We start from the raw sequence: 284,565 nt of genomic DNA, 5'->3' as shown, positions 1-284,565 counted from the left end.
GAGGACATTATACTGCTACTGTTCTATCAAAAATTTTAAACGAATATCCTCATATTTGGCTCTTATTTTTCTTAAAAACAAAACTAAGTTAAAAAAAAAATCTGGTAATTCTTTGTTTTTACATTCATCGGGCCCCAATATGACCAAATATCAAAGAGAAATTAAAAATGCATGCCGTGGAAGAGTTCGGGTCTTAGGAGGTTAATGATCCTTTTTTAATGATTTTTATGATAAAGTGTTTAACTGTGTTTAACTGTAAAGTATTCACTTTCTTCCTTCTCACCTCAAGCCTTATCTGTTGAAGTGAGGTCAGGGCTCAAACACATAAAAATGTGCATAAACATCCTTATTTGTTATTGTTTCAGTAACTTATTGCCAGCAGACACTGAGCCCTCCTGTATGGAGCTGGTATAAGTGTGCTGAACAACAACAACACTTGTTCATAACCTAACTTTGTAACAGCTAATGTTGGGCTTGAGTGTCCTATACAGTGTTGGGTAAGTTACTTTAAATTAGTAACTTAGTTACATTACTAGTTACTTCGATCAAAAGTAACTCAGTTACTTCACGTTACTCATTACCTTGAAAGTAACTAGTTACTGGGGAAAATAACTTTGGTTTTACTCAGAATTCTCTTGTTAATGTGTTGCTTCCATAACTTTGCCAGTCTTCTAGCTTGCTTACTTGCCACAAGTGCACTGTGCCACCTACCAACAGAAAGGAAACAATAATGTGCATATTTCCACGAGAGAAATCCCACGCCTGGACCGTCGTTGACCGCTGCCATGATTCTAGCCTACGTCACAGCATCATGTGCGCTTTTTACATCCAACACAAAAACTGCAGTCGTGATGCTTTGATTGTACTCAGAACTCGGAAATCCTGCCTTCTGAATAGGAAGATGTAGGTAACACCAGACTGCAGATGAGCTGCATACAGAGCTGGACTGGGACAAAAAATCGGCCCGGGCGTTTTGACTGACCAGCCCGCCATTATAGGAAAAATCATAAAGCCTTTGAATGAAAACAAACGCTGTTGTGACAGTGATGTTCACTGTTTTGATGGTATATATGCATCAATCAAAGGTAAACCTGTTTCTCCATCACCTGTGCAGCTCTGATGATTCAGTAAGAACATCTCCTGGTTTCATCCTCATGTTTCCCTCTCACCACATAACCAAACCGACATCAGGACTAGCAGCTTTACAGCTGTGGCTCCAGCAAACATCAGCTGATACTAGAAATTAATATTAAATAAATTCTAACAACAACTGATCAAACTTAAACGTAGGGATGGGTACCAGTATCCGGTGCCATGATGACACCGGTTCTGACATAAACGGTAGTAACCAGACCGAAAAGCAGCGCACATTTCGGTGCTTTATTTCGGTGCTTTTTTTTCCTGAGATGTCATACACTTTGAATTCTAGCCAATCATTTTACGTTTCCGGATAGTAGGCGGGCCCAGGTACGTACGTTCTTTTAGAGCAGAGCTACAGATTAAAAATACCCAAGGCGAAGCGGTCAAAAGTCTGGCTGTACTTCACAGCAAAATATGCAAACTCAGCAGCCTGCAACAAGTGCTTTAAGCTGATACTGTGATACTGTCAAAGGAGGTAACACCTCAAATCCGATGAAACACCTGGCGACGCATAGCGTTTTTTTTAAAAGCCGAGAAATGCGCCGTATTTGATAGCTTGCTGCAAGACCTCACACCGAGCACATCTACTGCGGGTATGGTGCCTGTTATCGGACCCGGAGTTAGCAACATCCCCCAAAAACCCGAAAAGGAGAGTCCTGGCCCCTAGCCCTGCCAGTGTAGCAGAAATGATGACGGCTGATGGCAGCAAAGACAAATTAAGTCTGTCTTTACTGGTCTTTACTAGGGATGGGTACCGGTATCCGGTGCCCAAGGCAAAGCGGTCAAAGTCTGGCTGTACTTCACAGCAAAAGATGCAAACTCAGCAGCCTGCAACAAGTGCTTTAAGCTGATACTGTGCAAAGGAGGTAACACCTCGAATCTGATGAAACACCTGGTGACTTATAGCATTTTGTTAAAAGCCGAAAAATGCGCCGTATTTGATAGCTTGCTGCGAGACCTCACATCGAGCACACATACGGCGGGTGTGGTGCCTGTTATCGGACCCGAAGTAGGAACATCCCCCAAGAACCCGAAGAGGAGAGTCCTGGCCCCTAGCCCTGCCAGTGTAGCAGAAATGATGACGGATGATGATGGCAGCAGCAGCCGTTCTTCTCTGCGTGAGTCGCTTAATGTTGTTCGTGTATAATTTACGTTGAATAGGCTAACCACGTTATTAAATTAATACATGTAAGGTGAACTAGCAAACATCGTCGTAGTTACATGCAGCTGTCTTCTTGTTTGATGGCAGATACTCCCTTCACCCTGGCCAAAAAGGCTAAAATGACCAAAGAAAAAGTGGAAAACAGTTAAACATGAGAGGTTTTTGGACAAAGTTTGTGTTTTTTCCATTGTTTAAGCACTGCTTCCAGCCAAGAGTGATACCATATATGCCCCATAGCTGCAGAAAAGGCTAACATTGTTATCTTTTTACAAAAAAAACAGCTGAACATGAGAGGTTTTTGGACCAATTTTGTGTTCTCCATTCTTTAAGCACTGGTTTGAGCACCGGTTTGAGCATCGTTTAAGCACCGGCACCGTTTCAAAAGTACCGGTTTGGCACCGGTATCGGATAAAACCTAAACGATACCCATCCCTACTTAAACGTGCTGCTGTTGTTTAACGCGACATCCGCTGGTTTCTTCTTTCTGGCGCAAAGTGAGCGATAAACAAACAAGAGAGAAAAGCCGATCAGCTGATGAGAGAATGAAAGAAGAAGAGGCAGCTGAGCAGCAAAGACACAGAATAACTCCAGCTTTGTGTCTTTTTCATTCTAGCTGAAGTCCGGGACAAACTTTGTTCCTTCTCACCTCAATACGAAACGCGTAATATTTTCTCTGAATACAAGACGATTCCGTTTTTTTACGGCACAGTTGGCAACTCTACTAACTAACCTTATGAACATGATAAAGTTCATAATCAGTAACATCATAGCACGCACCCAGCTGTATAGAAACTCCGTCATGCTAGCTAGCACGCAGTACGAAAAAGTCAGCATAACGAAAATAAACCCCAACTAAACTTGGTTTATATCTGACCCAGATAGACTGCAGGTCATAACTTCTCACCTGAAGTTCAGTTCACCTGACACTCGGACCGGTGGCCGCCTCGGTCTCTCCTCCTCTTTCCTCCCCTTTCCCTCATCCACCTGCTGGCCTCCACCACTTGCTAATGTTACTGAATCTGTGGAAGCTCCGCGATGCCACCACACGAAGTAACGAGTAACGAGCCTTTCTAAATCCCAGTAACGACTAACGCGTTCCTGATTTTGGCATAATAACTAGTGTAGTGTTGGACCCAATAAACATATGCTGGAGCGACTATTTTGACAGCAGAACTTTTATTTGAACTTGTGGTTTCATTCACAGACACTCCTGCTCTCCTTGTGCTGTCACGTCCGCTCCCCCTCCGACTGTCACTGCCAACATATAAAGACACACAATCAATGTCAGATCCCAGCACACCTGTTCACCCTTCCCCTGCGCCGCCCCAGGAGCTCACTGTGTCACCCCTCCTCTGCAGCTGGCCAGAGACCACACCCACGCCACAACTAGTTACCGTGCTCGTTACCTCAATAACAACGTAGTTACTGTAACGCGTTACTTAATAACGTGTTAGTCCCTACACTTGTTCCCTCTGATTAACAGTTTCATTACATTCTCACATTGTATAAGTTTATTCACTAAGAATCAGAGAATCAATTTTCCTCCACATCAAAGGTAGTTTCACAAACTCCACTACAGCAGCTAACATTGGCTAACAGAGACTGACACTGGCTAACAGCATCAAAAAAGTTCAGCATATCCTCGACAACTCACCTCAGTATTGCTGTCATCAGTCAGAAGTGAGCTTCTCTGTGAAAGACATCCGACACTTGTCAGTGAGTCAAAGTTTTAAAGCATCTTCCGGAGTAAATAAAGATGGACGCTTCTAAAGCTTGTCGGCATTGACAGCTGAGGTAAACTGTGGACAGAAAGCGGGTCCATCCAGACTATAGCAGAAACACGCCATGAATTTAGGCATAAATCTATAGACAGTCTAAATTTAATGTTTTTGATCTCTCATGGCTGACTAAAACATGTCCCGCAGGGTCACCAATGCTACGATTATGCACTCGAATTGGAGAGGTTAGAAAACCAAAGTGCAATCTACTGACATCTAGTGGTGAAAATTTTACACACTGTAAATGGAATTAAGCATTAATCATCCATTTATTAATTTCAGATGTAATTGTATGTTATGAGGGAATTCTTGTTCAAAATGGACTCAGGCCATACTCTGAAGGCCCAGACGATGAGCAGTATGTAAGGTTTTAAAAATGAATAACTAAAGAATAATAAAATACTAGTTTAGAACCTGATGAGCAGGGGCGATTTTAGCCCATTTTTGGGGGTGCTTCAGCACCCCAAATGAATCAAAGCACCCCCAAAGATTTCTTACTTTTTTTGACAATATTTGCTGTTTGTGTGACACACTACTAAAAATATAAAAAGCATACAGTACTGTACTTGTTTGAGACGTAAATTTTAACAACAAAAGTATAGATAACCCCCCTCCCAAAATGGTTTGTTCCAGCTCGCCTCTCCCCTACTCTGGCTCAGATGGTGGCTGAGACGCAGCAGAGCGGAGGTGTTAGTGTTTTCCGACAATGTTTGCTACCCTACAATCCGTCCTGCTCTGTAGTACATTCAGCGACATTTGACCGTCCTGTTGCTCCCATTGAAATGTATACAGCCTATTTAAAATCTAAAACTTTAAATTGTCTGTAGCCTGCTGTTGTTACCACTCTCCTGTTTGAAATGGATACTAACTAGCTAACTGACTGAATGCCCATTAACCTTATAACTCCTGTTGTGTGTGTGTGTGTTTGTGTACAGAGAGACAGCCAGGTTCATAATGGATATAAGGAAATTTTTTCAAAAAAAGGAGCCACATTCAGGTAAAAGTGTAAAATCAAATGATCCATCAATCAAGAATAATGTTGGATCAGTGTTTCAATGTTTATATCTTTTATTAGATGTTCATGTGGTTTGGTTATTTGCCTTTTGGTTGAAAGTAGACTGAGAAAGAACTTTTTGTTAGTGATCTTAATATAATTTTTTTCATATTAATGTAATTTTTCATCTAATTGAATACAATCTATTTGTGCATGATTGTCAGTCCGAACAGGGAGAGAGGAAAGAGGGGAACGTGAGGAGAAAGTACAAGGTCAGGAAGAACCAGGTAAGAAAACAGACAGGGAGCAGTGACAGGCAAAACAGAAACTGTTAAACTGACAAAGAGAAAAAACCTGATTTTACTCACACAATCTGGAAGTTGTGTTCTCCCTATATTAAAGCTGCTATACAGAATCTGCAAAACAAACTGGGTTGAAACATTTTTGACCCTCTTTAACAACATTCCAACATCACGTTATAATGCAGTGGTTCCCAAACTTTTTTTGCTGGGCCCCCCTTGTTTTACAAGAAAAATGTTTGCGCCCCCCTTCTCGCGCGTGCACGCGCGCACGCACACGCACTAACACATCTTCCAACCACACACCCATATTTTGCTCCATTGCGGTTTATTTCACACCTCAAACATTTAGTAAACAATTAAGCAAATACAAGTAATCTGCAATAAATTACAGGTAGTACTAAAATAAACTACGAACTCTTTTACGCTATGTCCACACGTAAACGGTGTTTCAAATCACCGAAAACTCTGATTTTTTAAACTCCTTTTTTGCGTTTACGTGTGGACGAGGAATACAGAGTTTGTCACGCAACGTCAAAGGTATGTGCCTTTTTCACGTCACGCTGTGCGCACGTTATTTTTTACATGAGATGAATTGCAGAATGGCAGATAGAGACAAATACTGTTAATCTGACTATCTGCAGGTTTTACACGCAGTTACTGTCCCTCAATTTAGAAAGGCAGAGGCATCACGATGTGATTATTTTACATGTAGTTATTTTTTTCATGTATAATAATATTCAACATTGCTATCAATACATTTTTCAAAAAATGCCTCTCTGTGCAAAATGGGTTTAAAAACATAAACAACTGTGGGATACTGTTTGCCAGTGATTTAAACAGCCCAGCGATTGCTCCTGACGAAGGGAAAACCAATTCTGCAGGGGAGACCTACCTCGGCACTTGTGCAGGTTAAACCAAAGGGCAAATATGCTTCACCATATTTTCTAGTCTTTGGCTTAGAATGAAGTTGGTTTGGAAACATAGCGATGCTTCATCTCCTACTTTGCGTTTCTGTGGGCGCCCCATGCTAGCAGTGTCCAAGCGTTTTGTCCCCCCCGCCCCCCTTTTCATTCCGCGCCCCCCCTGCAATGGCTCTGCGCCCCCCCTAGGGGGCGGGCCCCACACTTTGGGAAGGTCTGTTATAATGGATTGGGGAGATTAAAATTAATGATATATTTTTATGTGGTTCAGCCACAACTCTACTAAAACCTCAGCCAGTAATAGGTAGGCCAACTTTTGGACCGTCCAGTTGTCTGTATGACTGCTGCAGTACGTACATCACATTTGCACACTATCAGAAAGCTAGTGTGGTAAAATTATGATTACTGATAACGGAGACGAAGGCAACATACGTGAGGACAGGGAGGAACAGGGGTTTAAATGCACCAAAGTGACAGTCAGAGAGAACACGGGACAACATTTAAGGATGCAGGGACTGACAGAGACAGGTTTATCTTGCCTGGCTGGGCAGCTCTCTGGGTGCTCAGCACCCCCAAAGCTCTGATCCTAGAATCGCCCCTGCTGATGAGTAATGTCACAGTGTGATCTTTTTTTGTGCAGTCTTATATACACTGTGCCACCCTCACCGTTAAATGATGACTCATGATTTATCTACAGGTTTTTATTTGAGAAAACAGCGTATGCATTTCCTAAGATGAACTTCTAAATTTACATCTTCAATATCATGTACCAGCCTTTCATATTGTGCTGTTTCATCCAGGCTATGTAAAAGTGCACAACACTGTGGAAAATATATTTCATAGAAACAAGAAATATATGATTTCTGCCACAGTACTGATGAAAAAACAAGTATTTGACTGCAACTATGTGTGAGTTCCTGTGGAGAAATGCAATATAGACATTAGTACACATTTCACATTTGTTTTTCTTTTTGTCTTTTATTTTAATAAAATGTTTAAAATCCCATCATCTTCGATTAATTTTGACTCCAGTATATAGTATTAATTTTAACAATTTTTACTTTTACAAGGAAAAAAATACATTTTATGTAACCTCCTAAATTCCTATTATTCTTTACGCTTGAAGTAACCAGAGAGCAATCAGAGTAACATTAACTATTACTACTGAATGCTTTTGTGACTCTTTAATGATTCCGTGTTCAAGCTAATATGGGGTGTTATGTTGGCCTCTGGGCAACTAAAATGAATGAGGGGGAAACATGGTCTTGATTAAATGTTAGATGGCACACAACATTCAATCTTCAGCGCCACAGTTATGTGCTGTGCGGCTGGGCTACAAGCCCAGTCATTAACCCCAGCCTCCTTCCAGTGCCAGTGAACATAGGCTGAGTGGCAGGTTTCCTCCAGAACATTTTTCAAAATGCAAAACAGGAATGTCTATGGGAGATGAGACAGCAAAATAGCAGAAAAGCACGGCCAACCCAAGAAAAATAGTGAGATAAAAAATGTTAACAAGTGTATGTTAAAAAAACAACTAATGTCATGAGAATGTTGTTATATACAAAAGCAATATCAAGTAAGTTATGTAGAGGCATTATTTGGAGGGATTTTGCTTTCCTTCCAGGAAGAAACTGATGTCATTGTGTAGGAAGTGCAGACTTGCCAATGCTGAATATTTTGCAGCGCAAACAAGGCACCAAGGCAAAATGATGTTAAATCAGCTTGGAAGGAGGGAAACCAATGTGGTGAATAGCTGTTCTGGCTTCTCGGGAAATAGAGCCTAATGGGGGGAGATATTTAATGATAAGAAGAAGAGCCAAACAAAAGCTGGCAATAAACCGAAGAGACAGTTTGGGGACAGAAGGGGCCATCAACAGCCAGAACCCAGCCGGAGAAGATGCAGCTGCACCTCCTCTCCCGAGATGGATAGATGGATAGTTTTTGGAGGAAAAAAAAATTAATTCTAAGAATGTCTTTTTTTCTTTTAGTAAAAAGTAATAGGTGTGCGAATTGATACAAATATCAATAGTATTGATAGCAACGCTGGTATTGGTATCAGGTCAGTACTTTGTTTCTGTCCTTTGGAAATGAAAAAAAATACCTCAAATGTGCACAGGGAAAAATAGTAAAAAAAAAAACAAAAAAAACATACAATAGCTGGCAAAAATGTTATGTATCTGGAGTTCAGAACTTTTGGGAAATTGATACAAGATCCCAAAGGCATCACACGTCCTGCAGTTCAGGGTGTGGCTACTACAGCTCATTTGCCAAACAAGAAGCACGGCACTCCCAAATATGCCCTCCCTGTAGGAGCATTGGACAACCAGCCACAGAGCTGTAACCTCACCTGCCTAGTCTACCAAAGACTGACTCAGCTTGTAACTGTAACAGCCATATCTGTGTCCAAATGGCTCTTACACTTTGTAGTATTTTATAGAAATAAGAAGCATGCCACATCTGATAGATGATAATTGTCAGGCAAACGGAATATTCAAAGTGCAGAGTGTAGTGATGGGATTTCTGGCTGTTTTTAGAGAACCGGCTCTTTCGGCTCCCAACCGGCTCTTCAGGTTGTTTTGTTGCTTTAATTAATTTATTATTAACAACAATATAAAATTATGCACAAAACAAATTACTAATGTAAAAACAAAACTGTGGTTTTATTTATATATGTTTATATATAAATATATACGGTGGCCCCTAGAGACAAAACACGTACAAACTCCAAAGCACATACAAGATTTATATATATGTTTTCCATATGGAAAAGATATATATAGATCTTATAAAGTTTGTATCTGTCTTGTGTGAAACTTGTATGAAATTATATAAATCAATTATAAATTGAATTATATAAATGAAACTTGTATGTTTTGGATACTTACTAAAACAATATATAAAAGTAATGAGAAAGTGGCCACTTTCATGAGTAAATCATATACACCTTATACGATTCACTATATGAAGTAGGCCACATCTTATGCAAGTCTTTTATAAGTTTTTACTATTTCTTTTCCATATAGGAAGATTGTCATTGTCTGGATTTAGCCTCAAGAAGACTGGACCTCCCTACCACTCAGACCTTCTTGAACTGTGTTTCAGTTTTATATTTCTTCTCTCTTCCAAGTGAATGCATTGATTTTATTACAGTAAATAAAACTGCTTTTGACCAGTGTGAAGTGAATTGTGAAAACATAAGGACTGTTTTTAATATTTGCAGGGAAGTCATTGCACCTTAGGCAGGTCTCCAGCTCATGGACATCACCAAATGCTGCTTTTCCTCTCGCCGAAGGAAATGAGGAAAACGGGGGGACTGTGTATAGAAATGGCCGTAATCACATCCTCACATTTGATTTCATATCCCCTGTTAGCGTTCTATTTGCACTAGCTCCAAACCCAGATAAATGGAGAGCGTAGTGTCAAGAAGGGCGTCCGTTGAAAAGTCTTTGCCAAAAACAAGTATGTGAATTGTAAAGAATAAGACTTCCATACTGGACATGATATGGGACCAGGTTAACAACAGTTTCTGCCACTGTTGGCCAACAGGGTGCCGATGTTAACTGTGCTACTGTTTCTACAGAGAAAGAAAAGAGTTGTTAGGAGACAGGTGTGTATAATAGAGAGAGCTGGCTGATACGATGTACAGATGGAAAGCAGTTGTCCACAGAGAAAATTCTTGGATGTAGTGAAGGAGGACACGCAGGATGATAGGTATAGGGTGAGATGGAGGCATACTGTGGAGAAACGTAAAGGGAGCATCTGAATGAAGTAGTGTAATGTACAGAGGTGAGAAAGTGACAAATCTCCTTGACAAAATACTCTTTCACCTAACTCTGTATTAACAAAATCAAAGTATTGCTGCTAATTACACACGGCCCTGTGATAGACTGCCGACCTGCCCAAGTTGTAGCTTGCCTCTCACCCTACGACAGCTGGGATTGGCTTAGCCCCCTCCTAATAACAATAACAATTGGGTAAGTGGATGGATGGATATTAATACAACATAAAATAGACCGAAACAGTACACCTGGGTCAGGTCACTGTCTCAGATTCAGTTTTTAAATCCAAAACATATCTCAAATAATAAAAAAATATTTTTAAAAAAGAGGCAGACAAAGCTGGACACACACACACACACTCTTCCTCTTCTACATCAGCTCTTGGTACTTTTAATTATCTTAAACTCTATGCGGGTCAGCCAGTTCAGCCGATGTCTGAAACAGGCTGTTCCAGCTCCAACTGCACCGCACGCAACCAAAGAAAAACAGACAGTAGACCGACTTCACCTCTCCTACTCATCATTTACATAAAATGTAAGTTTCTCAGATACTTTCACACATGTTAATGAATAAATCTGTGAAACAATGTGTATCATATCAACATACAACAACCAGCTGTTTTCAGGGGCACCAGAATGAGCTGGTTGAGTCTGTTTTTTTGTTTGACACAAGGTTGCTTTGCTGCGTCTGTGAACTTCAACTTCTCTTCGACTATGTACAGACCTCTGGCATCACAACAGTAACTACTTTTTTATTTAAAAAAATCACAAAGCAATCACAAGTATATTATATCTGCTTTAAAGTTTGGACAAAGTGAGCTCTGACAGTTTAATATAGTCCTGGCTCAAAAATATGTTTGACAGTTGTTCCAATAGTATTTGTGGGTATAAAACAGCACAAAGAAATATAACTTCAGATCAATCCAGGAACGTCACTGTTTTCTGTTCTCTCAGAAATTACATTGAAAGAAGTCATGATTTTTTTTGAGCATACAACAGAGAACTATAATTATCCACAAACAGCAATCTGGAGTGTTATGTGGTGTGTTGACACCACACTGGGAGCTAACACCCAGCTTACTGTATGAGAACACTGAGATAAAAAATTATAAAAGACTCATTTGATCATCTGTGACTGTGTATGAGGGTCACCCGCGGGATGGTGGTGGAGGTCCTTTAATGTAAGGTGCTGGAGTCCTCCATACTTCCCTGCTTCTGACTTTGGCTCCCTGTCTGAGCACATCTATGGCTCCTTATCTCTCCATGTCCATTCTATTTTGAGCAAGGTCTTCCCAGGTACAGGCGTCTACTAAATATTTTGAGAATGACACTGACTTTGTCTGTAGTCTTTTTGTGAACTCTGCACCTTTCTTCTGCCTTGACCCTGCATTTGATCATGATACACAAGTTACAAAGATCGCAGTGGAAAATATAGAGGAAAGCGGGGACAGCATTTGGGTGCCAATTCAAAAGAACTTAGAAGAACCATTGAAAAGAAAAGGCATAAAATCAAACGGTTAAATGATCAAACACACTCTTCCCCACAGAGCAGGAGTAAGCGTCCACAATCATAAACGCACTGCAAGGCCAAAGGCACTCTGATGCCGAGGCTCTCCTCTCCCTGACCTCAACTCCTCCTGCCTTACGTACCGACCTTTGCAGTTGACTCCACTCAGTAATTAGGCTAGGGAGTGAGAGCAAAACACACCCACATTGACAAAATCACACTAAGCCTTCTTGGGCTGTTATGGTAAATGGCCTGTATTTGTATAGCGCTTTACTTAGTCCCTATGGACCCCAAAGCGCTTTACACTACAGCTCCTGAAATGTTTAAGTGCTGCATGATTATTAGCTAACGTCCACTTGTAAGTGGAGAACGTCTCTTAAGAGACTTGTCTCAGACTTTATAGCTTAATGCAACAACTACATCTTAGATGGTTACTGTCCTGTTGATGTCTGCTTCCTTCAGAATACTTATGTTAGTGCCTTTCCAGCCAATACTCAGGAGTTTGTGAAGGCATAAACCTCTGAGTTTGCCTCCCATTTCCTGTCTAAAAGAGCGCATAGACTGTGCAGAGTTGTGCAAAAGTCCTGAGCCTTATTTCTTTATATTTTGCTAAGAAATGGGAAATAGCTTAAGCACTTTTTAAACATGCAAGCATGTCTGGAAATACAATATGCTCCGATTATCAAGTCCCCGTGGTAATCGGACCACTACATGCAGTGACTCCCAAACTAGGCGAGTGGCACCAGCAGATCCCGGGAACAACATCGGTGATCTCTGTCCAGAAGAGCGCAGTCCTGGGAACAGCTAAGATACTGCACAGGACCCTCAAGCTCCCAGGCCTCTGGTAGAGGACCCGAGCTTGAAGGATTGACCACCCACAGGGCAAGCTGGGTGTTATATGTGTGTATATATATATATATATATATATATATATATATTAGGGTTGCAACGATACACAAAATTCACGGTTTGATTCAATACTTTGGTGTCACGGTTCGATATTTTTTCGATACAAAAAAAAATGTTCATGCCTTTTTAATTTGTCATTTATTAAATTTTCACGGCACATTCTGCACCACATCTCTGTGCGTTCATCATTTGTTTGAAGCCAGCTCACCTCCTGCAACCACTTTTCCGAGAATACGCGCTTCTTCTTTTCTTCTTAAAGGAGCTTCTTCGACATCTTTAAGAGTTCTAAACAAATGTCTGTCCTCCTCCAGAAAATCTTATGTATGCAAACACGCGTTGCAACTTCTTATCTTGTGCGCGTTTTTTATTTTGACAGCGAATGCGCACCTGCGGACCACTTATGTGCAGCCCTGGTTATATAGCTTGTCATATTGCAGCCACAGAAATTCTTTTGTCCATGAAACCATAAAGCTGCACTTTCTTTTTGCCTTATAGTCTGATTTGTCATAACTTTTCTGTTTTGTGGTAAGCTTTTCTTTGGCTGTCACTTCTTCACCCTGACCTGTCTTATTTGGCTCAGCAGAACTAAAATATATATCCTGCTGCTTTTACACAGGCACTCACATAACGCTCAGCAATTCTCTGCGCAATCAACCTCTCACATGTTTAAGCTTGCTGCGGGAGATTTCACTTGTCATGTTTGCATAGTAAGCTAACGATTGATAAGATGATGTCAGAGGAATTGGTGCGCAAATTATCATAACTCACCAATCAGTGCTGTCGCTCTCTATACACAGTTCGCGCGATTGCAAAGTGAAAGCAAAAAACAAGCGCAAATTCAAACGCGATTTCAATATGTCACATATTGACAGTGGCTCACCGATGCCAATGACATAATTACCCAGCTACATTTCCGAAAGAATGCAAAAGCATTGACATATATTTTTCCTTCCTACAATAGGCCGACGCGCAGGGCAGAGATAGATTTTGGTAGCCCGACTGGAAAAATCGCTAGCCCCGGGACGTCGGGCTAGCAATTTTGCGAGCCCTGTATCTGATTGAGAAATCACTCATCTTTGGAAAAGAGAGTTTATTACAGAGAAATGTCTCTTTCCAAAATAAAAGCTATACTATACGCTTCTTCCGGGCTATATTCTCAGCAGCATATTAAACATATCAGGTCCCCATAAGGAGAATCATGTGCTAACGGCTGTCTAAATGACTCGGGTAAAGTTTGTAGCATCCGTGCTTGTTGTTTTTGTCTGCTTCCACTTGTCTTTGCACTAGGATGATGTCGGCGTAAATGTGCAGTCATATTCGTTGTGTTCCCACTAGTGCTGTCAGCGTTAATGTGAAATGACGTTAACGCCACAACACGGCAAGTCTCCGTTAACGAGCTACCTCGGATCGCCCCGTGCGTGGGGCTGGACGGCCAACACGTTAACGAGCTAACTGCACTAACACACTAGTTCCCACCCATGTAATTGAGCATTGCTGGCACATCCAACATACTGTTTTACTTTAGTCCATGACGCGCTTACCTTCAGGGTCATACGTCACATGAAAACCAAAATAGTTCCAAACGCCAGATCTGAATGAGGGTGGGGGAGGTTCAATTTGCCATGTTGCAAGGAGAGCTTAACTTCTGTCTTGCTAGCTTGCCCTGCGCTCAGTGAATCTGCGTTCGACTACTCCACCTAGGCTGCACTGTCAAGCGCAGATCCACTGAGCGCTCAACACAGACAGCATCGTCAGAAGGAAAGTTGATAAAATAAATTAAAAATGTTGTATTGTTCGATACATATGCGTACCGAACCGAAAGCACTGTATCGAACGGTTCAATATCGATACGAGTATTGTTGCACCCCTAATAAATATATATATATATATATATATATATATACACATACATATATATATACATACACATACACATATATATATATATATATATATATATATATATATATATATATATAATACTCGATACGAGTATTGTTGCACCCCTAATAAATAAATATATATATATATATATATATATATATATATATATATATATATATATATAATGTATGTGTGTGTGTATATATATGTATATATATATGTATGTATGTATTTGTAATATGGCAAAAACAGTGTTTCTACAATTCTAATGAGTGTGAAAGTCAAAATGTGGTGTGAACACCTTTATTCTTTAACACAGCCTGAGCTCTCTGAGGAAAGCCTTTTCATCATTTCTACAAGTAAGTCTCCAGGAATCGTTTTCCAGGCTTCTTTCAGAGCTCTTCTTTAGATGTTGATGCTTTTTATTTTCTGTCAGAATTATCCCACACTGCTCCACTAGTGTCGAGGTCCGGCCTCTAGGGAGACCAATCTATGACTGCTGTGTTCCACTGTGTGCTTTTCTATCCACGTATGCTTTTTATTGCATTGGCAGTGTGTTTGAGATCTCTGTCATTTTTTTTTTTTTAAAAAGCTGTTTCCAGTCAGATCCTTTTCAGATTATATTTGAGAGTAGATCAAACTCTGACAGCTTTTCAGCTTTCATAATTCCTCAGTTTTAAAGAGACCAATGCAAACACAAACATTGACAGAGCCTCCACCGTGCTTTACAGATGGCTATAGACACTCACTGTTGGACCTCCTGGCCACCTCCATAGATATTTATGGATTCCAGCCACTGTTATCATCGTCAATGCCCTGTACCAACACAGAGCAGAGCAGCTATCTGAACGCTACCCCAACAGAGGTCGATTATCTTGTTAATAATTTCACCTCCTCACTACGTACGACTCTGGATACTGTAGCTCCAGTGAAAACTAAGGTCTCTAATCAGAAGTACCTGACCCCGTGGTATAATTCTCAAACACGTACCCTAAAGCAGATGACTCGTAATCTGGAGAGGAAATGGCGTGTCACAAATTTAGAGGATCATCATTTAGCCTGGAGAAATAGTTTGTTGCTTTATAAGAAAGCCCTCCGCAAAGCCAGAACAGCTTACTACTCATCACTGATTGAAGAAAATAAGAACAACCCCAGGTTTCTCTTCAGCACTGTAGCCAGGCTGACAAAAAGTCAGAGCTCTTTTGAGCCAACCATCCCTTTAACGTTAACTAGTGATGACTTCATGAACTTCTTCACAAATAAAATTTTTATCATTAGAGAAAAAATTACCAATAATCATCCCACAGATGTAATATTATCTACAGCTACTCTTAGTTCCATTGATGTTAAGTTAGACTCTTTTTCTCCAATCGATCTTTCTGAGTTAACTTCAATAATTACTTCCTCCAAACCATCAACGTGTCTTTTAGACCCCATTCCTACAAAACTGCTCAAAGAAGTCCTGCCATTGATTAATTCTTCGATCTTATATATGATCAACCTATCTCTAATAATCGGCTATGTACCACAGGCCTTCAAGGTGGCTGCAGTTAAACCTTTACTCAAAAAGCCATCTCTAGACCCAGCAGTCTTAGCTAATTATAGGCCAATCTCCAACCTTCCTTTCATATCAAAAATCCTTGAAAGAGTAGTTGTCAAACAGCTAACAGATCATCTGCAGAGGAATGGTTTATTTGAAGAGTTTCAGTCAGGTTTCAGAGTTCATCACAGCACAGAAACAGCTTTAGTGAAGGTTACAAATGATCTTCTTATGGCCTCTGACAGTGGACTCATCTCGGTGCTTGTCCTTCTTGACCTTAGTGCAGCATTCGATACTGTTGACCATAATATCCTATTAGAGCGATTAGAACATGCTGTAGGTATTACAGGTATTGCACTGCAGTGGTTTATATCATATCTATCTAATAGACTCCAATTTGTGCATGTAAATGGAGAGTCCTCTTCACACACTGAGGTTAATTATGGAGTTCCACAGGGTTCAGTGCTAGGACCAATTCTGTTTACATTATACATGCTTCCCCTAGGCAGCATCATTAGAAGACATAGCATACATTTTCACTGCTATGCAGATGACACCCAGCTCTATCTGTCCATGAAGCCAGATAACACACACCAATTAGTTAAACTGCAGGAATGTCTTAAAGACATAAAGACTTGGATGGCCACTGACTTTCTGCTTCTTAACTCAGATAAAACTGAGGTCATTGTACTCAGCGCTGAAAAGCTTAGAAATATGGTATCTAACCAGATTCTTACTCTGGATGGCATTACCTTGGCCTCCAGTAACACTGTGAGGAACCTTGGAGTCATTTTTGACCAGGATATGTCCTTCAACGCACATATTAAACAAATATGTAAGACTGCGTTCTTCCATTTGCGCAACATCTCTAAAATTAGAAATATCCTGTCTCAGAGTGACGCTGAAAAACTAGTTCATGCATTTATTACTTCCAGGCTGGACTACTGCAATTCATTATTATCAGGATGTCCAAAAAACTCACTGAAAAGCCTTCAGTTAATCCAAAATGCTGCAGCAAGAGTACTGACAGGGACTAGAAGGAGAGAGCATATTTCTCCTGTTTTGGCTTCCCTTCATTGGCTTCCTGTTAAATCCAGAATTGAATTCAAAATCCTGCTCCTCACATACAAGGTCTTAAATAATCAGGCCCCATCTTATCTTAATGACCTTGTAGTACCATATTACCCTATTAGAGCACTTCGCTCCCGCTCTGCAGGCCTACTTGTTGTTTCTAGAGTATCTAAAAGTAGAATGGGAGGGAGAGCCTTCAGTTTTCAGGCCCCTCTTCTGTGGAACCAGCTTCCAGTTTGGATTCGGGAGACAGACACTATCTCTACTTTTAAGATTAGGCTTAAAACTTTCCTTTTTGCTAAAGCATATAGTTAGGGCTGGACCAGGTGACCCTGAATCCTCCCTTAGTTATGCTGCAATAGATGTAGGCTGCCGGGGGATTCCCATGATGCATTGAGTTTTTCCTTTCCAGTCACCTTTCTCACTCACTATGTGTTAATAGACCTCTCTGTATTGAATCATATCTGTTATTAATCTCTGTCTCTCTTCCACAGCATGTCTTTTATCCTGTCTTCCTTCTCTCACCCCAACCGGTCGCAGCAGATGGCCGCCCCTCCCTGAGCCTGGTTCTGCCGGAGGTTTCTTCCTGTTAAAAGGGAGTTTTCCTTCCCACTGTCGCCAAAGTGCTTGCTCATAGGGGGTCATATGATTGTTGGGCTTTTCTCTGTATCTATGAAGCGCCTTGAGGCGACATTTGTTGTGATTTGGCGCTATATAAATAAAATTGAATTGAATTGAATTGAATTGAATCACTCCATCAGACCTCTTGGCGCTGACTTTCAGTCCAGTTCATCTGTCATTTGGCATTTGACTTTCCTAAGAATGGCTTAGGAAGCCTGTCTTAGCCTTCAGTGAACAGTAGCCGGAAACTGATCGACTGGAGGACCAGATTCATCTCTCAGGTCCTCTGTCAGGTCTTTGCTGGATTTTTCTTTCCTATTCCTCAAGGACATGACTTACAGATACTGTTCATCTGCTGGGGGGGGGGGGGGTTTCCTGGTGCAAAAAATGCTATTTTGTGTCTGTCAAGCTGTGTTATCTTTGGCATTTTTCATAGATTCAGCTAAAGAAATGAAATTGTGTTTTTGTGACACGTTTCTAGTTATAAAAGTTGGAAAACCTTTCAAAAAGTAATACTGCTCACTTTTAAAATGAGAAGAAAGTTTGGCTCTTTGGTTGCTGTATGTAAGTAACAGAAACCAAGTAAGTGTTTAATAAACCAACACTGGAAAGATTAACAGTCACATCATCTACACCACAAAAAATGCGACTTGCAGTTTATCCAGTTAAATGCTAGCTGTGAAGCATTTGCATGTGTAGCACTGATTCTTGGTGATTGGATATTCACAGCACAGATGTATGCACTGGAGAAGCATCATGTCAGCATCGCAGTTTCCTTCAGTACCCTTTTACCTACCTTTACCTATTCTGTATGTGCAGATATGTGTGTGCCCCGACCTGCTGTGTTCCCCAGAAGACTTGCATCATAGCACAACAAGTCGAGCTACACCGATACGCGATTGTGCGTCCTGACCCGTGTTGTTCGTCTGAGGTAGGCGTGTGACGACCAGCAGGATGACAATCTCTGCTACAGATCTCTTTTTTGGTGTATGTGTGTGCGAGTGTGTTGGGGAATAAGTAGGATATAGAGACGATAATTGGATTTTTCAATTCACCTCATTCTTTTGAGACACTTTTTTTAAAGCTGTCCAATTACCTCTTTCTGTCTGGTTTCCTGTTTTCTCTCCACACCAGGTAGTGCAACATCGTGGCATCCTTGTACAAAAAGTCCCTCCATTGCCTCAGCCACGAGCACATTTCCTATTCCCGCTTTCACGCCTGGCTGGGAATATTTTAGACCCTATTTGATCAGAGAGGAGTCAAGACAAGACAGTACCTCCACCAACACAATTGTCTCCCTCCCTGCTCCTCACATTTCCCCCATAGGTGTCAACCACTTTGTGAATCCACCGTTCTCCTAATCGGGTTGATTGCTCCCCTCGTTCTCCCTCCCCTTTGAGATGCTCCGGGGGTGCCAATGATTCGAGTTGACGTCAGCTTGGAATCAAAAAGAATGGCTTTGTCTCTGTAATGAGGTGTGTGGGGGGGTGAATGCATACATGCTTAGGTGGAAGACAGTGTACAGTTTATTCATTTGTTTGTGAATATGCTTTAGATGGACTAGATGAATCTAAGAGTTTAAATGTAAATGCATCTTTTATGTGTGTGTGGATGTTAATGTGAAGCTCCAGTGTGACGGTCACAGATTTCAACAGCAATAAAAAAGGAACGTTTTTTTTCCTGCTGTTCATCAGGATGCACTCGAGTAAGCCCTGGATGCACAGTTTTAAAAAAACAGTTTAAAGCTAAAAAGGAAAAAATCATGACTGAATTTAGAAATCCATTTTCTGATTTTATCAAACCAAACTGTGAGTCAGCGTGAGTGTGTCATGTTTTTTTGGATTTAGATGCTTGTAGGTGATGCATCATTGATTGCTCATTTCAGGAAATTCACAGAAGCCAATAATTATACAAAAGCAAACGCATTTACTACAATTTACAAGATTTTCACCCCATCGTGCCAGCATACTCGCATGCAGATGATACATTTTAACATGTGTGTGTGTTCTGTGATTGCAAAGCCATTGCATATGCCTGATTTGCAACCCCACAAATAATTTTGTCAGCTTTAGGATTTAGATTAAAGTTATGCTTCAGAAAATTGCTTTCTCACATGATCTTGGTGCCTGTTCAACTTATGCAGCGACACACCTCAGTGATGTTGAACAGTTTAGCCTCAGACCTGTTCACAATCAGATGTCCTTTTAAAATACTTGTCAATCAGCCATGCAGGCTGGAACAGCTCTAACACACTACAGCAGGGGTCAGGAACATTTTGTGTCAGAGGCCACTAAAGCAAGCAAAGGGCTACACTGTGAACTTGGTAGACGTGGTCTAATCTGGTCTACATTATACAGTGGAGCTGCTTCTGCCTCAGACTGATTTCACCCTGCTAAAGAACACTTCAAGAAATCATTCCTACAGGTGAACAAATCTGTAGCACGTTAAATAGCTTCTCAACTAGCTCGCTTTGCATTATTGCCTTTTTGGCACTTGTATCATGGCAGCACATTGTGACAGTAACAAGATCTTTCTGATTATCAAGAAGGGAAAGCGAGTTTTATGGCGCGAGAACACACACTAATTAGCATAAATAGTTAAATTGTAGATACAATACAACATTGTTACTGTGATCCTTCCTTACACCAAGAGAAAAACACAAATCAAGAAATGGAAATCAGCCATAATAGCATTTGCATGCATTTAATTATTTCCAAGTTAAATCTGTGTATTGATTAAAAATTAAGTAAAAATACATTTTACCAATATATCACTATATGATATCTGCACATCATCTACAGAGACAATAACAAAGTTCAACTTCAACTTTATTTATATTTCAATTTTGTGTAATTGGGATATTTATGTTTTAGGTCTATTTGCGTTATTAGAGGTATTTTGTGATATCTTGTATAGTGCATTATCTTATATTCGAACTTTAATTTGTTACTGTTCTTACTGCACTTTGACTTGAGTTGTCCAAGGAGCTTGGAAAGAAAAGCGTCTGGAATTGTTTAAGTTTTGTTGAAGACATTTCATCCAGAAGCTTCTTCAGTTCTCAGAGCAATTGGTGCAGTCCCAGATTTAAGTCCTATGGGAGTGTCCTAAGAGGGTCATGGACCACCTATTGATCCTCTACATAATCACACAAGCCAAGGTGTGAAAGCGGGTGTGGGTCACAATCAGCCAAGATTTTGGGTGAGCTCATTGTGAAACCTAACCCCACCCTATCAAGTGATTTATTGAGGTCAAATGGCCCAGGATGTGAGTGGGGATTAAGGCATCTGGGAAGGGATGACTTGAGTTGAGTTGATTTAGCCCATCATTATTCTTGTGAATATGAATGACAAGCAAACAGGTAAAAGTAGCTCCAGTATCACCACATTCCTCTCTTCCACAGGGGAAAACCTGCTAACCACTGATGAAGCTTGTATGTAAGTTCAGTAAGAAAGATGTGTTAACACTCATCTGCCAGCTTTCCTGGTTTTTTGGATGCTGCTCTGTTCTTTACATCTCTACGCCTTTCCCATTCTGTCGTCACCATACTGACAAAAAACAAAAAACTGGTTCATCCCAAAGACAAAACTCCTAAACACAAACTTAACAATGTGGTGTATGCTGTACAGCAGCGGTCCCCAACCTTTTTTGCACCACGGACCGGTTTATGCCCGACAATATTTTCACGGACTGGCCTTTAAGGTGTCGCGGATAAATACAACAAAATAAAACTAGTACTAGTACCGAAAAAAAGAAGATTTATTCATAACACACGTGAAAAGACCCAGGAAAACCGAGTTAACGACAAAAACGATAACAAAATAACGCTGAAAACCATACATTTCACACCTGAGCCTCTACTCTCGCGGCCCGGTACCAAACGACTCACGGACCGGTCCGAGGCCCGAGGGTTGGGGACCGCTGCTGTACAGTGTAGCGAGGAATGCCCAGACCTCTACATTGGAGAGACCAAACATTCATAAACGCACAACATAGAAGAGCCACCTCCACGGGACAAGACTCAGCTGTCCATCTGCATCTAAAGGTCAAAGGTCACTCTTTGAGGATGCCAATGTTCACATTTTGGACAGAGAGGACAGACGGTTTGAAAGAGGAGTGAAAGAAGCCATTTATGTCCACTGTGAGCGACCATCTTTGAACAGAGGCGGGGTTTACGACACCAACTGTCTGCCATCTATAATCCAGTTTTGAGATCCTTTCTAGACGCCTTAACGCCCACTCACATCCTGGGCCATCTGACCTCAGGAAATCACATGATAGGGGCCAGGTTTCACAATGAGCTCACCCGAAACCCTGGCTGATTCCACCACCACCAGCTGAAAATACAGAAGATCAGCTGTCATGTTCATTCAGAAAACTCCTGCAGGGTAAATTTTGTTTATGCTTTAAGCAGACAGAAACGTCCTAGCATGACAACACAAGGATTATAAACCACCCACAGTGCAACAACCATATAACTGGATTTTCTAAAGGGAAAAAAAATCAGATCAAGTCACCATCGGTAACAAAATGAAAACCCTGAGAGTTCAAACTGGAATCAACATTAATAAAGTCTGTTTGGGCCATACAGAGCAGCACATGGTGATGGTCCACCAGCGAGAAAGAAACTGGTTGTAATGAAGTTAAAATGCCAAGCAAGTGTCAATAAGCTGAAATATTGCAGGCGAAGCTGAATTTGAGTTCATTTTAAAAACAAACAGCCATGTGATCAAAGATGGCGTGTGATCTATTAGAGCGAGGGAAGCCATCGTTCCCAGGAGTGAGGCGGATGACCTGCAGTGTATTAATATGGATGAGGCTCTTTCACTGTGTGTAGTTCTAATTCAGTCTCATTTGCACACTTGCACACATAAACAGGCTCTCATCTATTTGTCAGTTCACTTCCTTTTAAAGATTATTTGCCTCCCTTGTCCTCTCTTTGTGTTTTCCTCTGAGGAGCCTGAGAACAGCAGTACAACAGTTTATTATATCAGCGATGAAGATATTAATTTGTTCAAAGAGACAGAATGAGTGAGACCGAGGGGGGGGGGGGGGGGGGGGGGGGGGGGTAGTGGGATTTTGATAAAGCTTATCTCATTCATCATCTCTTCCTCACTTCATCCTTTATCTTTCTGTTTCTGTCCTCGCTCGTCTACTTCATGTCTCCTTATCTTTTCAGTTTTATTCAGTTTGGAGAGAGAGCGCAACCCAAAATGATGACTAGTTAGGGAACAAAAACATATAAATAATTACAAATATGGAGTTATTATTTAAAATAAGCATTAAAGTTAAAGTTGTTATTCAAAGAAATATGGGATTAACATTTCTACTCCTTTAAATGCTTTGGAAGAACAGCCACATACGTTACACCTGATAATGACTCTGATAGTGACTAATTACAATGACTTAATTAAGAAATGGAATATGCTTAAAACATGCAGAGTCCTAAAGCAGTTCAGTAAGTAAAATATATTTAAAGAGGCATTAAAGGGCCCATTTCACACCAGACATGACTTGTCCTCATTAACAATGTAAAAGAAAAGGCATGTTCACCTTCTTAGCTTCGAGGAAAGCAGAACGAGTCCTTAGCTGTTGAGCATTGATAACCCTCTATTCTAAAATATAGTATGACCTAGATTTTTATTTTTTACGGAGCCCCGCAGGGGACATGGGAGAAAAAAAATTAAGACGGACTTTAAATCCGAGATTTAAAGTCCGTTAGTTAGTTTTGCTAGTTTTGCTTTTGCGAGATCTCGCAAAACTTTTGCGAGATCTCGCAAAACAAACTCGGGATCTCGCAAAACCTTTGCGAGATCTCGCAAAAGTTGAATTCCTCCAATGGCGGCAGCTACTTAGTTGTAATATTACTCTTTCTGGGTCACAAAATAAACTTTTAAGATATTTTGAAGCGAGTAGAGCCGCTAATCCTCCACATGAAAAGGAGCCAGTTAAGGTGTTTTGGGCATTTGACTAGGATGCCTCCTGGGCGGGTCCTAGATGAGGAGGAGGCCACAGGCAGACATCTCTGCATTGGTTTAGGAACAGCTTGGTTTTTTATTTAATTTATTTAGTTAATGTTCACATTTTATGAAACTGATTTTGGGAAGGGGTGATTCTGCTTTAAAGATTGCGCTGGGAGTGCTCGCACTCTAACAGTGACAGCAGACTAGGTATTAGCCTCTCTGTAAAAGTGTTCCTTTTATGTAAGAGTTGTGCACTAAACTTAATTTTGCCCTGTGTGCACACTGCACAAGTGCATGTTTGTGTAGAGCAGCACTCGCTGACACGCAGAGCACGGTTGAGGGAGACAAATCACCTTTCTGGCCCTTCACGGCATGGGACAGCTCTTTGACAGAAGAACACAATACACAACAGTGCTGTGACACACACATATACATACCCTCGGTCCCTCACTAGATTCCTGGGTAGGGAGGCAAGCGACAAGCTGTCAGTGTGAGAGAATCTCTTCTTAATTAGCAACCTATTCTGATGACAACAGACTTGGGTCAAACTGTGCCGGGCTGCGTGTGTGTGGGCGCTAAGGAGCGTCGTTTGACTTCCCTCCTCCGTGACACATCTGAGAGCTGAAAACACTCGCTAATCACTTCTGAGGCACACACCCCCACCGCCGTCACCAGCAAACTCACCCACGCACACACAGTTCATGATGCGTGCTGATGGATTGCACCCAGCGCGGGCAGCGTATAGCTGCTCTTCCCTTTTGTTTCTTGTTTGCTGAACAGATGCTTCATAATGACGCACACGCAGGCAAAACCTGGAGCTGCTCCATTCAAAATCAACAGGAAACAGCCTTTGTGGATTCACTGCTTATTCTCCTAAATGATGATTTGTTGCGATGAGCCCTTTATCAGTACAAAAACTACTTCTTTTTTATGTTTTGCTTTTTAAACCAATCAGTTGAAATGAAGACATCGTTTTATGCCAGAAATAACCTTCTTCGCATTAATATTGTCCTGTCAGCAGTCTGACTCGCTGCTCTCTTCTCATCAACAGTGGCTACATGCTACTTTCAGCCAGCTAAAGCTGAAGGCTGCACACTGGCACAGAGGCAGATCTTTGAATTAATGGCCATAAGGTTGAAGGTTGCACAGAAGGCAACTTTCCAGCTGTGTATGATGCTTTAAGTGGTTAAGTGCACATGATTTAATGATATCATTTTGTGCTTTCAATGATGTCAGAAGAGGTCCAGTTCTACGAGTGACTCGTCTGCAGCTGGGCTTTAATCCAAGCACTTGAATTGGACAGGCTTGATGCAATGGCTGCTTTGAATGGTGTCTCTTTAAAAAGTCACATTACGCTGGGCTAAAAAGTGGTGTTTCAGTGCTTTCTCTCAGTAAAGGTTTCGTGAAAGGAGTAAGTCAGGGTGAGAGTTACAGTGAGGCGGTGGTGGGAAGACTGAATAAATGAATCCTGGACCTCAATCTGCATTTGCAGGGAAAATGACGCGAGCAGCAGAGGCAGAGTTGCTGATTTAAATGTACAGCAGCTTATGCTGAACGGAGGATGCTGTGTAGTTATTTTTAATCACGTTTGTGCATTTGCAATTGCATGTTCCTCACTGGTGAAGCTGAAGTTGAAGTTGGGGCCTGCTCCAAAAGTGAATCACCACAGACTCCCGTGTAAAAAAAAAAAGACCAACTTTAGCCATGAAAATGACATATTTAAAGCCTTTAAACATTTTTTGATCTCTGTGGCTGATTTCATCCTTCTAGAACTCATCCAGGTGGATTTGGTTAAGGTTTAAAAGTAGAGATGTGACAGCTTTAACTGATATGTGTGCCAACATAGGCTGCTATAGCCAATGGCTGTTAGCTACATGTCAGTAAATTAGAGTCACTCTTCACTGTGGATCATTTTAATGGTATTTCTGACAAACTGTGTTGCCTGCTGTTTGGTAAAGATCCAAAAACTTGGTTTTTCAGTTTCGGAAAGGAAACTCTACTCACTGTTCTAAAGTTTCTCTGTCTCTTGCTTAGCACTAATCAAGGTTACAGTTCAGAGATGTAGCTTGCTAGCCAAGCTTGTTAATGTCAGGTGATAACTTAGGACCACCCTCTAATCTAAATATGGCCACTCCTGGCTCCAAAAATAAAACCCAGTAAGGCAGAAACTAGAATAGGTATAAAACATAAACGTTGGTGCCTCGGTGGTAGTGCCCTGCTTTTTATATGCAGCCCGTGGCAAAGGAACGTCTTAAACCACTCTCAGCTATTGAACTCTAACTGAAGTGTATTCAGAGCTTAACTCTAAGCTCTTGCACAACAAAGCGGAACTAGAAAGTGCATTTTCTGAAGAAACTGCAGTGTGAATGCTTGAATTTTATTATATGGACGTGGTGACAGTGTAATGACAACCTGTACTTCTGATTTTCAGACAAACTTTCTGAGCCATTTCAACATTAGAGTCTATGGAAGAGTTGGAGGGAGGAGGCTGTGCATTGGTGACATTTATGAAAGAACCATAACACCTATTGCAATAATAAACACATTGGATGAAAGAGGACAGCGATGGCTACGTTTTGAGGGTAAAATGATGGCTGTAGAGCAAACATTGTGGACACAGCAGCAGTTTTAAAAAAAGATTTTAAGATTAATTTCCCCCCTCCTCCCACTCTAGCAGTTGAACTGTCTCACTCTAGCGCCAACATTCCGTCCCATACACACCCATTATAAACTCTAAAACGGCTGAAAAAAAGGATGAAACTTAAACTGGAACTGAAGAAAAAGTATAATAGATATTGAAAAGATAAATACAAGTTGAATAGTTGAATGTCTTGTCTTTGTTTTAAAGTTTGAATGGTGGCTCTACGTCAATGTATGTGGAAGTAGATACAGTTTAAAGAGGAGTAAGTTGAAGGAGAATTTGAAGGGTCTCCCCATTGAAATACATGGGAAATTTTTGTTGAAAAAAGTTAAATAATTTTAAAAATATAAATGTTAAAAATGAGAAAAATACAAGCACACATGTCCAAAAGAATAGGAATCTAATGGTGTTTGAATGGTTTTTCTAAGTTGAACGGTTTTGAAGGAGATAGACGGCGAAAAACGTACGGAAAATGAAACTAGAAAGTGCATTTTCTGAAGAAACTGCAGTGTGAATGCTTGAATCTGAATGTATGCACTGAAATGAATTAATTGCTGAATTTAAGTTAAAAATTTTGAATGAGATAAAAAAAAAAAAACAGAATTTAACCTGAAAACCAAAGTGCTGAACTGCCAAAAGCTGACGTTTACACAGAAGTTGGAAAATAGCTGAAAATGTTTTAAATGTAAATTAGAAAAACCTAAGTAATGAGAAAAGAAATTTTAGAGTCTTTTCAAGCATTCTCACTAATTAACTCCATGTGGCTCTGTGGAGGAGACCAAAGCCCACTGAGACATATACACTGTATCTGGGAAAAAGAACATTGAGAGGATGCTGCTTAGCTTTATCATGTTTTACAAAACCTCTTTGGATGGATGGATTTTGTACTAACAGATGAGGCACTTTTAGATCAGCAAACCATAAGATGAATCTCATGGCTACATGAGAGAGGGTTTCTAACACGGCTGTTAAACTAATTCTGACCATTCTTTGCTCTCCCATTAAAAACTCTGTACTTGGAAAGGTTAGTGTACCCGACCTGTCGAGCAAAATCTTGTAAAAAATAAGTTGGTTGTCCATGTTAAGCCTCTGCTATGCATGGCTATTACAGGAGTGCAATATTAAAGTTTGGGGGGGAGGGGGGGTCCTTCTCATCTCTAGACAGTTTGAAATATGCCTGACACTATTGTCACTAAAGAATAAAAACTATTTGACCAAAACCGCTCGGTTTTTATTTTCCGTCAGATGTGGCGTATTTCAGGAGTTTTATTTATCAAATAAACGGGAATGAGTAAAAACTAATTCAGATATTTCAAAAATGTGAGGTTAGACAGCTGACAGTTGGGTGGGAATGCCGCTGAAGTGTTGCTGGCTGTCTCTCCTGCCAAAAGCTGCCTGCTTGTCTGTGCGCGTGGAGCCCTGCTAGCACTGCTGCCCCTTCTGCTGCCATTATTTAAATACTTAACGCCATAAAGAGATACAGAATAAAAAGAACAGAATGGGGCCATGAGGCAGCAGTAAAGAGCTTGTAATGGACTATAAAACAGTAGTAAAATCCTCACGCTTACCTTTACAGTCCAAATAGAACACACACACATAGAAAAGCCGTATCTCTATTTGTCACAAATTGCCTTAATCTGACGCAGATCAAATGATGGTGATAAATAAACACACATGCACCTGGTGTCACGATCCTGGGTCTTATGACCCAGTGTTTTGAGTTTAGTTTATTTGGATGTTTATATGATTAAGCTCATGAGTTTTTCTAATTCTTTGTTATTAGATTCCCCTTGTGTCTTCCAACCCCTGTTAAGTCTCCCTTGCCCTTCATGTGTTTCATGTCTGTTATGTTGTCAAGTTCATGTAGTCATGTCTGCGTTTCATTATGTTCCCTATTTTATTTTCTAAGAGGTTCTGTGTTTTGTTTTACTCTTTCCCTGTGGCGTTGTTCTGTCCACGTTGTGTCTACTGTGCCTTTCTGTCCCATGTTTCAGGTCCCTATGTTCTGTCTTCTTTTAAGTTTGCATGTCTAGAGTTCAGTCAGTGTGTTTCCTGTTTTACTTTGAAGGTCCATGTCTCTTGTGTGTGATTCTAGTTTTGCTTCCCTTGTCTCGTCCAGCCTGATTACTCCCAGCTGTGCTCTCCTTCTGTGTCTCATTCCCTCGTTATCCCTCTGCGTATTTAAGCCCTGTGTTTCTCTTTGTCAGTGTCGTAGTCTCCCTCATGGCTGTGTTTCCTTGCGTGTCAGTTTATCCATGTCCCAGTTTAGTTTAGTTTCCCATGCCATTCTGCAATAAAGCAGCTTTTTGAGTTTAGTTTTGTTGTCGTGAGTTTTGCGTTTGGGTCCTTCTCCTGCCTGTACGCTGCCAAAACATGACACCTAGACAATCGAATGATGACACAAAGGGAACTGTTGTCTATACAACACCTACCACTGTGTAAAATTTGCTTGAGAAGTGATTTTCGGTCTGCTGGAAAATGTCTAACTGTAATAAAGGAAAATAGGATTGAGGAATACAAATAGGAATAGATATTGAAGCAGACAACGCACACAAGCCCGATGAAATTCTTTGGCACAGCAGTTTGGCGATTTGTGTTTCAACAACACCCTGCATGATATTCTCAGTCAGACTGGTCCAGTGAAGCACACTGCCACCATCACCAGTCCTCTTGGGTACATCCACAACTCTATTTCTAAACGGAAACCAAAAGTTGTGAGGATTTCTGCACCAGGTGCAAAGCAATTCTTCACCATAAAAAATGTTTTGTACAGTAAATGTTTGAGTGAAAGTCTAAGCTCTGATTCATATGGTAGGAACCAAATATCCTAGTAGGCCACTGCATGACCTTAACGTGCTTCTTCTTCAGCCACTCCTTTGTGGCCATGGTGGAAGACCCATCCACAACCCCAAAAGGTTGATTCTGTTCATCTGGGCATTTTCAGTGGGAGAAATCCATCCACGTGACTTTTTCAGTCTCAGCTGAAACTAGAACCACTGCAGGAACAATGGGCTGGGAGGTCGGTTCCTTGATCATTAATATGCAAATTCTCATGACCATTGATCAACTACTGATCAAAGCCCAGAATCAAGAATCAACCTTTTGGGATTTAATTACCTGGATGACTGAGCATGCATCAAGACCCATCCATCACCCATCTTCAGTGTTCTGCTGAGGGAATAAGGTTCTCGTTCAAGATTTTACATCCATTGTCCTCTCACTGTATCTTTGGGTCATACTCAGCACTTCTCTTCCTCCAAACATGATCAAGTTGGAGAGACGCTGATGCCAAAGAGCTCACTTTTGGTTTCATCTGACCAAAGCACTTTCCCCCCAAGACTTCTCTGAATCATTTAGATGTTCACTGGCAAGACCTGTACATATGCCTTATTGATGTTTATGCGGATGTATGGAGATTTCAGTCCATTACAGCGCAGTGCGTTACCAATGGTGTTCTTGGTGACTGTTCCCAACTACCTTTAGATTATTAATAAGCTCCTCCCATGTAGTTTTGGGCTGATCCACCACCTCCAGACTGAATGTGACTGAGGGTCATTATATATCCTTTGACAGCTCTTTGGTATTCCCAATGGTGGTGAAGAAATTGGAATGGAAGATGTAAATTCCATGGATAGGTGCTAAATACACAGCAGGTTAACATCAGTGTATCTGTGAATGACTGACTGTCACAGTTGTCTCAAATTCTGATTCACATATTGTGAACATTTAGCCACCATTTAATCCTTTAAAACCGGTCAGAGCGGGCACACTCCGTTTTGCGCAACTACTTTTAAATCCCTGTAGAACTGCAACCACGTAAGCTAGCGCAGTAATTTTTTTTTGCATATGAAACCGGAGGAGTTGTACTTACTTCTTATGCCATCAGCTTGTCCTAGGTCACGGTTTCCTTCCACATATAGCTTTGCAAAAACTGCATAAAAAGCACTTGCAGCAACAAAAACAAAATATTCCAGAAACACGCTTTGTCGATCCAATCAGCTGTTCGTAACACTTCCTACGTTGGAATAGACGTCAGCGCGAACTATCGCATGTCCGCCATTACCTGCCCGAAACCGGAAGTGATGTCATTTTCGCGGAAATGTCATTTTTTTACCATCAGGGCCTCATGAGCCTATACTGGTGTTTTTAAAAGTTATGTTTGACTTTATGACTTTCTGTGTCGTTTCTTGGATGCTTAGGACTCATATTGCACTGCTGGAAATAGTTTATTTTGATGCATATGCTGCTTTTTTTGCAAATTTGCACTATGATATTTATTTTCGTTTTTCCTGCAGTGTATAAAAATTGGTGTATTTCAAAAATAAAACTATGAACACACTCAAAATAAATTTCCCGTGGTGGGAAACTATTTTGTGCAACTTTTTTGTATTTACAGTTTTGAGGGATAAGCCTTTTAAATTTCTCTAACTAGAAATATATGTTAAAAAAACAAAAATGTTTTTCAATTTTTTTGTCATTTATTGCACTTTTTTGCAATTTATGTAATTACTATGCACTTAATGCATACATATTATTAAAATTTGGGCTATAATGGTTGCATTGATGTATAGCACCTTGAAATGCTCCCAAAAATGGCACCACAACATGTAAAAATATAATATAAGCTCTGGCGGACTTGGTTCTATGGTAGGTCTTAAAGGGTTAAGAAACCAAAAAAACCCAAATAAATCCCCTCCTTCCATCCTTCTGTCACCTTCATTCCACATCGCTTGTCTCCAGGCTACACGCTCAAACTCTGTTTCCTCTCGCCTAAATAATATTAAAACAACCCTAGCAGTGAAGTAGAAAGAGGGAAAAAAATCCCTGTCTTCATTCAGGCCGCAGGCGAGACATCAGAAAGTAGACACCCCAGTTTCACAGTAATCTGTGCTTCTACCTGTAATCTGTACACTGAGACACAGGCTCGAAGCTAAAGCTCTCCCGTGTTTCTGGAGGGGAAAATTCAATTCTTAGACTTTCCAGCAACAACATGTGTGCGCCTGTGTGTGTCTTTGTGTGTGTGGCAAATAAAGTTGATAGCACTTTGAGCTATTGTTTGATTAAAGACAGTTACTCCGTCTTCTTCTGTCTCTGCTCGCTCATTCTCATTCCGAGTCCAGCTCTCATTTCCTCTGTCCCTCTGTTACTCAGGGAGAAAGGGAAGGGAGGAGAGAAGAGGGTGGGTGGTTGTTAACCTTTATAGAGATGCCACTTTGTTGATTTTCCTCTGTGTTTCATCACACACTTCAACTAATTAAAGCCATCAAACACACACTCACACACAGCTACAGGCATTTCTTAGTCTGCTAATTAAAGCATCTGTTTTTACCTGATCTCTACTTCAAATACTTCCATCTTTCTCTCCATCCCTCCATCACCACGTCCCCCGTTCAGCAGAAACTGCTGTACATTTAAATGCATCGATGAACCTGAGGTTCATGTTCATCGATGCATTGATTCAATCTTCCCACCGCTGCCTCACTGTAACTTTCAGCCTCACTTCCTCCAGTCGGTGAAGACGCTCTGTCATCATTATAGTAACCTCTGCGCAGTTCAGCAGGCCCTTCCGGGATTTTCCTCAAATTTGGACTCCTCACTTCCACGGACGGGAATTAGATTTCTGCAAGAAAGGTGAATCAGAGTTCAGCAGATGGTAGATTTTATCAATTTAAAACGCGAAAAGAAACGATAAGCACGTCAAACAAAGGAGCTAAATGCTCTTACAGATAAATGCTGTTAAATTCTCACCAGTAAAAGCAGTGATTTCCCAGCTTTCGTTAAAGTGGCCGAGTGACTTGACAAGCCAGCTGCTACAAAACGTCCACCAGTTGTCTTTTCTCTTTTTTTTTCCATTGGCTAATAAAAGGAGCAATATGATGAAAGAGGTTGTCAAATTTAAATGCTGACGCTCAGAAAAAGACTCAGTCAAAATGATTTTTCTTCTGGTTTTCAAATGGACTAAACAAGAATGGTATTTCTTTCATTTTTGCTTTTTTTTTTTTTTTTAGTTCTAGAAAGAGCTGAAAATGTTAAAATGTTAACGTCAACTGCGAGACTGGAGGTCTGGAATCGTAAACTTTAAACAGTGTTATGGGGAATGGTAAAGGATAGAGGCTCGCAGGGGGGTAGCGTGTAGCGTGGACCAAAATCGCGTTTGTCAGCTCCTGTCGGGTGGTGGCGCTGAAACAGAAGAAAGAAGATGGAATCTACCATAGACTGTATATAAAAGATGGACGTAGCCCTGAGCTAACCTTTAGCGTATTGTGGATATCGTCTTTTTCTCATGCATTTGTTATTTTTTGTGCTTGATATTAAAATGAACTGACTGTGTCTATGTTTAGAAGCAACTTTTGTAAATCACCTGTGAAATTCACCACACCTATGAGCTCTATTCCAGGATTTTGCCTTGTTTAGTAAATTGGGCTTAAATCTGCTTTTGTTCAAACAGCCACCAGGGGGCAGCTCCTGTGGTCACAAAATGAAGTCGGGTTGTGTTGAAGTCAGGCCGCTCCCTCCATCTAAACCCTCAAACACTTTTATGATGCATTTATCAATTTCTACTTATACAACTCACTGAATACAACGTGATGTATATTTTGTAAATTATAATCCCCATTAGTGTTCAGAAGAACAACAAAGCAGAGAACTGCAAGGTTGGCCTGCCCTATCGCACTAAGGTAACTACAATATAAGCACGCAGTGTTCTTCACTGTCACAGATCTTACTCATCTGTACACCAGGAAATGATTCTAATGTGCCAATGTTGAACCAAAAAAGGGGAGAAAGAAAATAGTAACTGTGTATCTGTACTACCAACTCCTGCAGAATCTTTTGGTTTCTTTTAAACACAAGAGTTTTAAATCTGGGAGCTGACCACCTACTCGCCGTGTGCATACATTGTGTAAAGCCTACACAGTTCAAACAACAGGCAGCAAACGCCAGCTCTGGGGATGTGGACTGTGATGAGGTGAGGGTGGGACACAATGCGAGGATGACTTAATAAGTGCACATTTCATCCGCTGATCTTTGTTACGAACCCTCCGCTGCGGTCGTGAAGGTTTAGGGGTGACTGTAAGACCGAGATCAGAAAAATGTGGACGTGCTCATAGAATAAGAATCCAGACAGAACTGCTGCTCCTGAGTTTTAAAGATTGATAAGGACACATCCCAGGGCACGAATTTCAAAAGGACGAGACCCCGAGACAGATCCGAGCAACAAAGGAGGGACTACATGTCCCACGAGGAATCGGAAAGCCTTGGGAATCACCCAAGAAGAACTGGGGGAATTAAAAGGATGGAACCAGCAACACAGGCCTTTTTGGCGCTACTTTCTCGTTGACTTAAACAGATGATAAGAAGTGGGTGGATGAAATTCAGTAGCATCCGGCACAGATCAGAAGAACATTAAGATGTTTAACAAAACCTGGACTCAAACTAAGCATAGTTTGAATTCTGATGTGAAGGTTTTTGTCAATGACAGTTGAAAAATGTGTCCAACAGTCAAAAAATGGTAAGGTTAAGCAGCAATCACACTACAGGCTGTATTTCCTCAAAAGTTGCAGCCCTTTGCAGCTTTAAGCTGTCTTATCTTCCATTTTACATCCCTCTCTTCCTTTTTTATGGCCGCTGCTGTCCTCTGTGCGAAATAACAATATAGTAAAAAAAATAACAAATATTTGGTTTGCACTCAGATAGCAGGAAAATAACCTGTTTTTCATAGTCTGCTGCGCAACATGGTCGAAGCAAACCATCTTTTCTGTCAAAAATCCATAACTCTGCAGGATGTTCACTTCAACCAATCACAAAGCGAGAGTCTTGCCAGTGCTCCCCTCCATCTCCCCATGTCCCTCAACGATTTTTTTCCCCCCTCCTGCAACACACAGACACACACACCCTGCCGAGCAAGAGACTCTGGGTTGGCAGATGAGTAGTGCTGTCATTTGTCAGCTACATCCCAGAGGTAACATAAGGGATAGGCCACACAAGTGTGTATCTGCACGGGCAAGTGTCTGCGTCTGTGTGTGTGTCAGCTAAATTGGGCGTAGCGGTGATGTTGTATGGAATGATCAAGCGATTGATCCAAAATTTAGTCCAATGCTTCCCGGCTTGAACTTCATGAGTGATGAGAGTGAGGAGGAGGAGGCGGAGAAGAGGATGAAGAAGGAAGGAGTGGTGTAGAAAAAGGCAAACAAACAAAGAAGAAGTGAGTTTTCCTCTAAGGCTGAAGGTGATACACCACGGGCAGAGTTCACAGGCTCAGTGTGCATACATTTAAATATGTTCTCATCTTTTTAATCATACTCGCTGCGCCCACTGAAATGAGCCCAGCCCGGCTCATGTGTGTGAATATGTTATTTCACAGTCTGAGATTTATCTTGGGAGAGAGCCTCTTTAACTTACAGTACCATTAACTAGTCCAGTGTAATGCACTACTGCCATCCAGTGGTGGTGCAGTGGAGTCGCTCGCTTCCAGTAACAACTTTAAAAATACATCGAAAATCGTATGCAGAATCTTCAAAAAGCTTTTTTCCCCTCTTTGTGTTCAGCTTGAACTATGGCAGCCCTGTTCCCCGAAACACTCAGATATAGATGTGCAGAGATCATTTATATCATTCATATCCACACATGCACGCAGTCCCACTCAAACTGCATTGGGCAGTGCAGCCCTGATATCATCCATTACACAGTGATCTCCACTAATAGGGGACTCCAGTGGCAGGCTAATTCAAGAGACTGATTAGCATAAGTGAGCTATGGCTTTCATTAGCCTTATCAAGGATTCATAACACTGACCAAAATGAATGGGATCCTCGGCACGCTGTCCGAGGCGAGCACCGAAGTCATTTACACAGGCGGCATTTTCTCTGCACTGCTACTGACACACGCACACAGTGAGACAGCACACGTGTAGTGTGTTCGTTTTATTTTTTAAGGAAATGGAGGCCACAGTTGCCCACTGGATTTGATGATAGTGAGACGAGTTGTTGTTGTTGCCCCGTTCTTGTCTGTTTCCAGCTGCTCAGCAGTCCCGGGTCTACTTCTTCTGCATTTTTTTTTATTTCATGATGGGTTTATTCTACCACGAAACCTGCTGTCGTAACAGATGTAGTATGCTGTTTAGTCTTGCTGAAATATGTAAGCCCTCCCCTGAAAGAGAGATAATGTGGCTGGGAGCATATGTTGCCTAAAACCTGGATATACCTTTCAGTGCTGATGGAGGCTTTGCCAAAGTGCAAGCTGCCAGGTCTATAGGTACCACTGCACCATCAGAGATGCAGGCTTTTGGACTGAGCACTGATAATAAGTCAGATGGTGCCTCTCCTCTTCGGCCTGTGGACACAGTGTCCATGTTTTTACAAACATTTTAAAATTTTGATTCATTTGACCACAGAACCGCTTTCCACTTGTTCAGCTTCTTCTTCACGTTCCTCTTCACTTTGTGGATGTCAGGGGGTGTTGCTGAGCTCATGCACTGATTTCCATGACAGTTCTGCAGCCCAAATGCTACGAACATCCAATTTGACTCATTTTCGGCCTTGTCCCTTGCACACAGAGATTCCTCCAGATTCTCAGAATGTTTTGATGATATCATGAACTGCAGATTGTGAAAACTTTAAAAACTTCATATCCTTACATTGAGGAATATTATCCTAAAACTGTTCCACAATTTTTAAACATTTTCTTTTGCAGATTGGCAAACCTCTGCCTGTGTTTACTGCTGAGGAACTGGCATCAGACCAAGAGAGGTGTTAAAAATTATGCAACAGAACTGCTGCAGACAGCTTAGCAGTATGTGTCTTTAAATCCAAAATAACAAAAAGAGCACTGTAGGAACTGTGTGCACAGGTTCTCAGTAAGACTGGAAAACATCCTCTATAGGCTATTAATGACATTGGCCTGGAATGTAAACGTGTGAGAACGCTGACTGCATAAATGAACAGACCTATCAATATCACAGCTCTATCTTATATTTACATCTCTAACGCATTAATCCCTGATTTGCCACTCAGCATAGAGTGTAAATATAAAAGTGAAGGATTTCAGGAATTTAAGAAGTTAAGGCTTTTTTTTTTTTTTTTAAATGATGCACATGCATTTCATTTTCATTAATCCCAGCTGTCTACATGCTAGGTGCCAACAGGGGAGCGAAGGCCTTCCCGCTCTCTTGTGGTTTGGGTTGGGCCACTAAGTTAAAAACCATAAAATGTGTTCGGAGCAATAAATTGTTTCAACCAAGTGAAAGGATTTTTGCCTGGACAATCAATTTTTGGATGAAGTTGCGAGTTGTGCTATGTTGCTGTGGCCTTCCTGATTCAGTGTAATGCTGAGTGGGATGCAGTGTGTGTATGCATTTATATTGACACTGGGGTGTCTGGTTGAGTAATGGGGGCATAGCAGAGTTTAGATGGCTTCTATCCTCCTTCCTATCCAATCCTGGAAAGGGTCATCACTCATACAGAGTGAGGGGGAGGCGGTGTGAGCGGGTGACAGTGCTAGTCCAGGAAGGAAGGAGTAAAAAGGTGAGGACGTGTGCAGTGGCGAGAGAACGTGGCACACAAGAAAGACAGTTTCTCTTGTTTAGGATCGTACAACCTTGAACCGCACAGCTACCAACAGAACCAGTACAAAGCCAAAAACACACTCCGATCTCTGCAATCAGTGCAGAGATCCAGTCTCCCACCACACACAGCAGTAACACTGTGGGGGTCATATGATTGTTGGGTTTTTCTCTGTGTCTATGAAGTGCCTTGAGGCGACTTTTGTTGTGATTTGGCGCTATATAAATAAAATTGAATTGAATTGTTCATCCCCCACTGCCACTGAGTTTGGTAGACAAATAAACAGAAATTGTCTCTTTTAGGCAGTAATCCATGTCTTGGATTCACACCAGCACTTGGTTTGTGCTTTGTGTGTTGTTCTGCTACAAATTACGTCCTGGCAGATGAACGCCACATCCAGAACTTCAACGGTAAACAGCTCCGCTTTCATTTTGTCAGAAAATCAAACCCAGAAGACAAATGATAAACAAACAGCTACAGGCTGTGCAGCTTTTGTGCCGTTTTCTCTAGTTTTGGTCGGGGATACGATGTAGAGCACAGCTCTTGTGGGTCTATCGAGATACAGAGAGAACATAATTCATTCATCCTGAGAGGTCACGATGTTTGTCAGCGTGAGTTCTCACCAAACAGAAAGCGGCAAACAATGTTCAAGTTAAGAGAAATCCTAGAGCTGCTTGAAAGACCGTGTGTAATAGAACAGCTTCGAGATGTTTCAGTGACGATTTTTGCGAGAGATTTGAACCTTTACTTTTTACGTCACTGAGAGTCACAAATAATGACAGCTATGTTAGCAGCGTTTTCTGGGTAGTACCAAAATAAAACATTTCAGCTCTGGAATAGCACATGTAGCAAATATGCTAGTTCACAGCTGAAGTAGCTAACATTGATACCACTGACCAACACTTTAGGAACATTTTCATGGTCATTAAAGCTCACGCTTCAGCAACACTGCAGTATAAAACAGCCATCATGAAATTTAACCTGGTCAGTGCTCATGTTATTTTTTATTATTATTATTTTATTTGGGACAGTGCATGTTAACATGTACATGTAAAAAAAGAAATTACATGAATGTAAACATACAAGATTATAGCCAAAGGCTAATTACCATCTGTTGTCCAAAAAACATATTTAAAATGGACAAATAATTCATAAAAAAGTTCATAATTTATACATAATATGTTAGCATTAGCCATGTAGCAATTAGCCACATTAGCCATCTGTTATCATTAATATATCAACTAGCTGACTGCAGTTAGATCAAACATGAACAATTATTTCTTTATTAATTATTCATGTTTAATAATTAATTATTTGTTTAATTGTTTAATAATTTATTAAACATGAATAAACATGAAAATATTTTACTCGGACAATACAAGAAAATTATCTAAATTTGCAAAATAATCAAAGTTTAATCTGAAAATTACTTATTTTGATCAAACTTATAACTCATGGGAAAATCTGTTTAAAATATGTGTTAATCTTTTCAATATATGTCTCGGTTGCTATAACTTCTGTTGCTGCAGGATCAAATTCTTCTCTGTGGTACTGAAAATAGTATTGCATTTGAAATTCCAGTATCGTGACATTGCTGTCCTAATGACTTGATGCTACTTTGTGTGACTTGGCATATGTAATTCACATTTAAATGCAGCAGTGAAGTCTTAATTTTGCCATGCAATATGAATTAAAAGGGAGAAAATTGAACCTTTGAATAATTGAGGGAAAATTGTTGACATGAACATAAATTACAGGCAAAGAGCAATTTGCTTTAGCGATGATATGTCTTGTAAAAGGAAGCAAACCAAAACACAGTACATAAAAGTAAAATATAATTTATTTAAAAATATATTCAATAAAACAATAATTTACATGTAAAAGAACACAAAGGTTCCCACACTGGATTACAACTGTGAGGTTTCAACAGAAACAAAAAGAGAAACATCTTTTCCTTGACAGTAACCTACATTTATCTTTAATCAAAGCAATAAATTAAAACCAACTTTGAACTTATGCACTCAATATCAGAAGGACCCTCCAAATCTTAGGAGACAAGGTGCTACGTTGCCAGCCGCTCTCTTCGGATCGCACGGTCTAAACACTTCAGCGGGTCCGATGTTTCTGGCCGTATCCAGCGATCGGTTTCTATAGAGCCCTGACGATTATGAAGAGAAAACCGCGGAGGCGAGTTGTCGTCGTCAGACAGATCCAACGGTGCTGAAGAAAAACAAGTGAACACAGAAAACACACATCTTCACTGTGTAATTAACAAGCTGGGAACGGGCGGCTACAATGCATGCTTTATATAAGAACAAATATTTACTAAATATATATTGTTAGTTTGCAGGTTTACATGAACGATGCTGTACTTACTGAATCGAGCAAACTTCAAACCCATTAAAAATCCTAATGCAGAATTTTATAATGATCGATATATTAGACCCTGAGCTTCATATTCCTGAAGATGGTCTGAATGCTGGTCTGGGCTTTTATAAAACGAGAAACATATTTACACAAAAAAATATGAAGTCGTACCAGCTGTGTTGCCACGACGACTGAGAGCCTGATGACCTGTCCTGTTCCAGTTTCCCCATTCCCCATCCTCATTCTGCCGCTGTCTGGTAACTGCGTGGCCGGAGTAATCATCATAATGACCAACACGGTAGCCAGAAGCAGCTCGCTCCTGAAAAAAGGGAAGAAAAAAGTTAAAACTTCAGCAAATAAACTTCGTGTTTGACCAGGACTCGTGGATGGTTTTTAGGAAGAATACCTGTGGGCGCTGTGACTGTCTGGAAAGCCTCCTCCTCTCCCGGGCCGACAGCTGACGAGTCTTCTCGGGTTCTGGGGTTTGCAGCACTGACGAGCCATCACCCAAAGGGTCTTAACACACACAACCAAAGTCAGTTATTTCAAACATCGCCGCAACTTTTTATGTGATCCTCGTCACTTAAAGCATCCTCGACATTAAAAAGTTCCAGATGTCATTTTGCAGTATACAGTTTGGCCCCACTGAAATAAACTTTCTCAATAATTTGAAAAGTTAGATACATTCAGGTGTGCGTCATACTTCTCCAGCATGAGCTAAACAACACAAACATGAGGCACAACCAGCAGGAGGTAAATTATGTTTGTGATCCAGAGAACAAACGATGTCAGTACTGTAACAGCTCAAAGAATTCGAGATGGCTGTCTGCCATGAAGACTCAGGTCTTGTGAAGTCAGTGAAATGCCTGCAGCTCTATGACTCAAAAGGAGAATGTGGATTTCACCAGCAGTAAAATGCTTTTATTTCAGCATGTCTTACCAATGAAAGCACTCTCTGACTCCAGCAGAAAACCTCTTGCAGATCCCCTGGTCTCGCTCCTCTGAAATACACACAGCTCTTTTCACAGTTCCACTCTAATAACTACAAGCTGGTGGATACGATACAAATCACAGGATTTTTGTGCAGCTTAAACATTATTTCTCACCAGTAGATCATTTTGCTGTGGTGGGGACAGGTTGAAATAATCTGCAACACAAGTAGGATATTCTTTATTATCAACAATGGATGGCACTTTGGACCTGCTGTTGAAAAGTAATAACAGGGTAAAAAAATAACTGAAATATAGTCTGACCGTCCTGGACCGTAGACCTCTGGCTGCTCAACTGATGATATGAATCCCTGTAGTCCCGCCTCCGTCTGCTGGTCCCACCTACTTCCTCTAGTTTAGGATCTTCACTGGAGCCCAACCTCGATTCTTCATCTACCACATTAGAAGTAAATGTAAACATATAATAGTAAAGTAATGTTGTTATTAATAGAGTACAGTCAACACTTTGAGATCACTGTGTTACCTCTGTACTTGAGCTGAAGGGAGTCGTGGATTCGTAACAAATTTCGAGGCTCTGTATATCTGGAGTTAGGCCTACGAACTGGAGCCTGGAGCCTCAGCCTGGCCATATCAAACACATCCACCATAGCACGCTCGCGATACCTGGAGGAATGGAAGCAGGTGTACGCACAGAAATATCAGTTTCTATGGAAGAGCAGAGCAGTCTTTTGTCTGAGTTTGGCTTGTTCTGGTAGACAATGCCGAGGATCAACGATGGTGAAAGCAATAAGCAGTAGGTCGCCAAGCTTTTTAGCTCATTTCCATGATTGAGTCATTCAGCTACATGTAGTCTGCCTCACTGTAATTTCATGTTGCATCTCCACATATACAAACACAAACATGTCTGGATGTTTATGCTCGCGTGTGCAGAGTGGCACACTGACTCATTATGATCAAATGAGAGACGAGATCGAGGTTATTTCTGACTGCTGGTTTGATTTTTAAATTATAACTCAATAAGTCTGCACTTGCACAGATGCTTGTTTATTTCATCTCCTCAACTCCCACCCACCCCACCCCACCGCCCACCGGCTGCTTTTGTCAGTGGGAAACTGTTGTGTATGGGGACAGTACAAGGAAGAATGAGAAGACAGACAGGTGAGACACTGTAAACATACAAAATCAGACTGTACAAGCACAACTATACAAAGCATTAACAGCCACTTGCATCTCTTCAAGAGGTTGTTAACATAAATACCCAGGCAGCCAATCACATCAGAAAGGGAAGGAAAGGTGGTTTAGGTCACTTTGAACATTGAATAGCTGTTGGTGCCAGACAAACTGTTCTCAGTATTTCAGTAGCTGCTCATCTGCTAGAATTTTCCCACACAAGCGGGAACCAATCAGCTAAGTAAAGACAAACGACAGTCAGTCAGAAGGTCAGTCAGTGCGGAAAATTTTTCAAAACTTTGAATGTGTCCCCAAGTGCAGTTGCAAAAACCATCAAGCTCTACAATGAAACTGTCTCACATGAGGACGCCCCAAGAAAGGAAGACCAAGAGTCCCTCTGCTGCTGAGGATACATTCATCCGAGTCACCAGCCTCAGAAATCACAAGTTAACAGCAGCTCAGATTAGAGCCCAGATAAATGCCACACAGAGCTCCAGTAGCAGAAACATCTCTACATCAGCTGTTCAGAGGAGCCTTTATGGTCAAATAGCTGCTAAGAAGCAACAACTAAGGAAAAGTAACAAGCAGAAGAGATTTGTTTGGACCAAGACAAACACAAGGAGTGGACATTAGACCAGTGGACATCTGTGCTTTGGTCTGATGAGTCCAAATTTGAGATCTTTGGTTCCATCCGCCGTGTCTTTGTGCGACACAGAAAGGTGAACGTTGGTTTCTACATACATGGTTCCCACTGTGAAGCATGGAGGAGGTGGTGATGGTGTGGGGGGGCTTTGCTGGTGACACTTTTGGGGATTTACTCAGAATTGAAGGCAGACTGAAGCAGCATGGCTACCACAGCATCCAGTAGCAACATGCCATCCCATCAAGTTTGCATTTACTTGGACCATCATTTATTTTTCAACAGCACAATGACCCCAAACACACCTCCAGACTGTGTGACCGAGAAGGATGTGATGCACCAGATGGCCTGGCCTCCACAGTCACCTGACCTAAACCCAGTGCAGATGGTTTGGGATGAGATGGAGCGCAGAGTGAAGGCAAAAGGACCAACAAGTGCTCAGCATCTGTGGGAACTCCTTCAAGACTGTTGGAAAACCATTTCAGGTGACGACCTCACGAAGTTCATGGAGAGAATGCCAAGAGTGAGCAAAGCTGTAAGCAAAGCAAAGAGCGGCTGCTTTAAAGAATCTAAAATATCAAACATTTTTTGAGTTATTTCACAATTTTTTATTTACTACATAATTCCATCATAGCTTTGATGCCTTCAGTGAGAATCTGCAACACAAACAGTCATGAAAATAAAACCATTAAATAAGAAGGTGTAACGAAAGTTTTACTGCTATTGTAGCTCAATGTGAATGATAGTGTGTATTAAACACTCTGTTTCACTTGCTAACTTCACTCTTCTCCACGTCTTTCTGAAGGACCAACAACAGCACAACTAAGAGCAATCTGTAACACAGTCTCCTGGTGACAACATGAAAGCAAAAGCCTGCAAAGCTGCTCGTCGACAAACACAGAGACCACTTTTGGTGGTTACAATATGAAATATCTAAGTACGCAATGTGCATTAACTGATGCACAGCTACATCCAATATGAAGTCTGGTAAATGTATATGCATCCATTAGTATGCCAAAGGTTACAGCATGAGTGATGAATGTGTTTTACCTGTTATTCAGAGGAGAGTCTAAATCCTCCCAATCCGCCTGCTGCAGGTCACCCTCCAGGCGTTTTTGTTCATTGCGGAGCTGCCGACGCAATGCTGACAGCTCACTGAACAGATCGCAACGGTCTCCTAAAACACACACAGTCTATAGCTGATACAGCGTTTTCAATATCATTACCCTTCTCAGCACCAACCAAACGTAAAGAAACACAGCCGAGTCGATGTGTAAGAAAGGACGGATCACTCTAAGTGTCAAAGAAAATGTAACACTGTTTATGGGAGACTGAGCCCAACACAAAGATCCTGCAGATATGATCAGAGGCATCTATGTTTGCTCTCACACAGTACCTGCAGCTCGCAACTGGTTCCTACAAGCAGGGACGGGAGGGGACTGCAGACCGGACAGAGACCGCTCCTTAAAAACAAAAAGATTAATTCACAAAGGATTTTAGCAGAAAATATTCTATTACAGAGAACTAAATTAAACATTTTCTAACTTTTAAATAAACTGGACCAAGAAAAGTCTTAAAAACAGTGCAGATATAGTAGCCTGTGTTTAAGCCTTTCAAATATTAAATACAAAACACTGCTGGTAACATTCTGTCATTGAGGCTTGGGTCACTTTGACTTTAATGCCTTTCACATCATCATTCATCACAGTACAGATGTGATCTGTGCAAACACTTGTAGAAAAGACTTGTTACAGGTAGTTAGCACCGGCTAACTGTGACCTGAGTAACTCTGAAAAGCTATGCATAAGAGACATGAAATAAATGTGTACATGTGCAACAGACTGAAACTTACACAGAAAGTGTTACTCAGTCTGGATGAGTAACATTAGCATAACAACTTTTACAAAAAACCTCTGGGTGCATTCAACCCTCAAACATTTTTACATAAAATAAATCAACCTCAAGATGCTGTCAGACTAATGGAAGTGAGTGTAAGAGACTTACAGATGATGGGACTGTAGAGTGTTGGCTATCAGCAGTGGGAGGTCTGGAGGTATACTGGTGAAGGCCACGTTTCTTCTGCAGAGTGGGGATTGGAGGTGAGGGTTCCCTGTGGACCTGAAGACACACAGCTTGTGATTTACTACATAAAACTTTAAAATACTACAGTTAATATAAGCCAACTGATTAGTTGAAATTTATTGTTCAGAATATTTGGAAGTTATTCCACACAGCCAAGAAGGGTATAGCAGTGTAGCTACAAGAGAAGTCCCTACAAATGGTGACTACCTTCATCTTGACCTAAGAACACGATTGAACACACACACACGCGCGCGCGCGCGCACACACACACACACACACACACACACACACACACACACACACACACACACGATGGTTTATTTAATCAAACATATTGATATAAAAACTGTTTCATTTTATTTTTTCCACATCATCATGTTTATATTGTTCTGCAGTTAATAGTATTTTGGTGCTTTGAGAATATCTTTTTCAGAAACCATCATGCCAATAAAGCATGACTGAAGTGATCTGAACTGAGTGAGAGTGTCCTGAGTGGAATCAGCGACGGCCATTTTCATCTTGAAAGCTAATCAAAGGAAAGAAATTAAAAGAAGCAGCTGTCGTTCAGGAGGTAGGTGGCCCAGTAACCACAGGGCTGACAGGCTTGTCCATCTGTCAGAGTGTCCTTGGACAAAACATTGAACCCCAACTAATTGCTCCCAGTGCTCACACCAGCACCATGCACGGTAGCTCAACTCCGCTGGTGTGGGAAGGGATAAACCAAATAGTGGCACTGTTTGGTCTTTGGATCAAAATAATGAAGGGGTGTCTTCAAATAATTCAAGTGAACACACAGACACATACAGTATTTGTATGTTGGTGGTCAGCTGGTCACTGGTTACAGTCTTTGTAGTTATGTGTGTCTTGAAATATGAAACATAAATACAACACCTGAGTAGACATTTGGTCACATGGAGGATGATGACTTTTATTCCTGAATATCAGATGTCTGCTTTGCATCTCATACTTCTGTTCCTTAAACAAACTGACTTTAACCCTGACAGTACTGCAAATTGTGTTTCACAATAAGTGTAAACAGTTAACAAAAGTGAGCAATAGAGTTCATTTTGTTCATCTGGACTCGGGGAGATCCAACCTCGAGGATCGCGTCCCTCAAAACAAAGACCAGTATAGTAACTGGACTGGTATTTACCGTTCTACTCAACTTAAACACTCAAAGCACTTTCTCAATCACCCAATCTATCCGTGCCTGAGCACTTTCCAACACACACAAACACCTGAGATACTAACCCTGGGGTTCAAGTGCCAAAGCATTGAAAACCGAACAACTTCTGGCTGAGCAGATGGCTCAACACAGAAGAGCTACCTCATCACGCCAGAACTCAGCCGCCTATTTACCAGCTCATAGTGACTCCGTCTCAGTCCAGGTGTATAAGTTCATCACTGAAGCAGGATCACAGAGTCATGGAGACCATTTATGTGAAAAGGGAATGACCGTCTCTGACCCACCGAGGGGGCTAAAATGTATCTTTCACCATGTTACAATCCTGTGATTTCAGCCATTCCCCAGCTTTCTGTGATCAGTACTCTTAGTGATTAATGATTGGGACAATTTGCTTTCTGGGATTTTGTTACCTGGATTATTAAGTAGGCATCAAGTCAAACGATGGACAGCGTGACATAGGTGTACATCTGTGAACTGACCTCTTCCACCCGTGCCTGTCTCTCCATCTCATACTGTCTCCTCAATATCGCACTCTCCTTCTCCTCTGCTTCCTTCTTTATCCTCTCAGCTTCCTTCTTCCTCTGTTCAGCCAGCTGAATCAGTTCTTCATTCTTGGCCTTTTGCTGAGAGAAAGAAAAAATATTAGAGGAAGTGCACAAGACAAAGATTTAGGGAAATGAGAAAGACTTGCAATGTGTTATAATTAGAGACCATCACAACATCCGCAATCCCCAGCAACATGATTTACAGTCCAACCTGTGTGCACTTGTTACTACATGCGTATTCACTTTGTAGGGGTTGGCCAACGCGCATCTCTGGACTCAACCCTGATTTTAAATTCAGCTACACATCTGCACAGTTGCATGACTACATCTTGCACAGAAAAGATCGGTCGACAGACAGGCATAAAAACACCTGCCAAAGTACTCAAAGTGACTTTGGCTACATTCACACTGCAGGTCTTAATGCTCAAATCCAATTTTTTTGTCTGCTTGTTCACACTACAAATAAAAAGTGACAGCAAACACGCTCTAGTGTGAACGGTTCACGGCCCTCAAAGCGGCCGCATGCGCAAAAGAAGACGTCACACACAACACGCTCTGTTCAGACCCGGAGCAAACAGTATTGTTTGACTGATGGCCTTAATATAAAGACTTCGGACTTTACGTTTCCCAATTTTGCTTTATTTTAGTTTGTTATTTACATTTGGGCTAATAATGATCCTTATTGCTGTTTTAGAGAAGAGCGGTGCTTCAAAGGATAGTTGCAGATTTGTCAGAATCTGCAGATTATACAGTACAAATAAAATGTTCATGTTTCTCCAACGTTGTCTTCCCAACAGTTTCACTGGATGGCCAGGAAGCGTTCACGATGTCTTCTCCGGCGCTGATAATTGGCGTCTGCCTTGTGTCAGTGACGTAAAAGACGGATTTAATGCGACAGGACCGTTCAAACAGCAGTCACTTTCTAACACATCAGATATGTATCGTCTTCAGTAACACATACAGAAGTGACCCAGATCGGATTTGTGCCATTCACACTGTCATACCATGATCGGATATGGGTTGCATAGGGTCAGAAAAGTTGGATTTGATGCACTTTCGCCTGCAGTGTGAACGTAGCCTAAGTCAGAGATGAAGCCTTTCTATCCGTCAGATTTTAGCTTCTCACCTCCATTTCCTTTCGTTTCTTCCTCTCTTGCTCCTCCTCGTACTCCCTCTGGATGCGAGCCCTCTGCTCTGCCAGTCTCTTCTCCTCCTTCTCTTCCTCCAGCCTGATTCGTTCTCTCTCCACTGCCCTTTTACGCATTTTCTCCTCGATCTGCAAACAAATGCAGGCTGATAAAGAACTAAACCAGCGATTTTCAACAAGACAGCGTAGCATATAATACCGACAGGAGAAATGCCCCCAGCTGCGTAGCCTTTTACCTGCTGTTTGAGGTAAGCTTTGTACTTGTCCTGCTCCTGGAGCTGTTGCTCTGTGGGCTGGCTGGCAAATACTTTGCCTCTGGCAAACTGTGGGGTTTGTACATGGGTGAAACCTACAAAACATGAAACCGATCTTTCAAAATAAACGTATCAGTCTCAATGCTGTTGTTTCTGGATATTCTGATATGCTACTCGGTGGAGATGCCAGTTTCTGAACATTGAAGTAACAGCCAGTTTTAGCCTGTTTTCTTTGTGTTATATGGCTGTGGTGTCAACAATAATCTGATAGCAAACAAAAGCTAAATGAAGCAAAGTCATATTTCTAGTGGTATGGATGCCACACTACCAGAAACCCTCTCATTGGGGTCCAGGTGCTCAGTCCGGCTGGCTGCCGCAGCAGCTGTGGCTCTCCTCTGCCGCTGCTCCGGGTTGCTGTACGCCTCCTCGTTCAGCTTGTGCATCTGACTGAGATCAGCTGCAGAGTCAGGCACGCTAAGTTAGAACAGCTCCTCTGAATTCGTAACATGCTGCATACTATAAAAAGACGGTACACAGCGGGACATACCAATGAGATTTCCAGTGCTGTCCCTCAGCGGCGCTCCTCCTCCACCTCTCCCCCAGGGCTGGTGGTTCTCCATGTCAGCCTCCAGCTGAGCCTCGTAACGCTCCCTGTCCTCCCTCTCCTGACGCCTCCGCTCCTGTTGCTCCTGGATCTAACAAACAGTATTTCTCGGTTTATTCAACACTCAAATGTCAGCGATCAACAACTATGTTCCCAAGACACTGTGAAATGTTCTATTTTCACCACAACTATCTGTCCAATTGATGAAGACAGTAAGCCTCAGTGATGAATGTTACCACCGTTTTCTCATTAAATGTGTCAAGATGCCTATTATATACTTTCAAAAACATTTAAAAAACAACACAAAAGTAAAACTGAATATCTTGTGTCAGGGCTCGCAAAATTTCAAAATCCCTGGTAGCCCTTCGGGCAGGGACTCTTCAGTTTTTGGTAGCCCAAAATAAATTTAAGTAGCCCGAATAAAAAAGAGAGCAATTTTTTGATTTATGTTTTGTTTCCTTTACAATATTATACTTTAATGTATAATATTGTAAAGGAAACAAAACATTATTCAAAAAATTGTTGAAAAACAAATTACAACATTGTATAAAAATTACAATCATCAACTCAAATACTTGGTTCTAATTGAACAGAAATTTCTATGAACTTGTAAGAACTGTGTAGGAGATGAATCAGTCTGTGTCAGATCCTGAATTTGAAATTTCCACTGAAGTCACGAGTAAGAGGCAGGTGGAACCAAGATCTAGGCCATTTGCTTTTTGAAGTTTGCAAAGACTGCTAAATTGTGCCAGTGGTAGTTCACTCTTTGCAACATAGTACGCTGTTTTAAACTGATTTTCAGGCTTATTTTTAGTTTGTTATTTGCAATTGGTGTTTGTTCTGGGAAAGATATTGCAGACTGAGCAATAATGCATTTCTTGCATTTCACATGGGTTCTAATGGGGGCCTTTCTTAAAATTACTGGTCCCAGTAACAAAGGCGCTTGTCGACTCAGAAATCGAGGGAAAACCAACAACACACCCGACAGAACATTATGTTATTTACATGGGTGAACATAAGTGGTCCGCATGTGCGCATTCGCTGTCAAAATAAAAGACGCGCACCAGATAAGAAGTTGCAGCGCACGTTTGCGTCCATATAAAAGGCTGTGTTTTTGTCCGCTAGAGTGGGATTTTCACAGCACATTCTGCACCACATCTCTGTGCGTTCATCATTTGTTTGAAGCCAGCTCACCTCCTGCAACCACTTTTCCGAGAATACGCGCTTCTTTTGCGGTTCGGACTCCATCTGACATTTCTTTGGAAGTGGAGGAACACCAAAGTAATTGCTTAAAGGAGCTTCTTCGACATCTTTAAGAGTTCTAAACAAATGTCTTTCCTCCTCCAGAAAATCTTATGTACGCAAACACGCGTTGCAACTTCTTATCTTGTGTGCGTTTTTTATTTTGACAGCAAATTCACACCTGCGGACCACTTATGTGCACCCCTGGTTATTATTTAGCTTGTCATATTGCAGCCACAGAAATTATTTTGTCCATGAAACCATAAAGCTGCACTTTCTTTTTGTCTTATAGTCTGATTTGTCATAACTTTTCCGTTTTGTGGTCACTTCTTCACCCTGACCTGTCTTATTTGGCTCAGCAGAACTCAAATATATATCTTGCTGCTTTTAAACAGGCACTCACATAACGCTCAGCGATTCTCTGCGCGATCAACCTCTCACATGTTTAAGTTTGCTGTGGGAGATTTCACTTGTCATGTTTGCATAGTAAGCTAACGACTGATAAGACGATGTCAGAGGAATTGGTGCGCAAATTATCATCACTCACCAATCAGTACTGTCGCTCTCTATACACAGTTCGCGCGATTGCAAAGTGAAAGCAAAAAACAAGCGCAAAAAAACAAGCGCAAATTCAAACGCGATTTCAATATGTCACATATTGACAGTGGCTCACCGATGCCAATGACATAATTACCCAGCTACATTTCCAAAAGAATGCAAAAGCATTGACATGTATCTTTCCTTCCTACGATAGCCCGACGGGCAGGGCAGAGATAGATTTTGGTAGCCCGACTGGAAAAATCGCTAGCCCCGGGACGTCGAGCTAGCGATTTTGTGAGCCCTGTTGTGTTGACTTCATTTGTTCCAATTTTCACATTTCAGCTCAGTTTATCAGAAGCTTTCAAACATGAGCTGCAAATATGGAACCAAAAAAAGCAGAAGAATTAAGTTATTACTGCACCAGAACGACAAGGAACCAAAGCACAGCGACGAACTACCTGGAAAACATTTTAGGGAGTCTGCAGTGATCTTGTATGCTAAAGAGAAGACCAGGGAAATATGCACGCTAAGCAGATGGAAAGAGGATTTTCACAATAAAAGGGGACAGGGTGGGATTTGGTTATGAAGTAACTGAACAGAGGAGGATCTCAGAATTACTTCTACAGCCAACTCGACTAATACATGAGAAGGATTTTTGATTCCAGATAACTTACAGGGAGCCTTATCTATTTTACCTTGCTGTAAAGCTCGCCGTTTCCACTCCTGGAAGCTTCCTGTCAACACATCACACACTAGAATGCAGTGCAATTTCATTACCTTCAACTCTCTACCAATACTGTTTTCAGCCAAATAACAAAGGAGGAGCCCAGCAACATCATCACCACAAACGTCCGTGATGGCCAAATTTATTCACCTTTAAATATCAACGGTGCTGAATGCTTCTCTGGTGATTTAAAGGCCCCCCCCTCCTAATCATATAAATCAAATCTACATCCATCGACATTCTTCTGTGCTTATACTTTAACGCTGTTGTTCATAGCTGTATCACGAGCACCAACAAAATTTTAGTTCTTTGGGTGGTGGCAGCACAAAGAAAACTGTTCCTTTTATCTCACCTACCTGTTGTTTCAGAGCATCCCTGTAGCTCAAAATCCTTTCCCTGGCTGATCTGGATCTCTCTGAAGGGAACATGTTGGCATGCGATGGCCCAGTAGCCGTCTCGTTGCTGGGCCTGTTAGAGTAGTTGAGACCCGATGAGCACTTTTGTTGGTGTGTCTTACTACCATGTCTTACAGCAAACACAAACAGGAGTTAAAGCCACGTCCTTACCATTCTGTTGGAAACTATAATGAGTTTACTTGGCCTGGGCAGGATTCACTAACATGATTGTGTGCGTGCAGGTATAACAGATATAATTACTGCCATCTTGTCTTCTAGAAAACTGTAAGAGTAGATATTTACTGCATAGGAGGCTCAGGAAAGCTGCTGCCACTGTGCTGGCTCTGAGGGCTGTGGTTACCAAGCTGGCTGGGCACGGCTTCCCCTGGCGGGACATTCCAGTAGGGCGTGGGAAAGCCAGCACCAGGAACAGGCATGTGCCCGTCTGAAAGAAAATCAATCACATAATAAACTAAAAGTAGAACACCTGTCTAATATACCAATTATACTCGGATCAGGTTTTGTAATGTAGACCAGAAAGTGTTTTTACTCCCATGTAACAGAGACCCGGACTTACAGTAGGCCATGTTTGGATCAAGCATGCTTCTGTTGGCGTAGTAGTGATGTGGCTCTACATAGGGGCTTCTGTATGCATCACTCACTGAAGGAGGTGGGCGGGGATGAAACAGAGGATGTCTGGGGAGGAACCATTTCAAAACATGTGATTTGTAACTAAATAAATATTCAATCCTGAATGAATTTCTGGATTCAGCTGGGACTGGGACTAGTTAGTGTTTTTTTAAGTGTCTTAAAGGGTTCATGAAGCCCTGCAACAGTTAATCAAAAGAGTTTCATTCTAGTTTCTCTTTAAGGTCCTTTTCATTAACTGCAGTTAGGGCCGTGCAATATGACCAAAATCTCATATTTATCGCCCCGACAACGATATGTATCACAAAAATTTTATATTTTCTGTAAACTCTATGAATCTCAGGCAACTTGACTTGCAAAGTGTTTTCAGCTGGGCGTCGTGTACCTGGAGTTAAGTGTTACATAAGATGAAATGGCCGCAATTTTCTTTGTGAGTATTTATTACACGACGTGCTGCGGGGAAAAGCCTGCTCTAAGGTTTTTGGGGGGGTTTTTTAAGCACTTGACAGCTCTTTCTGGCCTCTCATCCATAAACACTCTGCATACTATTTCACGTGATTCTGTTTATTTTGAAAAATCTCAAATCTTCAACTTTATTGTGAAAGGTTTATGTGGAAAATAAACATGCGGATGGTGGAGCCACGCGATCGTTGTTGCTAACGACAACGCATAAAAACAGTCGCTTGTCCGTCTGTAGTGTGGTTATATTAAATATAAGAAAAAGGGAGAACTTCAAGAAATTCTACAGTGACCATCAAAATGATGGAAAAAATTGCCGTAAACAGTTTATTTTACGACACCACGAAACAAACGATAGCATAAAATATGAGACGATAGATGTTTTCATATCCTCATCCTGATATATATCTTTATATTGAACAACGTTAACTACAGTGTTTGTCAATTCTGCTGGATCCAGATTCTCAACACACAAACACGTACTGGACACTGATTCCCAAAACAAAACACTGTATTATCATTACTGTTTGATCTCACTGACATGAGCCATTATATACGGTTTACTCTTCCACAGCTGCATTCAGTTCATTTAAACATGTCCTGCAGCATCACATCATTGCTATTATTAACTGACTTCGTTATGAAAACAATGCAGACATATTTGGCTCCACTCAACCAATTTGCTGCTCAAGTGTTGCCTCCTGTCCTAATCTTAAGTGTTGCATTATGAAATCATTCAGACTGTAACTGATGTAAAGTTTCGTATTACTACCTAGGGATGTCCATGGACGTCACAGGGTTGGCAGGCTGGCTGTTGGGAGGCAGACCACCTCCACCTAAGCCCAGGGCAGAGCTATACTCCAGCAAAGGGGACGGGAAGGCCACGTGAGCCTGCTCGGGGGGAGGCATTTCCCTCTCTCTAGCACCAATCTTCTCGATGTCAGGTAGAGCACTTGATGATGATCTATCACCTGTGGTTACAGGATCTGACACCTGGGCACCTTTTCTTCTGCTCAGTCCAAACTGTCTGATTCGGTCCGGCTGGATAAAGAAACAGCTGATAAATATCCTGCACACTGTAAACATTCTCAGAGTAAAGGAGAGTGGCTTATGAGCTGTAAGCTGACCTGTTTCTCAGGGTCATTTATTCCTGTTGCTGCGACTTTCAACTCGAAATATTTTTCCCTGAAACAAAGACACAAACTTGTATCCATTTCTGCATTTCTGCAGCCACTGCAAGTCATAACTAAGTGCCTAAAGTGGTGAAATATTTAGGGCTTCTAGTGAGCACCATAAATAAAGACGCACCTCTTCTTGTTGCAGTGCTGCTCAGCTATCTGCTCCTGTAGCTCCTGTCGGTAGCGCTCCTTCCTCCTCTGCAAAGCCTCACGTGTATCAGCTGTTCCTGAAAACACGGGACCGCATCTGAAACCTTGAATTCATTTTCCCAATTCTTTTTCACATTTAAAGGGTTCATAAGTTTGTAACTGTATGTTCAGCTGTTTTAACACAAAATATGTTTTTTGAGCTGCTCACGGGAAGTCTTTTTACCTATTAAAAGGCCAGTGGCAAACTCAGCATCTGCAGATTTGTTCTGCACTCTGGATGTCTGTCCATCTCTGGTAACACCAGCTGAATCTTCCCTAAACACACAAATAAAATGAGGGAGAAAGAAGTCACTATCTTTAACACTACTTTTATCATAAACACATAAATCAACACTACAAAAGCAAAATCTTCTACCTGCCATCGGTCTTTGTAGGTCGTCTCTTCTCATAATTTCCATTAACTGCCATATGTCTCGTGCCTTCAATCAGCTCCACTTCATCTTTACACTCCTCTCCCTCCGACTCCTGGTCCATTGGCCTCCCCAGCCTGTCTCGATGCCTGAAGAGCGCTGGCGAATGCCTCTCTTCATCCTCAGCTAGGCACAGAGGCCTGTGTAGCATCCTGCTCTCCTCTGTTAGAGTGGCTACGTCCTTCTGTTTGAGCACAGACAGGCGTGGCTAAAGGACACACCATCATAACAAGGCAACACTGAAGAAATAAACCGAGATCACTAGAAAGAAAGAGGCTGCCTTTGTTCTGTCATCCATCCAGCCACTTATCGCCAGTCTGTCGCAGGGCTAACACACAGAGACAGACAACCATGCGCACTTACATTCACACCTATGGGCAATTTAGATTAATCAATTAACCTAACCCAACAAACTGCATGTCTTTGGACAGTGGGAGGAAGCCGGAGTACCCGGGGAGAACCCACACAAACACGGGGAGAACACGCAAACTCCACACAGAAAGACTGATGGTGGAATTGAACTCAGGACCTTCTTGTGCGGCATGTGCGCGAACCACCGTGCTTGTTTTGTCATGTTAGATGAAATCAAGTACAGTAACAAAGCTACTGTCTGATCTGACATCAGATGTTACAGTCTTTCATTATCACATCAGAGTGGATTAATGGACTGTCGAGCTGTCACTACTGCATTTGTACGAGTATCACTTGGAGTAGTGCGGTTTCAAAGTTTACGGCTTTAAATTGCTTATAAAGTTAGATGAAAGCCTTTATTGTTGCAACAGTTTACTCGATGTGTTTAGCTTTCTATGTCAATCGCTGATCTATTGTTTTAGCTTAGTTTTTAACTTTAGTCTTTACTGACATTCACATGGTGTTTGTGCACATATTGAGGTGTCTCCATCTTTTATACACACACTGAAGCTCTGAGCCAACAGAGTTGTACGTAGGAAGGAAAATGTCTGTTTGAGGTGTGACTGTACCAGCGACAGATAGTGCCAGCAAGCAGACATTCTACTGCTGCATCCTGCATGTGAAAAAGGACAGCTTCAGCACTGCCACAACATGATCCTCCCAACAATCACATGTTGATTCATGCAGGACAATGGCTTATGTAACATCTGGTAACATCAGAAGTAACCGCTCCACTAAGAGTCGCCCGGATTGAGAATCACTGATGAAAACACGTGTGGGCTCTTTCACAGTGCATCTTAAATGTGTTTATAGTCTTTTGTGTTTATAGTGTTTTGGTAAAGAAAAGTTTTTTATTCCAAATGAACAAATGAGAAAATTCTTTTGTTCTTCTGTTGTCATCTGCCATCCACTTTAGCAGCCATTCTGTTCGGCCAAGCATCTGATCTTTAAATATATTAAAATCATAAAAGACATTTAGACATTTACCTTGACAGGTCTCCTGTTATTGAACTGGAGTAATGGTCCTGCAGTCTCAACACGTTCAAACAGTTTTTTCTGTAACATAAAATAAAAGCAGAGATGAAACAGGTGGTGTAAACCTAATGAGCAGACTGTAGCTAGTATTTAAAAACTGGCTTTGATGCTAGAGCTGCGACCTCAGGTGTACAGATAGGTACGCAACAACGCTGATGTTTACAGTAGAGTGTGTAATATTTCATGTGTGTCATTGTATTACATGGAGAACAACTGAAACCTTTGTCTTATTTTTTACTTTATTAACACAGGATTAGCAACATAAACAGGCCGAGCAGATGTTTATTTGGGTTTCTATGTTTCTTATTCCTGACTGTCTTTCAATTGCCACACAGCTTTGTCATATTTGTGACACAGCATGACGAGCGCTTTATACAACATGCCTCATTCACCCAATGTGTCCAAGTGCTTTCTATCTAACATCACATTCACACTTTGGGGGTTCAGTGGAATTCAGTATTTTGCCCAAAGGAAGACATCGAATCGCCAACCGTCCGATTAGAGGATCTGTCCTACCTCCCGAGCCACCGCCACGGAAATCTGTCTGCAATCTCTCTCAGAACTATGTCTAAAAAAATGTAGTTTATTGAACAGTTTCTCACCAATAAACTGCAAAGAAACAATGCTCCATTTTATTCTAAATCCTATATCCAGCAAACCTTTCCACGATGGGGAGAAAACCCCCACTCAGCACAGTCACACACATCTAAAGGTGTGACCTGGTCAGGCAGTCAGTTGGTGAAATTTGCCTCCTTACTGGAGATTTATACTTAAGCGGGAAATTCATGATATTGCTACGTTGTAACCGCAAAACCAACTGAAACCCTACATTGTAACTAAAGTGCACCTCCTTGGAAATGTAACTACATGTCGAGGATCAATCTAAGGCCTCACAAATGTTAGCAAATTGCTAGAGGAGACTGATATAGGAATGGATGTGAGAATATGTACAAAGAAGTGGACAAACTCGAAAAAAAATGGACAATGACAAAGAGTGGGGACCCAGGTGGGGGGAAAGTCCCAGCATTTTATTTGTAGCTATCGGCTGGCATCATGTATAAAACACAATCACAATGTACTTAACCCATAATGCAGCACACACAAGCATAAATGCCAGCAACAATTTCAGCCACTTACATCAGTAATATCTACAAAGATTCCCCACAGAAGTCAAAGTCAGCCTAAGTGATGCTAGCAGCTCTCTTTAGGCTGTGATGATAGTGCTGGGTGAATTGTGGCAAACTGTGATGTTTGGGTCTACTAAATCCCAACAATTTATAGAATGAAAAATAAACAGGGCAGTGTGTGACAGTCACCTGAGTCATGTAGCGCCTGTAGTCCATACGAAGCTCGTGCTGCAGCCTCTGTTTCTTCCTCTCGTACTCCACACCAAGGGGGAGACCCACACTGCAGCTCTCCTCTGAAAACACATCAACATTTCATAGAGACAGAAGGTAAACAGTGTTATGCAAAACAAATCTCAAGTGACAAGTGAAATACTTAAATAATATTTAACTTAAAGTATGAACTGACGTGACAAATTGTGGCCAGGATCTATACCTCTTCCCTGTGCTTTTGCCTTAGGAGGGATGTTCTCCTTAGCAGTAGACCCGTAGCCTCGGTAGGGTTTTGCCTGTCAGTCATAAGGAAAAGAAGATCCACATTACTTCTTAGTTACAGCATATAACGGCAAAGAGGGCGGCTAAAGTTTAACTTCAATAAACTTCTTATTTGGTCTAAAACTGTGTTGTTTTTCAGATGTTTATCAAAAGGCCTGCCTTGAAAATTATTTATTTCTAACCCACCTTCATTTCCATGTATGGGGGGTCTTGTTCTAAACAGGCTTTATCCTCTGCCACCCTCGCCTTGCGTTCCCTGATGAAGTTCTCCAGCTCGTCGTCCATCTCTATCCGGCGAGGTTACACAACCGAGCTGGAAACAACAACTTAGTCCTGCTTACAGTGAGCTTACAGAGAGCTCACTGCAGCGAGAACAAATGATAAAACTGTATGTTATACAGGGTTCAGTGCGTCACGGCCGTCACTGATATGAACTGCAGCACACACCGGTTCGCGTGCAAGTCGGTTCTATCACTTTAATTTACTGTTGTCAGGCAACCGGCGTCAAGTTCCAGGCACAGATAGCATTAACCCGCTTAACTGTATTAGCTTAGCAACTACTAGCAATATAATAATGCAATTAGTATGTAGCATGGAAAGTGCTCGTAACTGTAACGCCCAGAACGTGTTTGGTTCGTTTAAACCGACTTAAATTGCTAAGGTTCGCTTGCTTATTAGCTTTGACTAATGGAAAGCAAAGTAAAGCTAGCAAAAACACCACAAAAGCACATGAAAGCTAATCTTAGCTAATGAGCACTTGGCTTCGAGCTGCTAGCGTTAACTTTCTACTGGAACTCTGTACTGTTGTTATTAGAATTAAGTCAAACCTACCATTAGGTGGTGTATGATTGCGAGGCAGTGTTCGTTAGCTTGAAAAGGATCGCGGTGGCTTGAGCGATTGTATATCGCAAACAAATAGCAGTACTTCCGGTCGCAGGTGTCGAAATAAAATACTGTGTAGGAATACTTGGTGATGTGTCAGCTATCAGAAACCATTCAAATTTGAAACTATGTTGATGTGTCCGTGTTAATAGGAACATATTTGTTTTTTATTTGAGAATTCATCAAATCAAATTTTCTCTGTATCTCCATTATAAGCTAGTTACAAAATTTCACAATCGTTCACATATCACAGGCTTTTCAATCGGATGTTCTCTAGCATATCGACACTATGGCTCTATCCCAATTCAGGGTCTGCCGCCTTAAAGGTCCACAAGGGCCGCGTACTCAAATACCGCTAAGTCCGGAAGTGCAAGGCTTGAGAAATGGGACGGTCTAGCCTCCGTCTCGCTGCCCAGGTTGCCTAGCAACTAAGATACTAACCGCTGGAAATGTTTCGTACAGCATTTTTTGACAGAAATGAAGAAAAAATATTTTGTTCATTTGTTTGTTTGTTTGTACATGAGCTTTGATTTGATATGTATCTGAGGCTGAGACCACGGGACTGTAAAAACATGATTGTTGGGCTTCATTTCTGTACTGAGTGAGCAGTCATTTTAAGATTAGCTAGAAATAACAATTGGCTAATGTTGTTCACGAGATTAAAGTCATCTTACTTTGGTAATGTAAATATAATATGGCCAATATTAAAGTTATTATATTAACCATTATTAGTTATTACACCAGTGAACTTGAACTCACTGCTGTTGCAGTTATTTATATTTCCTATCACCTTAAATCTTCACTCAAAGTCAAGTATCTTTGACAGTGTATTATATAGATGTATTATATATGAGAGACAAATATTGTTCTTTTAATATGTTGGCATTACTAAATGTAGCACAATGCTTACATATCTCTGCTGTGACCTCTAAGCTCTTTCTAAACAAGCGACTATGTCATTGTGCTTTTTTCTTTTTTTTTTGTGCATATACATATACATAACAAAAATTCCCCAGTCGCCCCTGTGGGCGGTCAATCCTTCAAGCTTGGGTCCTCTTCCAGAGGCCTGGGAGCTTGAGGGTCCTGCGCAGTATCTTAGCTGTTCCTAGGAACACACACACACACACACACACTTTCAAAGAAATGCAAAACTCACAACAGCTTTTTGTTTGCAATTTATTGCTTATATAAATGCTCTCTAAACAATTTTTGGTAAAAATAAAATCTATCAATAATAAATCATAAATAAAATCATCACAATGACTTTTACATTACATTATATTGCACAATTATAAGCCTTATTACAAGAATCACAGAACAAGTGTTGCTCAGGTTGTGTGTAGAAGGAATGTTCAGAGGTCCGTGGGCTGGGACTCACAGCGGTCGCCTCTAGAGGGCAACAGCGAGTCTGACTGTCAGCTGTCTTTTTTTGTCTTTAGTCAAGTCAGTCGATTATCTACTCTAAAAATTAAAGATGTAACAAAGAAGTTGTCGACCAAACCACCATCATTTACATTTGAGCAAAACATTTCATTTCAGTCTGTTCTGGCACAGATGCTGAATGTCAGTGCTAGTGAAAGAATTATAATTATTTTTAAAAGAAAAACACAGATGTGAGTTACTTAAGTCAAAAATACACTTTGTTCTTCTGTGATCAGTCTCATCAGACTGCAGTCTAGATAGGAAGAAGTCCCTGTGGTTTCTCCCCGTCCAAACGCAGGTTTAGAGATGCACCCTTCTGTCAGCAGCTTTGTCAGGAGAGTGTCAGGCCAGCTTTTCACCGGTTCACAGCAAATTTCTTTGAACAGAGTCTGCGTGCATCTCAACTCTGACCAACGCAGCTTGCTTTCTGTCTGAGGATTCACCCAATGGCCCTCTCCCTGTCTGGCTTGGCAGTTTGTGATTGGTCAGCTACAGAAAGGCCTGAAAGACGAACCAGCCGATCCTCATTCTCATGCATGTGTTCAGATACTGTCCACCTCAGCCCTGAGCTCAGGACACAGCTCCTTTAGTAACATTTCCATCAATACCTAACAAACACAGGGAAAAAAGAAATTGCTAAGAAATCTGGTGATGTTGGAAACGCTGATGTTGGAAATGTGTGTCACGCTTACATAGAGAAGGTGCTTATTGGCATTGGCCTCCTGCAGAGCACTGAAGATCTTGATGATACCGTAGCGGGCATTCTGCTGGCCAACTAGATTTGTGAGTGCATCTGGTGGACGAGGAAAAGCATGCTGAATCAAGCACTTTATTCTTTATTTCTTTTACACTGCAAACATGTGCAATCATAATAAATGAAATAATAAGTCACGCCTGTGTGTGTGTGTTGCTACCTGGGATGTTGTCAAGTAGTTTCTGCTGAGCGCGCTCCTTGGTCTCAGTGCGTTCATAGTCCGTTCGGGCTTTGATATGTGGCGCCAGCTTGCCATCAGGCCAGAAGGTGTCCCTGAACACACTGATGTAGCACACCAACATCTGTTCACAGAAGATCCAGTTTACAGTGTCCCGGATCTGTCTGAAATACACAAGAGAAGCCTGAAAACTTTCATCTCAGGAAAATGTACAATAGGTGTTACACTCTCTACCTTGCATAAGTTAACAAAGCCTCTGGATCTGGACTCGACAGATGAGATATTTTATTCTGGATCAACAATACTGCCAGACCACTGACTAAAAGAGTACTTGTTAGTACTTACTTGTTGATAGTTCGTCCAAATGTCACCTGGACTAGTGCAATTAAAGTCTTCCTCACCCACTTAAACACTGAGCAGGAAGACAGACAGAGAGGGAACGTATTCAGATAAACAGACTCTGAGGCAGCTAGAATTCACCAACACGAGCTTGTGTAACATCACAACAGTGTCCTGCTCACTTCCTCTGAGTTCAAAGATCTCTCCTATGAGCATGAAGCAGGGTTCAGCCAGAGCATCTTTCCGCCCGTCTGTTTCATCGTAGTCTGACAAGTCACTGTCGTCATCGCCATCTTCCTATGAAGAAAACGCACAGCGCACATCATGCAAATGAGGATGCAGGACAGCCTAGGAATGCTGCTTTACTCGTCGTGCATGAGTGTGTACCTCAGTATGGGAGAAAAAATCTCCAGGTAACCTCTCCAGGAAGGAGGCCAGTGAGAAAGAGGATTTCTTCTGAATAGACATCACCTTCAAATGTTATACAAGATATCATTACTGTAAAATGGTCTGCATACAATGGACAAAATCATCCAGATAACACAACCATCAGGAAGGTCTGAAACATGAAAGGATCCCTGTGAATCCACAAACACGGCCCTGTAATCAATGTCTCCTCATTAATGGTGCCAGTGTCAAATGAGTAGTGACCCTCTTATGAAGCGGCTCTGCCAGTGTTGCTGCTCTAACACTGCACAAAGCCATAAATGTGCGTAAAAGAGCACCAATAAGCTGCTGGTAATTAGAGCAATAACCTTGTATTTAATGGCCCATATTTGATGTAATTAATTGCCGCTCATTAAATTCACAGGGGCAAAATTTCAGATTTAAGTAACAAACACAACTCATGTCAGAGAACTTTAGCTGATTAACTAATGCAGGAAACTAATGCTTCTTCTGGTTTGGGGTTTAAAATAGATTGAGTTTTAATGAAGTTAAATGGTTATTTAACTTTTAAAAGCATTAAAACAGGACAAAGTGGTGGCTTTGAAAAGAAAGGAAACATGCGATACAATTTTGGTCATTTCACACTGTACACCCACACAGTGGATTTGGAATAAGGTGAGGACTTTAAGGTAAAAAAGAATGATAACAAAAACTGCAGTAACATTCATGAATTACAGCATTTTGTCACTGCACTTCCATTTAATAGACGCTAAATACAATTGCAAGACAACAATTTCACGCCTGGGTGGGGCTTGTTTCTTCATTATTTTATGAAAAAATAAAAATTGAAATTTATAGCCTCAGACAGGAAAATCCAGCATCGCATGAGGTCTATGGGCTGCAAACGACTGGTAGTCATTAAACGTGAAGAATTAAGAAAATAATTATATGTACAATCTTATCACTTATGAATCTGTAAAAATAGGGAAACTGTAACTCCTACAGAGCTGATCTAATATGTCAGTTAATCCCATTGAGTTAACTTTATTTCAAATCCATTGTTGTTATGTACAGGCAATAAATTTAAAAAAGAAATGTGCAAACACTTATGGAAATAAGCATATATTATTCCCTGTTCTTTTTAAAATTGAAATATGAGAAATGGCTCACCTTCAGATGTTCTGGAGACGGGCTGAGGAAAGCATAGAGAGCCTCTGACTGGCACAACCGCTCATCTGTTAGGAGACGCTAACACACACACAGACACCTGAGGTTATCATCAACAGCTGTGATCATAAGCAGAATAAGCTTTTGTGAGCACAGACTTCATAAGGTTACAGACCTCATTACAGTGTAATATTTAATTAAAAGAGCTCACACATGTCATAGACTGAAATGGGTTGTGATTAAGCACCCTGGTTTTTGTGTGTTATAATTAACAATGTAGAGATAAAGTGAAGCATTTGTAATTGTATCACAGCAGGTGATAGAGATATAAAATATCTATGCAGCAGCTGCTTGTTTACCTGGAGAAAAGTGTTGAGTTGTGTTTTGCTTTTGTCCAAAAACTTCTGGTCAATAGATTTGAAGGGAAGTTTACTGAGTGATGGTAACTGGAGTTTCTTCAGTGATGGAAAACACTGAAGGAGAGACACATTAACAGGTGATGATTTTACACTAACAGGAGGCAAAATATGTGTATTTTTTGATTTAAACAGCTACTCTGTTTACTCTTGTTAGATTCAGAAATGCATTAACAACCATAAATTAGTCAATAGAGCAGACTGACTAAAAGCATGCAGCTCTCCAGATGTCACAGATATTAGATTTCATCTAAACCAATTTATCACTGTACAGTGACTACAGATAGTCACACAGAGGACTGGAAATGCTTCTAACAAACAGCAGTCTCTGCTTTCTGTGGCACGTAGGCTGCAGTAAATCCATCATCACATTATTTTTTTGTTGCGAGTCTTTCCATTTCAGTGCTACACAGTGAGCTGATGACCTTACTGGTTTATTGTGCAGGAGACATGAAGCATTTAAACAATAAGGCAGCAGCTGTTGATCCATGTGTGCAGGATTGGTGCCTTGTTACCTCTGTAAGTTTGCGGTGCAACATTTGGAATTCAGTAAGTTTCCTCTGGACGCTCCAGCGACTGTTGGCTGTTTCTTCTCCTTCCACCAGGTTAACAAACACACTGTAACAAGCTACAGTCTCACCACCTTCCTCTGCAGCCTGAAATACACACAAACATACACAATAAACCACCACCTCTTTACTCTGGAGAGAGCTTACTTGGGAATTTACCAAAAAAAAAAAAAAACCCAACCCCAAAATGGACAGATGTAGTATCCATACAGGGCGTATCGAAAATAATCTGATATCAAAAGGTGACACTTTTTTAAAGTAAAGAATATACTTTTAAAAAAAAAGAAGAAGAAAAGAAAAAAAGAATATAAAAACAATATTCCCAAGTGCTCAATGTGTCCCCCTCCAGACACACAGCTTTAGTCCATACCACAGTCAAATCTGTCCCATACTTTTGAGTCAATGCAGCCACTGCTGTCGTTATGCTGCTCACAGATCCACTCTTTTTAACAATGCGAGATTAAGTCGTTATCGGTGAGTGGCCTTGAAATTAAGCTCTTTGAAATCAGAGGATTCTTTTTGACACAACCTGGATATTCTTTATTCAGGCACATTAATATATATGTGGTGGGGTGTGGCTCAGCTGCAGGGGAAGGGTGGAGCAGTGGAGTTCAGAGTGTACTGTCAGGGGAGGCTGACACACCTGACCCCGATCATCTAATCATGTCTCCCCTGTTAAAGATGTTGCCAGGACCGGAGGAGAGGGCGGTGTTGTGTGCTACAGGAGCAGGGCAGCCAGAAAGCTGCGCATGTTGGGAAGTCTGTCAATAAAGGATGTGTTAAACTGCAACACTGCTGTTGTCGGGTCCTCCATTGTCACAATATATTTTTATAATTTAGTATAAATTTAAAAAGGATTTACACACGTAAGTACACGAAAGACCAAAATGAATGAAATGTGAATGACTAGGGTTAGATTTAATGTCAGCTGGAAAAACAATCGTTTAGCATTATAAAGATACTGTCAATATTCATTAACATAGGACAGTGTTAGGGCTGGCCTTAGTGCATGTTATGTGTAAGAGTTTTGAAGGACGAGACACTCAGGCAAACCTGCAGTGTCTTTGATTAACATCCAAAGTTACAATGTTTAACACTGACTTTTCATAAAAACATGCAGCCTGGTGAAAAACTAAAGAAAGAAAGAAAAATATATGCTTCTACACACATCAAAGTAAGAGTAATATTTTCACACACATACACGATCTGACTCTAAATGATGATTTCTGTTCTTCTATGAATTTAATGTGCACTGTTAGTAGATAAACCACAGAACTTTCCACTCCCACTGGGCCATTTCTGTGATTGCTGCATGAAGTTTAGTCAATCTAGTCCTGTATAGATAAAGATCAGAAATGTGCTTGATCTATACAAATGTATGTGTTGTCCAATCTATCTTCTATACTAAAGCATAAAGTATGCCGAGTATTAAATTATCTGTGCTGTGTGGCTCATTTGTTTCTTCTGTGCAAGAGCATAAAGGATGAAGGGCATGCTTGCAGACTGCTGTAAACTGTTTAGGTGAGTGCATCATTTGTTTCTACACTCAGGTTTGTTGTTTCCTTTTACCTCAGCTGTAGTTATCGTAGCCCTCCAGTTCCCCAGGTTTTCACACCACCAGTCAGTCCTTGTGATGTGTTGCTGAAGTTCGCTGTGTTCTTTTTCCATGGCTCCTATTTCTTCTTTTAGTTTGCTTACTATCTGCAAAGCACACACCAGAGGCACATAAGCACATGAGTTACAGTAAAATGACATTATGCTGAACCACAATAAAAAAAAAAGTTTTTGCATTCAGAGGTGTTTTCAAAGCTCTACTTTAAAGTTGTCACATACTCTAGCAGGGACCACGTCAGATAAATGGGAGTTTAACCCAATCAAACATCCTGCAATTGGTTCCACTTCATTCCAACATCCTGATACTCAATACTGAAGTGATCCAACAGACTGTATTTAGCACATTGACCTATATTTTGTTACCTTCTTGTCTGGTTTGGGTGCGTTCTGGATTGAGCCCAGGGCTTGTCGCTTGTACTCCAGTTTGTCATAGAGCTGGTGTAGTTTAGTAGCAGCATAGCTCGCCTGCTCATTGATTCCTTTACTGCCCTCGTCACACACCTCTCCTGTATCTAGACCCTGGCACTTCACAGAGGATATAAAGGATATAAAGAAAAACAAGTGTTAAACACATTCATTTAGTATTGTGAATGTGTTTGCGTATGAATGTCTCACCCCTTCTCCCTTCCCCTCTGGGCTACACCGCGATTGGCTGTGATGGTCGTCTCGTCTGATCAGCCTATCGTAGAGGTCGGACACCAGGAAGGAGGGGTAGTAACGCTCTCTCATTGTCTCAGCAACCTAAGGGATGTGTCAGTTTCCACTGTTACACACGCTTTTAATGATCGAAGTTCAACAGCTTTCTTTTGAGATTTTCAAGAAATCCACCGTCAGCTGCTGTAGCTACAGGTAGCTGCAGCTGGCTAAGCAGAGCAGCACATACCTGTTCTTGTAGTTTAACAAAGACTTGCGTTCCTCTGTTCCCCACCAAACTCTGCTGGATCTCTTTCAGAAGAAACTTCTCCACTGGAATGTCTCTGCTCTCCACAAAGAACTTCTGGTAAATTTCCCCAACAATTTGGGGCACCTCATTCTGTCAAACAAAAATTTTTCTCACATACTTTTCTCACCGTTTTCAACATTTTTTGCTTACCTTTTCTTTCCTTTTTTTATTACATACACACACACGTATATATATTTTCACATTCACAAACTGTTACAATGGCTGATGCTCATGACCAAAGTTTTGAATAACAAATAATCTGAATAAAATTATCTTACTTTCTTCCCTCACTGTGTTTATACAGAGCTCTACATTTATCATTAGTTAGTATTAGTCTCTGGATCACTAACACTAACACGTCCTGTCTTCCTCCCTTCACCCTCAACCAGTCAAGGCAGATGGCTGCCCATACCAGAGTCTGATTCTACCTGATTTCTTCCTGTTAAAAGGCAGTTTTTCCTTCCTACTATCGCCAACTGCTTGCTCATAGGGGGTCATATGATCGTTGGGGTTTTCTCAACAGGCAAATGTGATTTGACACTATTTAAATAAAACTGAATTAATGTAATCTCTGTGAGCAAAAATCTCAAGTTTCTGTTTTTCTTATTTCTACCCTGAAGTCTTTATGTGGTGCGAATGCAAGTGGACATCCTAAATTTGGTCACATCAGTGGCTTTAAAGGAGGTGAGTGAAAATAGCTTGCTTCAGACGGCAGATGAACTAACAAGCTGCACCAAAGCTTTTAATAAAATGAATAAAGTTTCTTTTAACTGTCAGTTACAGCCACACCAGAAGATTCCAAGTTTAAAGACATTAAAGCAGAAGACATTTGCTGACACTATGTGCAGTTATTTTCAAGTCTGATTTTGTGCACTGAACTCACAAAAAGCTTTATGCTACGTTTCTTTATACAAGACTGTTTAATAAAATTACAATCCCCTTTTTTCATCAAGCACTCCCATTTTCTACTTTTGTGTACATCTCAGTATGAATGCCATCGCCTCGTCACACCTCTTGAGCTCTTGACAATGAAACAAGTAACTTCAAACAGGAAGCCTAATAAGCCATTTTTACTTTGAGGCCTAACAGTAAAAGAAAAAAAAAATAGAAGAAGTGTTGGGGTAAAAATCTCTAGAATGTGTGCAGCCGTTACCTTGTTGGCAGTTTTCAGTGTTTCCACCAGTTCCCAGAAGCTTATCAGAGCTCTCTTATCTACTCTCTCCATGTAAACTCTGAAATGATCCCTGTAACTTGGATTACACAGGATGTCATCAAACTGGAGAATCTGCATAAGGGGAGAGAATTTTTAAAAAAGAACCAAAGTAATTTCACACCTTACAGGAAATAAAGAGAGACCGCATCAGTTACATGATATATTATTTACCTTCTGGCTTTGAGGCTCATCGTTGTCATCGGCCCCTCCTTCCTCACTATTCTCATAGTTTGGCCCTCCAAGGAGGCGGATCCTTTTTTCACATTGTTTCTTAGCAACAGTCAGCTGATTGATATATCTTTTCATATCTCTGGCTCTCAGCAGGTCGGCCTTCATGGCTGCTGACTCTTTACCTTTTTTCTCTAAGGGAGAGGGAAAGCCTGTCTGAGCAAGTTCTGGCCACATAATAACACAAAGGCACACAATCACCTGGTGTGGAGCCACTGAACTATCGGGATAAAGCTGATACATACAGATGGCCTGATTCTATGAAAATGTGCTTCAAGCTAAGCACACCAACAAGTGAACTTTATTGGTCATTGATTTTCAGATACAGCATGTGAATGCACTTGCAGTTTCTACAGCCGACTGGCCTTTAAATGTACTCATGAATTCATTCACTGCTGAACAGGGACTGTGTGTTTCAACAGCAAACAGCCTGTGCAAACAGAAACCAGTACTGGGTCTCCAAAATCCCCAAAAGCAAATTGAAAAGAATACTGTGTAGTCCAGCAGGATCACACAGTATAGACAGTATAGTGTTTAAAAGTGCACATGGAGACAGTTTATGGACCATTTCCCCCCTCAATCAATGAGAATAAAAATTAGGTGCTGCACTGCAGGGCAGTTCAAATCCACTCATTCCCTTGTATTGTTTGTAAATCTGTATCAGCTGGTGCTGTCTGTCCATCCGTTTCAAACTTTTACATACAATACTTTCCTTCAGACTCAACCACCTGCAACACTAATGATGTATTCCCATCAGCCTTTGCTGTAATACATTTACGACTAAAGTCGCTCTGGTAATGTCATTATAACCACGCTCACATTATTTCCTCAGCAGAAGCTCACACAGCTGTCCTGAAACTTCGCTTTCAATGTCACTTCCTGGTCCTTAAAAGTCTTTGACACGAGGCTGAACTCAGGCATATTGCAAGTGTCTGACAGATAAATGTTCACATCACTTCTCTTCAAATTGTTGCAAAACAAGCGGAATCGTGACTGTACTCTTATTGTTTACTTCTATGAATGAATGCCTATATTGCATACCTGGCTAGCTTTTTAGGGGCAGTGAACGTGAACTGAAACGCTGCCATACTTTTGAGGTTTTAAATGCAGGAAACTGTAGTGTTGTCTGTACCTTTCTGCTTCTTGAGCTGAGGCAGGCTGCTGATGGTGGTGGCATGAATAATCTCTACCACAATCTGATACCTACAAAGGAGGAAAGACGGGAGACAAATACAATTATTAGATGAATTACGTCACAGAAAGATGGAAATATAGTATGGAAAGTGACGAGGCCAAAATAAATCAAAACAAACAAAAAGAATAAACATTTCAAAAAGCAGCCAGTACTGAGCCACCATTTCTCAAACTAACGAGACAATATAGCAGTATCATGTCTACCCTGCATTTAGATCAAGTATATTGCTGCAGAGACATTGTCTGTTCCCATGGTAACCCCTGAGCAGCAAACATGTTGGTGGCTAAGACTGCCTGGTTAACATGTTTGTCATTATGTATATAAGGACACACGTGGTTTGTTTAATTTGATTCTATGTAGGTACAGGATAGTCTACTTAAATGAGGTAATGTAGGCATCTACTGTGTGTGTGTACGTTGTCACTGTCATGCCTGAGTTGCTTGAGGAAATTGACATCAGTAGAAGTTGATATCAGTTTGATAAAGTCTTCATAAGAGGCAGCGTAGGTGTAGGCTTTCTTCTGCTGCTCAGCCTGCTGCTCCCTCTTTTCCAGCTGAGACAACAACATCCTGTTTATGGAATCTGGATCGCTGAGTACCTCTACCAACGGCTTCAGGACTGGAGAACACACGCACAAAGATAAAAATACGCTGATGTAAAAAGGAAGGACAAATGCTCTTGATGAAGTTAGAACCACAGATTTCTGTGACGCATAATAAAATGAGACACTGATCTAAAAAAAAAAACAAAAAAAACAAAAAAAAAAATCCTAGGTGTGGGAAATGGAGGAATGCAGTTCTAGAAACAGAGCAGCAGCTAGACATCAAGATATCACACATTTTCTTATGACTCTATCGTTTCATCTGTTCCTTCTCACAGTAGGAACACAACAACAGCTGCATTCAAAACAACACTGACAACACACCTGCTCAAGAGGAAAGGATGACCACAGAGTTTGTAAGATTCCAGTTTTTCTCAGTTGAATTCCAACTTTTCCGGTTTTTCAGCAGGTAAATTTTCCAGAACAGCTCAAACATGCAGCAAAACATTACAGATAAATAACAAAAGTCCATTGATTCATGTGTCAGGCCAGCAAAATTGCACATTTGTTTCACACCATGTAAACCAACATGTACTCTGGAAACAAGAGCCAAGTGCAGCAGTAACAGTGTGGCGCTCTGCTGCAATGCAGGAGAAGAAGAAAAAGTGTTCTGTATCTTCCTGCATTCTTTTTTCCTCTCCTTTCTTCACTGCCACACTTCCCTTATGAGTCAGTGCTGTTACAACAGCTAAGAGTACATTTTGCAATGCTCAATAATTAGATGACAATTAAATTATTTATAACATGCAGTAGTGTCCAAAGACTGTGAGCCACTCGTCATTTGTTATATTTTGTTACAAACCTAACAAGTTGTGTTAGTGGGTGTGTTCTGCTTTCCTTCTCCCCTGCCTGCAGCTGCCACACGTTTTCCTGTGAGGAGCCACCAGTGTGGAGCATGCTCTGCTCACCAATCATCATCCAACACTATAAAAAGATCTGGAGTGGAGTTGCTCGGACTCAGTGTGTGCCAGCCTGAGAGTGATGAGCTGTAGTGAAGAGCTTTGCCTGAGTTTGGACCGAAATTAATGTTGGAGCTACTAGTGAGCAGCAAAGCCTTTTCCTTTGGCTATTTAATTGTCTCTCTGAGTTGAATCCTTTGTAAGAAAATTATTATTTTCACTATTGTTATTCCCCTCATCCCCTGGCCTTTATTCAAGGTACAAAGACTGGAAGGAATACGAGTCCAGTCTTTGTCCAGAGGAATGTTTTTGTTTGTTAAGCCACACTGATCTATGAGTCATTCATTCAAATCATTCAAAAAAGCAAGCATCTAATTCAAGAAAAGAAGCAATGCTGTCTCCAAACATACCAGGAAACTTAGCAAAGAGATCGTTTATATTGTATTTTTAGGCGCTTTGTTGCTAAAAGCCTGTCACAATAATATTTGTTCCAATTTCTTTATTCAAATCTAGTAAAAATGCCAACGGCAGGACACTTTGACAGGCAGAAAATGCACCAACAAGGTGATCTTGTCATATCTTGACAAAGTTTACATGTACATGGTTTAAAATAAGGGTAAAAGAAAATGAGGAAACTGGCAAAGTAGAGGACAAAAGAAGAAGTGACAGGCATAAAAAGCAATCTACAGCAGATAGAGAGTAAGTGAAAGTCATGTAATAGGCAAAAACCAACAAAGACGTGACACAGGACCTGAGAAATCCGTCTGACCCTGCAGCTGATCTAAATACTGTTTGTTCAAACGTCACCAGAAATGGTCTCGGAAGGCTGACTGTAAAGAAGTCATTCTTAAGGAATGGGAACAGGGAGAAAAGGTGGAGATATGTCCCAAAAAAAGAATCAGTGGCAGGAGTAAGTGATAATGGAGTGATGATTACTGCATTTTACCAATGCAGTAAAAGCATGTGTGGATATTTAAAAAAAAGGGAACACACTGGAACACACACACTGGCCTCCCAGCGCGCAGACCTCCACATTACTGAGGCAGTGTGAGATCATCGACACAGAAACAAACGAAAGACAGCAAACACCCAAAGAAGACCTGAAATGAACTATACCAGACTGTGCTGAAGAATAAAGGTAGTCATACAAATATTGACTTTAAAGCTAGTGAGAATTGTACAGACTCTGTTTTAGCCTTATATTATTGTATTCACATGTATGCTTGGCTATGATTCAATAAATCGCTGCACCCGTTTCTTATTTTCCTAGCAAAATCAAAAGAAATTAAAGAACTCAAGAGTTCTACATAGTACTGTATATTAAAGAGTAAAACTATTCAGCAGAATGTTGTATATTTATTCTTTGTTTATCAAACACACCTGAAGAGCTGCGAGTGTTATGCATCTATGTCAACAACACCTCAGTCTCTTTCACTGAGCAGGTGCAACTATTAAACAACTAGAGGAAAGGAGACACCATTTGTGTTTTTAATTACAACTGTGCTTATCATGAATTGTGTCCCAATGTGTTGAGTAAAGTTTCATTCTATTTACATGAAATTTATTCACAGCGTATGTTTAATTCCCCAATTATGGGAGTGTGACACTGACAAGCGGAGTCCACCAAGAGGATGGTGCACATTTCATCACCATGTCTGCACTGTGGAGCTGATTCAACTACTCTTGTGTTTAATGACTTGGAGTAGAGGCAAAATAAAGATATAAACATTCAACGACTGCTACTTGTAATAACAATCCATAAGACAAAAAAGCAATGACTCATAAAAGGTACATTAAAACAGAACATATTATTCTTTGACAACAATAATGCATATATGTGACTTCACAGTTTGTGACAATGACCAATTAGAATTAGAATTCTTTATGAATCCCCAAGGAAGTTATGTACCTTTAGTAGTGATGACTTCAGTGAGACAGCAGCGTAGTGTGTGCGACTTGGCATCCTTTTGTGGCAGCAGACATAGCAGTAGTATTCTGGCTACACAGCGGAGGAAGGCCAGCTCCGATTCCGGACTGACCAAACAGGGATGGAGAGAAAACGGCCGAGCCACTTCCTCTGGTCTGGGGACACACGGACAAACACACACAAAGAAACAAACACAAATAGACGGAGCTGCAGTGAAGTGTTATTCTGTCACAGCTTAGATGTCCGATTATATTACGTGAGCTAAAGCTTCGCTGCCTCTGTTATTCATACTTCAGCTGTGTTGTAGCTCGCTGTTTTTGCTTCTAAAGACATGCTGCTGCCGCTACATTGTTCCCAAGCAATTGGAAATTAGGCAGACCAGACATCACAGCAGTGCAATCAAATCATAAGTCTCGTCTGACTGGCCAAGATAATAAAACCAGATGATGTGTGAATCATCGCTCTGTCTGTTCTTTTTCCTGCACGCGCATGTGTGATAGTGTACCTGGCACACACTGAAGGGGGATTACTTTTGCAGTAATTTCACACCATCTGTTTACATAAAATTATGGTACTAGGTATGGACACTGGTGGGAAGAGAAATCTTTTTCAGTAACAAATCAAAGATGGAACATATTTCCTGATAAACAACTGTGAGTCATACCTCTGTGCAAAGAAAGCTTTTAGAGGCTCAGCGACTCTGACAGTAACAACACATTATTTCACAAGCTTTCCCATCCTTGATTTGCAGGTGATGAATATTGTGGGAGAACTTCATACAATTAAAGAGTGTGTGCTAGGGCACCTTGCAGATGCAGCTTTGAGGTCGGTGAAGTGTGTGTGTAGAATCCGGATGCTGTCATAACACACTACGTTGACGAGGTCGATCTCAGCAAGCCTGGATCTCAACTGCCCGATCATCTGCCACCAGTCCTCTGACAGCATGGAGTACAACTGGCCTTCATCATGACTTAAAGGAATGTACCAGGACAGGATATAGTCTCTGTAGGCATAGTCAAACACTGCGGAGACAGCAAAAGAAAATCTAAATCCAGTTTTTTTTAGAATAGACAAACAGCTGCAGTCAGTACTCTTCTGACAGTAACACCAAATGGCTTTTTTACATTTCAAACTTTTGATGCACAAAAAAACAAAAACAAACCACAAACCCTGTATAAACTCTGTTTTCAATGAGCCACTGAAGACCACAACGGGTGCATCGAGTTTCATTTCCCCAAAGCCCAGGTGCAGCTTATGAAAGCTGGAGGGTGGTTCACGCTTTCCATCATCTACTTTCTGTGCCCGCTTTTCTGTAAACGGTCCCCAGCCCTCCCCCCGAGAGCTTATCCCAGCATTCATTCTGTGAGGGGAAAGCTATAACTGGAAACTGGACAGCTCACCACCTCATCACAGAGCTGACCCTTAGATGCACAAAAAAACAAACAAACAAAACACTGGCAATCCCTCACACTCACTTTCAAATGATGTAACTACAGGAAGAATATAGGAGGAGACACCTACTACAGCACCTGGAAAAATCTGACAGAAATATATAAATAAAACACCCAGACTCCACACAGACGGCTGCAACTGGAAGGTTAATTTTAACCCTGGGAACACCATAGCTTAACAGTGAGCACTCTGCTTTAACTAGCTGCTGAAAAACAGATTTTACTGGTCAAATCTTTAACTTACAAACTGCACAAAGAGCAAAATCACAGGAAAAAAAAAATCAGATGCAATCTAAATATAAGCAGCTCGTCCAGTACAACATATACATTAAAAAAAATGAATTCAACTGTAAAAATTAAATTCATATTATCACTTGAATAACTGCATACTGATCGAGTTATGCTTTGAAGAACAGCGTGGCACTTCCCCTTCTCTGTGAAATTCAGTTTTAATGTGTGAACCAAACCAATTGTTCTGTTGTGATCTTTTAACTAAATGCAGAATCTCTCTGTCTTTGCAGTGTATGCAGTGATCCAAGCTAACCCGCTGTAGATTATATACAGCACATTATCAACATGTACTGTATGTTGCAGATCAGGAGGAGAAGCTCCCTAATACTCACAACAGACATGACCAGCATTCACTCTTGTAAGGAATGACTGTAAAGCACATACTTTGTCACGTTCTTGGGGTTTTTCCCTTTAACCAGAGACATGCAAGTTAAGCGACCCTACAACCTCTATGTGTGCCTTTAGGCACTGGAACTGACCAGGATCAGTGCTTTAGAAACAGATGAAGAGGGGGGATGAATGGTTAGAGAGGTTATCACTCGAATAACAGATAAAGACCAATCTTGCACAATTGGATTTGCTCCATTTCTCAGTTTCCACTTCAAACAACATTATGCTCTCATACTACTTCTTCATCTTTTTAAAAAAAATTAATAAAATAAATGAGACACAGTTCAGAAGGTATTTTGTGTTGAGCACTCACAGTAAGCTCCTCTGGAAAGGTTCTAACTAGAATGTAAGTACTCTGCTTGCTTTAAATGCATCACTCTAAAGAATCCCACAAAACACATCAAGGTATATCAAGGCATAAGTTCACTGACACAGCACATCTTGATTATAAAGCTAATAATGTCATAAACTTGTATCGCACTGCAATCAAAGGACCATTTTTTAAAAACACACAGAAGGATGTGCAAACACACACCCTCGGTGTAAATCCTGGAGCCATCTGTTACTTGGCAGGCACATGCACTGATCTACTGAGCGTGCATGGGTGTGCGAGTGTCTGTTTGCGGCTCCCAGTGTGTACGCGTCTTTAACCTTCAACTGGTTTAATGTGTGGGAGAGATGGGTGACAGGTCGTGGTGAATGACAGAAGCAGAGCTCCGTCAGTCAGCAATTTTGTCAAAAACAGAAGTTGAAACTTTTTCCATCAGTCATTTCAGGAAAGGTCTCCTAATACTACTGAGAGTGAAAAACAGATTTTAATGCTGTGTAAGCTTCAAGTTTTCAATATGAAAAAAAGCAAAGTTTTTTTTCAAAACAGAGCAAGCCACAATAAGAATCAACATGACTATCCTTTTGAATCACCACTGTCAAAGTGCAGTATTATACAGTGTGTTGTAATGCCACCAAAATATGTCTAATTCGATGACTGGAGAGAAGGCAGTATTGACGCTGTAAAGTACTACATTTTAAAAATTTTACTGTTTTCCCAGCTCTCAACTCTGAATAATACCAGTGAGAATGGATGTCCTTATTACAGTCATCTCAAAGTTAAGACCACAGCTGCTGTTCATGTCTTTTGTTTGAGAGTGGCAGCCAATCAGGAGCATTAACGGACAGGAAAGGGAGCTGAAACATTTTGTTTCAGACAGTGTTATGAACTGAGAGGCTAGACCAAGGCCCAGTGTAAGATAAGCTACTACAGTAGAGTCCACAAACAAAACAAAAAAAAAAAAAATGCAGAGCTTGAAAAGAGCATAAACGTTAAAGGAAAAGTCTTTTTATGGAATTTTGAACTTTTTATACGTGGAATTCAAACACTGAAATAACTGAAACGGAAATTTAGAGGAAGACACATTCATGTTTGCTTCTGAAGTCCTTCAAAAAACTAGCACGAATAATCAATGAAAATATCACTCTTCTGCAAACGCCAATTTAAAGCCTTTCAAAAAATGACTCTCAAGTGATCTCAGACGTCTGACTGTCATATGATCCAATTTCAGAATCCTGATTCGCTCACACATTTTACTCTATAAAGACAGGATGCCACAAAAATGGCAAAAACAGAAAAAGCAATTGGGTTTTTTTTAAGTTCTTTTTAACATCAACTGCTAGAATATCAAAATCTCCTCACACATCAATAGCTCCTCATGTATTCACATAAATGTGCCATAAAACAGGTGACTAATTACCTTCCTTCAGGGTTTTGTCCACATTGTGCGACACCACCACCCTCCTGCTCTGGCTCGACTCCTGAACTGGCACCAAAAAACGAACCTGAAAAGTAGCCAAACAGGCAATTCCAGTTAAGGAACAACATAAAAACAGGAAATACAAGGAGAGAAGAGAGCTAGGACTGAGAATTGTGCCTAGAAGGCCTAAAATCATGACAAATGAAGCAGCCCAAATTGGTCACAGCTCGTGCAACATGTCACTCGGACTAATGTTTGTGACAATACTCATCCACTGTCAACATCAATAAGTCATAAGCGCCACAGAACATCAAACATCACAGATGAAAGGCAGCCGCTGGGCTGAGGGATGCCACCAACCGGCTGCAAACACCCAAAGGCTTTCCTTAAAGAATAAATTACCATTTGTTGTGTGTATGCATGTGCTCAGTGTTGCGAATCAGGCTAAATCCAGAAGAATGACTGTACCTCATCTATTATAGAACACAGCAAGGATAAAAGAGTAGGGAGACATCATCAGAGAGACAGAGTGGGTACAAATGCTGAGGTGGAAGGAAATTAATTGGAGCAGGGAACGAGGGGGTGGAATGGTTGAGAAGGCCAAATCAGGAGGCAAAATGTAAAACATCAGATGCTCAACAGATCTAGTTTGTCAATAATGCAGAGTGTGCAAAAAGCCCTTAGATATAAGTCTGCATGTCAGCAGTAAACAATGTTTTCTGATGAGACACAGTGTGATCCTAATGAGATGTCGCACAGAGCTACAGTTTGCGTGTTCCTGGAGGTGTGCTGCATGTCCCTTAATGAATTTAAGGGGTCTTCTTACCATGAGCTTGTTGAAGAACTCCAGCCATTCAGAAGGCTGCCTCCTGCTCCGGTTAAAGCAGCTGACTTTGAGAGGACTCTTCCTGACCAGCAGGGCAAAGCTCCCAGCCAGGAAACACAGGAGGGCGAATGACACATAGATGAAGAGCTTTAAGAAGAACGAGGTGAGAGACAGGCCTCCCCATGCCAGCTGAAATACTACTGCTGCCACCACGCCCAGGCAGAAGGCTGGGACGAACCGGAAAGATGAGCCGATGGAGGAGGTAGAAGCTGCGGACATGGGCCCCTCTTCCTCTCCCCCGGTATTGCTTCTCCCTCCAGCCGGTGATGTAGTGGTACTCGAGGGGGTGGGCATACTGCGACCCCACCATCCATATATGTGTCACTGCTAGTTATGCTGAAACGTCGCTCCGCTGGTTTGCACGCCAAGTCCCAGCGGGAGGTATACTGTGTACACTCGTGTATACCCTCGCCTACAAAACTGTCTCCAAAAAGAGGCATCCCCGCTCTGACATCTCCTCACCAGACACACGCCGCTATGTTCCCCCACGCTCCTAGCGTCGGCCCGCCTGGCAGCAACAATCACGGACCACCGAGAGCTTTCTCAGCCACAACACGGCGCTCCAGACAACAAACAGGGCACCGGGCTTCTCCTGGGAAAAGGCGTCAGGAGCTATCAGAAAGCAGAGAGGGAGAGAGCAGGGAGTAAATGGATGGAGAAACAACCACCGTCACCTTGGAGACACTTTCGGTGGAAGGGTAGCTCACCGACTGTCGTTTACAATCTAAGCTAGCAAGAAGCTACGCTAGAAAGCCAGCATAAGTTGCCGTTACATGCTTCAAAACGAGGAAGAAAAATTCATAAAATACAAGGAAGAGTCAAGCAACCTCGAACTTCTGTGTTCTTTGGCTGCCAAGCTAACTGCAACAGGCGGCTAACTAGCTCGCGTGCTAATTAAACAATTTAACTTCAGCTAACGTTAGCTTACTCACCTATCGTTAAAAATTGGGGTGACGATAACAACGCTACATTCACGCTTTTCTCTCCGTAACAGAATGTTCCACGGGCCGTTTAGTAATGTATTAAAGGTGCCATAAACGCAGCAAGAAAAAATGTCTCTAGTTCAAAAGCCCCTGAAAGATAAAAACAAGTACTGTGTTGTTTTACTTGAGCTCCAGCTGACTGACAATCTCTCTAAACGTGAAAGGGTGTTAGCCAATCAGCGCCGGCATTAACCACCGACGGCGCGTCTGTTTTAACTCTGGGGATGGTGTGATTGGACGGGGCTTTCGCTTGAACCTATCTGTAGCAGGGAAAGCACCGCCCATCGGGAAAGTTGGTTATGCTAATTAAGCACACCGCCAGATAGAGGATAATAGTTGGCTTATGATTGCGTAGATTTTTTTTTATTTTACAGATACTGGCTTAAACAAAGGCGATACTGTGTATTTACGCAATGATAATTTAGATTTCACACATATTTATTCTGCATTCCTATTTCCTGTTGCCCTCATCCCTACTTTCTATAATGATAATCACAGGCTTGCATTTTCTCATAATTGCCGCACTAGTAATGATTGGCGTAAATTTGTAGTTAGGCCATTATTAACTCCATAAGACTTTATAAAAATAAAATAAGCCATCCTCCTTTGAAAAATCCAGCAATCCAGAGATAATGCACAGTTGTCAGTTCATGGATTCATTGTCAGTCAAGTAAACTGGGTGGCTTTCTTTTATTGTCAGTATCCTTCTTCAGATTACATATAAGCCTTGCTGTTTGGTCGATGGCGTTCAGTCCAGCCTGACCTAGACGAAAAATTAAACATTAACATACATTGATTCATACATTTACTCGTCACAATATGTAGGCAAGCAGTCCTGTACAAAGTCATGTGGGAGTCTATTATTTTCCAACAGCCATGTCTATGATGTTTTAGAAATAGTAAGCCATAAACGGTACAAAATAAAGAGTGCAAAAAGTTGTGGATACGGTTAAATTCCACCTTTGAGTGACAGTGATTTGGCATGTGGAGTAGAAAAATGTGCTCACAAAATGTCAGAATTCAAATAAAGGTGTCACAAGAAATTTGATATTTAACGTTTTTAATAAAAGAATAGAAACAAATACAACAGCATTAGAACAACACAATTAGTTAATTCAGCATTATGAAATAACAGGGAGGACTTGCAAGTTTTATTTCTGGAATCATGGTTATAATTCAAATAAGAGGAATATGGAGTTGACAGTGTGTCCACAGCCTGTAAGTCGATAACAGTCCATGCATAGTATTTTTAAGCCTCTATTTATAATAATAATAATAATAATAATAATAATAATAATAATAATAATGGATTGCATTTATATAGCGCTTTTCGGGGCCCTCAAAGTGCTGTACAATTCCACTATTCATTCACTCTCACATTCACACACTGGTGGAGGCAGCTACAGTTGTAGCCACAGCTGCCCTGGGGCAGACTGTTTGTGTGTGCCAAAGAAATAGCATTGGCTTCAGTGCTATGTTGTCTATCTTCTCTGTCTGTATGACTTTATGACAACATCAACTCCTCTTACAACTATTTTCAGTGACATGATAATGGCTCCTTTCACTTCAATGTTTGCGCCTGTGTCTGGCACACACACTGACATCAGATTCCCCTTTTCTCCACCAAAACAGATAGCTGTGTGTGCATTCTACTTCCTCTTGTAACATGGAGCTATAAAACAGGCATTTCATAAGCATCTCCTACTAAGATAAGCTAAGAAGGGTTGTTTATTTTTATATTCCCAATACCGGTATAGGAAAAATAATGAATTCGAGTTAATCCACTTTTTACTTCTCTACTTGCCATTTACCATTAAGATATAGTCCAATAAAACAGGAAAAAATGTTTACAGTATTACTGTAAAAGTACTGTTTTCTAATTAGTTTCTGCCCACAATTGATTTGAGATCTTCTTCGGCCTGTGAATTGGGGCTGCGATGAACCACATTGGGGTCATCAATGGGATCAATTTCGAAGGCAGTGGGTCTCAGCTTCATGATGCTGGTTTTCAGAGAGTACCACCATCCTCTCCAAGTGTACCAAACTACACCATCATCTGTTACAGAGTTGTAGTACCCACTGGGATAGTATCTGCCATTGAGATGGGCTGAGTGACACCTGTGGAGTGTGAAAAAACAAATATCCTTTTGTTATTTTTTATGATAATGGATGACTGATAAATACTTTTCCATCTTTGCAAATCTTTTGATGAATGGGCAAACCCCATACTTGTTGAACCACCAGCCTCCTTTGTCTTCTTCGGCACAGTTTCCCTTGTAGTTATCGTTGTCCTGGTCATAGGTGCTAAATTTAATGCCTTGGTGGCTGGCCCAGTCTGAAACCCCAACCTGATAGGTTCCAGAAAGAGCATCTCCAGCTGTACCTACATAGACTCCAAAGCTAAGGCGATAGTGATCCTAAAGAGAAGGATACAATAAGAGACTGTCAGCTGCTATAAGTTTAAAATAACAGCTGAAGTATGACACAAGTCACCCAACTGATGGGAAACCCTGCGGAAGACCCAGAACCTCCTGGAGAGATTACATATATTTCATCTGGTCTTTGAATATCTGGGGACCCACCAGGAAGAACTTGAAAGTGTTGTTGGGGAGTGGGACTTCAAGCATGCTGCTGCCATCATTTAACAACACATAAGAAGTTAATTGATGGCTGGATGGATAAAATTCAATTAGACCGACTCAGAATGAGAAAACTTAACCCTCTTATTTTACAATTCCCATATTTTAGTCTTTATGCTATGATAAACTAACCAGCAGCTGACTGTAGCTTCATATTTCTGTTCAGTCTCTTTCAGTTAGCATCAAGCCTTTAAAAATGGTACAATCTCATAGAGAGAAGAAAACCAGATATAAGATATATCAGAGACAGTAGCGGTTTTTGATAGGGGCGGTTGCCCCGGGCGGCATCGTGGTGGGGGGCGGCATCACGGGCATCGGCAAAAAATAAATAAATAAATAATTGCTCGTACTCATGCTGCTCCAACATCAGCCAGCGCATATTGGGAATGGCATAGGCACCAATCGTTTTTCTATCGCCCATTTGCTGGGAGTAAGGGCGCCCAACGTTTGCGAGGTGCGCCTGCTGCTTGCGGCACAGGGAGGAGGAGAGGGCGGGGCGGCGGGGGATTCTCTGGCTGGCTGTAGCAGCATCTAATAACCAACTCGCAAAATAAAACAAAATAAAAACAAAACAACAAACACGAAAACACCAGACATCATGATACAGACTTATAATTTGCACCGATGTTTTTTTGAAATTCTATACACGAAAAGTGAGCGCGAGAGCCCTCGGTGCGCCTGCTTGCTGCTGAAGTCAAAGTAAACTTTATTGTCATCTCCGTTACATACAGTCCAGTATATAGAGAGACGAGGCTCCAGTTACAACAGTGCAAGTAAACAAACAATAAATATAAGAAGAGTAAGAAAAGAAATATACACTTTAGGACCAGGGGTAAAGGGGTCAATAACAATTTAAAATGTATAATTTACAGTTTGATGATTTAAAGTCTCACACACAACCCGTCGAAAGGGGAGGGGGCCCTGCTGCTTCATTCATAATGATGTAAATCCAAGCCCATTATGTATTCATGGTTTGAATCCTGGGTTGTGTGAAATCCCAGAAATAAACCCTACACAAAGTGGATCTGTGAACTAAGGTGTAGGTCTGTTAGGTTATGTTGTGGCGATCCTCGAGTTGGGGGATTTATGTTCATACTGGAGTGCAAAATTAAAACCAATGGAAGATGGACAAGAAAATTGAAAGCTTTAATAACCAAACAATGACAGCTTTAGACAGTGATGCTGTAGGAGGATGTAATAGTATAGTATATAGTAGTGTTGGCTGTCACAGCAGGCATACATTGTGTAAATATGCCTTTTTCTTCAGTAAAGTTAAACAAGGTACTTGCCACCACTCTCACATCTGTATACTAAATATATACAGTGGGGCAAAAAAGTATTTAGTCAGCCACCGATTGTGCAAGTTCCCCCACTTAAAATGATGACAGAGGTCAGTAATTTGCACCAGAGGTACACTTCAACTGTGAGAGACAGAATGTGAAAAAAAAATCCATGAATTCACATGGTAGGATTTGTAAAGAATTTATTCGTAAATCAGGGTGGAAAATAAGTATTTGGTCACCTCACCATCAGGTGCTCAGTTTAGAAAAAAATAGAAAAGAAGAGGAGGAGAAACGAGCAACAGATACAGGTAAGCAGATGTGTCATTGGCAGTGCTGGGAAGGTTACTTTTAAAATGTATTCCATTACAGAATACAGAATCCATGCCCTAAAATGTATTCTGTAACGTATTCTGTTACGTTACTCAATGAGAGTAATGTATTCTGAATACTTTTGATTACTTAACATATTATCATGCATTTTACAACTACATGAATGTACTATTGCTGTGTGATTTATTACTATTACTGAAGGTCCGCAGCTCCTAACGTAGTAAAGGGACCTCTATTGGGCACGTAGCTTTACTTTGTTGTCTGGGTCAACTCTGCTTGCAAGAGACAGAGAGAGGCGTTGAAAGGCTGCTCCAACGGAACTTATTGTTTCGGATGAAAACACGAACACAGCGTACAGTCGAGTTTTAATAGCTTACTTACAGCTGGGCTTGTCAGACACTCTTCTTGGCTGCAGTGGTTATTATTATATTTACATGCTTCCAGCTCCCGTTTTTGCTCAATGACAGCTCTTACTTTTCCACTTGCCTTTTTCTCCCTCCTAGCGCTCACAGGTCCATTCTCCCTGCAGCACGGACTACACTGCCCATGAAGCTACATTCTGCCTATTAGCTTAGCACAACAACAACAAAAAGGCGCTCTCTCACCGAGGAAACACGCAGAGCGAGAGCGTCACCTTGTAACCATGGCAATCGCAACGCTAACGTAGCTGTCAAACAAAACCCAAACAGTCCTGACCCGCCACAATATGAAACAGGAAAGTACTGCCGTGTAACCCATTTATTTCAACAAAGTAACTGTATTCTAAATACCACCTTTTTAAACGGTACCTGTAACGGAATACAGTTACTCATATTTTGTATTTTAAATACATAACGGCGGTATTCCGTTACTCCCCAACACTGGTTGTTGGATAATGGCAGGTCATCCTGAAACAATCAGAATCAGAATACTTTATTAATCCCTAAGGAAATAATGTGGGCTACAGTTGCTCCAAGAAGAAGGAGTGTTCACCCGGGGCGCCAAACAGGCTAGGACAGCCACTGATCAGAGACATGCATGAGATTCAAGATTATTTTCCCCAGCAACAAACAATCACATTAAATGACTGTCAAGTCTACTATCTATTAGTTTAGCGGTCGCCTAGCATCGTTACCTTTTCATCCGTGACTCTGAAGTTCTTGTACTCAGCGTAGCGCTGGTTACCATCGAAATCTTCCAAGTTGATTCTCAGAGTATAATTCCCTGGAACAAACACATGAACATAACAAAAATGACAATTTAAAAGCAATTTAAAGTCTTGACCCCTGCAAACACAATAAGGATCTGTAGCAGTTTTTTAAGCAGTAATAACTTATTTTGTGCACCATGTGATTTTATGCATTCAATGTTTTTGTACTCAAAGCTTTCTGGTTTATGTTTGTAGTCTGTCTATAGTCCAAGTATTGGCCAATCACATCTCAACAGGCTGTATTTGGTTTATGGGAATTTAGTGTTACTAAACTGTGACGGTCAGATGTAGCTGTAGCTAGCACCTCACCTCCTCTAATAGTATTCACTGACCTGAACCACCCAACTGTGTTTGTTACGTTTTTGCATATTGCAACAGGAAGTCTGTGCATCAGTTTTGGTGAGTGAAATTCTAGTATTTTGTTAATGTTGCTTACTTGGCACTAATTAGCAGATATTTGTGTTTGTGTGTTGCACTATTTCAGTTTTAGAGTTTATGAATTCATCATGGTAACCAAGCTTGATAACATTAGCTGATAGCTTCTGGCTTCAAAAAAATAAAATAAAATAAAAACATAATACTAATAATAACAATATGGTGGGGGCCATAACACTATCGTTGTTGCGTCAAAACATGTCCAAAACCTGTAACTAGTCCACTGATGCCAGAGGACACTGACTTTTACCCACAAGTCATTGCGTAGTGAACAAGAGCAGAGAGCAATGTTCTGCCATTATTGTGTTCCACTTGATAATATATGCTATCAGTTACTGCACCTTTAAACAATAACAATAATATAGTACATTGCTAATACCTTGTTCGGTGATGTAATGCAGGTTGTCATTTCCAAGCCAAAATTCTGCATCCATGTCCCCAAAACCATTCTTGTACTCTTCCCATGACCTTGTAGGCAAATAGAAAATTGTTAAAATGTAAATAATGAAATTTTTTTACCCTTGCTGTTAGATGTAAGACACACCTGTTAAATGTCCGAGCTCCGCTGATCCGTCTCTGTATGATGGTCCAACCACCTCCGTCGCTCATATCACAGTACACTTGAACTGGAGAAGGGCTGTCATTGGTTTTGATTCTGTATAAACCACTGGATTTGTGGCCAGCGCTGAAGACCTGGGAGCAATCTGACGCATACACCCTCAAATTTAAATATGTAGACACATATTTTGTATTTAACACATTATCTGGTTTGTGATTCTGCGGCAGGAGATTTTCAAAGAAGATATTTTTAGTCTAGTCCTGAAGGTGTTGCCCTGACCTGCATACTGTCTGTCCTGGCTCTGGTCACCTCTGACTTTGTTGTTGCGAGGCTGGTTCAGGAGCTGTAATCTGTGCAGAAGGAGCTCTTGTTTCTGAAGTTGGCCCTTCAGAAGATTCTCCCGCTCCCGCAGACGAGCCGCCTCCTCACGGCAACTGTCTGACGCCTACACACACATAATTGTACTGCTGTAATTGTAAGAATCATCATCATTCTCATTCCCTCCTCTACACATAACATATGATAGATATCATATGTTATGCTGATATACAGAGTGAAACATAGATTATACAACAAAACTGAATCCAACCCTGTAACACATCACTAAAACTTTTCTTTAATAAAAAAAAAATAAGCATCAGCTTCCAGTCAAATCAACATTTAACCCTCTGCTCCAAGCTTCATATCCAGTTAATGTTTATGTGCATTTGCAGTTTTGACAAGCTGAATAACTATAATTTTGAAATCTGATACGCCACATAAAGTGCCATTGTTTAATACTTACTTTTATTCTTATGTTAAATTCAAGATCAGGTTGTACAATTCAAACTGAATCATTTGGGCCTGGTACTTATACAGCAGTCTTCCACTCTTTATTGCCTGCCTAAACACTCACTGCCTACCATTGACACATACTCGGGCAATTCGGGGTTAAGTATCTTGCCTGTGCAGACCAGAAGAGCCAGTGATCAAGCTATCAAATTTCCACTTGGTAGGTAACCACTCTGCCTCCTGAGTGGTACAACTTTCATCTGATCCTACAATGAATCTTCATAAATATTTAAATATGAACTGTTCTGAGTTTGTATATGTCCTGCAATTTAAAATAGGTAAAAAAGACAAAGTTACGTAGCTAAGTTGATTTCATCATTTGTCAAAATATGCTTAAATGGTAGATTACATTGTTAATTGGTCAATACGACACACAGCTAACATCATACATTAGGCAGAATAACTTCATTTGAAATTTGCTGTGGTTTAGGAAAAAATGAAGTAAATACTACTTAAAATTAAATTCAAATGATCAGCCTACCTGGTAAATTATGTAAAAAGAAACGTGCCAGATCCACGTACTTACACACAGAGACTGGATATAAGCTGTCAGTATGAGCAGCAGCAACAGAGAGCCTCTCATCCTCTTCGTGTTTGGATATCACAAGACCAATAAGATAGAAGTTGCAAATGAATAAGTATTTCGTTTTTTCCAGTTTGGTTTTATCTCTTTGATTTTTGCCCCTGAGCAAATGCTGCTATTTGGATCTTCCCCTCAGCTGGAACAAAACCACGATTGTGGCCAAGAAGAACAAGAAGAACTTGACCAAATACCTGATTCTCTACAGTGAAGAAATATGCAGCAAATATCCAGAACAGATGTCCGCTTCCCAAAATCCAGCCACGGTTTCAGGAAAACACCATAAAATAAGAGAACAGACTTTTTCAAACAATTTTAACAGAAGGTTATTTGAAGTTATTCCTTTTCAAAAATGTGCATTTGATGATAGTCTGCAGATCCATCCACCACTTATCACTGATCTGTATTGCATTCTTTGTCAGTGTCATTAAAGAGTCAAGTAGTCATTTTGTTGATGAGCGAGTGTTGTGTCATTTTAAATAGATGTTGCCAGCAGCTAAATGCCACTGAAGGTCAACTCTAACAGGAGCAGGAAGAGCAGAAGATATTTTATCTCAAAGGATTACAAAGAGACTCGACTGTATTAAGTGGCTTTTAGTGATTTCATTTCAAGGGAAGAGGTGGCAAGTTTTCTGTTGGTTGAAAGCTTTAATAACCAAACAATGACAGCTTTAGACAGTGATGCTGTAGGAGGATGTAATAGTATAGTATATAGTAGTGTTGGCTGTCACAGCAGGCATACATTGTGTAAATATGCCTTTTTCTTCAGTAAAGTTAAACAAGGTACTTGCCACCACTCTCACATCTGTATACTAAATATATACAGTGGGGCAAAAAAGTATTTAGTCAGCCACCGATTGTGCAAGTTCCCCCACTTAAAATGATGACAGAGGTCAGTAATTTGCACCAGAGGTACACTTCAACTGTGAGAGACAGAATGTGAAAAAAAAATCCATGAATTCACATGGTAGGATTTGTAAAGAATTTATTCGTAAATCAGGGTGGAAAATAAGTATTTGGTCACCTCAAACAAGGAAAATCCCTGGCTCTCACAGACCTGTAACGTCTTCTGTAAAAAGCTTTTCTGTCCCCCACTCGTTACCTGTATGAATGGCACCTGTTTGACCTCATCATCTGTATAAAAGACACCTGTCCACAGCCTCAACCAGTCAGACTCCAAACTCCGCCATGGCCAAGACCAAAGAGCTTTCGAAGGACACCAGGAAAAGAATTGTAGACCTGCACCAGACTGGGAAGAGTGAATCTACAATAGGCAAGCAGCTTGGTGTGAAAAAATCAACTGTGGGAGCAATCATCAGAAAATGGAAGACATACAAGACCACTGATAGTCTCCCTCGATCTGGGGCTCCACGCAAGATCTCATCCCGTGGGGTCAAAATGATCATGAGAACGGTAAGCAAAGATCCCAGAACCACACGGGGGGACCTGGTGAATGACCTGCAGAGAGCTGGGACCAAAGTAACAAAGGTCACCATCAGTAACACACTACAACGGCAGGGAATCAAATCCCGCAGTGCCAGACGTGTTCCGCTGCTGAAGCCAGTGCATGTCCAGGCCCGTCTGAAGTTTGCCAGAGAGCACATGGATGATACAGCAGAGGATTGGGAGAATGTCATGTGGTCAGATGAAACCAAAGTAGAACTTTTTGGTATAAACTCAACTCGTCGTGTTTGGAGGAAGAAGAATACTGAGTTGCATCCCAAGAACACCATACCTACTGTGAAGCATGGGGGTGGAAACATCATGCTATGGGGCTGTTTTTCTGCCAAGGGGACAGGACGACTGATCCGTGTTAAGGACAGAATGAATGGGGCCAAGTATCGTGAGATTTTGAGCCAAAACCTCCTTCCATCAGTGAGAACTTTGAAGATGAAACGAGGCTGGGTCTTCCAACATGACAATGATCCAAAACACACCGCCCGGGCAACAAAGGAGTGGCTCCGTAAGAAGCATTTGAAAGTCCTGGAGTGGCCTAGCCAGTCTCCAGACCTCAACCCCATAGAAAATCTGTGGCGGGAGTTGAAAGTCCGTGTTGCTCGGCGACAGCCCCAAAACATCACTGCTCTTGAGAAGATCTGCATGGAGGAATGGGCCAAAATACCAGCTACTGTGTGTGCAAACCTGGTAAAGACCTATAGTAAACGTTTGACCTCTGTTATTGCCAACAAAGGTTATGTTACAAAGTATTGAGTTGTATTTTTGTTATTGACCAAATACTTATTTTCCACCCTGATTTACGAATAAATTCTTTACAAATCCTACCATGTGAATTCATGGATTTTTTTTTTTTTTTTCACATTCTGTCTCTCACAGTTGAAGTGTACCTCTGGTGCAAATTACTGACCTCTGTCATCATTTTAAGTGGGGGAACTTGCACAATCGGTGGCTGACTAAATACTTTTTTGCCCCACTGTAGCTGGAGTAGCAGGTTAGCTTAGTTTAGCGTGAGTGGTCATGTGACAACTAACCATGTGATGTTAATTTGTCCACTATTTTTGAAAATGCAGGATCAACTAAATAAATCACCAGTCACACAGGGATGGGAACCAATCACAGAATAGCAAGTGATTGCTAAAAGTTGCTGGTAGTCGCTGTGAAAGTTGGCTGGTAAAGCCCAGTCACGCAGTCCTAGAGACTGGTCACTGACTGCTTGGCAACCACTGGTTACTACAGAAAAATGTGTATTGCCTGACCAGTTGGCAAAAAAACATTTTTTTTGCTTTGGTTGCTTGCAGATTGCCGCGGTCGCCTGTACTTTACAGAGAACACACCAGCTCATCTGTAAAAACTGTCCAACTACACTCCAGGTGGTAATAAAACACAAAACCAGAAGAGAACATTAGCCTTCAATGAAAACATTACACTTTTTGAAATGTGTTGCTGTAGCAATGAAGTGCAACTTTTACTTTGAGGGTGAATGTTCACCATTTCCAGTTTATCCTATAATGTTTCTACTCAAATAGTCGTTAGCAAGTGTTTGCAGAAGAGTTTGTATCTTCCATGCAAACTACAGGCAACCACAGCAATCAGCTAGTGGCCAAGGCAATCATAAACAGGCCTTGGATGTAGCACACTCTTGCATCTGATTTCACCTAGTGACAGCAAAGAAACACTCAGCTTCTTACTGGAGAATAGATTTTTCCCTCATTACTGGTGGCTGTATCACAAGCAACTCTCAAGCAATGTGTGCACGATATCAACTGAGAACCTGTACAGCTGTTGTGACAAACAGATGTTCTCATTTTTTACTCACAAGTAAAAGTAAACTTCATAACAGGTAGTAATCTTAAATATGTTTCTTAGAAAATGTTGTAGCATTTGGATAGAGAAGTTAGCCTTTGTGCTAAGCTAAACTAGCTAATGGACAGACTGACATTTATTCTCACTTATTTTCTAGCAAGAACGCAATTATTTCCACTAATGCCAGTGTACAGTTCAATTGTAACAGCCAAAACAGGAATCAAGCAAAGACTGTTGAAGATGAACATTAAAAAAAAATCCTCTTGTGTGATCTTAAATTTTTATTAGTTTTTATGACTCAAGTTCATAGCTTCAAAAACAGGTATACTTTTTGGTGGAACCAGTTATGTACACAGCAAGCGAGAGGAACTGATATATAGAAGTACTTAGTTACTGCAGTAATGTGTCATTCCCCAACACATGGCATATGTTATGTCCAGTTAACTGTTGGTTTCAGCCTCTGTGTCAAGCTTGTTGCAGCATATCCTGCAGGTGTAGTGATGTGGGGGGGTGTCAACACCTTAGATTAGCTTTCGTGTTCCTCTGTATAATTCCTGAGCAGTTTTGTGGGGTGATGATAGGACCCATATATGTGCAACTAAATACGAATACATTGGTTATGTTCATTTTTTTTTAGTTTGCCTAAGTAAGGGGATGCCATTCATTCCTTAGTCTTTCTTCTCAGCAGGTTCTTGTGAGTTTGTTGGGTTTCCTGTTCTGAGGTTCTTGCTCTGGTGCATGAATCTAGATACACATACAGAAGCAGACAAAAAGTTTCATCAACAGTTTCCATGGCCTGCCGCAGGTTTAGCAACAATCCTACTTAGACTTTGTCAAAAAAAAAAAAAAAAAAAAAAAAATTGTTATAAACTAGCTACATTCGATAATCACTGTCTTGTTCCAATAAAAAAAAGAGTAACAAATAGGAGACAGATAGATATATATCTATCTATATATATAATTTTGCCCAATTAATATGATGTAAAGGAACTTAAAGGGCTGTTGAATTAATTTTAAGAAAATATAAGCTAGCTATTTCCAAACACTGTAATTAATGTCACAAGATCTTTGCCCAAGAGCTCAGATAATGCTTTACCTGTTTCTTCATTACATATCTTAAATTTCATGTTGTAGAAATACACTACTTCTGTTGCATTCATGTAATAATAATAATAATAAATTACCTTTTTCTATCGATTTCCTTGGTGGTAAGAGATCAAGGTCATCTGATTGATCCTCATCACTCTTCTTATAGTAATATGGTTGATCAGGGGGACCAAACCTCTTTAAGCAAGCACACCACACAGTTAAAGATTTGGTTTTTTTGGAGCTGTCGTGTTTTTTCTCTGGAAGACCAAACCACTCTTAAGTATAATGTACCTTGTCTGGCCACATGAAGCTTATGAAGAGAATGATGGGGAGTCCAACAACAAAGACATAGAGACCCCAGAGCCAGGGACGCTGGAAAGTGGCCAGAATGAGGGTCTCTATGATGCTCGGCTAGAGCGCACATAAACAAATATGTCATTAGATAAATAAAGTAACTGCATATAATGATGGATAAAAGATAAAAGATCAAAACAGCTTGTAAAATGATCACATGAATGTAAAATGCCAAAAAATTAGAAGAAGGCAAGTAACAAACAAAAGTACTGGATTTAAAAGAAAATGTGACCAAGACCATTATTCGGGGTCATAAAATCAGCAGGAAACATGACTGACTCATTTTTATGCCATGCATTTTTACATTTGACCACTAGGTGGTGTGTAAGTAATCTAGGTGCATGGACTGCAGAGCAAAACTATTAGTCTGTTATATCAACCCGCATCTATAGTGGCAGATTTCTATGTTTTCTTTAAGCATGCCTTAAAGATAAGATAAGAAAAAGTATAATAGTAAAAAAAAACATTTTTTCACAATATTACACTGTATACAATCTTTAGTGAATACAAAAAAAGAATAAATGCAGTAAAACTCTTACGTTTGCTGTAGCAGAAGCTGTTGTCACATCTGCTGCCAGCATCATGCACAGCACCAGAAAGCTGGTGTCCATCCCTAAAATACAAGTACAGGTGTACACACACGCATGCAGTGAGATCTGAATGTCTTTAGACTCTTTTTTATATGTGTTACGACCCGGCTCAAAGCCGCAACATAAAAAAGGAGACGAATACCAGAGTGTAGGTGAACAGAGGTTTTGTCTTAAAATGGAACATCAGGTCGGCTAAAATGGCTGGTGCCACCAAGGCAAAGACAAGTGAGCTCCCCGGGAAGCTTGCCTCAGGTATGCCTTTATCCACACCTGACTAGGTGTGGTCAATTAGCACCAGCTGAACACACTGAGCAGATTAGAGGCTGCAGAGGGACGTAACACCTCCTCCCTTAAAAGGGTTCCTCTAGGACCCCTAAATTTATTAAAAGTCCCTCTGAAGCCTTGATCCCTCAAAAATAAGTTAGCATCTTTAAGCATGGATGCCTCTACATGAGGATCTGAAGTTGCCACACTGAACACACAAAAAGTAACATGTGACCAACACAAAGGAGTACAACAGTCACAAACCCAAAATGATTATTCAGCCTGTTACAACACAAAATGAAACCAGCCACAAACAATCACACACAAGTGATCTGTGGTCTCCACCACACAAACGGTCACATATGAGTGGCCCTATACCACAACAAGTTACTTAATCCACAAAGTTCAGTAAAGCAAGCATGCTAGTGACCAACCACAAAATGGAGAGCTATGGCCACACAATGATCACATCAAGGGTGGTTCAGCACCCCACAGTGTTATTGCCATCACCTGGCCAACAACACTCACAAGTGATCCAACAAAACGCCATATTCCCCACAACACTAAAGGTCACAGCACAAAACACTCACCTCATGAGGACCTCATTAGCATCCATCAACACTGACATATGCACACACAGTACACATTATGCCAACTTAAAAACAGCCTACCTGCCTCAGCTACAGACCATAATCATGAATGGTCTCAAACCTCCTACCAAGTTTGGTGCCACTGATTTACTATGTGCAACTCCCAGCCTAAAACACTAAAAACAACAAAACCCTAACTTTACCTATCCTAGTCTTCAGTGGTGTACCAGGCTCGAGGCAACTTTAAACGCGAACTCGAGAGCAGGCAGCAGACCAGAGATATAGTCTCCTACCAAACTCCGAAGCGTACCCCCACCCAGGATAGCCACCAAAAACAACAAAGCAAAACAACAAACGAGTGCTTCACTGGAAGGGCAGCACAGCCACCCAGCTGAAACACACTGACTAAAGGGACGTTGCTCAATCACAGTGAACACCTTCACTCACCCACTTAAAAGTCAAATACAAAAAACTGATATTCAATCTCCACTAAAATGTCCAAATATCCCGGACGAGCCCCCACTTATGTTACGACCCGGCTCAAAGCCGCAACATAAAAAAGGAGACGAATACCAGAGTGTAGGTGAACAGAGGTTTTGTCTTAAACTGGACCATCAGGTCGGCTAAAATGGCTGGTGCCACCAAGGCAAAGACAAGTGAGCTCCCCAGGAAGCTTGCCTCAGGTATGCCTTTATCCACACCTGACTAGGTGTGGTCAATTAGCACCAGCTGAACACACTGAGCAGATTAGAGGCTGCAGAGGGACGTAACATATGCTTCAAACTTTTTAAAAATTAATTCAGTTCATTTTCTCTGATCAATCTATCCACAACAATCAGAGCCAAATAGATTTTGTAGTCCTTTATCAGTTTGTTCATAATAAAGATTAAAATATTCTATTTGTTATATATAGTACAGACCTTATAGTTAAAAACAACTTTTGGCAGCAATGGCATCTTCAAGTATAGATGATTCTAGATGATTCCTTAGAATTGGCATAGTCCCCAGTATGTTCACAGAGCTGTCCCACACCCACCCACCTTCTTTTTAAATATTCTGATGTAACAGTATGACTACCTGTCTAATTTTCTGTTGGTTCCCCTTATGCTACCACAACAGGCCTAAACGGTTGAGGTATGGACCATTGAAGGTGTGCTGTGGTATCTGGCACCAAGATGTAAGCAACAGATCCTTGAAGTCTTGTAAGTTATACAAGGTGGGGCCTCCATGAATCGTTCTTGTTTGACCAGCACATCCCACAGATGATTAAACTGGATTGAAACTGGGAAAGATGGAGCCCAAGTCAATACACAGTGCTCCTCAAACCATTCCTCAACTATTTTTGCTTTGTGATAGTGGCCACAGCCATGAGGGCGTACTGTTTCCATGAAAGCGTGTAGATGGTACGTGTCAAAGTAACATCCACATGGATGGCAGAACCCAAAGTTTCCCATCCGAACATTGCCCAAAGCATCACACTGCCTACGCTGGGTTGCCTTCTTTAGGTAAGTGCTGCGAACAAATTCAACCATCCAAATGAAGGCCAGGTCACCTTCTTCCAATTCTCCATGGTCCAGTTCTGATGCTCTCATGTTCATTGTTGGCGCTTTCAGTAGTGGACGGGGTCAGCATGGGCACCCTGACTGGTCTGCAGCTATGCAGCCCTATACTCTACGACGCTCTGTGCATTCTGACACCTTTATACCAGAACCAGGATCACGATTTTTGGCAATTTGAGCTACAGCAACTCGTCTGTTGGATTGGACCACATGGGCCAGCCTTTGCATGATCCTGTCACTGGGTCACAGTCTTTCCTTGTTTGGCCCAGTTTTGGTAGATACTGACCACTGCAGACCGTGAACACCCCACAAGAGTCACAGTTTTGGAGATGCTCTGGTCCTTCATCCCTAATCACCCTTGGATGGATGTGTTCATTGAGGAAGACTTTAATTTTAGTCCCATAAGAAATCATCTGAATATGGGGTGTTTCAGTCTTTTAATCTTAATAAATAATAAAACACAACAGAAAACTGTGAATTGTACTGAACTGAACAGTTTTTGACATGAGTCTGAAACACTATGTATTAACACATTTTCAGCAATACTCATACTGTCTATATGTATACACATGCATGCACTAAACATACTTGGTTAAGACCACGTTCAAAGATTCTGAAGGAAGAAAAAATGTGATTTCAATCATAATCATTCGTTATTTATTTGTTCTGTGACTACAATGATCAGGGGCAGGAAGATAAAGTGCAAATAAAGCAGAGGAAAACAAGAAGATGAAGTCAAATGCAAGCGAGAGAGAAACACAGAGACAAGAGAGATAAAGATTAACAATGAAGGGCAAAAATAAAAGAACAAAGCAAATAAATTGGTTTTAAATTGGTTTTTTTACCTGCTTTTCAACAGTGATTTTTCCCCGTTTCACTTCCTGAAATCTCACAGCTATGTAGTGTTGGACTTTGCTCTAAAATCAGTTGCTGACATGACTGCAGTTATACAGTTACCATGTTATAATGGGTATGACACCGTTATTAACTTGCGCGCACGCACACACACACACACACACACACACACACACACACACACAGAGAGTATAAAAGAATGCATTCAAATGATGTAATTTATTGTTAATAAATGTTCAGTATTTGTGTTAAAAATATACCGTTTTAATAACAAAATTGTTCATACTTTTTCAGAGTTTCTGAGAAATAGACTAAACTGCATGCTAAAAACACTGAAAATAATAAAATGACTCATGCTGTTTTATCTGTGATCACTTAGAAGGATGAAAGACGTGCTCTGTATTAATCTCTTTACTTAGAGCGGATGAAATGAAATGAAAGGAAATGGGCTGTGACAGAAAATGTGATCAGTGGAGCACTTTGAACAGCAGGAGTCCTCATAAACTAAAAATGCACACTGTATGATAGCATAACGTAGATAAGAGGGACCCAGTCTCAAACCATTTACAGGGCTGAAAGTCCCTCCACACCATGAACTGAATCCCCAGGATATCTGATCCAAATGTATTATTGTTTCTTGAGAAGAAGAGGATTTTTTTCAGATGATTAAGTTAATCATTTCTAAGTTGGAGCAAGGCCCACCACTGATAAAAGCTCCATGGGAAAAATCCTGCTAACAGGCATACTAACAAAGACAAACCAAACCGACCACATGACCAGAAAAACCTTCACACTTATGTGATTAAGTTTAAGATGATTTGATGGTATAGTAAGTATTTTTTTTAAGTTATTTAACATAAAAATACTATTGTACTTATAGCTGAATTAAGTCTACCAACAAACTGGTCCATTCTCATAAACTCATAATTAATCCATGAAAAATACAAAGTGTCTTTGTGGAAGCTGCCTTTTTGTCACACAAATCTTAAATACAGTGGCCAAAGTGGACATCGCTGTAATCGTCTTTTATGTATGTGGCTAAAAATCAGTGGCAAGATGGTTCTCATTCTCATTATGCCATTATGCCTCCATTCGCCTCCTACACCCTTGCCCACTCTCCTTCCTCATTTGCACCTCATTTTCTTCCTCCTTGCCTCAAGCCTCATGTCCTTAAATGAATTTAGGGCTTAAACATTTTCATTACTGTCAGAGTTAGCTAGTGTCAGCAGGTTAGGCATGCAAACCTGCTGTTTTCAGACAGCTAACAAAAAGCCACTAAAAAATGCAACAACAACAAAACATAAATTAACATTATACCAGCTAATGTGAGGCTTAAGTGTCCTAAAAATCCCACTTTCCCTCTGATAAACAATTTGATTACATTCTCACATCGTAAGAGAGTTACGTTACAAAGTGTTCAAGTTCTGTGATGTTAGATGCACATCAAAGACAATTCAGCTGCTCAAAGTTCAGCCACATGATGAAGGAAAACATTCTGTTCATATCCGAGTTTGGTAAACTTTTTGACACAACTTTACATGCATTCACTCGAGCTAGCAGTCAGTGCAGCGCATGCCGTATCCTATGTGAAAGGGCCTTTGTGTAGTTGAAATGCGAGGGGTAAGAAAATAGGATTTAGTTGACTGCAATCTGCTGACATGTAGTGGTGAGATTTTACATACTGTACCTTTAATGCATGCCAAATAGTAGATTAAGACATAATTAGGACATAAGTCAGCTGTATTTTTCTTCTTTAGGTTCCCTCTCTCTCAAGCATTGTTTATTTATTGCATTAATCTACTGTATACTTGCAATTTTATTTATATATTTAATCATAAAGGTGTGAGCAACTGTTCAGTGGTATTAAGAACGCTTCAAACTAAAAGAAACTTCTAAGAAGAAATTATCCTAAATATTTTAGGAAAACTAATTTAAGACATTATTTAAAATCGGAAGGTAATTTCACTTCGCACACTGTCACCGCCAGAAATACTCTCATTGCCGTCAGCATCTGACAGGAAGCCGCTGCCAGTTGCTGCTGTGGGGATGTTGCTTTCCAGGGCCGTTATTCGCTGTTTCAGTCGAAGCTGGGATGAGTTGAATTCACTCTGCAGACGGGCCAAACACGTCTGAAAGTAACATCAATGTTATTAGTCATTCTAATTTTTCAAAAACAAAGAGCCATAATGCAAGAAACTGTGTTATGAGAAACAAGACCACCAGCTACAATATTCAGCATAAAAGTACTGACCTGCAACCGATCAAGACTGGTTTCTAGCCTCTCCACCTTCGCCTCCAACTCCTCCCCTGCAGACACATTCACTTCCTCCAGAAGTCCCTCCTTCATCAGGATGTCCCGCCCCCTCTGCTCCAGCTGTGCCCTGGCATGGGGAAACTCCTGTAGCGCCTCCATCAGGTCTTGTTTGGAAAGGCAGAACAGGTCAGAATATCCCAGGCTCCTAATATTAGCCGTGCGTCTATTCCCCATCTTGCTGCCACTGATGTTTAGGATGCTGATTTCTCCAAAGCAACTTCCTGCGGTCAGAACAGCTAACTGTGTGACGCCATCCTCCCCAACCACTGCCAGGCGGCCCTCTTTAATTATGTACATCTCTTTACCCACATCTCCCTTGGATAAAAAAGACAGACAAAAAATATACATTAGCATTTTTAACAGCAACACTGTACAAAGAGAATTATGACAACTGTCTTGATAACCGGGTATTGCTATGTTACTAGCTTCACCTACCAAGAAGTAAAGGTGCCTACGAAGTTTCTGGCTTTTTTTTTGGGGGGGGGGGGGGGGGGGGGGGGGATGGAAGAATGCACATGCATGTACAGCCCTGGATGTATAAATGCACAAGCAAATTCTGTGTTTGATTCAATAGCTTGTAACAACAGGTCCTATCCCCCTTACTTCCAGACATCCTCCTCAGGACACTGGTTCATGGTTGAATGCCTTCTCCAAGACCACAAACGCATCTAGACTGGCTAGGCAAACTCTGATGCACCCTCAAATATCTATGAGGGAAAAGCACTCGTCCAGGATTTAACAACCAGAAAGAAAACCACATTGTTGCTTCTGGATTTGAGGTTTGACTAAAAAGTGGGCTTCCCTGTCCAGCACCCTGGCATAGACCTTGCTAGGGAGGCTGGGATCCAAGTGAAGTTGACGGGAAACCAGCCCCCATTTCTTTAATCCAAAGGCACGCAAACTTCCAAAGGCATGTCAACCAGGACAGCCCCACCACATCCAGAGCACCACATCAAGGAATTTGAGGGAAGTCTCATCTGCTTCAGAGGTCCAGCCACCAAACAGTTTAGGAGAAGGCGTAAGAAAGTCGAAGAAAGATTTAATGAATTTATTTTTGTGTATGTGCTTCGTAAATTTTAGCAGAATTGTTGGACAATGACGTTGGACAGCCCTTGTATCTATTGTATATATACAGTTAGGTAAACCAGTAAACGTGATACCTTTCTACAGATGTAGTCTCCAGGACTGAAAACTTGCGGTCGGAGTTTTAACACCAATTCTACAAGGAGGCCTGCCTCACAGTCCTGGAAGATACGCACCTGGGTCCAAAAACAGACACAAAAGCAACATTTAGGGACTTCAGATTGTTTGACTAGTTTTGCCAAGTGAGGTAAAAGGGTAAGACATGGGTCTTTACCTTCTTAAGTGTGTCCAGGTGAACATTGATAGCTATCTCAGCTCTCAGTTTATTAGGCAGACTCTTGAGGACTTCTTGTTCATCAATTGTCTTCTGATTGGTCCAAAGGTAGTCAAACCAGCGGATGACACGCTGCTCCAGCACCTTGCTGACATGTCTGAAGTGCATGTAGTGTTTGAGTCCATCTACACGTGTTTGAAAGGTTGCTCTTGTTGCATTCATATTAGAAATCATGGATCCAACATTACCCACAATGGAGGCAAATATAAGAACACCAACCTGGAGAGAAATACCAGTAGTAATTGTTTTAGCAGACTGGAAAAACTAGTATACACCTTTTGTATAGGGTTTGAGTAAGCTATAAACCTACCAGAAAGTCAAATATCAGGAACAGATATTCTTCATCTCTGACGGGTGGAGGAGTTTCTCCTATAGTGGTCAGCGTCATGGTCGACCAGTATAGGCAGTATATATAACTTCGTGACAAGGTGCCGAACTCAGGGTCAGACGCATTGGGATAAACCCATGAGTCAGAGCCCAGTCCCAGGATTTTGGAGAAGCAGTAGTATCCGCAGGCATTCCAATGGATTATGACCAGGATGTACAGAATCAGTTTGCAGATGCGGAAAGCATTGGGGTAGCCCGTTCGTGTTTCTGTACGCTCAAAGAACTCAAAGAGACGGGGCAGGCGCAGCAGTCTGTTGAATCGAAGAAGCGGAGTGTAGCCGATTCCAACAATCAGGTACAAGAGGTCAGTTGGAAGAATGGAGCAGATGTCAAACTGACACTGCAACGTTCGAATGTAGGTTTCTCTCAGACGGCGCACATCTTTGATCATCAAGCCTTGATCCAAGAAACCTTGATGTACATAATAAATGTAAATACAATGTCCCACTTCTGGGATTTTTAGAAACCTGAGTTAAGATTCCATCAGGAACAAAAAAGAGGTCAGTGTCATAATATTTCATGTTCAGTAGTTTCTTGTCTGTTTCATGATGGAAACTTATCAGAGTACCTGTGTGAAGCCGAACAGCAATATCCAGGATATAGACTCCATCACAGGTGTAGTCCAGCACTTGCCAGATGAGCACGTTTCTCATCTGGAGTTCATCGAAACAAGCCCTAAAGAAATACAAACACCAAAGTGACAAAAATGATATCAATCTGCATTTCCAGACACGTGTCATTGCCCCAGAGACGTGTTAGTAAGAGTAATAACACAAACAGGAATCTGCTTCTGAGAGGGAGTTTGACCGTTTGTATTAGCGGAAGCTATGTCAATGTCAGCTCCCTACCTGACAACTAGCAGGGTCCAGTTGTAAAAGGCTGCAGCACCAATCACCATCAGCCAGTAATAGTACGTGTCATCAGATGGAGATAAGACCACAATATTACACTTTTTTCTCCTGACAGAGAGAACCACAGTAAGCATCAACTGAAGTTTCACACTGTTTGCATGTTAGCTGTTGTTTCCTCACGTGCGTCTGGAGCGTCTGATTTCGTGATCTGCCTCTGAGCCGGTACGGCTGTGGCTGAACCTGCTGGGCGGCGCCTGTATGTCCATGTTAGCGGGGCCTCTGAACCGCTCCAGGAAAGAATCCGGTCGCTCCGTCTCCTCAGCCAAACTTTTCTGCGCCCATTCTCTCAGGGTCATCACCATACTGACTATCCTGAAGACAAACAGGCAGAAAATGTTATTGTGGTTGTATCCAGCTAAAACATTCACTCTTGTACTGTTTTACTCCATTATTATCTGAAAATCAGCTATCATACCTGGAAAGAGCCCCTCGGGCCCGAAAGGAATTCTGGGAACCAGCATCTCTCCTGTCAATGGCTGCCATTTGCTGTAGCTCTGAAGAAGTGTCGTCACATATTGACTGACCTCTGTGTATTCATGCACATACAAAACACATAACACACAAACCATGTAACTCAGCAAACAGTGTGTAGAGCTTTCAACAACTTGAAACTAGTGATTATTCTTCTGTCCACTTAGACTAATTTTGCTATCACGGTTGTCGCCCCCTGCTGGCCATGAGGAAGAATACGGATTTAAGCATCAACTAAACTGTAACAATACCTGTACAGAATCATCGGTGTGTGTGTGTGTGTGTGTGTGTGTGTGTGTGTGTGTGTGTGTGTGTGTACCTGCTAAGTGTGCTCTCAGCTCGGTCACTCTCCTCCTCTGTCCATGTTTTTACAGACAGCCTGTGAGAATCCTGGACCAGACCCGTCATCCTACAGACGCAAACACAGCAACACTCAAGTCATTTTCATTTTGAACACAGAACAACACAACAAAACACACACATGGAGCCAGGTCGGCTGTACCCAACCCAAGATCCCAAGCACCGTCAGAATATGTGTCAGAACACACACTCATGCGTGCACACTCACACCCACATATCGCACTTATATGGAAGGTCATCTAGTACGAGGTCATCCTTTGTCGAGCATCACCACAGAAACCAGATGACATAGCAACAAGCTGTACAGTAGTTATGACAACAGATTATAAGAGGGAGAGACAGAAATGCAAAAGTGATCCATTCAGCAAACCTGGTAACTGTTCTGATGCTCCAGCGTTCAGGCGGTCAGTCCATCAGCTCAGATCCTGTGCATCTCGCCAAAGTATTATTTCTTTCTAAAAACACAAAACAAAACTCAACGTCTTTTACAGGCTATAAGACACGATGAACAGACTCTAGTGCAATACACACATAGCACGGTGGATGGAATGAACAAATGTAACCGATAAAAGGAACGATCACGTGGTACTCGGGGGGGGGGGGGGAAGCATCGTTTAAATTGCAAATTGTGTGTGTACGTGCATATATGTGTGTGTTTCTTTTCACCAGCATGCTCATCTGAATTCAAGAATCTCGTTTGAAGTGGCCTCTGATCTGGAAATGTGTCTTTGTGCATGTGTGTGTGTATTCTGCTGATTACTAAGAGAGATTTTTATGAGTGCACCTGCACTATTTCAGCTCTGTTCAGATGGATTACAAAACAACACAAAAATATACCCATCTATCCAAAAATGTGTTTTCACCATGTGTTTTGATTGGTTGTGACGGGATGTTGACATGTCTGTTCAAAATGACAGAAAACACGAGTGCCTTTCAGGGTAAAAGTCATTTCTGGGATCGATTGTCACGTGTAATTGGCTCAGTTATTACCAGCACACATTTAGAAAGTGAAGCAGCTACCTCTCAGTCATGATAGCAGCTATCCCTGCTGCAGTGATGACAAATACACCGCACTGCAGACACATTAACAACCTGTCAGAAGCTCAACTGACCTGTTCCAGTTTTCCCTCTTATATTGCAGGACAGCTGCAAATGTTTAAGCCTTTGTTTCACAAAAACAGCTCCTGCTCATTTTAAGCCTGGAGATAGTCACCTTGCTGTATATTCAATAAAGTTAACGCTACCTGCATTCCACCCATGTTAGGTCATGCTACTGTGCACACTGCCTCCACTGAAAACATCACTTAAACCCTTGATGGATTCTGCCTGTCATTTTCGCAAAATAGCAAATCAAATATAATGTCGGTTCCCATCAGTGTCTTAACACATTTTAACATAATGCTTTGTCTCTAAATCACAGCTTAGCTCCTTTTTGCTTCAGATAACTCTGAACTTGTATTTAACACTCTAAGTCAGGGGCATGCATCAAACATAACTCCCGGGGATCAGAATCAGCTCAGCAAAGAATTCCAACCTGGGCAGCTCAAAGGCTTTGGAAAATGTGAAGGAGTGCATGGATTTTGAACTTTAAACTGTTTTTTCATAAATTTGACAGATTTCCTGTTGACAAAGACTTTCACACTACACCAAATAGATAGATAAACAATTCAATGGAAAAAGTTACAGTTTTTCCACTGCCTGCCACATAATAACCTACAATTTTATTCTATTTACTAATTCTTGTACATGTACAATAACAATATTAAGACATCTCAGGGATTAAGTGTTTAGCTAAAAGTCTTCACACTGACAGAAAGGGGATTTTCACTGGTCTGGCCCACTTAAGCTCAAAGCAGGCTGTATGTAAAATTAGTTAGTTAAAACAAGGTTATGGATCGCTAGCACTGCTATTGTTTGCTTGTCTGTGCATACATTTGGCTGTGATTTGTGTTTTTGAGTCCTAGGACCCGCCCCCTGACGATAGATGTAGTATAGTGGCTTCTGCCTCGGCTCTTTCTGCTCCTTTACCCTCGTAAAGCAGCAATCTGGCCTTTGTGTTAGGTTGCTGTTCCTTTTTGGTTTTGTGCTTTCAATATTGGTTAATATATGAGCTTCAGGAGCCTCCCCGTGATCCTGATAAGGATAAGCAGAATGGATGAATGGATTGATGACTATGACCTCATTAGAGAGTAAATGGTTGTTGTGTTCCAGCCTTACAAGCCAGCCGTAACCGCGTCCTGATAGTTTCTGCAAAGTTTATGGAAATAATTTGCAATCATATTATTAAATCTGTGAAAGGACTTCTGTGACAGGACTGCTGCTGTCTACCCAAACTAATGTGACTGGAGTTTGTTTTAGAACTTAGATCTTATGCTATTTATGCCTTTTTTTGCTGCTCTTTTTTTAAACTTATTCTTTTAAACTGTATTTATTCATTTTAAACTGCATTGCTTATTGCACTGTAGAGGCTGGTGAGAAACAGCATTTTGTTTCAGGCTGGGTAACACCATATGAAATGACAATAAACTTCTTGAGTCCTTGAGTCCTAAATATAAAAATAAGTAAAATGGCCACTTTCTTAGGACCAACTGTTCAACTATTGGCTAATGTGAATCTAATCAGCCAATCACAGGGCAGCAACCCAATGAATTTTTGGCATGATTGTGCAGGAAACACACTGAAGTTCGGTTTGAGCATCAGAATGAGGAAGAAAAGGGATTTAAACAACTTTAAATGTGGCGTGGTTGATGGTATCACACAGGCTGGTCTGTGATCTGCTGGGATTTTCCCACACAACTCTCTCTAGTGTTTACAGAGAGAAGAGGAAATATGCAGTGTGCAGCAGTTCTTCTGGCAAAAATAACTTGTGGATCCCAGCAGTCAGAGGAGACGGCCAGCTTCAAGCTGACAGGAGGGCAACAGTAACTCAAAAACAACCAAGCCATGCAGAAGAGCACCTCTGAATGGGCAACAGTGTAAGCAGATGGGCGACAGCAGCAAAATACACACCAGCTGCCGCTCCTGTCAGGTAAAAACAGTACATTGATGCCACATTTCACACATGCTCACCAAAACTGGACAACAGTAGATTGGAAAAGGGTTGCCTGCTCTGATGAGTGTTCTTATTTGCAGCACCTTCATGCTGCCTTCTATCAGTGCTTCTGGCAGGTAGTGGTGGTGTAACGTGTGGGCTGATGCTTTCTTGGCACACTTTGGGAGTATTGAGCATAAATGGCACAGCCTACCCGAGTACTGTTGCTGACCATGTCCATCCCTTTATGACCACAGTGTATGCATCTTCAGATAACGATCAACAGAGCTCAGATCATCTCAAAGTTTCTCGAGCATGAGTCCACCCCCCGATCCAGTAGAAGATTTGGATTAACCTGCTGCTGATTGCTGAGCAGACTGACTGAAGTTAAAGCCAACTCTTTGATGTAATACTTAAGCAGCACACACACATACACAAAAGAAATGACTGGTATGTATAATTCAATTCAATTCAATTTTAGTTATATAGTGTGTGAATGGGTGGATGACTGGATGTGTAAAGCGCTATACAAATACAGGCCATTTACCATACAGCGCCAAATCACAACAGCAGTCGCCTCGAGGCGCTTTATATTGTACAGTAGATCGTACAATAATAGATACAGAGAAAAACCCAACAATCATATGACCCCTATGAGCAAGCACTTTGGCGACAGTGGGAAGGAAAAACTCCCTTTTAACAGGAAGAAACCTCCAGCAGAACCAGGCTCAGGGAGGGGCGGGGCCATCTGCTGTGATTGGTTGGGGTGAGAGAAGGAAGACAGGATAAAGACATGCTGTGGAAGAGAGACAGAGATTAATAACAGATATGATTCAATGCAGAGAGGTCTATTAACACATAGTGAGTGAGAAAGGTGACTGGAAAGGAAAAACTCAATGCATCATGGGAATCCCCGGCAGCCTAAGTCTATTACAGCATAACTAAGGGAGGATTCAGGGTCACCTGATCCAGCCCTACCTATATGCTTTAGCAAAAAGGAAAGTTTGAATCTTAAGTAGAGATAGTGTCTGTCTCCTGAATCCAAAGTTAAAGCTGGTTCCACAGAAGAGGGGCCTGAAAACTGAAGGATCTCCCTCCCATTCTACTTTTAGATACTCTAGGAACAACAAGTAGACCTGCAGTGCGAGAGCGAAGTGCTCTAATAGGGTGATATGGTACTACAAGGTCATTAAGATAAGATGGGACCTGATTATTTAAGACCTTGTATGTGAGGAGCAGGATTTTATAATTCTGGATTTAACAGGAAGCCAATGAAGGGAAGCCAATACAGGAGAAATCTGCTCTCTCTTTCAAGTCCCTGTCAGGACTCTGAGTGCTCTTAGAAATTAAACTTACATTTATCCATGATATCTTGTTTCAGTAGACCAAGAAAATTCAGAGTAGCCTCAGCTGTGCCATCAATTAAATGTAAAACAGTCTTTAATTGCTAAATACAAATAAATATAACATCGTGCTATTTGCTACGTGATGGAAGCAAAATCTCAATAATAATATTTAAGGAAATGGAAATGAATGACTGCTATTGGTTCTGTTCAGTAAGTAAATGTGTGGTTGTTGCAATAACATGCTTGAAACGCCAACAGAACAAATCACACAGAACACAAAACTAGATAATATATGAAAAAAGATTTTATGGTTTACCATAACAGACGTAATTGTGCACACAACACATTGAAAGTATTGCTCGCATGACTTTAAATTCATCCGGGACTAAACCTTTGAGGTTGTTTATTGCAGTCATCATGGCAGCAAAAGCAGAGCTACTGAATTCAAGTGTTATGCTGGAACAGACCGTCTACAGACAAAGTGTCAATGCTAGAAAAAAGCACTACAGATGTGCTGTTCTGGGTTAAAAATCCTAGTCAAAGCATTTAATAGACATTGAAGGTTAAAACAGGTTTCAGTTTTATATTCTGTGAATATATTATCTGCCTATAATGTAGCACAGCTTTGGTCATATACATGAAAGATTCTTATGGCTCGAGAACAATAACGGACACATGGGAAGTTGAGAGGAAAAAGCAGCTGAGAAAATGTTAAATATGTTCAGGAATGGAGGAGAGGCAGCAATAGGTGCTTCTATGTGACATGTGAAGTAGTTGTTTTTGAATATTTGCCACGTGTCATAACTTAAAGACAAACATAAAGACACAATTTCATATTTTCTTAACAGGTTTCCCCTTCGCACAGTCCTAGCATGCATGGCTCAGACCCTGTGATAGTCAGCGCTCTATTAGATTCATCTCAGCACGCAGCACAGACGATGATCACCTCGTAAACGATCGTAAAAATGAGATCCAAAGAAAAGCCCCAAACCAAACCTCAACCTTTATATCATGTAGCCGTTAAAGAAGTCCCACTTTACTGCACTTTACTGTTTACACTCAGATTGGATTCACTCTGTTTTGGTTAGCTCAGAATAACCACATAAAACAACAACACAGTACATCTATGCCCACTACACTTGTGTCTGTTTGTCTTTAGGTGCAAGCGTGTCTCCTTTAAGCTTTCTTCATCCCTCTCCCCATCAGGCAGGCGAAGATGGTCATCACCATTTTGGGGTTGACCTCTACCAGGTCTTCAGGCAGGGCATAGACTTTGGCACCAATCTTCCTCGCCATGGAGATGGCATACCTGGAGAAAGGAAGGATGGTAATTAGAGCGTATCACCTGATCATCACAACGTTGATGTAATAATCAGAATGCCCCACTGCCAGCTAAGGTTCTAGATAGCAATGTAATGAAATACAAAAGCCCAGTAACTACTGGAAACAAACAGAGCAGCAGAGGTGATTACTTGGCATTGTTCAGTTTGTCTTCGTCTGACAGACGTCCCTTTTTAACCAGCTCAAAGTTGACACTCTGCGGCTGGATGGCATCAATCAGGTCGAGAACTGGCAGACTGCTACTGATTATTTTGTCCTAAACAGAAGAGCACACAAGCATCACGCGTCCACAGCTGGCCTTTCACTCTTCACAAGCAATAATCCACAATGACAAAACAGAATATACATGTGAGAATATCTGACATTACACTAGTAATTGGCTAGTTTGTGTAATGAATGCATACTTTCTCTGGCAAAGTGTAACTTTTTACCTTGAAGCTATTTATAGAGGAAGTCTTGCCAGCGCCAGACAAAGTTTTGTCAACCCAGGAAATGATCACATCATCTCCAGCAACTTCTCCATGTCCAAGGTCTTTGAGGACATTTAACGTGTACCTGCATGTGGATGTGAGAATATTAGCCTCATTACTGAGCACTATATTTCCCATAAGCCCCGGTGTTTTTAATCATCAGTGCAACGATGTGTCTCATCATAACAGCTCAGTGCATTAAACTCAATGAACTTGGTGAGAGAGTTCTGACTTTTTCGGTTTCCATCCTGAAACAGCAGCACCCCCTATCTGTCCTCGACTGTAGTGCAAACCCAACATAGGAATCAAAAGAAAATCACCTCCTCATCAGCTGCCACACCAGTGCCAGGGTTAGAGTAGCATTTCCGTCGTACAGGTCCTGTCCACCAATCCCCACCAGGACAAACCCGGCTCTTTGCTTCCCCAGCTGCACGGCGTAGTTACAGTTTTCAATCTGCAGTGCAAACAAAGACATTTTTGGAATCTGCAACTTGTTGTTTACACTTTATACACTGTCCCAACTTTTTTTGGGAATGCTAGTTTTTACACGCACACAAACAAAACATTGCAAATTTCAAAAGCCATATTTAATTTATAGTAGAAAACATATCAAATGTTTAGAAAGAGTAGATTACCATTTTAAATAATAATACTAAAAAGGTCAATCTGTAGATGCAGTTTTTTCTAAATTCTACTGTGAGTAAAATATGGATTTATAAGATTTGTTAATGTTGTTGATGGATGGATACATTCTGGATACATTCTGTTTTTACTAACGTTTTACACATTGCAACATTTTTTAATATATTTCACGAGTCATAAGTTCAGCTTTCAGGCTGATCTAAACACTAAGACAGCAGCCAATAAGAAAACAGTTGTCTTAAAGAGACGGGAAGAATGTGTGTCGAGTGTGAAACAAAACAAGGTGCTCCACCAAGACCCAATCTAAGGCATAAATATATGGAGCTGGAAATGAGCATCATACACACCCATTAAATGTGTATGTGTCGTTTCCACGTGAACATCTTTTATTAAAAACTGTTCTTTGAATGAAGCAGTTTGTGTATTTACCTTTTTTAAGTGGCCTCCTCCTGCTTTGAATGGAGGGCGATTGACTCTGTCCCATTCCACTGGAACCTTAATCTTTTCATAAAGCTGCAGAATCACTATGGCATCCTGCAGATCACTGTACACACACACAGTGGCGTGTGAGGTGAACATGCACATGTAAACTACATATCAGAGTGTTGCTAAACGGTACAGATCGCACACTGACCCATAGATATGATGAACATTTGGAGAGACGCCGAGAGAGTTCATCCAGTTCCTGAAAGTTCTCTCCTCCCTGGTCTCACCTGGAGATCGCGAAAGATAGAGTCAGCCACAGGATCTTACCTCAGCGACTACAGGAGCGAGAAAGTACATGCTCATCCATGCTTACTCTCCACAATCCACTCTTGGTTCTCTGGTTTAGTGAGAGCCGGGTGTTTGTTGAAGAGGGTCGCCACGAAGGCCATGTTGAGCTTAGAGTTTCCACTCACGACATCGGTGGCAGTGACAAACTGCCTGCAGCCCAGACGGTTGGCCTGCTGCAGCATGCACTCTGCTCTCTTTACCAGATCCTGCTCCTGTAAAACACAAACAGGCACAGAGGTGTGTGATATGCATGTATTTAAATGACAGATTCATCCTCTGTATTAGTTCTATTTTCAAGTGTTCAAATAAAGAAATTGAACCATTTTCTCTGACATCACTGGGGCATTTTTCTACTGTGTGTGTGTATGCAGAGTGTGTATGCAGGGTTAGGCCTGACTAGAACAGCACTACAAACAAAGAATCTACAAGGCAAACGACACACTGCCTTTCAAGCAAACTCACATATAGACCGCTCATTTCAATGTTAACATGGGGAACATCCTCTTTGCTGCCATCTGGGGCGATCTGCTCGAGCAGGTGGAAGTAGGCCTTGGAGTCCTGCGTGGGAACAGAAGTGCACAAAGGCAGAGACAGACCCGTGTCAGACTGCACTCATGTTTATTCCCAGCGCTAAAAAAAAGATTCTTCACCGTCAACAAACATGAAGGAGTAAAATTCAATTAAATGTAATATTTATATTCTACTTGTACTTAGCGTAGTTTGATTAGTTAAAGTCAGCATTTTGAGAATAAACATGCATTTTGAGTGACATTTATTCATTTATTCAGGGTTGATTTCAATAGCATTATGTGTTGTTGCAATATGTCACAATACTCATGCAAAATAAATGTAAATGTGTGTTTAATGTGTGTAAATGTGTGCAAAAATAAAAGTGCATTTACAAATTTTTATATGAAAGCAGAATACAGTTAATTGCAGCCAACTGCAAAGCCAACCTGCCTTTGCTTTTTAATATTTTACTGAACATCTATTTCAGCCGTCCCCAACCTTTTTTGCACCACGGACCAGTTTATGTTGCGGATAAGGTGTCGCGGATAAGCACTACAAAATGAAAGCAGCACCAGTACCAAAAAAAGAAGATTTAGTCATAACAAACGGGAAAAGACCCTGGAAAACTGAGTTAACGATAAATACGATACAAAATAACGATAAAAAACCCAAAAACCATAAATTTCACACCCGAGCCTCAACTCTTGCGCCCCAGTACCAAACGACTCTGGGGGTTGGGGACCGCTGATCTATTTAATTTGACCTATAATTATTTTGCTCATGCTGGGCTTTGGTGGAGACAATCAGTTCATCCTCTACCTGAAACAAACTATCCTCTGTCTTTAAAGCGTCCCTCCCCTTTAGCCAGCTTCCCTCTGATTGGCTGTCCCTCATGAAGAGAAAGTTCAGAGAAAAGCAGGTAGCTGTGTTTAGCCTGACATGACCATATCAGATATGTGAACTCAAACAGATCTTCTGTGAAACGTTCTTCTGTTTCACAGGGACTATTTGTGCATATTCTGCCCTCATCATTTAAATATTCTAGTTTAATGTTTAATAATAATAATAATAATAATGGATTGGATTTATATAGCGCTTTTCAAGGCACCCAAAGCGCTTTACAATGCCACTATTCATTCACTCTCGCATTCACACACTGGTGGAGGCAAGCTACGGTTGTAGCCACAGCTGCCCTGGGGCAGACTGACAGAAGCAAGGCTGCCATATCGCGCCATCGGCCCCTCTGGCCAACACCAGTAGGCGGCAGGGTAAAGTGTCTTGCCCAAGGACACAACGAGCAGGACAGAGAGCCCAGGGATCGAACCGGCGACCTTAATCTAAGCAACTATTCAAACGCCCGTAAGTCAGAGCTACAACCCATGAATGAAGTGTTTATACTGTCACAGGCATATTACCCTGAGGAGAATGTGATTTTTTTAAATTGTGACCCAACATCTGTAAAAGATCAAATAAGGATTCAGTTTCTGATAGCAAACAGTGAAGCGACTGGTTACATTTTCTTACCTTAACATCAGCAGAAAAGTTTGATATCTTCATCCCGACTTTCTTTAAATGGAAATTGACCCAGCGGAGCAGCAGCTCTTCAGGACTGAGCTTCATCAGTTGCTCCAGACTCTCACCTTCCTCTAGCAACGCTGCAATAGCTATACAGAGAGAGAGGAATGACTCTGGTGCCTAAACTAAACTCCAGCATGTATTTAAAGGACAACTGCTATATAAACTTTCATGTTCTGATCCTGGGACTCTCCTGTTTTTATCTGCTATAGTTCGTCTACTGTCATTTCAGCTCCTCTTCTGATTGGCTGCTCCTTACAAACAGAAGGTCTGAACAGTGAAATGAGCCAAGAGTCGAAAAAACTGTCTGAAACGGAGCGCGCTGAAGACAGGAATTAAATAAACTCATTATCTGAAAGTTCAGCCATCGGTCTAATTGTATATATATACAGCCTGGACAGGAAACCCATCACCACCTGGTTCTAACTAAGCAAATAGGTAGGAGCCTTCCATTAACACACAGACACATCCTGTACATGTGTACGGTATGTGTCTACTGTACGAGCGTGTGGGGACAGTGTTATAATCTGGGCCTGCTTCAGTCAGTTCAGGATGACAAAGCCAGGATTCACTGGGCTCAAACTGTCAAAGAGGGTTCAGATTTTGTCAAAAAAGTCAGTGCAGCTTTGGAAGTAAATGTAAATGTAGAAGTAAATGTAGTGACACTGCACAAGCTTAGTGAAGAGCTAAAGGCGGTTCAATGTGACATTTTACAGTGAGTCACTTTTTTGTGGCCAGGAAGTGAAATGATAGAAAATATAGGAAAACAAATAATGGGTCCCCTTTAAATTGTGTTTTACTGTTTGCATGTTTGCAAAATTCCCTCTCCACAGACAAATCTATCTGCAAATCTATCTGTGCTCCACCTTCATTGCGGCTCAGCTCGATATCGGCAAACAGCCCTATCTTGATAATTTGCCAGAGGAGCCCGAGCACTAGATGAGGTTTCCCCTCCTTCAGATCTTGAGCTCCGATGTTGACGACCTGGCACCCGATGGCTGAAGCAGAATTCAGAGCCAAGTTCAGATTCTCCTGTAGGATATGAAGGGTCAGGGGTTAAATCGCATTAAGCCAGCACGCGATTAAGATGTGAAAGGGAACCAACTGACCTGTTTGGTGAAAGGAGTCAGTTTCTTTTTGTTGATGGTTCTCTCGTCGATGGTGTCAGGCACAGAGAGGTTGATGAGTTTACTGAAACAGTGAGCGTGAGGGAAGCATCTTAGCGCACTGCCTGAACGTGACAAACAGCGTCTAAAGAAAACTGCTTTACCAGAGCATGATGCCATCTCCGACAGCTTTAAACAGATCCTCGGTGTTGGGGTTGATGGGGAGAACGTGCTGACAGTCGGGATCCTTCTCCAAAGCCGAGTTGAGGTAGTTGGCAAAGGCGAAGCGCTCCTGCTCTGAAATACGACATAGCCAAGTGTCAGATCTGTTTCTGCAACGACTAACACCTGAGGCTGTTTGATCAGAGAGTTCTCTGACTCCTCTGGGCGGTGACATCACACATATTATATATGCCGTTACTAACCAGAGATCGAATGTTGAGTTCCTGCACTTGAGAGCTCGCTGGTGCCCCCGATGGCTACAATGCCTTCTTTCTTGTTGAGAGCTTTCCTGAAACTCTGGGCTATGCGGTCGTCCTTGAGTTCCTTAAAGAGCTGAATATATATGCAAACACACGCTAACTTACAGACAATTAAACCATGGTTACTGTATATTTGTCAAGATAATAACCAATATGAGTCATTTATCACCTAATATGTTATGGTAGTTTGCCTTTCTTTACAGTACATTAGTATATAAACAGATTTTTATGTAACATGTTTACTTTTTTGGCTGCTGTGAGTAAACTGTTAGTAAAGCTGTGAATTACTACAGTTAGTTAACTAGTGTTACCTACAGCCTCGAACTCTGATAATTCAATTTTGCTGTCGTTGTTCAGGTCCAGCTTCTGGAGGAGTTGTCTGAGCTGATATCCGGGGACAGGACAGCCAACCTCTCGGAAGAGATTACCAAGTTCGGTGGAGGAGATGTACCCATTGCCATCCGCATCTACACGTGGTGTGTCGAGATAGGAAATGAAAGAGAACTTTACTTAAGCTTAAACTTCTACTCTTTATTTCTTTATTTACAGTTTTCCAGATATGCAGGGCGAGATTTAAAGTGCTGCCATTGTGACATGCTAAGAGTCAGTGCCCTAAAGTCTCAGCTTATGTTTACTTTGTAGTATTTTCCATTGAAATGATGTGCAAATCATGGCATTCTTTTCTCTTCTTACACGTTACACAGTGTTCCGACTTTTCTGGAGTAAAATTTGCTGAATTGCTCCTTTAGTGCAGCGGTTCTTTTTTCCTCCATGGATGGTTTAATGTCAGACAATATTTTCACGGACCGGCCTTTAAGGTGTCGCGGATAAATACAACCAAATAAAATGATACGACCAAGACAAAAACTGTGTTATTTTGTAAATTTATTAATAATAAGACAATTCACTGTGTAATTGTGTAACTTTAATAGCAGCGTCCTCCTGAAATGCACCAACAACATTGAGAGTAACATCCTCCTCTCTGCCCCTTAATGCTCTCTGGTCGCTATGGTAATGCGTAAATATTTCTTTCAAAATAAGACACACGACTACAAAACATATATAAAGTACATGAAAATATATAATTCACCATAACGCTAAATCAATGAGAGGGGAGACAATGACACCTGAAGTGTGTTGTTTATGCTCAGCCTGCTCCGCAATTTTGTTTTGGTAGCTGGAACTGCAGAAAACCCCGCTTCACACAGATAGTGTGTGTGTGCTGTTGTGGCAATCTTGGGATATTCTGCCATGACTTTTATCCAAAGTAGTTGATGTCTCAAACATACTTTTAAAGCTTTTAAAGCAGTTCGTGGGTCTTTTGTGAATGGGAAGTAGAACTCAGACTCTTTTAAAAGCAAAAACAGGTGATTGTGCACTAGTAAGTTTTTTATTTTTTCTGTGCGGCCTGGTACCAAAAAAATGGGAAAAAAGACCCAGTGAAACCGAGTTAGCGTTAAAAACCCTGAAAATCATCAATTTACACCCGAGCTTCAACTCTCGCGGCCCGCTAACGGTCCGTGGCCCGGGGGTTGGGGATCGCTGCATTAGACAATAATGGGAACGTAGGCGTATCAAAGCTTCTGTCTGCCAGATCCTGCACACGTACACAGGCGTGCACAAAGAGGCACTTTTCACAGTCATGTACATCACACAGTCAAAAATAATTCATAGATTTCTGCAATGTGAACGCACACACACAAACACACACATTTTTACTCACCCACTTTGTTAAAGGCCTCCCTTATCTCCGCCATCTCCTCGGCACTGAAAGACTTTGACATTCCGACACCTGTGAGACACCTGACACCTACACAGGCAAATGATGCATGTAAGTGCTGCGTACCAACTCCGGACACGTCGCACAGAGCATCAGGAGTAATGACCATAAAAGGCTTTTAAATGCAGATTCCTTATGCATGCATTGTGACTGAACTGGCTGCAGTGCTTCAGTCACCCTGCGCCAATAATTTTGTTTTTAGCAGTGCAGATTTATCTCAGTGATTACATTACTGCTGGTTGGAATAGCATTTCCCAGCTTTCCGTGATAGCGCTTAGTTTCAGATACATGGCTGCTCTTGAATAAATCAGTATGTCTCAATATGACATACAGACAGTTGTATTACTGTATTACTCATTATTTCTGCATTTACTGTTAAATGCTTCTCTCAACCTGGAGCCAGCTGCAGGTCTCACACAGCAAAACTCTGATAACTAAGTTAGGAAGAAGTCAGTAGCTTGAGCTATCACAGGCAGGGCTCTTTAGAGCTGTAATTACACCAGCCTATCATTGCTAAAATCTTCTAAAAGAATAAAACAGACGCCACGGGCATTCACTGGCCAGTTCCTCAAGTGCACCTGTTCTTTGTTGCCATACTTTAGGCCTCTTAGTACTAACCGAACATCATTTAAACACCATCTCAAAAGGACTTTGTCTCAGTTCCCTGTATGCAAATGGCCTGCACAGTCACCAGATCTCAGTGCTAAAGAGGACCTCTGGGACATGATGGAATGAGAAATTTGCATCATGGATGTGCAGCCAACAAATCTGCAGCAACTGTGTGATGTTATCGTGTCAATATAATAATTACAGGGGCGATCGTGGCTCAAAGAGTTGGCAGTTTGTCTTATAACCGGAAGGTTGCCGGTTCGAGCCCCGGCTCAGACAGTCTCGGTCGTTGTGTCCTTGGGCAAGACACTTCACCTGCCGCCTACTGGTGATGGCCAGAGGGGTATGGCAGCCTCGCTTCTGTCAGTCTGCCCCAGGCAGCGCTTTGAGGGCTCCGAAAAGCGCTATATAAATGCAATCCATTATTATATGGACCAAAATCTCTGAGGCACGCTTCCAGCACCTTGTTGAATCTATGCCATAAAGAATAAAGGCAGCTTTGAAGGTTAAAGGGGGTCCAACTCAGTACTTAAAAGGTGTAACTAATGAAATGGCAGGTGAGTGTACATTACAGCATAGAGCCTGAGTGGTATAATAGCCATACACTAATATCATTATTGAAAGCAGCTGTAAATAGAAGAAAAGAAGCTTGGTGTAATGACACAGGTTGTCCAGCAGAGCGGCTCCAAATATGCAGCTGGCACCAATTTCCATTTTCAATGTCAAATTTTCCAGCAATGATACCAAAAATATTAAATGTTATTAGGGATCATTTCGTACAGCCATCCAATAGGCCAGTGACTATCAAAGTGTGGGGCCCTGGTGGACCACGCAGGTACTGCAGGTGAGCTGCGGTAATAACAAAAATTGAACTAGAAATGAATTACATGCATACAAATACATATTTATATTAATACACTTATTAAAAAATATTTATATAATAAATGAGTTTTAACAGTTTTCTCACTCAATAAGGTTTTTTTTTCCAAAAACTGAGCTCGTATTAGGGCTGCATCTCTTGAAAAAATCTCTCATGCACCCTGATCATGTTACAGCATGACAAACAAATTAACAGGCAAAGCTGAGCGTGAATATGCAAACAGTGGTTTCTCAACCAGATACACATGGATACAGGCACTTGAATACAAGCCTTCTAATATCTATAAAAACTAGAAACAAAAATGCCCCTCCCATGTACTCTGTTAAGAAGACAACAGTGGTGATCAGACGGCAGTTAGCTATACCCACGGTTATTTGAATAAAGAAAGGAAAAGCATCTCTCCTAATGCAAACCAGCCCAAATATGTGAACATTATACTACTGCTTTGAACTGGTGCAAACAGCATAGAGGTATTTAAAAAGTGTTGCTGTTTTTTAATGTTGATTTTACAAGCTAGATTTCACAGGTTTTTAAGCTTTTAAAGGCAAAAAATGTGATTCGGATTATTTCAAAAATATTGTATTATGATCTAAACATTTTAATTGTGCAGCAACTCTTTCACAATACTCAGTTTTATAGGAAATGTACATATCATGCCGCCACCAGGTGTCACTGCTTTAGGAAGATCAGACCTTCAGATGGACGTGTCCTTGCCAATAAATCCAAATCCTTTTATGAGTATTATTATTAGTGTTTGTGTTTGTGTCTGTGTGTGTGTGTGTGTGTGTGGGGGGGGGGGGGGGGGGGGGGGGGGGAGGGAGGATGACTATGATTTGGACAAACCGACCACCTCAAAATTGCCCCTCTGTTGTGAGACGTGACATTGACTGAACAGCACTGCAGCACTGGAGCCCACTGTAAAAGTTTGGCTGTCTGCATGCAATTTGTACTGCAGATTTAGATTAGGCAGAGCCCGTGCACATGAATGATGTTTATAGCTTATAAAGCCTGACACATGCTCAGTGTGACGATGTCCAGCCGCTGCTGCTGCACCATCTGTCAATCACATTCTAGCACTCACTGAGAGAAAAAGACACTTTCACGACTATTAATGGTGTGACTGAAGCCTGAGTGGGAGTTTTATCAGACAGGCTGCAAGTAACGCACAATAGGCTGTAATAATATATGCAACTTAGAAGTTGTATAGTATTCCAAGAAGACAAAGTCATGAAATAAGAATAAAAGTAATACACAAGGTGACATTTTGCTTAACTACCATGTGTGCATACCATGAGCCATCTAACCCACAAATACTGCGTATTTTAGCGTATGTTTAAATATCATTGAATACAGTCTCTACAAGCATCCCCACATAAGCTGTAAAATGTGATTTCTAAATGAATGAATGGACAGCTGATGCGTCGCAGTGAGTTTTAAATTGTTTTCTTCCGATGCATAAAAGTCTTTACCTCCTGTCATTAGTCACGAGAAAACGCCCTGAAACTCTCATTGTGCTTACCTGTAGGATGGGGCAAAATCACCCGGTGAAACCAATCTCTCTGTCGGCCTCCCTCTGCCCCTCTGTCCCGTTTTCTTCTGCTGACGCCGCCCGGAGAAGGGAGCCGCTCCGCCCCCTCGGCGCCACCCTTTCCCTTAACCAAGCCTCCTCCTCATGCCCGCGGTCATGTTTGAGCACCAAACAGAAGAAAACACTGTCTGTGGTGTTCTTCGGAGACAATGGCGAAATTTACCAAGAACATAAAGTTCTGCACTAATGAAACAGAGAGAAAGACGAAGACTCACTTATGTCCAACTGATATGTAATGCTAAACAAATAAACTGCAGTAACACTAACAGTAGCTTAATTAGCATTAATAGCTTGTGTTCATCAACTTCAAACAATAAACTCTTTGATGGGCAGACTTGAAGTACATTTTATATAAACTAATGTAAGTAGTTCTAACATTTTTAGCCTATTTACATTAACACTAACTATAATCCATCTGGAAGCAGGTCTCATATCTGGCATCTTTTCACAGCTTTGATAACTTATTTAACAGCCACTTACAACCTTTTAAGGGAATTTTTGGTATGTTTAACGGTAGAGTAAGAAAAATTTCTAGATTATTTAAATGAAAACATATATCAATATATTGTACATGTAAACATGTAAACAAAGGTAAGCACTAGGTTGTGAAAGGCAGCATGTTGCCTTCAAAGGATACTTTTAAGCTTTTAATAGTGCAAATGTTCCTCACTGGTTCGCATATTTCACACGGAAAAATTAAGCTAATATGTGGGAGTATTTATTTGAAAAGAAACTCAAACTGAGCAACTTATTCAAAATCTGTGAACACCCCGTTAGCTTGGTGCTATCTTGGCTACATAAAGTGCTCATATGAGTGTAACTGTAAAATTTCTAAATTAAAGTTACAGTGTGTCAAATCTCACCAATAACAGGATTCTCTCTTCTTACCTTTGTCGGATTATAATATTATTTTATGCCATGTTAGACCCCTAATTAAAGATTGTGAATTATTATGTAGTTTTAGTTTGCATTATTCTCCTGAATTAGAAGAAGGTGATAACTATTACATTTGGTAAACTGATTTGCATTACATTAGACTGCTGATTTATTGTGAATGAATGATATTGTTTTATGATGCATTATACTGCTGAGTTATAAGAAATACTGTTTGCAGAAAGTCATCGCCTTATTTGTCTGGTTAGAAGAGAACAGAGCATACTGCCCCATCTCATCAGGAGCAGATAAACAGGGAGCCAAGGTCGTAGCTTAGGCGCTGTGTGAGAGAAAGAATGTGAATGTTTAGGCTTTTATGATTAGGTGGGGGCCACTAGAGGCTATAAGAGTTTGATCAAGGCTCCACCATTTTGAGATCTGATGCTGTCTGCTGTATGGTGTCCATCTCCCACGCGTGTATTCATTAAATCATCGTTTGACTTGACCCGGCCGGACCAGTGTTGTTATTTTGGTTTTTCCTCTTGTATCCATCCCCAATATTTGAATCCGTAACACCTTCTCATCTCACTCTTCATAGTGACAGTAGGCGATTAGTCCATGTTTATCTCAAAGTCTCCACATCTATTTACAGTGATACAGTGATACATTTTGAAGATATCCTAGACTTTTCTGTCTGTAAACACCGCAGTTTTAGCCACGGTTAGCTGCCTTTAGCTACTGTTAGCTGCTGTTAGCTGCTGTTAGCTACTGTTAGCTACTGTTAGCCAGCGTTAGTAAAGTTTTTGTAATCGTTAAATTAATATCAAAGCAGTTGCCACACCTATGTGCCACTGAAAGAACACCATTGGCAAATGTTTATTTAAACTCAACTCACATGTAACTGCTATGTGCAGATAAGCAGAAGAAACTTTAGTATAAAACATAAAATAAATAAAACATACACTCTATCAAGAATGCCAGAAAAGGGACCCGTTTCTTTGTTTGGGCAGCATGAATCCAAAGTAATAGCCAACAAAATGGTTCAATGAGATAGTAAACTCATTATATCAATCTCAAATTCTAATATGCATCACCATCAGTCATGTGCTTATTTTTAAATTATAGTCTGCTTCAGATTATTCTACAGATTATTACATTTTCTAAAACAATATGTGTAAACAGTCAGAGCCCTGCTGCTCCTACCAGTCCGTACATGTAGGAATTCCTCCTGCTCTTTTTCCCATTCCTACTCTTCTCATACCTTTCCTTCCTCCCCCTGCTCTGTGATGTCTCTCTCCCTCAGTGGACTGATGTGTTTCATCTTGTCAGAACTGTCACAATTCCTTGATTGTGCCAAACACTGAGCAAGACATTTCCAAAAAGCCACACAGAGAAGGCATGCGATTCATGGCTGTTATTGTAATGAATGAATCCAGTAATGCAGCAGTAAACTGAAACCAGTGTCTAGTCGTTTTTGTAACCTTATACTAGACTAATGAGTGCTGGATTAGACCGCACTGGCTTGTGCACAAAACACTGTGGCTAGATGCAATTGAACCCGATTGTCATAGAGAATGAGCTCTGTTTGCCAAAGCTTGGATATATTGAGTAGTCTTTTAACAAAACAAAAAAATCTCCTCCAGCCGGCCTGGGGATTTGTCTTTAACTGACATCAATAAATAGCAAAGATCCTTTTTATTCAGTGTTGTGGTTATAGAAGGGCTTTGGCAGAAAAAGGAGCATCCAGAAAGGTCACTGTGTCACCTCAGCTGATTTCTACTAATATACTTTTACAACCAAAGTAATAATAAACTATAGTTAAGTTACTGCAGCTCAAGCTCAAGTTAACGATCCAGCTAACAGCGGCTTAGTGCATTTGCAACAACTGTGATAATGTTTGTGGCTTAGGAGGACACTGGTGTTGGAGTGGATCGGCCTCTGGAAGGCAGACTTTTTGAAGCATCCCCTCATGTTTCATTGGAACTAAAAACAAAAGGTCAATTATCAGCCTGTGCTCCAGTTTTGTAACTATGTTCTCACTGAAAGACTCCAAAATCATTGGAAATGTGTTGAGTATATTCTGTGTTCACAACTTAGCTCCAAATATCATTGTGTGTGTGTGTTGAGTTCACTGAATCACTTCTGCAGCTATAGAGGAAGCATCTCTCCTGCCCTGTACACGTTGCAGTCTAAGGCACAAGTGCATTTGCATTGTACTATGCATGTATTTGTAATTATGCATACCTGTTTATAATCTGGTTTAAACTCACTCGTTTTTCCTTAAATCTGTTGTGTAGCCTGTAAAGGTGCCTGAGTGTACTGATTTATTATTTAAGATTGGAAGCACAGCTGCTCATAAGTGACTACATTTTTTTAATACATATATTTTTAAATAAAAGCCAAATGCCACCCTGTTGAAGTTGGTCCAGATCATATGCTCTGACTCCAGCCACAACTACGATCAGTTGATCTCGGTTTGGTGCCAGGAGGAGGAGGAAAATTTACAGATTTTGAGGAGCGCATATATGGACAAAACCTTTATTTATTGCATAAAAGAACAAGAAGGTGATGGTAAAGTGTAAATTGCATCCAGGACAGAAACAACTGCCTTATACTGCTGACACAACACAAGCTCTTTGCAAGCATCTGCACAGACAGCATGCAAATGCAAAGCTAGCACCTAGAGTGATGTTATAGCTGAGTACATACTGACCCCAGTCCAGCAGCTACAACATGAACTTACACAGAGAGCAAAGGCAGTGCTGAGCAGGCTCTGTTCTACTTCTTAAAACAGAATTATTGTTGTTTGAAAACTCTTGGGACATAGCTTTCAACTTTGCATTTTATCGTTGGTTCTGTGTTCATATGTAATAAAAGAATGACTTATTAGAATAGAAATTTGTGGGTTGGTCGTCCCATTGCTTGTTATCGCCACATGAGAGACCGCTATAAACTGTGTTGATACCACACGTCTGACCTAATCGGTCCATGTTAGTGTAGTGGTCATTTTGTGGAAAACACACTAGTTGTTGTTGTTGTTGTTGTTGTTTTTGTATTAAAAGTTCACACAATATTAGTCATCTGAGACATTCATTTAAAAGCTCAAGGTATTTCCTTTGATTGGAGTCAGCTGTTCATTGTTTGAGCTAGCTTAAATGATTGTCAATAGGTCAGTTGGGGAAGGTTGTCTTGCGGATGCTGTGGTTGGCTGTCACCAAATACTGGAGGATGAGGAATATTGATGCTAAAAAGAGAATGTTCAAACAAGAAAAGAAATGTGCCCACAGATTCTTCCCACAGAAATCTGTCTAAGAAACTAGATTGTACCCATGGCAATCCAGGCGCATACAATATGTCAAAACTGTGACCTGTGTGACTCTTAATGAGACAGTTTGATGTTAATGTAGTTCCTTTTTGTTCTCAGATGTTTAAAGCACATAATAAACTGATTTGCTCACTACCTTGTAATACAAATACAAATACAGGCCATTTACTACTGTCAAGACTATGTGCTGGAAAAGTTAAAAACAAACAAAAAGGCTGTTTGTCTTTAACAAATACCAGGAACTACTGGTATTTTTTAATGGAAATGTTTAAAATACTATCATCTGTTCTCAGGTGTTTTGTGGCTTTAATAATGGATAGATTATATCAGCACTGAAACTTCCTACATTTCACTGCTCATACATCCCCAATCAAAAGTTTCAGACCACTTGAAAAATGGCAAAAAATCCTATTTTGCATGGTTGGATCAAAGTTTCCAAGGTTCCAAATAGAGCTTCAATATGCAACAATAAGAAGAAATGGGAGTGAGACAAACCATTTTAATTCAATTCAATTCAGTTTTATTTATACAGCACCAAATCACAACAACAGTCACCTCAAGGCGCTTTATATTGTACAGTAGATTGTACAATAATAGATACAGAGAAAAACCCAACAATCATATGACCCCCTATGAGCAAGCACTTTGGCGACAGTGGGAAGGAAAAACTCCCTTTTAACTGGAAGAAACCTCCAGCAGAACCAGGCTCAGGGAGGGGCGGGGCCATCTGCTGTGATTGGTTGGGGTGAGAGAAGGAAGACAGGATAAAGACATGCTGTGGAAGAGAGACAGAGATTAATAACAGGTACGATTCAATGCAGAGAGGTCTATTAACACATAGTGAGTGAGAAAGGTGACTGGAAAGGAAAAACTCAATGCATCATGGGAATCCCCGGCAGCCTACGTCTATTGCAGCATAACTAAGGGAGGATTCAGGGTCACCTGGTCCAGCCCTAACTATATGCTTTAGCAAAAAGGAAAGTTTTAAGTCTAATCTTAAAAGTAGAGATAGTTTTATTGACCGTGCGGTTTATTGAAAATAAGGCTTAAACTGAAACGGCTGTTTTACAGCTGATCAAAAGTTTAGGACCACATGTGAAAATCTGTGCAAAAATGTGGATTAGTTGTCATTTTCATTATCAGTAGTCACGCTGTTATGACGTTCTGATGGCAAAGGCAAAAAAAATGTTCCCTTTTTGAACGTGGTCAGGTTGTTGAACTGCATGAGCGGGGTCTGTCAGTGCTGTGTCCACTCTCACAGCACTGCTGAGGTCGGACACAGTAAGACGGTTATTTGGAACAAAAAAGGTCAAGTGGAAGACCCAAAAAATGTCACCAGCACTGAGCTGGAGGATTCAATTGGCTGTCCGCCAAGACACTGGATGATCCTAGACCCAAATTAAGGCCGTTACTGGTGCCGACTGCAGCCTCTTAACCATCAGACGGCATCTGAGACTGAAGGGCTTCAAAGGCCTTGTCTCTTTGGACTCCAAAGAACCAACCGTTTGGACTTTGCAAGAGAACACCAAACATGGGACATTGAAAGATGGAAGAAAGTTTGATTCTCTGATGAGGAAAAAAATTAACCTTGATGGTCCTGATGGTTTCCATTGTTACTGGCATGACGAGCGGATCCCACCTGAGATGTTTTCTAGGTGCCACAGTAGAGGAGGCGCCATAATGGTCTGGGGTGCTTTTTCCTTCAGTTGAACAATGGAGCTTCAGGAGGTGCAGGGGCATTAAACGGCCCCTGGCTGTGTCCAGATGTTGCAGAGAGCATCCCTCATGACTGAGGGCCCTCGTCTGTGTGGTAACCAGAGATGGGCAGTAACGCGTTACTGTAATCCGATTACTTTTTTCAAGTAATGAGTAAAGTAAGGGATTACTATTGCAAAAACGGTAATTAGATTACCGTTACTTTCCCGTAGGAACGCTGCGTTACTGCGTTACTAAAACCGTGATTTTCTTGCGATAATGTCTCATGACAGTGACGTAAGCGAGTGTGATGTTCGTGACAACAGCTGTGTGCAGATCAACAATGGATAATATATCGAGTGCGGGAGAGAGTATGAGCGTGTAGCGTTTAAAGCGTGGAAGTACTGACCTTACTTTGAGTTTGATTCCGTAAAAAGTGACAAAAACATTAGTGTCCGCTGTGCGTGGGAAGAAAACTTCTTTTTACAGCGAAAAAAACCCCTAAACTTCCAAGCAAGCACCGAGTAGCTACGACGTAATGAGAAACTCACAGAGAAACTGCGGTATCCTTCCACTGACCGCTGCGGCACACCTGCACCAGGATAAACCTCCGCCTACTCTACTCCTGCTTTACAGGTGAAAATAGAGCAAAAGGACCGCTAGTCTTTGACTTTATTTATTTTCTGCTGTGTTTTACTTGCATCTGAAAGAGTGAGTGTAAACACAAAAAAATAAATAAATTTAATATATATATATATATATATATATATATATATATATATATATATATATATATATATATATATATATATATATATATATATATATATATATATATTATGTGCTGGAATGTGCAGAAAATAGGTTTAAATGTTAAACTAATTTCTTCAAGTCAGAGAATAGTGCATATAATTAAAATTTTGCTTCATGCATAAAGTTAAAAGATTAAAACTAACAAAACAAGTTTTAAAAAGAGACTTTTCCATTTGATTACATTTTGTATGATGGATTATGTAGAAAAAGTAGAATTGGGCTGAAAGATCTATCGCTTTATCACCTATTCAGGTTGTAAATCATGTTTTTAAAAAGTAACTAAGTAACTAAGTAACTAAGTAATTAATTACTTTTGAAAATAAGTAATCAGTAAAGTAACGGGATTACTTTTTTGGGGAAGTAATTAGTAATTAATTACTGATTACTTTTTTTAAGTAACTTGACCAACACTGGTGGTAACCACTGGATTTATCAACAGGACAACACTACAGTACACAACAGCCGCAGGACAAGGGACTTCCAGGAGAATAACATCACTCTTTTGGACCATCCTGCGTGTTCCTCTGATCTGATTGTTTTCAGGAAACTGCATGCTCAAAAAATGTTTTGTCTCACTCCCATTTCTTCTTGTTGCATGTTGAAGCTTTGCTTGGAACCTCGTTAAGATCCAAACATGCAATATATGATTTTTTTTTGCCATTTTTCAAGTGGCCTTAAACTTTTGATCAGAACTGTACATTGAAAAGTTCACACAAATTATCACTACTTCAAATGAAAGGTTTATATGGAAGGAGCACCAGGTGATATTCATGTCTAAACTCACTAATGTCTTGGTCTGAAAAAAATTAAAAGTTATACTTTACTTTAGTTATACCACCATTTTTTACTGAAACAATAGAGACAACCAACCCTATGGGGGATTGGTTGTCACAAAGTGTCAAAGCATCTTTAATTGTTGTTAGAAGTGTACCCATTTTGAGCTGGCACCTTCATTTCCATTGTTAGTGAAGGATTTTTTGCAATTCATGCAAGAGTAAAAGGTGTGGCCCTACACAGTGCCCTTGTTTTTGGTGCCTTGTAATGTTACACAATAATAGGATAATAATGTATATTGAATTGTTTCAAATACAACTTCAAACATTGCCCATGATTCTAATTGAAATGACAAAGGAAAAAGTAGTTGAAGCATAGTCCACAGAGCCACACAACAACCTTGGATTTGAGCTGGAAGCTGCTCAGCCAGCTCATGTGATAGCGCTGAAAGGTCGTGAGTAAGCCAAACACACTCAAATTGAGTGTTGTTTGCTCTCCAGTGATGCCTGTGAGACACACTGACAAAAACACAAGGAAACAAAAAGAGATGTAGACAAGCAGGAGATGGGAGAGAGTCAGGAACAGACCCACTGACTGATGGATTGATTGTTTTAAACACATGTTCAGATACACCGAACAGAAGCTCAAGCTGTGTATCCACGTAAGGATTGTATTGCTCAGCTGTGTGGCCAGGTGTCTTTGTGGTGCACGTTAATCAGAGTAAACAATGGTAAGCCATTAAGCTACATTACACTGCCATGAGTTCACAGAGCTTAAATGAGATGTCACACTAAGCTGGAAATTAAATATTATCATAAACAACAAAAAGTAACTTAAGACGTTTTGTTTGACAGGAAATTCACAGGTGCAGTGACAGACAGCGTTATCCAATGTCAGGTGTCCTAAAACTCCCTCACACAAATGGAATGCGGCCCAGATTAAAAGCCTAAATCAAATCAATACATGCTGTTCACCTGTTATCAGAATCAGAATCAGTATACTTTATTGATCCCTAGGGGAAAAGGAACGATGGTATCATGATCCAGCGACACATTGTGTCCTCTGTATCTGGATGAATGGAGCTGGGACTGATCAAACACCTGAAGTTTAACATGTCAGGCACCTAAAACATTTTCCCATAACTGTACCATACAGGTTTGATATGCACATGTGGGCATTCCTCTTTACATGTATTTGAATATGACAATATATTAAAAGCATGCAGACACCATAGTATTGTCTAAGTCCATGCAGTATGTGCACGATCCTTTTGGACGACATCACTGAAAGATGGTGTCAGCTGAAGTATTCTATACTTCATGACTATACTGTTTACTATATTTTATACTTCATATCCTAAACTTTTATATAGTCCCGTGTTTTTGAAAGAGACCAGGGATATCATGATACCACTGTTCTAATATGTTGTGGCAGCATCATCAGTAACTCAAATTATGAAATCATCAGAATCTGTTACAGAACAGATAATACTCCAAAAAAGTGAGAACTGGGAGTGATTTATTTGTTACATTACAGCGCTGTATTATTAATATTACTATTCCCTTTTAATGATGTTCAGTTAATTGTCTCTCTAATAGGCTTTTTAATCACAGTTAGCTATTCATTAGTGTCACCAAGAGCACTCGCGAATAATCGAAATAATAATCATAAAAACAAGTCATGAGAATAAATAAATATAATACTAATTATGATAATTACTGCAATCCAATCCAATTTTATTTATAACGCACTTTAAAATAGCCAGCACAGGACCAAAGTGCTGTACAGAAAGTAAGTTAAAAACAAGAGAATAAAGGAAAACAGCAAAAATAAATCAATAAAACACATAATACATAAAAAATTAAAACAGCCATGTAATCAAAAAAATAAGATTAAATAGCATAGAAACAACTAAAAACAACTAAAATAAAACTACAACTAAAACCAACATCTCACATGGTGTCAAAGGCAGTACAGAGGTGGGCTTTCAGGAGTGATTTAAAAAACAGGCAGCAAAGAGGCCTGTCTAATCTCTAAAGGCAGATCGCTCCATGGTTTTGGAATTGCTACAGCACGGTCTCCGCTAAGTTTGCGCTTTGGCGGGTTCACCATCAGAGACCTGTACCTACAGTTGCATGCTTTTTTGAGCTCCTCCTCCTGCCGATGATGTTTTCCTCTCATGTCCCTTCATTTTTATCACCAACAACCTGCTATTACCAGACTGAGGTATCAAAAACATCCTGTGTTTGTGAACAGGTTTGACCTCTGACCTCTGCTGCAGTACTGCGCACTCATGCTGAGTCAGTTAAGGAGTGGGAGAAAAGAATGCTTCTACTTCCACTGTTGCTCCGGGCATTATTAGTGTGTGCGTGTGTCTGTGTTTTTGCAAGGTATTAAGTATTTGGTTACATTTCATCCTTTAATCAAGGCTAATTAAACTCTGATGTTGTAACTTTACACGCATCCTGTCGTTGCAGCTCATTCAGGGCACTTCTGTCCCTTAGCTACACCCACAGTTAGCCTTAAATAGGTGAGTGTCATCAGCCGGATCGTTCAGGTTTGTCTCAGAAGAAGAAGAAATAAGGGTGAAGTGAGAGCATGTGAGGGAGGGTGTTTTCTCATGTCTGTCCTAAATCAGGTCCATCAACAATTGTGTTTGTGTGTGTGTGATAATGGGCTGTTGCTCTAGAGAACGATGCTCTGTCCTAAGACCACACCCATTTTAAAGTCCCCCCCCACCCTCCTCCTTCTTCAGTCCACTTGTCCTTATTTGGTCGTGCTGCCAGCTCGGCTGATGATTGGTGGAGTGAAAACTATTTTGACTGAAACACACACGCACGCTCGAACACACCTATATTGTTCTCAGCACCTCCCACGTGCACACAGGTACAGACATGATGTAAGGGTTTTCTCTGTACTGATTGCAGCTAAAAATAAATACACAATAGCAATAAATTTAATAAGTAGTAAAGTTGTTTTCGAATACTTGAATGAATCTTTGCCCCAAAAATTTAGTGTTAAAGGTCCAGAGCAATGTTCGAATGAGATGGAATGATACATAAATGCACATCAGACAGACGGCACGTCTTGTCCAAACACGCAGGACAGAAAGCCTCAGTGTGCATACCTGATTCTGCAGACACACCACTGTTTTTAACATCTGGAAGTTTCTTCTAATTCTGCAGGAGGTCTATGAGGAGACACCGAAGAACGGCCAAAGCAGCATTCCAGATCCCAAATTATGACATTTAAGGAAGCAGCTTATCAGTAAGTTCAGGAAGTTGTTTTGTTATCACACACACACTAAATGCATCCACACCCCAGCCCCCTCCCCTCCACCGACACAGCTAATTGCCATGAACTGTAGACCATCCGTCTTGGACAGTAAATCTAGTGCTATTATTATTATTATTATTATTAATTCATTTTGTAGAATCAGAAGAAGCACTTATACGTTTCAGATGCTCTTCTTCTACTATTAAAATGGTTTTGAGCGAGCATGAAACTATTTTTCATAAAAGGCAGAGCTGAAAACAATCAGGTAAAACAGCACCACCTAGTGACCAAACAATAAAAAACAAGGACAGGGTCACATTGTATTTATTTTACATCCAGAGATAATCCAGGAAAGTACAGATTCTGTACGCATTTAGAAGATGCAAGTCTACGCTGGGTCACTCGGTGTTGTCTCAGTCAGTCAGACGGCTCTCCTGCAGTCTCCAGCTCAGATAAAATAGCTCTGGAAGGGTCACAGAGACGAGATACAGTGTGTAAGCTTTAGCAGAATAAATGGGATTGGGAGCTATGATGTTATTGCTGATGTCTGAAGAAATCATTCACCAAGTGGAAAACAACAGCTCAAAATCCATCCATCCAATAAAACAAATGTTATGTCTTAAAAGCACTTTTTGTAATAAATCTTTTGCAAGTTTAAACTCATAATACTGCCCCCAGTGGTAAAGGTTTACGGTGCTTGAATTTTCTAGCCACGATTAACCACATGCATGTTTGGACAGATGAGACAAAGTGATGGATGCATCACTCTGGGACTGTTTTATGGTCAGTGGAACTGATACATTTCAGCAAAGGAAACAGACTTCCTTAGAAGTTTTGAGTATAACCTCCAGCCACCTTGGATGCTGAACATAACTGAATGTTTCAGCAGGGCAGTGACCCCAACCACGGGTGGAGGGATGATGTAGAACATTTGAATTAGTCAAAATCCAGACCTCAGCCAGAATTATGCCAGGTTCACTGATATCAACCCATAAAATCTGGTAACAGTGTAACTTGATAAGGGCAATTTAACCAAATATCCAATCTTGAGGTTTTTTTTGGTAATTAAATAACAAAACTATATATCTATCCAGATATCTCTCTCTCTCTCTTATGTATCCCGCTTACCTTTGCTCTTCAGTCAGATCAAACTCAGCCAGTGCTCTCTTTGCTAGCCTCCATGTTGTTGGCAGGCAGAAGGCTGCAGACAGCTGCACCAGCTGCACTGCTTTCTGGGAGTCGCCGTCACTGTGGCACACTGACAGGAAGTTGTTCAAGAGCCCCTCGCTGTAGAGTAACACAGCAAGAAACAGAGTCAGAGGCAACTCAGCCAACACAAGGGTTTGTCTGTGTAGGTTCTGGATCATCAAGCTCACAGTAGCTTTGAGAGCTTGAAAAGTGGATTTCTTTTTTGTGAAGACATTTGTCTTCTTTTCAAACTCTTTAATATCAGTTTTAAAATGTCCTAAATAAAGTTACACAGGTGAAGTTTTCTGCATAAAAAAAAAAAATCAATTGTTGTTCATGTGTGACATGATGAAGTAGTGTGGGCTTTGTCATTGTCATCACTCATTATGAGTCTAGTCTGAAGTGAGACTTACGAAGGAACTCTGTTCCTGGACTTGAAGAGCTGCAGCATCTCCCTGCAGAGAAAAGGTGACCTTAGATTGCAGCCAAGTCAGAATACAGTAAAAGTTCTCCTCCTAACATGCGCGGCTGTCACTCTCACCAGGCCTGTCGGGTCTTGTTAGCTCGCAGCAGCAGTGTGGTGATGTGTGAGAGGGAGGCGGCGCTCCACTCTATACTGGGCTTCAAATCAAATACACTCTTTACATCCAGAGCACATGCTGCAAAGGACTCCTGAACCTGCAGGCAAAAGGCAGGCGAGCTCATAGAAACACACTCAGGTCAGCATTACTAACTCGCTCGACATCACTGTCCAGATGGCAAAAACTGATAACACAAATGTTGTCAGACTGACCTCAGAACTGTGTTTCTCTCTGGCCATGAGGCCGAGCAGCTCCTCCACCAGATCGGGTTTGTTATCGTGCCCGAGAGTCTTGATGTCTGAAAAAAAACAGGTCAATGTGACAGATCCTGACATGCAGAGGAAGGGGCTTTTTAAACAATCAATATATTGTCTACTCTTTATCAAGATATGCACTGAACAATGCATCTTGGAACTCACCTTTCCATATAGAAGGCAGCAAGTCCAGACGGCTGTCCGTGTCCAGGGCCTGCAGCAGGTCCCTCATTCCCTGAGGGTTGGGGTAGTAGAGCTACAAATGCAGGATATAAGGAAAGGTAGTTAAAGCAAGACTGAAGGTGAAACCTATTATTTCTTTATTTTTTCCTTTATAAGACAGAGATAGCCAAAGAATCTTCCAAAACAAATCAGTTTTTTCCCCTTTTTTTCTCAACTTAGCGCACTTGTGACCCGGAAAGATGACAGATTACAACAAACTGAGACATTATGTGCATATTTTTAAATATTGTTTACATATGCATATAATATAAGCGCATGGAGCAGGCCGAGAGAAGCAGATATGCACTGACCGAGGGAATGATCTGCTTGTACCATTTCAGCACCACATCAATGTGCTCCATCATGCACAGCAGGTTGAAGAAGCGACCACTGCAGAGGAGGGAGAATGGTTGTTTACTTACCCACGTTTACTGCTTATAACTGGATCAGATACAGATTCAGAGTGATTATACTGCATTACACGACCATATCGTTAGAAGTTAGCAGAGGGTTCCTACTTACTAGTAAATGCTCTGCTGGAAGGAGTCTCCCAGCAGCCTCCAGTTCCTCCCGACATCTACCAAACTCTGGATTTTATATCCCAGCTCCAGATCTTTATTGTCCAAACACTGCAAGGACAAAAAACATGCACGCGGAAACAGGCCACAACGTATAAGCAGGGCATAGCCTCCTTTAATTATAATGTATGACTGATAATTGTGTCACCACTGATCTGGGAGCTAAGAAACAAACGCTGCCATGAGACTGTCGAGACTCTAAAGCAGGACTTACTATTCTCATTGCGCTGGAGAAGAACAGAACTGGAGAGACAGAGAGAGAACACAGCATCAGTTTTACCATCCACATGTCCGCACGTTTGTTCTGCCCGAACAAAAGGAAATCTGTCGTGCGCCGTGATATACCATCGTCAGGGTCCTGGCAGGTGAAGATGCGTCCCTCCAGCTCAGCTATCACCTCCTGAAGAAGGTCAGTGTTGTTCTGTGCAGAAGAGGCTGGAGAGGAAACACATGGGGTGAATGCACATTTAAAAGCATGCAGCCGACAAACAGCGCAGATGCCTGTGAGGGTCACATATGAGAGCAACTGCAGGGCTACCTGATTTGTAAAAGACTGCCAGGATGTGGTCGTAGGAGGCCAGGCTGGGAGCTGCACACACACACACACACACACTCAGAGAATAAAATAAGACTTGCCTGTAAAACACCAGGTAATAAAACACGAATGGCAGCGTTACCTATCCCCAGCGCCTTCATCTCATTCAGAGTGTGCAGAGCTTGTGTTTTGGCCAAGAAGCCGCAGCGTCTCAGAGCTTTGAGGACGCTGTTGAAGGTCAACAGGTTAGGACGAACTTTCTGCTGATTCATCTGGTTCAACAGCTCCTGCAGACAGACAAGGAGACGCCATTGTGAATATTAACTATTTGATTTGATTTGATTAACTAGGAGAACAGAAAGGGTCCAACGGAGAAGAGAGCGGGAACACTTATGAACTTTTAGCTTTAAAAGGTTGGAAACGACCAAACTACCAGTGCAAAGATGGCAGTAAATACAAAACCTCTTTACCACAGGACAAATTACTTGTGTGTTTGCTTTTTTTTTTTTTTTTTTAAATACAAAACCATTGTGCAGCAGCGATCAATAAATCAGTGTGAAGGGTCTTACAGCAACGAGGTCCCATCGCTCATTAAATTTGTCTCGGACGTCTGGAGCTGCTGAGATCAAAGCATTGAAGATGTGGACATCAGCTGAAGGGAAACGATTGGGTTATTAGTTAACAGATTACATATATAATGTAAAATATATACAAAAATACATAGGATATGGCCAAAAGTACTTGGCCACCTCATTACACCCACAGGAGCTGCTGGTGTTGTGTTGAATTCAAAGATTAAGAGTCGTGGCCCAATACTTGTGTCCAGTGTATACAGCGTATCATCACAGGTCAAGAACAACACCCACAGTTAAACTGAGTCGGGCTATAAGAGTCCTCCAGTTTTTCCATTTTCGATGAAACAACATATTTTCTTATCACCGTAAGAAAACACAAAATTCACTCAATTTAAGTTTAAGACTCATTTAAATGATGAGAAGAATAACTACACGAAAGGCCACATGATTGCTAGAAACAATGACGTGACCTCTACACAGTATTTAACCAAAGCAGTGATATTAACCAAAGCAGCTCACCTGTCAGCCTGTTGTTAAGCATATCTGTGTACATGCTGAATGCCTTTGCATAGGCTCCATGCTGTGGGGACACACACAGACACACACACGAATATTAGGATACACTAAAATGACCCTTTCACTGCTGTTGCAATGCTGCAGGCCTGCATTTAGCCTGTGACTCTGATGCACGCCTACCTTGACCATGCCTCTGATGAGAGCAGAGTAACAGCGTGTATCCCGCTCTGGCAGCAGGTTAAAGATTCTCTCCGCATTGTTGTTTTCTTTCCAGGTGAACTTCAGGAAGTCTGAAGCTCGGCGGACCCGTGCTTTCCTTTTCTTCAGCTCCTCTCCAAATTCCTGCGGAGCAAAAACAGAGAAGTATCCTGCAGTGCTAACGTCCTTTTCATTGGAGCAGCTACTTTAATGTTACGTCAGGCGGGAACTCACTGCGTCGTCTGTCTGTGGCTCCCCATCCTGGACGGGGTCCCTGTCGCTGTAGAGACAGATAAGGTCCAGCAGGCTATGGGTTGTTTCCATGGAGACAGTAGTGCCTGAAAAAGATAAAAAAAACGCAAAAAAACATTTTTAAATGTGAAGCTTTGAGCTCCAGAGTAACATTCTGTAAAATGCAAAGAACTTCTGCAGACAACACCTATACTACTGATGCACACAATAGCAGAGTAAATAAGTATTTGGACCACAGCTTTACAATATTCATGCTGTGTGAGCATGTGTGCGTGCGTTCTCACCAGCTTGCAGTAACTGATCATACATGTCAACAGCAGCTGTAACTTTCCTCAGGGTGATCCTTTCCTTCAGTGCTTCCTCACTCACCTCCTCAAGACGCAGGGATACAGTCTCTGGCATCAGACACTACACACATACAGACAGACAGACAGACACACACACGACAACCAATTGCTTAGTGAAAAGGAACCGCACAATACGAGAGCAGCACTACACTACATACCCACACCTCCACACACTGCTGTGCATTTCTTACGGGTATATGAGGTTCTGCAAAGTCTTTGGTGAAGAGTTTGGGGTTGTTGTTGACGATGTATTTGGCTGCAGATCTGCCTGACTCCTGAGAGAGAGAGAACAGCTTCTGCAGAGATACAATAAAGCTGGTTTATTAGGTTGCTCACAGAGTAATGAGCAATACAGGCAAAAAACAAAGTTGTCTGCATTACCTGATCTAAGACTCTTGAAATGAATTAAATAAAAAGAGAAACTGTCTGATGTAACTAACAGTGTCCCTAAATATACATACAAGCATAAAGATATGTTTTAACATACAAACTCAGTAGAAGTCCTGGGAGAGAGGTAAGGATCATCTTGGAATTGGTAGGGATATGCTGTGGGATCCTGCAGGGGCAAAGAAAAGGCGGTCAATCCAAGCTAAAAAAAATCCAGCTTCATGAATACAGTAAAAATGTGAAGGTGCTCTCACCCTGCTGACAGTTGAAGCCAGCGTCTCCAGCACTGCCTCTCTGCTCCTGTTTGATAAAGAAAAACATGATTTTAATGCCTCATTTAAAGAACGCTTTAAACAAAAGAGTATGAGAGGCTGTAATACCCCACTTCACAGTCAGATCAGCTCATACCATGTTTTCTTCCTGGGGATGACAACGGACTCTGTCGATTCTGCAACACAATTGACGAGACGTGAAGATTAAAAATGAAAGCTTTGATGTAATAAATGCTCCTTTCAGTTCGATATTTTCCTGCTCAACTAAACTCATTGATGAAATCCAAATGCTTCCTAAATTTAACCCACTGACTAATAAACATTGAATTTATATCATTTACCTTTATTGGCTTCTGCAGCTTGCTGTCGTAGAGCTGAGGTCCAACCGAAGCCCCTGAAAGATCATTTTTGTCAGTTTAGCCAGAATGATTTTTTCCATCCTTGTTACACTTCAATCTAAAAACACGACCAGCGCTACACCTGCTTTAACTGGATGATGTATCCTCACAGGTCTGTTGGCTGAAATTAAGCTCTCCTCTATCGGCACCAAAATATGTTTCACTTAACAGCGGTCTGGTTTATTTTCCACTAACGTCAACACAACAAATCTCCCTAGAATTAAACTGTTAAGTGTTTGGGTTGTATGAATTTTAAAAAAAATGAAGGGGGCCTAGCAAAAAACAGTTTGGGAACCACTGCACTTCTGTCACAAATCTCCCTGACACTTGTCTCCAACCTTCCCTGTGCTCTCGTCCATTATTCTGGGTGAATTTAGATTTGCCCATCACTACCTCTGCACCTTACATCTTCACTGTTACACCTGCCTCGCTCTCATTCCCACACTTCCTGTCTAACGTCAACCGACTTTTGTGAAAAAGGAGAGAGAAAAAAAGCTTTCACGGTGGTCACATTCTGTACATCTGGTATCGTCTAAGAGTATTGGCCAGACAGCACATCAGTAAGGCTCTGCCACTGTTTCATCTGTGACCTGCTTGTTTGCAGAGGGTCCTCCAAGAAAACTCGGACATTTCAGCTGTTACATTCACACGTCATAGCTAACATCTCAGCAGCTTATTCAGCACCTCTAGCTCCTTGTGTCAAATATATTCTTATGTGCGGAGGATTACAAAAGGCAGTTAATGGTTGTGGGAAATGCAGGTGTGACGCTTTTTAACGTTTTAGTTACTATTTTCCTCACTAATGTAGACATTTAAGAATCCGTGCTGGTAGCTGGTTAGTTGGGGCTTCACACGTCTAGCAGCTCTCTGATGTAAACGACGTGAAGACATGACCTCCTGTCAGACGGCGCTAGCTGCTGCAGCTGTCGCACTCATGTCGCAACAAATAAAAAACACAACATAAGAGACGAATGATTTAAAATAAATATGGTTTAAAATAACCATTCATCAACTCGTCCTACCTGTGGCCCAACAGCTGCTCGAGGTTATATAGAAGAAATCGTCCGTTTCTCTGCACAGAGTGCCCTATGTGCCTACCGGGCGCCGCCATATTGCTACAAACTGAAGGATTCTGGGAGGGACGAAACTATCTGTGCTAAGACGGAGGAGGGAGTTAAATAACAAGTAGTGTCATTTTGGAGGATATAGTGCACTTTTCCCTTTAACATAGAACAAAAAATAATATTTATCTTTAAGCGTGGTCATTTAAACTTTAAACATCCAGCAGGTGTTTTGGAAAGTTTAGTCATACCTATTCGTGTCTCCCCTGTCGTAGAAACTTACGTGTTACGGCCCCACGTGTGAAACAGGAGGAATAGCTTCTCACTGAGCGCCATGAAGTAAACTCTGTAAATGGGTAAAAAGTGCTGATAATTCCCCGCCAAAGAAGATGTTGTTCGGAAAAGAAGTGCCATGGCGGCGTTTGGAAGGCATGTCGTTTGGCATTTACTCCGCCGAAGAGATAAGGTGAGGGAGCTGGTCGGTTTTTAGCTACGCGCTAAGTGCTAGTTCAAAACAACACGCAAGAGACAGCATGAAAAGTTCTGGCTTTTCACAAAGTGCATAGTATGTCTTGTGGTTGCTGTGTTGTTGTTATTATTGTGTGTTCATCTGTGAAACGTGTAAGGACCTCCCGTTATAAGGTTATTACCGTTGTGCTACTTTACAGTCCAGCCTCACAGTATGCTGTGATAAAGAGCGTGTCATCGAGTAAACACAGATATGCACCTATTCGGAACAGACCCAAGAGCTGGTAGAAATTCAGTATAACTGTAGTAAAGACATAATACATCGATAATAACGTCAAAAATGTCTGATCTGAACTTTCTTTATGTACCATGATTCAAAAATAGCCAGTGAAACCTTGATGTGCCCCTGTCATGACTAATGTCCTCTTAATTTCCAACAAGCTGTTGTGTGAAAGCTGAGGTTTGGTTTACAAACTGGTGCATTTCTAATAATCTATGTATCTTGCGAATTTCCCTCATGCAGAAAGTTGAGTGTGAAAGCCATCACTAACTTCAGGTTCCTGGATGGTGTTGGGAATGTGGCCCCAAACGGCTTGTATGATCTGGCTCTGGGACCAGCAGACATCAAAGAGGTACATCTCTAAGATCTTCAGACATGACAACGCATTTGTCACAGATTAGTCCGTACCATTTTATTTCCCATTTAGGTTTTATGCCTGTACAGCTAAAGTTTCAGGAAGTAATCCACCAAAAAGGGCTCATAATGTTCTGGAATCTGTAGATTTTGGAATAAATAATGATCATTTGAATGTGTTGTTTTCATGTGTTCATGGTTGTGTTTGGCTGCTTTTACCCAGGTGTGTTCAACCTGCTGTCAGGATTTCAACAACTGCCCAGGCCACCTTGGACACATAGAGTTACCTCTACCTGTGTACAATCCATTGTTCTTTGATGTAAGCGTTTCACATGCACACATACACGCTTACAAAGAGTAGCAGTGTTAAGCATCTGCTTTTCCTTCCTCACCTTAATGTCTGCGCTGACCTCTCTCCTCCTTCAGAAACTCTACCTGCTGATCCGTGGCTCGTGCCTGGCGTGTCACATGCTAACATGTCCTCGAGCTGCCATGCACCTGCTGCTGAACCAGCTCAAGTTATTGGACCACGGAGCCATGCAGGAGGTCTACCAGATCGAACAAGTTCTCGGCCAGGTGGGTTCTGCACTCACGGTGGCATGAAGTGCACCGACACAGGGCCAGGTGTAGTAAACGGAGCAAACTAGTTTTGACAGGTGTGGTTAGTTTTACAAGGGATTTAAAAAGAAATGAACCGAGTTTGGACTCTTGCAGCGTGTTAGCAAAGCAGCTTCTCCTACGATGGGGTCTTTCACTGTTTTGTTTTCTCACTTCTGCTTCTCTGTGTTTTGTAATTATCACAGGTCAGTGTTAGTCTCTTTATGTTTGATTCATTTGACTCTGTATGTGTGTTTGTGTTAGTACATGGAGGAGAATGTCAAAGCGACTGTCGATGAGGTCGTGCAGGTGCTGCAGGTGTTTACAGACGCCACAGTTGGAATGAACGCAGCGACTTCAGAGAACACCAAACCTGTGAGTACACACTTACAGACTCATGAAGAAATGCATGGAGATGTTTTGTGAATGAAATAAAACCGCACGTAAATCAGATTGCGATGTGCATTTCTGTCAGCTGTGCAGTTTTTCTGTTTATTTGGCATGTGTGTGTGTGTTTCAGATTAAGCACTTGGTTGAGAAGAAAGGCAGTTTGATTAACGACTTCTGGAAGATCCATATGAAAACCAGGAAGTGTCCTCACTGCGGGTAACTCGATGGAATGCACACATCTGTCACTGATATTCATCCTGTTTATGATTTCAGCAAATAAAGTGTCTTTACTGGATGTCAGTGTTGAAAAGTGTTGCTCTAAAGTCATGTTCAAGTCAAAGTTTAATCATCCCTCACTGTAATGTAATACATGATAATGGAGAGGTTTATACTTACATATAAATAATATATTGTCCCTTATTGTGACGTAGTCATGCACTCTGTGTGTTTGTGTAGTTGTGGCAGGTCTACAGTGCGTCACGAACACAACAGTAAGCTGATTGTCACGATGCCATCAGGAGCTCAAACCAGTGACAAAACTGAAGGTGAGCAGTGTTTTCAGGAAATGCAGATAAACAGACAAAACACAGCACAGTCCGCACACGTGGCACAAAGTCAAGCTGACTCTGTTAGCTCGACGGCTGCTGCGTAACTCGCCTTTTCTTTCATGCAGTTTCACTGCTGAACAAACGTCTGGTTAATTGTGATTTGTGGTGGACTTGATATACGTCTGTTTTAATGGTGGCTGCACGCACCTCCTCTAACTCTGATCCATAACCATGTCTCCCTGCAGAAGATCTGCTGCGTGGAAAGAGAGTCTACATGACTGCCAGCACTGCTCGAGAGCACGTCAACAAAGTGTGGGAAAAGGAAGGTAGGCCAGAAATAAAGACTCCAGGTTACATGTTTAAGGCTCTTCTAAGCCCCTCTCTCCAGACACACGCAGACACATTCACCTACATGTCTGTTGTGGATTAAAAGTCAACCCTGACTTTCAGCTGCATGTGAGATTTAAAGTCTTTTCTCCCAGATCAGCGTTTACTGCTTAACCTGTGATCTAGTAGGAAACAACCTGTGATTGGCCAAAGCGTCCCATTAAGACAAGAGAGAACTTCAGCTGCCTTTCAGCTCTGTCAAACTTCATTGTGCTGGAAGGTTGTTGTGTATTAAAATATGATGCTTACTCCAGTTTCAGTGAGGAGATTACAGCGTTTAAAGCTAGACGTTTGGTTTGGGTGTGTGTTAGAGAGCCAACATGAAAGAAGCTGCTTGTTACATATGTGTAAAATGCAATGTAACAAGTTTTAAAAAACTAGAGAATTAGAGATCGCTTTGGCCTTTACTATTGTTTATTTTTGCTCTGCATTTATTAAGAACGTGTTCATACTCTCATACAAATACATGTATAACGTGGCCAGTCATAAAAATACCTGCGTGCACACCTTAGAGCCATGAAACTTTAGTGTGTGTGTGTGTGTATGTGTATGTGTGTGTGTGTGAGCAGAATTCAAAGCATTACTTGTGTTATTTCTTCAGGTTTCTTCCTCAAGTGTCTGTTCTCTGGGCTGGAGGAGTGCATGTGGTCCAAAGAAGGGGGAAGCAGTTTCTACCCTGACCTCTTCTTCCTGGAGCTGCTTGTGGTCCCGCCATGCAGGTACAACATTAGCTGGCAGAGTAGCACCTGTTTGTTTTACACTGAAACACCTACCACTCCAACCTGTAATCTGTTACTGCTGTACTAGCAGCTTATTTTAACACTACACTCCTCATCTCCCCCCTGTCAGGTATCGTCCAATCAATCGCCTGGGTGACCAGATGTTTACTAACGGTCAGACAGTGAACATGCAGGCTGTCATGAAGGACTGTGACGTCATAAGAAAACTCCTGGCCCTCATAGCTGGCGAGAAAATTGTCCCGGAGACAGAGGTGAGTCGGAGACGATGAAACATGAAGAGTGTAAGAAGCTGAGCAGCTGAAGCGTTTCTTCCATCCAGATTGTGATGGCAGAGTGGATGTGGTTCTTTTCAGGCTGTCGAGCAGACGGACCAGTCGTTTCTGTCCGGGATCCTGGGAGCGACTCTAACAGATAAACTGTACAACGTGTGGGTCCGCCTGCAGAGCCACGTCAACATCGTCTTTGACAGCGACATGGACAAACTGATGACAGAGAAATACCCTGGGATCAGACAGGTACCTCGCTGCACACCAGCACGAGCACAGCTGACCAGGGGTTAGGCATGTAAACCTTACAGTTTCTCACATTACGTTACAGATCCTTGAGAAGAAAGACGGATTATTTCGGAAACACATGATGGGCAAACGTGTGGACTACGCCGCAAGATCTGTCATCTGCCCAGACATGTACATAGGCACCAACGAGATAGGAATACCTATGGTACATCCCTACCTTTGTTAAAGAAGACGAGATCAAAATGGTATCAAGACTGGAGCTCAAAGTTTTCTGGCTGTTTTGTGTATCCGTGCAGGTTTTCGCCACCAAGCTGACCTACCCTCAGCCAGTCACTCCCTGGAATGTGAAGGAGCTCCGGCAGGCCGTTCTCAACGGGCCCAACGTCCACCCCGGTGCCTCCATGGTGATAAACGAGGACGGCAGGAAAACCATCCTCTCCCCTACCTGCCTCGCACAGAGGGAGGCGGTGGCCAAGGAGCTGCTGACGCCCTCTCCAGGTCCACGCAAGATGCCCATGAAGATCGTAAGTCAGCTGCGTGGATTGAAACAGCAGTCAGTCACAGATTTAACCCCCTGCGTGAGTGCTCACTAGCTGCGTTTCGTCTGCTCAGGTGAATCGACACATAAAGAACGGAGATGTTTTGTTGCTCAACAGACAGCCGACTCTGCACAGACCCTCCATCCAAGCCCACTGTGCACGCATCTTACCAGGAGAGAAGGTAGCTCCGAGCTCCTCAGCCGCCGTGCTTTGTGGATTACTTTGATCTGTACTTGATCTCAACTCGATCTTCCAGGTGCTGAGGCTCCATTACGCCAACTGTAAAGCTTACAATGCTGACTTTGATGGGGATGAAATGAACGCTCACTTCCCTCAAAGTGAGCTGGGCCGAGCCGAGGCCTACACGTTAGTCAGCACTGACCAGCAGTACCTCGTCCCCAAGGTATGTGTGTGTATGCAGAGAGTACGCAGGATTCACAGTTAACACTGCAGCCCGACAGTCTCAGGGATTATAGCTGCAAAATGTTATATACAGACTGGATTATACATGTAAGACGACCACAAATAAAAACCATCTAAACTTCTATTATTTCTAATGGCCAGCAGGGGGAGACTCCTGCTTATGGAACTAGAGCCTCTGGTTTTAATGACTCATGTATGGAAGCCCGTTTCTGCCACAAAAATTTAAAAGTATCCATAACTTGAAATTTTGACTTATTTTCTCAAAATTTTGACTTATCTTTCTCAAAATTTTGAGTTGTTTTCTTGAAACTTCGCGTTAGCTCTGTCCATCAATAATCTACCTGAATGAGGTCATTTTCTTGTTACCCGGAAGGATATGGCGCAGACTAACGCACACTCAAAACCAGATCGCAACAAATCGGCGCTTTCGAGAGTACATTTGCTGATAGTAACGCCGTGTGATTCAGCTAATAACACAAGGATTTCATCATTTGTGAAGCCACACTGAAAATCCTCAGCAATGTGTGCATTCATGACTGGATGTAATACTGCTAGCTTAGCATAGCATTTGTAGCTGAGGGCTTCAGCTTCCGGGTAACAAGGAAATGATGTCATTCACGTAGGTTGCTGATTGGCAGCGCTAACTGCCAATTTACTTTTTTGAGAAAGATGATTTTTTTTTTTGTTTTGTGTTTTTTTTTTTAGTGGCAGAAACAGGCTTCCATATCCATGAGCTTAGCAATAACCTTCACTTTTACTCAAAGACGGACTGATTTAATTTTTAATGATCAAGTTGCGTAACCTTGAATGACTTTTGGATCTAAGTACATCAGGTGACCTGTATTTGTGGAGTGAGGGAAGCTTCTTTTGGGCCAAAACAATAAACTTAATAGACTTTAAAAAGGCAAAAAGTCTTTCAGAGGGATGCAGAATTGTTGAAATAAGATATTGGTGTGTGATCACAGAAACCCAACCCTAGTCAACAAGATCACAAGAATTGTGTTGACGTTAAAAAGACAAATTAACCGGCGAGGTGCAGGCGGGGTTCTGGTCTGGACTGGTGTTATTAAAGATGAGCTAGTTGGACCTTTTGGGGTTAAAGACTTAAAACTCAACTCCCAAACCTGATTCTGGTTTTTGTGCAGGACAACGCTCCATCGCGTGCATCAAAGTACTCCAGTGTGAATCTGGAGTAAGGGCCTTCTTCCTCTCATGAACTGCAGGTTGTACCTTCTCATTCTTCTCTCCTCAGGATGGTAAACCTTTAGCAGGCCTGATCCAGGACCACATGGTGTCAGGAACAAGGATGACAATACGAGGCTGCTTCTTCACCAAAGACCAGTACACTGAGCTGGTGTACAGAGGGCTGACAGACAAACCGGGCAGGGTGAAGTTACTTCCTCCAGCGATACTCAAACCACAGCAGCTATGGACGGGAAAACAGGTGAGCGAACGTACATTTGAGTTTTGGTTTTAATAGAAGCTTTTCAGCTTTTCAGCGTAATGCTGGAAGCTGAATGAAAGAGTTTAGTCAAAGGTCAGCGTGTTAATTATCCATCGTCTTGAACTCTAATAGTAAAAATAAGGAATTCATGGCTTCAACATCTCTTGTGTGATGATTTCGGTGCTCCTCATAGGTGGTGTCGACCCTCCTGCTGAATGTGATCCCAGAGAAAGCTGTCCCTCTCAACCTGGCTGGCAAATCAAAGATTCCTAGTAAGGCGTGGATCCAGGTCCCACCACGAGCCAATCCAGGGTACCAACCCGAGAGCATGTGTGACTCTCAGGTATGTACACTCTTCGAGCCAAAAATACTCGAATTACTCAGTTACTAAAGGAGACCAGGGATCTTGTATTTCTGCTTTGGTTCGGGGCGTTGACGCTTGCTTCTCCTCTTCTTTCGTACGTCTTTGTGTTCAGGTGGTGATTCGTCAGGGGGAGCTGTTAGTTGGGGTTCTGGACAAAGCTCATTATGGCTCCTCGGCTTACGGTTTGGTGCACTGCTGCTATGAGCTGTATGGAGGGGAAACCAGCGGCAAACTGCTCAGCTGTCTGGCTCGACTCTTCACTGCATACCTGCAGCTCTACAGAGGCTTCACTCTGGGTAAGAACCCGGATACTGACCAGTGTTCTTCGTTCCTCCCCTGAACCCTGTTAGTATTACTGCAATCACACAAATGTGTCAGGTACACTGAGAGCAACCTGGAGAAAGATTCTGCACAGTCGAGCTGTCCTTTGGTCAGATGAGACTAAACTAAGAAACACTGCTGATGTTTGGGGAACGCAGGAAGAGAGAGACCACAGGGAAGCACGGTGGTGGGAGTTTTATGCTGTAGGGACGCTTCAGTGTGTCTGGAACTGGGAATCTCATCAAGGGGAAAGAAACCATGAAGGATGTGTGAAGATTGACGTGCATGAGACGACTGCAGGCTGTTAGCCAGCATAAAGGACGCACAACTGCATCATCATTTTCATCCTAGTAGTTTTTGGTTTTAGGGTAATAATAATAATGTAACCATCCAGCATAAAGTGATATATTAAAAATTGCTTGCTCTGTTTACCAGCACTTGGGAAATGATTTCTAAATGCTGACGATTCACCTGTTTGTCAGTTGTGTACAAGGAACAGAACACTAACTTTTTCCTTTGACCTGTGCCCAGGAGTGGAGGACATCCTGGTAAAACTAGGCGCTAACAAGCGAAGGAAGAAAATTATTAAGGAGTCGCTGAAGATTGGAACCAAAGTGAGTAAAGCTAATGTGGTCTTCACTGAAAAGCCTGCAAGCATGAATGCACGCTCTACATTTGACACCACAGAGAGACTAAACTGCAGCTTTGTCAAATTCAGTGCTTCTTCCTTCCTGGACGCCACTGGCCAAAATGGCTGCCACAGTAAAGGTGTAGTTCATGGGCCCCATGGTGCTGGGAAATAGCCTGTGGGGATAAATATGTACTACACACAGTAATTATATTACACTTACCTATACACAGTCATTAAGTGTCTGTGTGTAAGGCTGTTTCCAGTTCTGCTGTGTCCACACTAACACTTCTACAACGCTGACATTTCAGCAGGCAGCTGGGTTTATAAATCACTGGGAAAACACGTGTTTTAAGACTCATTCGTACTGAGGACGTGTGAATGCAAACATCAGTGAAACACTGTGCTCGTAGGCTGAATGTGGGAATGACAAGAATGAGATGAAAGCAGTTCGTGGCTGTGGTGAGATGTGAGAGCCACAAAGATCAGATAAGGGCGTGTAATGCGCTGTAGTGTGCAGTGTGACACTGTCAGCTAAAGCGGATGTGGCTAATTAATGGGGGGAAAAGGAAGCTGTGGTTAGCTGTTAACCACTATAGAAACGTGCTCTTGATAAATGAATCTGTGTTATCTGCTGGGTTCGGTAAAAACTGCGTTTTCTAAGGAGAGCGCCAGCAAACACGCTTTGCTTGTGAGTGAAAAACAACAGTCATTGGTGAAAAAAGAAAAAACACTCCTTCCCTATTGGTGGAAAAATGTGCCATGTCGACCAATCAAAAAAATGATATAGCAACATGTGCATCTGGTTGTTTGGGAAGAGAGGGAAGTTTTAGGAGTGAGCGAAAGAGAGAGAGAGAGACAGTTTTGATACGTGAGAGATTTGTGACGTTTGCCGTGTTTGGAGTCTCAAGTTAGTGTGTTGTCTTGTGTAGTTAGTGTGTAGTGTAGTCGTTGTTTTGTTTTGTGTGTCAGTTCTACTAGTGAACGTGACAGTTGCTGCCTTAAAGCCACCAAAGGCAGATTGCAGCGTAAACGCTGAGTGACACAGCTGCTGTCAGACCTGCAGGTTTATCCCTGTGCTGTTCTCATCTGTGTTAGAGTGACACAAACTATTTTTGGAGTTGCATAAATAATTTTTGTGCCGCCTTATTTGATACAGAACAGCTGATTGTTCTGTAAATAATTTTAAATGGTTATATAAAAAACGTCTGAGCCTTGGCTGCATTTTTAGATAAATAGTACCAAATAACTTTTGCAACTGTTTGCAAAACTTGTGCATATTTTTAAAAATATACAATTTCTATTTGTATTTCAAGTTATGAAAATGATTCGTTAAACATGCCTGTGGCTTTTACAGTCAAAAATATCACTTTCTACTTGTATTTTAAATTTAGATAAATTGTGCTGATACAGTTTGTCAACAGGAGAAGAATATCTCTAACAAGTTGATTTGTTCACATTGTCACATCTTAATTTTTAAGTGAAATGTGCATTTTGAGTTTATACACTATGTATATAAGGCGACCGTTTCCTTTTGCAGTATTTTTGTGTGTTTTGTTTTCCTATTTCTTAACAAAAGGTGAACAAAGGTGTTTAAGTTCACCTAGGATGGTTTGTTTTAATTTTCACATGGTCTTACTGAGGTGATGCGAATTGAAACATGCATTCTTTTTTTTGGGGGGGGGGGCGGCATGTGGTGGAAAAGCTTGAAAAGGGACCTTGAAAGTGCTTAAAAAGTGCTTGAATTTGACCCTGAAAAAGGCCTATGAACCCTGTATCTGCTTCACTCACATTATGGTGATAATAATCTGCAAGTGGTTGTTGCATTAGGTGATTTCCACTAGGGGGCAGCAAAGTCTACATATTTTCAGATTGTCCACATGGTGGCTTTAAAGATTCGGTGCTTTATTATTTTTGTTTTTTCTTTTTGTCATTCAGGCGCTCCAGGCTGCTTTTAATCTGCCCTCCAATGTGGACCAAGCCGAGGCTCAGAGTCGCTGGCAGGATGCTCACCTCAACCCAGACCAGAGAGACTTCATCACGGCTGACCACAAGTTCAAAGAAGTGGCAAACCAAGTCAACAATGATATCAACAAGGTAACCTGTCACTGCTGTTTCAGAGCCACGTTGTTCCTCTTTTGTTTGCTTTAAGAATAGAAGGTTTAATGGTCCAGTCACACGGCTGTGTCGTTGCAGAGGAAGCATCTAAAGAAACTCATTTGATTTGTTTCTGAATGTGTAAAAATATATGTCAGAAAACGTCTAATCTCATCCTGTATATCAGATCCGTTGATTTATCGTTGGGCTCTAGTGTTGTCATGATTGGTTATTGAGACTGTTTTTAACAACATTATAGATTTATCCATTTTAATTGCATCTTCTAAAGCATTAGATCGTTCCTTTCTATAACTCAGACACCCTCAGCAGACAGTTTTCACTCCGTGTTGTGGTTTAATGCAGTGTGCACGTTGTTTTGTATGCTGGTTAGGTATGTATGCCAGTTGGACTACACACCTCTTTCCCAGACAACAACCTCCAGCTGATGGTCCAATCAGGAGCCAAGGGGTCTACAGTGAACACCATGCAGGTACGGCCCTCCCCCTCGCTCTGACATTCACCTTGGCTTTCCTCTTGATTTGATATCCAGGTGTGTTAAGCTACAAATGTCCTGACCTGTGTGTTGGTGTGTGTTTCAGATTTCCTGTCTGCTTGGTCAGATTGAGTTGGAGGGCCGTAGGCCTCCACTGATGCCCTCTGGGAAATTCTTGCCGTGCTTCCAGCCCTATGACCCTGCGCCCGGTGCTGGGGGATTTGTTTCTGGAAGATTCCTCACAGGCATCAAACCACAGGTAACGTTTAAAAGTCACTTTTACATGATAGCTCCTTTTGTGCGGCCAGGTTAAGTTTTTTTTTATAACGTTACTTAAGGAGGTAGACTTTGATATTTTGTACATTTAGCTGTCTTGTAGGTTTTAGATACATCCACACTCAAAAGTTTAAGACGGCTTGAAAAACGGCAAAAAATCATATTTTCATGGTTGGATCTTAAAAAGATTCCAAGTCGAGCTTCAACATGTAACAAGAAGACGGCCGCACGAAGGGCGTCTGCTGTCTGGAACTGTCGTCCGTTTCTGTAAACTTGCCATCCATCCCCAAAGGTTCTCAGTTGGATTTAGATCAGAGGAACACGCAGGATTCAAAAGAGTGATGTTACTCTCCTGAAAGAACATTGTGTACTGTAGCGTTGTCCTGTTGAAAAACCCAGGCGTTACCACACAGACGAGGGTCACATAAGAGAAGAAAACTCTGCCACCTTTCAGTGTTGCATGTTTGGTGCAAACGGTTGATTCTGTGGCGTCCAAGGAGACGAGGCCTTTGAAGACGTTTGTTTTTGAAGCCTTTCAGTCTCAGATGCCATCTGATGGTTATATGGCTGCAGTCGGCACCAGTAACTGCCTTAATCTGGGTCGAGGATCGTCCAGTGTCTTGATGGACAGCCAATTGGATCCTCCGGCTCAGTGCTGGTGAATTTTTTTGGGTCTTTCACTTGACGTTTGTTGTTCCATAACCCTCAGGATCATTTAAGAAATTACTTATTGCGTCCACCTCAGCCGTGATGGCGTGCTGTGAGAGACTCTATGCATTGAGGGCGGGTCACACTCATACCATAAAAGAACCACTGGAGTTCATTTGAAAACCCACCAAGACCACTTCCTCTAAAGGATCCCAATGCGGTTGTTTTCGTTTTATGCTCTATAGAGAGATCTAAACCTCGCTGCTAAGAGCAGTTCCTTAGAGTTCAGGTTTGGTGCTGATTAGGGGTGGGGGAAAATCGATACTGTGTAGTATCATGATATTTTGTTTGCTAACAATGTATCGATACAGGGACAGCAGAAATCGATATTTTGTTACAAAAAAAGTTTTTGTGGACTGGAACATGCTCTGACTTCAGAGTCATGGCATGTTCCTTTTTCTGAGCAAAATCCTGACATTCCTTCACTGTCCAAATGTGTTTAACTTTTTTTTGGCAGCAATAAACATGACAGTTTACTTATTTTAATTTAAGACATGTTTTATTTTAATTAAGTTTAAAACTTTTTTATTTAATGTAAAATTATATTTTGTTTTAATTTACTTTCAAATTCTTCAGTTGCTAAATGGGCTGCATAGTTTTCATAAATTGCATAGTTCAGAATAGCTATAATTGTACCAGATGGTTGCATTCAGTTAAGTTGGACTAGACTGTAATACAAACCGTTCAGTTTGTCACCAATAAAACTGAAATGAGAGAAAGACTGAGTGTGAGACTTTGATATTAGATAAAATGAATATTGATAAATTTTACCTTTATGTACAGAATCTGAATATCGCAAAATATTTTAAAAAATTGCAATAATATCGTATCGTGCGTTAAGTATTGTGATAATATCGTATCGTGGGATGTATGGTGATTCCCACCTCTAGTGCTGTTGGGTTTTTTTAAAGTAAACTCTGCTTCTGTTGGGCACAGTTGAAAGATAATAAAGACAAATATGAGGCACCTGATCAGAGTCTGGAGTGGCACAGCACAGGATTTGAATACTTTCTTCCTTCATGATGCATTTCTTTCGTCCTCAGGAGTTTTTCTTCCACTGCATGGCTGGCAGAGAAGGACTGGTCGACACGGCCGTGAAAACATCCAGATCAGGATATCTGCAGAGGTAACAAAGGTTTTACTAACACAAGCCCCAAAAAACACAGAAATGCTCCCTGTGTCTGTCTGTGGCAAGAAATGCAAATATTATACAAATTTTACTCACTGTTGCTTTGGCTGGCAATGAGTGCTGTGCAAATGAAACATTATTCAAATCTGAGTTCACAGGATTTCTGAACAGCATTCATATGTGCACTGCTGTGATCTTTGTAAATCTCTTTGCATGCCAGCATGGTCGGATAAAGCATTAGTCTTCGTTTTGGAGTGAACACAAACAGAGATGAGGATTTGTAACCAGAAACCCTGTTTTGATATGAGATTGTGGCAATGTGTGGAAGTGAGCAGCAGAGAATATCAAACGCAGGTGTTTCAAACACAGTGTAAGGTCATTAATATGGCACATCTGCCCCTCTGCCTTCTTCAAACCATTTCCTCTGCAGATGTGTCATAAAACATCTGGAGGGTTTGGTAGTGCAGTACGACCTGACGGTAAGAGACAGCGATGGCTCTGTGGTCCAGTTCCTGTACGGCGAGGACGGACTAGATATCCCCAAAACTCAGTTCCTGCAACCAAGACAGTTCCCCTTCATAGAAGACAATTATGAGGTACGAACACAGCGAGGATGTGAATGGTATTCTGAGACGGTCCACATATCAAGGTAGTGCTGCAAAGCTAAACTTTACCAGCCATGGCTGATGATACACGCATGGCTGGCTCAGTGTTTCATCAACTGCGACTTGTTAACTGCAACCTTAACTTTGCACACAAACCATTTGTTGATTCACAGCCACATTACAGCTCACTGTGATAGTGCTGTGGAAGATCGCAGCCAAATTCAGTGCTCCCCCCTCTGTGGTTGGTACTGGCCAAAATGGCTGCTACAGTGAAGGAGCGGGTCATGGGCCTCGGTGGGGGATAAATATGTACTGCATACAAGCACATTAGTGCTCAGCAACTCAGATAATACTCTGCAGTTTCCATGACGATTTGTTGTATTAACCCAGCTGTTAACAAAACTATAAATATTTGTTAACTGTTAGCTTAGTTTAGCATGAAGCTACAAAAAGAAAGCTAAGCCACATTAATCTGAATGCGCCCAGACTATGGCGTTAATATTTTAGTGCCTCTATTCTGAGCGCACGTAAAAATATTTGCAAGTGCAAATGTTGCATTTTGAGGAGAAAGTTATTTTGAGGAAACAAAATTCATTGCTGCGTGCAAGAAGTCTATTTCAGTGTTTGCTAATATTCATATATATATGCAATAACAGCCCCTCTCGCTCAGATCTCTGCTCTGTGTGCTCACAGACATCTGCACACCTGCTCTCAGTGTGTCGCTCGCGCTCTCAGCAGCTTTCCTCCGTGCACACTCAACTCTTTCTGTACGCCGTTATAAGTGTGCCACAAAACCAACCAATCATGTTTTGTGGCACATATATATTACATATATATATTATCCATATACACACACATTATTGTGTGTGTATATGGATAATAGCAAACAGTCAAATACATTTGCACACAGAAATGAATTTTGTTTGCTCAAATTAAACTTTTTTTTACGCAAAATAATTTTCTTCTCAAAATGCAAAATTTGCACTTGCAAATATTTTTACGTGGGCTCAGAATAGAGGCAGAAAGATAACGCCATAGCAGACAGGAACTGATTTGTTTATTGCGCCATTCTTTCAAGCTGATGCTTGGCAGACTCCGGTTGCCTAGGTAACCTTCTACTATATTTTCTAACCTGTCATGCGTGATTATCCTGCGCTCACATTGGTAGTCACCATGTATATTGGGAGTAAATGTCAATGGTCTCTGGTCACCACATCTGTCTGAAATTGCTTCTTACGTGGACACAGCTTTAAGGAGCCTCCACCATAAGAAGTGATTTGCAGCACAAAGTCAGTGACCTCCAGAAATGACGAGCGAATAAACAGCCGGCGAGTCCCGAGATACACTTTCCTCCCTTTCGAGGCGATCAGTTGAAGCGGCTACAAACGCGTGTGCCAGATTTTGGTGATTTAGATATAACAGGATAGTAAAATTGTCAGAGTGACAAATACACCAAGGCAGCTGGTGCTTGAATGTCTGCCAGCGAGCAACAAAAGGTGACAGTGACGTGCAAAAAGCAAATGACTTCCTGTGTACAATGCCAGTTTGAATGAAGCAGACGTGTGTTTCCCTTCCTGCCAGGTCATCAGGAGGTCGCAGGGCCTGGATGAGGTTTTGGCACGTTTAGACCCTCAAAGTGCCACTAAGCACTTTGCTGCCATCCAGCGCTGGAAAGCAAAGAGAGAGTTAGCATGTTCACGGAGTGGTATGTAAAAATGTTTGTCTTTGCAGGGGAATCATTTCCCACATATTTGCCTGAATGATACTTTCGAGATGCACCGAGTGTAAAATCTTGGACCAGTGCTGATGGTTGACATGTCTGTCCAACTCTTTCCAATCACACAGTTTGATTGTAAAACATGATTTTGTTTTTCTTTTTGTATGAAAAAGTAAAAAATTGTCTAAATTACCACTTTGAACTGTTGTAGGTCATAGCAGCAACTTCATCAGGAGAGTCCAGTGAATAGTTGCCTGCATATTTGTGCATTGCCTCTGTAACTAATGTTTGTGTTTCCATGTTTTCATCTCTGCCAGGAGCGTTTTTGCTTTTTTCCCAGAAGAAGCTGGGAAAATTAAAACAGACTGATGAAGTAGAGGCCGACTGTGGCAGAAATCCTGCTGTGCTGCAGGTACGTTTGCTCTTCCTCCGCACATATTGTATAACGTGAACTCCCGACCTCCAATGTAGTCGAAATAAACAGCGTACTGAATTCTGTTCACTTCACAGCTTGTACAACAATGGCATACTCTGGATGAAGCTAGCAGATCCAAATACTGCAGGAAGTCCTCCCGCTGCCCGGAGCCGTCGCTGGGCCTGTTTAGGCCTGATGTCTGCTTTGGATCAATCTCTGAAAACTTTCATGGCATCACAGAGAAATACCTGCAGAGCAGAGACACTGTGAACCAAGACAGACTGGACACACACAGGTAGGTATTCAGTGTCTGAGTATTCAAATGGGGACAAATACCTATTACAGTTTTAGAGAATGCCTGTGCTGTGCTGATCAAAAGCACTTCATTTAATGATCATGAACTAGTGTGAGCACATCTAAAAGCAGAGAAACATCATAGCAAAGGAATACAATGTTCATAGAAACCGCAAAAACACCCAAGAGCGACATCGTAGACTCTACAGTCTCCAGTTACCATGTTAATTGTTAAAGTTCATGAGAGTTCAGACTGAAACATACTAAAAGGCTTGTTTGGCTTCCCGGAAAACCCTTCTTCTCTCTACAAAAGAACCACAGCATTGGTTAGCAAAGCTGCATCTGCATAAAATGCAACACATCATATCAGGACAAGCATCAGACAAAGTGGTGGAGCGGTGATCATTTCCAGTTGCAGCCACAGGACCTGAGCACCTTGCAGTGATCGAGCTGACCACAAACTGTGTATACAAACTGCTCTTAGAGGGTTAGACTGACAGTTTGTTCAAAATAGGGTTATGCAACAGAGCAGCATTCAGAGCACAGCAGCAAATCTAAAAGCGAGCAGCTGTAAAAAGATAAAGTGCTGGTAAGCGCTCAAAGTCCACACGTGAATCTGCCTAAAATTTACAAGAGCTATGTGTAAACAAATGCCAAATACCAGCAAAGTAAGGTTGCCAAGAGGAGTGGTCCAAATATTTCTACACAGTAATGTGAAAGCCTGATAAAACTGTTCCTGTTAAAGGGGGATGCACAGAGTCCTGGGAAAACCTGATCGAAAAGAAAGATCACAAAAGTGCATTTCTAATAAAACGAAGGACGAGAACCACCAAATAAAGTGATGACAGCACGTGTGAATAAAAAATGAAAGCTTTCTTTGTGTAATTCGAGGCTAAATATAGACAAAGGGGGTTTTACGCTCATGTACCTAGAACAGCTGGAAACAGCTGGGACAGATGATACTTGTGCAGGCTATAACTTTCTGTTTTTGTCCTCAGCCTTCGCCAGCTGCTGCATTATAAGTGGCAGCGTTCGCTGTGTGACCCAGGTGAAGCTGTGGGTCTGCTGGCAGCTCAGTCCATAGGCGAGCCCTCCACCCAGATGACTCTCAACACCTTCCACTTTGCTGGCAGAGGAGAGATGAACGTCACTTTGGGAATACCTCGGTAATGACTCGTCCTCATTGCAAATGTGGGGGCACAACAGTGTCATAGTGCCGTTAAGAGAGTCTTTGCACACTTTAATAAGCTTTTGCACTTGGTTGATTCAGAAGAAGTGTGGGCCGAAGGAAGCATGAGCTGCTGGTTGAACCAGTCGAACAACAATACGGCGGCTTGACAAAATAGAATTACGGACAAAATTGCACACTCCTTAATGAAATTGAGGAGTGGGCCAACACGTTACAGTTGTTTCCAGTTAGCTGTGTCTGTAAAGGGTTTGGATCTCAATCAGACCCTTAAAAGGATTTTAATGGCAAACTGTATTTTTAGTTCATACTCACATTAAGGTTGGGTGACACTACGTGTGCAGCGGGTTGCTGGCAGCATTCCTGTGTCAGAGGCTTTTGTTTTGTCTGTCAAAGCCTTCCACTATACCTTCCCTCAGTTTCTCATTTTGTGTGTGTCCTCCTCAAAGTCTGAGAGAGATCCTGATGGTGGCCAGCGCCAACATTAAAACCCCCATGATGAGCGTTCCAGTGCTCAACAACAAGAGAGCTTTGAAGAGGGTGAAAGTGCTTCGTAAGAAGTTGGCCCGGGTGTGCCTAGCTGAGGTAGGAATCACTTCTGTTGCACGTATGATTTGTTTATTTATTCACCTTTCCAATTTTCACTCCCTCTAATCTTTATTGCCTGGCACATGTTCCCTGATCCTGCCTGTCATTAACTGTGGCTGCATGTGAGGAATGAGCGGGAGGAACTCACTGCAGGTGTGTGTGTGTGTGTGTGTGTGTGTGTGTGTGTGTGTGTGTGTGAGAACAGGTGCTGCAGAAGGTGTGTGTGGTTGAGACGCTGCGAATTGAAAATCACCACAAGCTGCGGGTGTTCAAAATCACCTTCCATTTCCTGCCTCCAGAGCGCTACTCTGATGATAGGCTGTTGTCACCCCAGCAGATCCTCCACTACATGGAAACCAGGTGTGTGTCTGTTCCACTGTGCCATAAAGGAAGCACTGTCATTGTTCCTCACCTTCCTCACGCTTTGTTTCGTCCTTCCAGGTTCTTCCGTCTCCTCCTCGAAGCCATAAAGAAGCGCTCTGCCAAGCTGGCCTCCATCGCTGTGGAGACCAGGAGGGCCACCGCCAGAGACAGGGATGATGACGGCAATGGAGCAGCTGCCTCAGGAGGGGTCTGTTTTTTAATTCAGTGTTCTTTTGAAGCATTTACAGCACATGTGGTGTTCAAACATTTTCTTTCCCACTGCAAAAACAAACCTTTGTCACATTGACATTCAGCAGTTAGATGAAGGAGAGGAAGAGCAGGAGCGAGAGATCGTTGACGACCAGGAGAATGAAGGAGATACTGACGCTTCGGATGCAAAGAGGAAAGGCAAACAGGAAGAGGAGGTATGAAGATAAGAAATGTGGTGTGTGTGCTTCAAGCCCACTCAATTTGCTGCCTGTCGCAACTGCCAGTGTGCGATCATGGGGAGGCTGACAGATACAAAACAGGAAACCAGACACAGTGCGTGAGATGTTTAAATATGAGGTGTGGGAGTCCTCCGCTGGGATGAAGTTGGAGTCGTTTTTGAACAGCTTGGTACTGATCCACTCCACGTACTCATTACTTTAACAGTAGAAGCCTAAGCCTTTCCAAGTGCTTCTGTTTAGCCAGTATGATGTTTGTTTTCTTAGCTTAGCTTGTAGTCCACCTTCCTCCCACAGTTCAAAGACATGTTGGGCCGTTCAGTGATTCAGAGATGGATAAAGCTTAAAGTGTGTAGAACAAGAATCATATATAATCATATATAAAATGATGCTATAGTATATTTCTAACTAAGTAGGCAGCTCATTCTCTTTGTCTTCACACTACTTTAAAGCAGTGTTTCCCAGCCTTTTGGAGCCACGGCACATATTTCACATTAGAAAAATCACACCGCCAAACAAAAATGGCATAAAAAACGTATTGATCATTTTTCCTTGTGCACCAGGTATGGTGGAATTGGCTCTGTTTGTCTCCAGTACACCACAACTCATGCTAGGGCCTTAACCTGGGTATGCGTTTTCTCCAGGATTCGGGTCAGACTGACTGCTTTTTCTTTTCAAATATTTATCGATTGCTGTGCTGCGTGGTCTCACAGCATGGCTATTATGTAATTATATTATGTCTTCTTCATCTTCTTCTGTTTTACTGGCAGTTGGCAGCTCTTTTAATTAGAGCAGGCAGTTGTACTGCCCTCTATTGGAAGAGAATATTTCGTGCCGATCGCTTAGAGCAGTGGTTCCCAAACTTTTTTTTGCTAGGCCCCCCTTTCTTTTACAAGAAAATCTTTGCAAAAATCCAGAATGTGGGATACTGTTTGTCAGGATTTGGAGAGCCCAGCGCTGCTCCCGACGCAGGGGAAACTAATTCTGCAGATGAGACCTACCTTGTGCAGGTGAAGCCAAAGGAAAGATATGCTTCATCATATTTTCTAGTATTTGGCTTGGAAGGAAGTTGGTTTGGAAACATTTTTGACGATGCTTCATCTTCTGCTTTGAGTTTTTGTGGGAGCCCCGTCAAAAGCCTGTCCATTATGCTAGCAGTGTCCAAGTGTTTTTCTTGTTTGTTTTTTAATTCATACAGGGCCTCCCCTGGCTCTGTGAGCCAGGGGAGGCCCTGGCTCACAGAGCCAGGGCCTCCCCTGGCTCACAGACACAGACACAAACACGTTGGCTCACAGAGCCAACGTGTTTGCCATCACGTTGGCTCTGTGCCTCCCCTAGGGGGCGCGCCCCACACTTTGGGAACTTCTGGCTTAGAGTACTAATCAGGTGGAAGTAGATCATCTTCCACACACCTACGTGTCACGGCACAGTGGTTGGGAAACACTGCTTTAAAGACACAACACATTTTGGGGTCAGCTTGGAAGAAAGAAAGATAATTGCACTGTCATACCTAGGCCAGTAGTACAAGGAAATTGGAAACTGTCCCACGTCTAAAAACAACATACAACAGATGTGAAACTTAGACATGAGGTCAGAAGTCACATGGGAATCTTTATATATCAGTATCATTTCCTAAGTAGTTTTTATTTATTTGACCTTGAAGAAAAAGTCAGACGTCCAAAGTAATGTGCTCTTTTGAACATGTGCTTCCCCGTGTGTCTGTATGTTGTCAGTACAAACAATAGCAGCAAGAAATATAGTTTTAAGGCTGTATAACATTATTGTCACTCTAGCCTTCAGATCTGAAGGTGGGGTCAGAGGTGAAATGTCACATGACATTTTTAGTCTTCACTCAGTACTTTTTATATGTTTTATATGTTTATAATATGCGCCACACTTGTAAGACTCATACAATCTTACAAAGGATGTGTTTAAAGAATGACACACAAAATGTGTTGGACACATTGAACGTGAATTTGGACACAGTGTGGGTTTTGTTTTAAAACAACGTGTCAAAATTCACACAAAATGTGTTGTATCTGAGCCAATGCAGCACATGTGTTAAACACATTTTTAACATATGTGCTTTAACACAACGAACCCTCAGTGTCAGGTTCCTCTGGTTTGTCAGATGATCAACATCATATGCAAAGACAAAGGAGCGCAGACAGTGAAGTTTCGGTCTGTGAGGGCGTGCACCTCGAGGTTTCTGTGGTCTGTGATTAACTTTCATTCTCAGATATGTTCAGTTTGATTTAAGGTTTGCCTCTTTTAAAAATTAAAATGGCCGTTCCTTTGTTTGATGTTTGATATCAGATTATTTCACAAAGAAATGTGCTTCCTGTTCAGTATGCTACCAAAAGGCCAGAAAGATTAGCAGGCTCATTATTTTGCAGGTGGACTATGAAAGCGAGGAGGAAGACAATGGCGATGACCCAGAGGATAAAGAGGACCAGGGCGTGGAAGAGGTGGAGGAGGAGACGACCGCTGTGGAGGAGCCTCAGGCTAACGGGAGGAGAACCGAGAAGAGAAAGAAGGGAGAAAAACGAGTGGAGGGAGCAGAGTCGCAGAGTGAGATGAGAGTGAACTCTGTGCTGGAGTCAAACGCAGCCATAGAGAGATACAGCTATGACCACAAGCATGAACTCTGGTGTGAGGTGAGTGTGTGCATGTCAGAGTAGTAGATTCTGAAAAATGAACACTGACTTTCTCTTAGAGATGGCTCTCACTTTGTTGCTTCCACACACACACACACACACACACACACACACACACACACACACACGCAAAGATGTTTGGCCCTCTTTGTGCAGATATCTATTGACATTAATGTATTGAAAAGCAACTGTTTCCTCTACTTTTGGTCATGCTAGTTTCACTCAGTTTGTGTAGAAGAGCAGGAAGGAAATCATAAATTGTACATTTAAGCACATTTCTCACCAAGTTTCCTTCCTAAGTGTAATTACTGTAAGATAACACGTGTGCACTGTGGTCACGCCAGCATCCAATCCATCCAAGTTACATGGTTTATTAAAATAATCAAATTACAGCATTTATGTTAGACTGCTTTTAATTAACTGCTTTAGCCCACTTACAATGAAAATTATAAAAATCTTGTTCATGACCTGTGTAGCATGTTAACACTATTGGAAGTAAAAATAACTTGAACTCCAGTTTTGAAAACACAACTTTCTTTCTTTTTTTAAATAAAGCTCTGACTTGTATTATGAGTCTGTGGTCTGGGAGAGAGTCTGTAACTCTCTGTCTGCAAAATACAGTAAATAATGACCAATGTTGGGCAATTAATTATATAGTTACTTCTTCAAAAAAGTTACAGAGTTTTGCAAACAACAATGTTTTTTGCAGCTGTTTACCTAAAAATGCAGCCAAGGCGTTTTTAAATAAACATTTCAAACTATTTACAGAACAATCAGCTGTTCTGCATCAAATCTGATGCCACACAAATTATTTGTGCCACTCCAAAAAATAATTTCTGTCCACTATGAGATAAAGGAGAACAACAGCCTGATACCTGCAGGCCTGACAACAGGAGATGTATCACTGCTGTAACATCTGTAACATTCAGCAGTCGCCTCATTGTTCTGACACACACAACAAAACTATTGACTACACAACACACTAACGAAACAAGATTTGCGCTAAACGTCGCAAATCTCTCACATCTCAAACACCGCCGTCACTCCTAAAACTTCCCCCTCCCTAAACAACTAAATGCCATGTTGCCATATCATTTTTTGATTAGTCCACATGGTACATTTTTCCACCAATAGGAAAGGCGGTTTTTTGGTTTTGTTTTTGCTCACAGGTTTTTGAGCGTTTTCCTTATAAAACGCAGTTTTTACCGTTTCTTCCCGCAGTAAATATAAACAATGATAGTATTCAGGAAGAAAACCAAACATTGCAGATATTTTTAACATAACTCTGGTTTTATGTGGTCGATCAACACAATTTAAAAACTGGTATAAAGTCCACACTTTTTCCGTCAGTTGTTCCGTCTGTCCTGCTCACATCTCCAATGGTTGTACACGTTGTCATTAACGTGGCTTCACTCCACATCAGCCGCTTTGCTCGCTAAAACACCGGTGTCGGCACATAAGGACGCTGTCAGTCAACCACGTTGATTAGCTGCGTATATACGAATGTGAATTGCATCATTGGCTGCACTATGGGATAAGGTGGCATCGTTCTAATCCCATACGGGAGCAGCCAGTCACTCACTGACTAACACTGCAAAACAGAATTGTTAAAGTTTTAATTTTAATTTCAATTCAGGTTAGATTTTTTTTTTTGTGCGCAACACAGATTTTCTGTGCGCAGACACCGTGCGCAGACACCGTGCCAGCAGTGCGCAATTGCGCACGCGCGCAGCTTAGAGGGAACATTGGTGTGAAAGACGATCTGCCTCCAGAAGACAACCTGTGCATCGATCCTTGTGGGGTTTTTAGCCTGGGTTTTGTATAACTGAGGACTTTTGGAAATTACGACGTAGTGCGATTGCACTGACACGCATGGCGCTAAGGTATGCAGCTACAGGAAGTAGATTAACTCTCATCTGTCTCCTTTATAGGTTGACCTGGCATTACCTGTGAGCAAGGTGCACTTTGATCTGACCTCGGTGCTGACATCGCTGGCCCAGAACGCCGTCATCATGGAGACCAAGGGCCTGACGCGCTGCCTGCTCAGCGAAACGACAACAAAGACCGGAGAAAAGGAAACCGTTCTGAACACTGAGGGAATCAACATGCATGAAATCTTCAAGTACAGTGATGTAGGTGGTGAAATTGAAACAATGCCGTGCTTATAAGGGTGGCTTTTTGTTTTTTTTGCACATCTGCAAGCCTTTCTAAATTAAGTGAAGGTAAACAGCTGGTCAGAGTTACAAGTTGCTGGGTTACAGATAAGATTTCTCCAGCTACATTTTGATTGGTCTGATCAGAAATACAGAGAGTAACTGTGGCGATATCGCCTCTGTAGTTTGGAAAGGCTTCTGCAGTTTCTTATTGTATTTGAGTGGCTCTGTCTTACCAGACTGCATGTTTTCAGTTGTCCCAACACTGCAGCTCTATTTATTTTCTTCCAGATCTTGGACATCAACAGACTGTACTCCAATGAGGTGCACGCCATGGCGAAGACATATGGAATTGAGGTGGCACTGAAGGTCATAGAGAAAGAGATCAAAAATGTCTTTGCTGTCTATGGTAAACATGCTTTTATTTAGACTCGCACTCAAAAACCCCCACACCAGCAAAGCTCTCAGAATCACTCAGATTTCCTCCGTCTCTCTCCAGGTATTGAAGTTGACCCCAGACATCTATCACTGGTAGCAGACTACATGTGCTATGAAGGTGTATATAAGCCACTGAACCGACACGCAATCCGGTCCAACTCCTCTCCTCTGCAGCAGATGACCTTCGAGACCAGCTACAAATTCCTCAAGCAGGCCACCATGCTAGGTAAGGATGACAACATTGATAATGCATAGAAAGCTGAAGAGAAATCCCAGTTTACGAGGGTCGCTACTCGTCTACCAGCGTTAGGCTCTTTGTTTTTTCTATGTACTAAATCGGGTTTGATCATCAGTCAGAAGTAAATGTGTAGAAATACATTTTCAGCATTGTTGTTAAGTAAAGTATTTTTCTTCTTCCTCTTTCCCCCCCTTCAGGATCACATGATCAGCTGGTGTCACCCTCAGCCTGCCTGGTGGTGGGGAAAGTAGTCAGAGGTGGAACAGGACTCTTTGAATTGAAGCAGCCTCTGCAGTAGAGACAGAGATGCTGACAGTGGTTAGATATGATGTGATAAGATCACAGCTGATCCGGTCTGCAGGCTCCTTACATCCTCTACAGAATGCATCAGTAAATATGTTTATTTCCTTTTAGCAAAAGCCTTCCAGGCTGCAATGTTTCATTAAAAGAACATAAAAACTGATGGAATAAGTCAATTTGTTTTCATTTCTTAATAAAAGGAAATATTGAATTTTGTATTTTTGTTATGTATGTATTTTGTGACAGTATTGGGACTGTTTGAATTGTAAACAACATCAATTTAAGTTTGTGGGAACACAACAATAGTCATTCAGCATTATGGACAGGCCTTGAGCAGGTCCAGTGTGTCTTTATTAAGTGCGTTTGGTAAAGGAAAAAAAGATGAATCTGATTACTTACTGTAGCTCAAGCTCAAGGCTGGTACTGAACAGAGGTCAGTCTTTTCAGTGAATTGAGGTCATGAGGTCTAGATTTACAAACATATGTGCACGTGTCATTCTAAAGCTCTCACTGTGTTCAAGGGCCGTACTCTATCAGGATGCCACTGTCAGTCTGTAAAATATCTGTTACTGCAGAGATAATGATTAAGAAGTGCAACAGGTCATCCAAGATGATTAAAGTTAGCATAATCACCAAGTGCTGAGGCACACAGTGAGCAAAAACCGCCGTCACTGCTGACTCCAAACTTTCCAGAGCGTCATGATATGGGTGTCCATGAGTAAGCAGCTCCTGCATGTGTAATGTGTAGGTGGCTGAGTAATTAGTGTGTACTTTAAAGCATAAGCTCACTCAGTTAGTGTGTTGAAAATATTCCGTGGTCACAGTCCACCAGTCCAGTGTGAGGTGAGTTCATTGATCCAGTCCTGCACCCAGACAAAATGTATCTAATGTTTCTCTCCTGATTTATTTACACTTTTACATCTGTGGCCTATTTATCCTAAACCTTATTGTGTAACCTGTAAAGTTGGTTCTGTGTATTTATCTCGATTTATAAATCTGCTTTACTACTGTTCTAAGAGTAAATCTAACGGATTTTTCTGTGCATGTCAGTTTACAACATGTTTTGTGGACAAATTTTGCAAACAGCTACCGTTGCTTGTAGCGCTAACGGGACACTGAAATGTTGGGAGGCTTTTATTACGAAAGAACGGAAATGATGGGAACTTTTACGCAATTTGATTGGTTGGTTGGTCTCCTGCGGTAGGACCGACCAGTGAAGGTGGTGTGATAAAGCTGCAGAATCTCGAGATGTGATCATGTACCCTCGTGCGAAGGATGCACCGTGACCGCTCCTGGATATCTATGGAAGGGTGAGTCATAACGAAATGAGGCGAAACAGTAGAAGCTGGTTTGAAAGGCGTCAGCAGTTGGGGGTAAAATACAGTTTGGTTCGATATGGACACAATGGTCAGCCTGTAAGCTGACTTGAGCCTTCGTTGCTGGTCAGTGCTTTGCTACATTTTGAAGCTGCCGATATTAACAGTCGACCGCTGATGCTGTATCTTTTCTTTTTGTCCTATTACAAAAGCTTCGCTGTATTAAAAATATTTGCGTTACTTGTAAATAAACAGTTGATTATCCATGTGATATTTTCACGCAGTTTAGCGGAATTTAATTAAACAGCGTTTGTAAAAACGTTATGGCGCATTTATCCACAATCCTCGGCTCTGCGCAGGACCGTCCCGACAGACCTACGTGCTCGAGACGTTAGCAAAGGAGAAAGCCGAAGCTACGAAAAGCAAAAATGTTGAGCTTCGTTTTATTTTTACTTTTTCTGAAGGGCTGGTAGGCCGGTTGTTAAGAGACTCGGAGCAATAAAATCATTTACCTTCACAGGCCACATTTACTGTGTCAGACACCCGCCGCCCCGGCCTTTTCTCCGAGCATTTATAAAAGGCTTCTTAATCTGTCCCTGGAGTTCTTACCACTTAACGGCAGCAGGGATGCAGTAAACACTCATACTGATTTAATACGAGGGAGCAATGGGACCGCATTAAGAAAGAAAAAAAAAGAATAATTTTGAGAATAAAGTCGAAATTTCGATGTTAGAGTCTAAATAGTATTTTGAGGGGGGGGGAAAGTTAGCTTCTAGCACATAAGCACGGAGTGATAAGTATAAGAAAGCTGCGCCTATCAGAAGAAAACCGCAGGTTATACCCTTGTGTAAATGAAGAGGCTGTGTCTTGTATCACAAGACTTGGTAAGAGAGTTGATCATGTGCCACTCAGTCACACAAAGCGTTTTGTAGATGTTTGGCAGGAAAAGACAACTGTAATCTGCACATTTGTACTTTTGTTTCTCAGCATAGTATTCCGAGTTTGATGTCCACTTTTCTGGACATTTCGTGCAGTCAGAGATGGATGCACAAAAGAAATATAAGGAGGCTGAGGTTTGGGTGGAATAAATTTTCATTCAGGAAGTTGTTGCATAATAATTCAGGGACAGTGTGATGTGTTGTATTAGGCTATATTATTGAATCCACACAGCCCTGTGATGCCTACTTGTAGATACCGAGGATGCAGTGAAACAGCTCAAACTGATGACTTTATTTTTATATTTGCTTCTGGGGTCTTGTCTTAAGGGCTCATAGGTGTTGTTGTCACTGAGGACCAGTGGGGTCATTTTGGTGTGATAATCAGTTGAGTTTAGAACAATGATGCACCTTCCCCTTGTCAGTTGGTAATGTGGTGATGTTTTGGTCTTTGCGCAGGGAAGTGGCAGCCTTAGATGGAGGAAGTATTCGTTTATTAATCCGTATCGCTGTTTCTGTGCCTGTGATGAGGTCCACTATGGGCAGCTGTGGTGGAGAGATGGCAAAATTGAGTCCTTTGGTTAGCTTCTTCTTTTCAGTTTCAGGGAGGTTCCTGTTTAATAAGTTCTTCACCCACTTTTCCCGGCAGTCTTTGGTTGTGGTGTCTTCTTGTTCTTATGTGTATGGTCTCGGCATTGACTCAGAATTATAAGGTTTTGTTTTACAATGAGTGGAATCTCCAAAGTTGCCTTTCTTTTCATTTAATGTGTTAGAAACTTCTTCTTAAATGGGGAAGGGTAGGAGTGTTTTGAGTTATTGCAGTCTGGTTGATCTCACTCTATGGCAGAGATGGCACTATACCACTTTTTTATGTCTGATACCGATATCATAAATTTCAATATCTGCTGATACCGATATAAATCCGATATAGTGTATTTTATAATCAATAAAACGTTTTTTTTTAAATATCTTGCTGCATTTTGTATAAGTTCATACTCAAGTTTAAAAAAACTAAACTAAACTAAAGCTACTCTGTTACACCTGTATGCAAAAAATACACTGCACCCAAAATATTTAATAGTTCAGCAAAACTGATCAATCTAATAAACTTAAAGCTGCACCATCCTTCCTATTCAGGTATTTTAAAGAGAACTTAGCAGAAATATTAAATAACCTAACTAATAGGGTTGCCAACTCCCAGCAAAAAAGAAAGGGAACCACCCCCCACCTTCTGCCTTATAATGCTTAATTGACCTAATCGACTTTAATTTAATGCATGTGTAAAAAACAAAGTGCACAGAAATGACAGTTTAAGTTTAAGTGACAGTTTAAGTTAATAACTGTTAATACGTTACAACTGTGTGGTAAGCCTGCGTTCTGTGGACCACAGTGTACTAAAGAGTTGGAGTTAGAGCACTTAGACAATGTGACAGGTTACACTAATATAGTGTTTTTAACTACTTCTGTTTTTGCTTGCTTTTAAGGAACAAATTATCTTACAGTTATTACACTGTCAGCTAGTCTCCATAAAAATAATGTGATCTTTATGAGTCTTTGCTGATAAGATGTTACGTAAAATTTGATGGTTGAGTGTGTGTGTTCTTGTAGATTTATTTTTTGGTCCAAATACGTGCTGCTGACACAGAGTGTGACTGTCAGAGGGCATTCAGCAACATTAGCACTCATAGTTGAAGGGTGTTTCTCCTCTTTCCTTTCTTAAATTTTAATTATATGACCCCCAATAAATGCAGACACCAAAATATCTGCAAATTGCCAATACAGGGCTCTAGTGACTAAACTTTCAAAATAAAAGCTGTGTTTGTCCACTAATTAATTCATCTCACATGGTGACCTTCATACTGGAATGAGCTGAGGAAGATGCTCAGTAAAGTCTGTGTGCAGGAAACCTGAGTGTTTTTCTGTGACCAAAAACTCGAGTCATGCATAGAACGTCCACTGTTTTCAATGTTTAGTAATGGCCATGCCTGTGTGTGCAGGTCAGGACTGACAGTCAGAGGGCTTCAGTCTACAGCAGAGACCAGAAGACGTCCCAGAACAGAGAGACCAGCATGAGGCTTCAGATACGCTGGGCAGCACACAGGTGATATTCAGAACACAGAAGACTCCCAATGATTTTGGTGGTTATATATGGAGGATCAGGAAAGTCCTCCATATATAAATACAATATTTTGTAATTTAATAATGAGCTGTGAAATAAAATATGCAAAAAGACATCGAAATGAAATTGAAAAGGATTGGTGGAAAAGAAAAAAAAGAAGGTATTGTTTATTTATTTGACTTTTTAAATTGTATTTTTAAATGCAGAATTCAAAAATATGTTTTTAATTCAGTTTTGGTTTTTGTAAATCCCTTTACATTTTAAGAAACGACAAATTTAAGTTAAAAAAAATGTAAATTTTAATACGCAATTAACTATTCAACATCCCGACATGCTTTGCCCATAGTTAGACATGAATCTGACAGAGAATAGCAGCGCTTTCCTCATTCATGTTAATCCTTAAATGATTTGGTTTTCAGTGGCTGTGGCTTTTGAGGACATTAACAAAAGAAAGCAATAAAATGAAAGTTCAAAAAGATCATTTGACGCCTTGGAGACGAATGTCTGTGTCATACTTAAGAAGAAGCTCCCACTCATTCTGATATTACTCACATGTCATTCCAAACTGCTTACACGTATGTAGGCAGAGTCCCAGTTGAAACTTGCAGAAAACAGGCACAGCTTGTTCTAATTTTTTCTCAGTCTGCATGCAACGTTCTAACCTATCTGAAGCTGTAAGTTCTTTATTACTAAACACATTATTATATATATACTTCATTCATTACTATTCTTTCTTCATTACTTTGCCATCTTTGCATGTAAATCACATGAAGAGTGTAGTCAGAAGCCTGATCGCCTCAAATTGTTCCTGGTTTAGCTCTGCTGTTTGAAAGGACACAGTGCTTTCTAGTAAAAGAGAATCCTTCACAGGATGGAAGGAGAACACCTTGGTTTTTGTAAGTGGAGGCAGGATGTGGAAGTCTTGCATTTTCTTCAACAATTAGGTGATGGTGGCACATACTATTCCACTTCAGTGCCACTTCTAGTATAAAAGGTAATTATTTAAATGACCCATGGTTGTGATAGTTGTGACATGCACAGCACCTGGTGGGTGAGCAGTGGTAGTCAGGTCCTCTCGTGTTTGCCAGTTCTTCCTTTCTACAGCCGTTTTGTGAAGCTTTATTTATAGCCCTGGCTTTAGAGTTACTGCTGCATATTTCTTATACTTGTGTGCTCATGTCCTGAAGTTTCTGCCATCAAAAGTGAAACTGAGCTAACTGACTGATGGACCTGTTATTCTAGTTCACCAGGCATCAACGGTAGGGATGGGTATCGTTTAGGTTTTATCCGATACCAGTACCAAACCGGTACTTTTGAAACGGTGCCGGTGCTTAAACGGTGCTCGAACCGGTGCTCGAACCGGTGCTCGAACCGGTGCTCGAACCGGTGCTCGAACCGGTGCTTAAAGAATGAAGAACACAAACTTTGTCCAAAAACCTCTCATGTTTAGCTGTTTTTTTTGTAAGATGACAATGTTAGCCTTTTCTGCAGCTATAGGAGATTTATGGTATCACTCTTGGCTGGAAGCAGTGCTTAACCCTTTAAGACCTACCATAGAACCAAGTCCGCCAGAGCGGGGCGACCGTGGCTCAGGGGGTTGGGAAGCGCATCTGTGGCTCTCTGTCCTGGTCGTTGTGTCCTTGGTCAAGACACATTACCCTACTGCCTACTGGTGTTGGCCAGAGGGGCCGATGGCGTGATATGGCAGCCTCGCTTCTGTCAGTCTGCCCCAGGGCAGCTGTGGCTACAACTGTAGCTTGCCTCCACCAGTGTGTGAATGCGAGAGTGAATGAATAGTGGCATTGTAAAATTCAAATTCAAATTTTATTTGTCACATACACAGTCATACACATTCCGATATGCAGTGAAATGCTTACACAACTGCTTGTGACCTAAAGAAAAAAGAAAAGGCTATGAATAAGATAGGAAATAAATATGAAAATTAAAAAGGGTAAATTTAACTAGGAAGGAATAAAATAAAATAAAATAAAATATAAAAATTAAAGTTAAAAATGAAATAACTGTACAACACAAATTAGAATGAAGGGTAAATTTAACTGGGAAAGAATAAGATAAAATATATAAATTAAAGTTGAAAATAAAATAACTGTACATATAGTATAAATATATAAGAATGTATGAAGAAATATAAATATATATATATACACAATAACAGCAGCTGTACAACTATTAAATGGAAATGAAGAATATAATGTCCAGTGTTGTGCAATCCACATTTGTAAGTGACTTGTGCAGTGCAAATATGCTTAAAGTGATTTAAGTGATGAAGTGAAAACAATGTCCAGAATGTTCAGTGTGTGTGTAAGAACCATATGTGTGGGTCAGTACTGTGTGGTGGTGTGATTGAGAGACCGTATCGCCTGCGGGAAGAAGCTCCTCCTCAGTCTCTCTGTGTTGGTCTTCAGGGAGCGGAATCGCTTTCCTGACCTCCACAGAGAGAACAGTCTGTTGTTGGGATGGCTGAGGTCCTTCACGATCTTCCTGGCCTTGGTCCAGCAGCGCTTTGGGTGCCTTCAAAAGCGCTATATAAATCCAATCCATTATTACTTTATATTTTTACATGCTGTAGTGCCATTTTTGGGAGCATTTCAAGTTGCTATACATCAATACAACTGTTATAGCCCATATTTTAATAATATTCAAATTCAAATTTTATTTGTCACACACACACAACCATACACAGTATGACATGGGGGTGAAATGCTTGTAGCTGTGCAATGCCGGACCATTAAATGACAGAAAAAAGTTTTTATAGTATTTACAATTTACAGGTTGCTACAAAATTTACAAATTAACCTAGAAATTTACAGTAAAAAATGTGCAAATAGCAGCAAGAGATTATAAAGATTCTAAATTATAGGAAGTGTGTGGTGGTGCGTGTGGTGATGTGATGTGTGTGTGAGAGTCCAGTCCTACACCTGGTTCAGGGCCTGAATAGCCTGGGCGAAGAAGCTCCTCCTCATTCTCTCTGTTTTGGCCTTAAGGGAGCAGAAGCGCTTCCCAGACCTCAACAGTGAGAAGAGTCCATTGTTGGGATGGGAGAGGTCCATCATAATCTTCCTAGCTTTGGTCTTGCACCGCTTGGTGTAGATGGACAGCAGGTCAGGGAGCTCTGATTGAATGATGCGTTTGGCTGAGCGCACCACTCTTTGCAGATCTCGTCTGTCGTGCTTGGTGCTGTTCCCAAACCAGGTGCAGATGTTTGCCGTCAGGACGCTCTCGATGGTGCAGGAGTAAAAGTTCTTGAGCACCTTCAGTGGCAGATGGAAGTCTCTAAGTCTTCTGAGGAAGAAGAGACGCTGACGGGCTTTCTTAACCAGGGTGTTGATGTGACAGGACCATGACAGGTCCTGAGTGATGTGGACACCCAGGTATCGGAAACTGTCCACTCTCTCCACTGGCGTGCCACTGATGATGAGGGGCTTGTAATTCCTTGCCTGCTTTGTAGTGAAGTCCACGATCAGCTCCTTAGTCTTGCTGATGTTTAGGAGGAGGTTATTCTCCTGGCACCAGGTCTCCAGGTTCCTAATCTCCTCCAGGTAGGCCGCCCCGATGTTGTCGGAGATCAGGCCCACAACAACAGTGTCGTCAGCATACTTGACAATGGAGGTGGTGTCTGATGTGGCTACACAGTCATACGTGTACAGTGAGTACAGCAGGGGGCTTAAAACACAGCCCTGAGGCACTCCAGTGCTGAGTGAGATGGAGGGGGAGACTTGTTTTCCCACCCTCACTGATTGGGGTCTGTCTGTGAGGAAGTTGAGGATCCACTGACACAGTGATGAGCTGAGTCCTAGATCCGTCAACTTGGTGAAAAGCTTAGAGGGAATTATTGTGTTGCATGCTGAACTGTAGTCCACGAACAGCATCCTAACATAATTCCCTCTGCCAGTGTCCAGGTGACTCAGGGATGTGTGGAGCAGGTGAGATATGGCATCGTCTGTGGAACGATTAGTCCGGTAAGCAAACTGAAGTGAGTCGATGGTGGCAGGAAGTGAAGAAATGATCTCTCATCAGTCTTTCAAAACACTTCATCACAATTGAAGTCAGTGCTACTGGATGGTAGTCATTGTGGCAAGCGGGCTGTTGTTTCTTTGTAATAGGAACAATAATGGACTGTTTGAAGCACGTGGGATCCACTGCTTGGGCCAGGGAAAGGTTGAAGATCTCCGTGAACACCGTGTTAGCTGGTCAGCACAGGCTCTCAGGACCCAGCCAGGGATTGCATCTGGTCCTGCTGCCTTCCTGGTGTTCACCCTCCTGAAGGTGTTCCTCACGACATGCTCTGTGATGATGAATGCACTGTCTTCACTGGTGCACTCCGAGCACGCTCAGCCGTTTGTTGTTTTGATTGCTGCGGCGTCGAAGCAAGCATAAAACGTGTTCAGCTCATCAGCCAGTGAAGCGTCGGCATTAATCATTGAAGAAGCTGGCCGTTTATAGTCCGTTATTGTCCGCAGTCCTTTCCACAGGCTCCTAGAGTCGCACTGTCGTAGCTGTGACTCTAGTTTTCCCCCGTAGCTCCGCTTTGCCTTTCTGACCACGCTGCGCACGTTGTAGGACGCAGCCTTGTATAGGACCATATTACCGGAGACGAGCCCTTCATTGTAGGCAGCGGTGCGTGATTTCAGAGCGTCGCGGATGTTTTTATCCACCCACAGCTTCTGGTTAGGAAACGTTCGGCTGATAGTTCTTTCTGCTGTGTCATCCGCTAGTTTCCCAATAAATCCCACAACCGCTTCCGTAAACATGTTGATGTCATCAGAGCTGCGCCGAAACATGTCCCAGTCTGCGTCATCCAGTGCGTCATCCAGTGCGTCCTGCAGCGCGGCCGCTGATTGGTCGGTCCAGTGAGCGACCTCCCTCCTGATTGGTGGTTGCTGCTTTAGCCTTTGTTTGTAAGCAGGCATGAGGAAGATGGCGGCATGGTCCGATTTTCCAAATGCCGGCAGGGGCTGAGCCTTGTATCAGTTCTTGAACGGGGTGTAGCAGTGGTCTAATGTCCTAGTGCCCCGGGTGGGGCAGTTGATGTGCTGGTGAAGGTTGTGAAATGTCCGTTTGAGATTCGCTCTGTTAAAATCTCCTATAACAATGAGTGCGGCATCTTGGTGACGTGTTTGTTGATGTGTGAGAGCCTCATGTAGCTCACATAAGGCAGTGTCCGAGTCCGTGTGAGGCGGAATGTAAAACAGTGCAGGCAATGACCGCAGTGAATTCCTGAGGGAGATAGAAAGGGCGACATTTAACGATCAAAAGTTCCAGATTGGGCGAGCAAGAGCGTGTGAGTGGGGAGATGTTTGTGCTGTCGCACCATCTGTTGTTCACCAATATGTATGCATTAAGTCCATAGTAACTACATTAATTGCAAAAAAGTGCAATAAACTACAAAAAAATTGAAATCATTTGTTTTTTTTACATAAATTTCTACTTGGAGAAATTTAAGAGGTTTATCCCTCAAAACTTTAAATACAAAAAAGTTTACAACAACAGGAAATTTATTTTGAGTGTCTTCATAGTTTTATTTTTGAGATACACCAATTTTTATATACTGCAAGAAAAACGAAAAACAATCCTGTAATGCAAATTTGCAAAGAAAACAGCATGTGCATCAAAATAAACTATTTCCAGCAGTGCAATTTGAGTTCTAAGCATCCCAGAAACTATTCAGAAAAGCATAAAGTCAAACATGACTTATAAAAACACCAATATAGGCTTTTAAGGCCTACAAATAAAAAACGACATTTTTTCCGCGAAAATGACGTCAATTCCGGTTTCGGGCAGGAAATGGTGGACATGCAATCGTTCGCACTGACGTCTGTTTCAATGTGAGAAGTGTTATGAACAGCTGATCGGATCGGCAAAGCGCGTTTCTGGAATATTTTGTTTTTGTTCCTGCAAGCGCTTTTTATGCAATTTTTGCAAAGCTATATGTGGAAGGAAACCATGACCTAGGACAAGCTGATGGCATAAGATGTAAGTACAACTCCTCTGGGTTTCATATACGAAAAAAATTATTGCGCTAGCTTACGCGGTTCCGGTTCTACAGGGATTTAAAAATAGTTACGCAAAACGGAGCATGCCCGCTCCAACTGGCTTTAAAGGGTTAATCAATAGAAAAAACACAAACTTTGTCCAAAAAACTCTCATGTTTAGCTGTTTTCCTCTTTTTCTTTGGTCATTTTAGCCTTTTTGGCCAGGATGAAGGGAGTATCTGCTATCAAACAAGAAGACAGCCGCATGTAACTACGACGGTGTTTGCTAGTTCACCTTACATGCATTAATGTAATAACGTGGTTAGCCGACTCAACGTAAATTACACACGAACAACATTAAGTGACTCACGCAGAGAAGAACGGCTGCTGCTGCCATCATCATCATCCGTCATCATTTCTGCTACACTGGCAGGGCTAGGGGCAAGGACTCTCCTCTTCGGGTTCTTTGGGGGATGTTGCTAACTCCGGGTCCGATAACAGGCACCACACCCAAAGTAGATGTGCACGGTGTGCGCATTTCTCGGCTTTTAACAAAATGCTATACGTCACCAGGTGTTTCATCAGATTCGAGGAGTTACCGCCTTTGCACAGTATCACAGTATCTGTCACAGTTTGGTATGGCAAACCGTGGGGGGGTGTGGGGAAGGAGGACCCAGGCGCGGTGCTCTATGTACAAGCAGTGCGTTTATTTACAGTGAAAACTGTACACACAACAATACATCCCCGTGTGTTCCCGACTTCCACTCCGTGTCTTCTCCCAGTGTTTGTGCTCGTGTGTCCACTCCCTCGTGCCAGTGCACTCTGTGTCTGCTGCCCTCTCGTCCAGCAATCCTTCCTGGGAAAATAGAGGCAGTAGTTAGTACCCTCAGATCACTTGGTATGCTCACACTCACAAACAGACCAACTGGAGAACTGACGGGAAGTCTCACGAAATGATCCCGCGTGGAGATCGCTGAACGAGGCGACGCTAGCTGCACTGTTGGCTGGCTTACAGCAGCGTCGGCGGTGTCACCATCCACTGAAAACAAAGAAGCAGATGGGGTGAGAAATGAAAAAGTGTCCTTATTACTCACCACAGCCGGCTCTTGAGATGTCCGGGAAGTCGGCTGCGGTGAGGAACGCCGGCGGCGCGAACGTCGTTTCCGGGTAGACGTCGGGGCCGGCGTGTCAGGCTGTGCATCCACCAGCTGACCGGGCTGGTGAGCAGCCTGAGTAGGAGAGTGAAGGTGGAGAGTTGAGAGCAGGAAGTCCAGGACTACTGAATTAAGGGAGTCCACCAGCCAGGGGAATTTGAACAGCGTCTCTTGCAGCCGCCTCTCCACGGCGTGACGCAAACCTTCCGTGGGCTTCTCCCACCACAACTCGCATAGGCGGTAAACCTTGTCCATCACCTCCCTCCTGAGCCTCTCCTCAGAGACCGCTGGGTCCATGCCTGGCGGGATCATTCTGTCACGGTTTGGCATGGCAAACCGTGGGGGGGTGTGGGGAAGGAGGACCCAGGTGCGGTGCTCTATGTACAAGCAGTGCGTTTATTTACAGTGAAAACTGTACACACAACAATACATCCCCGTGTGCTCCCGACTTCCACTCCATGTCTTCTCCCAGTGTTTGTGCTCGTGTGTCCACTCCCTCGTGCCAGTGCACTCTGTGTCTGCTGCCCTCTCGTCCAGCAATCCTTCCTGGGAAAATAGAGGCAGTAGTTAGTACCCTCAGTTCACTTGGTATGCTCACACTCACAAACAGACCAACTGGAGAACTGACGGGAAGTCTCACGAAATGATCCTGCGTCGGTGGGAGCTCCAAGACTCTCTTAAGTAGCTCCCCCGACGAGGCCTGATCAGGAGCAGGTGTGTGGCTTCGGGTGTGGCCAGTCCACCAGCAGGGCCACACCCACCAGGCCTGAAGGCTCCCGCAAACCGGCGCTCGCAAAAACACATACACACATCCGCAAACAGGAAGAAGATGGACAGCAACACCAAATATACATATAATATAACCAGTCCATAACTGCTCAGGGATCCTGGGTTGCTCAGACCCAGAACCCTGACAGTATCAGCTTAAAGCACTTGTTGCAGGCTGCTGAGTTTGCATATTTTGCTGTGAAGTACAGCCAGACTTTGACCACTTCGCCTTGGGCATTTTTAATCTGTAGCTCTGCTCTAAAAGAACGTACGTAGCTGGGCCCGCCTACTACGCTTGCAAAGGTAAAATGATTGGCTAGAATCCAAAGTGTATGACATCTCAGGAAAAAAAGCACAGAAATAAAGCACCGAAATGTGCGCTGCTTTTCGGTCTGGTTACTACCGTTTGTGTCAGAACCGGTGCCATAATGGGACCGGATACCGGTACCCATCCCTAATCAACAGACACCAGGCGGCGGATCTGCCCTCAACATTTAAATACCAATGGACTTTAACAGCCCTGCTCCTTTATAGAGAAATTCACTATTTCTGTCATTACTGGATAGAAAATGATGAATGTGATTCACAGAAAAACTGTTCCTTAATATTTTATTTTGAACTAACATCAGCCTTCACTGATAGATGCTGGCTCTGTTACAGCTGTGGCAGAGATGTTAACCTAACCTAGAGTCAGAATTCAGTGTCAGTAAATGTTACTGAACAGCTACTGTTACTGACATATTTCTAAGTCTGTATTGAATGTAAAGGCAAACATATTGTAAGATGGATAAGCTGGATAAGCTACACTGAAATATTTCAGTGTAGCTTTGGGATGATGACTTGTTATCAGTAATGATTACAGATCGTGTTGTATATGTAAATAAGCCACCGTGAATGGAAAACATATCCAGTTAGTATACGGCGAGAAATGAGCTGGAGTTGAACTTTAACCAGGTCTGATCCAGTTTATTAGCTTTTTAAATTTCATATCCATCCTGACTTGCAAGTGTACTCTGACCTGGGGGTGGTGTGCCAAGCCTTTTGTACCTTCAGGTGGATCCAGTTCTAGGTCAAACCTGAAGAGCTGAAGATAAAACACAGAAAAACATGAAGGTGATTTTCCTGGCCTGGGATTTTATAAAAATATTCTGCAGTACATCAAAAATGAAAGAAAACCATTAATCAACATATGAACGTTACCTCTGACGTTACAGCGGTTTTATTAGAGACACAGCTATGCGTTTTGCATTTTGCATAATTTTTATTTTAATTAATTTGTTCAGAAGCCTATTGAACGGCAGAAATTAGGTTTTCTTTTCGGAAGTTTATGTGAAGCGTAGTTTTGATCTTCTTTTGCTGCTGGTTTGGTCAATATTGTTTGGAGAGAAATAAAACTAACAGCTTTATGATTAGCGCAAAAAGGGCGTGAACACAAAGCGCGGACCCGCCGACAGATCACAATCAGCGAGCTGTCGGCTTTCAGCCCCGACCGTGTCCTTGCCGTCAGCTGAGAAAGGCGACATCTCACTGATTTTGATCCGCAGGTCCGCGCTGTGTGTTTAAGTCTTTGTGCAGAATCCGTGTTCCTGCTCTCATTTACTGTCTTAGCTGTTTGGTGGTTATTGAAATTTTGTGATCTTTCACCTGAGATTCTGGCATTTCGGGCAAAATAAATTTATATTAAAAAAATCGATTCAGGATTTTAATGAATCAATTTCACGTTATCCAAGCTAGAATCGATTTTAATTGATAAATCGATTATAAAAACCCACCCCTAGTAGGAACTCAAGAGCAGAGCGGTTTGACGTCTCCAAAAACAGTTTATTTACAGCACCAGTGCACGATATATATATATATATATATATATATATATATATATATATATATATATATATATATATATATATATATATATATGTGTGTGTGTGTATATATATATATATATATACATATATATGTATATATATGTATATATGTATAGTGAAGGGAAAATCCAAAGTCCAGGGAATCACGGGGAAGCTCTCTCACACTCGCTCACGTCTTCTTGCCCAAACTCACACACGCTCACACAGCAGTGAGGTCATAGGTCCAGGAAGGAAAGTCTGTAGCAGAGGAAAAGGAAGTCACTCACGAATCACAAGAATACTAAAGCACAGGTTCACAGGAGCTGGGAGAATCACTAACGTCTGTAGTACAATCATCCAGCGACGAGGGGATCTGTGTTCCAGCCTCAAATAGTGCTCCAGGTGATGACAGCTGATGGTTGTCGGGTGTGTGGGCCAAGGGCGGGAGCCCACAGTGAGTCCACCCAGGCAGAGAGAGAGTGAGAAAAACAAACAACACATGTAGCCTTGTGGGGCCGGCCGAGCAGGCACGGAGACCATGACACCTTTTTTGCGTTTACGTGTGGACGAGGAATACAGAGTTCGTCACGCAACATCAAAGGTATGAGCCTTTTTTCACGCCATGCTGTGCGCCACGTTATTGTTTACATTAGATGAATTGCAGAATGGCAGATAGTCAGTATTTTGTCTCTATCTGCAGTTAGGGGCGATCGTGGCTCAAGAGTTGGGTGTTTGTCTTGTAATCGGAAGGTTGCCGGTTCAAGCCCTGGCTCAGACAGTCTCGGTTGTTATGTTCTTGGGCAAGACACTTCACCTACTGGTGATGGCCAGAGGGGCTGATGGCGCGATATGGCAGCCTCACTTCTGTCAGTCTGCCCCAGGGCAGCTGTGGCTACAACTGTAGCTGCCTCCACCAGTGTGTGAATGAATAGTGGAATTGTAAAGCGCTTTGAGGGTCCCGAAAAGGGCTATATAAATGCAATTCATTATTATTATTTACATGCTTACATACACACATGCAGTTACTGTCCCTCTATTTAAAAAGGAAGAGCCATCACGGTGTAATTATTTTACATGTAGTTGTTTTTTTCCTGCGTAATAATATTCAACATTGCTATCAATACATTTTTCAAAAAATGCCTCTCTGTGCAAAATGGGTTTAAAAACATAAACAACTGTGGGATCCTGTTTGTCTGTGATTTAAACAACCCAGCGCTGCTCCCGACAAAGGGAAAACCAATTCTGCAGGGGAGACCTACCTCGGCAATTGTGCAGGTGAAACCAAAGGGAAGATTTGCTTCATCATATTTTCTAGTCTTTAGCTTAGAATGAAGTTGGTTTGCAAACATATTCAGCGATGCTTCATCTCCTGCTTTGGGTTTGTGTGGGCGCCCCGTGCTAGCAGTGTCCAAGCGTTTTGTTTTTTTCCCCCCTTTTCATACCGCGCCCCTCCTGCAATGGCTCTGCGGCCCCCACACTTTGGGAAGGTCTGGTCTATGCGATGGTATGCCATATCTGGCCCGATTATGGTATTAAGCTGGCACTTGTGACTGACTGGTGTTATGGCAGGGTGTATGTCAACCAGATGTGGGCCAGGTCTGGCAATGATGCACTATTTATGTTCCAATTTTCCTGTTTTAGTTTGAAGACTCAAATGCCATGTTGCAACAGCTGTGGTAGTGCCAATCTTGAAAAAGCTTGGTCTGGATGTTGACATGGTTTTAAACTATAGACCCATCTCACATCTGTCTTTTTTGTCTAAGGTCTTTGAAAAAGTGGTTTTCAAGCAGCTCACTGAGCATCTGTCAATTAACAATCTGTTTGAAGCATTTCAGTCTGGTTTTAGACCAAATCACTTCACAGAAACAGCTTTAGTCAAAGTGACAATAATCGGACTTCAGTTTTATTACTGCTGCATCTAAGTGCTGCGTTTCACACTGTGAATCACTGCATTTTATTGGATAGGCTTGAAAAATTTATTCAAGTCACAGGAAATGTTTTATCATGGCCTACCTGTCTGGGAAATCTCAGACTGTTAGTTTTAAAAATAATCTCTCTGAGACCTGTGAGATAAGATGAGATAGCCTTTATTTGTCAGTTGCAGGTCTTTTGCCCACAACCGAGATGACAGACCTTGCCGACCGTACATACAATACACAAACATCACATTGGGGAGACAGGTCAGGCTAGATAGCGAGGAAAAAAACATCGAAATGTGTAACACAAAAGGATAATACAGGAATGCACAGATATCAACACACCATAGCATAATAAACACAGACAGCAACATGGGAAAGAGTTCCAGTGTGTACATCTGATCTGGGACCGCTGCAATCTTTCGACTGCGCCTCCAGCTGACCCGATGTCCACATCAGAGGGGAGGTAAGCGTTGGAGGTGGCGTTGGATCCGGGGTAGGGAGGGTGATGCGTCAGTGAGTGCTTATCAGTATCAGTATATATATGTGTGTGCGTGTCCATAGTTCAGCTGAGACCGTGTCCTTCGCCCTGCCAGGCTAAGTAAACAGTCTTCCAGCCAACCCAGGTGGCCTTGCATGGAATGGGAAGGAACAGACTCAACACAGTCGTTATCAGGGAGTTTCTGTGCGGTGGGGCATGGGGTCCCTCAGGGCTCTGTACTTGGCCCACTGCTGTTCTCGCTGTATTTGCTGCCTCTTGGTCTTCTTTTACATTCTTTTAATGTAACCTTTCATTGTTATGCTGATGACCTGCAGCTTTAGCCCACTGCTGTTCACCCTGCTAACACATGACTGTACTGCACAGTACAGCTCAAATCACATCATCAAGTTTGCAGATGACACAACAGTGGTGGGTCTCATCACCAACAACGATGAGTCTGAATACAGAGAGGAGGTCCAAAACCTGGTGGACTGGTGTCAGAATAACACCCTGTCTCTAAATGTTCAGAAGACTAAAGAGATGGTTGTTAACTTCAGGAAGAGCTCAATGGCCCACACCCCACTGCACATCAATGGATCTGCTGCTGAGATGGTCATCGGTGTGAAGTTCCTGGTGTGCACATATCAGCTGACCTCTCCTGATACATAGTGAAGGACACTCTCCACCCCTCACATGCACTGTTCTCCCTCCTTCCATCTGGCAGTGGATTTCGCAGCATCAAAACGGTGATGACCAGACACTGCAAGAGCTTCTTCCCCCAAGCAGGCAGGGCCCTTAACTCACTACCACAAAAGGACTGATATACACATACACCTCTACAGACACCTACAATACTCATCAAAGGACTCAAAAACAACAACAAAAAACCCACAAATGCACTACAAACTGGACCTGGGAACAACATGCTTATTTGTGCACTCAGTCACATAGTTCTGAACACACACCTAAATTATATTGTATTTGCACATTTTGCATTCTGCACGTCTTTGTCATGTCTTGTCAATAATATCCTGACAATAACTTGAAACACTGCAGACGTTCTTCTTCATGCATTTGTGTTTTCACATATCGATTATTGTAACGCTCTCCTTTGTGGGCTGCCAAAGAAAAGTTTTAGAGGTTTACAGATGGTGCAAAATACAGCTGCTCGCATTTTAACTAAAACTGGAAAATGTGAGCACATTAGTCCTGTACTGAAATCCCTTCATTGGCTAGCTTGTCAGGTTTGAGCAGATTTTAAGGTCCTGCTGCTCACCTACAAGGCTTTAAATCAGGGGTCCCCAATCCCAGTCCACGAGGGCTGGTGTCCCTGCAGGTTTTATATGTGTCCTTGATCCATCACAGCTGATTTAAATGGATAAATTACCTTCTCAGCGTGTCTTGAAGTTCTCCAGAGGCCTGGTAATGAATTAATCATGTGATTCAGGTGTGTTGACCCAGGGTGAGATCTAAAACCTGCAGGGACACCGGCCCTCATGGACTGGGATTGGCGACCCCTGCTTTAAATGGTTTGGCACCTTCATACCTCTCTGACCTTTTACACCTTTATGTTCCATCCCGTGCTCTCCGATCTCAGGACTCTGGCCTGTTAAAAGTTCCTAGAGCCAGAAAAAAGACTATTGGGAGAAGACCCACTTGTTCACCCTATCCTACATGTCTTAATTCACTGCCATTTAGTCTTTGACATTGTTAAGAGATATATTCTAAAACACTTCTTCAGCAGAGAATCAGAGAGGAGAAACACACAGATTTTCTTGCTAGCAAGGGCAGCCTCCTGAGCTCACACACCAAGAGTGAGGCTCCAAGATTCGCAAATGAGAAACTGCCCCTGGGGTGAATGCCAGAACACCCTGGAATGTTACAGACCTCCTAGGATGAGACATTCTTTCAATATGCCACCAACTATATACTTCTAAACACAAGTGATTACATGCAGTATTCTACCATATGCAAACTTATATCATTAAAAGATTATACTGACTACTAAGTACAATTTTCCATTAACAGACATTTTTATCGTTTTTAACTTTTATTGTGTTTTTTAACTTGTATCGCTTTTATTTATTTATCTCTTTATTTTCAAATAGCTGTCTAGCACTTTGTTTGAAAGTGCTTTATACATAAAGTTATTATTATTATTATTATTATTATTATTATTATTATTATTATTATTATTATTATTAATGGAATATTTATGGAATATGCAGCTTTTTCAAGTATTAACTTGGTGGCTTTGGCAACACCTTAGGAGGGAATAATAGTAATATGACTGATCCATATGGGCACAAATAATAGACACTTTTTTGTTCTAACGATGTTCCCCGACTTTGAAAATTCATTCAAAATCGGTTTATCGTGAGCACCTACACATGAAACAACTTAAACAATATAATGGCTTCAAGCTCACACTGAGGCCTGTGGACACTATCAGCCACTGAGACAGTAGACACATGTTTGTGTTTCGTTCATGAATGTTTCATACTTTAAGGCTGCCTGTTTATTTAAGGGAGATGATACAATACATTATAACTGTACATAGTCTATCATCTGTGATATCATTAAATAAATAGATTTTAGATAGATGCTTGTGCATTCTTAAAGTCTTATATGTTGTATTGAACTGAGTCTGTCATCTGTTCACAGCCTCTCCCAGTCAGTGCTGTAGTCCATGCCTGTCTCAATACAGACAGCAGTGTAGTCAAACACTGCTGTCTGTTTTATTGGGAATAAACTTTAAAAAACACTAACAAACATCCGTCTCCTATTTTGTGTGTCATATAGGAAAGAAGCATCAATATCTGATGAGAAGACTTGCTGTGGGTTATTTTGTGGTGTTTGGTGCAGTTTTCTTGTTTTGTGGGCTTGTTTATTTTCAAGAGGAGATGAATATCTCTTATAGGTTGATTTGTTCACATTTTCACATCTTAATTTTTAAGTGAAATGTGTGTTTTCAGTTTATACACTATATGCATATAAGGCAGCCCTTTGCTTTTGCAGTATTTTTATGTGGTGTGTTTTTCTGTTTTAACAAAAAGGGAACATTCTTCCTTGATAATATGCTGGAAAAGCTTGAAAATGGACCTTGTAAGTGCTTAAAGGTGCTTGACTTTGACCCTGAAAATGTTTGCTATATTTGCCTTACTGTTCTCAGATAGTGTGCTGTGCCTCTTAAACCACACAGTTTAACCAGAATAGCTGATGTAGGATGGGGAAATGAAACAGTTAGTCAGACGAGTGAACATGGCTGAAGTTCCGATTCAGAAAAAAACTGAATCAGACTGTAGGCGATTATTTTAAGAAATAGACCCTTGCATTTTCATTTTTCCCCAAAAGACAGTATCGTGTTAAAGTTTCACAAAAGGACAGAGGACAGACAGCTTTGATTACTCTGACTTTTTATTCACTCAGAAGAAAAATTAAGCATAAAGGGCTGCCAATTACCCAGTAAGTGCTTTTCACTGGAGCTCCACAGAGCTGCTCTATGAAGCTCTGATTAATAAAAATAGCAAAACCTGGGCTGATTCCTTGAATAATTATGACAAATGAGCCCTGAGCAGCCAGGTTACAGTGCATTTCTGTCATGTGCAGACAGTTATGATAAACGTTATCTCGTGGAAAGAATTGATAATTCACAGTGTAGTTTGCACTGTAACTTATCAACTAGGCTGGTGCAGTTTTATAACGATGCACTTGTTTCTAAGCCGGAGTGGTTTCTCTCCTCGCCTCTTGCATCCTGTTAAGCGTGCATATTGCATGCAGTATAGCTCTCTGTTTCTTCTGATGCACCTCTGTCAGGACATTGTTTGAAATAGCACCATTTGTGTTCTCTCTCTCACAGCAATAATAATAGCAATAATAGCAATAATAATAATGGATTGCATTGGATTGCTTGTGGGGATAGGTTAATTGGATAATCCAAATTGTCACTAGGTGTGAATGTGCGAATGAATATGAGTGCGAATGGTTGTCTGTCCCTGTGTGTTGGCCCTGCGACAGACTGGCGACCTGTCCAGGGTGTACCCCGCCTCTTGCCCTATGACAGCTGGGATAGGTTCCAGCGCCCCCCGCGACCCTGAAAAGGATAAGCGGAAGCGAATGGATGGATGGATGCATTTATATAGCACTTTTCGAGACCCTCAAAGCGCTTTACAATTCCACTATTCATTCACTCTCACATTCACACACTGGTGGAGGCAAACTGGGGCAGACTGACAGAAGCGAGGCTGCCATATTGCGCCATGAGCTCCTCTGGCCAACACCAGTAGACCAGAGATAAGATAAGAGATAAGATAAAACTTTATTAATCCCTCGGGTGGGTTCCTCTGGGAAATTTGTTTTCCAAAAAGCACAGCACCGACAGAAGTTACAGAGTTAAGAATATATATATATATATATATATATATATATATATATATATATATATATATATATATATATATATATATATATATATATATATACATACACACACACATATATAAATACAAAGACATATATAGATAAAATATACAAAGGGGATAAATAGAATAAATAGGAATAAAAATAAAAATACAAGTGAATTGCAGAGGAGCCTTATTACAAAGTGTCTTTGAACAGCAGAGGTGCAGAAGTGTGTGCATGTACCACAGAGCTGTGGCTCAGTGGCGAGTCTCACAGGCTTGAAGACATTTATAATTATTAACTTGTTTGATCTGCTACTCAGCAGAAACAGGCACAAGTAGACATTTTGGACTTTAGAATGTATTTTCAAGTTTTACAGCTTTTCCTACTGATAAAAACTGATCCCTTATGGACGTTCATATTACACAAAGTAATTAAGAAATAAACAATTAAATGACAGAAGAATTTCTGTTTTAACTACAGTTTAAACAAAAAACAAAATCCAGAATGCTTCCTGTAATTTTACACATTTATTTCCTACAGTTTAAGTCCATGAAAATTACTTACTTCCTCATGTAGCTTTCTTTTTTTTTGCACAATACCATTTTTTATTTCTTTAAGTCTATTTTTAGCACGAACAAATTATAAATAATAAATATTTAAAATTTGTTCATAAATTATAAATAAATTATATATGTAGTCATTTTACAAGCCCTGTGGTATTCACCTGTTTTATTTTGCTTTTTTGTTTTTAATCTCGAGTTTGTTGTTATGTTGTCTGTTTTCTGCAAAGCACTCATTGAATTGCGGCCAGCTCAATGAAAGGGGTTATAATAAATTTCTGGTCACTAAAAATATGTTTGCTCTGTGTGCTTTCTGTGTGTGTGTGTGTGTCCAGACGTGTGTTGGCAGCAGCTGTCGTGGTTTTCCTCGGCCTGGTCTTGGTCTCTGTGCCACTGCTGAGCACAGGACCAATCAAACCTGCAGAGTGGGTCATCAACCCTGCACATAGAAAGGTGAGAGCACAGTAGAGCAGAGTGTTTATGGTGTGGGTTTAGTGACTTATCTGTATTCAGAAGTGAAGAATCGTGGTGGGGTAAAGGGCTGCAAGAAGCACTCTGCCCTTCCTTCCTTCTTAAGTCCGACGTTTACATACATCCTGTCTCAAACCAATAGTGTCTTGTAAAGCAGCAGTGCAAAAACACTAATATAGTTTAGATTTATTTAGATTTGGATAGATCTTATTTGACCTTTGACTGTGTTTGAGGTTTTGTTTTTGTTTTTTTTTTTTACATATTTTGCATTTTCTCATAAATAACACAAAAGTATTTCTTAACCTATTGCTCGATTAATCAATGGAATAATTAATTGATTACTCGATTTTGAAAATAATCGATAACTGCAGCCCTAATGTGAGCTAATGGTGCCAGTTGTTTTTACACATTAAACCTGATCTAGTTGTTCATCGTTTCATTAACTGGCCCTGAAACTGAGCTGACACTTTCCTGTGTGTCTGCGCTGTTGTTCTGATATAGATGCAAAAACCACAAGAAAACGAGCCTCTGTAACAGAAGACGTGGCGTTTGAAGCCGCATTGTTTTTTATAAACCCGAGCCAGGTCATGAAATTAGATAAGCGCCCCGGATGTGAAGTGCTGCATTACACTTTTGACTTAGTGTGCAGACATCTTGTTGTGTTGTATTCAGCTTTTTACATAATCCCATCTATCCAATCCATATGTCTTTCAATCAGTTAAACTTTCATTCCCTTTTTGACATTATTTTATTTTCTGCTTTCCTCAGTGTTGGGGAGTAACGGAATACATGTGCCGCCGTTACGTATTTAAAATACAAAATATGAGTAACTGTATTCCGTTACAGTTACCATTTAAAAATGTTTTATTTAGAATACAGTTACTTTGTTGAAATAAATGGATTAAACGGCGGTCTTTTCCTGTTTCATATGTTAGGCTGTGCCCGCTCTATTTTCCACGCCGGTGGAAACCCAAACAAAACACGCATTAAGACGCTCTAATGCCTGTGTCTCAATCTCACGGCCCATGTCACCTCTACTGCGGCCCGCGGAATGACGTGAAGAAATATTTTTCAAAAAATTATGAAGGCAATAGACAGAGAGTTACAGGCATCGCCCTAAAGAATGTAGCCTGATGGGCAGTGTAGCCCAGTAGTAAGTAAGCTATTGAGACTCGACTGTACACTGTGTTCCTGTTTTCCTCCCAAACAATAAGTCCCATTGGAGCAGCCTTTCAACACCTCTCTCTGTCTCTTGCTAGCAAAGTTGACCCAGACAACAAAGTAAAGCTAGTTTTCAGCTACGAGCCCGACACGAACCCGACGTATTAGCCAGAGGTCCCTTTACTATGGTTCAGAGCCGCGGACCTGTTTTATATACGTATCGAATAGTTTTCTATACGAGATCGCTGCAAAAAGTGCAGCCTTACCTAATGTCCACCTACTGTTACTCATTTATATTAAGATTTAAACATCTAGTTGGTGTTGGTATGGAGAGTAACCTTCAGTAATAGTAATAAATCACACAGCAATAGGACATTCATGTAGTTGTAAAAAGCTTGATAATACATTAAGTAATCCAAAGTATTCAGAATACGTTACTCTCATTGAGTAACTTAACTGAATGCGTTACAAAATAGATTTTGGGGCATGTAATCTGTAATCTGTAGTGGAATACATTTAAAAAGTAACCTTCCCAACACTGGCTTTCCTTACTTCTTCCTCCAGCTCGTCCATGAATATGTGCAGAGAGTCTTGGAGAGTCAGTGTCGCCCTGGCAGCACCAGACAGAGCTTGTTAACTCATCTCCCTGCTTCCAGTCACAATGTCCAGCCCTTCCTGTGGAAAGATGAACCACTGAACGATGACCTTTTCTTGTATCCCTCGCCGTTTGGGTTCAAAGGTCTTCAGAGCAAAGTAGCGGAACTGCAAAAACTGGTGAATGCAGTTTTTTTTTGTTTTTTTTGGGGGGGGGTTAAGATCCTTCAGTATCTGAGTGATTTCCACTGCTCAAAAAATAATAAAAAAACACTTCTCAGTAGGGTGGGAGATGAAAATGATCAACCTACAGAGGGCTGAATTCAAAGACACACCCAAAAATGAAAGTGAAAAAAAAGATGCAGCAGCTAAGCAACTCAAAATGACTCCACCTGTGGAACCACTCTTGCTCCTGCGGTTGTTTCGTTGTTCCCCTGGAGCACCTGTTGTTAATTTCATTAAGAGCAAAGCAGCTGAAAGTAATTAACAACCCCCTCTGCTGCTTCACTGATCACATCAATATCCCAAAAGTTTAAATGACGTCACTTGACTTGACGTACTCTCGTTAGAAAGTGTTCCTCTTATTTTTTGTGTTCCGTTTACACCACAGGTGTCGAACTCCAGGCCTCGAGGGGCAGTGTCCTGCAGGTTTTAGATGTGTCCTTGATCCAACACAGCTGATTTAAATGGCTAAATTACTTCCTCAACATGTGTTGAAGTTCTCCAGAAGCCTGGTAATGAACTAATCATGTGATTCAGGTGTGTTGATCCAGGGTGAGATCTAAAACCTGCAGGCCCTCGAGGCCTGGAGTTCGACACCCCTGGTTTACACTATGCAGAACATATACCACTGCAGCTGAATGCACGTATATACCACAAGTCAGTGGTAAGCCACGGACTTGTGCACCTGTGCATCAGTCTTTTTCAGAGCACAGATGTAATAGTGTGAATTTCTCTCTGCAGCTACCAGCCTCAGACTCACCACTGCCTGAGAAGGCTGCAGGGAAATGTCAGCGCTGTGTGGTCATGGGAAACGGAGGCATTCTCAAAGGCTTGGAGCTGGGCCCGCTGATTGACCGCTTTGACACCATTATCAGGTCAGAATTGTTGCTTGATGAGTAAACCTGAACAAAATAAACAGCCTACTTGATTAAACAGTGACCATATTGAATGCATGTTTGACCAGGTAAAAAAAAAAAATCAATACAGCATAGTATTGCAATGTTTGAGGTGGCAGTGACACCAAATATCGATATTTAATGAAATAAATTATTGTTGAATTCGGGTAATATTCCTATACAACAGGACGGTTACTGAGTGCAAATTGTGAGGGATTAGAAATATATTTTGCTGCTATTGTTAATAATCATCATTACCATTGCATTAATAATACAATCTACAGTATTGATATTGTTTTCAGATGTTTAAACATATTGGTACCCGATTAGCCTTTATTACAGGTGCAGTTATAACCACTCTAAACTGTTCAGTTGAATCTATAATCTTAAATGCTTTTGAATGCTTGTTATAATCTGAAATGTGTATGTGCTGGCCTTCTGTCTGGTGGAAAAGGTTACAAGTTGAAACTGAGTGCAGTTCATGCTGACACAAACACACAGTAGACTTTATCTCATTTATAGGTGAGAGGTTAATCATGTTTGCTTGTAACTCTAAAATTGTCTCTGTAAAAGAGGAATAGTTTCTTGCTGTCTCTGCAAAAAGAGGAACAGTTTGGTTTTCCAGACGGGAAGTGAAAGTCAGATGACAGGAAGCATCTGTTGTGGAGATGGAGACAATGTTATTTTAAACTGTATTAAGTCATTGTGGTTTTGAAACCTATGTATGAACTGTATTTGAGTGACGTTTAGGGGTGTAGTAAGTTTAAGCCCTGAAAGGTATAAAACACCTGCTTATGCTCTGTAAGTCGGGGATCGGCGCTGTCTGCGTACAGCGGGCGATCTTCCCACGCGTGTGCATTAAAATCATCGTTTGACTCCACCCGGCCGGATCAGTGTTGTTATTATGGAAGTTTATTACCTCCTCTACCCCTCCTCAATATTGAACCTAACAAAATGTAATAGTTAGATGTGACTTTCTTTCCATGAAGACAGCAGCAGATATGTGATCTTTGACAGTTCATCAGTTAGTAGCTGCAGAGACGTATTGCATGTAATTACCAACAGATTCACAGGCTGATAGCAGCGGATTGTAAATTGTTAAAAAATGCAATAATATCGCAATGTGAGTGAAATATTGGATTAATATCATATCGTGGAGGGCAGCACGGTGGTTAGCACTGTTGCCGCACAGCAAGAAGGTCCTGAGTTCAGTTCCACCATCAGGCCGGGGGCTTTCTGTGTGGAGTTTGCATGTTCTCCCCGTGTTTGTGTGGGTTCCCTCCGGGTACTCCGGCTTCCTCCCACAGTCCAAAGACATGCAGTTGGTGGGGATAGGTTAATTGATTAATCCAAATTGCCATAGGTGTGAATGTGAGCGCCAGTGGTTGTCTGTCTCTGTGTGTTGGCCCTGGGACAGACTGGTGACCAGTCCAGGGTGTACCCCGCCTCTCGCCGTATGACAGCTGGGATAGGCTCCAGCACCCCCGCGACCCTGAAAAGGATAAGCGGAAGCGAATGGATGGATCATATCGTGGGGTGTTTCTTGATTTCATACTAATATTACTATAGAAAGTCATTCGGCTGTTGGCTCTTTGTCCCTCAGGTTAAACCGAGGTCCACTGGGAAAGTTCAGCATTGACGTTGGGAATCGAACCACCATCAGGATGAGTTACCCGGAGGGCACGCCTCTTAGCTGGGCTGACACAGACCCAGACACTCTGTTTGTGACGGTAGTGTATAAAAGCGGAGACATCAGCTGGAGCTCTGCTATGATCAACAAGCTCTCTGTGGTGAGTAGCACTGCTCAATTCATCTGATCAAACTAACCAGCAACCCACCTTCACACAAATAAATCAGCTCGTGTTCTTGGATTAAAGCTATATTATTTAAGAATATGCCATCTTGGAGAATACACCCTGGAGAAACAGATAAATATGGAAAATGTGACTACTTATAAATATAATGATGGCTGCACCGAGTCAAAAACACTGAGATGTTTAAATGCAGTTAGATGTTAGAATGATCCTGTTAAACTGAATGGAAATAGTAGCAGCGCTGTAATAGCACACAGTTTGGGATTGTCTGTAAGGTGAAGATTAGAAATCAATTCTCATATTTTTATATAAAAGCAAGCTTTGAAGAAAATACATTAGAAAAACTATTAGATAAAAATAAAAATCATGTGCAGTACAAACAGCCTCTAAGCACGAGAGACATTTTTAAAAATCAGAAAAGCTCTTATCAGACATTATATGTGAGACGTCTGGCTGAAGTGTGCTTCCAGGAATTCCTCCCCTACCTGGTTTAATCACATGGATCTCTTGGATTATGTAACGTCTCCGTTGCTAGCTCCATAAGTCATTGTCAACTTGTGAACTCCTCAGCATCTGCTTCTACGTGAAAGTGTGACACAGTCTCAGATCTCACTGCTGTTTTCTTGTGAGTCAGTGTTCTGAGCTGTTGAGAAACAAACAGTTTGTGCTTTGTGTTGCAGCCTCTGTGGGATTGGTTCTTTTTCTGGCAGAAGGTTCCAGATAGAATCCCTCTCAAAGCCAGTAAGTTCAGACTTCTAAACCCACATGTGATCAGAGAGACTGCACTGGACCTCCTGAAATATCCTCTTCCCAGGCCACGCCTGTGGGGCTGGGACCAGGTAATTGATGATTCACATACCACACATTAAGTGAAAGTGTGTCTGTTCGTAAGTCTGTGGTATAAAGCAGACGGCCTCGAGGGCTGGTGTCCTTCAGGTTTTAGATCTTTAGATCTTATTTCATTACCAGGCCTCTGGGGAACAAGACATGTTGAGGAGGTAATTTAGCCATTCAATTCAGGACACCTGCACTCAGGCCTGGAGTTCCCCCACCCCTGGTTAAAGTGAAAACTAAAGTCAGTTTTAAAAATACTTTTTAAACTTCTGATTCATTGAAGTCGTTTTTGAAATGCCTTTGTATTCTGTATTTTTTTTTATTATTATTTTTCACGTAGAAAGACGGGCTAGACCAGCTTAGGAATTAAACCTTCTAATAGAGAACAAGTTATATCTCTTTGCACAGTAAAAGATCCCTTTGTCCATCTGCCACTGTGCCAAGTGTCAGGTTTAATCGTCATGCCTGCTGTAGCCAGCCTGCAGTCTGTTGTGTTGGAGCAACTCCCCATTGTGGTCACTTTTGACTATTGCAGTACTATCTAACAGCAGCAGATGGGACCATTTCTGATTTGAGCTCATTTAAGTTGTAATGATCAGATTATTGAAATTAGAAAATAAAAGCTTAGAAGTGGTTCTGTGTGTCAAGTTATGTTAACCTCTGTCTTCGACTCTGTTGGAGTAATAAAGTCATTCTGAACAAGAATAAAGTTGTTACTCAGCGCTGAGGTTTCTAATGGAGCTCACTGAGCTGCTGTTCTCATGAGTTACAGGCAGACATGGGAAAGGCGTTAACAAAAGGCTAACATTGTGATACTATCGGTTTACCTGTCTGTGCATATTACAGTAAGCTAAGTCATAGTTTATTTATTATGGCCTATATTACTTTGACTTTGCCGGTGTCTCACTCTTGTCCATTTTCCTTCTTTACTTCAACCATAGTCAGTTTGCTTAGAAAATAAAATGATGTGAAAAATCTGCAACAGGAAGACAGAAACAAACGTCTTTACTCTTTAAGAAAGTTTAACCCTTTTTTTTTTTTTTTTTTTTTACGTATATTTGCAGAACATTCCCACTCTCGGTGTGTCTGCGCTGACTCTAGCTAGCCTGCTGTGTGACGAGGTCAGCCTGGCAGGCTTTGGCTACAACCTCTCCCAGCACGGGGCGCCACTGCACTACTATGACCAGCTGCCTATGAGCTTCATGCTGGAGCAGAGCATGCACAACGTGAACAGAGAGACTGAGCTCTTGCAAAGACTGGTTAGAGAGGGAACCATCACTGACCTGACAGGGGGGATCCACTGCTCCTACTGCCACAGCTGACCCACCACAGCCTTCTAGTGCAGAGTGCTTCCTTTTTGTGGTGTGAACATTTTCATATCCTCTCTGAGGCACTGAACAGAAGTCAAGCAAGAGTTACAGGATATTTTTAACAAAACGCTTTATGAAGAACTGATTTGTTTTTAATGAGAAAGGGCCTTGGACCACAGTCTTGTCTTTGCTCACAGACACGTGTTGCAAAGCTTCCAGTTTGTAATAACTGATTCTCATCAGCAATGCATCAGGAGCTTCTCAGTATTTGAGTTATTTTTAGTTGTGGAACACGATCAGTAACTTGTAAACAGTGTTATTCAATTCAATTTCAATTCAATTTTATTTATATAGCGCCAAATCACAACAAAAGTCACCTCAAGGCGCTTTCGGTATCATGGTTGTTGTGATTGTTCTGATGCAAGTTAAAATTATGTTTGTACATCAGTAAATTATCAGTGGAACAAAATGAATCTGTATTCAGTTGCACAGATTGGACCAAAGTGTCTTCAGCTGTTTTCTTCAGTGTTCAGACTGAGGAAGAATAAAGTAGTCGTGGTATATATCACATGACCACTTAAAGACAAAGCAGCAAGGTGATATATACCAATTTATAAATTGTGTTGATAGGCCACGTAATGTGGTCATGATAAACAATATATACGCGGCGTTTATAATGCTTTTTAAAGGTATTCAACCTTGCATATCATCGGTTTCTCTCCCCAACCCTTTAGATTCACACATAGGAAGAATCTGTCTAACAAAAGTAATAAGAATATTCGTGCTTTGTTCCAGACAGAATCTCTAACTATTCCACATGTGGTCTCTTATTGGAATTCCTTTGTCAGTGACATTAACTGGAAAAGAGTATGGACAATTCCTAACAAGTATCTGGTAACGAATAAAGTGAAGGAAGTCTCATTTAAAATACTGCATAAATTTTATCCTGCTAATCATTACATGACAAAGTTCAAAAGGGACATAAATGTTAACTGTGGATTTTGTGGAAGCCATCCTGAGACTGTTCGACACCTCTTCTGGATCTGTTCATACGCTAGAACATTTTGGAAAGACTTCAGTAGATTCATTGCTGGACATCTCTATGAAGACTTTACTGTGAAATGGGAAAATGTTGTATTTTGTTTCTTTCGAAGTCAAAAAAAGAAGATGTTTACTTTATAATAAACTTGTTAGTTATCTTAGCTAAATTTTATTTTCATAAATGCAAATACATTAACAAAAAACCTAATTTTAAACATTACTATAATGATGTTTTATGTTACATAAAATTGATTAGTGGGTCACTTAACAAAAAGGCTATGAAAACTATTACTATTTGTAGTAATTACAAATTATTTGAATGTTTGTAATTCTTTGTATTACACCCCCTGGCATATGTTAATTTTGTTCTGATTGTATACATGTTCTGTATACTGTTTCTTAATAAAGTTTTATATTTAAAATTAATTAATTAATTAATTTTTTTTTAAAAAAAAAGTATTGTTTGACTGATGGCCCTTAATATAAAGACTTGTTTCAGACTTTGCTTCTCCAATTTTGCTTTAAGTTATTTTGTTATTTATATATGGCCTAATAATTATCCTTATTGCTGTAGAGAGGAGCGGTGCTTCAAATTCTCATCAGCAATGCATCAGGAGCTTCTCAGTATTTGAGTTATTTTTAGTTGTGGAACACGATCAGTAACTTGTAAACAGTGTTATTCAATTCAATTTCAATTCAATTTTATTTATATAGCGCCAAATCACAACAAAAGTCACCTCAAGGCGCTTTCGGTATCATGGTTGTTGTGATTGTTCTGATGCAAGTTAAAATTATGTTTGTACATCAGTAAATTATCAGTGGAACAAAATGAATCTGTATTCAGTTGCACAGATTGGACCAAAGTGTCTTCAGCTGTTTTTAGCAGATTCACTTCGTTGTGATATTGAAACAGTCTGCTTTGCTGCTCTTCCCAAGTGGCTGATCTTTGATATCTGTCGTGAAAATAAAATGTGATTTATAATTTTATTTTTATTATTTCTACATCGTTGTAGTTTTGACTTGCATTCTTTCATGTTAACGTCCAGTTTCCTGATCTGAATTTTAATGTCGCAGCCATGTGAGCATCCTATGTCGGTCTTCATTAATAAAGTCCAAAAAAGAAGAAAGTCTTCTGTTTTTAGTTTTTCATTATTTTTGATGTATTATGTTGATGCCTGGTTTTGTTTTTTTATGCTCATGTTGTTCAGTTATTTGCCTGCAGCCGTGCACACAGAGTCAAAGTGTGGAGGTCGATGGACGCTGCAGGTTAAATATTGACAGTTACTTGCTTCTCATTAACTCTGAGTGACACTAAAAGGAGAGCAGTTTACAGTCTGCTTTGAGCCAGTGATTAGCCAGCTGATTGGTCTGACAAGCCATGTGAGACTCTGATAGTGAAATTACCTTCCATGCTGCATCTTGTCATAAAGTGACCCGTGAGAAAAACACGCCTTTTAAAGACTGACTGGTGAACGCAAAGCTGAATCATGGATCTAGTATTTTACGCATTGAACCTTTTACTGCTAAGTTATTGTGAAACACTTGTCCGGAAGTTTGAAACTTGTGTAATGCCATGATTGGCTGATCAGGTGTGCGCGAGGTGAGGAGCGAGAAACCGGGGAGAAGTCGTGGGAACAGGTGCGAAGTAAGCGACAGCAGCTCATCGTAGTCAGTTAATCACGACTGAAAGAAATAATAGTGCGTTTGCTGGCTTTGATACAGTATGCTAAAGAAAGTGTGCTAATAGGAGAACAGCACATCCCAGCTGGCATTAAGAAGAATATCAAAGCGAGCTCCGTTTAGAAATCAGGTAAGTTAATTATATTCAAGCGAAACCATAAAGGTGGCGCGTGACAGAAAACAACGCTAACCTGTGTTTGCACGCGCACTTATTAATATGATAAATTATTATGATATGATAAATGCTGTGCACGCTTTTAATAGTCCTAGTGCGGGGTGTGTGTGTGTGTGGGGGGGGGTTCCATTCCGACCTTAAGTCCAGTCAGCGCTGTCAGAAAGATGTGTCTCCGGGCACCGCTGCTAAAGGGAGGCGGGGCATGAACAAGCTGCTGGAGGATAGTTACAGATTTCTGTCAGAATCTGCAGATTATACAGTATAAATAAATGTTCACATTATCTTCCCAACAGCTTCACTAACATCTACACGGGATGGACACGAAGCGCTCATGTGTTCTCAATGTCTTCTTAGGCGCTTCTCCAGCGCTGATAATTGGCATATGTTTTGTGTCAGTGACATAAAAGACGGATTTAATGCGACATGACCATTAAAACAGCAATTGCTTTCTAAAACATCAGATATGTATCGGATTCAGTACGACATACGAAAGTGACCCAGATCGGATTTGAAAATATCGGATTTGTGCTGTTTTTACACTGTCATACCATGATTGGATATGGGTCGCATAGGGTAAAAAAAAAAAGTCGGATTTGATGCGCTTTCGCATGCAATGTGAACTTAGCCAGAGCCTCCACATGTTCTCACTGTAATTTGCCTCTCATGAATGAATTTATGATTGCACTAATTTGAATGTTCAAGAGAAAATCAAACGCATTTTACTCACAGTACCCTACAAACGTCACTGCTGTTTAGTTTTCTGTCTTCATTTATGTTGGAAGTGATAGCAGAGCTGTACGTTTGAATTTGTTTCCAAAATCCCTCATTTAGATGGAAGCTAGTGAGCTAACTTCCTGCTAATTTCGTTTCATTTTCATGGTTGCCTGGATGATAAACTCAATTGTTACACATGGTAGAGCAGAACGCTGATCATTTTATTACAGATGAAAGACTTTAGATAGCTTTTCAACTCTCAGTGATTTATGGACCTGCAGCAGCGTTTGAGCCCAGATATGGCTAGTGACGTCAGACTTAAAGACCGGATAAAGAGTGATATGAACATATCTATAACTTACCGGAATGAAAATGTCTGGAGCACACCAACAGATATTTGGAGATGGAAGAGAACTGGATATCAGCTCGTCTCATAGCTGCTATCCAGACTAGACGCCTTCTTTTGGTAACATCCGATACAAGAGCTGCCTCATGTTGCTTCCAGGTGGGGAAAGAATGAAAAGATAAACCATTTTCAACCTTATCGCCGGTCGTGCGATCTAACTTTACCGCACAGCAAGTACGAACCATAGCTGGTGTTATCCGTGTACTTTCGCTCCTCTTTCGCTAGCGCTTTGTTTGGCCCAGAAACATGGCGCCTCAACCAAAAATCACGGCCACGCCCCTCTCGTCACATCACGCTCCAAAAGCCCTATTAGGCTAATCGTTGCGTCACTTCCGGTATTTCAGACAATCCCTTTCTGTCAGGGATTTTTAATTTGTTGTGGGTTTTTGTAATTTGTTGTGGGTTTTTTTTAATTTGTTGTGGGGTTTTTTAATTTGTTGTGGGTTTTTGTAATTTGTTGTGGGTTTTTTAAATTTGTTGTGGGTTTTTGTAATTTGTTGCGGGTTTTTGTAATTTGTTGTGGGTTTTTGTAATTTGTTGCGGGTTTTTAATTTGTTGTGGTTTTTTAATTTGTTGCGATTTGCACTTCCCAGCCACCGTAGGAAACAGGAGTGATACAACTGCTGCTGTCAGACCTGCAGGTCTCAGGCTGTGATGTTCTCCTTTATATCTCCAAAAGCTGATTCTGTTCATGTGGACGTAGCGTTTGTGGGAGAAACGTTTCGTCACTTATCCAAGTGACTTCTTCAGTCTCAGCTGACTGCAGGTTTCCCCAAATCTTATAAACAGTACATTTGCATAATGACTGAAACCAGCCCACTGAAGGAACAATGGGCTGGGAGGTCAGTTCCTTAATCATAATTATGCAAATTCTCATGACCATTGATCAACAACCACTGATCAAAACCCACTGATCAAAGACCACTCCCTGTCCAGGATGTGTACATCCTCATCATTGAAAGAGTGTCCACTGGCCTGTAGGTGTAAATAGACTGCAGAGTCCTGGCCTGATGAGGTAGCTCTTCTGTGTTGTGCCATCCACTTCGCCAGAGGTTGTTTGGTTTCCCTGATGTATAAATCCTGCCAATCCTCCTGGCACTTAACAGCGTACACTATGTTACTCTGTTTGTGTCGGGGGACCCGATCCTTGGGGTGGACCAATTTTTGGCGCAGCATGTTTTGGGGTTTAAAAGCCACAGAGACCCGGTGTTTCGAAAAAATGTATCTCAACTGCTCCGATACTCCTGACACATACGGGATCACTACAGGTAATCGCTTGGGCAGCGGTTGTCCTCCTCTCCTGGATCGGCTGGAGCTTTCTTTAGGAGCCTTTCCCATCCATCCATCCATCCATCTTCATCCGCTTTATCCGGGGCCGGGTCGCGGGGGCAGCAGCCTAAGCAAAGAGGCCCAGACCTCCCTCTCCCCAGCCACCTCCTCCAGCTCGTCCGGGGGAACACCAAGGCATTCCCAGGCCAGCCGAGAGATATAATCTCTCCAGCGTGTCCTGGGTCTGCCCCGGGGCCTCCTCCCGGTGGAGGTGGCCCCGGGGCTGGAGCCTTTCCCGCTTTGACAAAAGTCCAGCTGGGATAACCACATTTACTCAGGGCCTTCTTGATGTGCTGTTCTTCTGCCTCCCTGGCTGCTGTGTCAGTGGGGATGGTGTTGGCTCTGTGTTGTAGCGTCCTGATGACACCCAGTTTGTGCTCCAGTGGATGATGAGAGTCAAACTTTAAATACTGATCCGTATGTGTAGGTTTACGGTACACGTCAGCTTTTAGATGTCCCCCATTACTGATGGAAATCTCACAGTCTAAGAAGGCTAACCTGCCACTTTTCATATCCTCCTTGGTGGATTTGATGTGTCGGTCCACCGAGTTACTGTGATCTGTGAAATGTGGTACGTCCTGAGATTTGATTTTCACCCAGGTGTCATCCACATGTCTGAACCAATGACTTGGTGGTGTTCCAGGGTAGGATAGCAAAGCCCTCTTTTCCACTTCTTCCATGTACAAATTGGCCATGATGGGTGAAACTGGGTAGCCCATCTCCCAGGTCCTCTAAGGTATGGAGGCCTATCTCCCACCACCACTTCCCCTGCCAGTGGCAGGCGCCCTCAGACATCAGTGCATTGGTGGTTCTTTGTGTCCGGGGATGGGCGTCCAGGTACACACCGGCTCACTCTTTGGTGGCTGCTTATCGGGGCCTGGAGCCTGGGGCTCCCTCGGGCCACTTCGGGGGTGGGGTCCCCTTGGCCTCGCGGCCTGGGGCTCGGTCACTCTGGCACAGCTGGCTGCCAGCGGAGCTCACGGGCACGTCACTGCAACCCCCCCTGGCTTCTGCTCCGCGGCTGCTGAGTGACCTCTCATCTGGGGCTCTCCTCAGCTCTTTCTGGGACAGTGGCACGGCTGCCCCTCTGTTGGTCTTCCTTGGTCTCTTGTGTTCTGGGGGCCTCTGGATGTCTGGAGTCTTGATCTCCTCCATACCTGCTTCATGCCCAGGAGGACGGGGCTATGGCCCCCCACACCCTCTAGCAGATCATTACATGAAGGAACCTTTTAAATACAAGCGCGTCCATGCTCACAGGTGTACACACGGGTGCTCACACACACAAACTACACCCTTTTTGGCTCCTACCTCAAAGCTCACTGTGCGCTTTCGATATTAGGTGCTGCACAATAATGTTTAATATTTCGTATTTACTGTTATATTCACATAGATCATCATGATGTTGTTTATTCTATTGCTCTCGTTTCTTCTGCTTGTTTTCTTTTTTCTTTCTCAACAGGTGATCCAGGTGATTGATATATGTATTTTTTGTCTGCTTATTTTGTTGGTTTTTGTTTTTTGCCCTTTATCCCCGTCCCTCTTCTCTGCTGTTTTTCTTTCCCTCTTTCTTTCTCCCTTTTCTTTTCCTCATTCAAGTCTGTCCCGTATCTAGCAAGTGAAAATAAAAAATAAAATAAACAATAAAAAGTGAATCAAATAGACCATTACGGCAAGGCTGGGATGGTCCATTTGGTAAAGTAAATCCGTTGGGCATCTTTCTTTGCCTTTAGACAATAATTCTGATGGCAAAAGAGCCAAACAGGACAGGCAAAAAAAAACAAAAAAAAAAAACATGCTAAACCCTGAGTTGGCCCTGATGCATCCATCGGAGTGTGTGTGTTTGTGAGGAGCAGCTCGTGCTTAGATACAGATAAAAGGATGAATGTGAGCATGAAAGCGCCCGAGTGCTCAAATTCAGGAGAAAAGTGCTGTATGAGTACCAGCTCTTTAACCATCAATATTAAAATATATATATATATATATATATATATATATATATATATATATATATATATATATTTTTTTTTTTTTTTTAAGACATGGAGGAAGTATGTGCCCACTGTAGTGATGTGTGTGTAATTGGTGATCGTCCACTGTTGTGTAGTTGACAGGATTTAAAGAAGGAAGTTGGCCTGGTCATGCTGACACAGAAAGCACCGAGCACAGAGGGAATATTGTCTTAAGCTTAAAGGCTTTTGAGAACCATGTTCACATGATAAACACAGATGAGTCAATATTTAACAATCACAAGACAGAAAATATCTTCATGTATGGTCACACACACTTTTGCCCCAGAACATTGTGTCAGATAGTTTTTCCTTTGCTCAGCTGACCACATGTGGGTCATAGGTCACTGTGGCAAAGGTGAAGGCACTCAGGCGTTGCTGCTGTCCTTTGCAAGAAGGCTGTAACTGTGTGAGAATGAGACAAATGAAAGAGACGCGTCATCAGACAAAGAGTCCGTATTGATGTTGTTTATTGATTTTGAAGATACTCTGCATTTAACTGCTATTATAATAAGTTTAACTTTGCTTGGTTTGGTCTCCCAGTCTCCACTATCAGAGTAAATTACAGAAACATGCATTGATTGTTTGACTTTGAGTTAGACTGATCGTTTTCCAGGAGTCGGCCAATTAGAGGGCTCCCGTGGCCCCGCCTGACCTCTTAAAAGAATGTTTGTTGCTGTTGCGTGTCAGCGGTGCATTAGTGCATTGTGGAGACAGAGCGGCAGTAAAAACTGCAGGATCCTTGCCACTGGATGCTCAGTGTCTCACCTGGCTGCTCTCTGTTGCAGGTTAGTGGGTGAGAAACGCGTTAAAACATGGAGAAACACACATGGGGATACGGAAATAGTGTGTGTAGTATGTTGTTCTTGCATTATCCTGTTATTATTAACTGTTGTACAGTTAGCATTCACAGCTAAGCCTCTTCTTTTACAGGTTATTCCAGTTTAAGAGACTGGCTCATGTTATTGTCATGCATGTGTTGTGCTGGGAAATGAAACACTGAGTAGTATTAGTGTAGGTGAAACAAGCGCTCTGCAATCAAAGGATGAGAAACTAGACTGAAGGTTTCCTTGTAATGTGGAAGCGTCTTCACTTTATAATATAAAGCACCCTAGAGTGACTGCTGTTGTGATTTGATGCTACATAAAATGAATTGAACTGAATTGGTGGATGGTCTACCAAAATAATAAAAAAAAGATTATTTAAAAATGCTAAATGCTTTTCTGTAATAATATTACTTCTAATTTAAGTTTTGAAGTTGATTGAACTCTTTCTGCATATGTGCAGTCGGGGAAAGAAGGATTCGACCCCTTGTTGAATTCATAATTTTGACCACGTGCAAAGAAGTGAGCACTCTATAAGTTCAATGGGTTTTTTTCTTGGTCTTAAAAGAGAAACAATAGCATTAACATTTAACAGTGATGTATTTTGTTAAGCAGTTTATGTAGAGTAACAGGATGTGACTGTGAGAGAGGGGACAGCTGATACAGGAACCTGAACTCTTGAGGTACATTTCAACTCAAGCTGTGCTTTAAGTAGGATTGTTTTCTCACACTTCAGTTCAGTCTTACAGACAGTTTTTCTTTTATCCTGCTAATGAGAATGCAGCAACTTGTCGTGGGTCTGCCTTGGTGTTGCTGTGAGAAGTGTTGTCTGTGTTTTCTAGAGTCTAGACCAGGGATGGGCAACTTCAGGCCTCGAGCAACAGTGTCCTGCAGGTTTTAGATCTCACCCTGGGTCAACACACCTGAGTTAATTGATTAGTTTATTACTAGGCCTCTGGAGGACTTCAAGACATGTTGAGGAGATGATTTGGCCATTTAAATCAGCTGTATTTGACCAAGGACACTGGCCCTCGAGGCCTGGAGTTGCCCACCGCTGGTCTGGACCAAAGGTTATCGTCTTCATATGAAGATGTCACTGTAACACAGTAAGGGGAATTGTTGAAAAGAATATATCAATGGGCCAATAGGCTCGACTATAGGAGCACAGGGGTGAGTTTAAATTAGACACAGAGACAAGAATGTAACTCAAAAGAACCAGCCAACTTTAGTGAAAGAAACCTAAGGTTGACAAGCACAGGTTAATGACACTTTACAATGGTAGAAAGGAAACTTACAAAAATTAAAAGAAAAGTAAAACACATAAACTACTAAAGCAATGACTTGGTCAAGTGTTACTTTTGGTTTTCAATGTTCGGGTTTCAATGTTCAGGTGCACCCTAGTAACCTGACTCCTTAACTCTTATAGAAACAGATTACACAAATCCAATGTACATTCAAATGAAAATCTCACACTCTTTTCACATGTGGAGAATATTCTACACAACAGCTCATTATTTAAAGTCCCAAATAAAAAATGTCCAAGGGGTAAAGTCCAAAAAATTCCCAGGGTGTGAAAGAAAATAGGGGTGAGAGAATGTCAGTCAGTAGTCTTATGTATAACCAGCTGTGCGTGAAAGTGTGAGTGATACAGTCCTACCACACCGCAAGGTGCAGCAGATCATCAAGTGGAAAAGAAGCGAATCTCAGTCTCTCTAAGTCCAGGTGGGAAGGCTCGCCATCTATTTCACCGGAGGAATCCACCTCAGGAACAATTCAGCATACAAAAAAAACCTGACCTGTCAACAGACAGGGTCAGAAGAGCAATTCAAATATTAATTATGCTGTTCTAGCTATAATTCACAATTTAGGATCTTGTTGAAGTCACATTCAACATCAATTTGCAATAAAAATACTCAAATTTGCAAAAATAAAACATTTCTCTTACACAAACTATGCATTAAACCAAGTAAAGTCAGTGCATATGCATATATGTCACATATGCGACAATTATTAATCAAACAATTGAGATTAATTCAGTTTCTCAACAATAAAATGTGAAACAGACGTGAACTAACTGAGACATACAACATGTGCTCACCGATCTCAGTGCATCACGGCCGAAGACAATGGTATGGTGTCTCTCGGTCGGAAAATGCGGGGCTCTAAATAACGTAACAGGACATGTTGTTTTTCTCTTTAATAACAGTAATACGACGTGAAGGAAAATAAACATAAGTTGCGCTTCAAGTGTTACCTTACTTCTGGAAGCAGATTGAGATAAACTTTCAGGCAGTTGATAGCAACCACAGCTAACAAAGGCTAACAGTTTAGCTCCACGCGGTACTTTCTAAAGTCACCAGAAAACTGCAGCATTTGCCTGTTTACTCACTGTGGCTACTTTTAACATGAAAGGTAGCTGATAACCAGTGAACTTGTGTGCAGCACAGTTGGTTGCAACTTATATCTAATACTTTTTCCAGCTCAAAAGCTTCAGTCTCTCTTTTCTCCTGCCAGCACGCGACTACCTCCACACATAGCAGCGAACACAGAGCACGTGGGTGGGACATACAGTGGCAGGCTGCTCTCCCATTGGTCAAAGCATACTGGGACCTGTGCATTTTGATTGGTTGGGCAGGATGTCCATCTCTCCTCATATCAGTCCTTAAAGTGGTACCCTCATTGTATGTGGGTTACATCACACTTTCCAATCTGTTTATTTTTCAACAGCTTTGCAGTCACAGTCTGTGCTGGGAGACTGTGTGGACTTAGAAATGTGGACCCAAACGCAGACAAAATGAAGCGCTTTTTGTTATAGCTGATGGAAAAATTACAAAATAAAGGGCAAAGCAAACAATACAAAACTAAAGAATAACCTAAACTGGCTAAACTAGAATTGAACATGAAAACCCTGGACATGCTTAACACGAATACCTGAAACATGGAACGCAGACGATCTGACCCCGACTGACAGAAAACTCACACACTAAATACACAGAGAGGTGATGAGGGGACTGGAAACACATGAATGAACACGAATGAACATGGGAGCAAAACTAAACACACTGAACAGGGAACGCAAGATAATAAAACAGGAAACATAGAGAGACGTAGGCTGGGACACGCGAGCCTGACATGAGGGTTGAGGGAGGGCAGACGAGAGAGAGGGAGAGAGAGGGAGAGAGAGGGAGCGAGGGACATAAGTGGGATGAGGGAGGCTTAACTGTGTTTTTGTTGTAATGCTGAGAACTCCTCCAACTATTAAACACCAACACTGGCACAGAATGGGACGAATACATCTGACGCCTGGGAGAATCTGTTAAATATATGATATACGATCCAATTACACTGTAACGTGAGTCACAGCTGAACGAGATCACCTGCTATTACTGTACAGGAAAAGCAGCAGTCTTTCATTATGTTTCTGTACTTAACAGTAAAGAGATGTTGCACGCTTCAGTGCACAGGATTATTATTGACAAACAAACAGACCTTACATTAGACCAAAGTCTTTCAGGTCCGGATAAACATCTGCCACTGCTGTCTGTGTGTGTCAGCTTGAAGATTTGGTTATAATCAGCAGCCGATATCTGATCTGTCTAAATCTGCGACTCTCCGCCATTTGACCCTAGAACTGAAGAAGCTTCTCAGATGAAGGTGAAACGTCTTCAAGCAACTTAAAGAAGTCCAAACGCTTTTCTTTCCAAGCTCCTTAGACTACGATGACCTGGATGATTGAGAACCTTCACAGACATACAGCCCTTCTCAGAGTCTCCAGTGACATTTTGATGCAAAACGATGCAGGAAAATGTTCTGCTCTCCTGATGTTGATAGAGTTGACCATCGAATTCTGCTTGAAAGGCTGAAACATTGGGTCGGTATATCTGGATCTGCCTTGGAGTGGTTCTCCTCATATCTATATGAACGATACTTTTCTGTGACTGTTTCCAAATACCGGTCATCTTCCACTTCTAAGCTTTTACTTTTATTTCAGGTTTGTGGGTCAAGGACCTGGAGGCTTCAGAGGGGCTTTTAATAAATTTAGGGGTCCTAGAGGAACCCTTTTGAGGGAGCAGGTGTTACGTCCTTCTGTAGCCCCTAATTATCTCAATGTGTTCAGCTGGTGCCAATTGGCCACACCTAGTCAGGTGTGGATAAAAGCATACCTGAGGCAAGCTTCCCAGGGAGCTCACTTGTCTTTGCCTTGGTGGCACCAGCCATTTTAGCCAACCTGGTATTCCATTCTAAGATAATACCTCTTCTCGCCTATACTCTGGTATTCATCTCCTTTTTTATGTTGCGGCTTTTGAGCCGGGTCGTAACATAACCTATGGTGTGCCACATGGTTCTGTGCTGGGGCCTTTATTGTTTCTAATGCATCTACTTCCTCTCCAGCATATGTTAAGCCCCTTTGAGGGCATTTGCTACCCAGATGATATCCAGTCCCAGGATGTTTCTAAGCTGCAGATTCTGAATGAGTGCTTAGAATCCATTAAAGGTTGGATGGTCGACAACTTTCTCCAACTTAATGAAGGACAGACCGAAGTCCTTGTATGTGCTCCTGACAGACATGTACCTAAGATAATGAATGCTCTTGGTCCTCTTTCAACATTTGTGAAATCTTCCATCAGGAACCTCGGGGTAATCTTTGACCCGGCTCACTTTGGATGTTCACGTCAAATCTCTGGTTCGGTCCTGCTTTTATCACTTAACAAAATATTTCTAAATTAAGTCTCGCACTGAACTGGAGATTATTATTCATGCAGTCATTTTATCATGATTGGATTGCTGTAATTCACTGTTTACATCTCTAAGAAAAAACTCCCTGGAGCGTCTGCAGATTGTCCAAAACGCTGCAGCAAGGCTTCTGACCAAAACATCGAAGTACTCACATGTGACACCGTTGCTGATACAGCTGCATTGGCTCCCCATCGAATTCAGAGTCCATTTTAAGATTCTGGTTCTGACCTTTAGAGTTCTTCATGGTCAAGCACCTGCCTACATCATTGAACTTTTACAGCCCTATGTCCCTAGCAGGTCTCTGAGGTCATGTGATCAGAGCCTACCTGTTATTCAGCATACAAAGCCACCGTGGCTCCCAGACTGTGGAACTGTCTCCCACTGAGCTTAAGATCTGTGGACTCAGTAGCTTCTTTTAAAAAACAACTAAAACATATTTTTAGAATTGCATTTTGTAAACTTTTGTCTGTTTTTGTTTTATACTTTGTCTTCCCTGTGTGCACTTTGCGATCTTTTATCTAGAAAGGTAAAAGACATAAAATTTACTTACTTACTTTACTAAACTATGGATAAAAAAGATTCAAAGTACAATAACGATGTGTCTTCTCTTGCTCTTTCTAGTTGACCTCCTGGCCAAAAACGTCTTCATATTACTTGCAACCACACCTCAGGGCATTCAGTCTAACTGCACCTGGACGAACAGAGCAGAGCAGTCAGTGTTGTTGAAGGCACCTCATCGCAAATAACATGGAGGAGTTTATTCAGAAGCTGCCAGATCTAGATGTCAGCTGCTACGCCAGAAACATGTCCACCCCTGTGTTAGTCAGCATGGGGGCTGTGGTTGCTGCGACAACCTATTACCTGGCAACACGACCCAGGCCCCTCCCACTGGTCTGTGACCTCCAGATGCAGTCAGTTGAGGTTCAGGTAAGTTTGGTCCCTGTCAGAGTCACAGGATAGTTATGCTGATCGATAATGTGACCCACTAATTACTTGCTGTCATTAATTCTCTAACAAGATTTTTTACACAGAAATGTTCCAGCTGCTGTCGTTGTTGTATTGTTGTTGCATTCACGATCTGTTTCATTGTCATTGTGAGGGTGGAGATTTGGCACGCCGATCAGTTCTACTGACCACTGACAGTCCCTTGACACATATCTATGATGATGCCACTACGTTGTATGAATTCTTTCTCAGAGGCGCCAGAGTGTCCAGTAAGTCACCGGTAATACAATTTAATCCCAATGTGGTACTTTTACTGTATAAATCAAGCTCGCATTCACATTCATCCTTAACTGCACTGGTGCAGTAGTGATGATGTGTCTAACATCTCAAAGTAACTTTGACTTTGTTGAATACAAAAACTGTATATAAAAGATTGATATTTTATTTGAATATTTAGATATTTTAATACAATTTTATGACACACGTTATGTAAAAATTAACCTGATATGCGATCATTAAGGCAAACTTAGCTGTAGAGACCTCAACTGTTGTTTTTACAGTTTTCATATTAAACATCTATGCTGCTGCTTTAAAGATGAGCATTTAAAAATGGGACCCTTTTTCCATTTTTGCAGAGGAACAATCTGAAAAAGAAAGTGAATGACATGGATCACCACTCATGTAGTTTTTCCACATTAGAGGAACAGCTTTGTCACATGTATGTGCCAACCATAAGAGCCATTGTGTCGGTTGTTTTGGAACCAGAAGTCCATATTTAGTTAAGAAGGTGAAAGACACAGTTAAATTATTTCAGAAATCTCTCAGTCAGAACATACTATATCATGTTTAGGTGGAAGCTAGCAAGCTAACTTTCTGCCAACTTCTAACTCCGTTAAATTTATTAAATTCTGTTTTCTTGGATGCCTGGATGTTAAACTTAATTGTTACACCTGGTGAAGCCGCAACGCTGATCATTTTATTAAAGATGAAAGAATTTAGGCAGTTTGTAACTCTCAGTGATGCTGCAGTGTTCGTTTGACTTTGGGACCTGAAGTTGACGGAGTTTAGGACCCAGATTCCTCCGCGAGGCTCCTGACTACAGTAGCCATAATGCTCCAACAATCCATCAAGCAGTGCGACTTCGTAGCTTACAAAAGTCGTACTAAAACATTTTTGACAGATGTTTGAGCGCCGTGTAGCACATAAAATCGGTTCGAGGTCAGTAAGCACAACCAGAATTCATACATAAGGCGCACTGTAGATTTTTGAGAAAATTACAGGATTTTAAGTGCGCCTTATAGTGCGGAAAATATGGTACACAAACAGTCAGTAACTACAGCAACTAACCGTAAAATGTATGTAAATTTTCCACGTTATCCACTAGGACAGAACAAAACACCTTTTTCCTGTATTTACCTTTCTGCTCCCGCCGACACATTTGACCAATAAGGGGCCTAAATGTTCTCATGCGGTTTGCAGTGATGTGTACTGGTTCAACTGCTATTCTCTTGTAGGTTTTTTTTAAGTGTGAACATAAACAAAGCAACAGGAAAAAGCTACAAGTTTGCAAAGTCCTCAACTGATTCACATCAGAGTATAGGTGTGAAAACGCCCTCAGTGTGTAAACATGCTGTTAGCCTAGCTGAATTTTCACTGACTGACTCTCTTTTGAAGCCAAAGTCAAGTGTCCATTGCAGGGACTGCGGTCTTTGTTCTTCTGTGTTGGCTTAATTTTGAGGTTGCTGCTTTTATCAACAGTACCTGTGTACTCTTTCTTAATGCCAAAAAGGCTGACACAATAGTCAACACTCCAGTTTACTGCTGTGCCAGCAGCCAAGCATGCAGGGTAGGAAGTGTAATCATCTGTATGTGTAATAGGGATATGTGTATGACATCCTGGGAACACTTTTGAATTTGTGACATTAGGTTGCTCTAACTTTCCACTGTAGTAACTCTTCTCTTTCATCGTCCAGGTAACGGTCCCTGTGTCGGCTCCAGGAAGCTAAAACAGCCTTATGAATGGATTTCCTACAGAGAGGTAAGAGATACCAAGATTAGCTCACCTTGTATAAACATTATAGCCTCCAGGGTGAAAGCTACAGTTTGCAGTCAGTATAAACAGTTGTTTACAAAGTGGTGGTCAAAAAGGTGACCTTGTCTTTTATGGTCACGTTGTTTGCCGGTGACATTCACTCTGCAAGTGCGTCATTTTATTCTGTATGCAAATCTGAAATCGTCACTTTGTAACTTTCTGCTAAAAGTGATCAAATGTAAATGAGAAGCTGAAAAGGCAAAATGAGCATAAATCAAACTTTGATTTCTGAGGCTGAACAAGGTTGAGTTTGTCAGCATTAACAGCTGGTGTGTGTGTCTGTGTGTATATGTGTGTGTTTATGTGTTAGGTAATTGAGCAAGCAGAGAATCTGGGTTCTGCATTTCTTCACAAAGGAAACAGCAAGACCACCGACTCTCACATCGGCATATTCTCTCAGAACAGACCAGAGGTACACTACTGACCCACTTTGGACTCGGACAAGATGGCGCCTGTGTTTGGCTTTGCCGCTTGTACAGCTCGCTGGTATAGTTTTATACTGGCCGCTATAGTCACTTGCAATATTATTTTTACCGTCCTGTGTTTTGATTTTGTCTCTGCCACCAATACTTATGATCGGGGCATGATGTTGTATATCAAAGATTCAATGGAGAGCTACTTTGACAGCTGGGACAGTTACAGGAAATTTTTCCCTCCACCCTTTGTGTGTTCCTCACCTGAGTGCATGTTACCGTACATGTCGGTGGGATTTAACACGAAGAAAAGAAGAAGTAGGGGAACCAGGGCCGGTGTCCAGGTGCGACTGAGAAGGTACCGAAGATTAGCTTCTTGGATGTGGGAAGAATCCCGGTGCCTGCGACCAATTCGTCTGTTGTCACCTGGTGCCGACGCTACACTTCAGTTCCCAGCTCGGAGTCTATGGTCTGATGGCCCCATGTTCACTTGGCGTCCCTCCTTTGACCGCCGTTTTGATGGCAGAGGTGATGTACCACTATGGATATTAGCTTCTGCTAGCCCTGAAGTCCCCGCTCGGCGTAACAGGTGTAGAGGTGCGCACAGGTGTTTAATTCGAGTGCCACTGCAGTCAGCTGTTGACTGCACTAACCAAACGTCATCAATCAGGTTTGCCCTGCTCAACACTCGCTCAATCACAAACAAATCGTTTATTTTAAACGATCTTTTTGTAAAGGAATCTCTCAACTTCATGTGTTTAACTGAGACGTGGCAACAAAACATGGATTATATACATCTGAATGAAATTTGTTCGACTGGCTGCTCCGTCATCGGAACTCCACGTCTTTCGGGACGTGGCGGAGGTCTCGCTGTTGTGCACCAGGACAGATTCACATGCAGACTGATGAACTCGGATTCTTTTACCTCATTTGAACTTCAGATGATCAAGGTCGGCTCTTTGCACACCTTTTATTGTATTTTAATCTACCGACCTCCTGGCCCTGCCGGAGTCTTTTTAACTGAATTTAACGACCTCCTATCATCCATTATTAAATTAGAGAAGGTGGTAATGTTGGGAGATTTTAACTTTCATATTGATGATGCATCCTGTAATATGGGTGCTGACTTCATGACTATCACAGAGTCTTTTAATTTTATGCAACATGTTTCTGGCCCTACACATGTAAAGGGTCACACATTGGACCTTGTTTTCTCCTTGGGTTTAAATATAAATGACATTCGTGTGGAACATGTCCATGTGAGTGACCATAGCTGCATATATTTTAACTTGTCTTTTTATTTGGATCCCCCGGCTTCCAAAATAACGATTGAAAGGCGAATCATAAACCAGAACGCCGGCAAAAGGTTCTCTGCCATGTTCGACGCTGAAATGACTTACAAGCATTTGGACTCTCTTGTCTCATCCTTTAATAACCGGTGTAATTCTATTTTAGACATAGTGGCACCTCTGAAAAAAAGTACTGTCCTATATTTGAAATCTCATCCTTGGTTAAATGAAAACATTCGTAATTTCAGGAGATACTGTCGCAAGCTAGAACGTTTGTGGAAGGCTTCCAAGCTTGAGGTTTATAAGCTACACCTTAAAGAATCTATCCTCTTGCTAAATGACATGTGGAAAAATGCCAGAACAGAGTATTTTTCACACCTCATAGCTTCAAAAAAGAAAGATCCTAAATTCTTGTTTAAAACAATTAAGAGTATTGTTTCTCCTGATGCTCCTAGTGCACCAGTTCACTCAACGTCCGAATGCAATGAGTTTATGAACTATTTCAGAAATAAGGTCATTGCCATCAGGTCTAATATCTCTCCATCATCTTCTCAATATCAAACTTTCAACTTGCTTTCCTCTGATACTTGGTCCTCTTTTACTCCTGTTACACTACAAGACATCAGAGGCCTGCTTTGTCATATAAAACAGACTTCAAGCCCCCTTGATGTCCTTCCATCTTCATTTTTCACTAGTGTGTTTGATTCAATTGGCCCCTGTATTGTGGAAATGATAAATACTTCTCTTCATACTGGCTCAGTCCCCAGCTTCTTTAAACAAGCTATTGTTGAGCCAATATTAAAGAAACCTCAGCTGGATCCATCTCTTCCTAACAGTTATAGGCCAATATCCAAATTGCCTTTTATATCAAAAATTTTAGAAAAAGTAGTACTAGAACAACTTAACTATTTCCTGGATAAAAATGCTGTTATGGACACTTTCCAGTCTGGTTTTCGTAAATTACATTCCACTGAAACGGCCTTACTTAGAGTATCTAGTGATATCTTGATGGCAGCAGACTCTGGAGAGTACACAGTGCTGGTCCTGTTGGATCTCAGCTCTGCTTTTGACACTGTAGATCACAGTATCATGATAAACAGACTCGAGAACTTGTTTGGGATTACTGGTGTTGTTTTAAAATGGTTTATATCATATCTGTCTGAGAGATCTTTTACTGTTTGCATGAATCATGTCACATCAGAATCAACAGTTTTGCCGTGTGGGGTACCTCAAGGATCTGTCCTGGGTCCAATTCTCTTTTTACTTTATGTATTTCCCCTAGGCCAAATTATTAAGCGCTATATATACATCTCCTATCATCTCTATGCTGACGACATCCAACTATACTGTTCCTTCAAAATGTCTGAGTTTTATAAATTGTCTAATTTAAGTAATTGCCTGACAGAAATCAACAAATGGTTATATGACAATTTTCTCCAACTAAACTCTGATAAAACAGAAACTCTAATTATTGCTCCAGACCACATGGTCCCAGAAATTAGACAGCATATCAGCTTCTTAGACCCTTCTGTAAAATCAAGCCTTAGAAATCTCGGTGTCATATTTGACAGCTCGATGTCGCTCGAGCAACATTCTAAGCAGCTGGTCCGAAACTGTTTTTATCATTTACGGAATATCTCTAAACTCAGACTAATGGTATCAAAGCTTGAACTTGAGATGATTATTCATGCTTTTATTTCTTCTCGTTTAGACTATTGTAATGGCCTTTTTACTTGTTTTAACAAATCAGCCTTAAATCGTCTTCAGACTGTGCAGAATGCTGCAGCACGTCTCTTAACAGGCACCAAGAGAAGATCACATATCACTCCAGTCTTGGCCTCCCTTCACTGGTTGCCTGTAAATTTTAGGTTTCATTTTAAAATTTTAGTTCTAACCTTTAGGGCCCTACATGGTCAAGCTCCTCAATATTTATCTGACCTGCTGAAACCACATACATCTTCTCGGGCTTTAAGGTCATTAGATCAGAGACTGCTGGTGGTACCGCGCACTCGTTTTAAAACTCGTGGTGATCGGGCCTTTCAGACTGTGGCACCACGGTTGTGGAATTCACTCCCACTGTCTCTTCGCTGCACGGACTCCATTGATTCTTTTAAGAAACAGCTGAAGACATTTTTATTTAGAAAAGCATTTGATTAATTTCTTCTTATGCTGTTTTTATAGTTTTATTGTTTTACATTGTTTTATTTACTGTTATATTGTTTTTATATTCCCATTTCCTGTGTTGTAAAGCACTTTGTGATTTTTATCTGTGAAAAGCGCTATATAAATAAATTTTACTTACTTACTTACTTACATAATTGCACACTTTCACGGTTTTAGTCTTTACTTTAACAAGCAGCTGCTCTATGATCTCACAGCCTCATTACTTCAGTGCTAAGATGAACCTGAATGTGCTGCTTTTTGACGACGGAGTCATTATCAAACTTAATCTTGTAATGTTTGTGTGTGTAGTGGACCATCAGTGAGCTGGCGTGTTACACCTATTCTCTGGTGTCAGTCCCTCTGTATGACACGCTGGGAACGGAGGCCATCGGCTATATTATAGACAAAGGTAAACAATGGTGACTTGGATACATGGCAGAGGTTTTTCTGAAGACGTTCAGCTGATTATTTGCTATTTGTTTTTGCAGCTTCTATCTCAACTATAGTGTGTGATGTGATGGATAAAGTCAATCTAGTGCTGGACTGCATTAACAACACGAAACACAGTGTGAGAACCATTGTTCTAATGGAGAGCCCAAACACCAGCCTGATCGAACGGGGACAGCAGGCTGGAATCCACATCCTCAGCCTGCAGGAGATGATGGTCAGAAGGGCTTTTTCTTTTTTTTAAATTAATTATTATTATTATTATTATTTATCGTAATTTCTTTGTCTTTTGTGTGTGTTTGTTTCATTCTTCTGCTTTTACCTTTAATAAATTTTATTCTTTTCCTTCAACAGCTTCTCCTTTGTTTTCTGTTTTTGTGCAGTGCTGTAAAAGTACTCAATTCCTTCCTGATTTTCTATTTTTCGTATATTTCTCACACTTTCAAATCTTTCGGATCATTAAACAAATTGGAATATTAGACAAAGGCAAGAGTAAATACAAAATGCAGTTTTAAACGATGACTTCATTTATTAAGGTGGAAAGAAAACCTATCCAACCTAGCAGGGGTCTGCTGTCAATTAAAGGGGACGCTCCCCACCTTTCAATCCGTGTCACTGGTGTGGTTCGCTTGGACAGATGTGAGCACAGTAATCACACTCTGGTGCAGACCAGAACCACCACAATGAGACGCTTTGGAGGAGGTGGTCTCTGTGCGAGTCCAAATGAACTCCAGAGCAATTCACTTAAATGTGATCTGACCCAAATACCATGTGTATACTGAACTAAACACCTCCCTGTGTCCAGCTGTGACAGTGGGAGGTTTAAATACACAATGCAGTCTTTTAAAAGATAAACTTCATTTATTCAAGGAAAAAAAGCTACCCAGACCTTCTATGTGTGAAGTTATTGATCCCCCCTTTTCAAACCATGAGTTAAATGCCATTAACCACATTTTCAGAAAGTTGAGTTTAATTTTATTTGATTACTGTCAAATCTTCTGACTCATGAAATCACTGGAATGCTAAACCTGTCTAACAAAGTGAAGTAGGTTAAAAGAAATAAAGTTTAAAAGACCAAAAGGAAACAAAGTCCTTGACATCTATCAGTTACAAAGTTGTTACAAATGCAGTTCTAAGGGCGAGCCGGTGACCACAAATGGATCAAACTAGAAGCGTTCAAGTGAACCATCCCTGGATTGGTCACATAATCAGATTTACTCCTAGATTGCATCAATGACACATCGAGGAGGTAACGGAAAAATAAAACTACATCTAAAGAACTGCAAGCCTCACTTATCTCAGTAAGGTCAAAGTTCATGATTCAACAATAAGAAAAGAGATGACATCATGGGAGAGTTACAAGGAGAAAATCACTGCTGACCAAAAAGAACAGGCTCGTCTCAGGAGGGTTTCACAACCAGTTAACAGCTTTTACACAGAGCCAAACTGGCTTTGATAGCTTTTCATCTTTACTAAATGAAAAGTTTACTCTGATTATCTTTGTGTAAAATTAAATTTAAAAAAAAATTAAAATTTTTCTAGTAATCTGAAACATTTCAGTGTGACAGATGTGCAAAAAGCTAATAATCCAGGAAGTAGGCAAATAGTTTAGTTTTGCTGTCCTTGCTGCTTTGTGTTTATTTGGCCTGTTTTCACTTTCATTTGTTTCTTAGATGGTTACTTCTTCTGCCTACGTTTCCTGTTGTTTTGTCTCAGTTGTCATCATTTCCTTTTATCTCTGTATTCTCAGATCTGTTAGTTAACCTGCTTTTCTTGTTGCACAGGCCATAGGGAAGGCCAACCACCAGGAACCACTGGTATGTAAACACAGGCCTGTTAGACTGTCTCTAAATATTGAGGATGCTGTCTGATCCATTTTTACCTCCATCTCTTCAGCCTCCTCAGCCCAAGGACATGGCAGTCATCTGCTTTACCAGTGGAACAACAGGTGACACATCCACAGACTCACAGTGACATGCAGCCACTCTGATATGCGTTAGCTAAAATATTTGCCATGTCTCCTGTACGCACTTTCAGGAAAACCAAAGGGAGCTATGTTGACACATGGGAATATTGTCTGCAACTGCTCAGCTGTCATCAAGGTCACAGAGGTGAGGTGCTGATGTAATCATAGGCCATCTCTCTATTTGCTCATCGCACATCTCTTTGAAGCTGGTCGTTTGAGACCTTGTGGTGACCCTCTAACTTAGGGATGTCAGACTCATTGTGAGTCACATACAGCCCACTTTGATCTTGAGTGGGCTGGACCTGTGAAATGCTCCTTTCATTTAATATAAAGTAGTAACTCCACACTTAATCCCTGAGATATGTTAACGTGAAATGTAAAAACTAAAAGTTTTTCTGCATAACAAGAAAATGTTTTTCTAGTAAATGAAAGTAATCTGTCGCTGTGACTCTTAGGGCTTAAATTGTAAATAAATAAATGTGCAAAATTACAGAAAACATTTCATAATTACTACGGACTCAATGTAGAAAACTAAAGTTTCTATAGTAGTTAAAGAAAACATTTGTTTGTCTGTTACTTTAATGTTATATGAATTGTCTCTTTATCAGTAGAAAAAACTGTAAAACTTATGAAAATATAACAAAAAGTGTAAAATGTATGTCCAAAGATTGCAGTCTTTGTTGGACCAATTTGGCCCCCGGGCCTTATGTTTGACTCCCCAGCTCTAACGTATTGTATGTCAGTCTAGTATTTTCCTCAGGTGCTTGCCTGGAAGTTGAGACTTTATTGATTGTGGGTACTGCCCACTTTTCATCACCAGGAGTTTGTTCACCCGTAGATACTCAAAGTCACCAAAAAGCCTTAATTTTTATTCTACCCTGTCCCCACATCACTGCACATCATTTCTAGTGTCAATGCAGCTTCAGGAAGGAGAAGGACAGGAAAAATGCTGAAGGGAAGACAGAGAAAACACAGCTCACTAAGACCTTTAATGGTCTCATCTCTCTTCTCTCCAGTCGTACGTTCAGACCGCTTCAGAAGAAGCTTGCTGTCTTTTCTGCATCTGTCCTACATGCTGGGGAGGGCGGTGGGATTACGAAGGTTAATGCTTTCCCTCTCTGTCTTTGTGCATGTGTGTTTGTCTTTGTGTTGATTGCTTGCTGCGTGTGTTTGTTTTAGACCACCTGTCCAGTGCTTCCCAATGATATCCATTTGTCCTATCTGCCCCTGGCTCACATGTTTGAGAGGGTCGTGCAGGTTTGTTCCACCTGTCGTTAAAAATCAATGAGGATTCCTTCCAGCCTGCTGTGTCAGGCTCCTTTTAATAACATTGTCCCAAATTTCCTCTCCTTGTCTGGTAGGGAGTCATGTTGATGCACGGAGCCAGGATTGGTTATTTCCAGGGAGATATTCGTCGACTGTCAGATGACATGAAGGCGCTGAAGCCTACTGTGTTCGCCGTGGTTCCACGACTCTTAAACAGAATGTATGATAAGGTATGAAGAAGTGTAAGCTTTCTGCTCATTTGTGTGCTATGATATCTTATAAAGATACGATTTTGCATAAATGCAGTGCTGATCGTAAGCTTTACTGATGTTGTTCTGTTTAATCCTGGTAATTCTTCTGGTGTAGATCTTTGGTCTGGCCAACTCACCCTGGAAGCGCTGGCTGCTGGAATTTGCCTTCAAGAGGAAGCATTCTGAGATCATGAAAGGCATCATCAGGAAAGACAGTATATGGGATAAGCTCATCTTCAACAGGGTTCAGGTATTCAGAGCCAGCACCACTTTTATTTTAATACTATTTTGTCAGCTGCTGTTATGACAAAATGACTAATTGTCCATGAATATATACAGTTTATTATTTTAAACAACAGTGAAAAAAATAAAAAAAACAAATACCAACCTACTGGGGATCCACATTATTAAAAGGAAAATTTCCATTCCAGGAAAATGGAAAACAGAGCAAACAATGACGATACAAAAACACTGTAGCATCAGAGCATTAACAATGTCTGAGTGAGTTTGTTTGGGATGCAGTTGAACAGCTGTGAAGTAAATAATGTGATGTGCTGCCCTCTGCAGGCCAGTCTTGGTGGCTGTGTGCGTCTCATGATAACAGGAGCTGCTCCCATATCTCCAGCTGTTCTCACCTTCCTCAGAGCTGCACTAGGCTGTCAGGTAACACACACACACAATTGCTGAATGTAATCTACTGTTATACTGTGTTGTTTTACTTTCGTAATATGTGACGTCACAGTAATGTCCTCTGGGATGATCCACCCCGCCCTCCTTTTGTCATTTTCCATGTTGCATAATTCTGTCTGTAGCAGCAGCATCATTAACGATTATAATAATAATTGTGGTTTGTGCTCTGTCTCAGTTCTATGAAGGCTATGGACAAACCGAGTGCACTGCAGGTTGCACAGTGACCATGCCTGGAGACTGCACTGCAGGTAGCACATAACAAAGCTGCAGAACTTAACCAACCCTACTTAACCTACTTTAGCCAACTATGTAAAAGTGATAAAATGATTACTGATCTGAAGATGACCTCAAACTGACTTCATCTCAACAGGTCACGTTGGAGCGCCTCTGCCCTGTAACACAGTTAAACTGGTGGATGTACCCGAGATGAACTACCTGGCTGAAAATGGAGAGGGAGAGGTAAAACCAAAAAGCAGACATCAGCACATATAGCTTACTTAACGTCCATAGTTGTTTCAGTCATTCACACTAGTCACGTGCGCATATGTGTTCCAGGTGTGCGTGAAGGGCGCCAACGTATTCCAAGGCTATCTAAATGACCCAGAGAGAACAGCAGAGACCATCGATGCAGATGGGTGGGTCCACACGGGAGACATTGGGAAATGGCTTCCGGTGGGTTCTTCATCTGTTCATTACATTAAGCTCAATACATATGTGGTCTGTGGCCACACCTGGATTCAGTGTGTGCGCGTGTTTGTTTACAGAATGGCACCCTGAAGATCGTGGACAGAAAGAAGCACATCTTTAAGCTGGCACAGGGCGAGTACATTGCTCCTGAGAAGATAGAGAACATCTACATGAGGAGTGATGCGGTGGCGCAGGTATTTGTGCATGGAGACAGTCTGCAGGTAGGTCCTCTCTTTAAAACTTTAAGTTTCTTTAGAACAAAGTCCACTTTGAATGAGATACATTTACATGTTGTTTGCCTCCAGGCGTGTCTGGTAGCAGTGGTGGTTCCTGACCCCGACTTCCTGTCTGACTGGACCAGGAGGACGCTGGGATTGCAGGGCAGCTACCTGGAACTATGTGGCAGAGCGGTAATGGATTCAAAAAGCTTGCACAAAAGTCTTGAGCCATCCCTTATTTCTTTATATTTTTGCTGCAGGTGAAATAGGTGGAGCAATTTATTGAAATATGTGCAAATATAAACTGATAAACAGTTTATAAAGCAAAATCTGATGTCTAATTATTATGTGTACACATAACATTGGTTTGTCTGTTGTTTAAGTTTCTTTTTATGGTTCAATGACTCATAGGCCAGTGTTCAGCAGCTTAACAATGTTAATATTGAGTAATATATTGAGAATTTTTTCATTCTTCTGTATTTAGGAAGTTAAAGCAGCCATCTTGGAAGACATGCTGAGGCTGGGCAAGGCAGGAGGCCTCAAGTCCTTTGAGCAGGTACAGCACTCAGTCGTAGTTGAAGTATTTCTGTATACTTTGAATTGTTTTTCCATCAAATATTAGAAGTAATATTATTATTGTCACTAACACCACCTGGCCACATGTCTGTTCTTTAGGTAAAAGCCATCTGCATTCACACCGAGCTGTTCTCCATCGAGAACGACCTGCTCACTCCAACAATGAAGGCCAAGAGGAACGAACTGCGCCAGTACTTCAGATCCCAGATCGACGAGTTATATGCTGGGATCAAAATGTAGAAGGACAAGTGGAGAGCGGGAGGGAAGAATAGGCGTCAGCTCCTCTAATGGTGCTTTAGATTCAATTAAAAGGGGAAAAAATAGCAGAAAGCAAATGAATGAGACCCTCTGAGGCCATCATCATAGGCCATCATCATGCCTACAAAGCAGGTTATCTTTTTATTACCTGGATTAATTAAAAGTAACAACTACTTTCACACACACAATGGTGCTTATCAAATCAGTAATGTGATTTTATGGACATAGACAAAGACAAGGACACTACAGTACAAACCCTGAGGACTCGCTTTAGTTCTCACGGCCAAACAACATGATTGTCGTGCTCAACAGAACACAAAAATAATTTGACTACAGGATCTGTGGTACGCAAGACAGAAAGTCGATTTTAACTGTTGATGGAATTGATTAGTCTTTGATATTTAAATATTAATGATGATGATGCTGATAAGGTGCTGAGTCTGAAGAAGCTGTTTTTGTTGGTACTTCACCTTTGTCACATCACAAATCTCAGGCCTGCAAAAAGCAAACACACATTGTGCACTTTCGTTTTCCATCATTCTCACACAGAATGGTTCACTGGCATTGATGAGACAGTTTGATGTCATGATTTTGTTTTAGTGTTGAAATTTTTAACAGCAATATTGTTTCACTTGGTTCCTTCATTGTCTGCATGAATTAATTTAGTTGCAGTCAGGACTTGTCTAGTGGGATCAACAGATGAAACAATTCAATGTTAGCTTACTGTACACAGGGAAGTTACTCAGGAACATACAGGGCAGACACAGAGGGAAAGCTTTGTTAATGTTTAATTACTTTATAGTAGGTTCAGGAAGGGAAAAGATTTGGCGAATGAATCGGTTTTTGTAATAATGCATTATTTAGATAACAAGGAAAAATAACATTAATTTGTATTATAATTGTTTTTAATGTCACATTTTGTAAAATATTTGATTAAAAAATGGTGTAATGTTTGTACATTGCTTCACTAATGCACAAACTTGAAAGATTCTCATTTCTTTTTGTTATTTTTAATCAGTCGCATTTGTTTTTGTATTGACATCAGTCACTGATTTGTGTTCGAAGAAAGTTCTTTATGGTCTTTTTCGCATTCCGTAGAAATAAGGAAAGTTCAAATCCGCTGTGGGGTTGGCTTTTTTATTTTCACTGTAAACATTCTTTCGAATATAGCGAATTTAAAGCAACTTAAGGCAAAGTTAAAGTTGAGTCTCGAATGCAGTTATTTTATCTATATAACCCCCACTTGTACATTTTTATTGTATTATTTTCCACCCTGTGTGACTGGAATGGTACAGTCCGGAACTTGAACTATTTTGCGGGAGCAGCAGCGGGAAGCTGTTTGAGTTCCTCCGACGAACAGCTTATATAACGTACTAAACCTACAGTTGTTCGTAATGAGGTGAGAACTTTCCGTTTTGACTTCTAACATTTCAACACTTTAAGAAATATTTCTTTATACATACCGGAACACCTTGTTTGCTAAAAGAAACTTTTCGTTGACCTGCTGCTGTTAGCATGATGTCAGTGAGGGAAGTTATACTGTCGATATAAATAACGAAAAGAGAAACACGCTTGTGTTATAGAGTGTGACAACTAGTGGTATGTATCTGTTCCGTGATGGCGGTCATCGCTTCAAAAGTGTTTCGTTTGGAGCCATTCACAGAGCCAGAGCCTGTCTCATGTGTACAGCCAGTTCTCATGTATGGCCGCCCTCTTCTTTCTGATGTTGATTACCATCTCTCTGGGCTTGCCCACATCCAATAAAAAAAAGAAACATTAAATGTAGCAGATAAGCTCTTATTTTTTTAATCTACATTCGGCACAAGAGCCGGCCTCTTAATAAGAAGCACATTTCGGCACTGGCACAATGTTTTCATTTCACATGTGGGTGTAACGTAGCCCGTGGAAGGTTTAAAATATATCAGCTGACTGTGGCATGAAATAGGAAACCCTGATGAGCATTTACACGATGTGAGCCACTTGTCGAGTGATGGTTTGTCTTGAATGGTTGGGTGGTGTGTCACTGTAAAGTGTGGGACAGCCTATCTGCTCTTGTAACATAAGTGACAGTGCTCTGCTAAAGGAGGTAATCATGGAAGCACTTTCCTTTTAGTATTTTGAGAATATAACCGGCTCTCGTTATCGATATAGCCTCACCTGGGTCTATCCAGGTACTTGGATAGAAAATAAGAATTCCACCACAGCCTTGCGTTCTTTAACCAGGCTGGTAGGAGCATGGGGAACAAGCCCAGCATCCAGAGCCAGTTAATAACATATGGCCTTTTGTTTATGCAGTGCCAAAAAGCGACGGGGAACCAGAGTGCCGGCAGCGCCTCCAGTGGAGAGCGAAGTAAGTTCATCCATGACTGGTTCAGTGTGATCAGATCGATTGGTCCTTCTTTTGTTTGCTGCATTGATTTTGTTGAGGAAAAACACGTAAAGATAGTTGTTGTGGGGCAACTTTTAAAGCACCTAATTATACTTTTATTCCACTTTGTTTTGCTCAAATTTAGAAAACGTCAGCTTTTGATCAAATGGATTCCACCAACCTGTCCTCTATAGACAAAGCTAGCTTCCTGGCAGGGTTGCAGCCAAATTATGGTAAGACTATTGAATCTGAGTACCTTTGTCATGTGTTGTTATACATTTTCTGCTCCTAAGGAACTTTGGCTGACCACATAATGCTTGTGTTGCCCAGGAAACCCTCTGCACAGTACCGCCATGGAAGAAGATTTAAATGTGCCTGAAGAAGAACAGAACAGACCAGAAAACCCAGGAAAGGCCAACGGCGGACAGCGTGGAGCTGCTGTAAAGAGGAAGGTGACAGAGGAAGGTCGAGAGAATAGGAAGGAAGAAAAGAAGGTAGAGAGGGGCAGGAGAAGTGCTGGTGAGAAGGGCCAAACCAGGTAAGGTATAGTTAATGTGCACTTACTAGTTTATTGTGACGTGAGTGCTGACTTTTTTTTTTTTTTAAACCTCCTGTATGCACCGGTTAGCCCTGAGAAGGAAGCCACTGCAGATGAACATGCAAAGCCACATGTGGAGGTACATAAATCTGTCCCAGAGAAGGACAGTCAGCCTGCTCCTAAAGCCATACAGAAGCGTTTAATTGGGAAGAAGCCTGCCAAGAGGAGAAGTGCAAGGTGAGGCCATGTACAAAGAGTGTGATGACACACAAACCCCTCAAAGCTCTAGAAGCTCCTTTCTACTTACCCAAATATTTATGACTGTGAGTACAGAAGCTGCCCCCCTCCCCCTCTGGAAGAACTTAAACAAACAACTTGAACTTGACTGTCTGAGTAATGATGCTGAAGTGACTGACTTTTATGTTATATCCCTATTGGTTTATTTATCTGTGCGTGTGCCTGTCCGTGTCCCACTAGGCCTGTGAATAATCAGCAAAGGACGGAGGACAAGAAGAGAAAAAGTGAGTCTGCTAGTGGAAGATCCAGTGACAGTCAGTCACAGGTGAGGAGCTCTTGTGTGGTCATAAAGCCTTTCAAATAAAAAATAATTGAGTTGAGATGTCAGATGTGCTGAAAATAATGATTTGTTCCAGAGCTCTGGCCCCGCCCCACAGAAGAGCAGGCGAGTGCTTTCATCTGATGAGGAGGATGTGGATGAAGACTCCAGCTGGGTATGGACTAGCATTAGCACAGAGCTTTGAGCAGCAGTGGCAAATATGGGCTATATTCTAACTTTGCATCTTTTTCTTCATGTCATTTCCTCAGAATCCAAGTCCAAAGAAGGCCGTGAGGGGAAGCTTGGGAAGAATGAAAAAGTCTTTGTACGAGAAATCCAAAGCTAGGAAGTCTTCATCAGGTAAGAGCAAAAAGAACTAGTTACTGTCTGTTATCACTTTTACAATGCATAACGTCTGATGAGACTTCATTTCTGCTGCTACGTTTGGATGTAAGAGTCAGAATTTGGTACACACAGCATGAAAGCATGACCTGCCTGGTATTGATGGTTCAGGCTGCTGGTGCCGGTGTAATGGTGTGGATATTTTCTTGGCTCACCTTGGGTTTTTGTATTATCAACTTTATTTAAAAGCAAATACATACCTGAGTATTGGTGCTGACTACGTGAATCCATTTATGACCACAGTCATTCTGATAGCTGCCTCCAGCAGGATAACACGTCATGTCATAAAGCTCAAATCGCGACAAACTGGTTTCTTGAACATGTTGTCATATCACTGTGGAGCAAATCTCTGTGGAATGTTTCCATCACCTTCCTGATTGTAGAAATTGCAGCATTTAAGAAAACAACAGAGGGTCCAACCCAACACTATACAGGTGTACCTAATGTAATGTCCAATGAGTGTATTTGTAATCAGTATCTGTGGCAGTGTTTCACAAAACATGCAGTTGGCATGAAGGTGGGAGGCTGTTGTAGTCAACACTGTCGCCTTACTGCAAAGGTTCTGATCACATGTTGTTGTGGGGGGTTCTGTTGTTGTCTTTTTTGTAACTAACACAACAAACATTTCTTTCTAAAATGTATCAACTGTTGGTGTGATGGACCAAGCAGCCAATTACACAATTTTACCCCCCAAAAAGTTCAAAAAGACAAATTTAAAAATAAAATTAGTGAATTCATAAAGGAGCTCAACTAAGCATAACTACTCAAAAAGTGACTTCCAGAAACTTAAATGAGTAAACTTAACTCACAAACTGAGCACAAAGACACAGGATGGTAACCTTTACAGTGGTTTGGCCAAACCATTTACTCACAGAGGGAAACAAACACAAAATAACATAACTGCACCTGGCCACACCTTTTGCCCAGACAGGAAGCAGCCAGTATAAGCACACAATGCTACTATGTGCGCACTTCATAATATCATTGTTAGGTTAAAGTAGAGACATTAATGAAGTATATTGCTAAAATAACTGGAATCCAAACTAAGGAGGTGAATGTATGGCTTGATTTTGCCCATGTGTGGCTGATGCAGTCACAGTTGGTCTTCATCAGAAAGAACCAAAACAGACTCTAACCACATCACTGGGAAAAGTATCTCAGTGAGCCTGGCCCTGTGCTTTATTTAATATTACTGTAATTTAATTGTAATCGACATTTTTCCTTAAAAAATTATTGCTCAGAGTGATTAAATAATGGAGATGATTCCCCTCGAAGGCAGTGGATCTGGAGAACCAGAACAGGCCAGCACAGGCGAGCAGAGGAGGAAGAAACGAGGCCAACACAGAGGGACAGAGTTGGAGGTGCTGCTGGATTCCTTCCTTGACTTCTGTGAGCAGTACAGGTAAATTTCCAAAAGTCAACACTCATTCACCATGACCCTCTCTGTAGCCTGTAATCTAGGCTTTAAGTACACATTACAGTCATTTTTATTAACGCCTTTGCATTGACAGCAGCTGTGTTTCACACATATCTATCATAGATAAATATTGAAGCAATGATGTTTACTTTAGAAAAGCTCAAAGGCTGAGTCAGGATGCAAGAAAACTGCAAGCTTGCTGGTAGAGGTAATCATTCAGGTTGCCAGTAGCATTACTTTGTTCTGCTTGCTTTCAGGGGGTCTGTGGGGTCTAAAGCTGTCAGACACACCATTGATTGTTTCTCCAGCAATGTCAAAGACCAGCTCACAGAAAAGGTCAGACTTTCCTGATTCTGGTCATGATGTCAAACAGAGGTTGTCAAGGACAACACAGCTTTACTCTGTGTTGTTTTGAAGGATGCTACAAGCTGGATTAAACCAACCAGTAACTCATATATTTTGTAGCCATATTAGAGTGTAAAGCACTATAGAAGGGCAGGATTACAGTGACAACTGTAATACTAAGTATTTTGTTGGTTACTGACATTAAACATCATAAAATGCAGGGAGGTCCCTGCAAGGCCTTTTTCATCTAACAACATAATAAGTAGTTGATCCTACTTCAAACTGTAGATGTCACAAATGGACTTATTATGATATAACTTGGGTTTGTTTTCTCCATGAATTGAGTCTAATAGACTAAAGATGGACCGATCTGATATTACGTATCGGTATCGGTCCGATACTGACCCAAATTACTGGATCGGATATCAGCGAGAAATAAAAAATGTAATCCGATCCATTAAATATCAAAAAAGCACCTCACAAAACTTGCTACACGGTGTAACTCGGCTCATAACCGTAGCAGTATGCATCACGTGATAGAGCGGCTGTGTGTATTTGTAGCCTCGCTACCAAACCAGCATTTCATCTCCGAGGAAGTTTTCCCAGAGAGAAGTAAAGCAAGTGTGTAAGTTCATCTCTGAATGTCTGTAAAGCATTCCCACGTTAAGCTTAACAGTTATATGGAGCGACTTGCCTCTCTCTCCCTCTCTCCTGCTGCTACTTCAATTGTGAAACTGCTTAATGATCAGCTGATCGGCTTTTCTGTCTTGAGTCCGTCTCTCTTCTTAGTTTTTGGCCCACTTCTCACCAGAAAGAGGAAACCAGCGGCTGAACAACAGCAGCACTATTAAGCTTGATAAGCTGTTGTTAGAATTTATTTAATATTACTTTCTACACCAGGATCCTTTTCTACGTAGCTGACGGCTGGTAACTGTGCAGGGGCGGATCTAGCAAAGTTTAGCCAGGGGGGCCGATAGGGCATGAACAGGGAAAAGGGGGCACAAAGACATACTTTTCTTTCTTATTCTCATTTAAAATGTCTAGCTTTTAATGAATAATTATCTGACTCTTACACCCAAAGTTTTAATCTGATGTAAAATATATAAAAGTCTATTACTGTATATAGTAACTGTTAAATCTAATATACCCTAGTAAGCTATACTACTTTTTCCTTTGGGAAGATACCATCTGTGCAGTCTGCAATTCTGTTGAAGAAAGTAGTTGAATCTATTTAATTATTCTTGAAAAATAATTTATTTCTGTGCATTTTCCCCCCTGCATCAAATTAAATTTGATTACATCAATTAAGCATCATGAGGTGGAGGGTGGTTCCCTGTTGTTTTTTTTTTGCTGGGAGTTTGCAACCCTATTAGTTAGGTTGCTTAATATTTCTGCTAAGTACTCTTTAAAATACCAGAATAGGGAGGATGGAGTAGGTTTAAGTTTATTAGATTGATCAGTGTTGCTGAACTATGAAATATTTTGGGCGCAGTGTATTTTTTACATACAGGTATAACAGAATAGCTTTAGTGTTGTTATTTATTTAAACTTGAGTATAAACTTATACAAAATGCACCAATATATTAAAAAAACGTTTTATTGATTAAAAAACACACTATATCGGATTCATATCGGTATCGGCAGATATCCAAATTTATGATATTGGTATCGGTATCGGACATAAAAAAGTGGTATCGTGCCATCTCTATAATAGACAGCAGCATTTTGTTGATCAGCCATCATTAAATCAAACACTGTATGTGTCTCTTTCAGATCACTTCACTTAAAGAGCTCAAAGTTTTAAAAAGACAAAACAACAAGGTAATTATGACGCCTTACTAATGTAAGCATGGTAAAATACTAAATTGTGACCCTAGTAGCATGTTAGTACGCCACCTCTGATCAAGGATCCCAAACACGCATCGGGACTGGTTGGAATGGATCGATCAGGCTACCAAACACACTCAGTCAAGCTGCAGTTTGTTAATGGACATTGAATTAAATATTATTGTGTGTGTATATATTTGTGTTCTTTTGACCCTGTGTGGATTGGAGGAAATCCTAAATGGATTCAAACAAAGTCTTGTTCTTTGATTTGTTTGGTTTTTAAGTCATTAAAGATTTGTGCTGCACAATCATTGCACTGGAAAAAGTTCAAAGAACTCATTAAAGTCCTAAACTTCCCATCACGATGAATTTACATAAGCATCTAACCACACCACCTCCCTGCTAGTTAATGATTCTCAACTTTGACTCATTCAAAACGGTCAAAATCGGATCAACAGGCTCATTTTGACGTTTCTGTGTGTCCTTGAACTTCTAGTCTGCACGACAATAATCCACTTTATACTCTTGGAAGATAAGACGAGAACTTTAGTCATTTAATCATTCCATATCGCCTCCTTACCTTCTGTATGAGCTGGCAGAATGTGTTAGACATGAACATACTGTTACTGTGATTTTATGTTAGAGTACTGATGCCCATGTTTAGCTCAAAGTCAGCGTCCATACTTTGCACTGAAGGGTAACAGAGCAGCTTGTATTTCTGTAGGCTGGGTAAAGTGCTTGTTTCCATTGTTCTGTGTTAGGTGGGCTCTTTGATCCGTAAAAACACGCAGAGACTGTTTGATGCCAAGCATGAGATGATGAGGTGAGCAGCAGCTCAGACACATGATTTACAAACAGCCTGTTATAACTTTTAAGTCTTTATAGAGTCATTTATGTGAAAGAACTAGGTCTTGGAGAATGTAAAAGTTTACATTCTTTTCCTTTCACTGACTGCTGACCTCGTGTGATTGTTCTAACAGAGCAGAGAGGCAGGCATGGTTGCTGGAGAAGGAGAAAGCTGAACTTCAGCAGCGGTTAGCCGACCTGAGACGAAGCCAGGCCTTCCTCCATGACATCAGAGAGCTCAACCGGCAGTACCTGGACTACAGACAAAAACACCCCAAGGAGAAAGAGACGGTAGAGATGCACAACAACATTAAATACCCAAATACTGTATTGTGTATTTCAATGATGAGCTGAATTATGGTTCCTTTTTCCAGTATGGGGCCTCCAGCTTACCAGCTCTGCTCTTGGAGACGAAGCACATTAAAACAGCAGAGAGAAAAGAGACTTAAAATGAGTCTGGGAAATGACACAAATGCAGAACGTTTAAAGCTCCCAGAGACTACACAATATGAGATGAGAGGCTGGAAGCAGCTTGACGGTTTGGATTGTAATGTATGGTGTAGATAAGGCTTTGTATATAACACTGTCCTGTTCATTTAGATCATAAATGTAAACTGTGGATGATTACTAGATGATTGTGACATGTTTTATAGATTAATAATATGAATACATTCATATTGTATTTAATAAATTCAAATAATGGAACCAGAGTTTGTGTGCATGTGTAGTTCTGTTACTTTCTTTATTTAACAAAAGGAAAGAAATTCCTGAAGCAGTCTGAACTGCTACGGGGATTTCCGCGGAGCTTCTGATAATTATTTGTCACAGCATTTCACCTGCATGTGGAGAAAAGAGAAGGGATTGTTGGTAACTAAACAATAATTGTCTAAACCAATCAGCGTTTGTCTTTTAGTAGCGTCATCCCGCCCACACAGAATCGGCGTTCCCATTGGCTTAAAGTTTCAGGCGTAAACTTTTAACAGAGATTTCCTGGTTGGCTTCATTTATGTAACATACTTCATAAAATTCACATTCTACTGGTTTCCACTGTCTCATTAAGAGGTAGGTTTATTTTGGTGTTTTCCACTCCGTTCGTATTTACTCTTAAGAGTTACTCGCTGCGTGGGTTTGCCGTGTTCATGCTGATATTTACGTGTTTTATCAACTATTTGCTTCACTAACGCGTTTTCTGGCGTAGCTGTAAACTAAACTGAAATTGTTTAACAAACCAGCTCGGGACTATTGATTTTATGTCATTGTTCACTCGCCTTTATTACTGTGTAACATTAGCTGTAGTAGCACTTTAATGTACAGTTGTCGTATGTTAGGTTTTTGTAGTTTGTGCTACTAGTCTGCAGTTGGACTCACTTTTACGGCATTTATATCATTCATATGGAATATTCCCACAGATCTCTCACTCATGTACGGAGTAATTATTAAGCTAACATCCAGGTATGGTGCGTGGAAGCATTTCAATTGGCTTAACGTCAAAACAAGAACGTGCTGATAGAAGGGTTGTAAATACTTTTTTGTTATCATTGCAGTTTCGTTATTAGCTCTAGCTTGGTATAGTTAAACAGTAATGGTTGTTCCTTACTATCAGTCTGCTTTGAATATGTTAACATTCAAACACATGGATGTGTGGAAACAGCAGGCTGTGGTCCTAACCCCAAAAGTAAACCTAACTAATAATAGTTAAATGAACAACTTACAGGAAGCATTGTGGGTTTTGTGGGTTTTTTCGCTTTGGATAGATCACGTGACCAGTATTTATGACAGGCTGAGATCCTCTAAACCTGAGTTGTTGAACATGGGTCTATAGGGTCCAGAGGTAGCCCAGCTCACTAAATGGGAGACTTAAAATATAAAAGAATTTCATTGAGGGCATTTATTTGTTATTGGTATTCCTCCTGATGCCAGTGTTGTGCTAGAAACTGATTTTTGATGTTTCAGTGTGCTTATATTGGTAAATAGACTGACCATACATTTATGGAGGCGTTATATCTAAAATAAAGACAGGACCTGTTTATCTGTATTTCCTATGTCTATACAGCCTTACTGCACCTGCATTATAGTCAGTTCCATCAGCCCTTTTTGGCCATTTAAATGTCTTAGTAAAACTGTGATGTTATGTTTGTTTGCAGCTCTCTGGGACAAATCTCTGTTGAAAAAGACATTTTTGGTGGCAATCTTTTTTTTACCTGGGTAAATGTCTGTACAAGTGATTTTTCCAAAACTTCATCTCAACATCTACTTGACAGAAAATGTCTTTCACGAGAGATGTGTTTTTGACAGATTATCGGCCACGAGTCATTTACGACGGTCTACTGTTCAGCACAGCACCAGCAATTACAGGAAAATGAAATGATATTTTTAGAGATGAACAAAGGACATAAAATACTATTGCTGTTTTTGAAACTAACTGCTGTGCCTTTTACACCATTCCGTACAAGTGTAATATCCCTCCATTTAAAAGAGGAAAACTGTCTTAGTTGCCCCAAAGGCTTTTATCTGCATCGGAAAATATGACCTCATCACGTAGCCTTGCTGACACCAAGCAACTGGTCACTTAAGCCTGTTGCTTGGTGTCAGCAAGGCTACGTGATGAGCATTATATGTACCAGTGCCATGTACTAGTACACACAATGTAGGAAAAATAAGCATCGTAATATACGGCTGGCTTATGTTAGTAGTTTTCATTTTGACAGACCTTTATATTTTACAACGTGTACATTATGTACTGCAGTGTTCTCATACACCTATTCTATAGTTATCAAACTAACATCTGGATGTTTCAGAATTTAATTTTAAAAAATCAAACAGAAAAATACTGACTCACTGTTTTCATGTTGAAGGTTATTTTCTCTTTCACACTGTGAGGTAACTTTTCTCATGATCCTTATAAAACACTTCCTGTTGTGTCAGTGGTTTCACTATGAGCTACAGTTTGGTGTGGTTTAACAGGAGTGGCTCTTCCTGAGTATGCTTTTAAACTGCTTTAACTTATATATTGACATATTAGTTGATCCATAAAGTAGATTCTATGTTGGTAAACACAAGGTTGAGTTTATGGAGGCACCAAACCCACAAACCACCAAACTACTGGTCTAATGTTTTTCTTATTTTTACTGCTCTTGTGCCTTCTGCCATGACCCCCAAATTTCCCACGTTTGGGACAAATAAAGGTTTATCTTATCCCTGTTACCGAACAGCTTCCAGGGTAACTATTGTGCTTCTTGTGGGGTTTTTCTTTCCACTTTGAGATTGTATAATCTGGCATACTCTGTCAAGCTACATGACCTTACAGGTTGGGACTGCAAAAAAAGAAGAATCCCATTCCAGTTTGTTGGTGTGTGCTTCACTGAGTGAATGTGTTAAATGCAGAGAGGAATTTCCCCACGGGGATCAATAAAGTATACATTATTATTATTATTATTATTCAAGAATTGCACATCAATCAACTCCAAACGTTTTAGTCATGCTTTTCAAAGTTTTGCAACTTGCACAACCCAACCAAACTCCAAAAATACACTTCTCCAGAAAGTGTAGCTCTTTCTTGAAAACACTGAGAATGGCATGTACTTCCTTGTAAAGTAATTGTTCTCCTTTTTCTATCGAAGAAATGCTATAGCATGATCTACATCACTGATCTTAAATCTTGAAGATGAGGAAGCTAATCAGCCTAAACGAAAATGCATGTGTTTTTAAACCAACCGTAAGTGTTAGTAGGGGTGTGGTCCACCATTGGAGAGGATCCACGGGGTGTTTGGTTTCTTTATCTTCCTGTGGTGATTTCTATGCCACCTTTTGTCTCTTCTGTGTGCAGGAACATGGCTGATGGTGACATGCAGAGAAGTGGGGACACTGTAGATGCTGCAGTTTGTGGAAATGGGTAACTATTGTGCGTTGTTGCTCACTGTCTGAGTGCCCACGTGTTGAGAAAGCTTAACTACTGTAGCAGCTCTGTTTGCTGAAAATGTGGAGACTTGTGCACCTCCTGGCTGATTTGACCTTGGCTCAGGTTGTTTTCCTTCGTATTTTAACATAAGTGGCTTATGTTACTGTCGTCTTCACTTTGACGGCCAGCAGTTTATTCTTCAGTTCGCCACAGTGTGGTTTTAAACCAGCGGGTTTAATTAGTAAAGAAGCTGAGCGTGAAAGAGCTGCTTAAAAGAAAATGGTACATGTGAAAATGCTTAGTTGCACCAATGCTCTGAAGTTCTATCTGGTACAATGACATTTTAAAACCAATCTGTGTGATATTCTTGTACATTTTCATTGAAGTCGTGGGTAAACAAACAAGTTTAGCTACAGTAGCTACAGTCTTGTTAACAACTTCTTTTCTGTGTGACGGTGTTAAACAAGTTCTTCATGTTTTAAGTACAGGGCAGTTATGAGTCAGAGTGTGTGTGTGTGTGTGTGTGTGTGTGTGCGCTCCATCAGGGAAAATGCAGAGGCGGCAGGAAGTTGCAAGACTACTGAGGAAAAGGACTGGAACAGCAGCAAACCAGAAGCCGCTTACCGCTACAAGATGGACTACCCCTGCATTGGCACCTGTGTGATTATCAACAACAAGAACTTCCACTCAAAAACAGGTAAGATAAGATAGGATAACCTTTATTAGTTCCACGTGTGGGACATTTGTTTTGTTACAGCAGTGGATAGTGCAAAGTTGCATAGAAAATTAGAGAAAAAACACTGGATTGATATATCTATGAGATACTGTACACAATAGAATAGAATAGAATAAAATAAAATGCTAGATACAACAGTGGTAACAGTGGGTCCAGACAGTCATTCAGATGGACTGAGGCACTTTGCATTTCATGATCATTGTCTCCGTCTAAAACTGCCTCGTCACAGTGCTCGTTCCAAACTTCACTAATTTTCCAAATGTCATCAGCTGCACTACATTGTGCCTCACACTTCACTTCACACTGTGGCATAAAAACAACCTGATACAGTCTTTTTAGTTTTTTACTTATCACAGTAGGAAAAGAAAACAAGTACCTCACATGGATATGATCTTGAATAAAATGTAAATACAGTGAAGACCAACACAAGATCCTTTAAATGTTATTACCCAGCACGTGTTTGGAGATTGAATGGTGGTTGATTAACCTCCTAAGACCCAAACTCTTCCTTCTTGGACTTCCTGTCACAGGAGTGTTTGCATGTTATATCCTTATCCAGATTTATAGAATGTCGGGGAGTGCTTGTTTTCTTTTTACACTATGCTCAATAATAGTGTTGTATTTGTAAGACATAACACCTCTATGGTGCAGATGTTTCCCTCTCACTTCACCCAGTTGTAAATGTACACATGTTGTGGTGTAACAGTAGTAGCATCTGTAGGATCATTTTACAGCTGCTGCTGTGACAAATCCCAGTGTCTGCAGTGAAAAGGGAGATGGGATTTTCCCACATTTTCCAAATGTACAAAAAGTCAAATGAAGTACTTTCCACTGCTTTGCTTTTTGTGCAGTTGCAGTACAAAGGAATCCTGCTGTGACAGTTACAATCCCAGTTCCAAAACAAACTTGGAACTAAAATGTAAAACAGAATGCAGCGACAGATCTCACAAACCAAATGGTAAATGGCCTGTATTTGTATAGCGCTTTACTAGTCCCTAAGGACCCCAAAGCGCTTTACATATCCAGTCACACACTGGTGATGGCAGCTACATTGTAGCCACAGCTGCCCTGGGGCGCACTGACAGAGGCGGGGCTCTGACCACCACCAGTAGGCAACAGGTGAAGTGTCTTGCCCAAGGACACAACAAACGAGACTGTCCAAGCCGGGGTTCGAACCGGCAACCTTCCGATTACAAGGCAAACTCCTAACTCTTGAGCCACGATCGACCCTATGAATGAACTGTATGAACCAATGACCAAGTGTTGGTCAATGTACCAACACTTCATTGACCACAGAGCAGAGGAAACGAGCGCTGTCCCGTTCTCCCGTTCTTGTTTAATATCAGGACTCTACCTGCACAGTACTCCTGGCTCTTATTTGTCATGTTCCTGTTTCGTGATGTTCCAGCTGTTTGCAGGTGGTGAAATATCTGGAGGCAGGTAGGCCAGTTTAGCACCCGTACTCTTCTAGTACGAAGCCACATAAAGAATGCAGTTTAAAAGACGATGGTGATGGTCCCCTGCCAGATGTGAAGGCTGTTAGTTCCATAGGCACTAATGCACCACCATACTTTTGGACTGATAACAAACTGGATGGTCCCTCTACTCTTTAGTTTGGAGGATCCATGTTTTCCAAACTGAATTTCAAATTCTTTCACAGAACAGTTTTCCACCTTCTCACTCCGTCTTAATCAGCTTTGGCCGAGAGAAGACCGCAGCCTCGCTGTATCATGTTCACACATGGCTTCTTCTTTGCGTGGTTCAGCTCTGACCTGCATTTATGGATATAAACTGTATCCACAGACGATGATGTCTGTGAGTGTTTCTGAGCAATAATAAAATCATGCCTGTTGGTAACGTACTGCCACCCGAGGGACCAAAGATTCTGGGCGTCCAATCGTGATATGATACCCAACCACGTTATTGACATGTGGCCAGTTAACCTAAGGTAACCCTACAGTGCTGTGAAAAAGTATTTGCCTCTTTCTCCAGTTCTTTTTTTTTTTTTAATAGTTGTCACATTTACATGTTTTAAATTTAACAAACTTTAATATTAAACACAGATAATCTGGGTTAGAATGAGCTGTATATTTATCATGAAATAGTTAAATGTATTAGCTTGATTTGATGTTTTTTTTTTTTAAGTTTTGTTGTGAATAAAATATCAGTTTATGAGATTTTAAATCATTGCATTCTGTTTGGATTTTATTTCCAGGATTTCCAGACGGTGCTGACTTTATAGTGTGCTGCCTTTCTGCTTGTGTATCTCTGTAGGGATGGGCACTCGTAATGGGACAGATGTTGATGCTGCCAGTGTTGCAAAGACCTTCAACAACCTGGGTTACAAGGTCAAAACATTAAATGACCAGACTGTGGCTGAGATGAAAAGGCTGTTGTTAGACGGTAAGAAGATGTTAAAGCTTACCTCTGTATTCACAAAAACCTCTCCATCCTTTTACAGTCAATGTGTGAGCTGATTGTAGTGAAATGCTGTGGTTGTGGTAACCACCAGACGGCAGTTGTTCTAATGTTGCTATAGCTTTTTGTTAGCAGTTGGCGGATGTTATAGAGCTACACCAGTTACACTTACATAACAGGCACTGTCTGGTTTGGTTTTAACCAATCATCCCAATCGTTTTAGGAGTGTAGCCTTAGCCCATTGAGAAAGAAGAGTGAAAAAGGATGTGAAGGAACATAAAATGTCCAGAAAAAATTATTTTTGTTCATTCTATTAGAGTAGCTCCGCCAAAATAAAAGCACTGGCTTGTGAGTTGGCATCAGGGGGTTGTTTAAAAACAGCTGGACTAATAATTCCTTGGTGTTTCCCATCTGTTCTGCTGTGTTTCCAGCATCCAAAGAGGACCACAAGAACAATGCATCATTTGTGTGTGTGATGCTTAGTCATGGGGATGAGGGTGTCATATACGGCATTGACGGCTGTGAAAAGTTTGATACGCTGGTACAGTGCTTCAAAGGAAAGCACTGCAAGGGTCTGGTGGGGAAACCAAAGCTCTTCTTCATACAGGTGAGTTCATTATGGCAGTGTGGTACACTTCTGCGATGTGTCTTCACATTCCTGTGTTTCAGTCTTTATATAGTAACGTCTTCATTTGTAGTTTATTAAGTTCAAAGTGTTGCTTTAATTGTCATCTGTTTTGTAACTTTTAAAAACAAAACACTGCTTTCACTTTAAATGTACATGAAAAAAAATGTAACCATTGAATTTCTTTATATTTAACTGAGGAGTCAGAGCTAACACACCCACTTTTTAGCCACTTTGATTTCCTCCAGGAGCTTTGAGGACAACTTGCCCAACACAGATGTTTTGGATATAAAGTCCAGATGTTTCTTCACATTGTTTGAGAGCTTTAGTTAATGTGGGGAGGTTTTAAACTACTTTTAAAGATTGGAATTTACAAAATATACCTTTAACCCTTTTTCTTAATATCCAATTTGACTGATAACTGTAGTTTATATGTCCTGGTGCTGCTGAAATTCAAGTTCATTTAGATAATGCTTCGAATAACTGCCCGCCCAAGTTCCCTAAGGTGTTTCAAGATGTGTGCCAAATATGAGATCGATTTTGAGTTTCTCCTTCCTTTTCAGGCATGCCGTGGTTCAGCCCTGGATGAGGGAGTCATTGAGACAGACAGTGTAGGAGACGAGCAGACGTCTGAGAAGATTCCTGTGGAGGCCGACTTCTTATACGCCTATTCCACCGCTCCAGGTACAAGCTGTTTCTCTTAATAGACGGGACATTTTAGAGTGATGTCCCAACCTCAGGACCCACCTTCTGGGTCATTCTCATAAACCAATGGGTTGGGGTGTGAAGAACAAGCATCGACACATTGTCCTGTTCATTTTCTGTCTATGCTTCCCTTTTTCTGTTTCCTTTTGTTTTGGTCTACAACGCAGCTGATGTGTCACATGTGGTGTCCAAACCTGTTTTCTAAGAGCGCTAACACTGTCACCCGTCCTGCAGGATACTACTCATGGAGAAACACAAGCAACGGCTCCTGGTTCATACAGAAGTTGTGTGAGATGTTGGAGCGCTACAGTGGGAAGCTGGATCTGATGCAGATCATGACGCGAGTCAGCTACGGTGTTTCACGCCAGTTTGAGTCGTCCTGCAACCTGCCTGGATTTAGCAACAAGAAGCAGATCCCTTGTATCGTCTCTATGTTGACCAAAGACTTTTACTTCCCCGTCTAGATTTACATGGTTGAACCTAATATCTACCCTCTGGCCACCTTGAATGTATACAGTCTGTTGTGGTGTGTTGAGCAGGATAACAATGATTTATTGTCACTATACCGAAATGCACTTTGCACTGAGGTAAAAACACATCAGTGTTGGATGATTTTAGTGTTCGGTCTTGTTTGGGAAACACAAAACACTATTAGTTCCATAGTTAAAAATGTATTACAATAAAAAAAACCTTATACTGATGCGACAGCTTCCATCTTTTGTCATGTGATCATGCTGTAGGTTTGACACTTCATTCTGTTGCAATGGCCCAAAGTCCAGACCTCAACCTGACTCAACTGTTTACATGCAGTATCTCTCACAGAGGAAACTTTAATATCACCTGTCAAAATCTCACTTGTTTTATTCTGAATTTTACACACAGGAATAAGATCATTGATCCAACTGACCAAATCATTGACACAGCTGGTTTGAAACGTTTGAAGAAAATTCAGATCAGCTGATGGTTCAGTAGTATTTGCTTTAAAAGCATATGTGTGGATATAACCTGTAACATAATGCTACCACAAACACACCTGAGATTGTATGTAGAGCAAAGTTGCACCAGCAATGTCTAAACTAAAGCATTATGGAAAATTACATAGGATAAATTATCAATATGTTTAAGGCACAAGTAAAGAAGTTCAAGCCTCACAAATAACTGAACTCATTTTATGAAAAAAAAAAAAGAATGTTCTTGAATTTGCCAAAATAAAAGACACTTTCACAATTGATTGGATGAAGAATTTCTTTAAAGATGCCAACCTGCTGATGGAATCTTTATTTTTTCACTGGCTTTGATTTTCTTTTGTTCTGCAATTTCAAAATTAACAAAATTCCCCTAAACTGATCATATTTTCAAAAACAGATGGCTCGGTCCTTTCTTTATGCACAGAACTTTAGTAACGTTGTTACTTCGCGCCTCTGAACAGGAAACGGAACCCATTCTGCGTCTTCGGGTCTCTGGAACTGAAATTTGCAAGTCTTGTTTTCTTCCAACCTCTAAAAAGCAGAACGGGACAAAGGAACCTGTATCTTCGAGATTGCACATTTCTACCCACTTTTCGACCAAACTGGTCCGGCTCTGTGGAAAATATCTGCTGGCACAAAGTCTAGTTTTGACCACTTTTTGACCAACAAAGTAAAGGAAGTTATTTCGCTTATGTTGGAATAGTTTGGTTACACGGATATTGACACTAAACTCAGTTGTCACGTTTATGTTACGAACCTGCTTCTTATACTGTCCAAATTCTATATTCATAAATCAAAGTTCTCCTGTAGTAAGCCAAATTTCATTCAATTACTAACAACGTGTCGCCTTTTTAAACATTTGAATATACTCCTATAATGTGTCTGAACGAGTAGAGACCCCAGGTGCTTTGTCTCTATAGTATACTAACTTGCATCTTCTCTACTCCTGTGTTCTTGCCAGCCTGATGTTTCGTCTCGTTGTTCTCATTTTCTTTTTCGAACTTTATTGAAATTATAAACTGAACAGTCAGTCATTCCAGTTCAGTTTGTACAGTAGATATCCAGGGCAAATAAGAGTAACAATAAACAGTACAATGAAATAAGAAGGGTAAATAAATAAAGGAAAGGAAAAAGAAAGAGGGATGTGACAGACTTCATAACAACTTTGTACTTGAAAGTTGTAACTGTGACAGCTCGTTTGTTAAAAATTTCTGAATGAATTTCAATCAATGATAAACCTTTTTTATTTGAAGTAAGAGAGTTTGAGTGATATTCAATTTCAATCAAAACAAATTAAATGATGGGGTTGAGTTTTGAAATTTACATTTATGTAAATGAAATTCCCCTAATAAGATATAAAGATTGACAATGTCTTGTTGTTCTCAATAAAGTTGGATTTTTAAAAAGTGACGTTTCTTCTCCCGCCCACACTGGGACGGCGTCCAGACTGGCTCACAGGTTTTAAGTGAGAGATTTCCTGTTTGACGTTATTTATGTCACAGATGTCATAAAAGCGCATTCTGCTGTTTTCTACTGTCTCGTTACAGGGTACGTTTATTTAGGTATGTTCTACTTTATTGGTTTTTACTCCTGTGAGCCGTTTTGTTTCACTTATATGTTTTTCTGACGGAGCTGTAACTAAAATGAAACTGTTTAAAAAAACAGCGTGGGGATATCAATTTTAGGACTTTGTTCACTCGTCTTTATTACTGTGTAACATTAGCTGTAGTAACAAATTAATGCACAGTTGTCGTATGTTAGGTTTGTAGTTTTTGTCTGCAGTTACATTTTACGCACCTCATCCCAGTGTTGGGATAATTTATCAAACTCATATCCTGATATTGTCCGGGAACAAAATGAGAGTTTAACATTCAGCTTTAGATTTTGTTTGTAATTAAATAGAGAGATTCATTTTGTCCTTTGTACTCATAAAAATGGGTGTATATGGTTTTTGTTTCGCTATGAGCTACATCTTAAGTTTGGTTTAGCTTCCGCTTTTTTGTGTGGATACATCAGAATCTGCTTTATGTCAGGCTGGGTGTCTCCATGCACCCAACAATATAAACTGCATTGACCCAAACAATTAATATTCATGTGAGCAACTTCCTAGTTTGACCTTGCACAGTTTGGCATGCTCTGTTAGAGTCACAGGGTGTTTTGTCCTCTTTCTGTGGTGACTTCTTTCTCTGTTCTGTGCACAGGAACATGGCTGATGGTGACACGCAGAGAGAGGGGGACGTGGTGGATGCCAGCCTCTTCAAATTGTGGTAACTATTGTGCATTACTGCTCACTGTCTGACTCCCCGTACAGTCATATGAAACAGAAAGTTTGTGCAGGATGCTGTACAGTCTGTGAAAAACATGCACACCCAATGATTCAGCAGCTTGCAGAACCACGTTTAGCCACACAAGCTTGAATTAATTGTTTCCTGTATAAGCAAATATTCCTCTAGAGTGATGTCCTTATCAGTTCATCACAATTTTGGCTCGCTCTTCTTTACTACAGATGGCCTCACAGTTCATTTTTAGAATAATTTGCTATGCAGAGGAGTTCATGATTGACTCAACGCCTGTCTGCTTGGTGCCCAGGTCCTGTATCTGCAAACCAAGCCCTAATCATCCCCCTCAGTCAGCATGAGGTGCTCTTTTTGGTTTTCTCCAGATATGTGAAACCCTGCTACCGTGTTCTTTTTAGAGAGAAGAGGCTTTCTTCTTCCAAACAAGCTGCACTTTTTCTAATTTTCCTGTCATTAACCTTTCATTTCATCATTTAACTTACTAAGTGTTGTTTTTCTAATTTCTCTGAGCATTGCCTGACTCCTGGAAACAATTTTGGCATTGTAGTAACACCTGACCTAAACAAAGACGTTTATCTGCAATATGTATCTGCACAGTTGTTAAAATGTTCTTCAAAGAATGATACCCGCTAAACAAGTTCTTAAGTTCTTCAGTGAAAGGTAATCACATCGGTTGTGTGTACACTTTCAGGAAACAAGCAAATGCAGGAAAGGGTAAGACCAAGGAAACGAACAGCAGCAGACCAGAAGCCTCTGACTCTTACCGCTACAAGATGGACTACCCATGCATCGGCACCTGTTTGGTTATCAACAACAAGAACTTCCACCCAACAATAGGTAACAGTGGGTCCATCCTGCCGCTCAGGCCACACTGACTCTTATTGCACACACAAATAGATTTGGCCTCTGCCTGGGTCTTCCTGTGATTGACTACTGCTGTTTTTTATGGAGTTACAGCGGAGAGGAATCGTGCTGTGACAGTTTACAGAAACACTTGATTAAAAAGACAAAAAGAAACTGGAGTTTGTGTCATTGCTACAAAGATCAGGCTCAGTGTTATCAGTCCAAAGTGTCACAGTCAGGGTGAAGTCAGGATACACGTCCTTTTTGAAACTATACTGAAGACGCTGATGTTTACAGCGCGCTGCCTTTTCGCTGGTGTGTTTCTACAGGGATGAGCACTCGTGATGGCACAGATGTTGATGCTGCCAATGTTGAGAACACCTTCAGTAAGCTGGGCTACAAGGTCAAAGTGCACCATAACCAGACTGCGGCGCAGATGAAGAAACTAATGCTAGATGGTAAGAAGAGTTTTGGTCATTCATGTTTACACGTGTGTGGAGAACGATCCTCCCCGTGCTGTTACGCTGAAGTCAGTTTGTCAGCTGATACTGTCTGCAGCTGGATCATGTTTGTGATTCAGTTTAATGCTCTTTTACTCTTTTTGCACTGAGAAAGAGACACTCCAAATGCAACAGCAGGTGTATGTGCAGTCATATAAATTTAGATAGATAGATGTGGAAAAATTTAATTTTGACCAGGTTTTAAAAAGACCTGGTGTTAATGAGCAACTATACAAACAGCACTCTCAACACCTAAAGATTACAATTTTTTTAAACTATGCGGTTTAGATTATTCAGGATTTATATCTGTTTCATTTCTTTCCTAAATGGTTTCTTGTGATTGTTCAGTCAAAGCTTCATCATCATCATGTGACCCCTAAACATGACTGTAGGGAATAAACCATGCAGAATTTATGCCAAACTGCAGGAACCGTCTGACGATGAATGAATAAATAAACACTTTAAATATATTATATAGATGTCTTAACTGTAGTTTTAATAATAATTTGAGAATTGCATCATTTTAAAATGCAGTAAATTGCTGCGTTAACCGCCTGCGCACTGCACAGCTCTGATAAATCGCTGCAGTAACTTTAAGGCCAGCATTTACAGACAGGTCAGAGAGGCAGAGCATCAAATCAATCACACATAGCTGATCGTTCAAACAGAAGGCCAACGACTTCCAAACACAAATATCCGCTCGATGCTGGCTGTGATTCAAACACATGTAAACGCTATTCCAGGAATCAGAGACAGAAAGTATTTACAGAACTCTGTTACAAAAACAATCATTTTCTTTTTCCCCCCAAACTTTATGACAAAGTTCAAATGAGGGATTTTTGCTTTTCTCCTTTTAGCTCCTCATAATTCAGCTGGCGCGCTTCGTTTGAATATCATCGCCTCTTAATGATCGAAGAGATAAGCAGCAAAGCCCGTCTCTGCCTGTCTGTGAAGCCTTCTTAGTGCCATCGGTGTGTTTTGACCTTTAATGAAATTTATCACAAAAGAGTTTTCAATTTTTATTTTACTGTTAAAATACGTTTTTAAAAGTACGCGGTTCAGAGTACGTTACGAAAACTGTTGTTAATACATCTGCAAATTTTGTGACATCATGTTGAATTTATCACAGAGTGTAACTTACAGAGTAACTTAACAGTAATTTCTTTAAAAAGAAGAAGTAATTTCTATTTGGTGCAACGATCTGACAGAACACGCCTGTTTATTTTATTTCAAATTGTCGGTGTTAACAGAAACAACGAAAACTGAATATCAAGCAGGAAAATCTTAAATGTATGGAATTCACATGTCAGAATAGACTGCTTCTTTTTTGTAGTCCTTTAATGTCCCGTTTTTGGGAAGACACCATGAGGTTGCTTCTGTTTGCTCAGTCCTGCCTCAAAAAGTCTGAGTGGTCAAACTATACATTTACAATGAAAGTGAAAATTTCAAAAGAATGTGAATTTCACTTTTATTTATACAGTGCCAAATCTAAACTGTGGTCTCAATGTGCTTTATATTATAAGGTAAAGACCCTATAATAATGCTGAGAAGGTTATCTATAGCTAACTGTCCAAGTCCAAGTTTTTTGGAAGAAAGCGCCATCTCCTGATGGAACCCTGGAATTGAGTGAAATGCGCATGTTACAGTGTAAAAATAGATCCACTCCAAGGCTGATCCCTGACTGACCCCTGGCTGTAAGTGAAAATTTATGCAAGAACACAAACTGAAGCAAATCCTCAGGAACAGAGAGGGGTACTTTCAGCTGCTCTTTATTTTTAAGCGGATCAGTCCAGAGGATGGATCCACATGATTGCTGAGCACAGCTTTATGCTGGATGGCCTTCCTGACACGACCCTCACATATACTGGGAGCAGGACAGTGAGCACACAAACCTGTGTGTGTGTCTCCTCTTGAATCAGGGGTGTTTCGTATGTACAAGGTTACAAAGTGTTAACCCCAACACCATGACGCAAGATCTCACAACCAATTATGAGTTAATCAGAGGCTGTTTGTGTGTTGCCACTGCCCAAGCAACACACCTGAGTTCATTACACTCAGCTGCCCCTCGGCTCAGTCAGCTACACCCTCCCCTGCTCCAGAGACATGTGGCCTGTACTCAGGAATAAATCAATCCCACGTCTGTGCTGCTCAACCAGCTTCCTGTTAAACGCCATAACTGACTTTAACCTGCTGTCTTCAGATTTCCAGCCTGGATCTTATCACCCTGTCCAAGTTTCTTACCTTATCTTAAATCATTTTTAACTTGATATGCAAAATGTTAGAACTGAGAATGGTGTACATTCTTTTTCACGTGGCTGTAAAAGTGAGTTAACAAAGGGAGTTAACAAGCCACCTCCGCTCTCCTAATTGACCAAAGCTTTGTGTTTCTGCTAGCAGTTGTTAGAGGGCCATGCTAACTAACAAATAAAAGCAGACTGGACTGTTTGGGAGTGTGAGCTTTAATAGGCAGGAGCTCCAACAGCGTACATGTACTGCAGAAATATGAAGTCCCTAAAAACCTAAACCTATTTTAGTAGCACTCTTTAAAACAACTGGACCAATAACTCATATTGTTTCCCATCTACTCTGCTGTGTTTCCAGCATCCAAAGAGGACCACAAGAACAATGCATCATTCGTGTGTGTGCTGCTTAGTCATGGAGATGAGGGTGTGATTTACGGCACCAATGGCCCTGAAAGGTTCGATACCCTGGCAAAGTGCTTCAGAGGAGACTACTGTGCGGGTCTTGTGGGGAAGCCAAAGCTCTTCTTCATTCAGGTTAGTTAATTATGCCAGTGTGGTACACTTCTGTGAATACAGTCATGTTTTCATTTGTATTTGATCAAGTTGTAAAATATTTCCATTGATCGTAATTTGCTTTGGAACTTTGATAAGGAGTCTAAACTCACTTTCAATGAGAAAAAGCTAATTACTACATGTTACAACATTTAGACTCTGTTCCCTTTCTACAGTTAATGCCACCGTAAAACAGGTGCAGCTAATACCAAATACTAGAGAGCAGTTATCCCCATTTCCTCAGGAGGCGTAGCCTTTTGCCAGTCTTCCTTTAAATGACAAGTTCCTCTTAATAATGTTACACTGGGTCACTGCACCATCTTGTGGTATGCATTGGTATTACACCCAGCTCTACTTCAACATGAGTCCTGAGACCCAGACGATTCATTTTGTCCTCTGTAGTGGACAAAGTGAGTTCAACTGAAAGATGCTTGTTTTCCTCAGTATTCAGGAGGATGACAGACACAGTTTTTTCCTGAAATTCTGTTTTTGGTTTAGTCCATTCTGGAAAGTTATAACAACTTTTAAACACACGGATGTACACGCCTGCTTGACTGTGACAACCTGAATGCTTTTGGTGTTAAGATTAAAAATACATGCAAAAAACTGGATGTCTAGCTGTACATTACATCCTCCATCCACCAGAAACATTCAGGTAGTTACGCTTAGCTTATTCCCAGCCACCTCACCTGGAGCAGGCAGCTGGGTAGGGGAGGTCTGGCCATCTCTACTTGGATTAGTGTATCTGCGACACAGAGATGGATAAGTGACAGAAAATTAATGGATGTATGGAGCTTATAAAAAGTACATACAAGCTGCTTTTAGCAGATTTGACTGGTGACTTTATACAGATGTTTATACAGATGTTTCAAGATGTCTGCCAAGTGGAGCTTCAAGAAGGACTTTGATAATATCTGCTTCTCCTTCCTTTTCAGGCATGCCGTGGTACAAACCTGGATGAGGGAGTCATTGAGACCGACAGTGTAGGAGACGAGCAGACGTCTGAGAAGATTCCTGTGGAGGCCGACTTCTTATACGCCTATTCCACCGCTCCAGGTACAAACAGTGTTTTCTGTTATCTTAATAGGCTACATCACATTTTGGCTAAAGGGTGGACTCACATGGAGGCCAGTGGGAAAAGGTGAGCTTTATTTGAACTGATGGTAAAGTCCATAAAAAAGACCAAAAAAAGTGCAAATAATACTTAATCTCCAAAAAATTAAAAGATAAGAAATGACAGGTAAAAAATAGACACTTTGGTAAAGAACACAGGAGAGACAGGGATTTACACGCTTACTGCGATAAGATCAATGCTTTAAGCTCAGGATGTAGCCCACATACAGAAATGGGACATTAAAATATATGCCTCAAACATGTGGGAGAAAAAAAGGGGGAAACTATTAGGATAATGACACAGGAGATGTCAAACTAAATGCAAAACACAGGAGACAATGACTACCAAAATAAGAGAGGAAATGAAAAAAAGCCATTGAAACAGGGAGACGTGGATACAAGAACGTTATGGGATGAATAACAATAAAAGAACAAACTCTAACTAAGAAGAAAAGAGGAACAGGATACTAATGAAAAAAAACCCAATGAAACCAGACAGAAACAATACCAAGAACCAGACGACCTGAAGAGAGAATGGAAATAAAACCCCAAAAATTAAACACAACTCTGAAAACTCTGAGTTCAGAAACAGACAGACGTGCCAAATATAGACAATTTTAACTTGAAAAGGCAACTGATGCAGGACAGAAGAGTGTCGTGATCTATGACATAAATCATCATCAATTTAACATTTCTGGACACACTTTAGTGACCACAAAACCTCTGTGATTTTTTTACAATAACTAGTTTAGCTTTTCGTGGATTTTGACTCTGGAATATCTGTTTTTAATTTGTTTTATGAATAAAATACAACTCTTCATTATACTCAGACATCTTTCATGGTTCATTTTTGAGGTATATTTTTTTCTGCTCCAGTACCATCATTTAGCTAACTGATTTGACTGGGCTGGATATATAATTAAATGTCTTAATACAGCCTTTAGGTGATCAGTCGTCTAAAGTAACAGCTAAGATGGCTGTGGCAAGGACCACACACACACACACACACATACACACACACAGCTTTGTCAGTTTATTCGGTTTATTGTCTATGGCAGTAGATTCTGTTGTTTTGGTGCTCTGCATGCTGGAAACGGTCACTCCAAGGCTGCTGCCACACACACGTTTTTCTGCTCTACTGTCACTGAAAAAGAACTGAGCCAGCACACCTGTGTTTCAACCACGCCTCCCTGTGAGCTCACTGTGTCATGTCATCCCTCCCCTGCAGCAGGCCACAGGCCACACCTCTGCCACAATGACTAACAACCGTAACATACGTCTAAAAATGTGTTGCTTTCTCACTCACTGCAACCTACATGGCTCTGCTTGATGCTTCTGAGTCACATGACTGCATGAGATTGGAATGCAGTAGAGCAGGGAGGAGGGGGCGGAGCAAAGTGTGCCTGCATGAGAGGAGCATTGCTTCCACACGTCTCCTTTCTGATGAATGGGAGCAACGTACAGGGGACAAACAAACTAAAGCATCGAGCGTATCGGGCTAGTATTGATCCAATACCAGCCCCGGTATCAGTTCTATCGATATTTTACTGCATAAAATGATATTAAATTAAATTGAGTACCATCGTAGTAATAATAAACACATAGCTGAACTAAACAGATGCCCTCCCATAGATCAGTGTTTTGTCTCAGTCACCAGTCCAGCTACTATTAGTGTCAGGATTGTGTATTATAGTGAACGATCGCGTCCTCGTTGTGTTTTCTAAGAGCGCTAACACTGTCACTCATCCTGCAGGATACTACTCATGGAGAAACACAACCTACGGCTCCTGGTTCATACTGACGTTGTGTGAGATGTTGGAGCGCTACAGTGGGAAGCTGGATCTGATGCAGATCATGACGCGAGTCAACTACGGTGTTTCACGCTACTTCGAGTCCTCCAGCAACCTGCCTGGATTTGGTTGCAATAAGCAGATCCCCTGTATCGTCTCTATGTTGACCAAAGACTTTTACTTCCCCGTCTAGATTTACATGGTTGAACCTCAATCATCTTTGTTCTCCTTGACCAAATGCAAAGTCTGGTGCTGTGCTGCAGCTGATGCAAAGCAGGATGACAGTGATTTAAATGTGACTAAACCCATTTGCACAATTGGCACTTAGATTAGTAATACTTTTATTGATTTTAGTGTTGGATCACACAAAATATATTTTGTGTGTTTATGTATGTTTGTATTAAAGTGAAAAAAAAAAACCCTTAACAGTGTTGCAACAGTTTCCATCTGTATTTTCTGGGCGCTCTGCACTTTTTCACTGTCTGTCGTAGGTTTATGTTTTGTCGGCCTAACAATGGCATATTTTTGGACCTCATATTGAGAGTTCCAGTGAACATCTACCAAACTCAGGTTCAACACTTTGAATCATCAGTTCTTTCTGAGCCTTTGAAAATGGGAGGTTATGTGTAAAACATTTAATTCAATACATGTGTTAAAATCCTCGAATTGAAGCTGAAGGTTCGCACTTCAGTCACATCTTCTTTGTTTGACTTAAAGTCCACTCTGGTGGCGTGCAGAAGCAGCAGTCCACACACTCATAGAGCTGACCATATGACAGGCCAGATGTTTTGTATTTTGAACCAACTGTGTGAACATGCAGCCACTAGAGGAGGCCAGAGAAACAACTAACGTGGTTCTCAGAGGCCTTTAATGACTCAGCAGGTTTCAGGAACTGAAACTGTGGCCCAGTTTAACCCTTGATGCACCGACCATGTGGAAGTGCTAATTTGAAAACGAGAAAAGAAATAAGACTTTCTGTTTAGACAGTTGTCAGCTCCTTCTTCTTCTTTTTCTAATTCTTCCGTTTTTCTTTTTAACCATCTGTATTCTGCGTAGAAGGCAGCTTCGTCCAGGGCCCACTGCTGTGAAATCCTTGGATACGTTTGTCAGACCCCTCCCCGGGCTCAGCTGTGTGTGTCACAGAGATAACCCTGACCCCGTGGAGAGCTGGCACACACTTTCCATTTGTTGAGGATCGAGTGTGGAGGTTGGAGCTTCTCAGACATCACATTTTCCATTCCCAGATTTTGACAAAGCTGTTTTCTCTTTACTGTAAACAGAAACAGTGTGCTGAGTGACTCACCGGCAGCACAAATAACACCAAATGTAACAATCATAAATGAATGGGAAAATTCAGTACATGTGAGTGTGCCAGTGGAAGCCTTATCTTCAGAGTTTCCATTAAAAACAGATACATGTCATGCATACATGCTGCTGTGTTGGGAATCTGTCGATCTGCTGCTAGCTTGCAGACATTTTCATGTGAAACTGCACAGCTCAGTTTCGATTCTTCTTTTGAAAGAATGAACGGAATCACTGCGTGCACTACTCTAAACTGCAGCTTGACTCTGGGCCACAGCTACACACTTAGAGGAGAAACATTGCAAACGTGTCCTTTCCACACAGCGGCAGGTGTGCTGCTGCCAACCCCTTAAACACACACACAGTTGTGAGAAGTTTCTAGTTTCGTTTCCAGTTGCAGTGGCGGAGAAAGAAGAGGAGCTGTGGGGGCGACGGAGGGAGAGAGACACAGAGGAAGTGAAAATGAAATTCAGCTCAAAGATCGTCTATGTCCTAAGAATAAACGATTTCGGGGGGAGTCATTTCCGCCGTGTTTCACCTGCTTTCACATTTAAACACGTATTTGCTACAGTTAGCTAGGACATGTATTCAGGTACTAGTCACTGAGCTATGTATATATATCCCAGTCGTGCAGTGATTTAATGTTGGTGTTTTGCAGTGGCGTGGCAAGGAGAATGGTAAAAAAAAAAAAAAGATAATTTAAAAAACCCAAAACACAACGGAGTGAGCCATCTTCGCTTCGACGTGTGCGAGCGCACGCGAGACTTCACGGCGCTCGAGACCGACCCAAAGCGAGAGCACGAGAGCAGGAGGGGGATTTCCAGCTCTGGCCCCCACTTCCCGAAGCGGCCGTTGTTTTGCTTTCGGTCTGAATGCAGAAACAGAAATAAACGACGACCACACTTTCCCTTTTCCACTTAAAACCTCGAACACGTTAACCTGTCCGGCTTTGGCTGCTCTTCTTATTCCGACAGCGGGACTGTGGAGCCCGAGGCCGTCCAAACCTAACAGGTAACATCTTATTTCCGCATATTAACGTCGCTGCCTTGAGCTCCCCTGGCCACACTGACTTCCTACAGGGCGACATGACGGATCCCTAGCTCAAGTGAAAGTAGTTCTGCAGTTTGTCTCCGCGTTTCATGACTCGGTATGGGATTTATTTTCACTTTTGACTTCGTTGTTTTGGGTCAGCTCGGTGGCAGGCGGTAGACACACAGGGCGCGATAAACTTCTGACTTGACCCCCGCTGCTGAAGCAGACTCGACTCCAGAACAAACACGTTACTAACGTTGGAAAGTCAGCGCTGATGTGGCGGTTTACCTGGAATTGTTAATATTTGCTAGCATCCTCCCGCTATAATGTAGACTCTTTGAAGTGCACAGTGTTTATCTGTTTGTAACCGTGTGTATTTACCGTGTTATAATGTGAGTAGCAGCGGGACTGAGCCGTGAACAGTATTCAGGTCTTAGTGCGTGTCATTTACACTGAAAATACTAGTGTTATATTGTCTGAACTCCGTGACAGGTAACTTACCATGTTTAGCAGTATAAAAATAAATGTGCTATACACTGAAGAAATAATAATAGTAATACTATTAATAATTTAAAAAGTAGTATTGATGCTATAATATTGAATGTTATATTTTTAAATGTACAGTTGGACTATATTTGAGTGTAGACACCGTTATGTACACAGTGTAAATACATATTTCAACTTTTCTTGATCCAATTTTTCCGCATTATTAGCAGCAAATGTTCCTCATTGTGCAATTAGTAAAAAAAAAAAAAACAGAAGAAAGCACACATAGTGATGACATGTTGGTCAGAAATCAGTATAGTTTGCGTCAACGGTTTAACCGCATTCATTTAACCCTAAAGTCCCGCTGTGATGATTCCCCCTTCAACCTATTAAACATCTGCTTATTGAAATGTATTCACACATGTGCTGTTCTCTCAGAGGTCTGTCTCTCTGAAAAACGGAGCGGAAATATGACATAGTGCTGAGTTAAGTGAATTTGGCGAATGCGTTAAAATAGATCTCGGTCTTTTTTTTCCCTTCAATTGTCTTTCTGTTAGGAAACGTCTTCTGTCAGCGTCAGATACTCTGAAATAAAACTGTAAGTTTTTACAAGTATATCTGTAGTTAAACTGCATGTCTGTGAATGATGAAAATATTAATATCCACAGACGTAATTTAAGAACAAACAGATGCTCGTATTTGTGAATGTGAGCGTGCTACTTTTAACGTGTGAAGCAAGCTGCGGTCAGAACTTGGGTGATAAATGAGGATGAAGAGATACCTGGGTCGTTTTTACTATATATTAACTAATGAGCAGTCTTATCTGTGAATAAATAAATCAATTTCCTGTCCCGAGTCACTCGTGTGACTGTAAGTAACCTGTGTGAATGATGTCTAACTGATGCTTTGTGTCATGTAGTCTGTTGGGAACACCTGAGACGGCTGTCTGTCTTTGCAAGACCAGCAAAGTCTGCTTTTGAAGCACACAGCACATTTTGTTTGCACAGTGATCGGTGCAGCGCCCCCTGTTGCATCTGAGGTGCATACTTGGATCTGCTTGTAGGAGCGTTTGCCCTGCACCTGATGGCAGCCTGACTGGGTTGTTAACAGTGAGCAAGTCAAAGATGCTTCAGGTGTGCAAACCACTGAGAGCTTAGTGCGCTGATAGGACTTTAAAGGTGAAATATCAGTTTGTGTTTGCTGAAGTCATTTGCGTTGAGATTTGGTGACACAAAGCCGTCTCTTATTGATATTTGCGTGGGTTGTTTAGTTTTCCTTTTTGGGCACTAGGGGCTGTGTTGAAGTGGGACGTGGGCCCTGTGTTTTTCCCATGTGTGCCATTTGTGCTGCACTCCTTGTATCTTTTTCAGCTTGTGTTTTCTGTAGTGATATTGTGAGCTTTCACTGAGCAGACGCAGCTGAAAGGCTCAACCTTGTTTGATATTTTGGATTTGATGCTGCGCTGTTTCACCTTGTTTAACCTGTTGGGGAAGCACTGCGCTGGCAGGGAGTGTCAGCCTGACTGGACTTTGATCAGGTTTGTGTGCAGAGATCATCACTCTGCCCTTAAATCAAATGTAGCGACATGGGTGGGCTAAAGTTTTCTGGGACGGTTATGAGCTCTGTGTTCATTTTTTCCTCTTGGTCCATTGTTGTTTTATTTCAGGTGTCGTTCTCTGGAACAAACAGTGTGAGGCTGAGTGTAGAGCTACAAACATGAGCTGACATTTTTATTTATGAACCGTGTTTTATGGCTGCTGTTCTTTGCGAACACACTAAAGAGCCTGGCCAAGAGTTTTATCTTTGCAAGTACACACAGATCTGATTCAACTGTGTTCCACACCTCACTCTGAAATGATGACTATGAATGGGGAAAAAACCTCAGTGGGGGGCTGCTATGCTCATTTCCAGCTCTACTTGAGTAGCTCTGGGTGATTCATGGTTCAGAATCGTTCTTGTTTGTCGTTGGCTTGGTGCAGCTGCTCCGTTCATCCTGTGTGAAACGAGATTTTTTAAGTGTTCTTGGCACAGTGAGCATCACGGCAGAATACGTATTACAGCATTTCTGTTATTTTAAAGTTGCTACAATATGCTATAATGTGTAAAAAAAACCATCTTTGAATCCCAGTATCCATACCAGTGCTCCCACATTCATAATAACGTATCTGTGTGTGTGACTTCACAGACCGCAATGCCAGTAGAACGAATGAGGATGAGACCCTGGTTACAGGAACAAATCGAATCCTGTCAGATTCCAGGGCTGATATGGCTTAACAAAGTGAGTGTTGTCACGCACGCACGCACGCACGCACGCACGCACGCACACACACACACACACACACACACACACACACACACACACACACACACACACACACACACACACACACACACTCTCTGTAATTCAAGATGATGTAAACAATGTAAATTGTTTTTAGGAGAAGAGGATCTTCCAGATTCCTTGGATGCACGCTGCCCGTCATGGCTGGGACCTGGAGAAAGATGCTCCGCTCTTCATGAGATGGGCCATACACACGGGTATTGCACAGATTTAACTGCAGCCTCTGCTGCTGCTTCTCCTTTTTAGCGGTTCTCATTTTTATGCCTGCTACACACTGAAACACTTCTGTGACTAAGTTCAGAGAGTTTTGATTTATAAAATACCTCATTTTGATATCACTGGGAGTAGTGTTCCTCTTCGTTACTAACCCCAGTCAGTAACATTCAAAAAGGATCCAAGTTGAGCTTGGATTTAGCTGAGATTTAAACATAGAACAGTAACATCAGGAAATTCTTGTTTGTTTACCGTCCCTAAAATAATGAGATCCTTTTGCATTTGTTTGACTTCATATTTTTCACCTGATGTAAACACCACGTGTGCTGGCTCTGTGCTGAACAGGTTGAGTACCTGCTCTCCGGTAACTTTGTTAGGAAGCACACAGTGTCTGTGTTAGGGTAATTCCCACTGCTTTGCTACAGCAGTAAATGAGAAAACATAATCTGTGTAATCTTTGCTAGAAGGAAGTTTGAAGACTGTCAGATGATGCCTCCCAATCGCTTTTTACATTTCAGTTTGGTTGGTATGTGAGAACATATGATGTAAAATGTCCAACCTTTGCTCCTTGGTGGTAAAGAACCCCTCTAAAAATTCCCAGATCCAGATCAAACGTTAATCACTGCTAAGCTGTGTAAACCCTCACCTTGGAGTAATCCTGCTAACAAACAAAGCAAACCAGTCACATGACCTCCTTGGTGGATAATATTAGGGAAATTGTTACGTTGTTTAAATATTTCAGGTTAATTTTTCCACAGAGAGAAATGCTACCTTATTACAGATTGAGCTAAAAGAAGCTGCAGTCTTGTTGGTGGTGCCTTTACTTGATTGCAATACTTAGTTTGACCAATAAATGGTCTAATTGTATCATATTAAATGAGTTTATGTAATAAGACAAAGAAATATATTTTCCTTTTTTTTCACTTTGATCTGACTTGAAGTGAACATGTCACATAATACAAGCTGCTGTAAAATTAAACAGCAAAAACTAACCAAGTAGAGTCTTTGTAGCTAATATTATAGCGTCAACAAGAGTCAGTATGCATACTGGTAGCACTGGTTAGCTCAGAAATGATCGCCTCCATAGTGATGAAGCTGTCCTCTGAATCCACCACAAAAAGACAAATTAGTGATTTTTTTCCTTCTTCTTGCGTCTGAATCAGGTAAATACCAGCCAGGTGTAGACCGTCCTGATCCAAAGACATGGAAGGCTAATTTTCGCTGTGCCATGAACAGCCTGCCAGACATCGAGGAGGTAAAGGACAAAAGCATCAAAAAGGGAACCAATGCCTTCAGAGTTTATAAGATGCTCTCCTCCTCAGAGAGAAATGCCAAGAAAGGTGAGCGCTGCTGCTGTCGTCATAAATTCTTTCAGTTTTATCATTCTGCCTTGAAACTCAATTGTTTCCTCATTTTTGTTGTTTGAGGTTACTGGAAACTCAGTTGAATGTTTTTTTCTTTTTTTTTCCAGGAAAGAAGAAGGCAGACAAGGAGAGGAAGTCCAAAGGAAATAAAGAGGTAGATAAACGTACGGGATGAAGATCACACCACTGCTACAGTAGGATGTAGAGGAATGAAAGAGCAAAGATAGAGATCCTGGAGCAGTGCTGGCGACCAGCAGCATGTTAGAACAATCATGTTTCTTCAGGATTCACTTAGTTATTTCAAACTTTAACATGCAGCTGATAAGCAGCTTTTCCTCCTGGCTGGTTTAGTAACACGTTTGGCATGACAGAAATGGTTTACTAAGAAGTGTTGCGAGCGCTTTTTCCTGCCAAGGCAAAGAAAACACTTCTGGAAATGACACGCAGCCTTTGAGCTGGCGACCTGCCATTTTATCTTACTTTGAACAATCAACTGTTGCTCAGTTCCACACATGACAGAGAAATTTACCAGGAAAAAAGGTGTGGTACCACACACTCCACTGGAATTCTGTTCTGCCTGTCAGAAGTTCGACCGGTAACTGCTGCTTGTATCGCACTGATGAACAGGTGGGAGAAAAACATTTTTAAGAAAATCTGTTCAGGCATTTTTATCCTCACTTTCTGAAAGAACGAGCTTAGAAATAGGAGTCAAAAAAATCAGAAATAGCAGAACATCACAGGGTCAAGCTGTTTGCTTTGGAACAGGAAATTGGAATAAGAAAAAAAAGGAAGCCGTGCACTTGTTTAAAGTGGTGGGGTTGGTTAGCTCAGTATATTTTGGCAAAATGTGTTTTTATGGCAGAATTGATGCAGATATCAGGCTGTATCTGAGTATGCTCTCTGTCAGGGCAGCTCGTTTCTAACAAAGCTGTTTATAAATCCCTTCATTTTTTTAAAGTACACATATCATCTCTTTGCTGGCTCAAGGCAGTTAGAGTTTATTAAAGTTATTATATTCCTGGTACAACGTTTGGGATTTCTGATGTGTATGAATAGATGTGATGTAGATATCTCCTTTATAGACTCAAACTCTGCAGACAGTGTTTAAAACACTGAACTGTACTCAGCGTTGTGTTGATGGTCTTTTTTCCCACCACAAATTATGTGCGTACAGGGTGCAAATTAGCCAAGAAGACACAAACTACCCTGTCCTGCACTGCATACTGGACTATCAGTATACTGACAATAAAGCCAACATATGCATGACAGAGCAGCCAGTACCACATACTCAGTGTGATGCAAGTTTGTATTTTGGATCAAGTTAGCTGATCAGATAAGCTTTTCCATTCAATGTAATTTTGCCAATGGCAGTGCTGGGAAACCAAATGCTGCAACATGATGACATGATATGATTTTCTTGACTAGTTTCAGTAGATACAACTGGCTTTCTTCTGGCTGACATTAGTATAACCACTGATGTGGACAAATTGTTTGTTAACTGTTGTGTGGAGCTTGTCTGTTTAACTGTGACTCCATTTCTAATCTCACTGTTAATGCTGGGAGCAGAGGCAAGGCACTCTGGGACTGTAGTGGAAAACCCATCCAGCATCTTTCAAACAGCAGTCAGTGTAAGATAGCTGAAAGTCAGGGAAAGGCTTATTTTCTGTTTAGACACGAGCAAAAAACCATTTAATGCTTAAAAATGTGCCTACTGTAGCATTAACTTTATATATAGTTTTTTTTTAATCAGTTGTATTTCTTGGCTTATTGTTTTTTCTTCTTTCTCTGCTGTATGGTCAGGTGTTTGGCGTGTTGTCTTACTGCTTATTTTGATTACTGGCGTCAGCCTTGTTATGGAAATAAAGTGTCTTTAGACTTTGATCGTCCATCATTTAAAAATCATTTTTCCTTCTTGAAACCAGAAGGTCACCTCTCCATCTCCAGACAACAGTCTTCTTGAAGCTGATGCCGGACCTGTTGACTACACCAAACATGAAACAATCAAGATGGAGTCAGTGGAGCTGACAGTGACAGACAGTGTGTCAGGTATCACACCACCATCTTTCTTTTTTTCAATTACCTTTATCCCATTTTTGTGTGTATGTGCTACCTGTTTGCTTTTGGCCTGTGCTTACAATGACTAAGCAGATGAGTCAGGTTTGTAACACAGTGGCAGGCCTGAGGGTGTTGCATCAGAAGGAGAAATACAAGAAGCGTGAACATGCACATTATGCAATAACGAAACCCTCCCTTTCTCCACTCAGTATCATTTAACTTTTTAAAGTTTGACTGTCGTCACACCAACTACAACTTTTCACTAAGACAAGTGCTTGGAGAGGAGACATAGGTGTACTTTACTCACATATAAGGTCGTTACAGATACAAAGGATTATGAACCCACACATCCTGACTCTTCTCTGTCCATCCTCAGTGATCCACAGTCAAGCTGAAGACCATGTGATCACCAGTGAGCAGCTGCCGTTTGTCTGTCAAACAATCGAGGTGACCACTGAGAATGAGGAGCAGACTGTTAGCTCCTCCCACCCGTACCCGCTGCAGATCTCTCCTGTGTCTATGTGCGGCGGTAAGACAACACAACTGCACCTCGCCACATTTTGTTACAAGGAGAAACATAAATAGGTTAGTTAGAGTGGAGCAGGCTCGTAGGAGTGCCCGCTGTGTAGTTATTCAGAGGAGCTTTGACCACATAGTAACCCTTTTTAGAGTAGCGCTACGAATGCAGACACAGAGCACGCTTTGTAGAGTGAAGAGCGGTGGCATTATCTTGGTGTCAAGATCAGATCAGTTGTTTTTTTTTTCTCTCTTTAAATGACACTTGCTCTGTGCCTCCATCAACTTGTGAAATATCGAAACTGTGACCTGATGACCTGCTGATACCAGTCAGAGCACTGTCTTAGGTTTCAACATCCACCAGCATCTTTCCTACGCCCTGCCTGTAGAGAACTAACAAGGCAAAGCTGCTCATTCAGCTGTAGAGAGGAGGAAAACCTGCTCCTGTTAAACAGATCTCTAACTGTGATTATTATGTGTGAGGCTGTGTGGTTATTGGTACTGGCCTCACTGATTTGCCATTACTCATTTCATCAGCACCCTCTTTTCTGCGTATGTGTAGCTATCGTTTTTTCTTCCCCCAGTCAGTCGTTCAGGCAGAGCTGCCTCTTTCAGTTTGTAGTGGACTATCAGAGTCTTCATCTTCCTTTTTCTGCTTCTTATTTCTTTCTCGTGTTTCTTAAATTGCACCATTACTTTATGAGTCAGGGTGCAAATGGACGTCATTCATGTATCCCTTGTTTTCTTGAGAACAGTACTGGCGGATGCTGGCGTAGTCAGTTTGGTTTTCTGCTGTAAATCATGGTTTTAACTGAACGTAATTTTTCTGCATGTTTTTCCCTTTGATGTGTGTGACCTAAGAGGGAGTAATAGTTCTGTGCATGTCTCTTTTTGAACAGGCAGCGACACAGAAAGTGATACAGAAAACATCAAAGAGGTTAGTATCTGATTATACGTACAGGGGAGAGAGTAATAACTGAATCATTAACCGGTCTGATTTTCAGATAAACAGGTTTTTACCTGTTTCAACCGTACGGCTTGAACAAGGCGTGTGATTGTGTGTGTGTGCACGTGTGGCTACTTCTCTGAGCACCGCTTTGAGTTTAAAGCTCCAGGTGAAGTTTGCCTACCAGACCACAATAGTCCTGTTATATGTGTGTGTGCGTGTGCGTGCGTGTGTGTGTGTGTGTGTGTGTGTGTGTGCGTAATGTTCCTGTAATGTTAAGTGAGAGTGAGAAATGGGAGGGTCTTGTCAGGAACTGCTGCTTTCAAATATTAACAGTTTGATATGAAGCTGTCCTTTGTAGTCTAATCTACACACACACACACACACACACACACACACACACACACACACACACACACACACAGTGCAAACCACACAAATACTTACACATGTGTTTTGGCTCACAATAATATGGAACCTTTTTATATAAAGTCAGACAGTTAAAGAATAAAACAGAACAAAAACAAATAAAGAAAAAATAACAGTTAGAGATTAATAACTAAACCAAACCAGCAGATTTCTGTCACAAGACTTAAGGTTTATTTTCTAATCACATGAAACAAATTTATGCTCCTTTGAGAACCAAACACATTATTTATAACAGGCGTTTATCGTAAAATCACCTGTATGCAGGCCTGTACGTGACTGCCATACAGTCCATATGTCTTACTTGTCATGTGCATGCGTAATCATACGCACACACTCCCAGACAGGTCACATTTTCAATGGTTCCATGTTTAACCTTTGTAGCAACAAATACAGCAGGAAGCGTTGGTATTAGCACTGTCAACTCACAACAATGAGGCTCGTGGTTCAAATCCCAACTCGGGCCTTTCTGTGGGTTTCCAGCAGGTATACCGGCTTGTTCCCACCGCCCAAAAACATGCATGTCAGGTTAAGTGCTAATTGTAATTTATGCGAGGCACAGCAAGTGCATTCAATAGAGTGCTGTTTGATAAATGGCACTCTACTCCAGCCCTTCTTACTAGGTCTAAGTGCTTTCTATCAAACATTCACACTCGCATCAGAGAGCAACTTGGGGTTCAGTATCTTGCCCAAGAATACTCTGGCATGCAGGCTGGAGGAGCCAGGGATCAAACCACCAACCTTCCAGCTGTTATTTGACCTGCTCTGTCTCCTCAGCTACAGCAGCCCCGATATTATATGAATGTGTGTCTTGTAAAGCAGGCTAAGGAGCTTGGAAAGAAAAGCCTCTGGACTTGTTTAAATTGGTCAAATGGTGGAAGAGTCTCAGATTTAAGGCCTGTGGGAGTGTCCCACCAAGAGGGACATGGATCCCCTATTGATCCTCCACCTAATCACACGAACCAAGGTGTGAAAACGGGTGGAGGTCGCAATGGGCCAAGGTTTCAGGTGAACCTGCTGTGAAACCTAGCTCCACCCTGTCATGTGATTTCCTTTTTGGCTTGTGTGATTAGGTAGAAGATCATTAGGGGGTCCATGTCCCTCTAGGGAGGCCACCCCCACAGGGCTTAAATCTGGGACTGTCCACAATTTGACGTTTCAACTGAAGAAGCTTCTGGGATTAGAGGTGAAACGTCTTCAAGCAACTTACAGAAGTCCAGATGCTTTTCTTTCCAAGCTCCTTAGACTACGATGATCTGGGTGACTGAGAACCTTCACAGACAAACTTGTAATATAGAGCGTTGTAGGTGTTTGCCCTTTACATTATTTCTTAAATTTCCAAAAATTATCATCGTATTCCTACATCACTTTCTTCTTTTGTCTTCCAGGGTATCGGTGCTGCCTGGAGGCGGGACTACAGCACATCAGTTCTCAGGATTCCCCCGTGTTCTCTTCCTGGCATGGCAACGTTCGTCAGTACAACCAAGCCCAACTTCAAGGTGACGAGCACACGAGACCCTTCCCCGCTCATCAGCTACCACACCGATGGCTGGACGCCGACCTACAACCAGAACTCTCTCGTGTCCACGCCAGGCACTCACACACATGAAGTGCGCGCAAGTGTCATTATGAAAACCTCTGACATCACTTCCTCTTGACCTAACACGTGGGAGTAGCATCACTGCATCCAGTCCATATGAAAGACAGAAGATGTTTGTTTTCTCCGTCAGAGCCATGTGGGGCCTAAAAAGGGACAAACCTCCAAAAATTAGATTTTTCCTAATATCTGTCTGGGCCAACATTTTCTCTGTTTTCTTTCCTTTCATTTGAGGAAATCATTGACTTGTGCACAAAGTGATGAGCACTTAAGGTCACTTTCTACTTCCTGCATGTCTTCCTGATGTAAAACTTAAGTTCAATGTGTGGAGGACTTGCAGACCTATGTGCAGTATCAAATTTAGGAGCAAGTGCACCGTAGCATACCACTGCAAAACACCATGTGCTCAGCCATGGACACTGTGTGTCGCTGGTTGATTGTTTTCCCCGCTGCTTTGTGGTAACACTTGAGTAAACGCCAGTGAAGGAATTTCACTACTTTTACCTTTGAAAGCAAAATTAGCTTTTACTTCTCAGAAGTTCTTCAAGATTTTATTGTGTATATGAATAGGTTTGTTCTTTGTTTAAAGTCCGTTAACTCCAAGGGAGTGGAGCTGGTGTTTGAGGGCAGGATGCCTGCCAAGCACGAAGCAAAAAGCAAAAATGGTAAATAAAAAAATAAACATTTAAAAAGCTAAAATATGTAGCCAAATGGGCGCCATGCCCAAGTAAAGTCTTTATGTTTGCATCATCTTATTCATCCGCTGTGTTGTGATTTTAAGATGTGCACAGTTTCCAGTCAGCAGTCATTATCATGTCCTTATCTTAGACAGTGTGAGCTCAAGTGTTGCCATGAAAGGCTCTGCTGGGGACACATGGTTAGACCGCTTGTGTTCATAAGCAGTGACTCGAAAATTCTTCTGTTTTGGCGAAGCAGGCGTAAATCACCGGCCTGTTTTTATCTGTGTAGAGGACGACAATCACCGTGAGGCCCTGCAGGTGTGTGTCTGTCTGTCTGTCTGTCGACCTCAGGACAAAGTACTCAACAACACACACACACCTCCCTACTGGTATTAATAATGTAAATAGCTGATTCTTGTGTATGCCTGCACGCTGCTTCAGCACCTTACAGACAGCACTGTTGTGTACATGTGTGTTGGGGTGTGTGAGTGTGTGTGAGAGAGAGTGGGGTGTGGGGGTGGGATAGCTGTTATTGATTGCGTGTGCCTTTTGATAGCATAGCTGGATTCAAACTATGTGTCCTTTAGCCTGCTGCTGACACACGCAGGGAGGCAGGTAGCACTGCCACAGGAAGCATGGAGGGATGAGGAAGTGGTCGGCACTGCAAAGGTTTGAATTCCTTGTGTTGGAGGAGTTTCTTAAAGCAGACCTGTTAAGTACAAATCATAGGAAGAGCGTAAACTGAGGGGCTGCACCAAGAGAAAAGATTATTTTAATCTATGAATTAAACTATGAATCATGCCAAGTTACTCATAGAGTACAAGGATAAAAAGATGGAGCTGAACATGAGCCTATTAAGCTGAGTGAATGACCTCCTCAGCATTCCAGTGCACAGCTCCGTCCTGTTTTCCTGTGATGCCCAACACTAGCCTGACTGCGTTAACAGTAGTCTGCACATCGTACTCCCCACAACCTGTAACACAATGACTCCGAGCTGCTGGAATGCAAAAAGCCGACAGAAGGATGAACTGCAATCCCAGCTGTTTATATCAAGTCCCGTGGAGAATCACCAGCCCCTGACTCGCAGGCTGCGGGGAGTATGTTTTCAGTGTGCAAGATGTGTTGGCAGCTAGCAGGCTAAAGCACAGCTCAGCAGAGCTCAAGTAGGAAAACAGTAGGGAAAGTAGGAGACTTGTTATGCTTTTGATTTTCTAAACCAAACTCCTGGAGAATTTTAACACTGGACGCACGTTAACGATCGTGGTGAATTTATTTATGGTTCTCGCTGAATCACAGAGCTCTGGCCTTCCTCGATAGCAAATCTTTGATGTGCCTTTATTGCCAGAGCGCCACAAACTCACAATGACAGTCTTCAGTTCAAGGGTGACATTTAAAGCCTTTTATTACTACTTATCACTCTCTTTTTTTCCTACAGCCATAACAAACATATCTTTTTATTTTGAACCTTGTGGGCTTTTAAAATTGTAATTTTCAGCCATTTGGTCGCACCCTTCAAAGGCAGAATAAAGATGCATAGCAGTCGCGATGAATTGTTTGAGACATGTGAATGTGCCATATTAACTGGACTGCTGTTTTTATAATGATCTTTCCACTCTCTAGCTCCAGTTTGTCTTCTGGTCTGACATCACTTCCCTTTTTTGTATTGCCTTAACAAAAACAAAACAACAACCTGACCAGGTTTAAGTACCCAAAGTGCACTTTTCTGTCGTGTTTATTTCTGCTCTCGCAATGTCGTTACGACCAAAAAGTCAGCAGTGAGTGTTGATGGCATGGTATTGTGCGTTTTGCTCATCTTTTCGTTTGTTTATTTTTATGCTTTCATGTGATTCAGAGCCACTGATAACTCAAAGCAGAGGTGTGTCTTATTCTTTTGCACTTAGCTTATTACCATAAAGGGCAACCGTGAGTTCAAACGAGAGAAAGAAAGGAAAAAAAAAAACCCAGATCATTGTTCTGCTTCTTGCAATGCAGCAAAGAAGCTTTCACCACAACCTGTCACCACTGTTTCTTGTCTGTACATTATGACTTCATGTGAATCACCATGTAAATCTGAATAAAGACTTTTTTTGTATTTATATAGGCTGTTTGGCCTCATTCAAGACCTGTAAAAGAAATTTAAACTGCTGAAAGTTTATCACAGAGCTCAGAGTCCAGTTTTTATAGCTTCCCAGACACAGGCCCTGTAAATATTTATTGCTGTTAAGATAAGAGCGTCCAGTAAAAACAAAGTCCTCTGAAAGTGAGGACTTTCCTCAGTAACCAAAAAAAGGCAGAGCCAAAGTTGGCTCCGAGCTCAGCTTCTGAGATAAGAATTAAAGCTTTTCTGCTGATTTGTGCAAGTAGGGACATGCAATGACTGCATGCGAGTAACAGGCAGAGTGTGTTCTGAGTGGAAAATACTCTGTGTGTTGTGGTTTAGGTTTTTTTTGTCAGAGCAGCAGATGTTTGCTTTGTTTTACACACACAGCTCATTCAGTTGAGCCAGAGCACTAACTGCCCTTTCAGTTTCAGTTGCAGTTCTCAGTTCTCATTTTACTTCCTGTTTGTTTCCGAGACCTCGCTTCATGGCCGGCCAGTCACCCTGACAACTGCTAACCGCATTCCTTTATAGTAAACAGGCCTTTAGTGTTGTGTGTCCACAGGCCTTATTTCACCAGCTGCTCTGTGCCTGCACAGCTCTGCTGCTCTTGCTTTTCTTCAGAAGAGGCAACAGAAGGAATTCACTTCAGCTGTGCAGTAGCTCATTCTTTGCTCTCAGCAAAACCAGATTCAATTCCCTTTAAGGAAGAGAAGCAAAATATTAACCGAAAGCAAATAACTAAAATCAAAAGTCATAAAAACTGTGTATGTGTTCACATAACATGTAAATGTTTGTGCTGCATCATCATAGGAAGGAAAACACACCACTGTGATTACGCACAGATGCCACCTGCTGTTCAAAGGCAGAACTGCAGCTGCATTTCTCTTACACAAAGGCTTTTTGTGTAACCAACACGGGGGACCACAGCATTCAGTAAAAACCTCCACAGTACTCTGCAAAAAGCTTGAGCCTACCTCAACATTTGTAAAGTTTTTCTGAAAAGTGACATTTAAACAGGCTCCTTTATCTGCTGAAATATTTTCACGTGAACTGGATAAAACCAGGCTCAAAATTCTCTCCTTTATTTCCTTTTGTTTCTTTATTGGGACATTAGATCAAAGGTTTCTACTGATGGTTTTTTTTTTTAAATCAGCCACAGATTTACATAAATACTGTGAACAGTCTGAAAAGTCAGTTTTCTGCCATCCTGTAGATAACATATAAACACACCCCTCAGCAAAACCCTCCACAATATAGACAGCAAACAAACTGGGACCTTTATTCACACAGGTCTCAGAGAGCTCATGGAACAGCCTAAAAATATTAGCATGAAGTTTTAGGAAAACTCTCCCAGCAGAGCAAGAAAAACTATAATTGTTAACTCAGTGCAGAGGTGTAGTGGACTCTGCTGTTATATGACACATTCTTTAAAAATGTGAGTGGTTGGTGTTCAAGTTCAATTCAATTCAATTTTATTTATACAGCGCCAAATCACAACAACAGTCACCTCAAGGCGCTTTATATTGTACAGTAGATCGTACAATAATAGATACAGAGAAAAACCCAACAATCATATGACCCCCTATGAACAAGCACTTTGGCGACAGTAGGAAGGAAAAACTCCCTTTTAACAGGAAGAAACCTCCAGCAGAACCAGGCTCAGGGAGGGGCGGGGCCATCTGCTGTGATTGGTTGTGGTGAGAGAAGGAAGATGGGATAAAAGACATGCTGTGGAAGAGAGACAGAGATTAATAACAGATATGATTCAATGCAGAGAGGTCTATTAACACATAGTGAGTGAGAAAGGTGACTGGAAAGGAAAAACTCAATGCATCATGGGAATCCCCGGCAGCCTACATCTATTGCAGCATAACTAAGGGAGGATTCAGAGTCACCTGATCCAGCCCTAACTATATGCTTTAGCAAAAAGGAAAGTTTTAAGCCTAATCTTAAAAGTAGAGATAGTGTCTGTCTCCCGAATCCAATCTGGAAGCTGGTTCCACAGAAGAGGGGCCTGAAAACTGAAAGCTCTCCCTCCCATTCTACTTTAAATACTCTAGGAACAACAAGTAGGCCTGCAGTGCGAGAGCGAAGTGCTCTAATAGGGTGATATGGTATCACCTGATTATTTAAGACCTTGTATGTGAGGAGCAGGATTTTGAATTCAATTCTGGATTTAACAGGAAGCCAATGAAGGGAAGCCAAAACAGGAGAAATATGCTCTCTCTTTCTAGTCCCTGTCAGTACTCTTGCTGCAGCATTTTGGATTAACTGAAGGCTTTTCAGTGAGTTTTTTGGACATCCTGATAATAATGAATTACAGTCGTCCAGCCTGGAAGTAATAAATACATGAACTAGTTTTTCAGCGTCACTCTGAGACAGGATATTTCTAATTTTAGAGATGTTGCGCAAATGGAAGAAAGCAGTCTTACATATTTGTTTAATATGTGCGTTGAAGGACATGTCCTGGTCAAAAATTAGTCCAAGGTTCCTCACAGCGTTACTGGAGGCCAAGGTAATGCCATCCAGAGTAAGAATCTGGTTAGATACCATATTTCTATGATTTTCAGGGCCGAGTACAATGACCTCAGTTTGATGTGAATTAAGAAGCAGAAAGTTAGCGGCCATCCAGGTCTTTATGTCTTTAAGACATTCCTGCAGTTTAACTCATTGGTGTGTGTTATCTGGCTTCATGGACAGATAGAGCTGGGTGTCATCTGCATAGCAGTGAAAATTTATGCTATGTCTTCTAATGATGCTGCCTAGGGGAAGCATGTATAATGTAAACAGAATTGGTTCTAGCACTGAACCCTGTGGAACTCCATAATTAACCTCAGTGTGTGAAGAGGACTCTCCATTTACATGAACAAACTGGAGTCCATTAGATAGATATGATACAAACCCCTGCAGCGCAGTACCTGTAATACCTACAGCATGTTCTAATCGCTCTAATAGGATATTATGGTCGACAGTATCGATCGCTGCACTAAGGTCTAGCTGGACAAGCACAGAGATGAGTCCACTGTCAGAGGCCATAAGAAGATCATTTGTAACCTTCACTAAAGCTGTTTCTGTGCTGTGATGAGCTCTGAAACCTGACTGAAACTCTTCAAATAAGCCATTCCTCTGCAGATGATCTGTTAGCTGTTTGACAACTACTCTTTCAAGGATGTTTGATATGAAAGGAAGGTTGGAGATTGGCCTATAATTAGTTAAGACTGCTGGGCCTAGAGATGCTTTTTGAGAAGAGGTTTAACTACAGCCAGCTTGAAGGACTGTGGTACATAGCCGATTATTAGAGATAGGTTGATCATATTTAAGATTGAAGAATTAGTGATTAACTTTGTGAAGTTGTGATTAACTTTTGTCTGTACCAGGATTTAGCTGAAACATTCAAGAGACATTCTCAGAAACCATGACAATTCTTGGAATTTTCTCAGTACTGGGAAGCTGTGTGAATACAGGCCAAAACAAAAAATGCTTTCTGCTTCTAAGAACTAGTGAGGTGGAGACTTTAACAGGAGTATGAGGGGGAAAATGCCTTAAGAAAATGGCCTTTAAAGACCAGAAAGAATGAGCTTTAAGAAGAAATATAAAAGTAAAAAATCTGTAAACATGACATTTACAGTAAGAATAGTAAGAGAAGTTTCACAATCACAACAAAATTCAACAAAATTTTGAAATGCTTTTTTTAAAAAAAATTTGTCGTAATATAGTTGTATATACATTATATTTAACATATGCTAATTAATGATAAGAGCATGATTTTGATGTTGCAGCTGGTAAACTGGTTCACTTTAAGTACGAGGCATCATAATACGGTAAGATTAGCTGTGAAGAATTTGATAAGTTTGTTATGCTAATCAATCAGAATCTACAGAAGCAGACTAAAGGATGGAAAAGCTGCAGATACATATGTGCATACTGCAGTTTTGTAGTGGTTAGCACGGCTTCATAATGCACATAACTGTGTATCCTAACGATACTTGATGTGAACCACCCATAGTGTTGATGTGATTTGGCGCCATATCTATAAAATGGAACTGAATTATGTTTGATTTATGTTTCATGTATATAGCGCCAAATCACAACAACAGTCGCCTCAAGGCGCTTTATTATTGGAAGGCAAAGACACTCCAATAATAAAGGAAAAACTCCAACAATCATATGACCCCCTATGAGCAAGCACTTTGGCGACAGTGGGAAGGAAAAACTCCCTTTTAACAGGAAGAAACCTCCAGCAGAACCAGGCTCAGGGTTGTCGTGCCGTTAATACAATTTTATAGACTTTGTCTCAGTCCATTTGAACAGGCTCTGGCTTAGAGAAGGCCACAACAGCTGTTTGGACCTTTTTGTCCTTCTTTTAAACTTAAAGTGAACCAGTTTACCAGCTGCAACATCAAAAACACGCTCTTATCATTAATTAGCATACGTTAAATATAGATTGTCTTGATGCATGCTCAGCTATCCAGGTAGGTAAATCCCAAAAAGGTTGATTCTGTTCATCTGGACATAGCGTTTTCAGTGGGAGTGACAAAACGTTTCTCCCACTGAAAACACTACGTCCAGAGGAACGGAATCAACCTTTTGGGGTTAAATGTAGATTGTTTTGCACTGAGACATTCTGTGTTACAACTATATTAGGACCAAACCTAAAAAACAACAACTTTGCTTTGAGTTGGATCAAAATATTTTAAAATTTATTCAATAAAACTTTAAATTTAAGTTTTTTTTTGTCTCTTTCTTGTTTAAATACCTCTGAAGATCATACTTTTAAAGTAGTAAAATCTTGTCTCTTCCACACTGTCTTCATTCATAAAGTGCTTTACAAACAAACAAAAAGACAAACAGTACGTCTAACAGGTGCATTTTCCAGCATACTTGGTTTCTTAACTCTTTATTTACCATGGGCCTGCTGGCGAGCCCATTTTACAAGCACTCTTTAAATGACCAATACTTCGTCATTGTTTATGCTAGGGAGATAATGTGAATGGTTTTGAAAAGAAGAGAAGCAGAGCTTTACAGGGATGTGCGGTGCTTTATGATAGCATAAATCATTCATAAGTTACTCTTATCTGAACACAGCTAGGAAGGCTAGGAAGAAATTTCTACAGAAAGCTGAGAAGACAAGCCTTTACCTTTATGGTGCAGCATTGGAATGCACAAACAACGACGGTCTAATCACAGGTAAGTATTGATGACACACAAAGCAGAGAGAGAGACGGGAGTGGAGAAGCGGCAGCATCAGAATTTTGAAATTTTTTTAGTGAAATATTGAGAGAATATGTCAAGAAAAAGTGAAAGGCAGAGAAAACCTTCCAGAAGGTTCACAGAGGAGAAAAATGACCTGGATGAGGAACCAAGTTCATCTGGAGCAGATCCATCTAAACAGGCATAAGTCATGAATTTTGCAAACAACAGAAAATGACAATTTTGCTAAACCTGAGTTTCCGCCTTCTGTGGTTTTGTTTTATTATTGACATGAGCAATTCGGCTGAAGATGTCAAAAATGAAAAGAAAAAAGGCAGCGAGTCATCGGGTCAGGCCTCTGCTGGAAATGATGAGGACCAGAAGCACATCCCTGTATCATCCAAGGCAGAATATTTCTGTACATGAGAGGATGGTTGCTACAAAGGCCAGGCTGGGAATCAAACAGTAAATGAGAGATAAACCAACAAAATCGGGGCTCAAGTGTTTTGTACTGGCTGATGTAAATGGGTACACCATAGATTTTAAGCTGTACACTGTTGTCATCTGAGAACCTGCAGTCCATGATGCTGTGAAACCCATTACAGGCCGAGCCATTTTCATGGATTTATTGACTCTCAAACCCAAAAGTCTGCTTTTGATATCAGTAAATACAACAGGATGCAGTCTTGCCTGTCCTGAGATTTGTAGAGAATAAAAGAGGGTGTCGTGCAGCAAAGCAGAAAGAAAAAACAGATCTGTCAGTAGGCAGTTATAAAACATAATTCAATTCAGTTTTTTACATAGCTCCAAATCACATCAACAATATTAAATGAAATTTTGTTTTTCAGTGGTGGAATATTAAGTACTTAACTAAGTACATTTACTCTATACTGTACTGATAAAGAGTATAACTCACAGGTAGCCTGTTTTACTTGAACCTTTGGCTTCCCCTTCATGCCTCTTTCTATTGTTGCTTCACTACATTTTATAATTTACTTCATTATCTGACGGTTTTTATTATTTTTGGACTTTTGTATGTAAAACATACAAATAAGTCAGCCAGCTGTGCGTAAAGTACAACTGAAATTATTAGAGGTTCATCAAGACAGAGTCATACAAATGCCCTCAAAATTTAAAACAAAAGCATATGAAATGGTAATTTTTATTTGTTTTATTTCATTATTAAAAGATGTTGCAGCAAAACAGACAAAAGGCAGTCTCCCTTTAGCAGAAGGATAAAATGATATGGTTTGCCCATGTAGCTAAATCCTGTGTTTTTCTTTTTTTCGTTTTTACTATTTGGTGTTGTTGCAGCACTTCGTCACACCAGCATTTAAGCAATCTCTTCTAAGATGATTTTTATATATATACTATTATTATTATTATTGTTATTAAAAAGGATACCAGCCCATTCATACCGGCTGTCCCTGTTACTAAGTGCTATATGTGCTAGTCTAATTTGGTTGTATGAGGTCTCATTGACTTTCTGTGTTTTTATAATGCTTGCACAGCCAAGGGGACCAAATCAGCTTCTAAATAATTTCCTGTTTTTTCTCCCCCTACTTGCTTCTTACTGTCTTTGAGACCAGCACTCCCCACATATAATCGAACTCGTACAAGTCTAGAAAAGGAGCTGTTGGACAGAAAGACTTCAAATGAGTGGTAAGTATTTTGGTTTTCCAGTTTATTAGTAATAATCAGTGTCATTTATATTAATCATGCTGAACTAATCATACTTTAGATCAACCAGTTTCATCTGTGCTTTGGTTTGAGGAAATTGTTTCTTTACTGATCTTTTCCTGTCTTCTGTTATTAGAGATATGACTGCTCTATGCTGTTGCTGTTTATTTACGCAGCATGTCTTGTAGAATTTACTGGAGTAAATACAAACAACAGTTTGTGGGATATCATCTTTCATGAAATGCAGACCAAACTTAGTTTAGAGAGTCCTGCAGATCATCAGAATGAAAAGTTTTTAAAAATATGCTTTCATGACATTATTGTGTTTCAGGTGGTGCTCAGGGCTGTCTAGACTGACAAGTGGGACATTGAATGTCACCTCTCCGGTGGGTAGGGAGCCTGGACTAGTGTGTGTGGTTGAGAGATACTCAGTTGTTAGCTGAGTTTTCTACTAATCTCCAGCTGGGGGTGAGTTGGACCAGGTGGCGGGGGAGCATGATGGACAGACCTAGAACCCGACAGCATTCTAAGGGAGGCTGGGGACATTGAGTCGGAAAAGACAATGTTGAGGCTACTGCAAGATGGTTGGTGGCTGTGTTGGTGGTAATCACCATCAAGCTGAAGAGCGGTCCTGTTGGACTTGGTTAGCCATGAGGTGGTGGCCTCCAGCACTCACTCGAGCGTTTCACAGCTGAGTGTGGAGTGGCAAGAATGAGATTTACCAAATCTGTGGCCACGGTCCTCAGCTGGAAAAGGGTGGAGTGCCCACTCTGCATCAGGGATAAGTTGCTGCCCCACAAGGAGGCAGCTGCAGTGAAGATATCAGTCCTTCGTGATGAAGAGTCATTCAAGAGGGGCTTCGAGTAGAGCTGCTACTCGTCCACATCGAAAGGAGCCAGTTGAGGTGGTTTGGGCATCTGAGAAGGATGCCTCCATGGTGAGGTGTTCTGGGCATGCCCCAGGACTGGGACATGATGGAATTCCCCTGTTTAAGATGAAGGAGGTGGCCGGGCATAGGGAGGTCTGGGATTCTCTGTGGATAAGTTTATATCAAATTTAGTAGTTTCTGGTAATAGTGTAATAATGCAGACAGATTATCTAATTTGAGATATATTTTATAGCAAATGTAGAAAAAAAATGTTTAGGAAAGCAAAGAAGTTGATGTTCTAAAGAATGTGATTGTTTTCATGCAGGACACAGGAGCCCTGACTAACCCGTCACCAAACCGGTCAGGTCAAAGTTACAGGCAGCATAATGTTCTTCACTGCTTCTGCAGACCCTTTAACGTCTGTAACATGTATTCAGGGTGAACCTGCTGTTATCTGTAAAAAGCTCCAGTAGTGGAATCTGCCAATTCTGCTATCCTATGGGGATTGTTTGATGACAGTCATTCACACCAGTGTCCTGCTGGAGGTCATTTGCAGCTCTGACAGTGCTCAGCATTCAACACAGTCTCATGACAGTTTGTGAAACAGCGATGAGACGTGATAACTATTTTTTTTTTCTTTTATTAATTTCTGAATGCAGATTTTCCAGTCTTTTTGTTCTCAGAAATTTAAATTTGAAAAGGGTATTTCTCTTAATGTATTTAAGAGAAATACACTTTTTTTCACTGCGTTCTGTATGTCAGCATGGTCGATTTCTTTAGATTCCTAAATCCAGAATAAAAGTCCCTTGGCATATATGCTACAAGCACATCTGCCAAAGTTGTTTTAAGTTTACTAAAAGAAATCCCAAACACTGGTGCATTAACATTTTAAGATGAGCTGCAGGGGTTTACCTCTTTTCACTTCAATGATCAACAAAATATGTAATTTGCCCGGAGGGTGTTGGATGTTATACACAGATGCAAGAAGTATTATGCATTCAGGTGTCACGTAGGCTTTTTTTAGTGCTGTTTCCTTAAGGCTGATTTCATCCACAGGGCGATATGATTCACCTTTCAGGTACTAAATAACACTTTGTGGAACAACAGGTGTGTTGTGTTCAGTTCTGCTCAAATATGAAGCTCTGTGACTGAGACACTCTAATTATTTAGTGTTAGAAAAAATGGTTTTATGTGAGTTTGAGAACTAAACAGTGCAAAATTCTTTAGTTTTATGTTCATTAGAAAACAGTTCTGGTTTCATAGAAACTTTCAGTGTACTTGCTGCTGAAGGTCAAAAGCATTTCAGCCTTAATGGAAAGTGTTTCTCTTTCCAGGCTGATCCAAGCATCCCAGACAAGGTACTAGGTGTCCACAGTGTCCACATCTTCTGATCGATGCTTACATCACTACTACTACTACCATTTACTGATAATAATAATAGCACTGATGATAATAATGACGAGAAGAGGAGGGAAACAAACAAAAGGGGTGGGAGGGTGAGACCTAGAAAGGTAAGACTGGGCCATGAGGATGGCTCAGCATGATCGTTATTAGGAGTACCATGTTGTACCAGTAAGGGAGGGGTAATTGATGGCCAGGCCAGCAGTGACTCTGTTCTTGTTCATTCTTTGGTTTTTATCATGTTGTAGTGTGCATATAGTGCACAACTATGCTGATCTAGATCACTTAAATCGCTTTGGATTGCCCCCAGACTCCAAGGAAAAAGGGGTCAGCTCTAAGAGAAATAAGCCCCCAGACCCTAAACAGGGAGACTGTTTATTACTGAGCTAGTCAATTGTTGAATCTATATTGGTGAGCTGGCCTACCTTCCCACAACACCTGCTCCTGGATGTTGCCACAACAGTCTAGGTCTAACCCACCCAGCTACTCAACAATCAGCAATAACCTTCCAAATCTTCTCGAGCTCTTCTCTGAGCCCTTGGTACTTCTCCAGCTTCTCATGTTCCTTCTTCCTGATGTTGCTGTCATTCGGTATCGCCACATCTGTCACTGCAGCTGTCTTCCTCTGCTTGCCACCACTATGTCCGGCTGGTTAGCAATCACCAATTTGTCCGTCTGTATCTGGAAGTCCCACAGGATCGAAGTTCGGTCATTGTTGTTGGTGGCGTCTCCCATTTTGACCTCAGGACTTCCAGACCATACAGATGTTTTTGTATACAATGTCGGCCACTTGGTGTTCTATATATAATAATTGTATATTTATATATTATATATAGTATTCCATATAGAGAGAGATTATGCAATTATATGTTAAGGTGTAAATTTAGATACAGGTACTAATACAAATATTGTTTCTGATAATAGTAGTGATAACAATAGTAATTGTTAGGTTTTGTAATGTTGATTGTCATTTATGCTTAGAAATATTTAACCATATATGCTTAGAGGTGTATAATTAATTGTGTAGTTATAGGATGTGTGATCCTTAATAGTCTGCAAAGGCTTTGTGCGCATTCCAGAGTGTTCTGGCATCCACACCTACACTCTGGGAGCATGGGAAGAGGTCGTACCTTGTTTTATTGTTTTATGGTAGGATAAACGTGGCTATATCTGTTTTAGTCTGAGTGCCTTTTGTTTAGATGAACTGGTGGACTTTCCAGACCAGTAGGTTTAGGGAAGTCATTTATGGGGTCATACTCTGACCCCACACACACACACACACACACACACACACACACACACACACACACACACACACACGCACACACGCACAGTATTCTTTGTTCACATGTTTACCTATGTAAGATGTTATATGTTAATGACCCTATGCATATTCATGTAACCACAATAAAAGGAGTGCTATGGGGAACCTGGCTGAGAGTCTGATGGAGGTCAAGTGGTGGAACGACACTTGGCTCCAGGCAGGTCTCCCTCATGCATGAGTAACATGAAGAACTTTGCCTACTTTGGGTCTTGCTTTGCTGTGTAATTATATTGTCTTCAACGTTCCAGCGAATAGGTTTAAGCTACAAACCTATCATTAATAATAATGCTTAGGATAGTGATAACAACAATCTTATTAATAAAAAAGAATATTAATAAGAACCTCTGATAAGATCTCAAACCGTTTTCTTGAACATGACAGTTTACTGAACTCAGATGGCCTCCACAGTCACCTGATCTCAATCTCTGAGAGCTCTGTTGGGCTATGGTGGAACAAACAACAGATTGGCATCATGGATGTGCAGCTGACAAATCTGCAGCAACTGTGTGACACTATCATATTAATATTGTCATGGTCCCTGTGCCTCCCCGGCCAGCCCAGTGTGGCCACAAGTGTTGTTGTTTTTCTCTCGCTCTCTCTCTCCTACCTGTCTGCCTGGGCGGAGCTCTGATTGGGCTCCTGCCCTTGGCCCGTGCACCTGCAGCTGATCTCAAGCGATTGCAGTTCTCTGGCTCTTAAGGCTGGGGCTCTGAGCTATTCGTCGCTGGAATATTGAGTAACTCTCGTTAGTATTGCCTGGCTTCTTGCAATTCTACTGTTCCCGTGTTTGCCTTCGACTTACCCTCGTCTGTGTAAATAGGTTACCTGGATCAGCCCTTCTGTGACCCCTGGACCCCGTGAGCGAGAGTGAGCTGCTTGTGTGGAGACTGTTTGGACGAGGAGCAGAGCGAGTGTGAAGAAGTGTGTCTCCCCAGCCTGTTGATCCCTGGGACCCTGGTGTTTTCCCCCACCCCTTCACGTGTATATAGCGCACCAGTGTGATTAATAAAGTGTCGTTGAACCGTGCTACCTCCGTCTGCGCCTGAGTCCGTTCCACTCCCGTGACAAATATGGACCAAAGTTTTGCAGCTTGGTGAATCTTGTGCCACGAAGAGTTACAGCAGTTCTGAAGGCAAAAGTTGTCCAACCTTATACTAACAAGTGGTACCTAATAATGTGTCTGATGAGTGCATATTATAGAGAGGATAACCTCGCAAAGATGAATAGTGTGTAAAAAGGAAGAAGAGACAGTAGATTTTAAAAGTAAGTAGACAATATATATATTTTTGGCTTATGCATGTATAGTTTGGGGCTATTTCAAAATAAAAGCCTCCAAACCCCACCGTTACAGAGCCTTGGAGCTTCTGTATGGCGTCTGGTACAAATGACTTGAACCCAGCCTCCTCAAAGCTGTGACAGAGAATTATTACTTGGAAAGCCTTGCTGTCATTGTGTCCACAAGATGGCAGTGTTACTCCATCTATTAACTCCACCCCTGTGTTCCTGTGGCTCTGTCTTTGATTTCTTTCCCAGCAGAGAAACTTTTCTGGTATTCTTTAGAAAGATATTCCGCCCCTGATTTAAACTGATACACTTTATTTTTATTAAAATCACTCACCTTGTATTTAACAATATGGTGCTCGGGCTCGTGGTTTGTCCCCCAAATGGATCAGAACTCACTGCCCCAGATCACAGGAGGACCATCACAGCGTGTACGACCGAGCGCATCTTCGGGCCACTGTCCCTCCTTATCCATGATTGAAATATGACAACAGAGAGGTTAAGATAGTTGTGCAGAAGCAGATGCTATCGGCTGCGTCAAATATTTGAATGCACAGTTTGGGCGCCCCTCGCTGGCTGGAACCTCATTCATTTCTAATGCGAGGATCCTCCGCCGGCACGCCCGCATATTTCCAGCACTAATGTGACGCAAGGAAGGTGTAGCACCGGATATAATCTTTGTTATTGGTGCAAGGAGTCAAAGGAAATGAATGTCAGGTTAACCCTCACAGTGACTCCAGTGCAGCTGTGCACTGCAGCTGGGCTGTAATGAGGCACACACACACATTCCATTTGGGAAGTAACCAGGTATTATGAGTCATCAGCAAAGCCCCACATAAAAACCTGACTCAGAGAGAGAGAGACAGAGAGGGCTGAGGGACAAGTGAAGCTGGGGAGGAGGAGGAGGAGGTTTGGGGGAAGAAACAGTGAGGAAAGGGAAAGAAAGCAGGAGAGGAGCGAAAGAAGGAAACAGACGGGGAGAGGAGCGCGTGTCACCGAGGGGCGAGTTAAATGACATTAATGATGCGTTGGTGTGAAGTGGCTGTGAATCTCAACAGTCTCCCTCTCCCTCTACTTGTTACCATGGTTGCTGCTGCTGCTGCTGACATCCTGATAGCAGAGCGCAGATAATGAAGTCAGGTGGTTTCTGTGTGTGTGTTTCTGTGTGTGTGCGAGGAGTTACGCGCACAGAAGTGTCCAAGTGTGTGTGTGTTGTGACACAACACCTCACATGTATATCGTGCTATGAAGTGACCCGTTAAGGGCACGAGGTGTGTGCGTTTTGTCTTGTTCTATTCTTCTTTACCTTTCCCCTCCAGTTTCTTCATTTTCCTGTACAAACAATGAAACTGTAGCCTCCAAATGGAGCAGAGTTATGCAGTGTGCAAGCTATATCTGTAAGTTAGCTGTGGCGAAAGGGAAATAAAGGCAGTCATGAATATGAAGTTGGACACTAATAAAAGTTGACAAAAGTTAAAAGCACACACAGACACTGCAGTCTCTCCCAGCTTTTAGACACGCAAGCACACAGAGGCTTGCAGAGGTAAATAGTAATAAGTGGAGCACTGAATCGATGGTCGTATGAATTAATGTCAGTTACCTTGGCAACCGGAGCTTGTGAAATGGGACACAAACAAAGCAAGGGATGAGAGAAAAGAGAAAGAGAAGGAATGACAGATATAATGAGCACAAGATTTTTTTTGAAAAGGTAAAATAATCCGTTTTCTCTCTTGCGCTGGCTGCCTCATCAAACCTCTGTGATTTTTCCACCATCTTTGGTCTAAAACAGTTTTTGTTTCTGTGCTTTCGGCAACAGCGTGTCCAACAGTGCCTTCCCCTCCTTCTGCAGGTGCTGCTCTAGCTTATCTTTGTATTCTCTGAGATGAGCTGTAAAGAAAAAAAACCCAAAAAACAAACCTCATGCTTTTTCCTTGCTTCCCTGCACAAGACACCCAGTAAAATCAGATTTCTCAGAGTGGATGAGTCTGAAAATATCAACCTGCTCAAGTGCAGTCAGAGGAGGGCGTCTTACAAAGGCAGTGAAAGAAGTGCAAAAAATTTGAGGCTTGGGAATCATTCATAATGATCCCTGAGTCTTAAAGCCTTAAATTTTATCACCATTAAACAAAGTGTGGTGGACCTGGCTCTCCCTCCTTGTGGTGACAGTAAACTCTGATTACTCAGGGCTGAGTCTGTTTCCTGGAGCATATGCATCTCTGAATGTAAAAATGGGCACAGTAGTCGAAGTGCAAGGGGCTTTCAAGCCAGTGTTCTTTTAATAGCCAGCAGAAGGTGACTCATGTATGCAAAAAGAGGTCAGATTTTATAGAAGTCAATAGGAAAATGACCCTACTTCTCTCTTGTTCTGACCTCTTCCTTGTCACGTCTGGTTAAAAAAAGAATGGAAAAGAACAACAAGATCAGCATGACAACCGCTAAAAAGTCACCACTGAACTGCACAAACCAGCGGGTGACATCATGGTGGCCAGCTTTTATGTTTTACATTTGCTCAACTCAACTGTGTTTGCATGCCTGGACATATTTGTAACCCAGACAGTTTTTAGTGCCGTGCTGCTAATGTAGCCAAAGGGCTGCTGGAGAAAAACTCAAGGAAAAACCAACATGGTTAACAACTTGGTAAAGTGTGGTTCCCCATGTCCTGCCACATAAAAGCCTTGGAGTAGGCGGTTTGTGGAACTTTTCCATGAGGTATCCCTGACTGATGGTAGTGATTTGGAGTGGTATGCAACAATTCCTCAAAAATCTCCCATACTGACGTTGAGATCTAGTTTCCATAGTCATCAAATAATTTAATGACCCTCATTCCCCATGGATGGGGGGTGTAAAGCTGGAACAGACCACCGCTCTTGGGATAAAAATGTTCTATCAGAGGATATAGGTGATAACTGAGAACTAATAACTTTGTATTGATTTGCAGTAAGCCGTACCTCTTAGGGGACAAATGGAGTCAAACCATTCCATCAAAGTCTCCCTCACAGTATAACAGAGCCGCTGGACTCCCTCTTTGTACTAAACACCAACTGACTGCTTCCAGCTGACGTAGAGACATGTATTAGGGGACAAAGAATCGGTGGCCCTGAGAGCTCAAAAGCACTGCAACTTAAAAAAGCACCAGCAAACATAAAAATGCTACAAAAGCACACAAAAAACAACAGAAGTTGGATAAAGGACAACGCAAGAAGAAAAAACAAAATCACACAAAACACAACTGATGTGTTTTTTGGGAGACAACTTGAAGGAACAGCTACAGAAGTGAACATCTGAAGGACTGCAGTGAACTCAGTGGATTAATTTGAGTTATGAGGGAGAAAAAGATGGAAGTAATTACTGTTTTAATGGCATAGTTCATAAAATACTGTAGATACATGTTGTCCATTAGCCATTTATTGTTAGCTTGTCACTTTTGCATTATTCTCTGCACTGGCTGAAGCTCATTTGTTGTTCTTTGCAGTATGTTGCAGTGCTGTGTAGTTGTTGTTTTCTTGCTTAGAAATGTTTCCTAAAAATCAGTTACTATTTTCTCGTCTACAGCTTTTTCCTTAGCGCTGTTTACGTATTTGCGTGCACAGATTAAAGCTAACCTTGAAAATCTCATGGTGTACACTATACCTGCTAACATAATGACTTAAATTATTTGTGCAATACATTGTGCAGATTAAAATAACTACCACATGTACAAGAAAGGGTGAGAAGAGTGAAATAGAAATGGTCTGTCAGAATCTTGTAATAGGTCTGGATCCGTAAAGAACGGTGTCTAGGTTCAGGATCTGAAATGCAATCTGAATATTGGTGACCAAGGCTCTAGAAACTTGCTGATATTTAGTTTTTTGTGTTCTTTAGTTTTCAGTGATGCTGTACTTTAGAATTTTTAAGGATTATCTGAGTGTATATCACCTTTATGTGCTAACTTGCTAGCTAGCACACATCGCTTGCTAGCTTCTAATTCTGCTAATACTCTCTTTTTTTCACTGATGCCTGAGTATTGTAGTTGATTCACTGATTTAATTGTTACACATATCTTGGCTCTGAGTATCTGCTTATACCAAGTACCAATCCAGTACCAGAGTTAAATGAATAAGATGTATTTCTCCCTGTGAAGAAGAGACTGGGAAACATTCCTCAGTGTTGAAGTCAACACCGTCCTTAAATACTGCATTACTACATTTGTAAAATAAAAAGGGACACATAAATAAATCCAAGACCATAAATGTACTGAATTGTTTTTTATTAGTGAAATAATAAATGACTTCAGACACACACAGGAATTATTCATCGAATTTCTTTGCGCTTGTCTCATGTCAGCTCAGTATGAGACTCATTAGGCATATCCCTGTTATTTACTGTTGCACTGCTTTTTCCTCTTCACACGCATGCGTCATTTGACTGAAGACAGCTGAAGTGAAATAATATCAAAGTGAGTTGACAACAATACTTTATGTTACCATAAAATCAACAAAAGCTTCCCAGCTAGTGTTAAAATAACCCAACCTCAGTCTAGGTTCTGCTGTTGGGCATTCTTGCTGCCTCTCTTTGAAAGTGAAAGAGATTCAGCCATGTCAGTTCATTTGAGCATTATGCCTCCTGTCCACTGTCTACCTGTGCCCACAACTATTTACCCCAGAGGAGGCTGTCACAGAGTCTTATATGGGTCGATGAGTTAGTGAACTTCTGACTGATGACAACATACAGACGTGAGTTGTTGAGGACTTCCAGAACTTTTCCATCAGTGAGTACTGCTATTTTGGCAAGCGCTGGTATTCAGTAACGCTGCTTTTAGCTTGTGTTGACTAAAACTTTCTTTGTAGCGGGTCTAACATTGTTGGACTTGGACACTTAGTGAATAAATTCTGTTACGATGCGAGAATGTAATCAAACTGTTTATCTGAGGGAAACTATCATTGTTAGGACACCTAACATTAGCCTAACATGTTAGCTTATAACCAGTTCAATCCGATATCAGTACCAGCATTGGTATGTTGATATTTGGATCAATTCGCCCAGCTCTACTAGGACGGAAACATAAAATAAATTGAAGATAATGCATTTTTCTACTGGTGTGAAAATGAACAGGAGGATTTGAGATTTGCAGCTGGGATGGAAAACACTGTGACTTCCATCCTTAACGATGGAGAGGTGTGTGTTCGTGTGTGGTAATGGCAGGTCAGGAGGACAGGTCCTACAGCTGTATCATGTCATTATGACCTCAGAGTGTTGTTTACAGCCATCCATCTGTCTATTCACTAAACCACCCTCTCACTTTTCCCATTAAACATCTTCTTCCTTACAGAATATCTGCTTTCTTGAAACATTCTTGTCTTTTCCCAATTCTTGTATTCTTTTCCTTCTTTTTCCCTCTCATCTCTTTTTTGTTACTGCTTTGCACTGACATTTTAGATGCTCTTGGTTTTTATCCAACAGCTTACAAAAAAGAGGCTTCCACCCCCTCTGATTGTGATCTGCTTTTAAGCTCCTCTCACTTTTCAAGCCCATGAAAAGGTAATTCAACAACAACTGAAAGCGCTGAAACACTTTTAACAGCATGTCATATTCACATAGTTTGAATGGCATCGAGTGCATGCTTACAGTACAAGTAACTAAACCTTTCAGAAAGCTTTCACTGGCCTTGTTTGCATGTCTCAGTAGTCAGTGTAAAGGCAATACTCCAGGTCAGCCATCACCTCAGTATAACTCCTGAACTTTGTGGCCCTTTAGAAGGCTGCTAATCTTTTTTTTTTTAGATGTGAGAAATATGGGATGCAATTTGGTCCAAGTATTTGAGGGATTCAGATTATCTGTCTTAATGGCTGATGCTCTCCTGACTTATCAGAAGTCCACTGTTACCTACAGTAGGAATTCCACTGTGAGAACCTTTGGTGCAAAGTTCTTGTTATGAGGACTACAGTGGTGTAAATAAAAATGAAACATGTTGATTCTAGACCTCTGTGCTGTTCTCTTCTTCTCCACAGTTCTGAGCTCTGCACTGTGACCTCTGCCACCATTTCCACCCATAGCCCAACCTGTCCCCTGTATATTATTCTGCTCATAGACGGGCACTGCTCATCTGTCCCCAGCTGCTTTTTCAAGAATGAAATATACACATACAAAGTGGCCACCGAGTGTAGAAGGTAAACCTGTTCAACTGTTTGTTAATGCAAATATCTAATCAGACGATTGCCTGATAGCAGAGAGCACTTGAAAGAATTCAACATGATTTATCGGGATAGCCATATTAATATATTTGATGATCAAACTCTGATGACCTATCATGGCAGAACAGAATCCCAGTGGTGACAGGTTTTAAGAAAGCTAGTATAGTGGCTGGTGGTGAAGATGAAGACTACAGGATGGATGGAGCTCTGAGTGACTGTGAGTCAAATGGGGAGATGGGGAGGAGGTAGGTTGCACGAATGAGAGTCTGAAAGGGAAAATGATGGAGAGTACAGATATAAACCACACAGCGTGGAGGCTGATTGGCTCAAAAAAGGCAGGAAAGAAAATGGTTGGATTATAGTAATGATGTCAGTGTGGAGATGAACAGAAAGGATGGTAGTCATGTAAAGAAGAAGCAAGCAGCCAATAAGCAAAGCAGGCAGATGAAGGATTACAGATTTTCTGTACTGAACTTACATATACGCTTTGTTTAGGGATGCAGGCATGGTCAAGATGACTTTTGAGCATGTTGGGGTGGCTGTAGCTCAGGTGGCAGAGCAGGTCAGCCACTAATCAGAAGGTTGGTGGTTCGATCCCAGGCTGCCTCCTGGCTGCATGCCAAATATCCTTGGGCAAGATACTAACCCCATGTTTGCCTACTGGTGGTGGTCGGAGGGCCCGGTGGCGCCAGTGTCCGGCAGCCTCGCCTCTATCAGTGCACCCCAGGGAAGCTGTGGCTGCAATGTAGCTTGCCATCGCCAGTGTGTGAATGGGTAAATGACTGAATGTAGTGTGAAGCGCTTTGGGGTCCTTAGGGACTAGAAAAGCGCTATACAAATGCAGGCCATTTACTTTTAAAAACTAAGCATTAGAATGGGGAAGAATGGTTACTGGTGCCAGACACGCTGGTCTGAGTATTTCAGAAACTGGGATTTTCCCACACAACTCTATTTGGGGTTTACAGACAATGGTCCTACAAGGAGAAAATATCCAGTGAGGGACAGGTATCTGGGTGAAATCAGTTTGCTGGTGTCAGAGGTCAGAGGAAAATATCCAGCCTGCCCAACCTGGTACCAGCAATGTGTACCCAACAAAGTGAGCAGCAGTGGCTTGGCTAATCATCTTGTAATGCCAATAAAACAGATTCCTGCCTCAGAAGACAATAATTAGCTAATGTAAGTTCCAGTTGTTTGAGAAAGATGAGATGGCATTGCCCACAAAACTCATTTAAGTATCCTGCACTGTGGTGGATAAATTCATGGCTCAAAATAAACTTTTAAAATGAGGAAGATATTTCTGTGGAGTCTTAAATCAAAGCTCTGATTTTCTTTTTAAGCTGTAATTCATCCACTTGTGTTCTGTTGTATACTGATACCACGACTGAAGCCCTTCTACAAATCCAGCTGGTGTCTCATAGAAATCCATAGGATGTGCTATTTAACCCTTTAAGACCTACCATAGAACCAAGTCTGCCAGAGCTTATCTTTATATTTTTGCATGCTGTAGTGCCATTTATGGGAGCATTTCAAGTTGCTATACATCAATACAACCGTTATAGCCCAAATTTTAATAATATGTATGCATTAAATCCATGGAAACTACATAAATTGCAAAAAAGGGCAATAAACTACAAAAAAATGAAAATTGTTTTTATTTTTTTTTAAATATGTTTCTAGTTAGAGAAATGTAAGAGGTTTATTCCTCAAAACTGTAAATACAAAAAAGTTGCACAAAAGAGTTTCCAACCACAGGAAATTTATTTTGAGTGTCTTCATAGTTTCATTTTTGAGATACACCAATTTTCATATACTGCAGGAAAAACGAAAAATAAATATTGTAATGCAAATTTGCAAAAAAAAAAAAGAGCATCAAAATAAACTATTTCCAGCAGTGCAATTTGAGTTCTAAGCATCCCAGAAACTATACAGAAAAGCATAAAGTCAAATATGACTTTTGAAAACACCCGTATAGGCTTATAAGGCCCAGAAGGTAAAAAAGGACATTTTCCATGAAAGTGACGTCACTTCCGGTTTCGGCCAGGTAATACGATAGTTTGTGCTGACGTCTATTCCAACCTAGGAAGTGTTGCAGTAACAAAAACATGATATTCCAGAAAAACACTTTGCCGATCTGATCAGCTGTTTGCAAGTGCTTTTTATGCAGTTTTTGCAAAGCTATATGTGGAAGGAAACAGTGACCTAGGACAAGCTAATGGCATAAGATGTAAGTACAACTCCTCCGGTTTCATATGCAAAAAAAATTATTGTGCTAGCTTACGTGGTTCCAGTTCTACAGAGATTTAAAGTAGTTACACAAAACGGAGCATGCCCGCTCCGACCGGTTTTAAAGGGTTAAGCTACTTTAGCCTGCATAAAGTTGCGTACACCTCTGCAAGCCCCTTTGCAACCCACCATCACCCATGGTCTCCCATTCATGCTTTATCAGGCTTCACTGTGTTATCCCTTATGCCTGCTCCCATCCTCGCTGCTTCTGGTTTTCCATATAAAAGAAGGTTTTAGAACAAAATGACTTTATATTTATAAATTATTGCAAATAGAAGAATTCAATCTGACTCTGACTGAAGCAGCTCTGACTGAACTTGGGTTACCGACAGGCTTTAACACTAAAAAAAGCGATTGATGTGATGAAGTGAAAGCGATGATAGATTTTAATTCTACTAATTCACAGCAACAGGTAAAAAGAGCTGAAATATCTTTCATATCCAGATATCCTGCAGCAAGATTTCAGCCTGCTCGCAGCATCCATCTTTAACAACCTGCCTGTCATTTCTTTCCTGTGTGATCTTTTGTATTGATTTGTCACATTCTGTGCAGAGTGAATTCCAGGGGCCGCGGCGTACCAACGCCTGCTGGGCCAGGAGAAAGCCCTGTGTTCAAATATAGTTTTGGACAGGATGGGTGCCATCAATTACCTTAATGCTGCTGAGCTAAAGTTGGTTCCTTTCCTGTTCAGCCCACTGTGTGTTCAGCCAGTGGCATCTGGCACATTACACACCCAGCTGTGTGTGTGCTCAGACGTCTGTATGTTTAGGCAGTAAACCTAGTGGCCTCATTAACTCCCATAGCATCTTACTGGCACAGGACGTAATGACCAAGGTGTGTACATGTGGGTGTGAATACAGATCACGGCTGGTTTGTGGGGTGTCATAAAATGTTTGTTATGACTTTTACACACAAATGAATTTTATTTCATTGGTCCTGCCCTGCACCATAAACCAGCACCGAAACACCAGGAGGGTATTTTCCTGTGTCCGGAGCTCAGTCCTCTGCCACCGGATGTGCTTTTGTCAAACCAGGCAGAGATTATCACTTATTTTTATTTAAAAAAAACCTTGAAAAGTTCTCAACATTATCCCGCAGTCCTTTTTGTGTGAGTGATTTCACTGTCTACATGTTTCTGTGGCATTATAACTCTCTGTTTATCACAATACTTTGTGCCAAGATGGGTCCAGCTGTTGTGGGAAATGAATGAAATAATGAAAGAATCCAAAAAAGCTTTGCGAATCTGAAATCTTCACACTGATTTTCAGAGGAGCTCGCAGAGAAACACGACAAGAAGTGGTGAGTCACAGCACCTCGGCGGAGAGCCGTCCACTCATGAGCTCATTAACAGCCCTGCTCTCAAAGGCTTTTTCTCAAAAGTAGACTTTCAAAGAGGAAGTCCCCAAAAACTGTTCTTAAAGCCCGATGATTATGAATCATCTGCCCGGCTGGGATGGTGGGTAAACAGCCTAATGATTCGGCGGTGTCAGCCACAAAACACACAGGCAGTGAGAAGCACTGATTTAAGGAGGCGGGTGATGTTTGTTCCTCTCTCCCTTCTTCTTTCTCGTTCATCTCCCTCATTCTGCATGCATCACCCTACACGCCCTTACATTAATAAGCTCTTATCACTATTATGGATAACACTATATCCCACTGTGAGCTGCTTAGCCAAGGTACCTGGCAGATTTGCTTGAAAGAACTCATTCAGGTGATTAGCACAACAAGGATGAAATTAAAAAAGAAAAAATCCCCTGCTCTTTCAACCTCAGCCAAGATTGCACCACAAATTTAAATAGCTTCGATTTTCATTTAATTAATTTTTTATCTCACTCAATCTAACATGATCCATGAAGCTTGGCTGCAGCAAGAGGCGACAGAATGGTAAGGTGTCTGCACTTATTTAGGACCTTTTAACTATATCAGCTCTGCTTTACAATGGTCCTCATTCACCTATTCATCCATAAACACACAACAGGCTGCCATCAGAGGCAGCTGAGGTTCAGTGTCTTGGCTAAGCACAAATCAGCATGTAGAACTGAACCGCCAAATGGCTTAAACCAGCTGTACCACAGCCACCCCACACAAACTCAGGAAGTCCAACAACTAAATGTGTTTTTGTAGATTTGTGAGAGATGTGTGACTGAATGGTTGAAAGAATAAACTTCATAAATAAACCTTTAAAAAAATGTTAAAGTTAGGTTTAAAAAAAAAAAGAAAAAAGGTGACCTCACATTTACTGGCATGATTTCTCAATCTACAAGAAAATCAGTCACCGGCAACTTCGATGATCAGTTTTTTCTGTAACTACAAAAGTAAATGTCAGACTTTTTTTTAAAAAAAAATCCCAGCTTCATAAATTAAATATCCTTACTTAATTAAAGTCATTTCTTAACTGATGCTTGGGCCACAGTTGCAGTAACACTAGGAAGAACATCTGCTGGAGAACACGGTATTGACCATAAATACTACAGCTGAGTGCAAAGAACTTGTGATGCCTTTGAAACGGTTGGTTTGCAGTGATCAGGTCTGCGACTGCTCGCAATCATTTATTCATTTGATGCCCCAAAGATGGTAATAAAATGGCAGAAAGGTGGAGTCGATTTCCTGTGGATTGACTGGGTGGCTGTGACTCAGGAGGTAGAGCAGGTTGGCTACAATCAGGGTTTGTGGTTCGAGCCAGTCTATATGTCAAAGTATCTGTTGGCAAGATATCCGGAAAACTCAGAATTCCATATGTTAGATAGAAAAAACACTCAGTAACATGCGAGCAAAGTAAAAGAAACCCAAAACTTATCACAAACCATGGAGCAACACAAAATGTAAGCACGCTGTAGAGCATTTTGCAGTCCTCCTACAAGTTCATTAAACTGAAAACTGTCAGTGGAAGATTAATGAACAGTGATATGAAGTAAGAAAACCCCCAGTTCACAGCGTTAATGAATTGCCTCTCAGTACACGTTGTTGTTCATAGCCACACGCTCTTTTCTTACAAAGTTTCATTCACATCATTTTGAAGACACTCGCTGTCCTGTTCAAACATGCCACAGAGATGGAAGCACTACCGAGTGATTGATGCGGGAGTCATAATTGATGGAGAGTTAACGAGAGGGAACGCACTGCTCTTTCATCAGAAAAAAATGGAATACAGATCCCGTAGAACATGAAAAAAGGGCAGACTTCAAAACATCGCTAGTGTTGCCGGGCAAAAATAAAGCTAAAATGAACCTCTTTTAAAATGAGCTCCATGACTCATCAGCTTATCCATCAGTCTGTTTTCTGGTGACGATCCAGAGGAAGTTTCCAGCGGCAGAAGGCTAAGTAAGGCACTCCATAAATATCATTCCCAAACAATTTTTTTCAGCTCCATCTGGGAAATAATATTCCAAGGCCAAATGAGCTCGATAATCTTTCCATCATGTTCATGTTCCCTGGGATCTTCTACCACTTGAACCTGCCCAGAAAACCTCTACTCCAAGGTGCCTTGGATCCTGATCACATCAAACCACCTCGCCTGGCTCCCGTTAACGTGACGGTGCCAGGGTATGTGAGTTTGTCTCTAATCAGGGGCTCAGGTCCATGAATCATGCGGCTGCTATGTTATTCTTTTAAAAAAAGGGCAGATTTTGCCAAAAAGTGATGATTGTGCCACACTCCGCACTCTGTCTTGCTGGGCAAACCTTGTGGTCCTCTCTCTGAACGATTGGCTGCCTCATTCCGTAGCGAAACCCACCATCGCTCAACTTGGTCAAGGCTCGTCGTATGTACTGGCCTTCCTCCATTCCATTAAGAAAAACACACCTTTTCAGGCCTCACCACACTCCGTTTTTCCTGATTTCAGAGTAACACTGAACACTCCTCCTATTGTTGCTGACAAAACCTGAAACTTTGTTCACACAGAAGTTAAACGTAATAAGAGTTTGCTGCATCAGAACTGTGCATCTTTCAAATGATTGCAATACAAAGACTGCATTGTGCATGTGTATGTGATATCCTCCATCCAGACTACAAGGTAAGGCAGACACACACACACTTGGCACACTCATGTGCCACCAGCTGCTCCCTCAGTGGCACAAGTCACTGCAGCTCCAAAAAGCATTTTGGCTCCACATTTGTAAGTCAACTAATTCTTTTTCTCATTGTTGACAGAAGAAAAATCTTTTGTTGAAACAACAAACAAGGATTTCAAGTGTGTCAAATATTGACAGAGAAAAGCAGAGAAGGAGGAAATCATTCGTCTGACACAAAGCACAGAGAAGAAGGCCACCTGTGTGTTTCTGTGTGTGTGTTTGTCTCCTTATCGAGATGGTGATATGTCTCTTAAAAGACAGTTTAACTCACAAAGGGATCCCTGACACACAGCATTATTTGACAAGTCTGCCACAGAGTTGTTTAGTAATTTCGCAAAGGAGATTCAGCAGCAGGGAGACTGTGGAAAGTTGTGCAGTTGCAAAGGGATGAGGTACACAGACGGGCCTGAGTGGGCCATCAGTGAGTGAAGAGTGAAATGTTTGAGTTTTGAAACTTCAGTGGAATTTTTTAACTACATGGGACATGTAGTTAAAAAAATTGCTGGAGTCCCACAGCTTTAGAAATGGCTTTATAACCTTTTCCAGACTGAGATCTCAGTTACTTTGTTTCTCATTTTTCCTCATTTTTCTCATTGCAGCATGATGTCTGGGTTTTGAGGATCTTTTGGTCTACTTAGTCAATGAATCTCTTGGTGACAGGTGACAGAGTAATCAGGCCTGGGTATAGTTAGAGAAATTACTCAGCTTTACAAAGATGTGATACACCAAAGATGTGATATTAATTTATGTTAATAAAATTTGTTTGTATGGTAAATTTGTTTGATCCGAAACATTTAAGTGTGAAAAACAGAAAAAAATAGGAAATCAGGAAGGAGGCAAACACTTTTTCACACAGCTGTAGTGCTTGGACAAAAGGTCCAAGGTCTCTGTATTCCATCATATGTATCTAATAGACTCCAATTTGTGCATGTAAATGGAGAGTCCTCTTCACACACTAAGGTCAGTTATGGTGTTCCACAGGGTTCAGTGCTAGGACCGATTCTGTTTACATTATACATACTTCCCTTAGACAGCATCATTAGAAGACATAGTATACATTTACACTGCTATGCTGATGACACCCAGCTCTATCTGTCCTTGAAACCAGATAACACACACCAATTCACTAGCTGGGCCCACGTCCTCATTTATGTTTGACAGCGTTTTAGTAGGAAAAAGTGAATGCTTTGACATGAATTGAGCTGTTATTTGGGGAAGGCCTTGAAGGGGACTGGTGATGGCTCCCGGGCCTGGCAGATCCCCATGTGCTAATGTCCCCAAATAGAAGTGAAGAAGTTGAAGAATGGAGAAGAAGGAGGGAGGGAGGGGCACGTAAACGAGAATGATCAGCTTGCAGAACTGAACTGAACTACTGCAGAACTATAGATGACAGGCGGAAGGAGCGTGTTTTGAGGCGTGGTCCTGCTCCTGAAATTCCGATACATAATCTCCAATTAGTTAAACTGCAGGAATGTCTTAAAGACATAAAGACCTGGATGGCCGCTAACTTTCTGCTTCTTAATTCAGATCAAACTGAGGTTATTGTACTCGGCCCTGAAAATCATAGAAATATGGTATCTAACCAGATTCTTACTCTGGATGGCATTACCTTGGCCTCCAGTAACACTGTGAGGAACCTTGGAGTCATTTTTGACCAGGATATGTCCTTCAACGCACATATTAAGCAAATATGTAAGACTGCTTTCTTCCATTTGTGCAACATCTCTAAAATTAGAAATATCCTGTCTCAGAGTGACGCTGAAAAACTAGTTCATGCATTTATTACTTCCAGGCTGGACGACTCATTCATTATTATCAGGATGTCCAAAAAACTCGCTGAAAAGCCTTCAGCTAATCCAAAATGCTGCAGCAAGAGTACTGACAGGGACTAGAAAGAGAGAGCATATTTCTCCTGTTTTGGCTTCCCTTCATTGACTTCCTGTTAAATCCAGAATTGAATTCAAAATCCTGCTCCTCACATACAAGGTCTTAAAAAATCAGGCCCCATCTTATCTTAATGACCTTGTAGTACCATATCACCCTATTAGAGCACTTCGCTCCCGCTCTGCAGGCCTACTTGTTGTTCCTAGAGTATTTAAAAGTAGAATGGGAGGGAGAGCCTTCAGTTTTCAGGCCCCTCTTCTGTGGAACCAGCTTCAAGTTTGGATTTGGGAGACAGACACTATCTCTACTTTTAAGATTAGGCTTAAAACTTTCCTTTTTGCTAAAGCATATAGTTAGGGCTGGACCAGGTGACCCTGAATCCTCCCTTGGTTATGCTGCAATAGACGTAGGCTGCCGGGGATTCCCATGATGCATTGAGTTTTTCCTTTCCAGTCACCTTTCTCACTCACTATGTGTTCATAGACCTCTCTGCATTGAATCATATCTGTTATTAATCTCTGTCTCTCTTCCACAGCATGTCTTTATCCCGACTTCCTTCTCTCACCCCAACCAATCACAGCAGATGGCCCCGCCCCTCCCTGAGCCTGGTTCTGCCAGAGGTTTCTTCCTGTTAAAAGGGAGTTTTTCCTTCCCACTGTCGCCAAAGTGCTTGCTCATAGGGGGTCATATGATTGTTGGGCTTTTCTCTGTATCTATTATTGTACGATCTACTGTACAGTATGAAGTGCCTTGAGGCGACTGCTGTTGTGATTTGGCGCTGTATAAATAAAATTGAATTGAATTGAATTCCTGTAGGGTCTTTGCTTTATAATATAAAGTACCTTGAGGCAAGTGTTGTTGTGATTTGGTGCTATATAAACTGAACTGAATCTAGATTGACTTGATTTAAGTCCAGATGACAGCTTGTTACACAATCTCTATTTTAGGTTATTTTCCAAGATGACTGTGGTGAGACTTACAGTGTTCCATTGTAGGATCTAGTTTACAGTATAATACAAGAGAGTGCATATTTTAAATGGAGTTATTAACAAAGCACAGAGAAATTAATGGCACCATTCAGCATCGTCATAAACCAAAGTTCTGTTTTGCTGAGTGCCAAACAAAGTGAAACTGGAAGTACAGTTTGTGCTGTGAGCAATAATTTCTCCATTACATTTAAAGGGCTGATTTATTGTCAGTGGAACACTGCTTCTATTGCAAATCACCTCAGAGGAGCATCATGAATTCTTAGTCTTTTGTCCTGAAACCCCAGCTGGCTTGTGCACACACTTGTGTGTATGTGTGTGTCCATGTGCGTGTAGAGGAGAATGTAAACCTCCCAAAGTATTGTCCCAGTAGACCAAGTGGGGGTTGCAGATTTAGGATGAAAAAGCTGCTCTCACACATACTGCAGACACACAAGCTGATTTGTCATCCAGTGGCTTCACTGTTTTGATGGTTGACATCTGTTGTGAGAATTTGGTTAATCAAACAGAAACTCATGTACAAAAGCGAATAAATAAGTGTGCATTAACTTCTACTTCGACTCATCATGGGCTGAGGATGAAACCCTTACGTGTTACTGGCAGAGCTGGTGCTGCCCTTGAATCTCATGTCTAAAAAGTAAAACAACTCTCCAACCACAGAGCTGCTTGCAGAGCTTGGGATAGTAAACAGGGCTGAAGTTTAAAGAAACGTCCTTTATTGGTTGGCAAGTCAAAAAGATTAAGTGTGATCTGCACAAAGTTTGACACAGTTGTGAAATATAAAGACACTGGTGAAGCCCAGAAACCCAAAAGATCAATGTGAAAAACATTTGCATATAAGGCCTCAGTGAACCATGCAGCGGTTGGCCCTGTGCGTATAAGTAGTTCAATCATCGAGTGTCCCTGTATGGGTCCCTAGAGGACATTTCCAGGCTCTGGTTGTACAGGTCACCCTCTAATGTATTTACTACCCCCATACATCCCAGTCAGCAGTATCCTTCACTCCCATTAGGAATGACTTCAGTCATTTGCCTAAAAGTTGAGTAAACCACTTTACATTATTAACCAGTTTAAGTTCTTTAACCTGTTGTCAATACAAGTCATTGATTTTTGTTGCCGTTTTATCCTTCTATATTGCTGCTAGCTTTGCCTTGCATGGATGCCACTTTTTAGTGGTCTCAGTGGCCTCAAGGCACTTTATGTTGTAAGGTAAAGACCTTACAAGAATACAGAGAAATCCCCAATAATCTGCTTACCCAATACGAGCAATCAGTTGGCAACAGTGGGAAGGAAAAACTCCAGTTTAACAGGGAGAAACTTCCGGCAGAACCAGACTCAGGGAGAGGTGGCCGTCTACCTTGACCAGTTTGGGTAGAGGTTTTCAGCCACATGCTTAACAGGCACCTTTCAAATCTCTACGATTTATATATACAGTTTAAATTTTCATATAAATGATTCCAATAGGCTAAGAGTCTGTTAGTATGAACCACCAAATGCTAAATACTAATATGACGCCATAAAGCGCATTTTTATATTTCAAGTTTGTGTGGACACTTCAAGTCCATTTGTGATTAGTTTGAATCCTTTAAAAAGAAGTAAAAAGAAGGTTACTGACACTCCATCAAGAAGATCCATACATACATGTTGAGGTTTTTTAGGATATTGAGAAGGAAGCCGGTGAATATTCTCAGAGTGCGATTTCATTTGAGGTTTCATAAAAAAGGGAGTGATGTGATCTGGCACTAATGGATCTTTTAAATTTGAAGTGCCATGCTGCCAGGTGATAGTGCAATAGTACAGTCAGTTAATTCCCACAGCTATTTGAGCACATAATCTTTAACCCTGTTGGGTTCAACAAGAAATGACAAGCTCAGTTTAGCAGCAAGTGAGGAAAGACAAAAAACGGACAAAATATGAATAAAGGGCCTTTAAAAGAATGCTGGACAAGGGTGGTGAGGGTATCACTATACCTCTTACACTGTCCAACTGTTGCCTTTTTTTATGTGAAACATGTAAATCTAATATACTGTCATATCTGAAAGCTGAATAATAAGGAAGGAACTTGCTTTTTCTAGTTTAAATGAACAGAGTACAGGAAAGGTAATGTCATCCTCCGTGTTTTTTCTCGTCAGTTGAGAGGAAAAGAGTGAGGTGTCCGGTTGCCCATTCTTGTATCTGTAACTCATGTGCACTGGTGTGTGTGTGTGTTTGTGTGTTCACAACAGCAGCATTTGAAGAGCTTCAGGTAATTATTGCTTCCCTGTGCTCTCCCCACAGGAAACACTCATTTGAAGTCCACTGAGACTGCTGTGTGAACAATGCTGTCTGGGGAAAAACACAGGAGTTCTACGAACTAGCCAAGGTTGAATTTAGCATGTGTCGAGCACTTAGAAGAGGAAGCTGGTTGTGTGAGGACCTGCTGGTGTGTGATACAGGACTTAATAGCACTGATTAGATTGAGCTAAAGCTTTGCTCTTGAAATTTCCAGCCAGAGATGCTGTGAGCCAAAGTGTTCCCTCCCACTGACTTTGTACCTGTCACAATTGTACATAGAGCCACGTACCACTAAATGCACTGTGAAACCTAAAGGTTTGTGTTTTAGGTTTCACATGTCAGACCGATTATCAGAAACTTTGTGCTAATAGCTCTTGATTTTGAACTGAAACCCAGTTTTGTGACGCTGTCCTTATTGTGATTGGCTAGAGAAATCACCAAAACATGGAGTAGTT

General features: G+C 41.3%; 14 protein-coding genes and 2 non-coding genes across 34 annotated transcripts; 9 read left to right on the top strand and 7 right to left on the bottom strand.

The window, feature by feature from the left end:
- Positions 1 to 38,588: 38,588 nt before the first annotated feature.
- On the bottom strand, positions 38,589 to 57,855 carry LOC102781700 (centrosome and spindle pole-associated protein 1-like). Of its 4 annotated transcripts, none has more exons than XM_035912692.2 (29): positions 57,414 to 57,855; positions 56,769 to 56,944; positions 56,497 to 56,596; positions 56,280 to 56,383; positions 54,916 to 54,984; positions 53,463 to 53,701; positions 53,271 to 53,362; positions 53,028 to 53,124; positions 52,847 to 52,904; positions 52,492 to 52,760; positions 51,190 to 51,308; positions 50,916 to 51,057; positions 50,574 to 50,685; positions 50,189 to 50,227; positions 47,655 to 47,802; positions 47,436 to 47,564; positions 47,090 to 47,202; positions 46,833 to 46,982; positions 45,641 to 45,784; positions 43,898 to 44,011; positions 43,290 to 43,356; positions 42,944 to 43,070; positions 40,607 to 40,746; positions 40,387 to 40,515; positions 40,240 to 40,280; positions 40,074 to 40,134; positions 39,540 to 39,649; positions 39,305 to 39,452; positions 38,589 to 38,986 (listed from the first exon to the last, which is right to left on the bottom strand). In XM_035912692.2, exons 2-29 carry the CDS (start codon positions 56,865 to 56,867, stop codon positions 38,829 to 38,831), a joined length of 3,318 nt encoding a protein of 1,105 aa, XP_035768585.2. In that variant the 5' UTR covers positions 56,868 to 56,944; positions 57,414 to 57,855; the 3' UTR covers positions 38,589 to 38,828. The 4 variants fall into 4 exon arrangements, with proteins under 4 accessions (XP_035768585.2, XP_006781951.2, XP_035768591.2 ...); XM_006781888.2 differs by having other exon boundaries at positions 56,524 to 56,596; XM_035912698.2 differs by having other exon boundaries at positions 56,769 to 56,895.
- Positions 57,856 to 58,630: 775 nt separating this feature from the next.
- snx25 (sorting nexin 25) lies at positions 58,631 to 77,273 on the bottom strand. 2 transcript variants are annotated; one of them, XM_087847593.1, is made up of 24 exons: positions 77,015 to 77,273; positions 76,023 to 76,694; positions 75,197 to 75,281; positions 74,370 to 74,371; positions 72,792 to 72,855; positions 72,122 to 72,338; positions 71,299 to 71,471; positions 68,321 to 68,507; positions 67,827 to 67,897; positions 66,638 to 66,828; positions 66,407 to 66,538; positions 65,194 to 65,343; positions 64,926 to 65,051; positions 64,674 to 64,835; positions 64,266 to 64,397; positions 62,643 to 62,783; positions 62,071 to 62,184; positions 61,715 to 61,792; positions 60,545 to 60,628; positions 60,340 to 60,454; positions 60,164 to 60,230; positions 59,801 to 59,982; positions 59,579 to 59,679; positions 58,631 to 59,494 (listed from the first exon to the last, which is right to left on the bottom strand). In XM_087847593.1, the coding sequence occupies exons 2-24, from the start codon at positions 76,374 to 76,376 to the stop codon at positions 59,429 to 59,431; spliced, it is 2,994 nt and encodes a 997-aa protein (XP_087703719.1). In that variant the 5' UTR covers positions 76,377 to 76,694; positions 77,015 to 77,273; the 3' UTR covers positions 58,631 to 59,428. The 2 variants fall into 2 exon arrangements, with proteins under 2 accessions (XP_087703719.1, XP_087703714.1); XM_087847588.1 differs by lacking the exons at positions 72,792 to 72,855; positions 74,370 to 74,371.
- An 856-nt stretch (positions 77,274 to 78,129) lies between these two features.
- Positions 78,130 to 85,060, bottom strand: fgl1 (fibrinogen-like 1). The gene is made up of 7 exons (XM_006781890.3): positions 84,858 to 85,060; positions 83,780 to 83,945; positions 83,486 to 83,645; positions 83,321 to 83,409; positions 82,432 to 82,520; positions 79,295 to 79,482; positions 78,130 to 79,183 (listed from the first exon to the last, which is right to left on the bottom strand). The coding sequence occupies exons 1-7, from the start codon at positions 84,912 to 84,914 to the stop codon at positions 78,946 to 78,948; spliced, it is 987 nt and encodes a 328-aa protein (XP_006781953.1). The 5' UTR covers positions 84,915 to 85,060; the 3' UTR covers positions 78,130 to 78,945.
- A 3,773-nt stretch (positions 85,061 to 88,833) lies between these two features.
- LOC118454530 (calnexin-like) lies at positions 88,834 to 93,500 on the bottom strand. Its single transcript, XM_087852651.1, has 5 exons — positions 93,464 to 93,500; positions 90,155 to 90,228; positions 89,553 to 89,672; positions 89,357 to 89,456; positions 88,834 to 88,916 (listed from the first exon to the last, which is right to left on the bottom strand). Exons 2-5 carry the CDS (start codon positions 90,224 to 90,226, stop codon positions 88,834 to 88,836), a joined length of 375 nt encoding a protein of 124 aa, XP_087708777.1. The 5' UTR covers positions 90,227 to 90,228; positions 93,464 to 93,500.
- Positions 93,501 to 95,241: 1,741 nt separating this feature from the next.
- On the bottom strand, positions 95,242 to 99,381 carry LOC102783062 (cyclic nucleotide-gated cation channel-like). Its single transcript, XM_006781891.3, has 10 exons — positions 99,293 to 99,381; positions 98,918 to 99,028; positions 98,623 to 98,814; positions 98,440 to 98,550; positions 98,160 to 98,266; positions 97,515 to 98,002; positions 97,145 to 97,423; positions 96,948 to 97,046; positions 95,725 to 96,102; positions 95,242 to 95,602 (listed from the first exon to the last, which is right to left on the bottom strand). Exons 1-10 carry the CDS (start codon positions 99,379 to 99,381, stop codon positions 95,417 to 95,419), a joined length of 2,040 nt encoding a protein of 679 aa, XP_006781954.2. The 3' UTR covers positions 95,242 to 95,416.
- A 4,611-nt stretch (positions 99,382 to 103,992) lies between these two features.
- Positions 103,993 to 115,463, bottom strand: LOC102783352 (plastin-3-like). The gene is made up of 16 exons (XM_006781892.3): positions 115,399 to 115,463; positions 112,334 to 112,420; positions 110,926 to 111,077; positions 110,554 to 110,683; positions 110,293 to 110,425; positions 110,132 to 110,213; positions 109,889 to 110,054; positions 108,972 to 109,111; positions 107,400 to 107,495; positions 106,963 to 107,149; positions 106,798 to 106,876; positions 106,593 to 106,707; positions 105,842 to 105,975; positions 105,483 to 105,606; positions 105,183 to 105,307; positions 103,993 to 105,019 (listed from the first exon to the last, which is right to left on the bottom strand). Exons 2-16 carry the CDS (start codon positions 112,392 to 112,394, stop codon positions 104,887 to 104,889), a joined length of 1,857 nt encoding a protein of 618 aa, XP_006781955.1. The 5' UTR covers positions 112,395 to 112,420; positions 115,399 to 115,463; the 3' UTR covers positions 103,993 to 104,886.
- A 10,998-nt stretch (positions 115,464 to 126,461) lies between these two features.
- ptcd3 (pentatricopeptide repeat domain 3) lies at positions 126,462 to 133,960 on the bottom strand. Of its 2 annotated transcripts, none has more exons than XM_087847561.1 (23): positions 133,871 to 133,960; positions 132,470 to 132,522; positions 132,265 to 132,304; positions 132,111 to 132,156; positions 131,957 to 132,025; positions 131,661 to 131,765; positions 131,407 to 131,530; positions 131,105 to 131,208; positions 130,853 to 131,014; positions 130,676 to 130,736; positions 130,151 to 130,233; positions 129,724 to 129,868; positions 129,585 to 129,635; positions 129,392 to 129,481; positions 129,261 to 129,289; positions 128,991 to 129,097; positions 128,780 to 128,858; positions 128,412 to 128,502; positions 128,205 to 128,290; positions 127,953 to 128,089; positions 127,825 to 127,866; positions 127,352 to 127,510; positions 126,462 to 126,686 (listed from the first exon to the last, which is right to left on the bottom strand). In XM_087847561.1, exons 1-23 carry the CDS (start codon positions 133,921 to 133,923, stop codon positions 126,641 to 126,643), a joined length of 1,962 nt encoding a protein of 653 aa, XP_087703687.1. In that variant the 5' UTR covers positions 133,924 to 133,960; the 3' UTR covers positions 126,462 to 126,640. The 2 variants fall into 2 exon arrangements, with proteins under 2 accessions (XP_087703687.1, XP_006781959.2); XM_006781896.3 differs by lacking the exon at positions 133,871 to 133,960 and adding an exon at positions 133,549 to 133,644 and having other exon boundaries at positions 126,464 to 126,686.
- Positions 133,692 to 157,851, top strand: polr1a (RNA polymerase I subunit A). Of its 2 annotated transcripts, none has more exons than XM_006781894.3 (37): positions 133,692 to 134,053; positions 134,579 to 134,687; positions 134,913 to 135,008; positions 135,116 to 135,265; positions 135,551 to 135,661; positions 135,807 to 135,892; positions 136,133 to 136,221; positions 136,470 to 136,550; positions 137,213 to 137,330; positions 137,461 to 137,602; positions 137,705 to 137,866; positions 137,949 to 138,071; positions 138,163 to 138,390; positions 138,479 to 138,586; positions 138,662 to 138,808; positions 140,081 to 140,272; positions 140,466 to 140,615; positions 140,749 to 140,932; positions 141,489 to 141,571; positions 143,524 to 143,682; positions 144,074 to 144,172; positions 144,282 to 144,434; positions 146,203 to 146,285; positions 146,719 to 146,884; positions 148,475 to 148,598; positions 148,928 to 149,022; positions 149,121 to 149,320; positions 150,318 to 150,485; positions 150,955 to 151,090; positions 151,299 to 151,453; positions 151,535 to 151,664; positions 151,774 to 151,881; positions 154,299 to 154,559; positions 156,491 to 156,691; positions 157,004 to 157,121; positions 157,212 to 157,376; positions 157,586 to 157,851. In XM_006781894.3, the coding sequence occupies exons 1-37, from the start codon at positions 133,977 to 133,979 to the stop codon at positions 157,684 to 157,686; spliced, it is 5,058 nt and encodes a 1,685-aa protein (XP_006781957.2). In that variant the 5' UTR covers positions 133,692 to 133,976; the 3' UTR covers positions 157,687 to 157,851. The 2 variants fall into 2 exon arrangements, with proteins under 2 accessions (XP_006781957.2, XP_006781956.2); XM_006781893.3 differs by having other exon boundaries at positions 151,771 to 151,881.
- Positions 141,656 to 141,792, top strand: LOC118455118 (small nucleolar RNA SNORA5). The gene has a single exon (XR_004844025.1). It is a non-coding gene; the product is annotated as a small nucleolar RNA SNORA5 (small nucleolar RNA).
- LOC118455120 (small nucleolar RNA SNORA5) lies at positions 147,104 to 147,217 on the top strand. Its single transcript, XR_004844026.2, has one exon. It is a non-coding gene; the product is annotated as a small nucleolar RNA SNORA5 (small nucleolar RNA).
- Positions 157,852 to 158,892: 1,041 nt separating the features above from the next.
- Positions 158,893 to 188,648, top strand: st3gal5 (ST3 beta-galactoside alpha-2,3-sialyltransferase 5). 3 transcript variants are annotated; one of them, XM_035911776.2, is made up of 8 exons: positions 158,893 to 158,998; positions 161,937 to 162,040; positions 179,514 to 179,631; positions 181,375 to 181,584; positions 182,368 to 182,501; positions 184,126 to 184,312; positions 185,017 to 185,175; positions 186,235 to 188,648. In XM_035911776.2, the coding sequence occupies exons 2-8, from the start codon at positions 162,009 to 162,011 to the stop codon at positions 186,490 to 186,492; spliced, it is 1,098 nt and encodes a 365-aa protein (XP_035767669.2). In that variant the 5' UTR covers positions 158,893 to 158,998; positions 161,937 to 162,008; the 3' UTR covers positions 186,493 to 188,648. The 3 variants fall into 3 exon arrangements, with proteins under 3 accessions (XP_035767669.2, XP_035767664.2, XP_035767660.2); XM_035911771.2 differs by lacking the exon at positions 161,937 to 162,040; XM_035911767.2 differs by lacking the exons at positions 158,893 to 158,998; positions 161,937 to 162,040 and having other exon boundaries at positions 179,227 to 179,631.
- A 282-nt stretch (positions 188,649 to 188,930) lies between these two features.
- Positions 188,931 to 213,542, top strand: LOC102788952 (long-chain-fatty-acid--CoA ligase 1-like). Of its 6 annotated transcripts, none has more exons than XM_035912417.2 (22): positions 188,931 to 189,331; positions 198,285 to 198,526; positions 200,014 to 200,319; positions 200,492 to 200,606; positions 202,311 to 202,375; positions 202,740 to 202,841; positions 206,604 to 206,703; positions 206,783 to 206,958; positions 208,526 to 208,558; positions 208,638 to 208,689; positions 208,779 to 208,852; positions 209,887 to 209,964; positions 210,069 to 210,203; positions 210,340 to 210,474; positions 210,792 to 210,887; positions 211,090 to 211,162; positions 211,285 to 211,373; positions 211,470 to 211,586; positions 211,679 to 211,822; positions 211,907 to 212,011; positions 212,304 to 212,375; positions 212,495 to 213,542. In XM_035912417.2, exons 3-22 carry the CDS (start codon positions 200,140 to 200,142, stop codon positions 212,633 to 212,635), a joined length of 2,082 nt encoding a protein of 693 aa, XP_035768310.2. In that variant the 5' UTR covers positions 188,931 to 189,331; positions 198,285 to 198,526; positions 200,014 to 200,139; the 3' UTR covers positions 212,636 to 213,542. The 6 variants fall into 6 exon arrangements, with proteins under 6 accessions (XP_035768310.2, XP_035768312.2, XP_006782133.2 ...); XM_087847480.1 differs by lacking the exon at positions 188,931 to 189,331 and adding an exon at positions 194,509 to 194,619; XM_035912419.2 differs by lacking the exon at positions 198,285 to 198,526.
- Positions 213,543 to 213,767: 225 nt separating this feature from the next.
- cenpu (centromere protein U) lies at positions 213,768 to 221,681 on the top strand. 2 transcript variants are annotated; one of them, XM_087847513.1, is made up of 14 exons: positions 213,768 to 214,052; positions 214,949 to 215,003; positions 215,167 to 215,254; positions 215,352 to 215,559; positions 215,650 to 215,796; positions 216,037 to 216,121; positions 216,213 to 216,290; positions 216,385 to 216,475; positions 217,793 to 217,919; positions 218,192 to 218,270; positions 220,053 to 220,100; positions 220,868 to 220,929; positions 221,087 to 221,243; positions 221,327 to 221,681. In XM_087847513.1, the coding sequence occupies exons 1-14, from the start codon at positions 214,048 to 214,050 to the stop codon at positions 221,399 to 221,401; spliced, it is 1,305 nt and encodes a 434-aa protein (XP_087703639.1). In that variant the 5' UTR covers positions 213,768 to 214,047; the 3' UTR covers positions 221,402 to 221,681. The 2 variants fall into 2 exon arrangements, with proteins under 2 accessions (XP_087703639.1, XP_087703630.1); XM_087847504.1 differs by lacking the exon at positions 213,768 to 214,052 and having other exon boundaries at positions 214,929 to 215,003.
- A 237-nt stretch (positions 221,682 to 221,918) lies between these two features.
- Positions 221,919 to 230,036, top strand: LOC148106115 (caspase-3-like). 2 transcript variants are annotated; one of them, XM_006781901.3, is made up of 7 exons: positions 221,919 to 222,014; positions 224,779 to 224,844; positions 225,396 to 225,547; positions 227,861 to 227,989; positions 228,436 to 228,611; positions 229,193 to 229,313; positions 229,569 to 230,036. In XM_006781901.3, the coding sequence occupies exons 2-7, from the start codon at positions 224,783 to 224,785 to the stop codon at positions 229,796 to 229,798; spliced, it is 870 nt and encodes a 289-aa protein (XP_006781964.2). In that variant the 5' UTR covers positions 221,919 to 222,014; positions 224,779 to 224,782; the 3' UTR covers positions 229,799 to 230,036. The 2 variants fall into 2 exon arrangements, with proteins under 2 accessions (XP_006781964.2, XP_087703646.1); XM_087847520.1 differs by lacking the exon at positions 221,919 to 222,014 and having other exon boundaries at positions 224,735 to 224,844.
- A 1,727-nt stretch (positions 230,037 to 231,763) lies between these two features.
- Positions 231,764 to 240,058, top strand: LOC148106114 (caspase-3-like). Of its 2 annotated transcripts, none has more exons than XM_035912439.2 (7): positions 231,764 to 231,850; positions 232,504 to 232,569; positions 233,291 to 233,436; positions 233,772 to 233,900; positions 236,544 to 236,719; positions 237,673 to 237,793; positions 239,604 to 240,058. In XM_035912439.2, the coding sequence occupies exons 2-7, from the start codon at positions 232,508 to 232,510 to the stop codon at positions 239,831 to 239,833; spliced, it is 864 nt and encodes a 287-aa protein (XP_035768332.2). In that variant the 5' UTR covers positions 231,764 to 231,850; positions 232,504 to 232,507; the 3' UTR covers positions 239,834 to 240,058. The 2 variants fall into 2 exon arrangements, with proteins under 2 accessions (XP_035768332.2, XP_006781962.2); XM_006781899.3 differs by having other exon boundaries at positions 231,764 to 231,864.
- A 1,677-nt stretch (positions 240,059 to 241,735) lies between these two features.
- irf2b (interferon regulatory factor 2b) lies at positions 241,736 to 254,694 on the top strand. Of its 3 annotated transcripts, none has more exons than XM_035910821.2 (9): positions 241,736 to 241,953; positions 244,646 to 244,738; positions 244,899 to 244,998; positions 246,178 to 246,354; positions 246,486 to 246,532; positions 248,304 to 248,424; positions 248,810 to 248,962; positions 249,849 to 249,886; positions 251,710 to 254,694. In XM_035910821.2, the coding sequence occupies exons 2-9, from the start codon at positions 244,652 to 244,654 to the stop codon at positions 251,977 to 251,979; spliced, it is 993 nt and encodes a 330-aa protein (XP_035766714.1). In that variant the 5' UTR covers positions 241,736 to 241,953; positions 244,646 to 244,651; the 3' UTR covers positions 251,980 to 254,694. The 3 variants fall into 3 exon arrangements, with proteins under 3 accessions (XP_035766714.1, XP_006781965.1, XP_035766709.1); XM_006781902.3 differs by having other exon boundaries at positions 248,301 to 248,424; XM_035910816.2 differs by lacking the exon at positions 241,736 to 241,953 and adding an exon at positions 241,976 to 242,089 and having other exon boundaries at positions 248,301 to 248,424.
- Positions 254,695 to 284,565: the final 29,871 nt, after the last annotated feature.

Source organism: Neolamprologus brichardi, chromosome 2 (assembly GCF_056152115.1).
Source record: "Neolamprologus brichardi isolate AB-2024 chromosome 2, ASM5615211v1, whole genome shotgun sequence".
Classification (NCBI taxonomy): Eukaryota; Metazoa; Chordata; class Actinopteri; order Cichliformes; family Cichlidae; genus Neolamprologus; species Neolamprologus brichardi.
The sequence above is the reverse complement of the archived record's forward strand: the minus strand, read 5'-3'. Positions and strand labels throughout refer to the sequence as shown.

Excerpts from the sequence above, each read along its gene's own strand:
- LOC102781700 (XM_035912692.2), bottom strand. The coding sequence starts at position 56,867 with ATGGACGACGAGCTGGAGAACTTCATCAGGGAACGCAAGGCGAGGGTG. Across the intron at positions 46,983-47,089 it reads AAGCTTACCTCAAACAGCAG|ATCGAGGAGAAAATGCGTAA; the intron begins GTAAAAGGCTAC and ends ATTTGTTTGCAG. Across the intron at positions 40,135-40,239 it reads CACAGCAAAATGATCTACTG|AGGAGCGAGACCAGGGGATC; the intron begins GTGAGAAATAAT and ends TGTGTATTTCAG.
- irf2b (XM_006781902.3), top strand. The coding sequence starts at position 244,652 with ATGCCAGTAGAACGAATGAGGATGAGACCCTGGTTACAGGAACAAATC. Across the intron at positions 246,355-246,485 it reads AGAGAGAAATGCCAAGAAAG|GAAAGAAGAAGGCAGACAAG; the intron begins GTGAGCGCTGCT and ends TTTTTTTTCCAG. Across the intron at positions 248,963-249,848 it reads TCCTGTGTCTATGTGCGGCG|GCAGCGACACAGAAAGTGAT; the intron begins GTAAGACAACAC and ends CTTTTTGAACAG.
- LOC118454530 (XM_087852651.1), bottom strand. The coding sequence starts at position 90,226 with ATGGACACCAGCTTTCTGGTGCTGTGCATGATGCTGGCAGCAGATGTG. Across the intron at positions 89,673-90,154 it reads CAGCTTCTGCTACAGCAAAC|CCGAGCATCATAGAGACCCT; the intron begins GTAAGAGTTTTA and ends TGTGCGCTCTAG. Across the intron at positions 88,917-89,356 it reads AAGGAAATCGATAGAAAAAG|ATTCATGCACCAGAGCAAGA; the intron begins GTAATTTATTAT and ends ATGTGTATCTAG.
- LOC102788952 (XM_035912419.2), top strand. The coding sequence starts at position 200,140 with ATGGAGGAGTTTATTCAGAAGCTGCCAGATCTAGATGTCAGCTGCTAC. Across the intron at positions 202,842-206,603 it reads TCTCTCAGAACAGACCAGAG|TGGACCATCAGTGAGCTGGC; the intron begins GTACACTACTGA and ends TTGTGTGTGTAG. Across the intron at positions 212,012-212,303 it reads TGGAACTATGTGGCAGAGCG|GAAGTTAAAGCAGCCATCTT; the intron begins GTAATGGATTCA and ends TTCTGTATTTAG.
- ptcd3 (XM_006781896.3), bottom strand. The coding sequence starts at position 133,637 with ATGGCGGCGCCCGGTAGGCACATAGGGCACTCTGTGCAGAGAAACGGA. Across the intron at positions 131,015-131,104 it reads AGCCACAGACAGACGACGCA|GAATTTGGAGAGGAGCTGAA; the intron begins GTGAGTTCCCGC and ends TTTGCTCCGCAG. Across the intron at positions 130,737-130,852 it reads TCATCAGAGGCATGGTCAAG|CATGGAGCCTATGCAAAGGC; the intron begins GTAGGCGTGCAT and ends GTGTCCCCACAG.
- LOC148106114 (XM_035912439.2), top strand. The coding sequence starts at position 232,508 with ATGGCTGATGGTGACACGCAGAGAGAGGGGGACGTGGTGGATGCCAGC. Across the intron at positions 233,437-233,771 it reads GAACTTCCACCCAACAATAG|GGATGAGCACTCGTGATGGC; the intron begins GTAACAGTGGGT and ends GTGTTTCTACAG. Across the intron at positions 233,901-236,543 it reads GAAGAAACTAATGCTAGATG|CATCCAAAGAGGACCACAAG; the intron begins GTAAGAAGAGTT and ends CTGTGTTTCCAG.
- polr1a (XM_006781893.3), top strand. The coding sequence starts at position 133,977 with ATGTTGTTCGGAAAAGAAGTGCCATGGCGGCGTTTGGAAGGCATGTCG. Across the intron at positions 138,809-140,080 it reads AGCAGTACCTCGTCCCCAAG|GATGGTAAACCTTTAGCAGG; the intron begins GTATGTGTGTGT and ends TTCTCTCCTCAG. Across the intron at positions 151,882-154,298 it reads AAGGCAAACAGGAAGAGGAG|GTGGACTATGAAAGCGAGGA; the intron begins GTATGAAGATAA and ends ATTATTTTGCAG.
- cenpu (XM_087847504.1), top strand. The coding sequence starts at position 214,929 with ATGGCCTTTTGTTTATGCAGTGCCAAAAAGCGACGGGGAACCAGAGTG. Across the intron at positions 215,560-215,649 it reads GGTGAGAAGGGCCAAACCAG|CCCTGAGAAGGAAGCCACTG; the intron begins GTAAGGTATAGT and ends TGCACCGGTTAG. Across the intron at positions 220,930-221,086 it reads GCCAAGCATGAGATGATGAG|AGCAGAGAGGCAGGCATGGT; the intron begins GTGAGCAGCAGC and ends TTGTTCTAACAG.
- fgl1 (XM_006781890.3), bottom strand. The coding sequence starts at position 84,914 with ATGAGAGGCTCTCTGTTGCTGCTGCTCATACTGACAGCTTATATCCAG. Across the intron at positions 83,946-84,857 it reads CTTATATCCAGTCTCTGTGT|GCGTCAGACAGTTGCCGTGA; the intron begins GTAAGTACGTGG and ends ATGTGTGTGTAG. Across the intron at positions 82,521-83,320 it reads GCATTACATCACCGAACAAG|GGAATTATACTCTGAGAATC; the intron begins GTATTAGCAATG and ends TGTTTGTTCCAG.
- snx25 (XM_087847593.1), bottom strand. The coding sequence starts at position 76,376 with ATGCCCACCCCCTCGAGTACCACTACATCACCGGCTGGAGGGAGAAGC. Across the intron at positions 67,898-68,320 it reads AATTTCCTCAAGCAACTCAG|GTATCAGATTGTGGTAGAGA; the intron begins GCATGACAGTGA and ends CCTCCTTTGTAG. Across the intron at positions 64,398-64,673 it reads CACCCAAACCAGACAAGAAG|ATAGTAAGCAAACTAAAAGA; the intron begins GTAACAAAATAT and ends TGTGCTTTGCAG.
- LOC102783352 (XM_006781892.3), bottom strand. The coding sequence starts at position 112,394 with ATGTCAAAGTCTTTCAGTGCCGAGGAGATGGCGGAGATAAGGGAGGCC. Across the intron at positions 110,426-110,553 it reads AACTCAACATTCGATCTCTG|AGCAGGAGCGCTTCGCCTTT; the intron begins GTTAGTAACGGC and ends GTCGTATTTCAG. Across the intron at positions 105,308-105,482 it reads CCTCTATAAATAGCTTCAAG|GACAAAATAATCAGTAGCAG; the intron begins GTAAAAAGTTAC and ends TCTTCTGTTTAG.
- st3gal5 (XM_035911767.2), top strand. The coding sequence starts at position 179,434 with ATGAAAGGGGTTATAATAAATTTCTGGTCACTAAAAATATGTTTGCTC. Across the intron at positions 182,502-184,125 it reads CGCTTTGACACCATTATCAG|GTTAAACCGAGGTCCACTGG; the intron begins GTCAGAATTGTT and ends TTTGTCCCTCAG. Across the intron at positions 185,176-186,234 it reads GCCTGTGGGGCTGGGACCAG|AACATTCCCACTCTCGGTGT; the intron begins GTAATTGATGAT and ends GTATATTTGCAG.
- LOC102783062 (XM_006781891.3), bottom strand. The coding sequence starts at position 99,381 with ATGACGGGTCTGGTCCAGGATTCTCACAGGCTGTCTGTAAAAACATGG. Across the intron at positions 98,267-98,439 it reads TGGACCCTGCTAGTTGTCAG|GGCTTGTTTCGATGAACTCC; the intron begins GTAGGGAGCTGA and ends GTATTTCTTTAG. Across the intron at positions 98,003-98,159 it reads TGCTGTTCGGCTTCACACAG|GTTTCTTGGATCAAGGCTTG; the intron begins GTACTCTGATAA and ends ATGTACATCAAG.
- LOC148106115 (XM_087847520.1), top strand. The coding sequence starts at position 224,750 with ATGCCACCTTTTGTCTCTTCTGTGTGCAGGAACATGGCTGATGGTGAC. Across the intron at positions 225,548-227,860 it reads GAACTTCCACTCAAAAACAG|GGATGGGCACTCGTAATGGG; the intron begins GTAAGATAAGAT and ends GTATCTCTGTAG. Across the intron at positions 227,990-228,435 it reads GAAAAGGCTGTTGTTAGACG|CATCCAAAGAGGACCACAAG; the intron begins GTAAGAAGATGT and ends CTGTGTTTCCAG.